The sequence below is a fragment of the Salvelinus alpinus genome, chromosome 6 (genome assembly GCF_045679555.1).
Source record: "Salvelinus alpinus chromosome 6, SLU_Salpinus.1, whole genome shotgun sequence".
Lineage (NCBI taxonomy): Eukaryota > Metazoa > Chordata > Actinopteri > Salmoniformes > Salmonidae > Salvelinus > Salvelinus alpinus.
The window spans coordinates 50524316-50812673 of record NC_092091.1 but is presented as its reverse complement, the minus strand read 5'-3'; the positions used below and the strand labels follow the sequence as shown (position 1 = coordinate 50812673).

The 288358-nt window shown below is 42.3% G+C and overlaps 6 protein-coding genes and 1 pseudogene across 12 annotated transcripts; 6 read left to right on the top strand and 1 right to left on the bottom strand.

Moving 5' to 3' along the window:
• The first annotated feature begins 17752 nt into the window (after positions 1-17752).
• Positions 17753-21085, top strand: LOC139577857 (heme-binding protein 2-like). The gene is made up of 7 exons (XM_071405004.1): positions 17753-17866; positions 18616-18675; positions 18819-18900; positions 19264-19384; positions 19668-19807; positions 20396-20559; positions 20668-21085. Coding segments are annotated over exons 1-7 (648 nt in total). The 5' UTR covers positions 17753-17864; the 3' UTR covers positions 20747-21085.
• A 4661-nt stretch (positions 21086-25746) lies between these two features.
• Positions 25747-47764, bottom strand: LOC139579708 (aspartate beta-hydroxylase domain-containing protein 2-like). The gene is made up of 2 exons (XM_071408537.1): positions 47315-47764; positions 25747-25995 (listed from the first exon to the last, which is right to left on the bottom strand). Exons 1-2 carry the CDS (start codon positions 47762-47764, stop codon positions 25747-25749), a joined length of 699 nt encoding a protein of 232 aa, XP_071264638.1.
• Positions 47765-60543: 12779 nt separating this feature from the next.
• Positions 60544-144950, top strand: LOC139578816 (seizure protein 6 homolog). 5 transcript variants are annotated; one of them, XM_071406871.1, is made up of 20 exons: positions 60544-60966; positions 62319-62395; positions 62745-62797; positions 63933-64061; positions 80587-80799; positions 80933-81066; positions 109188-109380; positions 109870-110055; positions 110337-110520; positions 114145-114308; positions 119946-120140; positions 120313-120451; positions 120981-121177; positions 121490-121684; positions 139520-139714; positions 141130-141321; positions 141475-141513; positions 142282-142399; positions 142728-142830; positions 143615-144950. In XM_071406871.1, the coding sequence occupies exons 4-20, from the start codon at positions 63944-63946 to the stop codon at positions 143642-143644; spliced, it is 2595 nt and encodes an 864-aa protein (XP_071262972.1). In that variant the 5' UTR covers positions 60544-60966; positions 62319-62395; positions 62745-62797; positions 63933-63943; the 3' UTR covers positions 143645-144950. The 5 variants fall into 5 exon arrangements, with proteins under 5 accessions (XP_071262972.1, XP_071262970.1, XP_071262974.1 ...); XM_071406869.1 differs by lacking the exon at positions 62745-62797 and having other exon boundaries at positions 60617-60966; XM_071406870.1 differs by lacking the exon at positions 62745-62797 and having other exon boundaries at positions 60848-60966; positions 63933-63998.
• An 8399-nt stretch (positions 144951-153349) lies between these two features.
• Positions 153350-192898, top strand: LOC139578815 (BTB/POZ domain-containing adapter for CUL3-mediated RhoA degradation protein 1-like). 2 transcript variants are annotated; one of them, XM_071406868.1, is made up of 7 exons: positions 153350-153440; positions 165417-165678; positions 166314-166483; positions 166770-166859; positions 167205-167257; positions 179831-180026; positions 191398-192898. In XM_071406868.1, exons 2-7 carry the CDS (start codon positions 165444-165446, stop codon positions 191632-191634), a joined length of 981 nt encoding a protein of 326 aa, XP_071262969.1. In that variant the 5' UTR covers positions 153350-153440; positions 165417-165443; the 3' UTR covers positions 191635-192898. The 2 variants fall into 2 exon arrangements, with proteins under 2 accessions (XP_071262969.1, XP_071262968.1); XM_071406867.1 differs by lacking the exon at positions 153350-153440 and adding an exon at positions 153696-153837.
• A 7346-nt stretch (positions 192899-200244) lies between these two features.
• On the top strand, positions 200245-236504 carry LOC139579707 (exportin-6-like; annotated as a pseudogene).
• A 14539-nt stretch (positions 236505-251043) lies between these two features.
• On the top strand, positions 251044-262981 carry LOC139578814 (V-type proton ATPase 16 kDa proteolipid subunit c-like). The gene is made up of 3 exons (XM_071406866.1): positions 251044-251389; positions 261035-261218; positions 261553-262981. Exons 1-3 carry the CDS (start codon positions 251317-251319, stop codon positions 261755-261757), a joined length of 462 nt encoding a protein of 153 aa, XP_071262967.1. The 5' UTR covers positions 251044-251316; the 3' UTR covers positions 261758-262981.
• A 909-nt stretch (positions 262982-263890) lies between these two features.
• Positions 263891-287103, top strand: LOC139578813 (SPRY domain-containing SOCS box protein 3-like). Of its 2 annotated transcripts, none has more exons than XM_071406864.1 (7): positions 263891-264125; positions 273217-273355; positions 273683-273860; positions 274156-274343; positions 274705-274807; positions 279073-279198; positions 282232-287103. In XM_071406864.1, the coding sequence occupies exons 2-7, from the start codon at positions 273230-273232 to the stop codon at positions 282624-282626; spliced, it is 1116 nt and encodes a 371-aa protein (XP_071262965.1). In that variant the 5' UTR covers positions 263891-264125; positions 273217-273229; the 3' UTR covers positions 282627-287103. The 2 variants fall into 2 exon arrangements, with proteins under 2 accessions (XP_071262965.1, XP_071262964.1); XM_071406863.1 differs by lacking the exon at positions 263891-264125 and adding an exon at positions 264247-264743.
• The last annotated feature ends 1255 nt before the right edge of the window (positions 287104-288358 follow it).

The window sequence follows — 288358 nt, the reverse complement described above, 5'->3', positions numbered from 1 at the left end:
GCGCTGTAGTGAACGACCAGTTGAAAAACGGGGAAGGGTTGGGTTGTGAGTTCAAAATGCACTGCTGCCCTTTAAATACGTCACTTGTTGCTTCAAGCCACACCCCAGCACACCCACTGAATGGAGTAAACATATCTCAAAGTCTGTTCAAGAACATACAAGAATGTTTTGGGAAAACGTGTCGTTCAGTACAAACTGTTCCACAACGTAGCTGTTCAAGCAAACTGAAGGCACCATGGTTCAGAGCCAAGTTGGAACAAAATCCTGAAGTACCTGCTCAATACTGAACTCAATACTCCTACTCTGAGATTATTTGTGAATATGGGCCCTGGCCTGTCAGCAATGCCACTCCACCTGAAAAGCAACAAAAACATGAATAAGAATGACCTTTGTCTCTAATGTAATCAAGGTGACAGACAGTGACACATTCAATACAGCCTTGCACACTATTGCCTGCATCTAGCTAATCTATGGTGTGATCATTCGTCCAACAGTTGCAAACAAGAGTTTCTATTAGACAATTCAGGTATGTTTGTCCCCGTTTCATTACGCTTGCTTCCGTTTACGCAACGTTTTTCCACAGAATCTACACAATGAATACACCCCTGATCACACGCAAACAGTTCACTTTCATACTAGACACATACCAACAGCTCGTTGTATATATCATTCAAGGGTTTTTCTTTATTTTTACTATTTTCTACATTGTAGAATTATAGTGAACACATCAAAACTATGAACACATATGGAATAATGTAGAAACCAAAAAAGTGTTAAACAAATAAAAATGTATTATATATTTGAGATTATTTGAGAATGTATTATATATTTGAGTAGCCACCCTTTACCTTGATGACAGCTTTGCATACTCTTGGTATTCTCTCAACCAGCTTCATGAGGTAGTCACCTGGAATGCATTTCAATTAACAGGTGTGCCTTGTATAAAGTTAATTTGTGAAGTTAATTTTCATCTTAATGCGTTTGAGCCAATCAGTTGTGGTGTGACAAGAACTTCAGTGCACTACACATCAGCTGTCTGTGACCAGGTGAAAAAACCTTTACAAGTCAAATCTTCATATCATGACCGCTAACCGCTACAGACAGCCTACATTGTTGTCACCATATTAGCTAATGTCATAGTCAACATAGCTACTAGAACTAACGCGGTAGTAAACTCACTACAATCATGCAGTATAGTGTACAGCAAGCAGTTTAGCAGTTACACCGGCAGACCCCGGTGGCAATAAATGTATAAAACTAAAAGCTTACATTGACTTGGAAAAGTTTCAGTGTTGAATAGCCATAGCCAGCTAGCTAACATAGCATCCCTGTCTGTTTGTGCCGGGTGTTTGAGTAGGCTTAACTAGCTAGCTGCATTTGACACTAGCTAACTAAGTGAAAGTGAAAAAAATACACTACGAAATACAGTAAGCTTTCCCTCTCCCTCTTGCTTCTCCTTAATTTTGGAAGAAATTCATTTGTTCAAAACTGTTCAACTATTGTCTTTCTGACTCTGAGTCAACTCCTCACCACATTTGATGCACTGCAATGCTAGCTATAGCTTATGCTTTTAGTACTAGATTCATTATCTGATCCTTTGATTGGGTGGACTACACGTCAGTTCATGCTGCAAGGGCTCTGATAGCTTGGAGGATGCCCTCCGAAAGTTGTCATAATTACTGTGCAAGTCGATGGAACCATAAGCCTCCTAGGTTCTGTATTGAACTCAATGTACCCAGAAGAGGACAGAAGCTGGCTGTCCTCCGGCTACATCATGGTGCTACGCTACAAAGTGGTGTTGAGCCTATTGCAAAACAGCGTGTTTTAATAAATTATTTGGTCACGTGAATATATTTATGGCACGTCATCGGACTCACCTCCACTCCATCACTTCCCTGATTACCTTCCCTAATTTTATTTTACCTTTATTTAACTAGGCAAGTCAGTTAAGAACAAATTCTTAATTTCAATGACGGCCTAGGAAAAGTGGGTTAACTGCCTTGTTCAGGGGTAGAATGACAGATTTGTACCTTGTCAGCTCGGGGATTCGAACTTGCAACCTTTCAGTTACTAGCCCAATGCTCTAAACCCCTAGGCTACCCTGCCGCCCCTATATATGTCACTCCCTTTGGGTCCTTCCCCAGGTGTTATTATTTCAGTGAGTGTGTTTTTTTTTCTTTTTTCTGTGGGAATGTCTTGGAGCCGCTACGGGCTCCCCTGCCTCAGCCGGCTCGTCAGGCTCCCCTGCCTCAGCCGGCTCCCCTGCCTCAACCGGCTCGTCAGGCTCCAGCTCGTCAGGCTCACATGCCTCAGCCGGATCACCAGGCTCCCCTGCCTCAGCCGGTCTGTCAGATTCCATCGCCCCAGCTGGCGACAGGTTCCTGTGCATCAGCAGGGGTTACCGGTCCCCTCCTGATCCCCGGGATCGTCCCTTTGGTTGGCGTCCTGCAGCTGAAGCTGAATAAGCCGGGGAGTGGGTACCGTTACGTATGCTCCCTCTCCAGCACTCTAGGTCGCCATGCTCCCGCGTCTCAGCCGGACTGACAGGTTTCCTGCGCCTCAGTAGAGGTGACCGGTCTGCTCCTGATCTCTGGGATCGTCATTTTGGTCGGCGTCCTGCAGCTGGAGCCACGCATCGGGGAGGGGGTACTGTCACGTGTGCTCCCTCTCCGGCCTCTAGGTCGCCAGGCTGCTCGTTATGGCGCACACCTGTCACCATCGTTACACACACCTGCGCGTCATCAGACTCACCTGGACTTCATCACTGATTACTACAGTCCCTATATATGTCACTCCCTTTGGGTCCTTCCCCAGGCATAATTATTTCTGTTCTTGTGTCATGTCTGTGCGTTGTTCTTGTTTCTTATTTTGTATTATGTTGTGTTTATTTATTAAAACACTCACTCCCTGAACTTACTTCCAACTATCAGCATTTTTATTTTCATGAAATTCACTGAGGAGGATGGTTCTCCCCTTCCTCCTCAGAGGAGCATCCATTGGTTAAAACAGTAACAAAGTGTAATGGCTATGATAGAAGAAAACTGAGGATGGATCAACAACATTGTAGTTACTCCAGTTACTCCAGAGTGAAAATAAGAAAACCTGTACAGAATACAAATATTTCAAAACTTGAATCCTTTTTGCAACCAGGCACTAAAGTAATACTGCAAAAAATGTGGCAAAGAAATTTACTTTTTGTCCTGATTACAAAGTGTTATGTTTGGGGAAAATCCAATACAACACATTACTCTGACCTACTCTCCATATTTTCAAGCATAGTGGTGGCTGGGTATGCTTGTAATCGTTAAGGACTGGGGAGTTTTTTCGGATAAAAAGACAGAGTGGAGCTAAGCACAGGCAAAATCCTAGAGAAAAACCTTGTTCAGTCTGTTTTCCACCAGACACTGAGAGATTAATTCACCTTTCAGCAGGACAATAACCTAAGAAACAAGGCCAAATCTACACTGGAGTTGCATACCAAGAAGACAGTGACTGTTCCAAGTTACAGTTTTTACTTAAATCTGCTTGAAAATATATGGCAAGACCTGAAAATGGTTGTGTAGCAATGATCGACCAATTTGATACAGCTTGAAGAATTCTGACAAGATAATGGGCAAATGTTGTACAATCCAGGTGAGCAAAGCTCTTAGGAATTTACCCAGAAAGACTCATAGCTGTAACCGCTGCCAACAGTGATTTTAACATGTATCAACTCAGGGGAGTTAATACTTATGTAAATTAGATATTGCTGTATTCACAAAATTAGCAAACATTTCTACAAACATGTTTTCACTTTGTCATTGAGTAATTGAAAAAATATATCTTTAATCCATTTTGAATTGAGGCTGTAACACAACAAAATGTGGAATAAGTCAAGGGATATGAATGTGGTTCTCCATAGACCCCCCGCCCTCCCAATGGTGAAGGAGCTACACACACACACACACACACACACACATTCACACAGAGAGAGAGAAAGCGTTGAAATAAATATATTATATATTCTCTATACGTAACACCACCATCATAAGAAATTAGGTTGTTTAAGTTTTAACAAGTAAACTAGCAACTAATTGCTAGACAACGGTGGTAGGCCTGATCACTGACAACAATGAGACAGCCTATAGGGAGGAGGTCAGAGACCTGGTAGTGTGGTGCCAGGACAACAACCTCTCCCTCAATGTGAGCAAGACAAAGGAGATGATTGTGGACTACAGGAAAAGGAGGGCCGAACACACCCCCATTCACATCGACGTGGCTGTAGTGGAGCTGGACGAGAGTTTCAAGTTCCTTGGTTTCCACATCACCAACAAACTATTACGGTCCAAACATACCAAGAAGGTCATGAAGAGGGCACGACAACACCTTTTCCCCTCAGGAGACTGAAAAGATTTGGCATGGGTCCCCAGAAAAAAGTTATACAGCTGCACCATCGAGAGCATCCTGACCGGTTGCATCCCCGCCTGGTATGGCAACTGCTCGGCATCCAACCGTAAGGCGCTACAGAGGGTAGTGTGTACAGCCCAGTACATCACTGGGGCCAAGCTTCCTGCCATCCAGGACCTATATACTAGGCTTTGTTAGTGGAAGGCCCAAAAAATTGTCAAAGACTTACCTTTACATTTCAACGCGCTATATTGCTGAACTTCAGCGATACAGATTGAATTGAAAACATTCTATAACTTCAGGCTGGATGCTCCTAATCCACATTAAATTACATGACAACATAACCAGTTTGTGGAGTTGTTGTGCAGGCTTTATGTGTCAGCATAATCCAAATACTTCACTTTGTGTCACCTACACAGCACATTGTCACAGAATTATGTCATACATATTTTCAGAGTTTACCTATCTCAAATTCAACCAAATAGATTGTGATATAGCGACTCTGTATTGAAACATCAACTGCAAAGAAAATTCCTGTTTGAGATAGATAAATAGTTGGTTGGTTTTTCAACCAGGTCACCCATCCTGTTCTATATGGTATCGCATTGATTCGTTTCAACGTTTGCTACGTTGCATGACGGTTTGTACTGAACGATCGGCCATGCACCATTCTAAAACAGCCTTTGGGATACATTTGCTCCCGTTTGGTGGGTTTGGCAAGGTGTGGCCTGATCAGAATGGGCGTGACCTGTTGAAATTGCAAAACTTAGTTGGATTAAACGTTACACATGGTTCTGTCATATTGAATGGAGCCTGGGTATAGTACTGGTTGGGCGTGTAGAAACTTCTCTATTGTTCCTCTTTAGAATGCAATTCTGGAACAACAACAACAAAGGGACAATGGCACCCAACATTCCCTCCCAGAATGGTCAGAGCAGGTATTTTGTGACCTGTGATAAGACATGGAAACAAAGCAGCAATAGGAGGAGGATGTGTGAACCACCTCCATACACTCCTTCTATAGTGTACTAGAAAGTTTTAACGTTTCCTTTGGCCCTGCTAGACATTGGAGAGTCTTTAAGCCCAAGGTAGTTATTCAAGACCAGTTAGGCCAGTACACTAGTACAATCTTACATAAAAAAAAGTGCTAAGTACAACCATATACAGTAGGGTTCTTCGGTTTGTCCCCATATTAGATGCTATATTTATAATTATATAAAATATATGCAACAAATTTTCCACCTACAGGTTTCTGTGCCAATGCACCACAACAAATAAGCAAAGCATACTGACTTCGGGTGCTTCCACATCATCCCCACAGTTTGGATGCTGGAATTATATTTTTGGACAAACGTGAGCAGGTAGCCTACAAAATACTTTTGAAGTAGCCTAATCAGATTAAAACATTGTGACTGGTTGTGTTTATGCCACAAGTAAAAGGTAATACATAAAAGAAATGTATGACAAATATCTAGGCTATAGGCTAATAATTGGAGAGGAGGCAGAGCTCGCTTTACGCTTCCCGATTGTGTTGTGTGACAAAACTGCAAATTTTAGAGTGGCCTTTTGTTGTCCCCAGTACAAGGTGCACCTGTGTAATGATAATGCTGTTTAATCAGCTTTTTGATATGCCATCTATCAGGTGGATGGATTATCTTGGCAAAGGAGAACTGCTCACTAACAGGGATGTAAACTAATTTGTTCACCAAATCTGAGAGAAATAACCGTTTTTGTGTGTATAGAAAATGTCTGGGATCTTTTATTTCAGCTCATGAAACATGGGACCAATACTTTACATGTTGCGTTTACATTTTGGTTCAGTATAGTTTAAGTATTCTCCTTAATCGATTTCCGTTCTGAATGCGGGTTGCGGGTGAATAAAAACTCCAACTGTTGGATATCCTAACTCTGTCTGGATTCCAATAGGAATTACACATAACTTTGCAAACCAGAATAATGTGACTTGCGGGCCTGATCAACCAGGAGTTTCCGAACACCACTGAGTTAGGGTAAAACTAGGCCATCAAAATAAGGCCTTATGATATATGTAATGTATTTTGTCAGATCGTTTTAATGATAACATTAGCCTAGGAACTCCCTTGGTGAAAGACACAGGCCTTTTAAAGGAAAGACTTCAACAACCATGTCTGTGTCACTAACAAATAGCAAATACTAACAAATACAGTCGTAGGTGGTAACTCTACAAAAAGAAAAGGCACCCTGGGAAACATGAAAATTAGACTTTACACCATACACCATTTCATTACATTTCACTCCCATAGAGTGGCTAAAAATAAGAAACATGCAAACTGCTCTTTCTAGTATCACTGCTCTTTATTAAGCTTTACGTATCGGCCTCAAGGCCTTCGTCAGAGCTTTTGAGCAATGTGTGGGTTTCTTATTTTTCCTCATCTTACTCAACTGTTAACATGCACCTGCAACAAAGATAGCTCAGATTTGCGAATGCATTTTGATTTTTACTCCACTGTAGAGTGAAATTGTGTGATTTCCACCACAGTAGAGTGAGTGCATTTTATATTTTCTCCAGAATAGAGTGAAATGCCTATTAGTTCACTCCAGTGTATTGTGAATTTCACACAGCCAGTGTTTTTCCCCCTACTCTGTATGGGTTACAGAAACACTGACATGTTAACATTTTAACCTTTTGAAAGTGTGACATTCCCTCTATTGATGCATATACACACTGCAAAAGTGTTACAATTAACACTACAACAAGTTATTTTAACACTTCCAATTTTAGTTGTAGTCTAAAGACAAGATTCAAATGACAATAGTCTGATGGGTGACAATATTGTCCATTTCCTGAATGAAGATACTGCAGCGCAGCGTAGCGTGGGTAATTGACAAAGAAGGGAACAGAGCTAATCAAAGAGCAACTTTTTCAAATGATCCTTCATACAAGTAAGACGTTTTGATTTCATAACCCATTGTTAAGAGCAGGTTCTACGGTTTCTAAAACACGTGCATTTGCCAAACAACTTAAAATTAAGGAGTGGGCTCCATTTTAAAAATATCACCGCTGTAAATTTACAGGGATGCTGTAATGTTTTACAGTAAGAAAAACAGTACTGTGAAATATTACAGCATTTCGGCTGTAAAGGAAAATTACAGTATTAAGCTGGGAACTCTGGTGCCAGGATAATGCTGTAAATGTACAGTGAAATTCCCTCTGAAATCTAAATGTAAGAAAAACTAAAATGTATTAAACATTTATTCAAATTGGTAACAACATTAACAAATTAACAACATAATTGACAATAGAAGTAACAGTTAACACATATGTAACCAAATAAGAGCGTCATTACGACCCAAACTTAAAAACTATATTGTGTGCCTGTGTGTGGGGGAGAGAGTGACAAAGAGAGAAAGGGAGATGGAGTTAAAATTGATATTGGGTACAATCCTAGATCAATGTTTAGGGTTAAATAGTTGGGTAAGGGGGTTCAGATGTTGTGAAACACAACGGGACAGTTGGGCAGGAGAGCATCCAGGAGAGAGAAGTCAGCGCAGCATCAGGTGTTCCTCAGGGTCTCCGTAACAATCCTCCTCAGTTCTGATTTTGTTAGCTCTACTCACCCCAATCATAGAAAAAGAAAGAATAGAATGAGAGACAGAGAGCACCAGGACTGTTACTCGGAGTAAAAAGACAGGTGAAAAGGGACATATCAAGCTCATAACCACACATTGTGTGTATGTGTGTCTGCGTGTACTTACCTTCATTCAAACTCAGTGAGCTCTTGGAAGAATGTGGCATTGTAGGGGTTGAGAACAGCTGGCTTCCTCTGGGCCACTTTGTCATGCACTTTGTCCCATCTTCAGGTTTCATCATCTTGGGTTGATTTCGAACCTATAGCATATATCCAATATAGTTTATGAAATCAATTGAAGCATTGAACAAATACAAATAAGACAGCTAGATAGATACACATATTTCAAAACCTAGCTAACTAATAAAGCCTACACAATACTATAGCCTACACAATACCACAGGTTTTTAACCAGACTCACATTTTCTTTCTGTGACACCAAAGGTTTGCATACTACTGGTAAAAAATGATCAAAGACTCCAAACACCCAAGTCATAGGTCATGTCTACACTTGGCACTTACATGCGACTTCTGCTATCAGAAGATTGCATTGAAAAGACAGGTTTAGATGCACAAAAGTGGTCTGATTGTGTTCAGATCTGGTTGACCACTTCAGGCCTTTGATAAAGTAAGACTGCGATTTATCGATTTCGGTGAGTCTCTTATAAAATGTGTAATAGTAATGTAATGTAATCCCTCTACTTCTCATCACGTGTCTCCCTAACCTGCCACCACCCCCCAGTGCTCTCTCCCTCTCTCTCTCTGTGTGGGTGTATCTGATTGTGTGAGTGGAGACAGGTGTGCTGGAGTCAGAGCAGATCCCCACTAGCTGCAACCTGTTCCATAATCAAGACCTCTACAAATACTCAGCCCTGCCACTTCCATGCTGCCAGATCGTAGCCTCTGCTCAGTCAGTCTGCAGTTCAAGCCATTTGTTCCTGCATAGATCTTGCTATCCTGTGGTGCCTGTTTTTCCTAGCCTGACGCTGCTTTTCTCTCCGCTACAGTTCCGTCCTCTCTGACTCTGGTCCCTGTCTCCAGTCCCTCGTCTCGTCAGTCCTGCTTCCCAGCCCTGGACCCCCGCTCTACTGCTTCCTTGGATTCCGCTCCGGACCTGCTTACCCTGCCCTTACTCCCCTTTCCCCGGTCGCAGCCTCAGTTCCTGGTTCCCTGCTACCCGTCCGAGCTCCCCCTGGCCTGCACCCCATCTCCCCCCGCTTTTCAATAAATACCTTGGTTACCTTTTCCCTGTCTCCTCATCTGAGTCTGTACTTGGGTTCACCTGCTCCACCCCACGTAATAGATGTGGGGAGACAGGTGGATCCACATGAAGACTACCAACCCCCTGTCAAAGCCAATCATCCGGAAACAGCAGCCTCCTCCGATCAACATGACAGATGTAGACTTCAAGCAAATGCTTTCCAGCTTAAGCCTTAGTTACCTCAACATAGATGCATGTCAAGCCAGCCAACCATCCAAGAGACAGCTATTGGAGCAGATAACTGAGTATGACAACATCTTCTCCAGACATTCACTCAACTGGGGAGAAGCAAAAGGGTCCTCCTGACTGATGATCGGCCCTTCTGCCTCCCCCACAGAAGAGTTCCCCCCGTCCACTACCAGAAGCTGAGGCAGGTTCTCACAGAAATAGAAGAGACAAGGCTAATCCGCAAATCCATCAGTGATTATGCTTCAAATCAAATCAAAGTTTATTTGTTACGTGCGCCAAATACAACAGGTATAGATAGACCTTACAGTGAAATGCTTACTTACAGGCTCTAACCAATAGTGCAAAAAAAGGTATTAGGTGAACAATAGGTAGGTAAAGAAATAAAACAACAGTAAAAAGACAGGCTATATACTCTAGCGAGGCTATAAAAGTAGCGAGGCTACATAGAGACACCGGTTAGTCAGACTGATTGAGGTAGTATGTACATGTAGATATGGTTAAAGTGACTATGCATATATGATGAACAAAGAGTAGCAGTAGAGTAAAAGAGGGGTTTGCGGGTGGTGGGTGGGACACAATGCAGATAGCCCGGTTAGCCAAAGTGCGGGAGCACTGGTTGGTCGGCCCAATTGAGGTAGTATGTACATGAATGTACAGTTAAAGTGACTATGCATGTATGATAAACAGAGAGTAGCAGCAGCACAAAAAGAGGGGATGGGAGGGCACACAGTGCAAATAGTCCGGGTAGCCATTTGATTACATATTCAGGAGTCTTATGGCTTGGGGGTATAAACTAATGAGAAGCATTTTTATCCTAGACTTGGCAATCTGGTACCGCTTGCCATGCGGTAGTAGAGAGAACAGTCTATGACTGGGGTGGCTGGGGTCTTTGACCATTTTTAGGGCCTTTCTCTGACACCGCCTGGTGGAGAGGTCCTGGATGGCAGGCAGCTTAGCCCCAGTGATGTACTGGGCCATACGCAACTACCCTCTGTAGTGCCTTGCGGTCAGAGGCCGAGCAATTGTCATACCAGGCAGTGATGCAACCAGTCAGGATGCTCTCGATGTTGCAGTTGTAGAACCTTTTGAGGATCTCAAGACCCATGCCAAATCTTTTTAGTTTCCTGACGGGGAATAGGCTGTGTCGTGCCCTCTTCACGACTGTCTTGGTGTGTTTGGACCATTCTAGTTTGTTGTTGATGTGGACACCAAGGAACTTGAAGCTCTCAACCTGCTCCACTACTGCCCCGTCGATGAGAATGGTGGCGTGCTCGGTTCTCCTTTTCCTGTAGTCCACAATCATCTCCTTAGTCTTGGTTACGTTGAGGGATAGGTTGTTATTCTGGCACCACCCGGCCAGGTCACTGACCTCCTCCCTATAGGCTGTCTCTTCATTGCCGGTGATCAGGTCTATCACTGTTGTGTCGTCTGCAAAGTTAATAATGGTGTTGAAGTCGTGCCTGGCCATGCAGTCGTGGATGAACAGGGAGTACAGGAGGGGACCGAACACGCACCCCTGGAGAGCTCCAGTGTTGAGGATCAGCGTGGCAGATGTGTTGCTACCTACTCTCACCACCTGGGGGCGGCCCATCAGGAAGTCCAGGATCCAGTTGCAGAGGGAGGTGTTTAGTCCCAGGATCCTTAGCTTAGTGATGAGCTTTGAGGGTACTATGGTGTTGAACGCTGAGCTGTAGTCAATGAATAGCATTCTCACATAAGTGTTCCTTTTGTCCAGGTGGGAAAGGGCAGTGTGGAGTGCAATAGAGATTGCATCATCTGTGGATCTGTTTGGGCGGTATGCGAATTGGAGTGGGTCTAGGGTTTCTGGGATAATGGTGTTGATGTGAGCCATGACCAACCTTTCAAAGCACTTCATGGCTACGGACGTGAGTGCTACGGGTCTGTAGTCATTTACGCAAGTTTCCTTTGTGTTCTTGGGCACAGGGACTATGGTGGTCTGCTTGAAACCTGTTGGTATTACAGACTCAATCATGGACATGTTGAAAATGTCAGTGAAGACACCTGCCAGTTGGTCAGCACATGCCCGGAGCATACGTCCTGGTAATCCGTCTGGCCCCGCAGCCTTGTGTATGTTGACCTGTTTAAAGGTGTTGCTCACGTCGGCTACGGAGAGCGTGATCACCCTGTTGTCCGGAACAACTAATGCTCTCATGCATGCCTCAGTGTTGCTTGCCTTGAAGCGAGCATAGAAGTGATTTAGCTCGTCTGGTAGGCTCGTGTCACTGGGCTGCTCGTGGCTGTGCTTCCCTTTGTAATCTGTAATAGTTTGCAAGCCCTGCCACATAAGATGAGCGTCGGAGCCGGTGTAGTATGATTCAATCTTAGCCCAGTATTGACACTTTGCCTGTTTGATGGTTCGTCGCAGGGCATAGCAGGATTTCTTGTAAGCTTCCGGGTTAGAGTCCCGCACCTTGAAAGTGGCAGCTCTACCCTTTAGCTCAGTACAAATGTTGCCTCTAATCCATGGCTTCTGGTGGGGTATGTACGTACAGTCACTGTGGGGACAACTTCCTCGATGCACTTATTGATAAAGCCAGTGACTGATGTGGTGTACTCCTCAATGCCATCGGAAGCATCCCGGAACATGTTCCCGTCTGTGATGGCAAAACAGTCCTGTAGTTTAGCATCTGCTTCATCTGACCACTTTTTTTATAGACAGAGTCACTGTTGCTTCCTGCTTTAATTTTTCACCACTGGTCATGGTGTGGAAGCAGGATGGAGGCCTGCAGGTAAGCACGGATTTCAGATGGCTGAATGCAGTGAAACTGTAACGACGCCCACCCGCTACCTCATCAGGCCAACTGTCCGCCAGCTCTAGAGGGCAATGCATTCCTCAAAACCATGGACCTCCTTTGTGGGTTTTACAACATTCTCATGTGTGAAAATGACAAGAAGTTCACTGCATTCACGACCGATATGGGACTCTACATGTACAACAGGATGCCACAGAACTCTGCAATAGGGCTGTGGTGGTCATTAGATTTTGTCAGCCGGTTATTGTCATGCAAAAGACTGCTGGTCTCACGGTAATTTACTGTTGATTACCATAAACACGTTTAGCATCTCCAGGCCTCCATGTATACAAGCTGCATACAAGCCACATACAAGCGGCTGATGCGTTCCTTTGGAACATCTACATTTTAAAAAAGTCAAAAATAATTTAATATACACAATCACAATAAAACCATTATTTATTTTAGTCAGGTTTAAAGAAACCTTAGCTGAGAAGATATGCTTATACAGGGCTTGCGAAAGTATTCACCCCCTTGGCATTTTTACTATTTTGTTGTCTTATAACCTAGAATTAAAATATATTTTTTTGGGGGTTGTATCATTTGATTTACACAACAAGCCTACCACTTTGAAAATGCTAAATATTTTTTTGTGAAACAAACAAGAAATAAGACCAAAACCTTGAGCGTGCATAACTATTCACCCCCCCAAAGTCAATACTTTGTAAAGCCACCTTTTGCAGCAATTACAGCTGCAAGTCTCTTGGGGTATGTCTCTATAAGCTTGGCACATCTAGCCACTGGGATTTTTGCGCATTCTTCAAGGCAAAACTGCTCCAGCTCCTTCAAGTTGAATGGGTTCTGCTGTTGTACAGCAATCTTTAAGTCATACCACAGATTCGAACACCAAACATGTTTGCTTATTTTTTTTTTTAAGTAATGACTTTTTTCTGGCCACTCTTCCGTAAAACCCAGCTCTGTGGAGTATACAGCTTAAAGTGGTCCTATGGACAGATACTCCAATCTCCGCTGTGGAGCTTTGCAGCTCCTTCAGGGTTATCTTTGGTCTTTGTTGCCTCTCTGATTAATGCCCTCCTTGCCTTGTCCATGAGTTTTGGTGGGCGGCCCTCTCTTGGCAGGTTTGTTGTGGTGCCATATTCATTCCATTTTTTAATAATGGATTTAATGGTGCTCCGTGGGATGTTCAAAGTTTCTGGTATTTTTTTAGAACCCAACCCTGATCTGTACTTCTCCACAACTTTGTCCCTGACCTGTTTGGAGAGCTCCTTGGTCTTCATGGTGTCGCTTGCTTGATGGTGTCGCTTGCTTAGTGGTGTTGCAGACTCTGGAGCCTTTCAGAACAGGTGTATATATACTGAGATCATGTGGCAGATCATGTGACACTTAGATTGCACACAGGTGGACTTCATTACACTAATTATGTGACTTCTGAAGGTAATTGGTTGCACCAGATCTTGTTTAGGGGCTTCATAGCAAAGGGGGTTTTTATTTTTATATTTGTTTATTTGTTTTTAAACAAGTTTTTTTTTTTTTTTGCTTCACCAATTTGGACCATTTTCTGTATGTCCATTATATGAAATCCAAATAAAAATCCATTGAAATTACAGGTTGAAACATAACAAAATAGGAAAAACGCCAATGGGGATGAATACTTTTGCAAGGCACTGTAAGTCCCATGCCATTACTTTATATTATATGATTTTATAGTAAGAAGAATATAATTAAACTTAGCTGAATAAAATAAAGAACATTTTCCCATTCTGGAGCGAGTGCGCAAATGAAGTGGCTATGTTGAAAGTAAAAGTGATCACTTGAAGCAGGTAATATATACTTGATTTACTGTAGAGCTACAGTGCATTCGGAAAGTATATAGACCCCTGACTTTTTCCACATTTTGTTACGTTACAGCTTTATTCTAAAATGGATTAAATAATTCCCCCCCTAATCAATCTACACAGAATATCCCATAATTGTAACTTGTGTCGTCGTCGGATGAGGAATAATCGGACCAAAGCGCAGCGTGGTGAGTGTTCATGCTTTTTAATTAAACGGAACACTATAACAAAATAACAAAGAGAATGAACGAAACTGAAACAGTCCTGTCAGGTGCAGAAACACAAAACAGAAAAGAACTACCCACAAAGCATCGGTGGGGAAAAGCTACCTAAGTATGGTTCCCAATCAGAGACAACGATAGTCAGCTGTCCCTGATTGAGAACCATACCCGGCCAAAACAAAGAAATACAAAACATAGAAAAAAGAACATAGAATGCCCACCCAAATCACACCCTGACCAAACCAAAATAGAGACATAAAAAGCTCTCTACGGTCAGGGCGTGACAATAATGACAAAGTGAAAACAGGTTTTTAGACATTTTTGCAAATGTATAAAAAATTTAAAATACCTTATTTAAATAAGTATTCAGACCCTTTGCTATGAGACTCGAAATTGAGCTCAGGTGCATCCTTTTTCCATTGATTATCCTTCAGATGTTTCTACAACTTGATTGGAGTCCACCTGTGGTAAATTCAATTGATTGGACATTATTTGGAATCGCACACACCTGTCTATATAAGGTCCCACAGTTGACAGTGCATGTCAGAGCAAAAACCAAGCCATGAGATCAAAGGAATTGTCCTTAGAGCTCTGGGACATGATTGTGTTGAGGCACGGATCTGGGGAAAGGTGCCAAGACATTTCTGCAGCATTGAAGGTCCCCAAGAACACAGTGGAAGAAGTTTGGAACTACCAAGACTCTTCATGGAGCTGGCCGCCAGGCTCAACTGAGCAATCGGGGGAGAAGGGCCTTGGTCAGGGATGTGACTAAGAACCTGATGGTCACTCTGACAGAGCTCCAGTGTTCCTCTGTGGAGATGGGAGACCTTTCAGAAGGACAACCATCTCTGCAGCACTCCACCAATCAGGCATTTATGGTAGAAGGGCCAGACGGAAGCCACTCCTCAGAAAAAGGCACGACAGCCCACTTGCAGTTTTCCAAAAGGCACCTTAAGGACTCAGACTATGAGAAACAAGATTGAAATCTTTGGCCTGAATGCCAAGCGTCATGTCTGGAGGAAACCTGGCACCATCCCTACAGTGAAGCATGGTGGTGGCAGCATCATGCTGTGTGGATGTTTTTCAGCAGCAGGGACTGGGAGACTATTCAGGATCGAGGAAAAGATGAACGGAGCAAAGTACAGAGAGATGCTTAATGAAAACCTGCTCTAGAGCGCTCAGGACCTCAGACTGGAATGAAGTTCACCTTCCAAAAGGACAACGACCCTAAGCACACAGCAAGACAACGCAAAAGTGGCTTCGGGACAAGTCTCTGAATGTCCTTGAGTGACCCAGCCAGAGCCCGGACTTGAACCTGCTCTAACATCTCTGGAGATACCTGAAAATAGCTGTACAGCGACGCTCCCCATCCAACCTGACAGAGCTTGAGATGATCTGCAGAGAAGAATGGGAGAAAAAACCCAAATACAGGTGTGCCTAGCTTGTAGCATTATACCCAAGAAGACTTGAGGCTGTAATTGTTGCCAAAGGTGCTTCAACAAAGTACTGAGTAAAGGGTCTGAATTCTTATGTTTGCAAACATTTCTAAACCCTCTTTTTACTGTGTCATTATGGGTTATTGTGCGTAGATTGATGTTGACATTTAGACGCTGAGGTAAGCACTCAGGCACTATTTCAAAGAAAGGGAAGAAAATCTATACAAAAGCTTATTCAGATTAATTAGGGTTCTTTGATGAACCTTTCTTGCCTTCCAAAGTATCCTTCTTGCCTTTGGAACAATCATCAAAGAACACTTTCTCCCGAAAATGTTTTTTAGGATGAAAAAGGTTCTAGGTAGAACTCTTTTCCTTACAAAGAACGTTTGTCTTCCAAAAAGGGTTCATCAGATAAAAACAGTTATTGGCAGAACCCTATCCCTCCGCAAAGAACCGTTTTGGAACCCTTTTTTCTAAGAGTGTAAACTGAAATGCACTCTAGTGCTTTGTATTGGAACAGGGTGTCTCATGCTCAGAGAGAAACAAACACACCTCTTATGTTTTGTTCAATCACTCTCACAAACTCATTATATCTACAAATGTAAAGTTTTTGAACAACAACAACAAATACAACTCCAACAACAATCAGCTCTGCAGCCAGTGTGACAACATTTGTTCAATTAATGCCATGGAAATGTCCACAACATACAGTTTCATGGTCCTGTTCAAATCAGGCTAAAGTCACGTGTTGGCTAAGAATTTGACCTAAAGCTCGTACTTACTCCACATAGAAAGGACATAAGAGAGGAGATCATATGAGTTATTTTGAGTTTTTCTTCATCTGAGGCTGAAGTCACCAAGTGAAGGATGTCGCCCATTGAGCCCCTGAGGTGTTGACCAGCTGACATCACAAGGGACGTCAGAGGTTTGTTGAAGGTCATTTAAACTGAACTGACTTTGACTTTCTAAATCTAGGGCAGGGGGTTCATTCCATTACTGAATCCATCTTGATATTCAGTGGCTTCCTTTTCTTGTTTTATTGTCTCCTTTCCTATACTGATGTGAAAGAACAGGGACAGTTGAAATCAGATTCAAAGTGAGGAGCGCCATTTTGTATTCACCACCTATCCTTTGTCTCTTCAGGTCAGCCCATGTGAGTAGGAGACGGGGTGAGGTAGTGTTGGGCGAGTAACTGAAAGGTTGCTGGTTTAAATGCCCGAGCCGACTAGGCAGAAATATCTGTAGATGTGCACTTGATCAAGGCACTTAACCCTAATTGCTCCTGTAAGTCCTTCTGGAAAATATTGTCTGCTAAAATGTTTAGAAATTAGGCCCTTTTCGACTATTGAGATACACCCTAGAGTTCTGTTTTCTAGGCTACTCTCCTCTTCGTGGGGGTCAAAGCTGAGCTCTTTGGGTCGTGCAAAAGTGCTGTCCTATCTGCTTTTATAGGTGGGGAATATGGTTTGATATGAATTGGAAAATGTTTGCCCAATCTGCATCCAATTTTTTTAATTTTAATTTCACTCTACATTATAAACGTAATAGCATCATAAATGTGGATTACCTACAGAGGTGGTAAGAAAGATCTGATCACAATGTGTCTTTAAATCATCTACACCTGTCTAAAAATGTGGGCACAATCAGAATGTTGACAAGACCAGGACAAAGAGTCCATGTTAGCACCAGTTATAAACAGGGCTACTCCATTGCCCACTAGTGATTGGTAATGTCGACCCAGCAGTGCTCAGTGAACAAATTACATGCAAGTGCTATTTATTTAGTCTAAACGTGACAGCCAGGCTGTTATTGCGAAACAGCAAAGGCTTTAATTACGAAACAGAAATATATAATAGTCTACTACACGTGACGGATCTAGTCACAGCCTCTTTCTCAATAAGCCTATACTTGCTTTTCAAAGACGCATCAAGATCAATCGTCTCACATTATCTAACTTGGCACACACTTATATATAAACCACCTTTTCTTCTCTTAAGCACGTGAAGTCCATTGTACATTCTGTGGTGAAATGGGCGTGTTTTGGGGACTGATGCAAATAACCCTCAGTTGGTATAAATAGTTTCTCTGCAAGCATTTCCCTCAGGCTAGTGAATGCATCTGAACTGAGCTGATCTAAAAGACACACTCAGCACAATGTAAGTAGAAATGATAGGTCATCATTGCATTGATTAGGTTTGTTTGATTTGTTATGGTGTTAAGTAATTAAAGGAAGAGTGATTTGTATAGAAATAGAAATGTGTAATAACACAGTTTCTGTCTTTTAAAGTATTACAATATTGCAATCTTAATGAGTTATGTCTGTATGATATATTTTTCATATGATGATGTCACTGCCTGTTTGTGTGTACTTTAGGTTTTTCATGTGATGACAGCACATGTGACAAATACATTTGATTTGAAAACCTAAAGTACACAAAACAGTTTTGTGTACTTTAGGTTTTCAAATCAAATGTATTTGTCACATGCGCTGAATACAACATGTGTAGTAGACTTTAGAGTGAAATGCTTACTTCCGAGCCTTTCCCAACAATGCAGAGTTAAAATATAAGAATAATTTGCAAAATAAAAAAGGAAATAGTAACACACAAAAATAACTATAACAAGACTAAATACAAGGAGTACTAGTACCGAGTCATTGTGCAGGGGTAGAATGTTGTTAAGGTAATATGTACACGTAGGTAGGGGTAAAAGTGACTAGGCAATCGGGATAGATAATCAACAGAGTAGCAGCACCATATGTGAAGAGTGTGAAAGAGTATGAAAGTGTGTCTATGTGATGACACTGACTCTTTGTGTGTACTTTAGGTTAATGTGTTGACACTGACTGTTTGTGTGTACTTTAGGTTTTTAATGTGATGACACTGACTGTTTGTGTGTACTTCAGGGTTTATTTGGCAGGGTTGGTTGGCTTGGTTCTCATCTTGACTGCTGAAGCCAGAGTTGGGTAATATAATACACTTCTGTTATTACTTTCCACACATCATAACCACGCGTTTCAGAATAATACTGTTTGTATGAATGAACAGTATCCGGGCTAAATCGTATGCTATTGTTCTTTATTGATTTGTTTTCCACTGTTTCCTTTAGAAACTCTTCTGAGTCTCGCTTCTGCACAGAGTCAAAGGAATGTCTGCTCTATGATCTGGTGTGCAAGAATGACGATTATGAGGTCAGTCTTGTGCAGCACAAATTAATGGCACATTGGGGCTACAATTTATGAGTATGTTTCACCACCTTTTTTGTGACCAATTTTTTTATGTTTAGTTGTTGTTCAGGGTAGCAGATACAAAACAATAGCATTTGCATTAAAATATATCAAGTCAACAACATGATGATCATCATTATCATCCCCATTTTGGTTATCGTATTGGGTTTCGGTAATCTGAAAAATGATGTAGATCAGTTCTGCAGGGTTGTAGATCAGTTATGCCCTTTTCGCGCAGTCTCATCCTAATCCCGTGCCCAACATCTGCAACTCAAATACACTCTACAGCAGAGGACTCTTGAGTGAAGGTTTGTGCCTGTGTTACAGGTGCGCCACTATGACTCAGTGAAATGGGTGTCAACAGATGAGGAAGCATACTTCATGGACATGGCCACCTACACTGCCTTCAGGAGACTCTTCAACTATATCACCGGATCCAACAAGGCTGGTGTGTGTGTGTGTGTTGTGTGTTGTGTGTGTGTGTGTGAGTGTGTGTGTGTGTGTGTGTGTGTGTGTGTGTGTGTGTGTGTGTGTGTGTGTGTGTGTGTGTGTGTGTGTGTGTGTGTGTGTGTGTGTGTGTGTGTGTGTGTGTGTGTGTGTGTGTGTGTGTGTGTGTGTGTGTGTGTGTGTATCAATCTATTTGTGTGTGTGTGTGGATGCACGTGCATGAATCTGTTTCCATGCGTGTGTTTATACCTGGTAACAAGTGCTTACACAGATCTTTCCTATAGGCGTCAACATTGACATGACAGCTCCGGTGACTGTCAAAATTGAAGAGAAGAAGAAGACGTGGGGGTCGTCTGTCTTCACCCTCAGCTTCCTCCTGCCGTCTACCCATCAGATGACTCCTCCCCAACCCACTGATGACAAGGTAAAGCCAAATCCTAAATAGACCCTACGCCCTATGCACATGATCTGAGAGGATTTGATTGGTATAAGCAACATGGTGAAACTTCCACTTAGCCTATCAGAGGGCAATTACCATATTGCGGACACCTGTCAAAAACCTGTAAACCTGACACAATGACATCTACATCGGTAGCCAGGGGTCTGTAGTATTTGTGTGTTTTATTGAGTGTGTTTTTTCAAATACTTAAGCTGAGCTCAATTGTGCTTGCCTGGCTCAATGGCGCCAATGGAATAGTCCCAAAAGTAAAAACCTCACCCACCTGGCACTTTAGAAAAACTGAATCTAAGTTGAACATAATATGATTGTCTATCAGACCTGGGTTCAAGAAGTATCTTTCAAATACTTAGATATAGCTTTTATAGTGTCAGGTGGGCAGGGTTTGCACTTTTGGGACTGTTTCATGGCGCCATTGAGCCAGGCAAGCTCGATCGAGCACAGCTTAAGTATTTGAAAAAACACAAATACCATTTGAAACCATGTCAAGTATGTCATGTTTTTTTAAAGACCGCTGGTTAACAATGTGGATGTCATTGTGATTTCCCCGTACAGGTGTACTTTACTGAGATGCCAGACATGAAAGTGTACGTGAGGAGCTACGGTGGATGGATGATGTCTTTGACATCCAGTGTAAACTCCATGCTGCTGAAAAGGCAGCTAGACAAAGTCCAGGCCACCTACAACAAAGACTACCACTATGCTGTGGGATATGACAGGTGGGAGCACAGATACAAATCTTTCAATATACTCATATCCAACATCTAACCAAATTCCACCAAAATACTTTTTCAAACATACTTTAATATTTTGTGTGTGTCCTTCAGCCCAAAGAAGATTCTGAACAGGCACAACGAGGTGTGGTACATTGTTGAGGGAGAGCCTGTGTGCCCTACCTCCTCCTAAACATCCTCCTCCACTACTGCTGAGTCTGGCATTACTGCTTTGAAGAGGACCAATTGGAGTAGCAATGGTAGACTGAGAACATCTGAGAAAATGTGGTTTGGGGACAACAACGATATTTACTAAGAGATGTGTCCTTGATCTAGTGGCACTGTAATCCAAAATCAATATGCCACATGCTATAGAGTGTATACACACGGCATGTCTTCAAATTTTCTCATACTTATTCAGGGTTCAATTTGTTAGAGAGGTGACGAGCACCCCCTAGACCTGTGATTCGAACTCTGTACAATCAATAGTGAATATGATTTGGAACTTTTTCTCAATAAAATATGAATTGTGTCTGTGTTGAGTTTGTTTCCTTAAATATATGCCAAACAAATCCTCTACAGCTCTTTGGTCATACTCAAGTGGTGGTGAATACAGTATGATTATAATGAACATAAAATCTTGGGTAATTTCGTCAGATACCATGTTTGTTACATAGTCTGCCCAATGACAGATTACAATGAACATTACAAATGAACATGTTACATTTTAGTCAGTTAGCAGACCTTCCTCTCTACTTTGTTTCAGTCACTCCTTTCACAAATACAGTGAAGTCGTGTACAGTGAACACTATACACCGTTCGCCATTCAGTGGCGCCGTTAATAACGAGGTCATGTTCTAAGAAGAAAACTTCTCAAATACTTCAGATAAGTAAGAAAACAGATCAAGTATACTCTTAGAAAAAAGAGTTCCAAAAGGGTTCTTTGCAGAGGGATAAGGTTTTACCAAAAACCGTTTTGATCAGAAGAACAATTTTTGGAAGACAAGGGTTCTTTGATGATTCTTTGGAAGGCAATAAGGGTTCTACATAGAATCATACACAGTTGAAGTCGGAAGTTTACATACAATTAGGTTGGAGTCATTAAAACTCGTTTTTCAACCACTCCACACATTTCTTGTTAACACACTATAGTTTTGGCAAATTGGTTAGGACATCTACTTTGTGCATGACACAAGTCATTTTTCCAACAATTGTTTACAGACAGATTATTTCACTTATAATTCACTGTATCACAATTCCAGTGGGTCAGAAGTTTACATACACTAAGTTGACTGTGCCTTTAAACAGCTTGGAAAATTCCAGAAAATTATGTAATGGCTTTTGAAGCTTCTGAAAGGCTAATTGACATCATTTGAGTCAATTGGAGGTGTACCTGTGGATGTATTTCAAGGTCTACCTTCAAACTCAGTGCCTCTTTGCTTAACATCATGGGGAAATTGTAGACCTCCACAAGTCTGGTTCATCCTTGGGAGCAATTTCCAAACGCCTGAAGGTACCACGTTCATCTGTACAAACAATAGTACGTGTAAGTATAAACACCACGGGACCACGCAGCCGTCGTACCGCTCAGGAAGGAGACGCGTTCGTTCTGTCTCCTAGAGATGAACGTACTTTGGTGCGAAAATTACAAATCAGTCCCAGAACAACAGCAAAGGACCTTGTGAAGATGCTGGAGGAAACAGGTACAAAAGTATCTATATCCACAGTAAAACGAGTCCTATATCGACTTAACCTGAAAGGCCGCTCAGCAAGGAAGAAGTCACTGCTCCAAAACCGCCATAAAAAAGCCAGACTATGGTTTGCAACTGCACATGGGGACAAAGATCATACTTCTTGGAGAAATGTCCTCTGGTCTGATGAAACAAAAATAGAACTGTTTGGCCATAATGCCCATCTTTATGTTTGGAGAAAAAGGGGGGAGGCTTGCAAACCGAAGAACACCATCCCAACCATGAAGCACGGGGGTGGCAACATCATGTTGTGGGGGTGCTTTTCTGCAGGAGGGACTGGTGCACTTCACAAAATAGATGGCATCATGAGGGAGGAAAATTATGTGGATATATTAAAGCAACATCTGAAGACTTGGTCGCAAATGGGTCGCAAATGGGTCTTCCAAATGGACAATGACCCCAAGCATACTTTCAAAGTTGTGGCAAAATGACTTAAGGACAACAAAGTCAAGGTATTGGAGTGGCCATCACAAAGCCCTGACCTCAGTCCTATAGAAAATTTGTGGGCAGAACTGAAAAAGCGTGTGTGAGCAAGGAGGCCTACAAACCTGACTCAGTTACACCAGCTCTGTCAGGAGGAATGGGCCAAATTTCACCCAACTTATTGTGGAAGGCTACCCAAAATGTTTGACCCAAGTTAAACAATTTAAAGGTAATGCTACCAAATACTAATTGAGTGTATGTAAACTTCTGACCCACTGGGAACGTGATGCAAGAAATGAAAGCTGAAATAAATCATTCTCTCTACTATTATTCTGACATTTCACATTCTTAAAATAAAGTGGTGATCCTAACTGACCTAAGACAGGGAATTTTTATTTGGATTAAATGTCAGGAATTGTGAAAAACTGAGTTTAAATGTATTTGGCTAAGGTGTATGTAAACTTCCGACTTCAACTGTATATACACACCTGTTCTGAAAGGCCCCAGAGTCTGCAACACCACTAAGCAAGTCGCACCACCAAGCAAGCGGCACCATGAAGTCCAAGGAGCTCTCCAAACAGGTCAGGGACAAAGTTGTGGAGAAGTACAGATCAGGGTTGGGTTATAAAAAATACCAGAAACTTTGAACATCCCACGGAGCACCATTAAATCCATTATTAAAAAAATGGAAAGAATATGTCACCACAACAAACCCACAAAGAGAGGGCCACCCACGAAAACTCACGGACCATGCAAGGAGGGCATTAATCAGAGAGGCAACAAAGAGACCAACGATAACCCTGAAGGACCTGCAAAGCTCCACAGCGGAGATTGGAGTATCTGTCCATAGGACCACTTTAAGCCGTACACTCCACAGAGCTAGGCTTTACAGAAGAGTGGCCAGAAAAAAGCCATTGCTTAACGTGTTCACCAAAAGGCACGTGGGAGACTCCCCAAACATATGGAAGAAGGTACTCTGGTCAGATGAGACAAAAATGTAGCGTTTTAGCCATCAAGGAAAATGCTACGTCTGGCACAAACCCAACACCTCTCATCACCCCAAGAACACCATCCCCACAGTGAAGAATGGTGGTGTCAGCATCATGCTGTGGGGTGGTTTTCATTGGAAGGGACTGGGAAACTGGTCACAAGAGAAATTCTTGAGGGAAACCTGTTTCAGTATTCCAGAGATTTTAGACTGGGACGGAGGTTCACCTTGCAGCAGGACAATGACCCTGAGCATACTGCTAATACAACACTCGCGTGGTTTAAGGGGAAACATTTAAATGTCTTGGAATGGCATAGTCAAAGCTCAGACCTCAATCTAATTGAGAATCTGTGGTATGACTTAAAGATTGCTGTACACCAGCAGGAACCCATCCAACTTGAAGGAGCTGGTGCAATTTTGTCTTGAAGAATGGGCAAAAATCCCAGTGGCTAGATGTGCCAAGCTTATAGAGACATACCCCAAGAGACTTGCAGCTGTAATTGCTGCAAAAAGTGGTTTTACAAAGTATTGACTTTGGGGGGTGAATAGTTATGCACGCTCAAGTTCTGTTTTTTTGTCTCGTTTCTTGTTTGTTTCACAATAAAAAACGATGTTGCATCTTCAAAGTGGTAGGCATGTTGTGCCAATCAAATGATACAAACCCCCCAAAAATCTATTTTAATTCCAGGTTGTAAGGCAACAAAATAGGAAAAATGCCAAAGGGGGTGAATACTCTATCAAAACTCTGACCCGAAATAGTGTTGGATTTTATCAACTACTTTGATTTGTTTTGTGAGCAACCTCAGTTCTCAAAAAGGGATGGCTTACACCTGAATAGAAGAGGAGATAGATTGCTAAGTTCTAATAGTGCAAATATACTAAACAAGTGATGGGATTTCAGTCCTGGCCCTCAACAGGTAAACCTTATTGGTTCTTGTATCTTATACCATTTCAAGCCAGACCTACAGTATTTTTAAACAAGGGGTTACCTTCTGAACATAGTCAGTCTCTAGCGCAAACATGCTATCTGATCTGAAATCCCGCAGCTGTAGCTTTGGACTGATTCATGTAAATACCAGAAGTTTGATTTCGAAAATTTATTTTATAGTAATTCTGGCTTCTCAAACCAACACAAAAATTCTGATAATCACTCAGTCTTGGTTAAATATAACTGTGAGTCCGGCACAGTGTTTATAGGTCTGCCAGAGGTAATGTTTATAGGTAATGTTTATAGGTCTGCCAGAGTTGGGGGTGTCGCCATATTCATAAAGAACAACTTAAATATTTATGGGTCTATTTCCACCTCTGCCCTAAGCAGTTTGAATGTCTAGTATTTAATGTGGGCTTTAGTAGTAATCCCTAGCTAACGCTAGTGGGAATTTATCACCCTCCCTTGGCTCCCCCATGTGTTCTTAACAAATTGTCTGACTTGCCATCTAAGTATGCAAAATCTGAATTATTAATAACAGGTGATCTTCACCTGGATTGGTTGATGCCAGTGTCAGATAGACTAACATATATTTGTACTGAGCTAAACTTAACTCCGCTGATAACTCAACCAACCTGCCCCAACTTTAAACACCCTGATAAATCTACTATTTTAGATATTATTCTGCCTAATGCCCCCTCATAAGTATATATGAAGCGAATTGGACCAACAATTGGGTAGTGAGTCAGTTCAGCCCCCCTTTAAATCAACTTCCCGTAGATTGTGGAATAGCAAGAATTAGAAGTGCAAACTTGCGGCACCAAAGCTTAGTGGGAGTTTGACTGCAACGGTGCAGACTGCCTCCATTTGAAGTGAGTGACTTACGCCGAATTTCAAATATGTGTGTGTAGGGTGGGACTAGTAGTGCAGGCTCAGAGGCTATGGAAACATAAAAAATATATTCCGTCTCCCTCTGTTTTGGAAGAACTCACTGATGTGACATGACTGGATCTGTGAAAGCTATGCAAGAGAACCTTTGCTTTCACCTAATTGTCCAATCAGGTTAGATCAGTGACTAAATCAAGGAAATGAGGAAGGAACAATTAAAAGGTGTTGAACAGGTACATGCTCACTGGGAGTTGTACCTTAGGTCCCAGGCCAGTCCAGCCCATCTTCGCATCAATGCCTCTCTGGTAGACCGCTTGGAACTCTGCGAGGATTATGGGATAGTTGGCCTCCAAGACCTCAATGTCATGTCGATGGGCGTCACGTGGGAAAAAGGGAATGCTAGGGACATCTGGGAGGAAGAAGAGATGAGGCTTTTGGATGGAGGAGCGATCATTTAATGTGGCCTGAGAAAGACAAATCACAGAGAAAGAACTAAACATTAGACAGTGGTTAATACATTTTTATTGTAATTGTTTTGCACTGAGGATGAAAACAAACAAAATTATGCAACGGATGTTTTGTATTATTTATCTTTTTGCTTTCTGTACTTTAAATCCCAACCACCAGGACACCAAACACACACCGAGTGGCTGGAAGCAACAAATAGCAGCACCCCTTAAGCAAGTTAGGGATTGTCTTGCTCAAGGGCATAACAGTAGTCCACACTTAGGAAAGAGAATTCTTCAAGGGTTCTTTGGTAAGGCTGTTTTTGTAAACAGCTGAGGGATATCACAGGAGAAATGTAACCACTCTCAAATTCATAGAGCTACAGATGCAAGCACTGGCAATTAGTTTTGTTTTGTTTATTTCTCTTTGTGATTTTTACCCCCTTTTCTCTCCCCAATTTCATGATTATGATCTTGTCGCTACAACTCCCCAACGAACTCAGGAGAGGCAAAGGTCAAACCATGCATCCTCTGAAACATGACCCACCAAGCCACGCTTCTTAACACCCACTCAACCCGGAAGCTAGCCACACCAATGTGTCAGAAGAAACATTCACCTAACTAGGACTACGCTGGGCCAATTGTGCGCCACCCTATGGGACTCCCATTCATGGCCAGGATCGAACCCCGGGCTGTAGTGATGCCTCAACACTGTGATGCAGAAACTTAGACCGCTGAGCCACTGGGGAGCCCCGGAAATTATAGTTTTGATCATGTTTTGATGTTATACAGTGTTTGCATTCTAGAGTGTGCATTATTTAAGTGATAATGCCCTCGAAGCCGGTGTTTGGAGGAGATATGAGCACGGGTGTTGTTAGGTCCGTGCCAATATATCCTCCAAACACCGGCTTCAAGAGCATTATCTCTTTTATACAACGGGTTACCAACATATTCAAATAATGATATTCAAATCTAATTTTTATTGGTCACATACACATGGTTAGCAGATGTTAACGCGAGTGTAGCAAAATGCTTATGCTTCTAGTTCCAACCATGCAGTAATATCTAACAAGTAATCTAACAATTTCACAACAACTACCTTTTTACACACAAGTGTAAAGGAATGAATAAAATATGTACATATAAATATATGGATGAGCGAAGGCCGAACGGCATAGGCAAGATGCAGTAGATGGTATAGAGTACAGTACATACATATAAGATGAGTAATGTAGGGTATGTAAACATAAAGTATCCATGTTTAAAGTGACTAGTGATACATTTATTACATCCAATTTGTGGCTAGAGATTTGAGTCAGTAAGTTGGCAGCAGCCACTCAATGTTAGTGATGGCTGTTTAACAGTCTGATGGCCTTGAGATAGAAGCTGTTTTTCAGTATCTCGGTCCCTGCTTTGAAGCACCTGTACTGACCTCGCCTTCTGGATGATAGCGGGGTGAACAGGCAGTGGCTCGGGTGGTTGTCCTTGATGATCTTTTGGGCCTTCCTGTGACATCGGGTGGTGTAGGTGTCCTGGAGGGCAAGTAGTTTGCCCCCGGTGATGGGTTGTGCAGACCTCACTACCCTCTGGAGAGCCTTACGGTTGTGGGCGGAGCAGTTGCCGTATCATGGCCAAGTCGTGCATTATTTTCCAGAGAACGCATTGACCCTGTTTATCCCGTACAAAAGTATTTATTGTTGTAGTGGGTACAGTAACATTAGTACTCTTAAAAAAACATACTTGAAGGAATAGGTTTTTATTTATATACACTGAGTATACAAAACATTAAGAACACTTGATATTTCCATTACATAGACTGACCAGGTGAATCCAGGTGAAAGCTAGAATAGAATAAAGCATTATTGTCCATTCAGGATGGACATTTTACTTTAGCATCACCTTACATTAAAAGGATCACAAACACATACACTACCAGTCAAAAATTTTAGGACACCTACTCATTCAATGGTTTTTCTTTATTTTTACTATTTTCTACATTGTGGAATAATAGTGAAGAAATCAAAACTATGAAATCATGTAGTAATGAAAAAAAATATTAAACAAATATATTTTATTTTTTATTTTTGAGATTCTTCAAAAAGCCACCCTTTGCCTTGACAGCTTTGCACACTCTTGGCATTCTCTCAACCAGCTTCACCTGTAATGTTTTTCCAACAGTCTTTGAAGAAGTTCCCACATATGCTGAGCACTTGTTGGCTGCTTTTCCTTCACTCTGCGGTCCGACTCATCCCAAAACCATCTCAATTTCGTTGAGGTCGGGGGATTGTGGAGGCCAGGTCATCTGATGCAGCACTCCATCACTCTTCTTCTTGGTAAAAAAGCCCTTACACAGCCTGAAGGTGTGTTGGGTCATTGTCCTGTTGAAAAACAAATGATAGTCCCACGAAGCCCAAATCAGAAGGAACGGTGTATCGCTGCAGAATGATGTGGTAGCAATGCTGGTTAAGTGTGACTTGATTTCTAAATAAATCACAGACAGTGTCACCAGCAAAGCACCGCCACACCTCCTCCTCCATGCTTTACGGTGGGAAATACACATGCGGAGATCATCCGTTCACCCACACTGCGTCTCACAAAGACACAGCGTTTGGAACCAAAAATCTCCAATTTGGACTCCAGACCAATGGCCAAATTTCCACAGGTCTAATGTCCAATGCTTGTGTTTCTTGGCCCAAGAAAGTCTCTTATTGGTGTCCTTTAGTAGTGGTTTCTTTGCAGCAATTCGACCATGAAGGCCTGATTCACGCAGTCTCCTCTGAACAGTTGATGCTGAGATGTCTGCTACTTGAACTCTGAAGTATTTGGGCTGCAATTTCTGAGGTTGGTAACTATAATGAACTTATCCTCTGCAGCAGAGGTAACTCTTCATCATAGAGCTTGATGGTTTTTGCGACTGCACTTGAAAAAATGTATTGAAATGTTCCGTATTGACTGACCTTCATGTCTTAAAGTAATGGACTAATTTCTCTTTGCTTATTTTGGGTGGCAGGTAGCCTAGTGGTTAGAGCGTTGGGGCAGTAACTGAAAGGTTGCTGGATTGAATCCCCAAGCTGACAAGGTAAAAATCTGTCCTTCTGCCCCTAAACAAGTGTCACGGGAATTTAATAATTCCTTTATGAGCTCATTAATTAAAATCACTCTGTCTGTTTCTGTAACGGCAGTCTAGCTCTTCCTCCTCCTCAGACGAGGAGAGGCGAGAAGGATCGGAGGACCAATGTGCAGCGTGGTAAGTTTCCATGATTTAATATACACGAAGACAAGACACTATACAAAATAACAAACGTACTAACCGTCACAGTCCCGTGTGGCACAAACACTGACACAGGAAACAACCACCCACAAAATCCCAACACAAAACAAGCCACCTATATATGATTCTCAATCAGGGACAACGATTGACAGCTGCCTCTGATTGAGAACCATATTAGGCCGAACACAGAAACAGACAAACTAGACACACAACATAGAATGCCCACCCAGCTCACGTCCTGACCAACACTAAAACAAGCAAAACACATAAGCACTATGGTCAGGACGTGACAGTACCCCCCTCCTGAGGTGCGGACTCCGAGCGCACCCCTAAAACTCAAGGGGAGGGTCTGGGTGGGCATCTGTCCGTGGTGGCGGCTCCGGCGCAGGACGAGACCACCACTCCACCATTGTCTTTGTCCCCCTCCTTAGCGTCCTTTGAGTGGCGACCCTCGCCCCCGACCTAGGCCTAGGAATCCTCACCAAGGTCCCCACAAAATTTAGGAGACAGCTCAGGACAGAGAGGTAGCTCAGGACAGAGAGGTAGCTCAGGACAGAGAGGTAGCTCAGGACAGAGAGGTAGCTCAGGACAGAGAGGTAGCTCAGGCCAGAGAGGTAGCTCAGGACAGAGGGGCAGCTCCGGACTGAAGGGCAGCTCCGGACAGAGAGGCAGCTCTGGACTGAAAGGCAGCTCCGGACTAATGGCAGCTCCGGACTGAGGGGCAGCTCATGACTGGAGGGCAGCTCATGACTGGAGGGCAGCTCATGACTGGAGGGCAGCTCATGACTGGAGGGCGGCTCTGGCAGCTCCTGACTGGCGGGCGGCTCTGGCAGCTCCTGGCTGGCGGGCGGCTCTGGCGGCTCCTGACTGACGGACGGCTCTAGCGGCTCCTGACTGACGGACGGCTCTAACGGCTCGGGACAGACGGGCGGCTCTGACGGCTCTGGACAGACGGGCGGCTCATACGGCGCTGGGCAGACGGATGGCTCAGATAGCGCTGGGCAGACGGATGGCTCAGATGGCGCTGGGAAGGCAGTCAGCTCAGACGGCGCTGGGCAGGCAGGCAGCTCAGACGGCGCTGGGCAGGCAGGCAGCTCAGACGGCGCTGGGCAGGCAGGCAGCTCAGACGGCGCTGGGCAGGCAGGCAGCTCAGACGGCGCTGGGCAGGCAGGCAGCTCAGACTGCGCTGGGCAGGCAAAATTCCTAACAACAAGGCAGTTAACTTCTCTGGGATATGTGGGACGCTAACGTCCCACTTGGCCAAAAGCCAGTAAAAATACAGAGCGCAAAATTCAAATAAATTACTATAAAAATCTAACTTTCATGAAATCACACATGAAAGACACCAAATTAAAGCTACACTTGTTGTGAATCCAGCCAACATGTCTGATTTCAAAAAGGATTTACAGCAAAAGCACACCAAACGATTATGTTAGGTCAGTACATAGCCACAGAAAAACACAGCCATTTTTCCAGCCAAAGAGAGGAGTAACAAAAAGCAGAAATAGAGATAACATTAAACACTAACCTTTGATGATCTTCATCAGATGACACTCATAGGACTTCATGTTACACAATACATGTATGTTTTGTTCTGTAAAGTTCATATTTATATCCAAAAATCTGAGTTTAGGCGGGACGCTACTGTCTCACTTGGCCAAAAGCCAGAGAAAATCTCCTGCTTCTCTGCGCCCACTGATATTTCATCTGCACAGCAGTCCAAGGGAAGCATTGGTTACAATGCTCGTGATGTAGAATTGCAGGCGCATGGAGCTCCGATTAAGAAAACGATTTGGAGTCAGAGTTGAAAACTTAATGCACTGGATTAATTTAAGAAGCAATACTTCTTTCAACGCTTGAGAAATGTGAGTGTGTGAAGAGTGTCGAATGCATGTGTCCAATGAGTGAGAGTTGGCAGCACTGTGGTAATGACAATGGCTTCCACAACTACGCTTCCACAACTACTGACCACAACTACAGACCACAACTACTGACCATGTCTATACTGTAGGGCCCTAAAAACCTCCAACACAACCACATAACTACTGACCATAACTACTGACCACAACTACTGACCACAACCACACAACTACTGACCACAACTACTTTCTTATGTCTCTAGCTAGCAAGCTATGTCTTTTAAAAAAGACATTAGCACCCTTATGTAGACATAGCTCCACCCGCATCGAATGGGGTTGGTGTTAAGCGGAGCGACACAGGGGAACCTAAGAGCAGACTCAGATGAGGAAACAGGGATGAGTGAACCAAAATACTTATTGTTACACAGGGAGATATGGAGTGCAGATCCGGGGAAGCTCGGATGAGTTGCAGAAAAAACAGATGTGGAGACTGAGGTTGGAGTTAGCTGAGTAGAACAGGGTAAACAGGTCCTGAAGGGAATCCAAGGTAGTGGTGGTGAGTAAAATCCAGAGCAAGGTAGTTTTGTGGTGAGATGTGGAACAGGAGACAGAGGGAGAGGGAGGGAGAGAGAGAGTGTACAGGGGGAGTAACTGCAGGTCAAGAAGACACCAAATGAACACCAGAGGGCGTAGCAGGAGCAGATGTGACAGTTGGAGTCGAGGGAAAATAAGTGTTACCAAATATAACAATGTGCATTTCATAAATATTTAAATAAAATGTGTGTATATAAAACGTATTAAACTTTTCTGTAAAACCACAATGAGGACATCGACCCATCAAGCTAGTTTTTATAAATCATTTGGTACAGCGCAAGAACAACGTTAGACTAATCTGAAATGGTGGCATCAACTCCCAGGTGGCTATACCTCCCAAGGTGTGCAGTGGTCTAAGGCACTGCATCTCAGTGATAGAGGCATCATTACAGACACCCTGCTTCAAATCCAGGCTGTATCACAACTGGCCATGATTGTGAGTCCCATAGGGCGGCGCACAATTGGCCCAGTGTCGTCTGAGTTTGGCTGAGGTAGGCCGTCATTGTAAATAATAATTTGTTCTTAAGAAGGCAGAGCATCGCTTTATTATAAGCAGAATTCTCCCCATCTTAGCTACTACTGCATCAATATGTTTTGACCATGACAGTTTACAATCTAGTGTTACTCCAAGCAGTTTAGTCATCTCAACTTGCTCAATTTCCACACTATTTATTGGCCAGTACTATATGACTCAATACTATACACGTCAGCTACTACAGCGACTGAAATGACTGCAGCACTCAACAAAGAGCTGCAGTTAGTTTAAGAGTGGGTGGCAAGGAATAAGTTAGCCCTAAATATTTCTAAAACTCAAAGCATTGTATTTGGAACAAAACACTCACTAAACCCTAAACCTCAGCTAAACTCAAAGCATTGTATTTGGAACAAAACACTCACTAAACCCTAAACCTCAGCTAAATGAAAAAAGAAAAGAAACCGCAACTTAAAATCTTAACCATCATTTGGATTGAAGGGCTTTGGATTTTTAAAAAAGGGCTTTACACTATACGTGTATAGTATTGAGATTTAGCTGAGGTTTAGGGTTTAGTGAGTGTTTTGTTCCAAATACAATGCTTTGAGTTTAGCTGAGGTTTAGGGTTTAGTGAGTGTTTTGTTCCAAATACAATGCTTTGAGTTTTAGAAATATTTAGGGCTAACTTATTCCTTGCCACCCACTCTTAAACTAACTGCAGCTCTTTGTTGAGTGCTGCAGTCATTTCAGTCGCTGTAGTAGCTGACGTGTATAGTATTGAGTCATCCGCATACATAGAAACTCTGGCTTTACGCAAAGTCAGTGGCATGTCTGTTAGACAAGTAACTCTTTATCCACATTATAGCAGGGTGTGTAAAGCCATAACACATATGTTTTTCCAGCAGCAGACTATGATCAATAATGTCAAAAGCTGCACTGAAGTCTAACAAGACAGCCCCCACAATCATTTTATCATCAATTTCTCTCAGCCAATCATCAGTCCTTTGTGTAAGTGCTGTGCTTGTTGAGTGTCCTTCGCTATAAGCATGCTGAAATTCTGTTGTCAATTTGTTTACTGTAAAATAGCATTGTATCTGGTCAAACACTAAGTTTACGAAGTTTACTAAGGGTTGGTAACAGGCTGATTGGTCGGCTATTTGAGCCAGTAAAGGGGGCTTTACTATTCTTGGGTAGCAGAATGACTTTAGCTTCCCTCCAGACCTGAGGGCGCACACTCTCTAGTAGGCTTAAATTGAAGATGTGGCAAGTAGGAGGGGCAATATCGTCTGCTATTATCCTCAGTAATTTTCCATCTAGATTGTCAGACCCTGGTGGCTTGTCATTGTTGATAGACAACAATAATTTTTTCACCTCTTTACGGAATTCAAAAGTACAATTCTTGTCTTTCATAATTTTGTCCGATATACTTGGATGTGTTGTGTCAGCGTTTGTTGCTGGCATGTCATCCCTAAGTTTGGTTATCTTGCCAATGAAAAAGTCATTAAAGTAGTTATCAGTGCAATATCAGTGGGCTTTGTGATGAATTGAGCCATCTGATTCAATGAATGAAGGAGCAGAGTTCGCTTTTTTTTCAAAGAATGTAATTTAAGGTGCCCAAAAGATTTTTATATCATTCTTTATATAATTTATCTTTGTTTTATCATGTAGTTTCTTTTTATTTAGTTTAGTCACAAGCTTTCTTAATTTGCAGTACGTTTGCCAGTCAGTTGGGCTGCCAAACTTTATTGCTATACCTTTTGCCTCATCCCTCTCAACCATACAATTTTTCAATTCCTCATCAATCCAAGGGGATTTAACAGTTTTTACAGTCATTTTCTTATTGGGTGCGTGCTTATTAGTAACTGGAATAAGTAGTTTCATAAATGCGTCATTTCACACATTATCCAGATACTCACTGTTAGCACTTGGTGGTCTATAGCAGCTTCCCACAAGAGGTGAGGCAGATAAACCTGTAGCCATATTACTTCAACAGTATTTAACATTAGATCGTCTCTGAGCTTTACAGGAATGTGGTTCTGAATATAGACCGCAACACCGCCTCCTTTGGCATTTCTGTCTTTTCGTAGATGTTATAACCATGCATTGCTACCACTGTATATTCAAAAGGTATCATCTAAGTGAGTTTCAGAGATTTCAGTCAGAATATGAATGTCATCTGTTACAAGCAAGTTAATGACTTCATGGACCTTGTTTTTTAGGCTACATATGTTGATATGGGCTATTTTTAGCACTTTTCTGAGTTGCTTGATTGTTTTTAATGCTTTACTGGGAAGTTTATCAGAGGTAGACTTTCTCATGTTATTTACATTGGAGCTGATAGTGCAGGGTGAGCTGCATAAAGTGTTCTTCCTACTATTGCACACCGCCTCAGTGCTAAGAGTGTAACTCTGGTTTATAGGCTCATGATTACTGCTTACAAGAGCTGTAGGATAAACAGATGTATTTGGTGCAATTAGGGGTACATAAATGAAATTACTTACATTGTGTTTGCCAATGTCCCTAAGATCATGTACATTTGATGCACCATTACGGCGACTCATTTTCACAATGGTAGGGATTAACTGAGCTGATCCTGGATCATTTACCAGTCAATGTTTCAATGCAGTCTTGAAATGTGTGGACAGAGTCCAGGAGCCAAGATGATTTGGATGGACTCCGTCTTTCCTGTAGAGCAGGGGTGTCAAACATACGGCCCGCGGGCCGGAACCGGCCCCCAAGGAGGTTCGATCAGGCCCGCAGGATAATTTGAAAGTGGAAAAAATGCATAAAAGACATGGAATTAATATTTTTAATTCGCTGCAATTCATGGATTATCCGCTAAGGGGCGCACTCTTTCCATCAGAGTAGAAGACAAGCCGCATCACTGAGACAGACTGAAAACAGCAGACGGTATCAATGCGCCATCTGCTGCTTGTTACGACGTTGTTAATACCTTGGTCTCTACCTCTCCGCTACACCCTCATTAGCCAAAATGTCGTTATCCAAACGGAGAAAAGTAGATAAGGAGTGTAGAATTTTCAAAGAAAAATGGACCACGTCCTATTTATTTACAGAGATGCACGGAAAACCTTCGTGCTTGGTGTGTTTGCAACAAGTAAAAGTCTCATTTAATCTTAAAGTGCATTACTATATTTTTCAGTACCAATTAAAGTTTTGTGCCTTTGTACAATCAGTGGGATCAGTTGCAATGCATATTTGTGAATGATAAAAGTAAATTGCACATTTGTCTAAGGAAATATGAGGTGTTTCATGAAATGTTTTGTAAAAGGATAGTTCATTAAATTTCAATATTTTCCTAATGTTCTTGTGCTTCTTTACACCAAAACAAAGGAAAGACATGATATTTTGGTTATTTATAGCAGAGTATGGTATAATTTTAATGGTCCGGCCCACTTGACATCTCCCTAGGCCGTATGTGGCCCACGATGCGAAATGAGTTTGACACCCCTGCTGTAGAGTATCTTCTGTTTCCAGAAGGTGTCAAAGTTATCAATAAAAGTGACTCCAGCAGAGCTACAGTAGTATTTTAGCCAGATGTGTAATGCCAGCAGTCTGCTGAATCTTTCACATCCGCGGCCCAACGATGGTACTGGACCTGTTTGGAGTCTTTTAATGCTATCAGTTCTTTAAAATCTATTTTCAAATGTTCTGAGCTAGCCCTCCTGATGTCGTTTGACCCCACATGGACTACGACAGTGTCCGCTTCCGGCATCTGTGGTAGAACAGTCGGAAGCAACCTTGTTATGTCCTGTACTCGTGCTCCTGGGTAGCACAGAGTTTTTGCCTTGGGGACCGAGATGTTTCTCACCATAGAACTGCCTATGATGACAGCTGGTGATGTTGAATGGGCCGGTCTCTCAGGCAGCCTCACGGTCTGGTGAGGCTGGGAGCTCTGAGGATCTGAACCCGAGGTAGAAGCAACCGGAGAAGGAGACAGAGTCGAGGACGAAGACACAGGTACCTCCGGATCCGATCTTGATAGGTATAGCTGTTTCTGGTCTGTGTCAGTTCCGGGCTCAACATCTCCATGGAGATCCCCATTGCCAGAGGACGCCTTCTTCGACTTCCACGTGTGTGACGTACATCCATTGCTGGTTGGTTGGGTCGAGATCAACTCCGTTCTCCAGGGATGGGGGAGACCCCTTTGGGGATGGAACCCAGCCTAGCACCGGCCAGTCGGCTGTAGAGAGCCGACACGGCGGCGAAACCTCCACCAGACCAGAGCGGCGTCCGGCTACTGGGGTGGAAGAAAAATAAAAAGTAGGTGGGCGTGGGTTCCCCAGTAGCTTATGTAGGTTTGCTACTGGCTTGCTAAGAGTAGCTGCTTCGCCCCTGTAGTCCTCCCCAAGCATGCAGTTGCTACATTGAAAGTCAATACAGTCCACATTGTCATGGAACAAAGCAAAGTAAACGCAGCTCCTGCAACGTTGGAAAGCGGTTCAATAGCGGCCTCCATTTGAAACCGCCGAGCCAGCTAGGCAAGCTAGGCTTTCGCATCTCTTCCCCTATACGGAATCTGGCAGGATCCCGGGACAGATAGCTGCGCTCACAGAAATTTAGCTGAACAGAGCCGCAGGTTTCAAAATATAATAAAAGTATATAAAACACTGTATAAACTTTTAAACCGAGGTCTTTAGTTCAGGTTTCAGCATTCGACAGGTTTCCGTTTTGAACATACGTCGCACTCTGATGAAGTCAGTGTCTCTGTACTCTCACTGGTCAAGATGGAGGACCAGATGCAGGTAGCTAACCATCCAGTCTATAACTAGTCAAGCAAATGGGTCTGAGATATGAATAATAAGATCATACACATAACGTTAGCTAGCGAGCCAGTCAGTACACTTTATCTTGAAATAAAACAACTTTCTGTCAAAATTAGAAACGTGTAATATCTGACAATGTAGCTAGCTTGACTATCTTACCTGTATACATCATCGATGGATGCGTCTCCTGTCGGATGCCATGGTTGCCCTTAGTTTGAAGATCTGGAGACATGTTTTCGCCACCTCCTTAGCATTCATACTCGAATTCCACTGATTTCAAAACTCGGTCCTCCAGAAAGTGGAGAGCATAGACGTAACGTTAGTTAGCTAACAGTACACTTTAACTTGACATTAGGCTTATGCAGTTTTACTACGCAATAAAAAAATAAAATTAAGCCGCGTTAGAGAGGATTACCTAGACATACTGACCAGCTCAAATAGACAGAAGCGTGCTTTATGGCAGACCAATCCAAACTCACCTCTCGGCATGTCCATCTTACTCATTATCTCAGCCAATCATGGCTAGCGGGAAGGTTGTTCTCTTTTTCTGTGGCTAAACCAGCTAGGCTCATAATCTAACAATTTTATTTGTATTTACAGATGGCAAACAAGTTTGTTATTAAGGCACATGAAAGTTCACATGTCCGAGAAGGCATTTCTGCCCCCCAAAATTTTTTATTAAAAAAAAGTTTATGTTCTAACAGCTCGCCTGTGAAGTAGTGACCCGTGACATATGCCTAGTTTCCTGAAACGGGTCACATATGGAAAAACAAAAAAACACACAATTCAAGTGTTCAATCAATTTTATTCGTGCCTTTGTTACAACTAGGCTTCCCTTCAAAAAAAATACGCCAACCACCAAAACGCACGGTCAAGACGAGCGGTCAGATGACGATAATATTATTAGCCTAAACATCGTTATAAGCGCCGACTGGCCTTGACAAAATAGTGAAACTCAGCACAAAAGCAATAATGGAATTATAATGAATGTGTCAATAAGACAACAATAAAAACGTATAAATTATTGTCAGCTCATGCTTGTGGTCGTCTTCATGCAATGTCTTCAGTTGGATTTCATTTAGCTGTTATCCCTTATCCTAACAGTTAACACAATTTTTGTAACTTTCACTTGCTTGACACACTTTGACATGCCTTTGTTTGGTTGTAGTGCTTAATAATCTCTGGTTTTCTCTTCATTGTCATTCTTCAGCACTGTTGTGGACTACAACGGCTGTACAGGTGCCTTATTTTGTGCAGAGGGAGGCAGCTCCTATCTCACTTTGTTTATGTTGCCGGCCAGACTTGTTTTCTTTGCAAGCAACTTGTTTGTCAATGACAGTGAAGTGAAGAAATTGTGCATGGTGACATTTCTCCCCTTGCCAATTTAAGGTTCCACAAGCCTAATCACCACATTCTCCATCACTCGCTCACCTGCTGCCCAATATGGATATTTTCCCAGATATTGAAAGCCATTCAGCATGTACAATTACGCACACTCTCACTGTGCAGCCTACTCTAAGTAGGCCAGAGTAGACTGGTAAGACGTCTTTGATTCGGTGGACTGATATAGGGTACATACCATTTTAAAGCTGCCATATGTAACTTTTTGGGGGACTTTACCAAATTCACATAGAAATGTGAGTCATTCTCACTGAAAGCAAGTCTGAGAAGCGGTAGATATGTTCTATGTGCCCTATTTCTATGCTTCCCGTTCTTAAGTTTTAGCTTATTTTACTTTCACTTTTGTACACCAGCTTCAAACAGCTGAAATACAATATTTTTGGTTATGGAAATTTTTGTTCACAGCGGTTTACATGGTATAATGATTATACATTTACATTTAAGTCATTTAGCAGACGCTCTTATCCAGAGCGACTTACAAATTGGTGCATTCACCTTATGATATCCAGTGGAACAACCACTTTACAATAGTGCATCTAACTCTTTTAAGGGGGGGGGGGGGTTAGAAGGATTACTTTATCCTATCCTAGGTATTCCTTAAAGAGGTGGGGTTTCAGGTGTCTCCGGAAGGTGGTGATTGACTCCGCTGACCTGGCGTCGTGAGGGAGTTTGTTCCACCATTGGGGTGCCAGAGCAGCGAACAGTTTTGAGTGGGCTGAGCGGGAACTGTACTTCCTCAGAGGTAGGGAGGCGAGCAGGCCAGAGGTGGATGAACGCAGTGCCCTTGTTTGGGTGTAGGGCCTGATCAGAGCCTGAAGGTACGGAGGTGCCGTTCCCCTCACAGCTCCGTAGGCAAGCACCATGGTCTTGTAGCGGATGCGAGCTTCAACTGGAAGCCAGTGGAGAGAGCGGAGGAGCGGGGTGACGTGAGAGAACTTGGGAAAGTTGAACACCAGACGGGCTGCGGCGTTCTGGATGAGTTGTAGGGGTTTAATGGCACAGGCAGGGAGCCCAGCCAACAGCGAGTTGCAGTAATCCAGACGGGAGATGACAAGTGCCTGGATTAGGACCTGCGCCGCTTCCTGCGTGAGGCAGGGTCGTACTCTGCGAATGTTGTAGAGCATGAACCTACAGGAACGGGTCACCGCCTTGATGTTAGTTGAGAACGACAGGGTGTTGTCCAGGATCACGCCAAGGTTCTTAGCACTCTGGGAGGAGGACACAATGGAGTTGTCAACCGTGATGGCGAGATCATGGAACGGGCAGTCCTTCCCCGGGAGGAAGAGCAGCTCCGTCTTGCCGAGGTTCAGCTTGAGGTGGTGATCCGTCATCCACACTGATATGTCTGCCAGACATGCAGAGATGCGATTCACCACCTGGTTATCAGAGGGGGGAAAGGAGAAGATTAATTGTGTGTCGTCTGCATAGCAATGATAGGAGAGACCATGTGAGGATATGACAGAGCCAAGTGACTTGGTGTATAGCGAGAATAGGAGAGGGCCTAGAACAGAGCCCTGGGGGACACCAGTGGTGAGAGCACGTGGTGCGGAGACAGATTCTCGCCACGCCACCTGGTAGGAGCGACCTGTCAGGTAGGACGCAATCCAAGCGTGGGCCGCGCCGGAGATGCCCAGCTCGGAGAGGGTGGAGAGGAGGATCTGATGGTTCACAGTATCAAAGGCAGCCGATAGGTCTAGAAGGATGAGAGCAGAGGAGAGAGAGTTAGCTTTAGCAGTGCGGAGCGCCTCCGTGACACAGAGAAGAGCAGTCTCAGTTGAATGACTAGTCTTGAAACCTGACTGATTTGGATCAAGAAGGTCATTCTGAGAGAGATAGCAGGAGAGCTGGCCAAGGACGGCACGTTCAAGAGTTTTGGAGAGAAAAGAAAGAAGGGATACTGGTCTGTAGTTGTTGACATCGGAGGGATCGAGTGTAGGTTTTTTCAGAAGGGGTGCAACTCTCGCTCTCTTGAAGACGGAAGGGACGTAGCCAGCGGTCAAGGATGAGTTGATGAGCGAGGTGAGGTAAGGGAGAAGGTCTCCGGAAATGGTCTGGAGAAGAGAGGAGGGGATAGGGTCAAGCGGGCAGGTTGTTGGGCGGCCGGCCGTCACAAGACGCGAGATTTCATCTGGAGAGAGAGGGGAGAAAGAGGTCAAAGCACAGGGTAGGGCAGTGTGAGCAGAACCAGCGGTGTCGTTTGACTTAGCAAACGAGGATCGGATGTCGTCGACCTTCTTTTCAAAATGGTTGACGAAGTCATCAGCAGAGAGGGAGGAGGGGGGAGGAGGGGGAGGAGGATTCAGGAGGGAGGAGAAGGTGGCAAAGAGCTTCCTAGGGTTAGAGGCAGATGCTTGGAATTTAGAGTGGTAGAAATTGGCTTTAGCAGCAGAGACAGAAGAGGAGAATGTAGAGAGGAGGGAGTGAAAGGATGCCAGGTCCGCAGGGAGGCGAGTTTTCCTCCATTTCCGCTCGGCTGCCCGGAGCCCTGTTCTGTGAGCTCGCAATGAGTCGTCGAGCCACGGAGCAGGAGGGGAGGACCGAGCCGGCCTGGAGGATAGGGGACATAGAGAGTCAAAGGATGCAGAAAGGGAGGAGAGGAGGGTTGAGGAGGCAGAATCAGGAGATAGGTTGGAGAAGGTTTGAGCAGAGGGAAGAGATGATAGGATGGAAGAGGAGAGAGTAGCGGGGGAGAGAGAGCGAAGGTTGGGACGGCGCGATACCATCCGAGTAGGGGCAGTGTGGGAAGTGTTGGATGAGAGCGAGAGGGAAAAGGATACAAGGTAGTGGTCGGAGACTTGGAGGGGAGTTGCAATGAGATTAGTGGAAGAACAGCATCTAGTAAAGATGAGGTCAAGCGTATTGCCTGCCTTGTGAGTAGGGGGGGAAGGTGAGAGGGTGAGGTCAAAAGAGGAGAGGAGTGGAAAGAAGGAGGCAGAGAGGAATGAGTCAAAGGTAGACGTGGGGAGGTTAAAGTCACCCAGAACTGTGAGAGGTGAGCCATCCTCAGGAAAGGAACTTATCAGGGCGTCAAGCTCATTGATGAACTCTCCAAGGGAACCTGGAGGGCGATAAATGATAAGGATGTTAAGCTTGAAAGGGCTGGTAACTGTGACAGCATGGAATTCAAAGGAGGCGATAGACAGATGGGTCAGGGGAGAAAGAGAGAATGTCCACTTGGGAGAGATTATCTACACTATACTTGCTTGTTTTGCCACATAAACTGAAATTAGGCAAACTGTTAGAATTTTAGCAACCAGAAAATGGCGGATCGATTTCTGAGTAGTGCATCATTAATATTATAATTAGAATGGATTAATACAATGGAATGGCCCACCCTGTTCTTCATTCATGTCACGTTCTGACCATAGTTCTTGTGTGTTTTGCTTGTTTTAGTGTTGGTCAGGACGTGAGCTGGGTGGGCATTCTATGTTGTGTGTCTAGTTTGTTTGTTTCTATGTTTGGCCTAATATGGTTCTCAATCAGAGGCAGGTGTTTTGTGTTGTCTCTGATTGGGAATCATATATAGGTGGCTTGTTTTGTGTTGGGGTTTGTGGGTGGTTGTTTCCTGTCTCTGTGTTTTCTCTGCACCAGCTAGGACTGTATCGGTTTGCCACATTTTGTTATTTTTGTATTGTTGTAGTGTTCACACTTCGTATTATTAAATATGTTGAGCACCAACTACACTGCGTCTTGCTCCGATCCCTGCTACACCTCCTCTTCAGACGAAGAGGAGGAAGGCTGCCGTTACAATTCACAAGGGGTGATTACGCATTGTTGCTTACCCTCGCTTATCAACTCACCCATTCTACCCCTTTCTCCCCATCGTACTTTACTTAATATTTTTCATCTGTTATATGTGTGAAATTAGTTTAGGTTCAGATTCGAGGAAATTATTGGGATGTTTATCTGCTGGGCACTACACTTTCAACTGGAAGAAGGAGCGGAGCAGGCCCTACTGTCAGGAGGAGATGCAATGGGGAAAACCATTCAAAAAAGAACATGCCCTCCTAAAATTCCAGTTCTGTTTGTGATATTAAGATTCTAACGCGGACAGTATGTTATATAGACTTATTTAGGAAAAGTCAAGGACGGAGGGTGGCATGACTTAAAAAATTGCATAGTAATAAATAAATACAATTATTGAGCAGTCAGAATGACTGCTTTAGCAGTTCTAGCGTTAAAGGTAGACTCAGCAATATTATGTAGATGCAGAAAGAAAACAGCAGTGTGTCAATTTCCACAACAAATAAGATTGTTGAAGTGCGAGGCTCAACTTCTCCTCTGTTTTGGTGCACATGCACAGAAAGTGTGTGTGACTGTGTGAAAGCGAAGTGTTGCAAATATCACCATGTTAAAATCTTTGGTGTTGCTCGTGGTAAAGTCATTTCGCTGAGCCTATCTTTAAGAAAGGGCTTTTCATAGCACCATAAAAGTTCTATATAGAACCTTTTGAGCATGTTTTTTATTTATTTGATTTAACTAGGCAAGTGAGTGCAGAACAAATTCTTATTTACAATGACAACATACCCCTGCCAAACCCTTAACCGAACGACGCTGGTCCAATTGTGCACCGCCCTATGGGATTCCCAATCCCGGCAGGTTGTGATATAGCCTGGAATTGAACCAAGGTCTGTAGTCTCTAGCCTTAGATCGCTGCGCCACTCGGTAGCCCTAAATGGTTCTTTATAGAACCTTAAAAAAGGGGTTCTATATAGCATCATTAAGGTTCCGCTATTGTTACTGGCCAAAGAACCCTTTTCTGGTACTACAGTTGAAGTCGGAAGTTTACATACACCTTAGCCAAACACATTTAAACTCCGTTTTTCATAATTCCTGACATTTAATCATAGTACAAATTCCCTGTTTTACGTCAGTTAGGATCACCAATTTATTTTAAGAATGTGAAATGTCAGAGTAATAGTAGAAAGAACGATTTATTTCAGCTTTTATTTCTTTCATCACATTCCCAGTGGGTCAGCAGTTTACATGACCTCAATTAGTATTTGGTAGCGTTGCCTTTAAATTGTTTAACTTCGGTCAATCATTTCGGGTAGTCTTCCACAAGCTTCCCACAATAAGTTGGGTGAATTTTGGCCCATTCCTCCTGACAGAGCTGGTGTAACTGAGTCAGGTTTGTAGGCCTCCTTGCTCGCACACGCTTTTTCAGTTCTGCCCACAAATTTTCTATGGGATTGAGGTCAGGGCCTTGTGATGGCCACTCCAATACCTTGACTTTGTTGTCCTTAAGCCATTTTGCCACAACTTTGGAAGTATGCTTGGGATCATTGTCCATTTGGAAGAGCCATTTTTGACCAAGCTTTAACTTCCTGACTGATGTCTTGAGATGTTGCTTCAATATATCCACATAATTTTTCTCCTCATGATGCCATCTATTTTGTGAATTGCACCAGTCCCTCCTGCAGCAAAGTACCCCCACAACATGATGCTGCCACCCCCGTGCTTCACGGTTGGGATGGTGTTCTTCGGCTTGCAAGCATCCCCCTTTTTCCTCCAAACATAACAATGGTCATTATGGCCAAACAGTTCTATTTTTGTTTCATCAGACCAGAGGACATTTCTACAAAAAGTACGATCTTTGTCCCCATGTGCAGTTGCAAACCGTAGTCTGGCCTTTTTATGGCGGTTTTGGAGCAGTGGCTTCTTCCTTGCTGAGCGGCCTTTCAGGTTATGTTGATATAGGACTCATTTTACTGTGGATATAGATACTTTTGTACCTGTTTCCTCCAGCATCTTCACAAGGTCCTTTGCTGTTGTTATGGGATTGATTTGCACTTTCCCACCAAAGTACGTTCATCTCTAGGAGACAGAACGCGTCTCCTTTCTGAGCGGTATGACGGCTGTGTGGTCCCATGGTGTTTATACTTGCGTACTATTGTTTATACAGATGAACGTGGTACCTTCAGGCATTTGGAAATTGCTCCCATGGATGAACCAGACTTGTGGAGACTACAATTTTTTTTCTGAGGTCTTGGCTGATTTTCCCATGATGTCAAGCAAAGAGGCACTGAGTTTGAAGGTAGGCCTTGAAATACATCCACAGGTACACCTCCAATTGACTCAAATTATGTAAATTATCCTATCAGAAGCTTCAAAAGCCATGACATAATTTTCTGGACTTTTCCAAGCTGTTTAAAGGCACAGTCAACTTAGTGTATGTAAACTTCTGAAATTGTGACACTGGAATTGTGATACAGTGAGTTAAAAGTGAAATAATCTGTCTCTAAACAATTGTTGGAAAAATTACTTGTGTCATGCACAAAGTAGATGTCCTAACCGACTTGCCAAAAGTATAGTTTGTTAACAAGAAATTCGTGGAGTGGTTGAAAAACGAGTTTTAATGACTCCAACCTAAGTTTATGTAAACATCCGACTTCAACTGTATATAGAATCATTTTTGTTAATAATATGGCTGCAAGCCCTAAATCGGGATCAATATGACAACAGCCAGTCCAAGTGCAGGGCGCCAAATTCAAAAACCATAAATCTCATAATTAAAATTCCTCAAACATACATGTGTCTTATATCATTTTAAAGGTAATCTTGTTGTTAATCCCACCAAAGTGTCCGATTTCAAATAGGCTTTTCAGCGAAAGCACTACAAACGATTATGTTAGGTCACAACAAAACTAAAAATAATCATAGCCATTTTTCCCAGCTAATGATAGCATCACAAAAACCAGAATAGAGATAAAATTATTCACTAACTTTCGATTATTTTCATCAGATGACACTCCAAGGACTTCATGTTACACAAAACATGCGTGTTTTGTTTGATTCAATTCATATTTATATCAAAAAATCTGAGTTTACATTGAGGCGACTAGATTCACTAGTGGCAAAAACATCAAGTGACTTTGCATAGCCCATCGTTTCAACATGAATACTCATCATAAATAAAGATGGTAATACAAGTTATACACATTGATTAATAGATATACCTCTCCTTAATGCAACCGCTATGTCAGATTTTTTTTTAACTTTAAGGAAAAATAACTGCACGCTATAATCTGAGACGGCGCTCAAATTAGCATGTCACAGTTGCAGAGATAGCGTCACTATAAACAATAAAATATATTATAAATATTTCATTAACTTTGTTGGTTTCGATCGGAAAGCAGAGCAGAAACTCCAGGTCCACAATAAATGTTTGTTTTGTTCGAAAAAATCCGTTATTTATGTCCAATTGTTAGCGCGTTTGGTAAACATATCCAAACGCTAATTCTGGTCAGCTTCATATCGGACAAAAACTTCAAAATGTGATATTACCGGTCGAAGAAACATTTCAAACTAAGTACTGAATCAATCATTAGGATGTTTTTAACATATAGCTTCAATAAAGTTCCAACCGGAATATTCCTTCTTGTCTGCGTGAGCCATGGAACGGCAGTGGCTTGCATGCGGAAGAGGGATGTTACGCGAGTGGCTGCTTGATGGACACCTGACTGATTCTGCTCTCATTCTCTCCCAGAACACCATAGAAATCTCATTGGAATTTCTATTTATTGCTGACATCTAGTGGAACCCCTAGGCAGTGCAACCCCAGCCATACGTCATTTGGAATTCTTTTGGGACTCTGTTGAATACAGACAATCTCAGATTTCTGACTTCCGGTTTGATTTCAACTCAAGGATTTTGCCTGCCAATATGAGTTCTTTTAATCTCAGAGAAATAATTCAAACAGTTTTAGAAACTTTGGAGTGTTTTCTATCCAATATTAATAATAATATGCAAATATTAGGAACTATGACTAAGGAGCAGGCCGTTTGAAATGGGCACCTTTCATCCAAGCTACTCAATACTGCCCCTGCAGCCATAAGAAGTTTTAAAGGCCCAGTGCAGGCAAAATTCTGTTTTTCTGTGTTTTGTGTCATATTTGTACAACAGCTGGTGAAACTAACACTGTCAAAGTTTTTCAAAATGTGATCAGTGTTATTTGCTGATAGTTGCTAGCTGAAAATACAATCTACACAGGAGCTTCTAATCAGAAGATTTTGCATGGGTTGAGTTTTGGCCTGCCTGGTGACATCACCAGGAAGTATAAATTAATAGACCAATAAGAAACAGAGTTCCAAACCACTCTGCCAATAACAGCTAGTTTTCAGGTTAGATATCCCTTCAATTAGGTCCTTCACTCAGACCACTCCCAGACAATCCTAGCAAAAGTCATGCTTGAGAAAGGTTGTTTTTGCTAAAAATCTATTTTTGTTTATTTTTGAATATTTTAATGGTACACATATTATGGTAAGTTACTTAATTGTTACATAGAAATTATTTGATATTGAGATAAAAACAGCAGCATTGGGCCTTTTAAGTGTGTAGGTGGCACCTGAGATTCTGATTCACCTTTAATATCAGTTTCATCTAGTGTCTTTTCAAAATGCAGGCAATTTTTGCCAGACTTGGCACAGATACACAAACACTTGGTTTACAAACAATGGAGTAAATCAACCACTAACACTTTATTTGGATAGTCCATCTGTAGATGCTCTACAGACTATTAGTAGCAGTTCAACTAACTATCTACTAACCCTAAGCATTAACCCTTATTATAATCCTAAACTTAACCCTTGCCCTAACCCTTAATGCTTACCCTAATATATATTCTATACCGTACCCTAATCACAAATTTAGAAGGGGTTGGGTTAAATGCAGAAGACACATTTCAGTTGAATGCATTCAGTTGTACAACTGACTCGGTATCCCCCTTTCACTTTCCCTTTCCAGTTGCTTATGAAAAGATTTGTTGATAGTATGTATAGCATCTACAGATGGAATATCTGTACTATCCAAATAAAGTGTGACCAACTAACCATTATATTTTGGGTTATGATGGGTTTAGACAGTTGTATTAAGCTGATCAGGCATTTCATATTCTTCAAAAATCAATGGGTATATCATTAATTGAAATGACTGTACATTTCAGATTTCACATTACCTGCTCCCGGAGTCCTTTATAAATGTGTCCCATGCCAGCCCAGCTGTAGCGCTTTGCATACTCCTGCAGTGCTGCATACAGCTTCCTGCCACTCGCTGTGGCCTGGGCTGGGAACAGGGCATGGCTCAGCACAGGGGTCAGGTAGCCTCGCCCCTGTTCCTCCTCCCCTGTCTCCATGGAGATGCAGGGAGTCCCCCAATCTCCAGTGGCCATCTTTGATGTGGCATTGCACTCTGTTCCCGCACAGCTGCCGGCACGGGACAACACAGAGCGCCTGGAGCCGGACTTGTGCTTTCCTGGGATGGCTTGGCCTGGGGCTGGCGGGTCGGAGCCCACCCTGTAACAATACCATAGGAAGAGGAGCAGCAGGGTCCACAGGAGCCCACTCAGAGAACGGACCACCAGCTCAGCACAGGGGGGCAATGGGAGCAGATCCATGGGCCAGCACATCCTACAGTGATGAACTGAAATAACAGAGGGGAACTAAAAGAGAAAGAGCAGCAGATAAGTAAGCTATAGAAGGAGGAAGCGAGAGAGATATCAATAGATGCCGGTTTCCCAGACACAAATAAAGCCCTGGACTATAAGGCATGGTCAATGGAAATTGAATTTAAATCGCTTTTTAGTCCAGGACCAGGCATAATGAAGAGATGCGCAGCACTACGGAGTAACAGGTACCAGTCAGAGAGAAGTAGTTGAGCTGTTTTTCTTGATTTCATCCAGAGAGACATTACTGTTTATGCACAGTGCAAAATCGACATGTACAGTGCATTCGGAAAGTATTCGGAAAGTATGACTTTCTTCACATTTTGAGACGTTACAGCCTTATTCTAAAATGCATGAAATTATTATTATCTACACACAATACCCCATAATGACAAAGCAAAAACTGTTTTTTGGAAATGTTTGCAAATGTATTACAAATAAAAAACATACTGTAACGATTGTCGTCGGGAGAAGAAGAAGACCAAGGTGCAGCGTGGTAAATATTCATAATACGTTATTTTAATAAATATGAACACTCTAACAAAACAACAACACGACAAACTAACAGTTCTGTAAGGTGACGAAAAACACAAAACAGAAAATAATCACCCACAACTCAAAGTGGGAAAACAGGCTACCTAAATATGGTTCTCAATCAGAGACAACGATGGACAGCTGCCTCTGATTGAGAACCACACACGGCCAAACACAAAGAAATAGACATCATAGAACACCAGACATAGAATGCCCACCCAAACTCACGCCCTGACCAACCAAAAATAGAGACATAAAAAGGATCTCCACGGTCAGGGCGTGACACATACATACCTTATTTACATACAGTACCAGTCAAAAGTTTGGACGCCTACTCATTCCAGGGTTTTGCCTTATTTTTACTATTTTCTACATTGTAAAACTATGGAATAACACATATGGAATCATGTAGTAACCAAAAAATTGTTAAACAAAACTAAATATATTTTATAGCTGAGATTCTTCAAAGTAGCCACCCTTTGCCTTGATGACAGCTTTGCACACTCTTGGCATTCTCTCAACTACCTTCATGAGGAATGCTTTTCCAACAGTCTTGGAGTTTCCACATATGCTGAGCACTTGTTGGCTGCTTTTTCTTCACTCTGCGGTCCAACTCATCCCAAACCATCTCAATTGGGTTGAGGCCGGGGGATTGTGGAGGCCAGGTCATCTGATGCAGCACTCCATCACTCTCCTTCTTGGTCAAATAGCCCTTACACAGCCTGGAGGTGTGTTTTGGGCCATCGTCCTGTTGAAAAACAATTATTGTCCCACTAAGAGAGAACCAGATGGGATGGCGTATCGCTGCAGAATGCTGTGGTAACCATGCTGGTTAAGTGTGTCTTGAATTCTAAATAAATCACTGACAGTGTCACCAGCAAAGCACCACCACACCTCCTCCTCCATGCTTCATGGTGGGAACCAGAACCAGTACACATACACTGCGTCCCACAGATGGCAGTTGGAACCAAAAATCTCTAATTTGTACTCCACCGGTCTAATGTCCATTGCCCGTGTTTCTTGGCCCAAGCAAGTCTCTTCTTATTATTGGTGTCCTTTAGTAGTGGTTTCTTTGCAGCAATTCGACCATGAATGCCTGATTCACGCAGTCTCCTCTGAACAGTTGATGTTGAGATGGGTCTGTAACTTGAACTATGTGAACCATATATTTGGGCTGCAATCAATGATTGCAATGATCAATGATCTTATCCTCTGCAGCAGAGGTAACTCTGGGTCTTCCTTTCCTGTGGCGGTCCTCATGAGAGCCAGTTTCATCATAGAGCTTGATGGTTTTTGCGACTGCACTTGACAAAACTTTCAGAGTTCTTGACATTTTCCGTATTGACTGACCTTCATGTCTTAAAGTAATGATGGACAGTCATTTCTCTTTGCTTATTTGTTCTTGCCATAATATGCACTTGGTCTTTTACCAAATAGGGCTATCTTCTGTATACCACCCCTACCTTGTCACAATACAATTGATTGGTTCAAACGCATTAAAAAGGAAAGAAATTCCACAAATTAACTTTTCACAAGGCACACCTTTTAATTGAAATGCATTCCAGGTGACTATCTCATGAAGCTAGTTGAGAGAATGCCAAGAGTGTGCAAAGCGGAGTCGATACAGCCACCCGGATTCTTTGTATGTCACGCCGAAAGGAATAAACATTTCTCTGGGAAGAGGGGAGGGGGTGTATGTTTAATGACTAACGACTCATGGTGCAATTGTAACAACATACAGGAACTTAAGTCCTTTTGTTCAACTGACCTAGAATTCCTCACAATCAAATGCAGACCGTATTATCTCCCAAGAGAATTATCCTCGGTTATTGTCACAGCCGTGTATATCCCCCCTCAAGCCGATACCACGATGGAACCTCAAGGAACTTCACTAAACTTTATGCAAACTGGAAATCATATATCCTCAGGCTATATTTATTGTAGCTGGTGATTTTAACAAAGCAAATTTGAGAACAAGGCTACCTAAATTCTATCAGCATATTGACTGAAGTACTCGCACTGGCAATACTCTGGTTCACTGCTACTCTATGCATACAAGGCCCTCCACCACCCTCCTTTTGGCAAATCTGACCACGACTCCATTTTTCTCCTCCCTTCCTATATGCAGAAACTCAAACGGGATGTATCTGTGTTAAGAACTATTCAAAGCTGGTCTGACCAATCGGAATCCACATTTCAAAGTTGTTTTGATCACGCGGACTGGGACATGTTCCGGGTATCCTCAGAGAAAAATATTGACGTATATGCTGATTCGGTGAGTGAGTTTATAAGGAAGTGCATAGGAGATGTTGTACCCACTGTGACTATTAAAACCTACCCTAACCAGAACCCGTGGAAAGATGGCAGCATTCGCGCAAAACTAAAAGCGCGAATCACCGCATTTAACTATGGAAAGGTGACTGGGATTATGGCCAAATACAAACTGTAGTTATTCCCTCCGCAAGGCAATCAAAGAAGCTAAATGCCAGTATAGAGACAAAGTGGAGTCACAATTCAACAGCTAAGACACAAGACGTATGTGGCATGGTCTACAAACAATCACAGACTACAAAAAGAAAACTAGCCATGTCACGGACACCTCCGTCTTGCTTCCAGACAAACTAAACAATTTATTTGCCTGCATTGAAAATAATACATTGCCAACGACGCGACACGCTACCAAGGACTGTGGGCTCTCCTTCTCCGTGGCCGACGTGAGTAAGACATTTAAACGTGTTAACACTCGCAAGGCTGCCGGCCCAGACGGATGTTGTCGAGATGGGTCGCTAGCGGAACGCCTGCGCCAGAAAGGTTAAGCAAGAGCAGGGCTGCCCAATCCTCTTCTTGGAGATCTACCATCCTGTGGGTTTTCAGTCCATCCCTAATTTAACACACCTGATTCTACTAATTAGCTGCTCAACAAGACCTTAACTAGCTGAATCAGATATGCTAAATTAGGGTTGGACTGAAAACCTACAGGACAGTAGATCTCTAGGAAGAGGGTTGGGCAGCCCTGAGCTAGAGCCCCTGGGTCTCAACCCCACCCTGTGCAATTGGGTCCTGGACTTCCTGGACGGGCCGCCCCCAAGTGGTGAAGGTAGGAAACAACATCTCCACTTCACTGATCCTCAACACTGGGGCCCCACAAGGGAGCGTGCTCAGCCCCCTCCTGTACTCCCTGTTCACCCATGACTGCGTGGACATGCACGCCTCCAACTCAATCATCAAGTTTGCAGACGACAAAACAGTAGTAGGCTTGATTACCAACAACGGTGAGACAGCCTACAGGGAGGAGGTGAGTGCACTCGGAGTCTCACTCAACGTCAACAAAACAAAACAAAGGAGTTGATCGTGGACTTCAGGAAACAGCAGAGGGAGAACCCCCCTATTCACATCAATGGGACAGCAGTGGAACATTTTAAGTTCCTCTGCGTACACATCACAGACAAACTGAAATGGTCCACCCACATAGTGTGGCGAAGAAGGCGCAAAAGCGCCTCTTCAACCTCAGGAGGCTGAAGAAATTAGGCTTTTCACCTAAAACCCTCACAAACTTACAGACGCACAATTGAGAGCATCCTGTTGGGCTGCATCACCGCCTGGTACGGCAACTGCACCGCCCACAACCGCAAGGCTCTTCAGATGCGTTCTGCACAACGCATCACCGGGGGCAAACTACCTGCCCTCCAGGACATCTACAGCACCCGATGTCACAAGAAGGCCAAAAAGATCATCAAGGACAACAACCACCCGAGCCACTGCCTGTTCACCCCGCTACCATCCAGTACAGGTGCATCAAAGCTGGGACCGAGAGACAGCTTCTATCTCAAGGCCATCAGACTGTTAAACAGCCATCACTAACACAGAGAGGCTGCTGCCTACATACAGACTTGAAATCATTGGCCACTTTAATAAAAGGATCACTTGTCACTTTAATAATGCCACTTTAATAATGTTTACATATCTTGCATTACTCATCTCATATGTATATACTGTATTTTATACCATCTATTTATTTGTATTTATTTGTATTTAAACTTTATTTAACTAGAAAAGTCAGTTAAGACCAAATTCTTATGTATTTACAATGACAGCCTAGCAAAAGGCAAAAGGTGTCCTGCTGGGATGGGGGCTGGGATTAAAAATACAAATAGATTAAAGAAAAATATAGGACAAAACACACATCACGACAAGAGAGACAACACAACACTACATAAAGCGAGACCTAAGACGACAACAGAGCATGGTAGCAACACAACATGACAACAACATGGTAGCAACACAACACGGCAGCAGCACAACATGGTAGCAGCACAAAACAGGGTACAAACATTGTCGGGCACAGACAACAGCAGTCTTTGAATGAAGAGATTGAGATAAAACGATCCAGTTTGAGTGTTTGTTGCAGCTCGTTCCAGTCGCTAGCTGCGGCAAACTGAAAAGACGAGCGATCCTGGGATGTGTGTGCTTTAGGGACCTTTGACAGAATGTGACAGGCAGAAGGGGTGTTGTATGTGGAGGATGAGGGCTGCAATAGATATCTCAGTTAAGGGGGAGTGAGGCCTAAGAGGGTTTTATAAATAAGCATCAACCAGTGGGTATTGCGACGGGTATACAGAGATGACCCGTTTACAGAGGAGTATAGGGTGCAGTGATGTGTCCTATAAGGAGCATTGGTGGCAAATCTGATCGCCGAATGGTAAAGAACCGCTCCAGACCACCCTTACCTGCTGATCTATAAATTATGTCTCCGTAATCTAGCATGGGTAGGATGGTCATCTGAATCAGGGTTAGTTTGGCAGCTGGGGTGAAAGAGGAGCGACTATGATAGAGGAAACCAAGTCTAGATTTAACTTTAGCCTGCAGCTTTGATATGTGCTGAGAGATGGACAGTGTACCGTCTAGCCATACTCCCAAGTACTTGTATGAGGTAAGTACCTCAAGCTCTAAACCCTCAGAGGTAGTAATCCCAGAGGGACATTCTTCTTACCAAACCACATGACCTTTGTTTTGAAGGTGTTCAGAACAAGGTTAAGGGCAGAGAAAGCTTGTTGGACACTAAGAAAGCAGAGCGTTTAACACAAAATCCGGGGAGGGGCCAGTTGAGTATAAGACTGTATCATCTACATATACATGGATGAGAGAGCTTCCTACTGCCTGAGCTGTGTTGTTGATGTAAATTGAGAAGAGCATGGGGCCTAGGATCGATCCTTGGGGTACACCCTTGGTGATAGGCTGTGGCTGAGACAGCAGATCTTCTGACTTTATACACTTTCAGAGAGGTAGTTAGCAAACCAGGCCAAATACCCATCAGAGACACAAATACTCCTTAGCCGGCCCACAAGAAGGGAGTGGTCTACCGTATCAAAAGCTTTGGCCAAGTCAATAAAAATAGCAGCATAACATTGCTTACAATCAAGGGCAATGGTGACATCATTTAGGACATTTAAGGTTGCAGTGACACATCCATAACCTGAGCGGAAACCAGATTGCATACCAGATAGAATACTACAGACATCAAGAAAGCCAGACAGTTGATTATTGACAAGTTTTTCAAACTCTTTTGATAAACAGGGAAAAATAGACATTAGCATCTTGCCTATGTCGCTCTGTCATTGCTCATCCATATATGTATATATTTTTATTCCATCCCTTTAATTATATGTGTGTGTATTAGGTAGTTGTTGTGGAATTGTTAGATTACATGTTAGATATTGCTGCACTGTCGGAACTAGAAGCACAAGCATTTCGATACACTTGCAATAACATCTGCTAACCATGTGTATGTGACCAATACAATTTGATTTGATTTGAGATGTCATCAAGGCAAAGGGTAGCTACTTTGAAGAATTGTGTTTTGTTTCACACTTTTTGGTTACTACACAATTCCATATTTGTCATTTCATAGTTTTGATGTCTTTACTATTATTCTACCATGTAGAAAATAGTAAAATAAAGAAAAACCTGGAATGAGTAGGTGTCCAAACTTTTAACTGGTACTGTAAAAAAAAAAAAAATTGCTGCAGCTCTCTGTGTCACGTTCCTGACCTGTTTTCCCTTGTTTTGTATTTATTTAGTATGGTCAGGGCGTGAGTTGGGGTGGGTTGTCTATGTGTGTTTTTCTATGTTGGTTTTTTGTGTTCGGCCTGGTATGATTCTCAATCAGAGGCAGCTGTCAATCGTTGTCCCTGATTGAGAATCATACTTAGGCAGCCGGGGTTTCACGTGTGGTTTGTGGGTGTTTGTTCCTTGTTAGTGTTTCGCCACATGGGACTGTCACGGTAGTTTCATTTGTTATTTTGTATCGCATATTGTTTTCGTGTCTATTAAATTACCATGGAAACTAACCACTCTGCATATTGGTCCGATCCTGCCGTTACACTCTGGCCCCGATTTTCCGAATCATTAACCCATATTTTTTACCTAATGATTATACTCTCCCCAAGGTTTGGAAGGGGGAGCACATGACCTAAATAGTTATCAGCATATTTCTTAACCTTCTTGCCTGGCTAAACTATTAAAATAATTTAATTCTCAGCTAAGATGTTTCTTATCTTTGAAATGTATTCTAAATGTACATCAGTCGGGTTTTAGACCAGGTCATAACACTATCTCTGCTGCATCCCTAGTTATAAATGATGTGGTTAACTGTATGGATGAAAAGCAACATTGTGCTGCCCTCTTCATTGACCTGTCAAAGGCTTTCAAAACTGTTGATCACTCACTGCTAATTCAGAGGTTTTCCTCAATTGGCCTAGACCAGGCTGCATGTAACTGGTTTGAAAATTGACCAGACTCTATCTGAACTATAGTCTGCCTTTATTGTACTACAGAAACTTTATTGACCTGGAATTAGTACTGAATGCAGGTAAAACAAAGTATATGTTCTCTAGAGCGCATAAAAATAAGTCTGATTTAAGCATATGTACTGGTGTCCAAATTGATTGTGTCCGTGCTTACAAATATCTGGGCATCTGAATACTTGAAAATCTGTCCTTTGAAAAGAATATTGATGAGTTAAGATGCTGAGAATAAAAATGGGTTTCTTCAATAGAAATAGGTCCTGCCTCTCGCTAAATAGTAGAAAGCAGTGTAACGGTCTTCTTCATCTTCCTCCTCCTCGGACGAGGAGGAGCATGGATTGAACCAAAATGCAGCGTTGTAGTTCGACATATTATTTATTTACAACAAACAGACGAAGACGAAAAACTCTTGAATAAAATACAAAACAACAAACGAAGTAGACAGACCTGGACTACGAACTTACATGTAACGAAGAACGAACGAACAAGTACTGACTACAAACAAACGAACGAACGATACAGTCCCGTATGGTGCAACAAACACAGACACAGGAAACAACCACCCACAACACCCAATGTGAAAACACCTACCTTAATATGATTCTCAATCAGAGGAGATGAAAACCACCTGCCTCTAATTGAGAACCATATCAGGTACCCATAAACCAACATAGAAACACAAAACATAGACTGCCCACCCAAACTCACGTCCTGACCAACTAACACATACATAAACTAACAGAAAACAGGTCAGGAACGTGACATAACCCCCCCCCTTAAGGTGCGAACTCCGGGCGCACCAGCACAAAGTCTAGGGGAGGGTCTGGGTGGGCATCTGACCACGGTGGTGGCTCAGGCTCTGGGCGAGGTCCCCACCCCACCATAGTCAATCCCAGCTTTATTATCCCCCTCCCAATGACCACCCTCCAAGTACCCCCACCTAAAATAATAGGCCTCAGCAGGACAAGGGGCAGCACCGGGACAAGGGGCAGCACCGGAACAAGGGGCAGCACCGGAACAAGGGGCAGCACCGGGACAAGGGGCAGCACCGGGACAAGGGGCAGCACCGGGACAAGGAGCAGCACCGGGACAAGGAGCAGCACCGGGATGAGGGGTAGATCCTGGCTGGCTGGCTCTGGCGGATCCTGGCTGGCTGGCTCTGGCTGATCCTGGCTGGCTGACGGCTCTGGTGGATCCTGGCTGGCTGACGGCTCTGGACGCTCATGGCTCGCTGACGGCTCTGGCAGATCCTGTCTGGTTGGCGGCTCTGGCAGATCCTGTCTGGTTGGCGGCTCTGGCAGATCCTGTCTGGTTGGCGGCTCTGGCAGATCCTGTCTGGTTGGCGGCTCTGGCAGATCCTGTCTGGTTGGCGGCTCTGGCAGATCCTGTCTGGTTGGCGGCTCTGGCAGATCCTGACTGACGAATGGCTCTAGCGGCTCCTGACTGACGAACGGCTCTGACGGCTCGGGACAGACGGGCGGCTCTAATGGCTCGGGACAGACGGATGGCTCAGACGGCGCTGGACAGACGGATGGCTCAGACGGCACTGGGCAGACGGATGGCTCAGACGGCGCTGGGGAGACGGATGGCTCAGATGGCACTGGGCAGACGGATGGCTCAGATGGCACTGGGCAGACGGATGGCTCAGATGGCACTGGGCAGACGGATGGCTCTGACCGGATGAGGCGCACTGTAGGTCTGGTGCGTGGTGCCGGAACTGGAGGCACCGGGCTAAGGCCACGCACCTTCAGGCTAGTGCGGGGAGCAGGGACAGGGCACACTGAATTCTCAAAGCGTACCTTGGGCCTGGTGCGTGGTACCGGAACTGGTGGTACCGGGCTGAGGGCACGCACATCAGGACGAGTACGGGGAGAAGGAACAGTGTGTACAGGGCTCTGGAGACGCACAGGTGGCTTAGTGCGTGGTGCCGGAACTGGAGGCACTGGGCTGGAGACACGCACCATAGGGAGAGTGCGTGGAGGAGGAACAGGGCTCTGGAAACGCACTGGAAGCCTGGTGCGTGGTGTAGGCACTGGTGGTACTGGGCTGGGGCGGGGAGGTAGCGCCGGAAATACCGGACCGTGCAGGCGTACTGGCTCCCTTGAGCATTGAGCCTGCCCAACCTTACCTGGTTGAATGCTCCCCGTCGCCCGACCAGTGCGGGGAGGTGGAATAACCCGCACCGGGCTATGTAGGCGAACCGGGGACACCATGCGTAAGGCTGGTGCCATGTATGCCGGCCCGAGGAGACGCACTGGAGACCAGACGCGTTGAGCCGGCTTCATGGCACCTGGCTCAATGCCCAATCTAGCCCTACCAGTGCGGGGAGGTGGAATAACCCGCACCGGGCTATGAACACGTACAGGAGACACCGTGCGCTCTACTGCGTAACACGGTATCTGCCCGTACTCCCGCTCTCCACGGTTAGCCTGGGAAGTGGGCGCAGGTCTCCTACCTGCCCTCGGCCCACTACCTCTTAGCCTCCCCCCAAGAAATGTTTGGGGTTTCTTCTCGGGCTTCCAGCCATGTCTCCTTGCTGCCTCCTCATACCACCGCTCTTGGGATCTCGCTGCCTCCATCTCCTCACGAGCGCGGCGATATTTCCCAATATGTGCCCAGTGTCCTTTTCCCTCCAATACTTCTTCCCATGTCCAAGACTCCTGTTTAGTAGGCCACTGCTCGAACTTACGCTGCTTGGTCCGGGTTTGGTGGGTGGTTCTGTAACGGTCTTCTTCATCTTCCTCCTCCTCGGACGAGGAGGAGCATGGATTGAACCAAAACGCAGCGTTGTAGTTCGACATATTATTTATTTACAACAAACAGACGAAGACGAAAAACTCTTGAATAAAATACAAAACAACAAACGAAGTAGACAGACCTGGACTACGAACTTACATGTAACGAAGAACGAACGAACAAGTACTGACTACAAACAAACGAACGAACGATACAGTCCCGTATGGTGCAACAAACACAGACACAGGAAACAACCACCCACAACACCCAATGTGAAAACACCTACCTTAATATGATTCTCAATCAGAGGAGATGAAAACCACCTGCCTCTAATTGAGAACCATATCAGGTACCCATAAACCAACATAGAAACACAAAACATAGACTGCCCACCCAAACTCACGTCCTGACCAACTAACACATACAAAAACTAACAGAAAACAGGTCAGGAACGTGACAAGCAGATTATTCAGTCAATGTTTGTCGGTCCTCAACTATGGCGGCGTCATCTATATGAACACAGCTGCCACTTCATTAAAGCTGTTAGATGCAGGGTATCATAGCGCACTGTGCTTTATTACGGGCGACAATTTTAGTACTCATCACTGCATTCTCTACCAGAAATATGATTGGCCCTCTTTGATGTCACGTAGGTTGATACATTGCTAGTTTTTCATTCATAAAGCCATTTCACAATAAGTCCCACTGTAATTACTCAACTTTAGACATGAGTTATCACAGGGCTGGTCCTTGCCGTTCTGGCGCCCTAGTCAAGATCAAAAATTGCCCTCCCCCCTTATGCTCACTGGGATGTAGCCCACCATGTCGGCCGCAATGAAATTTTATGAATGCCCATCATGTGGTAGGCCCACCATTTGCAAAATGGGCAGTTGCATTGGCTTTATTAGTCCTGATTCCTGTGACTAATCAATTTGGCTATTTAAACTCTGAATATCAGCTACCCAAACTTATCAGGAATTATTGTGAGCCTATTTTCAATGTGTTTACACAGCTTGAAATGCAGAAGTATTTTCCTTTTCGCTATGATCAGCTTGTCAAAAATGTAAGGATACAAACTTCAAACCACTGATCATGACAATGGTGTGAAACTCCTGGATCACAGTTGTGATTGTCCATTCCATATTGTCCATTTTACTTTGACCTGTCCTGTTTTTAGGATATGTTTGTTAAAATAACAGCGCATTTTTTATTTGATTGGGCGCCATTTAGGTGAGGGTATTTGATTTGAGAAACCTGCATGATGTAGAAAGTGTCTGTCTCATTATACTGATATTCATTTTATCTCCAGTCTGTAGGCTACAAAAAAGGCCACATACTCTTTCTACCATATCCTATATCTGCTACATGATATATGTTAGCTTACTTTTGGGACGGAAAGTTGGTGGAGCGCCGCAGTGAGGCATCTCTCCAACAGCACCCTATAGAGACATGCTGGGAATAGACAAGTAAAATATTTTGCGCCCTTGCCTTTGACAAAGTGAGCACTGTTTATCACACAGTGGCATTAGCACTCACATAAAAAGTCCATATGCCACTGGTTGAGAGACATTGTCATTGTTTTTGGGCAGAATTATGTGAGTTTTTATGTGTTGTTGAAGGTGCGTCTTGGTTAGTTTAGCTCAGAATATGTCGCCATCGTCAATCTGCCGCCATAAGTGGGCTGGCCGTACCTGGTCTCAGGGTACTCTGGAAGTTCCTTTGGTCTCTACTGAGTTAGCTAAATCAGCTTTAAGCTTTATTACACCTTATCTTCAAAATGTTCTTACATTTGATATTCTGGTGCCTCTAGGGAAATTCAGAAAGCTGATTGAGGACCTTGTTACTTATGAATGTGTTTGTTTGTTATGACCGTTTTTTTCTTTCTGCTTGCATTTTGTATTTATATTTTGACGTGTGTGTTTTCTGAAATTTCTGTAATTCAGGGCTCATCTGTAAAAGAGACCTTGGTCTCCCTGATAAAATAAAGGAGAAAAAAAATAACAGTTGAGGAATCACATTTTAACTTGTCTGATTGAGCTTACCATCTTGCACAAATCCAAATACATAGGCCTATTAGATTTACTGTATGAGCAAAGGTCTTTTTTGGTTTACAGAAAAAGCACCCCCCCTATCTGAAGATAGTCGACATTTAAATATATAAGCTATACAGATTGTGTAGGGTATTCAGTTCTAGACAACCATTAAAAAGGTATCTGGTATGCGTACATTTTTATTGTAGCCTAATGACCCACCACTGTCCCTCTTTTTTTCTGTGCTTCACTGTCTATCTGTCTTGATGGGCTGAGCCAATGCAACTCGATAATATTTGTTCCGCATTCGATGTTTCCGCAAAGCGCCAGAGTAGAATATCGGCCTTTACGGAAAATACCGAAGGGTATTTCATTTTAGATGTATTTATTTATCGTGTGGTCAATTGAAGTGAAATAGATGTTTTGTCTTCTAATTAGCTCGGTATAGGCAATCTTAGTTTAATGTTGCATGCTATCCACTCTCTATCCTGGGCTTTTAGATGTGTGTTGCTGTTCCAGCACTGTTGTACAGCTCTTCGCCGAGAGAACCAAGTTCATGCAAATCTGCGAACATCCACCAGGGCGCATCTGTGAGCTATTACTCACGATTTATGCCTCACACACACCAACGCTTCAACCATACGCGTAGAAACAGCTACCAGCGTTCTACCCACCCGCTCGCCTGCTTCGGGGCCAAGAAATAAGAGAGAGGCGGGATAGACATGCCATCAAGGACAAAGGGGGAGCGGATTCAATAGACAGCGGGATACCTTTCCACATATTTTGGAAAATCAATGGTAGTGATTACGATATTAGATTGGTGTAGTCACAAAACCCCCTGCATACTCACACAAAGAGCAGGGCCGGGTGGAAGTAAATTATAATTTAAACAAATTTAACGCGCAGCGTCAGCGCTGGTATTTTATATAAGGGACTCGAAGGAACGCAGTAAAAGAGAACCTAGCTCAACCAACAATAGCCAGATTTTTGACTGAAACGCCAATACCAGTGTGTAGGAGAAACGGATAATAATAGTGGAATAGTTCAGGACGTGATTTTCCAGGTATGTATGTTTCCCTCGCTGTTAACTATTACGCATAGGCCTAATAATAAGCGCAGGTCTCTTTTTCCTATCCATCACCTTGCACAACAAACGCTACCTGCAATGAGATCTTAAACCAAACAAATATACTCTGGTTTTCTCTGACGCAAATACAAATTAGGCCTATTCATTTTTGAATAGTGGTTGTCGGGCAAATATAATGATTTTGTGGATATTTTGAAAACGAAGAGGGATGTGATAGCCTTTTCCTCTTATTTTATGTTGTGAGATAGATTTACATGGTGAGATATTGATGGAAGGCAACACTAAAAACACAAATGATAAACAATACTGCACTGCTGATAATATCACGTTTGAGCAATTTCACCAAGGCACTTTTATTGTAGGTTTAAATATACGAAATGGGATATGTGGATATGTTCAATGACATTGAAATGCTTGATATACCCATGTATATACTTTATACATCTCTTGAGTTTAGCACAACTGTCAAACCATGAGCTTACCCTACCCTATCATAACCTAAAATAATGTTTAATTAGCCCATTGTTTACAAATAACAATAGTGTGAACAAATGTAAATACATGTTTTAAACTATGATGTGGGTTAAATTAATTTGTCTATGAATTTGAGAGGGGTTTATACATTAGAAATGGATGGGTTGGGGAAATGAACCCTCCCTCATACACATTTTGTAAATTAGAATTTGTTCTTAATTTACTTGCCTGGTTAAATGAAATAAATAAACAACAGTTTTAAACATTTTGAAGCTATACCTTGTTTGTTTATTGTTTGTAAAGAATGGAGCAATACAACCTTGGCTTATGATGGAGTAAGACAGTTGGGCTAAGCCCATGTGTATGTTTTATCATCTTTTAATATCTGTCTCTCTAAAGCAGGGGTGTCAAATGCATTTTGCCCTGGGGACCTCATTCGGTCTTCAATGAGGTCCGGAGGGCCGCACTGAAATTGGTTATATTTCTTGCCTGTTGAAATAAAGGTCAATTATTATTTTTTAAATTGTACATTTGTATTTTTTTTTTGTCCACCATCACCACGAGCCAGATTGTACCCCGTCGTATGTTTGACACCCCTGCTCTAAAGCTTAAGCAAACTACAGTTTTACTGTAGGTTTTTAATGATCAGTGTAGTTGCTGGTGCTGTTGTTCTGATTGATTAAAGTACAATACTGCAGTAAGGCATGCATTGAGAAATGTACTCAGATTTCTAAGCATTTTCCTTTTGCTCTCTTGCTTTACTTTCTTACCATCATTTAGGCTGTGTCTGTTCTCCCTTCCTTCCTCAAAATCTCTTTCTCTCCCCACTTCTGTTTCCCTCCACTCTCTGTCAGGCTGTTCTGATACTAAGCCATGGTGTCTACAGTTCTTGCTGTGACACTATCTGTCACCATCCTCCACCTAACTACAGGTAACACGTGTGTGTGTGTGGGTTAGTGCTGAGCGATTAACTGAAATGTTGGTTATTTTTTGTTTTTTAAATAACAAATTGACTGAGATCAGTTACATTATTTGAATTTCATGTCATTCAGCTTTTTTCTGTGAGCTCAATGCAATGTGCGCTGTAGTTTCTCTAGAGATAAATCAGATCATATGCCTGAACTGTGCTTAGTAGTAGGGAATTGTAGTTTATTACAACAGTCCAAATTTCTTTATACCGTAGTTATCCGCAGAAAATTTGATAATTAACTACAATGATCATGATCCATTGTGCGGCTAAACTTGTTCGGTCTTTGTTTCTTTTACGCCTGCTACTTAAGAGAGAAGAATGCGCAATCAAGAGGGGATACATAGAGAGCAGTTTATTTGCGAGGTATCTCTACCTGAAAATACCATACATGATCTAAGTGATTGATAGTTGGCATTCAGCAGTCATAAAAGTATGGCTTATTTACTTTGAAAAACTACTAAAATAGTGTCTTTGTCAGACAGCATAGCCAGCAGCTCTATAGAGATGAGATGATGACTTGGAATTACATAAGTTGTCAAATAAAACAAATGTAATATACACAACAACTGAAATATTTTATTAAAGTAAAGTAATGTGAATAACTGATGGTTAATATATGATAAACAGTCATGGGCAGTCACTACTATCATGGGACTTTTATTAATGGATTTTTCTGTGCTACAGCATTCAACATACATATTTAAATCATTTAATGTTTAAAAATATTATTGAAATCGAACATTTACTTATTTTTTTTATAATTGAACCGACCTCAAATAGCTCTAATCGCTGAGCACTAGCGTGTGTGTGGGAGTGAGAGAGATAGAGAAAGAGGCAGCAATGTTTCTTGTGAAAGATGTTTCTTGATTTTTTTTAAATAACGAATTTGCCAATCATAGTTTAAATTCCTACCTTTTAAGTTTTTTTTTCACAAGTCATATACAGTGGGGAGAACAAGTATTTGATACACTGCCGATTTTGCAGGTTTTCCTACTTACAAAGGATGTAGAGGTCTGTAATTTTTATCATGGGTACACTTCAACTGTGAGAGACGGAATCTAAAACAAAAATCCAGAAAATCACATTGTATGATTTTTAAGTAATTAATTTGCATTTTATTGCATAACATAAGTATTTGATCACCTACCAACCAGTAAGAATTCCGGCTCTCACAGACCTGTTAGTTTTTCTTTAAGAAGCCCTCCTGTTCTCCACTCATTACCTGTATTAACTGCACCTGTTTGAACTCGTTACCTGTATAAAAGACACCTGTCCACACACTCAATCAAACAGACTCCAACCTCTCCACAATGGCCAAGACCAGAGAGCTGTGTAAGGACATCAGGGTTAAATTGTAGACCTGCACAAGGCTGGGATGGGCTACAGAACAATAGGCAAGCAGCTTAGTGAGAAGGCAACAACTGTTGGCGCAATTATTAGAAAATGGAAGAAGTTCAAGATGACGGATATATATATATCTCTCTCTCTTTCCTCTTAGGTGTGAGCTTTATGACCCCTGGCCATGAGGCTACTCCCAAAGCAAGTCCTGGTCCCCATCCATTGGGTGAGCTGATCCATGCAGCCCTTCTGAGTAAGGAGTACCTGGGCCATGCCCCAATTAATACAGGTAGTATAGCTCACCAATAGCAGTTTTACATTATTCTATCAATACTGATATTCATTAATATCAGTTAAATTTTATTAGTCACATGCGCCAAACACAACCTACAGTGAAATGCTTACTTACGAGCCCGTAACCAACAATGCAGTTGAAAAAAAATACGGATAAGAATAAGAAATAAAAGTAACAAGTAATTAAAGAACAGCAGTAAAATAACAATAGCGAGACTATATACAGGGGGGTATCAGTACAGAGTCAATGTGCGGGGGAACCGGTTAGTTGAGGTAATATGTACATGTAGGTAGAGTTATTAAAGTGACTATGCATAGATGATAACAACAGAGAGTAGCAGCGGTGTTAAAGAGGTGGGTGGGGGGGGGGGGCATTTCATTAGATGTTCAGGAGTCTTATGGCTTGGGGGTAGAAGCTGTTTAGAAGCCACTTGGACCTAGACATGGCGCTCCGGTACCGCTTGCCGTGCGGTAGCAGAGAGAACAGTCTATGACTAGGGTGGCTGGAGTCTTTGACAATTGTTAGGGCCTTCCTCTGACACCGCCTGGTATAGATGTCCTGGATGGCAGGAAGCTTGGCCCCAGTGATGTACTGGGCCGTTCGTACTACCCTCTGTAGTGCCTTGCAGTCGGAGGCTGAGCAGTTGCCATACCAGGCAGTGATGCAACCAGTCAGGATGCTCTCGATGGTGCAGCTCCTGAGGGGGAGTAGGTTTTGTTGTGCCCTATTCACGACTGTCTTGGTGTGCTTGGAGCATGTTAGTTTGTTGGTAATGTGGATGTGGACAATATGCTACTACTAATTAATAATAACAACAGTAATACTTTTATTTGTAAAGCCCTTTTCAAATTAACCAAAACCAACTGCATATATAGAAGGGTAGGCTGGGGCCAAGATGTGGACCAATCAGCACACTCATGACAAAACTTGGCGTGTTTAAAACAGGGACGGGCAACTTTGATGGGGGTGGGGGACACAAAAAATCGTAACTTATCACAGGGGACTGTAGTGGCTTGTGGGTCTGCATACCCATATCCATATCCACACATTCAGTCCTAAGCGAAATTAAGTTTTACACATAATTTCATGCAATTCTACTCATTTTGCCATAGGGTGTAGAGAAATGTTTGCATTTTTTTATATAATATCTGACAGAGTGACTTGTTATCAACGTGGGCCCCCCGTTCGGTATTTCAACCATTATTACTACAAGTTTAGATAGCTGGCCGCAAGGCTAACTTACAATCTAAAAAATGTTAGCTGACTTGACCTAATTCAGTGACTTTCAGTAACTGACATCACAAGAGAACACTGCTGATGCAAAACCATATTTCAAAATTGCACCTTGTGTATTCTACTATTGTGGGCTCTCCTTCTCTGTGGCCGACGTGAGTAAAACATTTAAACGTGTTAACCCTCGCAAGTCTGCCGGCCCAGACGGCATCCCTAGCCACGTCCTCAGATCATGCGCAAACCAGCTGGCTGGTGTGTTTACGGACATATTCAATCAATCCCTAGCCCAGTCTGCCTTCCCCACATGCTTCAAGATGACCACCATTGTTCCTGTTCCCAAGAAAGCTAAGGTAACTGAACGAAATGACTATCCCCCCGTAGCACTCACTTCTGTCATCATGAAGTGCTTTGAGAGACTAGTCAAGGATCATATCACCTCCACCCTACCTGTTACCCTAGACCCACTCCAATATGCTTACTGCCCCAATAGGTCCACAGACAATGCAATCGCCATCACACTGCACACTGCCCTATCCCATCTGGACAAGAGGAATACCTATGTAAGAATGCTGTTCATTGACTACAGCTCAGCATTCAACACCATCGTACCCTTCAAACTCATCAGTAAGCATGAGACCCTGGGTCTCGACCCCACCATATGCAACTGGGTCCTGGACTTCCTGACGGCTGCACCCAGATGGTGAAGGTAGGAAACAACATCTCCACCCCGCTGATCCTCAACACTTGGGCCCCACAAGGGTGCGTTCTCAGCCCTCTCCTGTACTCCCTGTTCACTCACGACTGCGTGAACATGCACGCCTCCAACTCAATCATCAAGTTTGCAGACGACACTACAGTGGTAGGCTTGATTACCAACAACGACGAGACAGCCTACAGGGAGGTGGTGAGGGCCCTCGGAGTGTGGTGTCAGGAAAATAACCTCTCACTCAACGTCAGCAAAACAAAAGAGATGATCATGGACTTCATGAAACAGCAGAGGGAGCACCCCCCTATCCACATTGACGGGACAGCAGTGGAGAAGGTGGAAGGTTTTAAGTTCCTCGGTGTACATATCACCGACAAACTGAAATGGTCCACGCACACAGATAGTGTGGTGAAGAAGGCGCAGCAGCGCCTCTTCACCACACTGAAGAAGGCGCAACAGTGGTTCTTCAACCTCAGGAGGCTGAAAAAATGTGGCTTGTCACCGAAAACCCTCACTAACTTTTACAGGTGCACAATTGAGAGCATCCTGTCGGGCTATATCACCACCTGGTACGGCAACTGTACCGCCCACAATCGCAGGGCTCTCCAGAGGGTGGTGCGGTCTGCATAATGCATCACCGGCGGCAAATTACCTGCCCTCCAGGACACCTACAACACCCGATGTCACAGGAAAGCCAAAAATATCATCATGGACAATAACCACCCAAGCCACGACCTGTTCACCCCGCTTACATCCAGAAGTTAAGGCCAATACAGGTGCATCAAAGCTGGGATAGAGAGATAAGCTATTATTCAATCTCAAGGCCATCAGATTGTTAAACAGCCCCAACTAGCACAGAGAGGCGGCTGCCTACCTACAGACTTGATATCATTGGCCACTTTAATAAATGGAACACTAATCACTTTAATAATGTTTACATATCACACATTACTCATCTCATATGTACTGTATATACTGTATACTGTGTCCTTCACTATCTATTCTTTACTATCTATTGCATCGTAGTCGCTCTGTCACTGCTCATCCATATATTTTATACTTATGTATTCTCATCCCATTCCTTTACTAGATTGTGTGTATTAGGTTTTGTTGTGGAATTTGTTAGATATTACCTGTTAGATACTGCTGCACTGTCAGATCTAGAAACATGAGCATTTCGCTACACTCGCGATAACATCTGCTAGCCATGTGTATGTGACCAATAAAATTTGATTTGATTTTTGATTTGATTTGATATTCTAACTCTCAATAGTAAGTTAAACTGAAATGAAAAATCCCAGAAATGTTCGAAGCGTATTTCTCTCAAATTTTCTTCACAAATGTGTTTACATCCCTGTTAGTGAGCATTTCTCCTTTGCCAAGATAATCCATTCACGTGACAGGTGTGGAAAATCAAGATGCTGTGCACCTTGTGCTGGGGACAATAAAAGGAGTTTGTCACACAACACAATGCCTCAGATGTCTCAAGTTTTGAGGGCGTGTGCAATTGGCATGCTGCTGCAGGAATGTCCACCAGAGCTGTTGCCAGAGAACATAATGTTAATTTCTCTACCATAAGCCAATGTCGTTTTAGAGAATTTACATACATGTGGTCTGCGGACTCACAACCGCATGGCGGTGCATGGCGTCGTGTGGGCGAGCGTTTTGCTGATGTCAACATGGTGAACAGAGTGCCCCATGGTGGCGGTGGGGTTTTGGTATGGGCAGGCATAAGCTATGGACAACGAACACAATTGTGTTTTATCGATTGGCAATTTAAATGCATAGAGATACTGTGACGAGATTCTGAGGCCTATTGTCATGACATTCATCCGCCGCCATCACCTCATGTTTCAGCATGATAATGCATGGCCCCATGTCGCAAGGATCTGTACATAATACCTGCAAGCTAAACATTTTCCAGTTCTTCCATAGCCTGCATACTCACTAGACATGTCACCCATTGAGCATGTTTGGGATACTATGGGTCGATGTGTACGACAGTGTTCTAGTTCCCTCCAATATCCAACAACTTCGCATAGCCATTGAAGATGAGTGGGACAACATTCTACAGGCCTGATCAACTATGTGAAGGAGATGTGTCGCACTGCATGAGGCAAATCATCAGATACTAACTGGTTTTCTGATCTACGCCCCTACCTCCCTGGCTTTTCCTCATCAAGCTACAGACAATACCCCATAATGACAAAGCAAAAACAGGTTTCAGTACATTGTTGCTAATTTATCAAAATAAAAAAAATCTGAAATTTTGCATTAACATAAGTATTCAGACCCTTTACTCAGTACTTTGAAGCACCTTTGGCAACCGTTACAACTTTGATTCTTCTTGGGTATGACGCTACAAGCTTGGCACACCTGTATTTTGGGAGTTTCTCCCATTCTTCTCTGCAGATCCTCTCAAGCTCTGTCAGGTTGGATGGGGAGCATTGCAGCACAGCTATTTTTAGGTTGGGTTCAAGTCCGGGGTCTGGATGGGCCACTCAAGGACATTCAGAGACTTGTCCCGAAGCCACTCCTGCATTGTCTTGGTTGTGTGCTTAGGGCTGTTGTCCTATTGGAAGGTGAACCTTCGCCCTAGTCTGAGCTCTCTGGAGCAAGTTTTCATCAAGGATCTCTCTGTACTTTGCTCCATTCATCTTTGCCTCTATGCTGACTAGTTTCCCAGTCCCTGCCGCAGAAAAACATCACCACAGCATCCCCAGTACCCTTTCCCAGATCTGTGCCTCAACACAATCCTGTCCCTGCACTCTACGGACAATTTCTTTGAGCTCATGGCTTGGTTTTTGCACTGATATGCACTGTCAACTGTGGGACCTTATATAGACAGGTGTGTGCCTTTCCAAATTATGTAAATCAATTGAATTGGCCCCAGGTGGACTCCAATCAAGTTGTAGAAACTTCTCAAGGATGATCAATGGAAACAGGATGCACCTGAGCTCAATTTCGAGTCTCATGGCATACTTATGTAAATATGGTATTTCTAAAAACCTGTTTTCACTTTGTCATTATAGGTTATTGTGTATAGATTGCTGAGGGGAAAAAAAGTGTTTGTATTTATTTTATTCAAGTTTTACAAAATGTACACCAATGTAAGTAGAATGATTTTACCATATCCCAACCACCCTTCCTCCCTCCACACAACACTTCCACCCCCCGTCCCTTCCTTACTTCTACGCCCTTCCTCAGTCCACCCACCTCAATTCCCTCACAACCACTCACCCCAACCCCCTCCCAACCACCCACCCCATATACCCAACCCAGCCCACACCCTCCCACAGTTCGGTCCTAGAAAAAAAACATTCCACAGAGATATCACAACAAATAAACAAGAATACAGGAAAAATAAAATTGTCTCACATACAAACAACTCAATACAGATTCAAAATACAAAAAGTGGAGCAACCGAAATAAATAAATAAATGATCAGTAAACAAACGAACTTGCTTGTACTGGATAGCATTATATTGATGACTGCACCTATAATGTAATGACTACTTGGAAACCTTAAAGCATCTCGTCAGACGGGAACCTCTGCAAGCCATTGAAGTATGATATAAATGGTTGCCATTTTCTAACAGAGAATACTTCATTTTCTCAAGCTTTAGGAAGAACATTACATCGTTGAGCCATTGAGAAGTAGAGGGGGGCTGAGCAGACTTCCACTGGAAAATAATTATATGTCGAGCCAATAAGGATGTAAAAGCAACAATATCGGCATGTTTGGCAATATCGGCAAGTCTTCTAGAATACCTAAAACAGCTACCAAGAGTCATGGCTGCAGGTTAATTTCAAGCACCTCAGATGATAAAAATAAAAAATAGAATCCCAGTAATTTTGTAGTTTTGAACATTGAATGAACTAAGATCACATGTTGAGACATGACATCTATCACACTCATCATTTACATTTGTATATATTTCAGACAATCTGGATTTGGAAAAATGCACTCTATATAAAAACCTTAAATTGTATGAGACCAAGACGAGCACAAGATGTAGTGGAGCATACTCTATCAATCGCCTCATCCCACCACTCCTGTGTAAATTCAACACCCATTTCCCGTTCCCAAGCAGATTTAGTTTTGTTAGTGGAATGTTTGTCCAATGACATAATACACAGATCTGAGAAATGACTGCTTTCTGTCGAAGTAATAGAGTCAATATGCCATTCCAGGGTTAGAAAGGGGGTGGAGCAGGGAAGCCAGAACATTGGGAGGAGACACAATGCCTAATTTGAAGGCAACTGAAAAAGTGAGATGGAGGCAAAGAGTATTTAGAGGCCCAGTTGGGAAAACTAGAAAAAATGTCATCTACATATAAGTCTTGGAAGGACTTAATACATTTACTTGTCTAGTAAGAGAAATCATTATCTATTAGGGAAGCGGAGAATAAGTGATTCTTATCAATAGGATCCATAGTAGATGCAGAGGAGAAATTAAAATGCAGTCGAAACTGCATCATAAGTGTGGAAGCAATACAGTATAGCCAGTATAGCGAGTGGGGGATGCTGGGAGAGCAGAGTAAAGTAGGAAGAGAAGCAGAAATACAAGAATGTGCCTCTAGGTGGCACCATGGGGTATCTGGAGCATGTAACCAGAATGGCAATTTCTGAAAGTTGTCTGCCCAGTAATAGTGTAAAACGTTGGGTAGTGTAAGCCCTCCACTAAACTTGCATCTCTGAAATAAAGATCTACTGACTCCGGGTACCTTTCCTCCCCAGATAAATGTGATAACAGCCTGATTGATTGACTTGGTAACAACAATGGGAGAGATTGAAATAGATAATGGAATTTGGGTAAACTGTTCATCTTTACAGCATTAATCCTTCCTATAAGTGATATTGGTAAGTTACCCCATCTCTGAAAATCTGATTTCATTTGCGTAAGGAGGGGAGCGAGTTTGCAGAAAAAAGAGAATGTAATTAACGAGTTACGTCCACTCCAAGATATTTGAAACCAGAGCAGCTAAGCTGAAAGCAAAGTCTGTCTGCTGGAGTTGTAGCGCTGATTGGGAAGCACTCACTTTTCTGGTGATTCAGCTTATAACCGGAGAAGGAGCCAAAGTTCTCCAGAATGTGAGCAGATGACTTGCCCTGTCTCCATGTTCATAGTAGGTACCACGTGAATGCAATAGTAACTGTTCTGCATCTGTAAAATCAAATCAAATTTGATTTATTTGTCACATACACATGGTTAGCAGATGTTAATGCGAGTGTAGCAAAATGCTTGTGCTTCTAGTTCCGACCATGCAGTAATATCTAACAACTAATCTAACAATTTCACAACAACTACCTTATACACACAAGTGTAAAGGAATTAATAAGAATATGTACATAAAGATATATGAATGAGCGATGGCCGAATGGCAAAGGCAAGATGCAGTAGATGGTATTAGAGTACAGCATATACATATGAGATGAGTAATGTAGGGTATGTAAACATTATATAAAGTGGCATTGTTTAAAGTGGCTAGTGATACATTTATTACATACATTTTTCATTATTAAAGTGGCTAGAGATGAGTCAGTATGTTGGCAGCAGCTACTCAATGTTAGTGATGGCTGTTTAACAGTGATGGCCTTGAGATAGAAGCTGTTTTTCAGTCTCTCGGTCCCAGCTTTGATGCACCTGTACTGACCTCGTCTTCTAGATGATAGCGGGGTGAACAGGCAGTGGCTCAGGTGGTTGTTGTCCTTGATGATCTTTTTGGCCTTCCTGTGACATCGGGTGGTGTAGGTATCCTGGAGGGCAGGTAGTTTGCCCCCGGTGATGCGTTGTACAGACCTCACTACCCTCTGGAGAGCCTTACGGTTGTGGGCGGACCAGTTGCCGTACCAGGCGGTGATACAGCCCGACAGGATGCTCTCGATTGTGCATCTGTAAAAGTTTGTGAGTGCTTTTGGTGACAAGCCGAATTTCTTCAGCCTCCTGAGGTTGAAGAGGAGCTGCTGCGCCTTCTTCACCACGCTGTCTGTGTGGGTGGACCATTTCAGTTTGTCCGTGATGTGTACGCCGAGGAACTTAAAATTTCCACCTCCTCCACTACTGTCCCGTTGATGTGGATAGGGGGCTGCTCCCTCTGCTGTTTCCTGAAGTCCACGATCATCTCCTTTGTTTTGTTGACATTGAGTGTGAGGTTATTTTCCTGACACCACACTCCGAGGGCCCTCACCTCCTCCCTGTAGGCCGTCTCGTTGTTGTTGGTAATCAAGCCTACCACTGTAGTGTCGTCTGCAAACTTGATGATTGAGTTAGAGGCGTGAATGACCACGCAGTCATGGGTGAACAGGGAGTACAGGAGAGGGCTGAGAACGCACCCTTGTGGGGCCCAAGTGTTGAGGATCAGCGGGGTGGAGATGTTGTTTCCTACTCTCACCAACTGGGGGCGGCCCGTCAGGAAGTCCAGGATCCAGTTGCACAGGGCAGGGTTGAGACCCAGGGTCTTGAGCTTACTGACGAGTTTGGAGGGGAATATGGTGTTAAATGCTGAGCTGTAGTTGATGAACAGCATTCTTTACATAGGTATTCCTCTTGTCCAGATGGGATAGGGCAGTGTGCAGTGTGATGGAGATTGCATTGTCTGTGGACCTATTGGGGCAGTAAGCATATTGGAGTGGGTCTAGGGTAACAGGTAGGGTGGAGGTGATATGATCCTTGACTAGTCTCTCAAAGCACTTCATGATGACAGAAGTGAGTGCTACGGGGCGATAGTCATTTAGCTCAATTACCTTACCTTTCTTGGGAACAGGAACAATGGTGGCCCTCTTGAAGCATGTGGGAACAGCAGACTGGGATAAGGATTGATTGAAAATGTCCGTAAACACACCAGCTAGCTGGTCTGCGCATGCTCTGAGGACGTGGCTGGGGATGCCGCCTGGCAGCCTTGCGAGGGTTAGCACGTTTAAATGTTTTACTCACATTAGCTGCAGTGAAGGAGAGCCCGAAGGTTTTGGTAGCGGGCCGTGTCAGTGGCACTGTATTGTCCTCAAAGCGAGCAAAGAAGTTGTTTGGTTTGTCTGGAAGCAAGACATCGTGGTGCGCGACAAGGCTGGTTTTCCTTTAGTAGTCCGTGATTGACTGTAGACCCTGCCACATACCTCTCGTGTCTGAGCCGTTGAATTGCGACTCCACTTTGTCTCTACAGTATACTGACTTTTAGCTTGTTTGATCGACTTGCGGAGGGAATAGCTACACTGTTTTGTATTCGGTCATGTTTCCGGTCACCTTGCCCTGATTAAAAGCAGTGGTTCGCGATTTCAGTTTTGCGCGAACGCTGCCATCAATCCACGGTTTCTGGTTGGGGAGGGTTTTAATAGACGCTGTGGGTACAACATCACCGATGCACTTGCTAATAAACTTGCTCACCGAATCAGTGTATTCATCAATGTTATTGTCCGACACTATGCGGAACATATCCCAGTCCACGTGATTGAAGCAATCTTGAAGCGTGGAATCCGATTGGTCGGACCAGCGTTGAACAGACCTGAGCACGGGCACTTCCTGTTTTAGTTTCTGTCTATAGGCTGGGAGCAACAAAATGGAGTCGTGGCCAGATTTTCCAAAAGGAGGGCGGGAAAGGGCTTTGTATGCATCGCTGAAGTTAGAATAACAATGATCCAGGGTTTTGCCAGCCCGGGTCGCGCATTCGATATGCTGATAACATTTAGGGAGCCTTGTTTTCAGATTAGCCTTGTTAAAATCCCCAGCTACAATAAATGCAGCCTCAGGATATGTGGTTTCCAGTTTACATAGAGTCAAATTAAGTTCTTTCAGGGCCGTCGATGTGTCTGCTTGGGGGGGATATACACGACTGTGATTATGATCGAAGAGAATTCTCTTGGTAGATAATGCGGTTGGCATTTGATTGTAAGGAATTATAGGTCAGGTGAACAAAAGGACTTGAGTTCCTGTATGTTGTTATGATCACACCACGTCTCGTTAATCATAAGGCATACACCCCCGCCCTTCGTCTTACCAGAGAGATGTTTGTTTCTGTCGGCGCGATGCGTGATGAAACCAGGTGGTTGTACCGACTCTGATGACGTATCCCGAATGAGCCATGTTTCCGTGAAACAAAGAACGTTACAATCTATGATGTCTCTTTGGAAGGCAACCCTTGCTCGGATTTCGTCTACCTTGTTGTCAAGAGACTGGACATTGGCGAGTAGTATGCTCGGGAGCGGTGCGCGATGTGCCCGTCTACGGAGCCTGACCAGAAGACCGCTCCGTCTGCCCCTTCTGCGGCGCCGTTGTTTTGGGTCGCCGGCTGGGATCCGATCCATTGTCCTGGGTGGTGGACCAAACCAGAGGATCCACTTCGGGAAAGTCGTATTCCTAGTCGTAATGTTGGTGAGTTGACGTTGCTCTTATATCCAATAGTTCCTCCCGACTGTATGTAATAAAACTTAAGATTTGCTGGGGTAACAATGTAAGAAATAACACATAAAAAAAACTAAATACTGCATAGTTTCCTAGGAAACTGTCGGCGCTTAAAGTACAGTAGTGGACAAGAGATTGAATTCAGATTGTACGTTGAAGCGTTGCTTATATAGCTCTGGGGATGGCGTCAGGGCATATTGGTGGTCTAAGTCAAGGATGGGTTTAGAGAGTTCTTCTAGTTTAGCTTTCCAAGTTTTGTTTAAATGAGAAGAATAAGAAATAATGTATCCTCTAAGATAGGCCTTATGGGAATCACCTCTAAGTGATTCCCATAAGAGATAATGAGAGGTTGAGCTAGTCTGATTTAAAATTATCAATAGAAGTGGAGATAACGTTACAGAAGTCTGCATCAGACAGGAGAAGAGAATTGAATCTCCAACAGAGAAGAGTACGAGTTTGTCCTGATAGGACTATGTTGAGGGCTAAAGGTCCATTGTCAGAAAATACAATGGGTAAATAATCAGAAGAGGTGACATTTGGAAGTATGATCAATAAAGAATGTCAATATGAGAAAAATGGGCCTCCCGGGTGGCGCAGTGGTCTAGGGCGACCGGGAGGTCCATGGAGCGACGCACAATTGGCCTAGCGTCGTCCAGGTTAGGGAGGGTTTGGCCGGTAGGGATATCCTTCCTCCGACACTGGTGTTTCCTCCGCGCTGTGTTAAGAAGCAGTGCGGCTTGGTTGGGTTGTGTTTCAGAGGACGCATAGCTTTCGACCTTCGTCTCTCCCGAGCCCGTACGGGAGTTGTAGCAATGAGACAAGATAGTAACTACTAACAATTGGATACCACGAAATTGGGGAGAAAAGGGGGTAAAATAAAAAATAAAAATAATAATAATGGTGTACATGTGAATAGAAAGAATACTCTCTTGCCTAGGGATTCTTAAATCTCCAGGGATCTGTACACCCGTTCTGAACCATAAAATCTGAGAAGGACTTTGAGAGCAGGAGACATAGTTCTGGGGTTGGCGCGGTCTAAAGCTGGGCTAATAACACAATTCAAATATCAAAAGATGGGTGTTCAGAGAAGGTATTTTCCCCCGCAACCCATTGGCAAATTCAACATCATCAAAATTGGGAGCATATACATTGACCAATACTACAGGTGTCTGACAAATGGTGCCAGTTATGATTAAGTATCTCCCATTACTGTCTGAAATAACATTAGTAGTAGAGAAATTTATTATTTTACTAACCAAAATTGCAACCCCTTTGGCTTTGGAGTTAAAGTCTGAATGGAAAACCTGACTTACCTGGAGTTTTGTAGCCTTGTGATCTTTAATGCATAAATGGGTCTCTTGTAAAAATACATCTGCTTTTAGTTTTTTCAAATGGGAGAAGACCCTCTTGACATGATTATTCATTGTCTTAGTATTGCAAGATAAAAACTTTATAAGATTAGGCCTACCTATTCCAATATTACTATTATTGTTAGCCATCTAAAATATTGAAAGTTGTGAAAACAGACCAAGCATTTGCAAAGATAACAGAACTGATGTAAAAAGCAATAAATAAATAAAAAATATGACCAAAAAAGGTCACTCCCTCCCCTCCCACACAGGTTGAAGTTTGCGCAGCTTCGGTGCATATAAACAGAAAACCTTCCTATCCTAACGCGAAGAGGCTCCATAGCACGAGTAGTGAAATACATTTGAAAAGGCATTCACAAAACGGTAAAGTAGGTCAACAGGTAACAAAGACAGGAAAACCCCCTAACAGTCAAACGGAACTGACCTGACTCAGGGAGACTTCAATCAGTGCAACACATACAATGATGGCCAAATAAGGATGGCCAAATAAGTTTCCCGCAGTATGTTACCCTGTTACAAAAAAGAAAAGGGGCTGAGTGTCTGTACATGTACGAATGATAAATGGGGCCTAATAAAGTTGTAAAAAGTCCTTCATTAAGTATCTACAGTACCAGTCAAAAGTTGGGACACACCTACTCATTCCAGGGTTTTTCTTTATTTTTACAATTTTCTACATTGTATAATAATAGTGAATACATCAAAACTATGAAATAACACATGGAATCATATAGTAACCAAAAAAGTGTTAAACAAATCCAAATATATTTTAGATTTGAGATTCTTCAAAGTAGCCACCCTTTGGTGTTTTTCAGAGTCAGTAGAAAGGCCTCTTTAGTGTCCTAAGTTTTCATAACTGTGACCTTAATTGCCTACCGTCTGTAAGCTGTTAGTGTCTTAACGACCGTTCCACAGGTGCATGTTCATTAATTGTTTATGGTTCGTTGAACAAGCATGGGAAGCAGTGTTTAAACCCTTTACAATTAAGATCTGTGAAGTTATTTGGATTTTTACAAATGATCTTTGAAAGACTTCTTTTTATGCTGAGTTTATGCGGTCACTGTAGTCACAAAGGTCATGTTCAAAGCCGTCAAGTCGGCGGCCTTGTTCATTCGCAGTGGCTCGGACACAGTCCAGGACGGTGGAGAAGGGGGCCAGAGCAGCATCAATGGCAGTTTTGAGCTGAGTGGCTATAGTAGCTGTAATTTCCGAGACCAGAACCGCACGGAGGTTCTGAAGATCTGTGGGGAGTGTTACCGCATGAGAGTCTGTAAAGATTGGACTGGAGTCGGCACCATTACCATTCACGTTTGCCAATGCAGTTGAAACGTTTGTTACAGGTCTTCTGCTCCTCAGGTTGTGTGACATTTGAATCAAAAAGGTAACTTATGAACTCATCAATCAAATCTGATATGTCAGAAAGTGGAATGCAAAGTAAAAATTTGGCAAAATTAACTAATGCGTAGGAGCCTCGTCCACGAGCTTCTTCTCCATTCACATGTTGAACTGGAAGACTGTAACGAAACAAAATGTGGAAAAAGTAAAGGGGTCTGAATAGTTTCCGGAGGCACTGTATACACAGTGTACAAAACATTAAGAAAATGTTTTTAATATTGCGTTGCACTTGCCTCATTGTAGAGTCCATGCCCAACAAATTGTGTCAAATGCTCCACAGAAATGCTGGCCCATGATGACTCCAATGCTTCCCACAGTTGTGTCAAGGTGGCTGGATGTCCTTTGGGTACACACGGGAAACTGTTGAGTGTGAAAAACCCAGCAGTGTTGCAATTCTTCACACAAACTGACAGTGTCTGTGAGAGGTTCGGAGCAGATTGATATAAGGAATAGCTTCGCTGCATTGGTGTCTGATCTAGCTTCTCTTTCATCGCTGGGATTGCATGTGTCTGCGACGACTGTGCTGTCTCCAAATACACTGACTCCAACAGCGGCTTTGTTCAGCAGGGGCTCCTTTCCCTCTCTCTGTATCTGACGGGGCACTGCCTGCTGTAGGAGGTCTGGACATATTACTGTGAGCAGCGGGAGTATGCTATCCTGCTTCTCGTAGGCCCGTGAAAGGTTTAATGGGTGGATTTCTCCATCCCCTTCTCTGGCCGTTGTATTGTGCAGTTCAATGGTGAGAAATGTCTCAGTCCCTGGAGCAAAAACGTTGTGCTATTCAGGAGCACGGGTACAGAACATCAATAAGCTACTCCCAAACATTTTAAACCTGCATCAGAAAATGTAGTATCATATTTCATATGGGATTCAATGACATTATGAAGGGCAGCGCTGAACAGCTGAAGATGGATTTTAAAGAAGTGATTGGGTCTCTTCTTCACACCAACAAACGCCCCATAATATCTGTCCCTGTGCCCTCCCTAAATCATGGCATTGGACGTTTCAGCAGACTTTTAGCCCTCCATAACTGGCTATGAGACGATTGCAGCTCTGTGGGTATAACATTTATTGACAATTTTCCTACCTTCTGGAAATAAAGCTTGTTTTATTTACCAAATCATTTGTGTTCCTGGATCCATCCAAAGTATTATAAGACAACGTTGAGACAATGACTTATCAATGACCCAAGCCCAGCTCAGTTAATCCTTACCATTGTGTCGCTGAGTTGTCATAATGCTTCTGCAAATGTACATTATGTCCCTCTAACTACCCGGAATGCCTCTGCTAATCCTACAGCTATTGTATGCAGTAATTATGTGCCTATGAACCAGAGTTATACTGTTAGCACTGAGGCGGTGTGCCCAAGTAAGAAGTCTAGTGTGTGCACCTCACCCTGCACTAACATAAATAACATGAGCATGTCTACTTCTGCTATGCTTCCCAGTAAAGTAATGAAAACAATCAAACATCCCAGAAAAGAGCTACAAATAGCCCACATTAACATATGTAGTTTAAGAAACAAGGTTCATGAAATCAGTAACAGATGACATTCATATTCTGACAATCTCTGAAACACTTATATAATACATTTGATACAGTGGTAGCAATATATGGATGGTTATAACATCTACATAAAATACAGAAATGCCACAGGTGGAGGTGGTGTCATTTTATATTCAAAACCACATTCGTGTAAAGCTTAGAGGATCTCATGTTAAATACTGTTGCAGTAATATGGCTTCAGGTTCTTCTGCCTCACCTAAAGCCCATTTGGGTGGGAAGCTGCTGTAGACCACCAAGTGCTAACAGTCAGTATCTGGATAACATGTGTGAAATGCTTGACAATGTATGAGATATAAACAGAGGTATATTTTCTTGGTGATTTTAAATATTGGCTGGCTTTCATCAAGCTGCCCACTCAAGAAAAAGCTTCAGGTCATACATAATGTTTTGTAGTGATTCCTATGAATCCTAATTTTGCTGGACCCCAGGAAGAGTAGCTGCTGCCTTGGCAACAGCTAATGGGGATCCATAATAAATACAAATATAAAAATGACTGCATACAAAAGCTGTAGGATCAGCAGAGGCATTCAGGGCAGTTAGAGTGACATATAGGTTACTTACATTGTGTCTACCAACGCCCATGGGATAATGTACATTTGCTGAAGCATTATGACAACTCAGTGACACAATGGTAGGGATTAACTGAGCTGGGCTTGGGTCATTGATAAGTCATTGTCTCAGTGCAGCCTTATAATGCTGTGAAAAGATCCAGGAACCAGGTTTCCTTCCTCTCCAGCAACTGAATGAGGAAGGAGGCCTGTATCTTTGTAGTGACTGGGTGTATTGATACACCATCGAAGTGTAATTAATAACTTCACCATGCTCAAAGGGATATTCAATGTCTTTTTTTACCCATCTATCAATAGCTGCCCCTCTTTGTGAGGCACTGGAATACCTCCCTGATCTTTGTGGTTGGATCTGTGTTTGAAATGCACTGCTCAACTGAGGGACCTTACAGATCATTGTATGTGTGGGGTACAGAGATCAGGTAGTCATTAAAAAATAATGTTAAAAAATCCTTAAGAGTCTTGACGCACCCATGCGTCAATCTAAGTAACATAATACAATTTATTTTTTGCATGGGCTGCATCTCAATCCACCGCACACACCTATGTCAGCCTTCCGCATCTGTGATGGAAGGTGATAGAGCTACAGTGGTGTTTTTCAGACCATGAAACATACTCATAAGACTTCTCACGAAAACGTCTGTAGAGTCCAAAATAATATGACCACTCTATGGAAAGATGAGACTCTAAAAAACACGATGGTGTTCTCCGTTTTGCTCTACAGCCCCCACAAGTGTCACAGGACTCATCTGAAGTTAGAACGGTACCTGTTAAAACATTTTATGGATGTATGGAGGTAGTTTTGTGACAAAAAAAAACGGGGGTTAAATATGAGTACAAAAAACTAAAATATTCCCTGAACTTTCTTATGTCCTATATATAGGACAGACATTTCAAAACCTTATTCCTTATGATGTATTTTTTGACTGTCTGTTTTGCCATTTATGAATGTGTTATTCAATGTGTTCTTATGGGCTATAGTAGTAATGGCAAAATTCAATATTTTATCAAATACTAAAACAAATATTTTGATTTTTGTGTGACCATCTTAAAACAATTCCATATGTTAGCTTAGTAGAATCCCCCTCCACTTTGATATTATGGAGTATTGTGTATAGGCCAATGAAAATCTACATTTATTCAATTTAAATTCATACTGTAGCACAACAAAATGTGGAAAAAGTCAAGGGGTGTGAATACTTTCTGGAAATTGATCCAACTACAAAAGAGGGGGCCCATGGGCCACCAGTTGCCCATCCCTGGTTTAAACACTCTGCCTTGATTGCAGGCACAACAACCAAACCTATTCAGGCTGTACCACAGCTTGGGCAGACTGAGCCTGCAGCCACTGTGATGCCAACAGGGGTGCTAACCACAGCCCTGACCTCATCGCCCCCAGCCAGCCAATCAGAAGCAGGGAAAACTGCAACATCACCCACAGAGGAGGAGACGACAACCACTTTGATCACCACCACAACCATCACCACAGTGCATATGCCAGGTAAATGAATGGTGGGATTGCATGCCTAACATTATGTAATGTTAGGATGAATCTAGTGTTTCATAGGCATTACTTCCATAGGGTTGAGATATTTGTGCATTTTCAGTCAAGGATCCTGACTTTCTCTCTCCAGTGCAGTGCAATACCAGTCTCTCTGGGATGGAGGGCATTGTGGAGTCTCCAAATCCTCTCTCCTCATCCCCTTACTCTCCTCTGGAGTGCATCTACAGCATCACAGTGTATCCGGGTTATGGAGTGGAAATTCAGGTAAGGCGCCGTTAGTCATCAAATCAAATAAAATGTTTCACGTGCGCCGAATACAACAGGTGTAAACCTTACAGTGAAATGCTTACTTACAAGCCATTGTTTTTTAAGTAACAAGTAATTAAAGAGCAGCAGTAAAATAACAATAGCGAGGCTATATACAGGGGGTACCGGTACAGAGTGAATGTGCGGGGGCACCTGTTAGTCGAGGTAATTGAGATAATATGTTGTTTTTGAAAAATGCTATTGAGACCAAAAGCTCAAGAGAAGTTTGAAGTGTTTATTACCAAGGATGCTGTCAGCTGAGTGCATACATTTAGAAAGTTCATAACACATTTTATACTCTTCCCTCCTTTGGTCATCACCCTCTTGTAACTGTCACCTCCCCAGCTATACATTTTATGACTCCAATGAGTTTCCCTTATCTCCCCTGTGGAATGTCCATGGTCCTCTCTTTGTTCAGCTAGATGTCAGAATCACACCCGTCCATCAATTGTCCTGGGCCTGACCATGCTCTCTAATCCTAGGCAATTTCCTCTTATCTGATTAGGTCAACCTTTCCAAATTAGCATACACACAGTTTCATGGCCTAAACTCCATTTAATACTAACAGTAATCATTCACTAAACAGGATACAAACAAACTACAGTTTAAAATGAACATGTTACATTTTAACAGAATCCATCAATGTACATGTAGGTAGAGTTAAAGTGACCGTTACTTATGTCACATCATTCCACAATTATGTATTTTTTATTATTTGCACACAAGAAAAATACAAAGCAATGGGATGAGAGTTTAAGAAGCAAGTGAAAAGTGGGTCTGGAAAGGCTCCTTGATGTTGTAGGCACAAAGCGTCGATAATGAAGGGGGCTGTGCTTTCATACTCATTGGCTCTCTTGTCTTTCTCACTCAAACACCCACATGGACAGACACACAAAGCCTCTGAATGCCTCCCCCTTTAATTACAACCGTTGGATGATCAAATCCTAATCTCGATCACCCAGAAGTAAAATTCTCTCACGAAAGTTTGTAATTTCCTGTTTTACTTCTGGGGGGGGTGCCTTTAACAATTGTAACAATAACCTTTAACAATTACCTTTGTACAAAGGAAGGAAGCGAAGTCTCCTCCCTTGAAATGGAAACACTCGGCCAAACCCCTCCTTTCTGCTAATTTCACCCGTGTTTATCATGGCCAAAAATCAAATTTTTGTTTTCATGAATTTTTACGATATAGCCAATTTTGGCTTTGTGGCTGGGGAATCTAGTGGATACCGTTTATCATCCGCACACAGGCTTGAAAATCACTGCACCAATTTAAGCACCACCTTCTCCCAATTCTGATTTGTCAAAATAATCAATGAAGAAAACCCAAAACCAGGAACTACTCCAGTGTTGCCAATTCAGCAACTTTGTCAGTATATTTAGCGAGTTTTCAGACCCCTCCAGCAACTTTTATTAGTAAAAGATTCTAGCAACAAATTCAGCTACTTTTCAGGCTGCCTTTGGAGAGTTTTGATACTGAGGGTTTCTATAGTTTTGATAGTATTTAGCTAGTCTTGCTAACACCAGCTTCTCTACGTCCTTGACGTGAGAGTCTGGAACAGCTGCTTTGATGTGTCGGCAAGAAGCGACCATAATGAAGGGTCTGTGCCCTCAGACTTCAAAGCGGCATCCTACACTGGTTGGATATCCCCATTTTTAATTGAATCATTATCTATTGTTTTACATAGGACCGCTTCAGCTCTTCCGCTTCCAGGATAAGCAAACACACACAAGCTAGCTAGCACAAACCTTCGGAGTTCGGACATTGTTGGTCACTAATCATTAAAAAAAATTGTTTATTCTTTATTTATTCAGGGAAACCCCATTGAGACCATGGTCTCATTCACAAGGGGGCCCTGATAACAACAATACAACAACCAACACAATGTCAAACAAAACAGCAATCAATACAAAACTCAACATTTATGATAAACAGTCACAGTACTCCGCTACTAGGTCCTCATTAACACCCTAAACTGCAGAGTGACACCAGAACATCTAATTGTAATGAGTTCTCCAAATTGTTCCAGCAGTGAGGCGCATTAAAACTAAAAGTGTATTTACCTAATTCGGTGGAGACCCGAGGAACCTCAAGTTAACCAACCCTGTGAACGGGTTTGGTAACGCATGATTTTATACTTAAAACGAAGTTGGAAGCTTGTGTAGTGGAGCTTTGTAAACAAAAAGGGAATAGTGAAGTGATCTACGGGACTTTAATGAGAACCAGCCAACCTTTTAATACAAGATGCAGGGAGGAGTATTAAAACTGTAACCTGTGATAAAGCGAAGGGCGCTATGGTAGACGGCATCCAAAGGTTTAAGAGTAGTGGCTGCTGCATTCTGGTAAATTGTGTCACCATAGTCAAGAACTGGCAGGAAAATTGACTGTACAATCTGATCCTGCCATTTAGGGAGAGGCAAGATCTATTTCTAAAAAAAGAAGCCCATTTTAAATCGTAGCTTTTAAACTAGCTTATCAGTTTTTATAAACGTTAAATCCTTGTCAATCCAAAAGCTCAGATATTTATAGGTGGGATCGATCGATGGGAGAACCATTCATTTCATTTCGTAATATCTGGGAACCTAGACTTAACACCATCAGAAATCCCACATTGTGTCCTGTCTAACAGTTAACACTTAAACCTGATCCAGGGCACATAAATCATCACACACGTTTTCAAGCATTGAGCCCATAGAAAGCCAGCCAGCTAATAACTTTAGGTACTGTCCATATTTTACATTTTGTGATTTAGCAGACGCCCTTATCCGGAGCAAATTACCGTAGCTAATGCACACATTATCATATTTGTTCACACTGGTCCCCTGTGGGAAACAAACCCACAACCCTAGCGTTGCAAGTGCCATGTGCCAACTGAGCCTCATGGGACCACATATGTACTGTAGCTTGTTTTTGGTCGCAGGTTCAGGAATGGCCGAGGAATTGGTAAATTGACCTGTAGCTAACTCTGCAAATAGCACTTCTGGGTGATTTAAGAAGTTATAGTCAATCAATCAATTAAATAATAATACTCTAAGCCAAAAATGTTATTTAATTTACAATCTGTCGAAACTATGAGAATAGAAAGGTTCAGAACTTTTGTGAAACAGCACAATTGAAAAATATATGGCAAATATAAATCAAAACTTAATGGTCTTCAGAGATAGATGGGAGGGGTTGAGGGGCACTATTGTAAAATATACTGTGTCCGTAAAATGTGTATATAGTGTGTATAAGGTGGAAGTAGAAGCCAAAGTGTTGTTGTCCATTAGTTTACTCCAATTAAGGGAGGGGTGGTAGGGTTAGGGGGAAATAATAAAGGAATTTAAAAAATAAAATCTCATCAATCTGCACACCATAACACATAATGACAAAGCAAAAACAGGTTTTTAGAAATGTTAGCAAATGTATTAATAACACAAAAAGGAAATATTATATTTACATAAGTATTCAGTCCCTTTACTCAGTACATTGTTGAAGCACCTTTGGCAGCGATTACAGCCTCGAGTCTTCTTGGGTGTGACCAGGGTTGGGTAGGTTACTTTCTAAATGTAATCAAATCAAATCCAAATAAAATAATATGTTATTGGTCACATACACATGGTTAGCAGATGTTAATGTGAGTGTAGCAAAATGCTTGTGCTTCTAGTTCCCACAGTGCAGCAAGTAATCTAACAATTCAACAACAACTACCTAATACACACAAATCTAAGTAAAGGAATGCAATAAGAATATATACATATAAATATATGGGCTCCCGAGTGGCGCAGCGGACTAAGCTGTTGAGCCTTCTTCACCACACTGTCTGGGGTGGACCATTTCAGTTTGTCCATGATGTGCACGTAGAGGAACTTAAAACTTTCCACCTTCTCCACTGCTGGCCCGTCAATGTGGATAGGGGGGTGCTCCCTCTGCTGTTTCCTGAAGTCCCCGATCATCTCCTTTGTTGTGTTGACATTGAGTGTGAGGTTATTTTCCTGACACCACACTCCGAGGGCCCTCACCTCCTCCCTGTAGGCCGTCTCGTCATTGTTGGTAATCAAGCCAACCACTGTAGTGTCGTCTGCAAACTTGATGATTGAGTTGGAGGCGTGCATGTCCACGCAGTCATGGGTGAACAGGGAGTACAGGAGAGGGCTGAGAACTCACCCTTGTGGGGGCCCAGTGTTGAGGATCAGCGAAGTGGAGATGTTGTTTCCTACCTTCACCACCAAGGGGCGGCCTGTCAGGAAGTCCAGGACACAATTACACAGGGCGGCGTTGAGACCCAGGACCTCAAGCTTAATGATGAGCTTGGAGGGTACTATAGTCTTGAATGCTAAGCTGTAGCCAATGAACAGCATTCTTACATAAGTATTCCTCTTGTCCAGATGGGATAGGGCAGTGTGCAGTGTGATGGCGATTGCATCATCTGTAAACCTATTGGGGTGGTACGCAAATTGAAGTGGGTCTAGGGTGACAGGTAAGGTGGAGGTGATATGATCCTTGAATAGTCTCTCAAAGCACTTCATGATGACAGAAGTGATTGCTACGGGGCAAAAGTCTTTTAGTTCAGTTACCTTTGCCTTCTTGGGTACAGGAACAATGGTGGCCATCTTGAAGCATGTGGGGACAGCAGACAGGGATAGGGAGAAATTGAATATATCCGTAAACACACCAGCCAGCTGGTCTGCGCATGCTCTGAGGACGTGGCTAGGGATGCCGTCTGGGCCGGCAGCCTTGCGACGGTTAACACGTTTAAATGTCTTACTCACTTCAGCCACGGAGAAGGAGAGCCCACAGTCCTTGGTAGCGGGCCGCGTTGGTGGCACTGTATTATCCTCAAACGGGCAAAGAAGATGTTTAGTTTGTCTGGAAGCAAGACGTCGGTGTCCGTGACGTGGCTGGATTTCTTTTTGTAGTCCGTGATTGTCTGTAGACCATGCCGCCTACATCTCGTGTCTGGGCTGTTGAATTGCGACTCCGCGTTTTCTCTATACTGACATTTCCCTTGTTTGATTGACTTGCGGAAGGAATAACTACACTATTTGTATTAGGCCATATTCCCAGTCACCTTTCCATGATTAAATGCAGTGGTTCACGCTTTCAGTTTTACGCGAATCCCGCCATCTATCCATTGTTTCTGGTTAGGGTAGGTTTTACAGTTACGAGTTACCTGTGCAAAATGGCAATCAGTAATGTAACTTTTGGATTACCCAAACTCAGTAACGTAATCTGATTGCATTCCATTACTTTTAGATTACTTTACCCTTAAGAGGCATTAGAAAAAGAAAAATGTATGTTACCAATTGAACGACATCTATTGCAAGATAAATCAATGTTAAAGTTTACATAGCTGACCATATATGGATGTTAAATTTTGCTTTATGGGTTGGTTATGTTGGTTTCTTCTAACCCATCGCTTTCTACTACATTATAATAATACGATTCAATTAGATCTTTACATTAAACCAAAGTCTATCAGAATTCCAGTCATTCAGTCATTGTGACAATGAGTCGTCATAATGCTGCATCAAATGTACATGATCTTAGCTCACCCTGCACTATCAGCTCCAATGTAAATAACATGAGAAAGTCTACCTCTGATAAGCTTCCCAGTAAAGCATTAAAAACACTCAAGAAACTCAGAAAGTGCTAAAAATAGCCCATATTAACATATGTAGCCTAAGAAACAAGGTCCATGAAGTCAATAAATTGCTTGTAACAGATGACATTCATATTCTGAAATCATCAAACTGTAACCAATGCCTGAAACCTGGATCAAGTTGTCAGTCAACCTACCAGGGTAGTTCAAAACAGCACAGGAATTAAATCATTAACATGTGTTGAGCACATTTTTACTAACGCTGCATATATTTGCTTTAAAGCAGTATCCAAATCCATAGAATGTAGTGATCACAATATAAAATCCGTATCTAGGAAAACCAAAGTTCCTAGGGCTGGGCCTAATATAGTGTATAGGAGGTCATACAAGACGTTTTGTAGTGGGAAAATGTTGGGGGGGGGGAAAGCCTATTTGGCTCCTTCATTCATTGAATCAGATGGCTCATTCATAACAAATCCCACTGATATCGCAAACTACTGACTTTTTCATTGGCAAGATAAGCAAACTTAGGGATGACATGCCAGCAACAAACGCTGACACTACACATCCAAGTATATTGGACCAAATTATGAAAGACAAGAATTGTACTTTTGAATTCCGTAAAATCAGTGTGGAAGCGGTGAAAAAAGTATTGTTGTCTATCAACAATGACAAGCCACTGGGGTCTAACAATCTAGATGGAAAATTACTGAGGATAATAGCAGAAAATATTGCCACTCCTATTTGCCACATCTTCAATGTAAGCCTACTAGAGCGTGTGTGCCCTCAGGCCTGGAGGGAAGCTAAAGTCATTCTGCTACCCAAGAATAGTAAAGCCCCCTTTACTGGCTCAAATAGTCGACCAATCAGCCTGTTACCAACCCTTAGTAAACTTCTGGAACAAATTGTGTTTGACCAGATACAAAGCTATTTCACAGTAAACAAATTGACAACAGAATTTCAGCATGCTTATAGCAAAGGACACTCAACAAGCACAGCACTTACACAAAGGACTGATGATTGGCTGAGAGAAATTGATGATAAAATGATTGTGGGGGCTATCTTGTTAGACTTCAGTGCAGCTTTGGACATTATTGATCATAGTCTGCTGCTGGAAAAACGTATGTGTTATAGCTTTACACCCGCTGCTATCATGTGGATAAAGAGTTACTTGTCTAACACCTTGCCCAAACCGGCTGCGCGTGTGCGCCATCAGGCGCTATCGTGCATAAATTTATTTTGCCCCCCCACACCAAACGCGATCATGACACGCAGGTTAAAATATCAAAACAAACTCTGAACCAATGACATTAATTTGGGGACAGGTCGAAAAGCATTAAACATGTATGGTAATTTAGCTAGTTAGCTTGCACTTGCTAGCTAATGTTAATTTGTCCTATTTAGCTAGCTTGCTGTTGCTAGCTAATTTGTCCTGGGATATAAACATTGAGTTGTTATTTTACCTGAAATGCACAAGGATCTCTACTCCGACAATTAATCCACACATAACACGGCCAACCGAATCGTTTCTAGTCATCTCTCCTCCTTCCAGGCTTTTTCATCGTTTAAATTATATGGTGATCGCATCTAAACTTTCATTGTATTACCACGACTACCGGCAAAACAGTTCATCTTTCTATCACCCACGTGGGTATAACCAATGAGGAGATAGCACGTGGGTACCTGCTTCTATAAACCAATGAGGAGATGGGAGAGGCAGGACTTTCAGCGCGATCTGCGTCAGAAATAGGAACGACATCTATTTTAGCCCTTGGTGTCGCAGACGCTCGTTGGCGCGCGCAAGCAGTGTGGGTGCAATAATTGAATAACATGGATTTCAAAATTTATTTTGCGACGCTCGCGCACGCGACGTGTCCGGTCTGGTCAGCATGTAACAGAACACAGAGGGTGTTCTTTAATGGAAGCCTATCAAATATAATCCAGTTAGAATCAGGAATTACCCAGGGTAGCTGTTTAGGCCCCTTGCTTTTTTCAATGTTTACTAACAACATGCCAGTGACTTTGAATAAAGCTAGAGTTTCAACACTATACACATCAGCTACTACAGCAACTGAAATGACTGCAATACTCAACAAAGAGCTGCAGTTAGTTTCAGAGTGGGTGGCAAGGAATATGTTAGCCGTAAATATTTCTAAAACTAAAAGCATTGTATTTGGAACAAAACACTCATTGAACCCTGAACCTCAACTAAATCTTGTAATAAATAATGTGGAAATTGAGCAAGTTGAGATGAATAAACTGCTTGGAGTAACATTAGATTGTAAACTGTCATGGTCAAAACATATTGATGCAGTAGTCGCTAAGATGGGGAGAAGTCTGTCTATAATAAAGCGTTGTTCTGCCTTCTTAACGACACTATCAACGAAGCCTGTCCTAGAGGCCCTGATTTTGTCATACCTTGACTACTGTTCAGTCGTGTGGTCAGGTGCCACAAAAAAGGACTTAGGAAAATTGCAATTGGCTCAGAACAGGGCAGCACGGCTGTTCCTTGGATGTACATAGAGAGCTAATGTTAATAATATGCATGTCAATCTCTCCTGGCTGAAAGTGGAGGAGAGATTGATTTCATCACTACTTTTATTCATGAGAGGTATTGACATGTTGAATGCACCTAGCTGTCTATCTAAACTACAGGCACACAGCTCGGATACCCATTGTAATGCGTCTGTGTGTAGCTGGTGTAGATGAGTCAGGCGCAGGACAGCAGATATGAGTAATGTACGCAATTTTACTCAACAATAATCACAATACACGTCAATAAATCCAAGGCCACAAATACGGACCGCAATACAATGAACAATCACTCACAAACAAACATGGGGGAACAGAGGGTTAAATAATGAACAAGTAATTGGGGGATTGAAACCAGGTGTGTAAGACAAGGACAAAACAAATGGAAAATGAAAAGAGGATCGGTGAGGGCTAGAAGGCCGGTGACGTCGACTGCCGAACGTCGCCCGAACAAGGAGAGGGACCGACTTCGGCGGAAGTCGTGACCGTACCCCCCTTGACGCGCGGCTCCAGCATTGCGCCAACACCGACCTTCGGGGACGACCCGGAGAACGAGGCGCAGGGCGATCCGGATGGAGACGGTGGAAATCCCGCAGCAACGAAGGGTCCAAGACGTCCTCCACCGGCACCCAGCATCTCTCCTCCAGACGCTACCCCTCCCACTCCACGAGGTACTGAATTACTCTCCCGACGATCAAGTCCAGGATGGCTCGAACAGCATTCGCCGGGGCCCCCTCGATGTCCAGAGGGGGCGGAGGAACCTCCCGCACCTCAGACTCCTGGAGTGGACCAGCCACCACCGGCCTGAGGAGAGTCACATGGAACGAGGGATTAATACGGTAATCTGGGGGAAGCTGTACCCTGTTGCATACCTCGTTCAGTCTCCTCAGGACTTTGAATGGCCCCACGAACCACGGGCCCAGCTTCCGGCAGGGCAGGCGGAGGGGCAGGTTTCGGGTCGAGAGCCTCACTGCGGTGGTTCGCCTTCTGCCGCCTCACGGCCTGTTGCAGGGGCACATGGGCGGCGTCCCAAGTCTCCTCCGAGCGCTTAAACCATTCATCCACCGCAGGAGTCTCGATCTGGCTCTGATGCCAAGGTGCCAGAACCGGCTGATACCCCAGTACGCACTGGAAGGGGGAGAGGTTAGTGGAGGAGTGGCAGAGTGAGTTTTGGGCCATCTCTGCCCAGGGGATGAATGCCGCCCACTCCCCTGGACAGTCCTGGCAATATGACCGCAGAAACTTACCCACATCCTGGTTTACACTCTCCACCTGCCCGTTACTCTCGGGGTGAAAACCTGAGGTGAGGCTGACCGAGACCGCCAGACGTTCCATGAATGCCCTCCAGACCCTGGACGTGAACTGGGGACCCCGATCAGCACCTCGTAGTGCCGGAAGACATGAGTGAACAGAGCCTCCGCAGTCTGTAGGGCCGTAGGGAGACCGGGCAAAGGGAGGAGACAGCAGGACTTAGAAATCCGATCCACAACGGCCAGGATCGTGGTGTTGCCCTGTGAGGGAGGAAGATCCATCAGGAAGTCCACTGACAGGTGCGACCACGGCCTTTGTGGAATGGGTAGGGGTTGTAACTTCTCTCTGAGCAGGTGCCTGGGAGCCTTGCACTGGGCGCACACCGAGCAGGAGGAAACATAAACCCTCACGTCCTTGGCCGAGGTGGAACACCAGTACTTCCCACTAAGACAACGCACTGTCCGACCGATGCCAGGATGACCAGAGGAGGGTGACGTGTGGGCCCAATAGATCAACCGGTCGCGGACAGCAGACGGAACGTACAGACGCCCAGCTGGACACTGGAGAGGAGTGGGCTCTGTACGTAATGCCCGCTCGATGTCCACGTCCAGCTCCCACACTACCGGTGCCACCAGGCAAGAGGCCGGGAGTGTGGGAGTGTGATCCATGGACCGTTCCTCTGTGTCATACATCTGGGACAGTGCGTCTGCCTTAGCGTTCTGGGAACCTGGTCGGTAGGACAGGGTGAACACAAAACGGGTAAAAAAAAACATGGCCCACCTTGCGGGTAGGCAGCAGGTTGTCCAGCCAGATGGACAGGTCCACCAGCTGGTCCAATGTGAGGGTGGTGTCTCGGCAGGCCAACTCCCGACGGACGTCCTCGCGCAGACTGCACCGGTAGTGATCGATCAGGGCCCTGTCGTTCCATCCCGCGCTGGCGGCCAGGGTCCGGAAGTCCAAAGTGAAATCCTGCGCGCTCCTCGTCCCCTGCCTCAGATGGAACAGATGTTCACCCGCCACTCGACCCTCAGGCGGGTGGTCGAAAACTGCCCGAAAGCGGCGGGTGAACTCTGCGGAATGGTCCAATGCTGCGTCTCTCTCACTCCATACGGCGTTGGCCCACTCCAGGGCTTTGCCTGAGAGGCAGGAGACGAGGGCGGATACGCTCTCACGTCCCGAAGGAGCCGGGTGGACGGTCGCCAGGTAGAGTTCCAGCTGGAGTAGGAACCCCTGGCATCCGGCAGCCGTCTCATCATACTCCCTCGGGAGCGCGAGCCGAATCCCGCTGGGATCGGGTGAAGGAGGGGTGGACAGTGGGGCCTGCTGTAGTGGGGCTGGTGGAGGCATTGGAAGACCTCCTTCTCTCTTCCATCTATCCATCGTCTGCAGCACCCGATCCATGGCGGTGCCCAGACGTTGCAACATGGTCGCATGCTGCTGGACGCGCTTCTCGTCCGCCAGAGGGGGGCAGTCTGCTCCTGCTGACTCCATTTCAGGTGAGTGATTCTGTAATGCGTCTGTGTGTAGCTGGTGTAGATGAGTCAGGCACAGAAATAAATCATTCTAAATAACAAACTGGCTTTATTTACAAGTTAGTAATAATGTCTCACCGCATTTCCAAGAATGGCCTTTTCTCGCTCATTTTTCATTATTTGAAAATTAAATAATCTCCAAAATATTGTTATTACAAAGCGATTATTATTCTTATTGATTAAGAATTATATAAAAGCTCGTTGGATATTCTCACAGTTATATTATTAGCCCTGTTATTAGCAGGACAATATATATTGGTCATATTGGTCATGGCATATTGGTCGTGGCGCACAATGGGATTGCCTTGTAGTTCTCCAGCTGTATCCACTGAAAGCGCGCAAGGTTCAAGGCACGAGGGCAGGGAAGGGCCGCAGAGCCGCGCACAGAAGACCGACCTAGCCCAGGAGGATGGGGGAGGGGGGTGGACCCACACTGGCAACACTTTAAGGAGCATTGCACTAATAATGGCACTGACGAGGGAAACGTTCCCACTGTTCTGTTCTTAGTGCCAGTCTGCACGTTCAAACTAAAATAATGTAACTAATAATGGCATCTTTATGCTTTCGTTAATAAAATATTTAATAAAAATACTCTTTCAAAATGCTGATGTTTATTTAGTTATGGATCCATAACGAATTACTATGGGAATAAATATCACTGAATTACAGAAACATCCTCCAATCCTCTATATGTAATTATTGGCGGAGAGTCACGTCATATTTTCGATCTACTGTAGGCGAAATGAGTCCCACAAGTGTTGAGTAATGTGCTGTTAAAAGTGGGGTAGGTCTTATTTATTTAAAGAGCATATTGAAGTTAGAAGCAATCGGATTTGAAGCAATAGCCTACAACTATTTTAGCACCGTTTCGCACTGCTCTGAGACAATTATGGGGACTAGTCTTGATAAATCAATGAGATTTTTTTCCGTTGAATCTCCGTTTGGGTATTGGTTAGACTAGAATTTGAAAATTAGGGTATAGAAATGTTATGTTCTTTGTTGTAAACTTTATTTAACTAGGCAAGTCAGTTGAGAACAAATTCTTATTTACAAGGACAGTCTACTCCTTGAACCTCGGTCTCCCGCGTGCCTGCACGTCACGGGGATTCTTTAACTAAATAGCCCAGTACTGTAGCCTACTCCTGACCGTCACGTTGTACAGCGCTATATTTTCTGATCCATCCTAAAGGAAACCCAGAGGGTTTTTCATTTTTCTTGGAATAGAAACACCATAATATGAATTAAGCAAAATCAGTCCCATATACTATGTTCTTACAAAAAAAAGATTTAGATTCTCTAGTACAGCCACTATTGAAGGCTATCAAATGCTTCTCAAAGATGCCCTCTGGTGGTCAAACTAGCACTGACTAGCATTAATGGTACCAGTGGTTCACGCTTAAATAACGTGCCATAGAATTCTGCGGCACCATTCAAGCTGTGCCGCAGTACGCTGCAACTTTTAAAGGACAAACCACTGTACACAGCAAGGAAGAGCTGTGACAGAACTGGTCTGGACAGGAGTCAGTTTTTGGCTCATGTAGACTTATGTGATTACAAGCAGCAGTACATATACGGACACGCCTGGTGCCCAAATGGATGACGTATGTCACGCAGTTGAGAGTCGAGTGTGGAGACGAAAGGATTCGGTTTAGTCAATCATCCTGATAAGCCCTTCCCAGCTAGTTTATGCTGGCTAGCTGACAACAGCAGCAGCATGGTGCTAGTTTTAAAAAAAGTGCAGTTCACGTTGATGGGCGAAGGAGAAATAACACAATCTGGATTTGGAAACCATAGCCAATTAGTTCCATTCCGCGTGATCTTAATTTGAGTCTCCATGAGAAATAACTTGTAATATTGGTAGTAACCATCTGGATGTCACTGTGATACAGTGCTCAATGGGTAGGTAACAGCAGCAATTTGATTACAGCACCAATTTGATTGCTGCGGTCCCCGATATAGCATTTTCCCTCTCCCGCTACACACCCCCTCCCCTTGTGCTTCTCTGCTTGTGTGTGCGCCATTGCTGTGACGGCTGATGCACAGACAGCTTCTCCCACTTACGTGGCTGCGAGCTGTGACTCACTGGTCTGGTAACTAAAAGGGGAGGTTAGCTCAAATTTTTAGCGACTTTTTGATTGGTTATCATATGCACGCTATTTGCATGCTCAATGCCCCTCATGCTTCCTTGTCAATTTGCTATGCCCCCACTAGAGGTAAACAAGCCAAGCTAAAGTTAGGCTAGCTGGCTAGCTAGCCTAGCTAACTAAAACTGTTGGGAGAAAAACTCAGTGATGGAGCTTTCTGAAAAGGAGAGAGATGATACTGCCACATAGTAATGACCAATTTAAGAATTTAATTAAAATAGAAACAACTTAAATTTACCACAGGTGGATTCCAATCAAGTTGTAGAAACATCAAGGATGATCAGTGCAAACAGGATGCACCTCAGCTCAATTTCGAGTCTCGTAGCAAAGGGTCTGAATAGATGTGATCAATACATGATGATGATGCACAATTGAGAGCATCCTGTCGGGTTCTATCACCGCCTGGTACGGCATAAGGTAGTTGTGAAATTGTTAGGTTAGATTACTCGTTGGTTATTACTGCATTGTCGGAACTAGAAGCACAAGCATTTCACTACACTCGCATTAACATCTGCTAACCATGTGTATGTGACAAATACAATTTGATTTGATTATCTGCTTTTTATTTTTAATAAATTTGCAAAGGAATCTAAAAACCTGTTTTTGCTTAGTCATTATGGGGTATTGTTTGTAGATTGTTGAGGAATAACATTAATTTAATCAATTTTAGAATAAAGCTGTAACAGTCAAGGTGTCTGAATACTTTCCGAATGCACTGTATGTTATGTACAATAACCTAGAACTCTACTTCGATGTTATAGAATGGCACTGCAATGGATAAATGTAATGTCGGAATGGAAATTATAGTGTATGATTGAAAGTTTTGTATTTGTACAAACGTAATGAGTAAGAAGTGTTTGTTTGCATGAAATGTTTGCATGAAATGTTTGCATGATAGGCTACTCCCTGTCTTAGGCCTAAATGAACTGCATCATACTGTATATGACTGGGTGACATGCAGCATAAGGGCTGAAAGAGGCACTACAGACATTGAATATCCCTTTGAGCATGGTGAAGTTATTAATTACACTTTGGATGGTGGATCAATACACCCAGTCACTACAAAGTGTTATGTTGAGACAAATCCAATACAACACATTACTGAGTACAACTCCATATTTTCAAGTATAGTATGGCTGCCTCATGTTATGGGTATGCTTGTAATAGTTAAGGACTGGGGAGTTTTTCAGGATAAAAAAGAAACGGAATGGAGCTAAGCAGAGGCAAAATCCTTGAGGAAAACCTGGTTCAGTCCGCTTTCCACCAGACACTGGGAGATTAATTCACCTTTCAGCAGGATAATTTCCTAAAGCAAGGACAAATCTATACTGGAGTTGCTTACCAAGAAGACTGTGAATGTTCCTGAGTCGCCGACTTACAGTTTTGACCTAACACTAGAACCGCTAAAGCAGTAATTTTGACTGCTCATTAATTAATTAATTTTATTATTCTGAAATTTTTAAAGTAATACCCCCCTCCGTCCTTGACTTTTCCTTAATACGTCTATATAAAACACATCGCCGTTGGTAGAATCGTAATATCACAAACAGAACTGGAGTTATAACCAGGTGCAGTGGCCAGTTGATAATCACCCTTATAATTGCCTGGAAATTGAGCCTAAACTATATCGACACTAATTTCACACATACATTGCATTCGGAAAGTATTCAGACCCTTTCATTTTTTCCACATTTTATTACGTTACAGCGTTATTCTATTAAATAAATAAATACAAATCCTCATCAACCTACACACAATACCCCATAATGACAACGTGAAAACAGTTTTTTTCAAAATGTTGCACATTTATTAAAATAAAAAACAGAAATACTTGATTTACATAAGTATTCAGACCCTTTGCTATGAGGCTCGAAATTGAGCTCCGATGCATCCTGTTTCCATTGATCATCTTTGAGATTATTCTAAAACTTGATTGAAGTCCACCTGTGGTAAATTCAATTGAATGGACATGATTTGGAAAGGCAAACACCTGTCTATATAAGGTCCCACAGTTGACAGTGCATGTCAGAGACAAAACCAAGTCATGAGGTCAACGGAATTGTCCGTAGAGCTCTGAGACAGTATTTTGTTGAGGCACAGATCTGGGGAAGGGTACCAAAAAAAATTCTGCAGCATTGAAGGTCCCCAAGAACACAGTGGCCTCCATCATTCTTAAATGGAAGTAGTTTGGAACCACCAAGACTCTTCCTAGAGCTGGCCGCCCAGCCAAACTAAGCCATTGGGAGAGTTGGGCCTTGGTCAGGGAGGTGACCAAGAACCTGATGGTCACTCTGACAGAGCTCCAGAGTTCCTCTGTGGAGATTGGAGAACCTTCCAGAAGGACAACCATCTCTGTAGCGCTCCATCAATCACCTTTATGGTAGAGTGGCCAGATGGAAGCCACTCCTCAGTAAAAGGCACATGAAAACCCGCTTGGAGTTTGCCAAAAGGCACCTAAAGACTCCCATTCCATGAGAAATAAAATTCTCTGGTGATTAAATTAAACACTTTGGCCTGAATGCCAACTAGACGTCTGGAGGAAACATGGCACCATCCCTACAGTGAAGCATGTCGTTGGCAGTATCATGCTGTGGGGATGTTTTTCAGTGACAGGGACTGGGAGACTAGTCAGGACCGAGGGAAAGATGAACAGAGCAAGGTACAGAGAGATCCTTGATGAAAACCTGCTCCAGAGCGCTCCGGGCCTCAGACTGGGGTGAAGGTTCACCTTCCAACAGGAAAACGACCCTAAACAGACAGCTAAGACAACACAGGAGTGGCTTCGGGAAAAGTCTCTGAATGTCCTTGAGTGGCCCAACCAGAGCCCGGACTTGAACCCAATCAAACATCTCTGGAGAGAGCTGAAAATAGCTGTGCGGCGACGCTCCCCATCCAACCTGACAGAACTTGAGAGGATCTGCAGAGAAAAGTGGGAGAAACTAAGGGATTACAAAAAAAATGTCATTGTAATCCGTTACGTTACCAACAAAAATATTGTAATCAGATTACAGATACTTTTGAAAAACTAAATGATTACTCCTAGGATTACTTATAAATTCAGACGGATGTTTGCGAAAAAAAATCTTTGTCACTTCTCTGTTTTCTCAAGTACATTCAAATCAGCATTGAAAAAAAGGCACAAGTTTAAGTTTGTTCCACCTGAGCGAGTCTGACCACAAGTCAGAGACCACTATGATGACACACCCAAATGTGTTTGATGGATTGTGGGAAAAGAGCAGGAATAGGCTTTTTTAGGCTAAAGTCCTAGCTTTGTCTTCCAATGGTGTGACTGCTGTCGATATCCAAAGATTATCCAATTTGAATAAACGCTTGGAGGTAAGGATGACAGCAGTGATGTAGTCTATGGCGATACGGATATCACTTATTATTGATATCTACTGTATATAGTTAATTGATGTGAATCACACTTCTGCTCTCTCATTTAGCTATTTTCGCCTTACGGATTGTAGTTGTTGTGGATGGCTGTTCACAAATCTAGATGTGTATTTGAACCCAATAATGGTTGAATTCAACAAGTTTAAGCTGCCTATCAATCATTGTTTTTGAAACCAGTGGACAGCCAGTGAAAAATGTGCTCTTGCAACAGCTGCATAGTGTGGATCCAAGCCGGTCGAATAAAAGTGGGGCTTTTATTGCTCAATCTAATTCATGCTAATAAAAACAAAATCCATAGGCATAATGGACACATGCTCGAACTTGCACACTTTTGATAGACTTAAAGGGGCAATCTGTAGTTGCAACATCCATTTTTGGATTTCTAAATTATATATACAGTATATACACACTACCGTTCAAAAGTTTGGGGTCACTTAAAAATGTCCTTGTTTTTGAAAGAAAAGCAAATTGTTTGTCCATTAAAATAACATCAAATTAATCAGGAATACAGTGTAGACATTGTTAATGTGGTAAATAACTATTGTAGCTGGAAAAGGCAGTTTTTAATGGAATATCTACATAGGCGTACAGAGGCCCATTATCAGCAACCATCACTCCTGTGTACCAATGGCACGTTGTGTTAGCTAATCCAAGTTGATCATTTTGAAAGGCTAATTGATCATTAGAAAACCCTTTTGCAATTATGTTAGCACAGCTGAAAACTGTTGTCCTGCTTATTAAAGAAGCAATAAAACCGGCCTTCTTTATACTAGTTGAGTATCTGGAGCATCAGCATTTGTGTGTTCAATTACAGGCTCAAAATGGCTAGAAACAAAGTACTTTCTTCTGAAAGTCATCAGTCTATTCTTGTTCTGAGAAATGAAGCCTATTCCATGCAAGAAATTGCCAAGAAACTGAAGATCTGGTACAAGACTGTGTACTACTTCATTCACATGTCTACACTGTATTTCTGATAATTTTGATGTTATTGTAATGGACAAATATTTAGCTTTTCTTTCAAAAACAAGGACATTTCTAAGTGACCCCAAACTTTTCAGCGGTAGTGTATATCCATTGATACTTGAATAATATAACTTAGAAATCCCTCATGAGCTTAGTTCAACTGTCACACTGCTGAGAACACAAAATATAAGCTTGTTGTATTCCAATGTTTGTAAACATTGTAAATGTAAACAAACGCTGTATAGCCTCACAACATGTTTAAAACAAAAACATGTGTATCATGGATGGTCAGTCCTTGCATCCATAGCTCTGTCTATTAATCAGAGAATGGTTACATGTCTCCAGGCCTATCCCTCAGCTTTTTACCTAAACAGAGGTGGAGCTCCCATTTTGTTATTGTTTCCTCTGTGGATTTGCCCTTTAAACAGCTGCATATTATCAAGATATCAAAGTTTCACCAACAAAAAGGTAAACAATAGGCCTACAGCAAATACAGCATATGGCATTCATTTTTTACATGTAAATAGCACTTTCAGTAGTGCTCAAAGCATGCCATTCCATGAAAGCAGTATTTGTTTTTCAACTCGAATCAATGAGCCCAATCAGTCCTCCATGACAACAAAATCATAAACAACAGAGTAGGGCTGGCTAATAAGTCCTTCGTTTTTGGGTCATGCTCAGGTAAAACAATTTGGCTAATCTATACTTCCATATGTGACCCGATTCAGGAAACTAGGTGTATGTCGCAAGTCCTGTGAAGACAGGAGAGCCGTGTGAATGTAAAAAAAAATTTTTAATCAAAATGCATTTTTGGGAAGAAATGCCTCCTTGAACATGTGCACTTTCATGTGCCTTAATAACAAACGTGTATGCTATCTGTAAATACGAATACAATTGTTAAATTACGAGCCTTGTTGGTTAATCCACAGAAAAAGCTGGCAACCTTCCCACTGGCCATGATTGGCTGAGATAATGAGTGGGCTGAACATGCCGAGAGAGGAGTTTGGATTGGTCTGCCATAGAAGCTTGTCAGTCTGTGTTGGTAGTCCTGTCGAAAGCGGCTTTTTGTACTGTGTAGTGGAGCTGCATAAGTGTGGCTCTCCACTTTCTGGAGGATCAAGTTTTGAAATCTGTGGAATTAGACTATGACAGCTAAAGAAATGGAGGAAACTCCTGTCTCCGGATTACATCTTCAAACTAAGGGCAACCGTGGCAAGGCATTCCTGACACGATGATGTATACAGGTAAGATAGCTAGCTACATTTTCAGATATTACACGTTTTCTAATTTTGACAGAAATTGGTTTCATTTCAAGCTAAAGTGTACTGTTAGCTAGCTAAGGTTAGCTGGCTGGCTCCCTAGTTGATGTTATCATTCATTTCCTAGAGCCGTTTGCTGTTCTAGTTAGCTAACATTGAACATGGTTGGTTAGCTCCCAGCACTGTGGCATTGTTGGCACTGTTCATTGTTGTTTAACTAGCTAACATTAGCTGGCTGACTCATTAGCTAACATTATGTGACGTGTGTGAACTTACACTTTGTTTACCTAGCTCGGTACATTGTTTATAGCTAGCTATATGTCTGATGCTAAAGTGTACTGTTAGCTAGCTAACGTTACCTGGCTGGCTCCCTAGCTGATGTTATTATTCTTTTCCCAGAGCCGTGTGCTGTTCTAGTTAGAGCCTAATGCTAGCTGGCTAACAATGAACATGGTTGGTTAGCTCCCAGCACTGGCATTGTTGGCACTGTTCATTGTTTAACTATTTAACGTTGGCTGGCTGGCTTGTTAGCTAACGTTACGTGACGTGTGTACAACACCCGTAGAATATGGCCGGTGTCAGTAAACGTCTGCAAGCGCAATGACATTGTTGCCAGCAGAGCTGGTTAGGGTGTTTTCATTCTATCCAGAGGTAAACAAATCATCGTCCAGAGCGTCAAGTGTGCGCTTCGAGAGCGAAACGAGATGGGTGGGGCTAAAGCTTAAGAGTGCGTGAACAATGCTGAATGGGTGTTGACAAAGAGCTCTTCACTAGCTAGTAAAACATTCAAAGGCGATTTTCTCAAAAGTGAGTTTACAAGTTGATCAACTATCAAAGCAGAATTACTTTCCTATTTTTCCTCAAATGCAGTGTATGATATATCATTTTGTAGCTCTGAGTCTCTACTTTTATCTAATGTAAAAAACACCATTTCAAATTTTGCTACATACAGTGTGGCAAAAAAGTATTTAGTCAGCCACCAATTGTGCAAGTTCTCCCACTTAAAAAGATGAGAGGCCTGTAATTTTCATCATAGGTACACTTCAAAAATTCCAGAAAATCACATTGTAGGATTTTTTATGAATTTATTTGCAAATTATGGTGGAAAATAAGTATTTGGTCAATAACAAGTTTATCTCAATACTTTGTTATATACCCTTTGTTGGCAATGACAGTGTCAGCTCCCGGCATCTGTGGTAGAACAGTCGGAAGCAGCCTTATTATATCCTGTACTCGTGCTCCTAGTAGCACAGGGTTTTTGGCTTGGGGACCGAGATGTTTCTCACCATAGAACTGCCTATGATGACAGCCGGTGATGTTGAATGGGCCGGTCTCTCAGGCAGCCTCACAGTCTGGTGAGCTCCGAGGATCTGAATCCAAGGTAGAAGCCGAGGGAGAGAGAGCCGAGGACGAAGACGCAGGTACCTCCGGATCCGATCTTGATTGGGAAGCCACCACGGACGAAGTCTCCGGAACCTCTGGATCCAGGGCGGAAAAGCTGTTTCTGGTCTGTGTCAGTTCCGGGCTCAACATCTCCATGGAGACCCCCATTGCCAAAGGATGCCTTCTTCGACTTCCACGGCGAGTGACGTACCTCCATGGCTGGTTGGTTGGGTCGAGATCAGCTCTGTTCTCCAGGGAAGGGGGAGACCCCTTCGGGGATGGAGCCCTGCCTAGCGGCGAAACTTCCATCAGACCAGAGCGGCGTCCGGCTACTGGGGTGGAAGAAAAATAAAAAGTAGGTGGGCGTGGATTCCCCAGTAGCTTATGTAGGTTTGCTACTTGCTTGCTAAGAGTAGCTACTTCACTCCTGTAGTCCTCCGCAAGCAAGCAGTTGCTACATTGAAAGTCAACGCAGTCCACATTGTCCTGGATCAAAGCAAAGTAAATGCAGCTCCTGCAACGTTGGAAACGTTCAATAGCGGCCTCCATTTGAGTCCACAGAGCCAGCTAGGCTAGCTAGGCTTTTGCATCTCTCCCCCTATATGGAATCTTGCAGGATCCCGGGACAGATAGCAGCACTCACAGCAATTTAGCCCAACAGAGCCGCAGATATATAAAAACACTGTGAGCTTTTAAACCGAGGTCTTTAGTTCAGGTTTCAGCATTCGACAGGTTTCTGTTTCGGTAGACCGACAAACAATACAACTTTCCCGAATTTAATCCTTTGGTCGTACCCCCCAGGGCAATTTAACTTGTTCCAGAGGCTGCTCCAAAACACCACCAGTGGAGAAAAGGTATTCGCAGTGGACTTCTAGTTCAATTCAAGAGGCGTAAACACCATCCACCGCTTCTGAGTATATTACTCGGTAATTTTCAGTTTCTGGATAATTAAGTAGACGAGCTCAGGGCATGGATCTCCTTGTCTCCCAGAGAGACATCAGGGATTGCAACATACTTTATTTCCTGGAAACATGGCTCTCTCGGGATATACTGTCCCTGTCCGTTCAGCCATCTGGTTTCTCAGTACATCGTGCAGACAGAAATAAAGAACTCTCCGGGAAGAAGAAAGGCGAGGTGTATGTTTCATGATTAACCACTCATGGTGTGATTGTGATAACATACAGCAACTCAAGTCCTTTTGTTCACCCGACCTAGAATACCTCACAGTCAAATGCCGACCGTATTACCTCCCAAGAGTCACAGCCGTGCATATTCCCCATCAAGCCGATAGCACGACAGCCCTCAAGGAACTACACTGGACTTTATGCAAACTGGAAATCACATATCCTGAGGCGACATTTATTGTAGCTGGGGATATTAACAGAGCAAATTTGAGGAAAACGCAAAAACATTGGACCACTGCTACTCAACTTTTCGAAATGCCTACTAGCCCCTCCACCGCCCTCCCTTCGGCAGATCTGATCATGACTCCATTTTGCTCCTCCCTTCCTATAGGCAGTAACTCAAACAGGAAGTATCCATAATAAGGTCTAGTCAAAGCTGGTCTGACCAATCAGAATCCATGCTTCAAGATTGTTTTGATCACGCGAACTGTGATATGTTATGGGTAGCCTCTGAGAATAACATCGACGAATACACGGATATGGTGACTGAGTTCATCAGTAAGTGTTTAGGAGATGTTCTACCCACTGTGACTATTAAAACATAACCAAACCAGAAACCAGAAACTGTGTATAGATCCCATCTGGACATTCACGCAAAACGGAAAGCGAGAACCACCGCATTTAACCATGGCAAGGTGACTGGCAATATGGCTGAATACAAACAGTGTAGTTATTCCCTCCGTAAGGCAATCAAACAGGCAAAACGTCAGTACAGAGACAAAGCAGAGTCGCAATTCAACGGCACAGACATGAGACGTATGTGGCAGGATCTACAGACAATCATGGACTACAAAAGGAAAACCAGCCACATCGCAGACCCGATGTCTTGCTACCGGACAAGCTAAGCACCTTCTTCGCCCGCTTTGAGGATAACACAGTGCCACCGACGTGGGCCGCTACCAAGGACTGTGGCTCTCCTTCTCCGTGGCTGACGTGAGTAAGACATTTAAACGTGTTAGCCCTCGCAAGGCTGCCGGCCCAGACGGCATCCCTAGCCACATCTTAAGAGCACGCGCAGACCAGCTGGCTGGAGTATTTATGGACATATTCAATCTCTCCCTATCCCAGTCTGCTGTTCCCACATGCTTCAATATGTCCACCATTGTTCCTGTATCCAAGAAAGCAAAGGTAACTGAGCTAAATGACTATCGCCCCGTAGCACTCACTTCTGTCATCATGAAGTGCTTTGAGAGGCTAGTTAAGGATCACACCTCTACCTTACCTGACACCCAGACCCACTTCAATTTGCTTTCCGCCCCAATAAATCCACAGACGATGCCATCGCACTGCACGCTTCCCCATCCCATCTGGACAATAGGAATACCTATGTAAGAATGCTATTCATTGACTATAGCTCAGCATTCAACATCATAGTACCCTCCAAGCTCATCATTAAGCTCGGAGCCCTGGGTCTGAACTGTGCAACTGGCTCCTGGACTTCTTGACGGACCGCCCCCAGGGGGTGATGGTAGGAAACAACACCTCCACTTCGTTTATCCTCAACACAGTTGCCCCACAAGGGCGCATGCTCAGCACTTTCCTGTACTCCCTGTTCATCCATGACATGCCTCCAACTCAATCATCAAGTTTGCAGACGACACAACACTAGTAGGCCTGATTGCCAACAATGAAGAGAGGGCCTACAGGGAGGCGGTGAGGTTCCTGGGAGAGTGGTGCCAGGAAACAACCTCTCACTCAACGTCAACAAAACAAACAGCACTTGAAGTCACAGGAAGGCCAAAAAGATCATCAAGGACATCAACCACCTGAGCCACGGCCTGTTCACCCCGTTATCATCCAGAAGGCGAGGTCAGTACAGGTGCATTAAAGCTGGGACCAAGATTAAAAAACAGCTTCTATCTTAAGGCCATCAGACTGTTAAATAGCCATCACTAGCCAGCTTCCACCCGGTTAACTTCTTGCCACTAGGGGGGTGCTATTTCGACATAGCACAAATGTGTATCCAATGTAAACGGTCTCCTACTCAATTCTTGCTCGTACAATATGCATATTATTCTTACTATTGGATAGAAAACTCTCTCTAGTTTCTAAAACCGTTGGAATTATGTCTGTAAGTGAAACAGAACTCGACTTAGAGCACTTTTCCTATGTCTGTGTGAGAATGGGAAATTTTATCATCTGCTTTGAGACCTGTCTTTAACTTTGCCTGTCTTCTATTGGTTGAGATGCACTGCATACGCCTTCCCCTGGCTGTTAGCGAATAGGGAGAGTTGAAATGACGTTCCTACGTATTTCCCAAAGTTTTTAAATTGATTGGAACCGAGGTGTCCGACCTTTCGGGACTTCGCGCTGACGCAAAGAGGGTCTTGGCATGTCTTTTTAGAACGTCTGGTTTTAGCTCCTAGAAGTATCCGGCTCTGTTTTTATTCGCTATAGGCTTTAAAGACATCATAATCTTGTTATTTTGAACCGAATTATACCAGTTTAGGTCAGTATATTGCGATTTTCAGGTATTTATTTCCATGGCGCTGTAGAAACGTGGGTGTCTCTCTCTCGAATGCCATTCTGTACTGCTAATTGCAACGTCGAGGGAAACATTCTCCAACCCAGCAACGATTATTTTGGCCAACGGACACCTTTCACAAGATTCTGATGGGAGTTCAGCTAATAGTAGGTACTATTTATGCTGATAAAACGTTGTTCTGTTGAAAAAGAAAAATGTATTAGACGCCATTATTTTCCATGTAGCGTTGCGCTATCGCACCCTGTATTGTACCCAGTATTGCGCAGTAAGGTTAATTTTAAAAATGTAATTCAGCGATTGCATTAAGAACTAATTTCTCTTTCAAATGCTGTCCAACCTGTATTTTTTTAGTCAAGTTTATGAATAGTTTTCGATAAGATTAGGTGCCTTTCCAAAATGGCGCCGGACAGATTGCTTGATTTTTTGCCCACTAAACACGTTGTGTAACCACGAATTGTGCGGCTAAATATGCACATTTTCGAACAAACTATATGCATTGTGTAATATGATGTTACAGGACTGTCATCTGAAGAATTCTGAGAAGGTTAGTGAAAAAATTAATAGCGTTTGGTGGTTTATAACGTTATTGCTATTTTTGGCATGAATCAATGCTACTGTGTGACTGACTTGTAGTAAGCTAAGATAACGCTATATTGTGTTTTCGCTGTAAAACACTTAGAAAATCTGACATATTGGCTATATTCACATGATCTGTGTCTTTCATCTGCTGTACGCTGTGTATTTTTAAGAAATGTTTTATGATGAGTAATTAGGTAATACACGATGGTCTCTGTAGTTATTCTAGTCATTTTAGTGATAGTTGTAATGGGGGCTGCAATTGTAAACTATGATTTATACCTGAAATATGCACATTTTTCTAACAAAACCTATGCTATACAATAAATATGTTATCAGACTGTCATCTGATGAGAATTGTTTCTTGGTTAGTGGCTATTTATATCTTTATTTGGTCGAATTTGTGATAGCTACTGATGCAGTAAAAAAAAATGGTGGATTAAAAAAAGTGGTGTCTTTTGCTAACGTGGTTAGCTAATAGATTTACATATTGTGTCTTCCCTGTAAAACATTTAAAAAATCAGAGATGATGGCTTGAATCACAAGATCTGTATCTTTCATTTGATGTCTTGGACTTGATATTTCATGAACATTTTATTTTATGATATCCCTGTAACTTTAGGCTAAGCTATGCTAGTCAGCTTTTGTGATGGGGGGGATCCCGGATCCGGGTTTGTGACTCGTGAAAGGTTTTAAGCAACCCTGCACCTTAGAGGCTGCTGCTCTATATACATAGACTTGGAATCACTGGCCACTTTAATTATGCAACACTAGTCACTTTAATAATGTTTACATACTGCTAGACTCATGTCATATGTATATACTGTATTCTATTCTACTGTATTTTAGTCAATGCAACTCCAACATTGCATGATCTAATATTTATATATTTCTTAAATAGATTATTTTAATTTTAGATGTGTGTTTTGTTGTGACTCATTTTAGATACTACTGTACTGTTAGATACTACTACACAAGCATTTCGCCACACCCCCAATAACATTTGCTAAATATGTGTATGTGACCAATAAAATTTGATTTGATAGCAGTGGGTGTAAAGCCATAATACATACGTTTTTCCATGAACAGACTATGATCGATAATGTCAAAAGCCGCACTGCAGTCTAACAAAACAGCTCCCACAATATTTTTATCATCAATTTCTTTCAGCCTATTATCAGCCATTTGTGTAAGTGCTGTGCTTGTTGAATGTCCTTCCCTATGAGCGTGCTGAAAGTCTTTTGTCAAATCTTTTACAGTAAAATTGCATTGTATTTGGTCAAATAACTTTTTTTCTCCAAAACTGTACTAAGGATTACAGGCTGATTTGTCAGCTATTTGAGCCATTAAAGGGGGCTTTACTATTCTTGGGTAGCGGAATGACTTTTGCTTCCCTCCAGGCCTGAGGGAATGCACTTTCTAGTAGGCTTAGATTGAAGATATGGCAAATACGAGTGGCAATATCGTCCGCTATTATCCTCAGTCATTTTCCATCCAAGTTGTCAGACCCCAGTGGCTGGTCACTGTTGATAGTCAACAATAGTTTTTCACTTCTTCCACACTAACTTAAGAGAATTCAAAATTACAAGGCTTGTCTTTTGTAATTTGATCAGTTATACTTGTCAGCATTTGTTGCTAGCATGCCATGCCTAAGATTACTAATCTTGCCAATTAAAAAAATAGTTAAAGTAAATGGCAATATTAGTGGCTGTTGTGGTGAATGAGCCATCTGATTCAATGAATGATGGAGCTGAGTTTGCCTTTTGTCCCATAACGTCTTTATATAATTTATATTTGTTTCATAGTATAGTTTCTTCTTTTTATTCCGTTCAGTCACATGATTTCTCAATTTGCAGTATGTTTGCCAATCGGTTGTGCATCCAGACTTATTTTCTATACCTTTTGCCTCATCCCTCTCAACCATAACATTTTAAAATTCCTCATGAATCCACAGGCATTTAACAGTCATACAGTAATGTGATTCTGAGTATAAACAGCAACACCTCCACCATTGGCATATATTTTTTCTGTTCATTTTATAACCATGTATTGCTGCCACTGTATCATCAAAGGTATTATCTAGGTGAGTTTCAGAGAATATGAATATGAATGCCGTCTGTTACAAGCAAGTTAATGATTTCATGAACTTTATTCTTAGGCTACATATGTTAATATGGGCTATTTTTTCAATTTTTTCTGGGGTTTGTGATTCTTTTCAATGCTTTACTGGGATGCTTAGCAGAAATAGACATGCTCATGTTATTTATGTTTGAGCTGATAGTGCAGGGTGAGCTGCACACAATGGACTTCCTACTAGGGCACACCGTGTCAGTGCTAACAGTTTAACTCTGGTTCATGTTACTGCATACAATAGCTGTAGGCTTAACAGAGGCATTCAGGGCCGTTAGAGGGACATACATTATGTTACTTACATTGTGTCTGCCAACGCCCCTGGGATAATGTACATTTGCTACAGCATTATGATAACTCAGACGCAATGGTAGGGATTAACTGAGCTGGGCTTGGGTCATTGAGTCCAGGAGTAAATATGGTTCAGATGGACTCCATCATTTCTACAGGAAATGTAGAAAGTTTCCAGAAGGTGTCGAAGTTATCTATAGAAGTGATTTCAACAGAGCTACAGCACTATTTTAGCCAGGTGTGTAATGCCAGTATTCTGCTGAATCTTTCACACCCGCTACCCAATGATGGTACCGGACCTGAATAATTTGGCGCTTTTTGGAATCTTTCAGTGCTAGAATCAGTTCTTTAAAATCCATTTTGAGAATTTCCGAGCTAGCCCTCCTAATGTCGTTTGACCCCACATGGACTACGACAGCGTCAGCTCCCGGCAACTGTCGTAGAACGGTCGAAAGCAGCCTTGTAATGTCCTGTACTCATAATCCAGGATAGCACAGAGTTTTTTCCCCGGGAACTATGATTTTTCCCCCCCATAAAACTGGCAATGACGACAGCTGGTGCAATGGCTGAGGAGGAACTTCCGTTCTTTCGCCTCAACTGATTTCGCAAACCCCTCGAGGACCGAAGGGCCCGATAGACCGGAGCCAGCTGTAGTATCCATTGTGGATGATGAATGGGCTGGAGTCTCAGACAGCCTCACGGTGGATCTGAACCCGAGGTAGAAGCCACCGGAGAGGGAGACAGAACAGAGGACAGAGGTGCAGGTACCTCTGGATCCGATCTCGAATTGGAAGCACCCAGGGAAGAAGGTGCCGGAACCTCTGGATCCAGGGCGGCGAAACTGTTTCTAGTCTGTGTCTGGTACGGGCTTAACATCTCCAAGGAGGCCCCCGTTGCCAGAGGACACTGCTTTCGATTTCCACTGCAAGTGTTATATCTCCATGGCTGGTTGGTAGGATTGAGAACAGGAACATCCACCATGTCATCCAGGAGCATCCCACCAACTCCATTCTCCAGGGAAGGGGGAGACCCCTTCTGAGAGGGATTGCTGCAGAGTACCAGCCAGTCGGCTGTGGGGAGCAAACACTTCCACCAGGCTAGAGCGGTGTCCGGCTATTGGGGTAGAAGAGAAAGAAAAAGTAGGCGGGTGTGGATTCCCCAGCTACCTGTTTGCTAAGAGTACCCACTTCACCCCTGTAGTCCTCTCCAAGCAAACAGTTGCAGTATACATCATGTGAAATCCATTCGACATTGGGTAGAACCAGTTGAGAATAATGTATACATGTTGGTTAGTAACCAGTGTTAGGCATTTTTACTCCTCAATGATTCCTTAATGAATCACTAGATGTCCACAATCTCCCCTCTCCCCAGGTGAAGAAAGTGAACCTATCCAAGGACGAGTCCCTGACTATCCTTGGCTATGGAGGGACGGGACCAGAACTCTTAGCCAATGAGACCCTGATGCGTGAGGGTCAGGTGATTCGAAGCTCAACCAATCAGGTGCAGATTTACTACCGCAGTCTCCGGCAGACTGATCATGGTGTGTTCAGCCTACACTATCAAGGTAAATTCAGAGTGGCGTCTTTTCTTTTTCCAAGAAAACATGTTTGAGTCAATACAATGGTTTTATATGGGTGCTGTCCACAACAAGGAGGGGAAGCACACCAAACTTGAGGTGATTATTTTAGTTTAATAAAAATTACAAAAATGAAACGACTACTCAAATTTTGCATGAATACATTATCAAGGTGTATGACATCCGGCCGTGATTAAGAGTCCCATAGGGAGGCGCACAATTGGCCCAGCATCGTCCAGGTTTGGCCGGGGTAGGCCGTTATTGTAAATAAGAATTTGTTCTTAGCTGACTTGCCTAGTTAAATAAAGGTTAAATATTATTTTTATTTAATAAAATAAAAGGTATTTCACCCCAGTGAGCGCTTTGAGTGTGATGGTTTGTTCACATGTCATCCTGCCTTGTTTTGTACAATTGATCTGTAGCACTCTCTCTTTCCTCCATCTTTCTCACTCCCTTAATCTGTCCTACATGCAACAGCCTTCCTCCTCTCCTGCTTGTTCCCTCTTTCTCCTGAGGGAGGGGGTGTGACAGTAACGGACATCCACCCTGGAGGCCATGCCCACTTCCACTGTGACCCTGGCTTCCAGGTCAGGGGCCACGAGGTAGCCACCTGCTTGAACATGACTCAACCCCATTGGAGCTCTCCTGAACCTCAGTGTGTGGGTTAGTGTTCGCTATCTTCTGACTGTAGAATCTTTGACCATGTCAATAGGATACAACAATTGTCTGGGCTGCACAGAAAATGTGTTTCCTGAAACGCACAATGCAGTTTTGTTGTGGCCAGTATGGGTACTGTGAGCTCATTGGAAATTGTTTGTCCACGGAAGGCCCCACATCTCACACAGTTGAGGGAAGTGCTGATGTTTCTGTGGCTGGCCCCAACGCCAGTGTCCACACACAGTGTATATAACTGATGACTCTTGATTGTTCTTCCCAACTGTTAGCTGTGTCATGTGGAGGGTGGATCCGAAACGCGACCGTGGGTAGAATCTTCTCGCCGCCTCCTCCATCTACGAGTAACCATAGCAACGGCAATAATCTGAGCTGCCATTGGCTACTGGAGGCCAAGAAGGGACATAGGCTTCACCTCCACTTTGAGAGGGTTGCGCTGGACGAGGACAATGATAAGTAAGTTAAGATGTTAAAGGGGCAATCTGCAATTGCTACATCCATTGTTTTACTTTTAAATTAATGATATGTACCCTTTGATCCTTAAAAAATATAACTTATAAATGCCTCATGAGCTTAGTTCAACTGTCTTACCCCATCAGTACCCAAAATAGAACCTTGTTTTTACTTCTATCTAATTGTGAACAAACACTGTATAAAGTCCAAACATGTTCAAGTCACATGGATGGTCAGTCTATGAATTTGAGAGTGGTTACATGTCTCCAGCCCCATCCCTCAGCTATTTACTAAATCAGTGGCGTGGTGACAGCTGTGTTATTGTTCAAACTGCAGATGCAGCTGCTCAATTCCACATGAATAATGTAAAACCGATCTTAGTACAATTCTATTTTCTAACCCAGTATTGTGTATTGGTTAGATAATAACTTACTTTGAAAAAGTGAAGTTGCAAAAGTACAACAATAATTTGGCTGCATTGTATTGTGAGTTCAGCATTCACCATCATAGGCTGGTCCAGTATAGATGCTGGTTTTGCTGGTGACCAGCCTTCACTGTGTTTTTGCTGGTGACCTGCCTTCGCTGTGTTTTGGACACTAGTGTTAGGTTATGACAAACAGAGTGAAAAACTAACAGGCAACTAGTCAAAGCTCAAACCAAGTTAATACACCCAATGGGTCAAACAGCTAAAAAGACAAATACATTTTTCCACCAGCACAGTCTCCTCCTTGCACATCAAAACAGCCAATACATATCTGTTGCTAGGAGGGAAGTTAAGTGATAAATAAAACTGTTCCTTCTCACTTCATCTGACCTCGGCCCACATTCCTCACTAATCCACAGCTATCCAACTGTATCAGTGACCAAAACCAAGTGATTGCCTTTTCCCTCACTCAGTAACTTTCCAGACCGCTGGTTCTTATCCACCCTCCATTTGTATTTATATTTATTATGGATCCCCATTTGCTGCTGCCAAGGCCACACAAAATCCACATATACGTGTGTGTATAGTGCGTATGTTATTGTGTGTTTGTATGCATGTTTCTGTGCCTATGTTTGTGTTGCTTCACAGTCCACGCTGTTCCATAAGGTGTATTTTTATCTAACCTATTCCTTGCCACGCATTCTGAAACTAACTGCAGCTCTTTGTTAAGTGTTGCAATCATTTCAATCACTGTGGTAGCTGACGTGTATGGTGTTGAGTCATCCGCATACATAGACACACTGTATACCTACATACAAAGCTCTCCCCCGCCCTCCATTTGGCTAATCTGACCACAATTCTATCCTCCTGATTCCTGCTTACAAGCCAAAACTAAAGCAGGAAGTACCAGTGACTCGCTCAATACGGAAGTGGTCAGATGACGCGAATGCTACACTACAGGACCGTTTTGCTATTACAGACTGGAATATGTTCCGGGATTCATCCAATGGCATTGAGTACACCACCTCAGTCATCCGCTTCATCAATACGTGCATTGACGACGTCATCCCCACAGTGACTGTACATACATATCCCAACCAGAAGCCATGGATTACAGGCAACATCCACATTGAGCTAAAGGCTAGAGCTGCCACTTTCAAGGAGCAGGAGACTAATCCGGACACTTATAAGAAATCCCTCTATGCCCTCAGACAGACCATTAAGCAAGCAAAGCGTCAGTACAGGATTAAGATTGAATCCTACCACACCGGCTCTGATGCTCGTCGGATGTGACAGGGCTTGAAAACTATTACAGACTACAAAGGGAAACCCAGATGCGAGCTGCCCAGTGATGTGAGCCTACCAGACGAGCTAAGTGCCTTTTATGCTCGCTTCAAGGCAAGCAACACTGAAGTGAGAATGCTGTTCATTGACTACAGCTCAGCGTTCAACATCATAGTGCCCACGAAGCTCATCACTAAGCTAACGACTCTGGGACTAAACACCTCCCTCTGCAACTGGATCATGGACTTCCTGACGTGCCGCCCCCAGGTGGTAAGAGTAGGCAACAACATGTCTGCCACGCTGATCCTTAACACTGGGGAACCTCAGGGGTGTGTGCTTAGTCCCCTCCTGTACTCCCTGTTCACCCACGACAGCGTGGCCAAACATGACTCTGCACGGCCAAACACCATCATTAAGTTTGCTGATGACACAACAGTGGTAGGGTTGATCACCGACAACGATGAGACAGCCTATAGGGAGGAGGTCAGAGAACTGGCAGTGTGGTGCCAGGACAACAACCTCTCCCTCAATGTGAGCAAGACAAAGGAGCTGATCGTGGACTACAGAAAAAGGCGGGTCGAACAGTCCCCTATTAACATCGACGTGGCTGTAGTGGAGCTGGTCGAGAGTTTCAAGTTCCTTGCTGTCCACATCACCAAGGAACTATCATGGTCCAAACATACCAAGACAGTCGTGAAGAGGGCAAGACAACACCTTTCCCCCTCAGGAGAATGAAAAGATTTGGCATGGGTCCCCAGAACCTCAAAAGGTTCTACAGCTGCACCATCAAGAACATCCTGACTGGTTGCATCACCGCCTAGTATGGCAACTGCTTGGCATCTGACCGTAAGGCTCTAAAGAGGGTAGTGCAAACGGCCCAGTACATCACTGGGGCCAAGCTTCCTGCCATCCAGGTCCTATATAATAGGCGGTGTCAGAGGAAAGCCCATAAAATTGTCAGAGACTCCAGTCACCCCATTTATAGACTGTTTTCTCTGCTACTGCATGGCAAGCGGGACCGGAGCGCCAAGTCTAGGACCAAGAGGCTCCTCAACAGCTTCTACACCCAAGCTATAAGACTGCTGAACAATTAGTAAAATTACCACCGGACAATTTACATTGACCCTCCCCCTCCCTTTTGTACACTGTTGCTATTCGCTGTTTATTATCTATGCATTGTCACTTCACCCCCACCTACATGTACAAATGACCTCAACTAACCTGTACCCCTGCACACTGACTCGGTACCGGTGCCCCCTGTATATAACCTCATTATTGTTATTCTTAGTGTGTTCGTTTTGTATTATTACTTTTTATTTTAGTCTACTTGGTAAATATTTTATTAACTCTTCTTGAACTGCACTGTCGGTTAAGGGCTTGTAAGTAAGCATTTCACAGTAAAGTCTACACTTGTTGTATTCTGTGCATGTGACAAATTAAGTTTGTGTAACGGCAGTCTACGTCGCCCTCCTCCTCAGACGAGGAGAGGCGAGAAGGATCAGAAGACCAATGTGCAGCGTGGTAATTAGACATAATGAATTTAATCAAACAAAAACAAGACACTATACAAAATGACAAAACAAACTAACCGTCACAGTCCCGTGTAGCACCAACACTGACACAGGAACAATCACCCACAAACAAACAGTGAGAACAGCCTACCTTAATATGGTTCTCAATCAGAGGAAACGTCAAACACCTGCCTCTAATTGAGAACCATATCAGGCAACACATTTAACCCAACATAGAAACAGACAAACTAGACACACAACATAGAATTCCCACCCAGCTCACATCCTGACCAACACTAAACAAGCAAAACACATAAGAACTCTGGTCAGGACGTTACAGTTTGATTTGATTGCTGCCTCTCTACTCTTCTTTCTTCCCCTCCATCCTTTCTTCTCCCTCTTTGTCAGGCTGATTGTGCGAAGCGGAAACAACTCTATGGCTCCGCTGCTCTTTGACTCAGACCTGGACGATGTTCCAGAGCGTGGAATCGTGAGTGAGGGCTTCATACTCTACCTGGAGCTCACGGCCGACTCCTCTTTCATCCCGCTACTGCTAGCTCTGCGCTATGAAGGTGAGACCTTAAAATGCTCCCAGCATCAGAACACAGTTTCTCTTGTCTCTTTCTCACTCTTAATTGTTAATTGACTGTGCAGTACAGTCACTGCTGCTTGCTTTAGTTTAGGGCTGTCCCCGTCAAAATAAAATCTTGGTTGACCGAGAGTCGTCTTGTTCTTAAGACCAATCCATTGGTCGAAACTTTTAAACGTATTTTTCCATATGTGCTTGAATAAAACCAACTACATATGCACTGAGCTTGTCTGATGGTTTAAGCATACTGTTTGATTAAATAATTAAGACACACAAATGACTCAAGAAATGTCAGACTGTGTTAAAAAAAATGACAGCGAGTGCCTGTGTGACTGGCGCACATTGTCTCACTCTCATCGCATGCATATAACCAATAGGGCCTGACCTATAGCTTATCATAATCACATCAATACATTTGTTATAACAAACTCCAAACACAGTAATGTCAACAGCAAAATTGATGAGGAAGACGTGAAAAAACAGAATGTTTACTGGTTGCTCAGGAGGGAAAGAGGAAGTCAGATCTGTGGAAGACATTTGACTTAGCTGTGGAAACTACTTGAGATCAAGATAAAGGAGGGTATAAGAGCAAGCGTTGTATGAGTATTATGTGTGCCAAACAGCTGCTGTTAAGTTACATTATTATAATTCTTTCTGACCATTTTGGAACTGTGTAAACAACACTAAATAAATAACTGTACCAGAGAGTCTGTTCTTACACAAAATAAGTCATACAAAGCCTTTATTACAGAAGACAAAAAATAGTTGCATGCATTCTTGAGTTGCAGTTTATTTGTTGTTTAGGCAAATTATTCGAAGCTCCCTTTGTTATTTCATTATAAAACTAAAATGCTTGATTGCATTTCAAAGCATAAATGTCTCGCATAGTGTGATGGCATGAAAAAATTAATGATTGATTCAGTAGCCTATATATTGAAATGTAGGCCTAAGTAAGTTACGGTATTAAGACTAAACAGGACGCCCTCTTATGCCTACAGTTCAATGGTGGTTATACAAGGCCTACTAATGATAACGACATGACTTATTATTATAATTATGATCATAATGGTAATAATAACCATACGAAGGAAATCAAGAAAAAGCAGGGTATAGGAGCAAGAGCTGTGTGCATACTATGTGTGACAAACAGGTGCTGTTAGATTACAATATGATTTTTCTGCCTGTTTGGAACAGTGTAAACAACCCTAAAGAATTAAGTAATGCCAGTCTGTTCTAACGAAAAAACAATTGTAAAGCCTTTATTACAGCATAGCAAAGATTAAAAACAGCCAAATCTGCTTTATCCGACATTGTGCCATTGCATAAGGCTTGGTGCTCACGGAATCAGTAGGCTATTAAACAAACACTCAAACAGAAGCCAGATCTGTCTTCTGTAGATATATATGGTTGATTTATAAAGCCAGGCACAATTAACAGTTAGGCTATTGATTATAGATCTAATTAAGTTGTGGTTTGCGCTCTCCTCAATTTTCTTAGATGATTAGGCTGTCATGGTCAAAACATATTGATACAACAGTAGCTAAGATGGGGAGAAGTCTGTCCATAATAAAGCACTGCTCTGCCTTCTTAACAACACTATCAACAAGGCAGGTCCTACAGGCCCTGGTTTTGTCGCACCTGGACTACTGTTCAGTCGTGTGGTCAGGTGGGACAAAGAGGGACTTGGGAAAATTGCAGTTGGCTCAGAATAGGGCAGCAAGGCTGGCCCTTAAAAGTACACAGAGAGCTAACATTAATGGCATGCATGTCAATCTCTCATGGCTCAGTGGAAGAGAGATTGACGTCCTCATTACTTTTTAAGAGGTGTTGACATGCTGAAGGTATAGAGCTGTCTGTTTAAAATACTAGCACACAGCTCGGACACCCATGCATAACCCACAAGACATGCCACCAGAGGTCTCTTCACAGTCCCCAAGTCCAGAACAGACTATGGGAGGCGCACAGTACTACATAGAGCCATAACTACATGGAACTCTATTCCACATCAGGTAACTGATGCAAGCAGATTTAAAAAGCAGGTAAAAATACACCTTATGGAATAGTTGGGACTGTGAGTAACACAAACATAGGCACACTCACAATAACATATGCACTATACACACAGATGTACAGATGGAGTTTGCGTTGTAGATATGTAGTAGTGGAGTATGGGCCTGAGGTCACACACTTAGTGTGTTGTGAATTCTGTAATGAATCTATTGTAATGTTTTTTAAATGTTGTAACTGCCTTAATTTTGCCGGACCCCAGGAAGAGTAGCTGCTGCCTTGGCAGTGTCACGTTGTATAATGATTGGAGGCAGGTGCAGGAATGCGTAATAGGGGTTTTTATTTTCTCCACCCAAACAAAAGAGCGAGGTGTTAACCTCTAAATAATACACAGGACGAGACCCGTAAAACAAGTGCAAAATGGAAGCCGATATAATAGCACAGGTACTCACACGACCAACGGACATGGTAACAACAAAACCGACAAGGACAATGGGGAACAGAGGGCACATACTGTATATACACATACTAATCAGGGGGAATGGGAACCAGGTGTGCATAGTGAGACAAGACAGTCCGGGGTTGGTGGTAATGAATCCAGTTCAGTGACGCCTACAAGGCCGGTGACGTAGACCTCCGGAGCTGGTGAACGGAATGAGCAGCACCACCGGGAGGATTTGTGACAGGAAGCAGATAATGGGGATCCATAATAAATACAAATACAAACCCTATTCGCATTGGACTAGTATTACTAGAGAATGTTGGTTATGTAATTGTTACCCCAGAATGTCCGTTATTCCAGAGGACGACTCGGACGGGAATAGTTTTTGTCCAAACTTCCCCCTGTAGTTCTTTCTTTTTTCAAGTAAATGGACAGTTATGACGGAAGCCTGGAGGTTTTCTTGAAGGCGTGAAGATATTTCAACAAGTCCAGGCAATAACAGGGCTACACTGATAACTCGAGCTTGGTTCCCAAGTTTCTAAACCATACAAATCCATCTTTGGTATAGTGTCGCCATAATATTTGAGTTGAGGAAGTGTGATCATAATCATAGGATATTTTAGCAATCCGCAGTAGACGTCCTAAATGCCCCCCGGCCTTCAGATGTGAGCTAAATAGTGCACTTGTACTTGAGATACGTTTTAAGGCTATGGAATGCGAAAGTGAACTTATCATTTCCAAACATTTAGGTCAGTTGTATGCTGCTTTACGATCTATTAACAGCAAGGGTTAAATTAAATAGGCACAATATTTTTTACAGACGCATTTGTCGATATTAAATTCATACGCACAAAACATATGAACAAAAGCATTCACTGAAAGTTGATGCATGTAGGCCCTTCACACAGTGCATTCGGAAACTATTCGGACTCCTTTTCTATTTCTTATTTTAAAATGGATACAATACATTTTTTCCTCATCACTCTACACACAATACCCCATAATGACAAAGCGAAAACAGGTTTTTAGATATTTTTGCTGATTTATATGAAAAAAAACTGAAATACCTTATTTACATAAGTTTTCAGACCCTTTACTATGAGACTTGAAATTGACATCACATGCATCCTGTTTCCATTGATCATCCTTGAGATGTTTCTACAGCTTGATTGGAGTCCACCTGAAGTAAATTCAATTGATTGGACATGATTTGGAAAGGCACACACCTGTCTATATAAGGTCACACAGTTAACAGTGCATATCAGAGCAAAAACCAAGCCATGAGTCCGAGGGAATTGTCCGTAGAGCGCCGAAACACGATTGTGTCGAGGCACAGATCTGGAGAAGGGTACCAAAACATTTCTGCAGCATTGAAGTTCCCCAAGAACACAGTGGCCTCCATCATTCTTAAATGGAAGAAGTTTGGAACTACCAAGACTTTTCCTAGAGCTGGCCACCCGGCCAAACTGAGCAATCGGAGAGAAGGGCCTTGGTCAGGGAGGTAACCAAGAACCGATGGTCACTCTGACAGAGCTCCAGAGTTCCTCTGTGGAGATTGGAGAACCTTCCATCTCTGCAGCACTCCACCAATCAAGCCTTTATTGTAGAGTGACCAGACGGAAGGCACTCCTCAGTAAAAGGCCCATGACAGCCTGCTTGGAGTTTGCCAAATGGCACCTAAAGGACTCTCAGACTATGAGAAGCAAGCTTAAACTCTTTGGCCTGAATGCCAAGCGTCACGTCTGGAGGAAACCTGGCACCATTCCTGCGGTGAAGCATGGTGGTGGCAGCATCATGCTGTTTTGTTGTTTTTCAGCGGCAGGGACTGGGAGACTAGGCAGGGTCGAGGCAAAGATGAGCAGAGCAAAGTACAGAAAGATCCTTGATGAAAACCTGCTCTAGAGTGCTCAGGACCTCAGACTGGTGCAAAGGTTTACCTTCCAAGAGGACAACAACCCTAATCACACAGCCAAGACAAGGCAGGAGTGGCTTCGGGACTAGTCTCTGAATGCCCTTGAGAGAGCCCAAACTTGAACCCGATCGAACATCTCTGGAGAGAAAATAGCTGTGTAGCGACGCTCCCCATCCAACCTGACAGAGCTTGAGAGGATCTGCAGAGAAGAATGGGAGAAACTCCCCAATACAGGTATGCCAATCTTGTAGCATTATACCCAAGAAGACTCAAGGCTGTAATCGCTGCCAAAGGTGCTTCAACAAAGTACTGAGGAAAGGCTCTGAATACTTATGTAAATGTAATATTTCCCTTTTTTTTTTATATACATTTGCACACAAAAAAAATGTTTTTGCTTAGTCATTATGGGGTATTGTGTGTAGATTGATGAGGGGGGATAAAAAAATTTAATACATTTTAGAATAAAGCTGTAACGTAACAAAATGTGGAAAAAGTCAAGGGGTCTGAATACTTTTTGATGGTAATACTAGGCTATGCGCAGCACTTCGTTCAATTTATTGAATCAGTCATTGTTTTCTTGCTCAAACCGTGAGCAACACCTGTCAAACTCAGATATTTCTCTCAAAACACAGGGATGTCGATTCTCTCAAAACACAGGGACTGGTATTATCAGAGGACCTTATAGTTGGTTATTCTGGCTGAAATTACTCTCCTGCCATGTACAAGTTACTGACATGGCAGATTCGGACGGGGAAAAAATTACAGATATGGTGTTTTGTGCTTGTGCACATACCGACCACCCCCTTCTGAATAGGGCAAAGGCTGTTTCATCATCTCTGCTGCTGCTCCCTCTGCCTCACTGTTCTCAATCCCAATATGCTGGTTAATTTTTCTATTATGCACATAGCATAATACACTAATAATATTAGCTTTATTAGTGTTGCACTATTATTTTTTACGTAATATAACCATATACAATTTCAGTATCACGTGTCTTAGAGTGATGGACTGTGCCATCGCCATGGCCTCCGCAATGGATTAGTCCAATGATACAGGAGGGAATCAAACCGGTGTCTTGTGCACCATAAAAAAAGAAATCTCGGTCGACCAATAGTCTATAGACCAAACAATCGACCAGTCAACTAAATGGGGTCAGCCCTACTTTAGTTCATCTTATGTTATGCTTTATCCTACTTCTCTCTCTTTCTCTCCTCATATTCACATGTACACACTATTTTATCTCTCTCGCTTTCTCTCAGCCTTTGACGGGGAACACTGTTATGAGCCCTACTTACCCCATGGGAATTTCAGCAGCAGTGACATTGCCTTTCCGTTGGGAACCACAGTCATCTTCTCCTGCTCCCCAGGCTTTGTCATGGAGCAGGGCTCCGGGGTCATTGAGTGTGTGGACCCAAGCAATCCACACTGGAATGAGAGTGAGCCTGTGTGTAAAGGTAATACTATTGAATACTACCATTTCATTATGATAATGTGTTTGTAAAGCCCCTTTCATTCACTAAACTAAAAAAATAAGATAATAATACAAGTAATGTTACAATAACTCCCCCCCCCCCCCTTCCCTATCTTGCTTTCTATCTTCCGCCCCTAACTCCCACTCTCTCTCAGCTTTGTGTGGGGGAGAGTTGACCGATCCCTCCAGCACTGTTCTGTCCCCTGATTGGCCACAGAGCTACTCCAAGGGGCAGGACTGTGTGTGGCAGATCCATGGTAATGAGGAGAAGCGCATCGAACTGGACATCCAGATGTGAGTTTGGCCTCTCCAACACCCAAAAGGCATTATTTTCGTCTTTGAAGCTGTGGTTGGAGTATTTGGGAGAGGGAATTGTTCTCCTTGAATTTTCCCATGCCTCTTTTGCCTCTGAAACCTCACTGCATAACATGAGCACTCCCTTTGCATATCTTTTTTTTTACCACTACACCGGAGGTATATGATGGAGATAGAACTCAAAATAAGTATGTTTGCATGTTTTGTAAGGAATATACTTAAAGCATAAAACAAAGGTTGAACAATGTGAACCTTGCGTTTTGTCGCTTCACTGATGGCTGCTTCCGTGGCTGGTGTAGCGAGTCTCATTGATTATATAACGGGTGTGTTTCAACTGTGACTGACATACATTCCAAAAAATATGTGATGCTTCCAGTGAAGTTTTTATTGTAAGGATTAGAAATGACAATAGTTGTGAGAATATATATTTTATGATTCCATTTGAAGTGACATTGTGATTAAAGTGAAAGTTGTTTTCCTCTCTTCATGCATTTTGTCTCCCTCAAAGTATGAATATCCGCCACAACGACGTTCTCACCATATTCGATGGTCACGACCTCATGTCCCATGTGATTGGCCAGTACCTGGGGTCACGAGAGCGTTTCCAGGTCGTGTCAGGTGGTTCTGAGGTCACTATTCAGTTCCAGAGTGACCCTGACGATTCCTCCTTTATTCTCAGCCAGGGGTTCCTTATTCACTACCGTGGTAAGTACACATACAGGACTTTTACATACAGGACATTACATTCACATAAAGGACATGATATGCAGAACATTGATTGCCCATACATAACATCACCCAAATACAATATGTACATTTTCCTGGTGTGTATTCAGTGAGGCAATATGTTAATAAATGTAGATATAATATGAACAGACAATACGATTTACGTATTCTACCTCAATTGTGTGTTCTACACAATTATTTTTCAATCTGAATGTTCTGTAACATTATATCCTCCTGAACAAGCACTTGGTTTATCCTACATCTAATGACATCAACTTCTTTCACATCCAGAGGTAGAGCCTAATGACACCTGCCCTGCCCTCCCTCAAATCGAATTTGGCTGGATTAGCTCCTCCCACACCTCTCCCGTGAGGGGAAGTGTGTTGACCTATCAGTGCCAGCCGGGGTATGACATCAGTGGCTCTGACATCATCACTTGCCAATGGGATCTTTCCTGGAGCAATAGCCCACCCACCTGCATCAAAGGTGAGCTAAAGTGTGTTCCTGCCCGACTACATTGCTGACTCATGCCAGATCATATGTTATCCATTGGTTGACGCAACGCAACACCTGAGCAGGGGAACACAACCCGAACTTCCAACAAAACTTAGGATGTGTTTGAGAGCATCAATTTTGCTCCTTTGCTGATCACCGACTGAGCATACTAACTGATTTAAAAATTACTTTACATCTTAGAGGTTGAGTAAGGCTTAGGTTCAATCAGATCTAGCGTTAACTGGCGATAGCCGACACAATAGCTGTTTTGGTGGTGTTGGAGGTGGAACTGCATTGGCGTTTTCAAATTGGTGAGCAGCTGCACTTGATAATTGTCATGAAGCCAGACTTGTCCCACTCGAGTTCGAAGTTCAGAAAGAGAAAGTGTAGGCTACAATAATGACACTCAAATTAAAAATCATTAAACAAAATAATGAGAATATTATATATTATTCCAGTGTTCGAACTTGTAAGCAAGGCTATATGGGATTACTCTTAATGCGACTCTGAGCAGCCAATGGCAATATCTGCGTTAGGTATACGGCCAGGAGACGTTTGTAGATTTGACAGCTCTAACACAGTTCCACCTCCGACGCCGCCCAAACAACCATTATGCAGATGTTGGCTAAATTGAATAGAGCCTTAGGTCCTTTCAGACACTTAAAGGGAAGATTGCAGAAATAGGTTGCTGGTAAACATTCTGATCATGTTTCCAATTAAAAGTCCCAATATGACATATCACTTTACATTTGTATTTTGGGAGAAATGTACATTTATCCGAATTTGAGATGTCATGTTGGAAAAGTGTTTGGAAAAGTGATGTCAAGAGAATAACACACGAGTGAATACACAGCAGGAGTGAGCCACTGTCCACATAAGACGGTAAAGACCCACATCATACCGAGTCCTCATTGGCACTGAATAAAACCAACTTATCATCTGACCATATCCTGTGATTTCTTTATTCTGTATCAGCAAAAAATGTATCACTTATACGGTGTGTAGGCTTTTAGCATAGTCCTGCTGGCTTACCCCTACTAGCTAACCACTAGCAGCCTTGAAACACATCACTTATTAGCAGTTCAGCACATCTGCATTTCTCGTGCTGTTACACAAAATCAAGATAAACTTTTACCATCATAGTAGACATTGAACATCTATAACAAAAAAACTCTGTTGTTGGGCGATAGTTGCGTCATACTACAGCACAGCTTGCAGCGTGCTGCATAAATGTATGGCACATTAGAGTGCATGAAGTCATATTATTTTACTGTCAGCCATTGTTGTCATTAATGCTAGTTTGACCACCAGAGGGCATCTTTGAGAAGCGAAGTTATTGAAATGACATGGAGCTCTAGACCTAAGAGTCATGTTTACTGTAGCTGTTTTAGCTTAACTTATTTATTGGCATAAAGACCTAATTCAATATACAGTATATCAATCATTCAGTCATTCATTCATTTGTGCATGTCATCACACACAGTGGTGGGCCGTCAGGGCCTGCAAGGCCTTCTCTGCTGGCCTAAACATCATCAGAATATAATTTTTTTTTAAATATATTTTCCCACAAATATGTATTAAATTATTCCCCAGAGTAAGAGTTATACTCTTCATTTCATAGCTTTCCTCTTGGTTGCACTGCTTCCAGCCCCAGGTTGAGATTTGGAGGGCTGGTCTTTACGTTAGATCTTTTATCCAATCATATTCAGCCATCATGTGTTGCCAGGGGTCTAAAATCTGCACTCAGGCCTTCAGAATCAACAGTGCGGGCGCTTGTAGCTTAAAGTGAATGGAAATTAAAATTTTGTGTCAACCAATCAGCTTTAGAGTTGGCTATTGTACGCCTGCTGGCTGGCTCCAGTGTTACACAGGAGCCAGCTAGCAGGCGTAGGGCGTCCACGTCTTTTGATTGGATTACCAATATTGAGAGGCAGGTCCTATGGGCAGGTCTATGCAGATCTAGGAAACTAAATTTGATAAACGAATTAATTCGCGTTCTACTGTTTTTTGAACCCACAATGGCGGAAGGAGGAGAAGATATCGATTTGGTCGAGGATATAATTATAACGCCATTCTCAAGACGAACTTTTCAAGAAAAGTTAGACATTGTAAGGAGAGGTCGCCCGACGCCACAAAGCCTGTCACAGGCGGGAAAGGGGTTCGTTCGTTCGCCACTTTCAAAGTTTCAACTATGAGCGCTGTCAATGGCTCACAGGCTCCGAGAAGCACTGCAAACTGTACTGCTGGGAATGCCTATTATTTGCAAGTGATCGATTTGGTGTTTGGAGCCACACTGGCTTTGCAAACTTGAGTTGTCTAACCAAGGCAGCAACGAGACACCAAAGTACGGCTGGGCACTTAGAAGCAATGGTGCTTTTGAAAACGTTTGGGGACACCAGAGTGGAGCTACAGCTCTCACTCGTCCTGCGTTATGTGACGGACACGGGAGTCAAGGAGCGATTTATCCGGTTTGAAGATGTGACAAGCGGCAAGCGAGCTGATGACATTGCCGCTCTTATTTTCCGTTTCTTGGAGGAAAATGAATGTAGTCTGGATAAAGTTGTGGCACAGTGTTTTGATGGCGCAGCAGTCATGGCATCTGGACTCAATGGGGTGCAGGCTAAAGTTAAGGAGAGGGCACCGATGGCCTTATTCATTCACTGCTATGCACATCGACTAAATTTAGTACTGACTCAAGGAGCCTCAAAGCTTAAAGAATGCAAGGTCTTCTTTGCCAACCTCAATGGCCTTGCAGCATTTTTCTCACGATCCCCTAAGCGCACGCAACTGTCTAATAATCAGTCTTTGGTGAGTAGGCATACAATGCATGTTATTTTTTATTAAATGTGTATGTATGTTTCGCATTTTATTTCGTTAATATTAAATAGCCTATATATTAGGCAAATAGCCTATGTTGCAAATTATTTGTTTTCTTTTATTTTCAGTGAATAGTTATGTGTCTTTATCATCACGGTGAAACTGCTTTGGGTGCGACAATGCGCTGTTTAGTGAACACACTGTATTTATTTTTTGGGGGACTTAAAGCTCAAAGTTTGTGGACCAGAAATGGATAGAAGAAGAATATTAATATAACTCTGTTGCACTCGACTATGTTCTTGCCTATTAGTTGAACTGTACTGTATTGTACTCTTCCCCTGCAATTCTCTGAAAAAAATGTCAATTTCAAGGTGACGCAACGCCTGGTTATACTGCGTTTCTGTCTAAATGTATAGTGTCTAGAGCCATGGCATCTAAATGATGGTAATAACAGGTGGATTAATTCGGGTGGGACTGTGTAGGACCTCACTGAAGGCCCAGGCGCCAGGCCCACGGCACGCTACTGATCACACAGCATGCAAGTCATCCAAGTCTTAAAATACAGTCAAGCATTTTAGTTATAAAACAAAATAACAAAGAGATTCTTGAATAATTAAACAATTAATGAACCGCATTTGACTGTTTTTAATATTGGCTGTACTAGAGACTTTAAAACCTTTTATTTTTCGAAATTTTGCTTAATTAAATTGATTAATATTATGGTGTTTCTATTCCAAGAAAAACGAAAATGCATTTTACAGTAGCCTACGTAGGCCTCAGGGTTTCCGTTAGACAAAAATGGCGCTGTACAAAGTGACCGGTTGGGAGTAGGCCTAGGCTGCTAAATGACTGCGAGGGAAGAGGAAAATAATCACAACATTTCCACACCCTAATTGTAGGCTAACCAATACCCAAACGGAGTATGTGAAAATACAAATCGGATTTATCAAGACCAGTCCCCATGCTTGTCTCAAAGCAGCGCAAATCGGTGCTAAAGTAGTTGACCACACACAGATAGGTTATTACTTCAAATCCTATTGTAACAATTGGATGACTTTGGGTGTTTAAGTAAGCAACAATTTGTTGCCTTCATTAGCCTACTTTATTCCAATATTTCTGTCATTCAGGGATATTTATTCCCATAGTAATTCGTTATGGATCAATCCAGATGTGGTTAGAAAACAGTGCATTTGGTGGGCTATTCAAAGAGATGGAAGAAGTGATATGCCTCGCAAACATCCATTAATACATTTAAAGTCCCAATGAATAAACCGCAACATTTCAGCTAAAGCGATTGAATTCACGAATGCATTTGACTTTTTTAAATAGTGGCTGTACTTGTCACACCCTGATCTGTTGCGTTTGTGCTTGTCTCTACCCCCCTCCAGGTGTCGCCCATCTTCCCCAATATCCCTAGTGTATTTATACCTGTGTCCTCTGTTTCCCTGTTGCCAGTTCATTTTGTTCGTCAAGCCTACCAGCGGTTTTCTCCTTGCTCCTGTCTGTTTCTAGTTCCCGGTTTTGACCATTCTGCAAGCCCTGACCCTGAGCCTGCCCGCCGTTCTGTACCTTTTGGAGGCTGGAGATTCCGGAACCTGCCAAGCTTTTTTCTCCCAGTGCACCCTCATTTTTGAGCTGCAGCCTTCTTCCTTCCCCTTGGACCGCTCGAGGATAGCGTACATCATAACGCTGATGTCCGGGAGGGTACTTGCCTGGGCCACGGTGGTGTGGGAGCAACAGTCCACTGTCTGCCTCAGTCTGGAGGAATATCGGAGGAAGTAAAGGACGGGCTTGCAGCCCGGGACTACTGACGGATCTCGACTCGCTCACCGCCTTGACCATTCGGAACGATGGGCGACTACGGGAGCGAAGGAAGGAGAGGAGGTTCGATTTCACTCGCCCGCCCAAGGCATCCACCTTGCCTCCGAGACTTCCCGGAAGTCTCCGATGGCTCTGTTGCCGAGAGAACCGGAGGCTACCCGAGTTCCCCTGAGAGTCTCCGAAGTCTGCCAATTAATCTCTTCCTGAGCTGATGCAACTAGGCAGAGCTAGGCTGTCCCCAGCCGAACGGCTATACAGGCTTCACATGAAGAGTTGCCTGTATTGCGGGACTGCTGGTAATTTCATGGCCACCTGTCCACTAAAAGACCAGGCTCACCAGTAGGAGCGAGTACTCTGGTAGGCCATATGGAGAACTTTTCCTCTCCCGTTACTCACACCCCTTTTCATGCCATCTTGCTGTGGGGGAACCAGTTGAAATCTTTCTGGGTACTCTCTCAACTCCAGGACCACACACCAGCAAAACATTTTTGGGCCTGATGCAGGACTCTAGCGCCAGAGACGAGAGACTCTCGGGACATTCACACCTCCAATCATTTACAAAAATATAGTACATTTGTGCCACAGTTTAGACTACCAATAGATCAGTGTTCTAACTCCCCCTTGTGATAGGCCCAAAAATGCTATTTTACAGTAAACAAATTGACAAAATAATGTTAGCATGCTTATAGGGAAGTACACTCAACAAGCACAGCACTTACACAAATTACTGATTATTGGCTGAGAGAAATTGATGATAAAATGAACATGAGGGCTGTCTTGTTAGCTGTCTTGTTAGACTTCAGTGCAGCTTTTGACATTATTGATCATAGTCTTCTGCTGGAAAAACGTATGTGTTATGGCTTTACACCCCCTGCTATAATGTGGATAAAGAGTTACTGGTCTAACAGAGCACAGAGGGTTTAGGCCCCTTGCTTTTTTCAATGTTAACTAACGATATGCCACTGACTTTGAGTAAAGCCAAAAGTAAAGTTTCTATGTATGCGGATGACTCATCACTATACACGGCAGCTACTACAGCGACTAAAATGACTGCAATAGTCAACAAAGAGCTGCAGTTCGTTTCAGAGTGGGTGGCAAGGAATAAGTTAGCCCCAAATATTTCTAAAACTAAAAGCATAGTATTTGGAACAAAACACTCACTAAACCCTAAACCTCAACTAAATCTTGTAATATATAAAGTGGAAATTGAGCAAGTTGAGATGACTAAACTGCTTGGAGTAACACTAGATTGTAAACTGTCATGGTCAAAACATATTGATGCAGTAGTAGCTAAGATGGGGAAGTCTGTCTATAATAAAGCGATGCTCTACCTTCTTAACAACAAGGCAGGTCCTACAGGCCCTGGTTTTGTCGCACGTTGACTACTGTTCAGTCGTCTGGTCAGGTGCCACAAAAACGGACTGTGTTTGACCAGATACAATGCTATTTCACAGTAAACAAATTGACAACAGACTTTCAGCACGCATATAGAGGACACTCAACAAGCACAGAACTTACACAAATGACTGATAATTGGCTGAGAGAAATTGATGATAAAATGATTGTGGGGGCTGTCTTGTTAGCTGTCTTGTTAGACTTCAGTGCAGCTTTTTACATTATCTATCATAGTCTGCTGCTGGAAAAACGTACGTGTTATGACTTTACACCCCCTGCTATAATGTGGATAAAGAGTTACTTGTTTAACTTCACTAGGGTAGGGGGCAGCATTGGGAATTTTGGATGAAAAGCGTGCCCAAATTAAACTGCCTGCTACTCAGCCATGAAAGCTAGAATATGCATATAATTAGTAGATTTGGATAGAAAACACTCAGAAGTTTCTAAAACTGTTTGAATGATGTCTGTGAGTATAACAGAACTCATATGGCAGGCAGAAACCTGAGAAAAAATCCAACCAGGAAGTGGGAAATCTGAGGTTTGTAGTTTTTCAACTCTTTGCCTATCGAATACACAGTGTCTATGGGGCCATATTGCACTTCCTAAGGCTTCCACTAGATGTCAACAGTCTTTAGAACCTTGTTTGAGGCTTCTACTGTGAAGTGGTGGCGAATGAGAGGGGATTGAGTCAGAGATCTGCCAGAGAGCCACGAGCTGGCCACGCGCGTTCACGTGATAGTTAGCTTGCGTTCCATTGCAATTTTACAGACAAAGGAATTATCCGGTTGGAACATTATTGAATTGATTCTATACATCGTTTGACATGTTTCTACGGACTGTAACGGAACTTTTTGACTTTTCGTCTGCACCTAGTGATCGCGCCTAATGAATTTTGATTACTGGGCTAAACGCGCGAACAAAAAGGAGGTGTTTGGACATAAATGATGGACATTATCGAACAAAACAAACATTTATTGTGGAACTGGGATTCCTGGGAGTGCATTCTGATGAAGATCATCAAAGGTAAGTGAATATTTATAATGCTATTTCTGACTCCTGTTGACTACACAACATTGCGGATATCTGTTTGGATTGTGTTGGTCTCTGAGCGCTGTACTCAGATTATTGCATGGTGTGCTTTTTCCGTAAAGTTTTTTTTAAATCTGACACAGCAGTTGCATTAAGGAGAAGTGGATCTAAAATTCCATGCATAACAGTTGTATCTTTTAGCAATATTTATTATGAGTATTTCTGTAAATTGATGTGGCTCTCTGCAAAATCACCGGATGTTTTGGAACTACTGAACATAACGCGCCAATGTAAACTCAGATTTTTGGATATAAATATGAACTTTACCGAACAAAACATACATGTATTGTGTAACATGAAGTCCTATGAGTCTCATCTGATGAAGATCATCAAAGGATAGTGATTTAATTCTATTTCTGCTTTTTGTGACTCCTCTCTTTGGCTGGAAAAATGGCTCTGACCTAACATAATCGTTTGGTGTGCTTTTGTCGTAAAGCCTTTTTGAAATCGGACACTGGATGGATTTACAACAAGTGTATCTTTAAAATGGTGTAAAATACTTGTATGTTTGAGGAATTTTAATTATGGGATTTCTGTTGTTTTGAATTTGGCGCCCTGCAGTTTCACTGGCTGTTGACGAGGTGGGACGCTACCGTCCCACATACCCTAGTGAGGTTAACAGGAAGCCAGTGTAGGGAGGCTAGCACTGGAGTAATATGATCAAATCTTTGGTTCTAATCAGGATTCTAGCAGCCTATTTAGCACTAACTGAAGTTTATTTAGTTCTTTATACGGGTAGCCAGAAAGTAGAGCGTTGCAGTAGTCTAACCTAGAAGTAAAAAAAAAAAATACATTTTTCTGCATCATTTTTGGCCCGAACATTTCTGATTTTTGCAATGTTACGTAAATGGAAAAAAGCTGTCATTGAAACAGTCTTGATATGTTCGTCAAAAGAGAGATCAGGGTCATCACAAAATGTAGTTGAGGTTTAGGGTTTAGTGAATGATTTGTCCCAAATACAATGCTTTTAGTTTTTGATCTATTTAGGACTATCTTATTCCTTGCCAGCCGTGCTGAAACCAACTGCAGCTCTTTGTTAAATGTTGCAGTCATTTCAGTCGCTGTGGTAACTGACATGTATAGTGTTGAGTCATACCTAGCCACACTGGCTTTACTTTACTCAAGAGATTGAAAAAAGTAAGAGGCCTACTAGACAGCTGCCCTAGGGAATTCCTGATTCTACCTGGATTATGTTGGAGAGGCATCTCTGTATTCTGTTAGACAGGTAACTCTTTATCCACAATATAGCAAGGGGTGTAAAGCTATAACACATATGTTTTTCCAGCAACAGACTATGATCGATAACGTCAAAAGCTGCGCTGAAGTGTAACAAAACAGACCCCACAATCCTTTTATCATCAATTTCTCTCAGCCAATCAGTCATTTGTGTAAGTGCTGTGCTTGTTGAGTGTCCTTTCCTATAAGCTTGCTGAAAGTCTGTTGTCAGTTTGTTTACTGTGAAATAGCATTGTATCTGGTGAAACACATTTTTCCCAAAAAGTTTACTAAGGGTTGGCAACAGGCTGATTGGTCGCCTATTTGAGCCAGTAAAGGGGGCTTTACTATTCTTAGGTAGCAGAATGACTTTTGCTCCCTCCATGCCTGAGGGCACAACATTTCTAGTAGTCTTACATTGAAGATATGGCAAATAGGAGTGGCAATATCGACCGGTATTATACTCAATAATTTTCCATCCAAGTTGTCAGACCCCGGCGTCTTGTCATCAAATCAAATTGTATTTGTCACATACACATGGTTAGCAGATGTTAATGCGAGTGTAGCGAAATGCTTGTGCTTCTAGTTCCGACAATGCAGTAATAACCAACGAGTAATCTAACCTAACAATTCCACAACCTTATACACACAAGTGTAAAGGGATAAAGAATATGTACATAAAGATATATGAATGAGTGATGGTACAGAACGGCATAGGCAAGATGTAGTAGATGGTATAGAGTACAGTATATACATATGAGATGAGTAATGTAGGGTATATAAACATAAAGTGGCATAGTTTAAAGTGGCTAGTAATACATGTATTACATAAAGATGGCAATAGACAACAAGATGTTGATAGACAACAATAATCTTTTCTCCTCATCCACTCACTTTATGGAATTCAAATTTACAATGCTTGTCTTTCATAATTTGGTAAGATATACAGTTGAAGTCGGAAGTTTATGTACACTTAGGTTGGAGTCATTAAAACTCGTTTTTCAACCACTCCACAAATTTCTTGTTAACAAACTATAGTTTTGGCAAGTCGGTTAGGACACCAACTTTATGCATGACACAAGTCATTTTTCCAACAATTGTTTACAAACAGATTATTTCACTTATAATTCACTGTATCACAATTCCAGTGGGTCAGAAGTTTACATACACTAAGTTGACTGTGGCTTTAAACAGCTTGGAAAACTCCAGAAAATGATGTCATGGCTTTAGAAGCTTCTGATAGGCTAATTGACATAATTTGAGTCAATTGGAGGTGTACCTGTGAATGTATTTCTAGGCCTACCTTCAAATTCAGTGCCTCTTTGCTTGACATCATTGGAAAATCAAAAGAAATCACCCAAGACCTCAGAAAAAAATTGTAGACCTCCAAAAATCTGGTTCATCCTTGGGAGCAATTTCCAAACGCCTGAAGGTACCACGTTCATCTGTACAAACAATAGTATAAACACCATGGGTGTCACGATCGTCTTCTTGAGCGAGATTGGACCAAGGCGCAGCGTGTGCAAAATACATCTTCTTTTATTGAGAAGAGAGAGAAAACACAAAACGAACACTATATACAAACTAACAAAACAACAAACGACCGTGAAGCTAAATAACGTAAGTGCACAGACAAGCAACAAACGTTCAACATAGACAACTACCCACAAAAGCCTACTGCCTATGGCAGCCTTAAATATGGCTCCCAATCAGAGACAATGAATGACAGCTGTCTCTGATTGAGACCCAATCTAGGCAGCCATAGACATAACTAGACAACCTCACTCTTCTCTACCCCATACACATACAACACCCCTAGACTAGACAAAACACACAAAGACAACCCACCCCAACTCACGCCCTGACCAACTAAATAAATAACAGAAAAAGGAACAATAGGTCAGGAACGTGACATAACCCCCCCCTTAAGGTGCGAACTCCGGGCGCACCAGCATAAAATCTAGGGGAGGGTCTGGGTGGGCGTCTGTCCACGGTGGCGGCTCTGGCGCTGGTCGTGGTCCCCACCCCACCATAGTCACTACCCGCTTTCGTAGCCTCCTCCAAATGGCCACCCTCCAAATTAACCCCACCGGACTAAGGGGCAGCACCGGACTAAGGGGCAGCACCGGACTAAGGGGCAGCACCGGACTAAGGGGCAGCACCGGACTAAGGGGCAGCACCGGACTAAGGGGCAGCACCGGACTAAGGGGCAGCACCGGGATAAGGGGCAGCACCAGGATAAGGGGCAGCACCGGACTGAGGGGCAGCACCGGACTGAGGGGCAGCTCCGGACTGAGGGGCAGCTCCGGACTGAGGGACAGCACCGGGCTGGCTGGCGGATCCTGGCTGGCTGGCGGATCCTGGCTGGCTGGCTCTGGCGGATCCTGGCTGGATGACGGCTCTGGCGGATCCTGGCTGGATGACGGCTCTGGCGGATCCTGGCTGGATGACGGCTCTGGCGGATCCTGGCTGGATGACGGCTCTGGCGGATCCTGGCTGGATGACGGCTCTGGCGGATCCTGGCTGGATGACGGCTCTGGCGGATCCTGGCTGGATGACGGCTCTGGCGGATCCTGGCTCGCTGACGGCTCTGGCGGGTCATGGCTCGCTGACGGCTCTGGCGGGTCATGGCTCGCTGACGGCTCTGGCTGGTCATGGCTCGCTGACGGCTCTGGCTGGTCATGGCTCGCTGACGGCTCTGGCTGGTCATGGCTCGCTGACGGCTCTGGCTGGTCATGGCTCGCTGACGGCTCTGGCTGGTCATGGCTCGCTGACGGCTCTGGCTGGTCATGGCTCGCTGACGGCTCTGGCTGGTCATGGCTCGCTGACGGCTCTGGCTGGTCATGGCTCGCTGACCCGGTCTGGCGGAAGGCTCTGGCTGATCCGGTCTGGCGGAAGGCTCTGGCTGATCCGGTCTGGCGGAAGGCTCTGGCTGATCCGGTCTGGCGGAAGGCTCTGGCTGATCCGGTCTGGCGGAAGGGAAGGCTCTGGCTGATCCGGTCTGGCGGAAGGCTCTGGCTGATCCGGTCTGGCGGAAGGCTCTGGCTGCTCCTGTCTGGCGGAAGGCTCTGGTGGCTCCTGTCTGGCGGAAGGCTCTAGCGGCTCCTGTCTGGCGGAAGGCTCTAGCGGCTCCTGTCTGGCGGACGGCTCTGCAGGCTCATGGCTGGCGGACGGCTTTGCAGGCTCATGGCAGACGGGCGGCTTTGAAGGCTCAATACAGACGGGCAGTTCATGCGGCGCTTGGCAGACGGACAGTTCAGACGCTGCTAGGCAGACGGGCAGTTCAGGCGCCGCTTGGCAGACGGGCAGTTCAGGCGCCGTTGGGCAGACAGCAGACTCTGGCCGGCTGAGACGCACTGTAGGCCTGGTGCGTGGTGCCGGAACTGGAGGTACCGGGCTAAGGACACGCACCTTCAGGCTAGTGCGGGGAACAACAACAGGGCACACTGAGTTCTCAAGGCGCACTATAGGACTGGTGCGTGGTACCGGAACTGGTGGTACCGGGCTGAGGGCACGCACCTCAGGACGAGTGCGGGGAGAAGGATCAGTGCGTACAGGGCTCTGGAGATGCACAGGAGGCTTGGTGCGTGGTGCCGGGACTGGAGGCACTGGGCTGGAGACACGCACCACAGGGAGAGTGCATGGAGGAGGAACAGGGCTCTGGAGACGCACTGGAAGCCTGGTGCGTGGTGTCAGCACTGGTGGTACTGGGCTGGGAACACACACCACAGGGCTAGTGCGAGGAGCAGTAACAGGACGCACAGGACTCTGGAGACGCACAGGAGGCTTTGTGCGTGCTGTAGGCACTGTCTTAACCAGACGGCTAGCACGCTCCTCAGGACGAGTATGGAGAGCTGTTCCCGGTGACATTAACTCACCAACACGTTCATTCGGACGAATGCCGTGCCTCATGCACCAAACCAGTACATCCCTCATAACTCTCTCCTCCAATTTCTCCATTAACTCCTTTACTGTCTCTGCGTCACTCACCTCCAAATCCGCCCTCACCGGCTCCTTACGGTAAGCAGGAGGAGTTGGCTCACGTCTCCCGACTGACCCAACTAAACTACCCGAGAGCCCCCCCCAAGAAATTTTTGGGTTTGACTTACGGGCTTCCAGCCTTGTTTCCTTGCTGCCTCCTCATATCGCCGCCTCTCTTCTTTCGCTGCCTCCAGCTCAGCTTTGGGGCGGCGATATTCTCCTGGTTGAGCCCAGGGTCCTTTTCCGTCCAATATTTCCTCCCATGTCCACGAGTCCTGGTTACTTTGCCGCTGTTGTTGGTTCCGCTCACGCTGCTTGATCCATGGTTGGTGGGTAGTTCTGTCACGATCGTCTTCTTGAGAGAGATTGGACCAAGGCGCAGCGTGTGCAAAATACATCTTTTATTGAGAAGAGAGAGAAAACACAAAACGAACACTATATACAAACTAACAAAACAACAAACGACCGTGAAGCTAAATAACGTAAGTGCACAGACAAGCAACAAACATTCAACATAGACAACTACCCACAAAAGCCTACTGCCTATGGCAGCCTTAAATATGGCTCCCAATCAGAGACAATGAATGACAGCTGTCTCTGATTGAGACCCAATCTAGGCAGCCATAAACATAACTAGACAACCTCACTCTTCTCTACCCCATACACATACAACACCCCTAGACTAGACAAAACACACAAAGACAACCCACCCCAACTCACGCCCTGACCAACTAAATAAATAACAGAAAAAGGAACAATAGGTCAGGAACGTGACAATGGGACCACGCAGCCGTCATACCTCTCAGGAAGGAGACGTGTTCTGTCTCCTAGAGATGAACATACTCTGGTGCTAAAATTGCAAATCAATCCCAGAACAACAGCAAAGGATCTTGTGAAGACGCTGGAGGAAACAGGTACAAAAGTATCTATATCCACAGTTAAAAGGGTCCTATTTCGACAAAACCTGAAAGGCCGCTCAGCAAGGAAGAAGCCACTGCTCCAAAACCGCCATAAAAAAGCCAGAGTACGGTTGCAACTGCACATGGGGACAAAGATTGTACTTTTTGGAGAAATGTCCTCTGGTCTGATGAAACGAAAATAGAACTGTTTGGCCATTATGACCATCATTATGTTTGGAGGAAAAAGGGGGATGCTTGCAAGCAGAAGAACACCATCCCAACCGTGAAGCACGGGGGTGTCAGCATCGTGTTGTGGGGGTGCTTTGCTGCAGGAGGGACTTGTGCACTTCACATAATAGATGGCATCATGAGGAGGAAAATTATGTGGATATATTGAAGCAACATCTCAAGACATCAGTCAGGAAGTTAAAGCCTGGTCGCAAATGGTTCTTCCAAATGGACAATGACCCCAAGCATACTTCCAAAGTTGTAGCAAAATAGCTTAAGGACAACAAAGTCAAGGTATTGGAGTGGCCATCACAAGGCCCTGACCTCAGTCCTGTAGACAATTTGTGTGCAGAACTGAAAAAGCGTGTGCGAGCAAGGAAACCTGACTCAGTTACACCAGCTCTGTCAGGTGTCAAAATTCACCGCATTTATTGTGGGAAGCTTGTGGAAGGCTACCTGGAACATTTGACCCAAGTTAAACAATTTAAAGGCAATGCTACCAAATACCAATTGAGTGTATGTAAACTTCTGACCCACTGGGAATGTGGTGAAATAAATAAAAGCTGAAATAAATCAGTCACGCTACTTTTATTCTGGCATTTGACATTCTTAAAATAAAGTGTTGATCCTAACCTAAGACAGGGAATTTTTACTAGGATTAAATGTCAGGAATTGTGAAAAACTGAGTTTAAATGTATATGGCTAAGGTGTATATAAACTTCTGACTTCAACTGTACTTGGATGTGTAGTGTCAGTGTTTGTTATTGGCATGTCATGTCTAAGTTTGCTAATGTTGCCAATGAAAAGATCATTAAAGTAGTTGGCAGTTGTCACGAACCGGCTCAAAGTTCATAACAGAAAAGGAGACAACGTGGAGATAAGGAATAACGAAATATATTTATTAACGGAAGAAAACTAAATAGAATTAACAATGGTGTGTGTAGTCAGTAATCAGTAGTGTAAGTGAGTGTTTGCGTGAATAAATGTGATGATGAGGGGTGTTGAAAGGTTCCAAAGCAAACAAACGGCCACAAAAAGACCACATCCAAAATCTATCTGTGTCTGCATGGAGATTGTCTCCCCAATGAATGCGGAAGAGGTGTATTTATCCCGGGACACACCCGAGCCCAGGTGTGTCCCATTTCGCTGACGACCCTCCAGGCTCCGTCCACCGACATCTTATTTAGGAAAACAAGAGCAAAGAGTATCAGTGGGTTTTGTGAAGAATGAGCCATCTGATTCAATGAATGACAGAGCTGAGTTTGGCTTTTTGCCCAAAATGTCATTTAAAGTGTCCAAAGCTTTTTACTATCATTCTTTATATCATTTATCTTTGTTTCATAGTATAGTTTCTTCTTTATTTAAATTCAGTTTAGTCACATGATTTCTCAATTTGCAGTATGTTTGCCAATCGATTGTTTTGCCAGACTTATTTGCCATACATTTTGCCTCATTCATCTCAACCATACCATTTTTCAATTCCTCATCAATCCAAGGGGATTTAACAGTTTTCACAGTCCATTTTCTTAATGGGTGCATGCTTGTTAGTAACTGGAATAAGCAATTTCATAAATGTTTCAAATGCAGCGTCTGATTCGTCCTCATTACCCACCACAGACCAGCAAATATTCATTGGATCATCAACATAGCAATCACTACAAAACGTATTGTATGAGCTCTTAAACACTATATTAGGCCCAGCCTTTTCTTCTTAGATATGGCTACTTAATTGTGATCACTATATCCGATGGATTTGGATAGTGCTTTAAAGCAAATTTCTGCACCATTAGTAAAGATGTGATCAATACATGATGATGATGCACAATTGAGAGCATCCTGTCGGGCTCTATCACCGCCTGGTACGGCAACTGCACCGCCCTCAACCGCAAGGCTCTCCAGAGGGTGGTGTGGTCTGCACAAACCATCACCGGGGGCAAACTACCTGCCATCCAGGACACCTACAGCACCCGATGTCACAGGAAGGCCAAAAAGATCATCAAGGACAATAAGCACCCAAGCCACTGCCTGTTCACCCCGTTATCATCCAAAAGCCGAGGTCAGTACAGGTGTATCAAAGCTGGGACCGAGAGACTGAAAAACAGCTTCTATCTCAAGGCCATCAGACTGTTAAACAGCAATCACTAACTCAGAGAGGCTGCTGCCTACATACAGACTCCAATCATTGGCCACTTTAATAAATGGATCACTAGTCACTTTAAATAATGCCGCTTTAATAATGTTTACATACCTTACATTACTCATCTCATATATATATACTGTATTTTATACCATCTATTGCATCTTGCCTATGCCGCTCGGCCATCGCTCATCCATATATTTATATGTACATATTCTTATTCCATCCCTTTAGATTTGTGTGTATTCGGTAGTTGTTGTGGAATGGTTATATTACTTGTTAGATATTACTGCACTGTCGGAACTAGAAGTACAAGCATTTCGATACACTCGCATTAACATCTGCTGACCATGTGTATGTGACCAATTTGATTTGATTTGATGTCATTCCTGTGCTGTTTGTAAATGCCCTAAGTTGACCAATAACCTGAACCAGGTTGCAGGCACTGGTTACAGTTCGAAGCGTTTTCTTGAGTGGGCAGCACATAAATACATTCATGATTTCTTATTCCAAACAGGTGGCGGTTTGTGTGCAAACTATATGATTAACGTTACTGTGAGAATAATTCTGAAATCTTTCAACGATAAGTGTCTTTTTCCTCTCGCTCTCTCTCTGTCTCTCTCCATGTCATTGCGTAAAAATCCATATTGTCTCATGTAGTAAGTGTGTATGTTTATTCTGTGTTATTATTTAGTTAGCTAGTAAATAAATAATTAAACCAATTTGTGTAGTACTGAATCATGAGTAAGGTTGGGTTTTTTGCAGATCCAAGAAGGTTACGACTGTTCAGAATGATGATATGATAAGAGGTAATGATTAATAAGATGACTGTTTATCGATGTAATAGATATACTGTATATCTTATAGAGTTTAATTCTGGAAATGGTAACTCTTTAAACATCCTCTTCTGTGGTGCCCCAAATTCCTAATGAGTTAGTTGTTACATGGTTAATTTAATCGAGTAACAATTAAACATAGTCAGTGGATGAAATAAATAACAGTCATCAGATTAATAAATGTAAAGTCACAACAGGAGTTTTATGTGTCTCTTTTCAAAATAAACAAAGGTAATCGTACTATGGTTCATAAGTGGCAGGTTGCCTCAATAGCTGCATCATTTATTTTCAACTTTTGCATGCAAACCCCACTTTGGGAACATAATGCCAAGGTACCAGAGGACAATAGACTCAACATTACAATTCAGCATGATACATGTGGCACCAAAATATATTTAATTAACATATCATTTTTTCTGTTATGATTTGCTCAAGCTATATATTTCATAAATATATTCTGGAAATATATATATATTTTCCCCCCTCATATACTGTATGTACATACACTGAGTGTACAAGACATTAGGAACACCTTCCTAATATTGAGTTGCACCCCTTTTTGCCCTCAGAACAGCATCAGTTCGTCGGGGCATGGACTCTACAAGGTGTCGAAAGCGTTCCACAGGGATGCTGGCCCATGTTGACCCCAATTCTTCCCACCACAGGAGGCTGCTGAAGGGAGGACGGCTCATAATAATGTCTGGAATGGAGCAAATGGAATAACTTCAAACACATGAAAACCATGTGTTTGATGTATTTGATACCATTCCGCTTCAGCCATTACCACAAGTCTTCCCACCACAGGAGGCTGCTGAAGGGAGGACGGCTCATAATAATGTCTGGAATGGAGCAAATGGAATAACTTCAAACACATGAAAACCATGTGTTTGATGTATTTGATACCATTCCGCTTCAGCCAGTACCACAAGTCCGCCCTCCCCAATTAAGGTGCCACCAACCTCCTGTGCTTCCCAGAGTTGTGTCAAGTTGGCTGGATGTCCTTTGGGTGGAGAACCATTATTCCTAGCAGCGTTGCAGTTCTTGACACACTCAAACCGGTGCGTCTAGTTGATACCCCGTTCAAAATATTTTGTCTTGCACATTCACGCTCTGAATGGCACACGTATACAATCCATGTCTCAATTGTTTTAACTGGTGACATCAGTAAGGGATCATAACTGGTCATGGAAAGAGCAGGTGTTCCTAATGTTTTTTATACTCAGTGTATATAATAATGCATTCGTTTTCTATATGTGTTTATTCAGGGACAATGGACAATCATCTACATATCAGAAAAGAAGTGTGCTGGAGTTTACTCATTTAGCTCTGTTTCATCTGTAGTACCAGGGTAGATAAAAAAATGTATACAAATATTAGATCATGTCTTGTATATCCTTATCGTCCGCAGTCCAGCAGTGTCCTGATCCGGGGGAGGTGGTGAACGGAGCGCGTTCGGTACGCCCAGAGTCTGGATTCGCTGTTGGAACAGTGGTGCGCTTCTCCTGTAACCAGGGTTACCAGCTGGAGGGCCCTGGTCAGATCTCCTGCCATGGACGGGATACGGGCACCCCCAAGTGGAGTGACCGCAGCCCCAAATGTGTCTGTGAGTCACTCCCCTGGGGGTTTGTCTGTGTGTGTTGAGATGGATGTCAAACACTGTAATCCTATGGGATTATACAGTGCCTTCAGAAAGTATTCACACCCCTTGACTTTTTCCACATGTTGTTGTGTTACATGGTGGATTAAAATAGATGGGGCGGCAGGGTAGCCTAGTGGTTAGAGCGTTGGACTAGTAACCGAAAGGTTGCAAGTTCAAATCCCCGAGCTGACAGGCAGTTAACCCACTGTTCCTAGGCCGTCATTGAAAATAAGAATTTGTTCTTAACTGACTTGCCTAGTTAAATAAAGGTAAAATAAAAATAAATAAATAAAATGTAATTGTCTTTTTTTGTCAATGATCAACACATAATACAGTAATGTAAAAATGGAAGAAAAATTGTAACATTTGTATAAAAAAAAGAATATGAAAAATAAAACACTAATATATTGTATCTGGATTAGATAAATATTCAACCCCCTGAGTTGAATCAGCTTTGGCAGCGATTACAGCTGAGTCTTTCTGGGTAAGTCTCTAAGAGCTTTCCACACCTTGGTTGTGCAACATTTGCCCATTATTCTTTTCAAAATTCTTCAAGCTCAGTCAAATTGGTTGTTGATCAATACTAGACAACTATTTTCAGGTCTTGCTATAGATTTTCAAGCAGATTTAACTCGGCCACTGTCTTGGTAATCAACTCCAGTGTAGATTTGGCCTTGTGTTTTAGGTTATTGTCCTGCTGAAATGTGAATTCATCTCCCAGTGTCTGTTTATAAGTCACCTTCGGCCTCATGGTGAAATCCCTGAGCGATTTCCTTAATCTCCAACAAGTGAGTTTGGAAGGACGCCTGTATCTTTGTAGTGACTAGGTGTATTGATACACCATCCAAAGTGTAATTTATAACTTAACCTTGCTCAAAGGGATATTCAATGTTTGCTTTTACATTTTTTACCCATCTACCAATAGATCTTTGTGGTTCAATCTGTGTTTAAAAATCACTGCTCGATTGAGGGACCTTACAGATAATTGTATGTGTGGGGTACAGAGACAAGGTAGTCATTGAAAAAATTATGTTAAAAAAATGTATTGCACACAGAGTGAGTCCATGCAATTTATGTGACTTGTTAAGCACATTTTTACTCCTGAATTTATTTAGGCTCTCCATAACAAAGGGGTTGAATACTTATTGACTCAATACATTTTAGCTATTCATTTGTAATTCATTTGTAAACATTTCGAAAAGCATAATTCTACTTTCACATTATCCGGTATTGTGTGTAGGCCAGGGACAAATAATCTTAGTTTAATCAATCTTAAATTATACAAGAAAATGTGGAAAAAGGGCTGTTAATACTTTCTGAATGCATTGCTCTCTCTCTCTCTCTCTCTCTCTCCGTCTTTATTTCCTTTCCCTAAACAGTGAAGTATGACCCATGCCCAAACCCAGGTGTGCCAGACAATGGTTACCAGACATTGTACAAACATAGCTACCAGGCAGGAGAGACGCTCCGTTTTTTCTGCTATGAGGGCTATGAACTCATTGGGGAGGTTATTATCAACTGTGTCCCGGGCCACCCATCTCAATGGAACAGTCCACCACCCTTCTGCAAAGGTGACATTCTACATTGGACTGCTGGAAATGAGGATGAGGGGTTAGAGGGATTTCAATAAATTCTGCATGAGAATTGAAACACTTGAACATATTGTAAAGAGTGAATGAGGAATGATGATCTTATAATAATAATAATCTGCATCTCTCTATCAGTGGCATACGAGGAGCTGTTGGATGATCATAAATTAGAAGGTGATTTTTCGTTTCCTTCTACATCTTCTTTAGAGGAATTTTGACACTTTTCAACCTCATATTCATTCTCCAGTTCCTTACAAAGACTATGAGATTCATGCTAACACAGGGAGAAGGAAAATGCCTCCCCCTGGCTAGAAACTCGTAGTAGGTTTTTTTTAAATTACTTTTAATGCAATTTGATGATGTCATGACATTTCTTCTTATTTCTAACTACAGAACATTGAAACGTCATGGTAACCAATTTTCAACAGACAAACCTTGTATGATGAAGTTGTACTTTTGAAACAACGTCATATCTTCACTTTATCTCCACTATGAGATATTTTTAAATCCAGTTTATCAACAAGTTAATACTTGTTATGTTGGATTCACATCTCCATCTCAACCAAAAATCAACGTTGAAGAATAATGCAGGGATTCAATCTGATCACGGGTTGTGGAAAATGTGGATTTTAAGGTCAATGTTCCTGCGTTCATGGAGATCAGCTTCACGGTAAATGCTGCAGATTCCGGCTCAATCATGGGAACACATTGGGAATTCTACAAACTTTTGGCTGTCTTTTTGAGTGGGTGAATATAGGTTGTTATCTCATATATCAATGTCTCAACCAAATATTACCCAATTGCCCACGTTGAAATTACGTGGTGTGCTCAGTGGGATGGTGCTGGAAATAATGAAAATTATGTTGAAAAGTGGTGGAATTCCCCTTTAATCCTCTTGATTTAACTTCTTCTTTAATTGATTATTTTTGATTATTTCCCTAGTATCCCAGTCATTGGAGCCCTCCCACCAGATGCTAAGTGAGAACATTGCCTTGGCAATCATCCTGCCAATCATCCTGGTCATCCTTCTGATTGGTGGAATCTACATGTATTACACAAAGTACGTGCTGCGCAGTTCAGCAGTCTCAATTAAAATGCATTCTTCTTACTTTCACCAAATATTGGCATGGTTTAACCTAACACACACACACACATACATTCACACAAGAGTACTGAGCCATTTTTTATTTTATTTTTTTATTTTACCGTTATTTTACCAGGTAAGTTGACTGAGAACACGTTCTCATTTGCAGCAACGACCTGGGGAATAGTTACAGGGGAGAGGAGGGGGATGAATGAGCCAATTGCATAGATCAGATATCAGAAGTTGACTGTATGCTGTATTCTCTCCCTTTAACATGTATTTCCCTCTCCCTCGGTGTATGTAGACTGCAGTGGAAGCCACTTTTCTGGAAGTCTCTCTCTCACACCCACTCATACAGCCCAATTACTGTGGAGTCTGACTTCAACAACCCTCTATACGAGGCAGGGGTGAGTATTTTCTCTATTTTTGCCTAATGTGTAAGTATTGCTCAAGCCCTCTCACTTTGGGGCTAGATTCTATCAGATCCGCACTAGCCAGCATAGCAGTTGTTTTGGAAGTCTCTGAGGTGGAACTCCGTTAGAGCTGTCAAATCTACAAGTGGTTCCTTGCGTTACCCTATTACAGACTCTGCCATTGGATGCCACGAAGCGGTAAACACCCAACTTTATACCCGACAAGTCATGCAGCCGCATTACACGTTCAAACATTCTAATGTGTGATGTTCTATTGTCTACAACTCGATTAAACTGATAGGCTAGAAATCCTCCCATCCAAATTAACATGAAAACCTGCATTAGCCTGTCATTATTTTTTATAATGGATAGCCCTGTCTGTGTAACCAACTGGGAATCAAACCCAGGTTATTAGTATAACTAAACCACCAGATAAAATTGTTCTATCTATGTCACTAAGCTAGAGTTTAATGTAGAGCTCATGTACAGGTAAATTGTATCAACTTTAATAAATTGACAAATGTTTTTTCAACTTTTCACCTTTTGGCTAGTATTTAGGAAAATATTCTCTGTAACTTTGCTTTTTATTTGGCTGGAAGTTGCCATGACATTGACTGTAGGTTAATGAAAAGTGAATACTCTCGTCCATTGCTTATGAATCCTGGAGGTTGCATGTCCTAAACTGCTGAGGATATTTTGCTGTAGCATTTAAAACCAACTATTTTCTTCTTCAAATTAATTGTTATTCGGGTCTGTTGTATTGCTACCTGGTTCCTAGGACACACGGGAGTATGAGGTGTCCATTTGAAGAAGAAACGTCTTGAGAAGAATTAAAACACACAGATAGATAAAGAGATCTGGAGGAACAACTTTATTTTTCTTTCAGATGACTTCTTTCACTCCCATCATCTCCCACTCCGCTATTTCCTCTTCCCTGCCTCTCTCTTTCATTCTCTCTCTTTATCTTTGAGTTTGTGTCTTTACACCTCACTTTTCTTTTGTGTGTCTCCCTAATTTCCCAGTCGCTCTTTCTGTCAGTTATTGTAGGTTTGCGTCTCCTTGGGCCAGATTCAATCCGATCGTGTTTAAGCCGCTAAGCACATTTTAAAGGCAATGTTCCAGCGCTAGTGGAGACGGCATTCACAGTAAATGCTGCATATGTCGGTTCAATTGGAAATTACCTTTAAATGTCAATCGCACTTTAACGTGGATTTTCCACGGCCCAGATTGAATCTAGGCCCTTGTCTTCATCTGTTCATAGTGTGCAGCGATGACTGTCTCCCAGTGGTGTGCTGTTTTCCACAGTTCAACTTTTTGTCTAAAATTAGGATTGGTGCCTTACAGAGGTTAAGTGGTGGATAATATGGAAGGAGAGACATAAAGAGGGAGAAAGAGGAAGAGCTGAGATATATTTATGAGGTAAAAAAGGAAAGCAGACACACTCTCTCTCATGCTCAGTTGCACACAGTATACACACACAGACACACAGAGAGAGAGAGAAAGAGAGAGAGCGAGAGAGATGCATACACACATTGAATGTAAATATTTGGTGGAATATTGAGGCTCATATATACAGAAAATTCAGTGGCAAAATATAACATTGCATAATGTAATGTATCTTCATGTTTCAACTCTCGTTGCCATAGTAAAATGTAAAATTACAAAGCCAGCGTTTCATATTGTTCTTTGTCATTTTTTAAGTGTATTTCCACTTGATGTTGAATGACATTGAGAAAAAGGTGAGGACCTGAATGTTGTCACTCTTATAGCACGCAATGATTGTATATTTTACCGCTTCTGCTGAATCATGTTATTATGATTATCAACGATTATCATTGTTATCAGTGCAAATTTGAAGTTGTTGTATATGCACAATGTTGAAGAAAATAAGCTAACTTGGCTGCTTGCTGTGATGCTGTATTTAACTGATATGCTTTTAGAATTTCTTACCAGTTTATTGTCTGAACAGTAAATCTACTTTAATTCATTGTGCCAATATGGGGGTCCAGGGGACTCTTTTGCATTGTAAAGGTATTATTTGCATTATATTTTGTCATGAAGGCATTATTTATTTGCTGAAATGTAAGATTAAATCAAAGTCTGAATGGTGAAAAGAGGTCTTGTCTTCATTAAATACCAAATGTTTGTAGTCCTGTGTGGCTCAGTCGGTAGAGCATGGTCCTTGCAATGCCAAGTTTGTGGGTTTGATTCCCATGGGGGACCAGTATGAAATGTATGCACTCACTACTGTAAATCGCTCTGGATAAAAGCATCTGCTATATTCTTTAAAAATGTGTTATAGCTTTTAAAGTCTATTGTGCATGTACAGAAGACTGAATGCCCAAGACAAAATATTAGATGTGTACATTGTTTAAGTTTGATCTGTTATACTCTATGGAGGAACTGCTCTTTGGAGGAACAATCACACCAATTTAATCTGTTAATCAGATTGAGGAACAAATTGTGTTGACCAACCCTTTAAGCCTGTCAACCATATTTAATGACACAGGAGATAAGGGTGACAGCACATACTAATTGATACAAAAACACCAATCAAACACAGAGTGGGAAGGAGAAATGCACACAGCAAAATAAACCCAAAACACTGTTTTGGTTCTGTAAATCACCAAATAACAGTAAACGAGCTATTCTAGCATGTGATGTCTGTGCAAATTGGTATCACTTTCATTGTGTTGGCCTATTTCCAGATAGTCAAAAGGATGTGGAATCACAACCATGTCGAGTTCATGTACAGCAATTGCAAAATGGATTTAGTCTTAAAGGGGACTGTGACACATTTACTGTATACATTCATTGCTAGTGACAACAAGGTGAAATTAAACAAAGTAGTTCAAACAGAGAATGTAAATGAGGCTATGGTTCGAAACCTATTGCCCGTGGAGTGTTTAAGAGAGGGAATGTCAATTGCTCAGAGAAGACCCTCAGACTGCCAGTATTTCTGTACCCCCCCTATTGTTCTCTCTTGCCTGACCTTCAGCTAGCGAGGTATGTTGTCCTTGGCTCTGCAATTTTTCAATTTAAAACCGTGGTGCCTGAGAGCTGTGACTGCGCCAAGGGCTAACATATTGTGCGTTGTCTCTTCGTGCGCAGGGCAAATATAAATCCAACAAACAGACCTCCAGTTGTGGCAGTGTTCTCATTAAATTACATAACGCAGAACAAACCCTACACAGACAATAGACTTTACAAATTGCATGCCTTTAAAAACATTAACGTGCAGCTCAATCAAATCTCAAACACCCAAGATATTGGGAATTACTACTACCACTTATAGACAGAAAGTTGTGGTAGAGGTTTATCAGATGAGGAAATTATAAGCTTTATGAAAACTGAATCACATGTTGACGTTAAAATAAGTGAGGATACACTGAAATTGGTTTTGTCAAATGAGGCACATTTTGGAGGTTTCAGCATTATTTCTATTTAACTAGGTAAGCCAGTCAAGAACAAATTCTTATTTTCAATGACGGCCTAGGAACAGTGGGATATTTGTAAAGTACCTCGCTAGCTGAAGCAACATCTCAAGACATCAGACAGGAAGTTAAAGCTTGGTCGCAAATTAGTCTTCCAAATGGACAATGACCCCAAGCATACTTCCAAAGGTGTGGCAAAATGGCTTAATAAGGACAACAAAGTCAAGATATTGGAGTGGCCATCACAACCTGACCTCAGTCCTGTAGAAAATTTGTGGGCAGAACTGAAAAAGCATGTGCGAGAAGGAGGCCTACAAACCTGAATCAGTTACACTAGCTCTGTCAGGAGGAATAGGCCAACATTTACCCAACTTATTGTGGGAAGTTTCTGGAAGGCTACCCGAAACATTTGACCCAAGTTAAACAATTTAAAGGCAATGCTACCAAATACTAATTGAGTGTATGTAAACCTCTGACCCACTGGGAATGTGATGAAAGAAATAAAAGCTGAAAGAAATAATTCTCTCTACTATTATTCTGACATTTCACATTCTTAAAGTAAAGTGGTGATCCTAAGTGACCTAAAACGGGGCATTTTTACTAGGATTAAATGTCAGGAATTGTCAAAAACTGAGTTTAAATGTATTTGGCTAGGTGTATGTAAACTTCCGACTTCAACTGTATCATACATTTTCAGTAGCTCAGAAATGGATATACAAAAACTGTATCTTAAAATAAATGGATACTGTGACCATTCTTCATGCGAGCTAAAATTAGTTATTGTTCTAGACACTGTGAATGCACTAGATTTCCATGTCTCATATACAGGCGATATCATAACTTCAGATGAAGATGGCATAAAGACCAATTAGAGCTCCAGATAGGGAGCAACTCTTTTTATTTATTTGTTTTATTTAACAAGGCAAGTCAGTTAAGAACTCCGATTCTTGGCCACTCAGAACAGAAGTGGCATTGGAGTAGATTTTTTTTAACAACGCACAAATAACTTTGGGGATTCTGATGAAATCAATTAAAAACTTGAAGAAAAACTTGAAAATTAACCAAATACGGTTATCAAGGGGTTCATACATGTTTTACTAATATGACCAAGCACAGTGCAGCATTTGCTAAGTCCTATGGAGCAGAACTATTGTCAATGTGAATAGTCAAGCAGGAAAGTTGAACAGCCATTCTAAAAGTGAACCATGCAATTCAATGAATGAACTGCAGTGCAGATTATTTGAGGAACTGGGTAATGAGGAAGTTCTGAAAGAAACACAATCACCTTTCATTGAGCGTTTCTTTGAAATACGGACACAAAGCATTAAATAAAATAATATCAGTTAGTGTCCAATGCACAGATCAAAACATTTACTTTAAGAAAGGGCTGTTGGAAACATTTTTCAAAAATGTTCTCCTTGTAATACTAATTTGGTCTGACCTTTTATCCAGATGATTTACAGATGTTTTCACAGGCAAGGTTTTCACAGGGCTTCACAGGCAAGGATATTGCTGCCAGTAAGATTGCACCTAAATCAACCTTTTATCAAGAACTTCAAGGAGAGCGGTTCAATTGTTGTGAAGAAGGCTTCAGGGCGCCCAAGAAAGTCCAGCAAGCGCCAGGACCGTCTCCTAAAGTTGATTCAGCTGCGGGATCGGTGCACCACCAGTACAGAGCTTGCTCAGGAATGGCAGCAGGCATGTGTGAGTGCATCTGCACGCACAGTGAGGCAAAGACTTTTGGAGGATGGCCTGGTGTCAAGAAGGGCAGCAAAGAAGCCACTTCTCTCCAGGAAAAACATCAGGGACAGACTGATATTCTGCAAAAGGTACAGGGATTGGACTGCTGAGGACCGGGGTAAAGTCATTTTCTCTGATGAATCCCCTTTCCGATTGTTTCAGTCATCCGGAAAAAAGCTTGTCCGGAGAAGACAATGTGAGCGCTACCATCAGTCCTGTGTCATGCCAACAGTAAAGCATCCTGAGACCATTCATGTGTGGGGTTGCTTCTCAGCCAAGGGAGTGGGCTCACTCACAATTTTGCCTAAGAACACAGCCATGAATAAAGAATGGTACCAACACATCCTCCGAGAGCCACTTCTCCCAACCATCCAGGAACAGTTTGGTGACGAACAATGCCTTTTCCAGCATGATGGAGCACCTTGCCATAAGGAAAAAGTGATAACTAAGTGGCTCGGGGAACAAAACATCGATATTTTGGGTCCATGGCCAGGAAACTCCCCAGAACTTAATCCCATTGAGAACTTGTGGTCAATCCTCAAGAGGCGAACAAACAAAAACCCACAAATTCTGACTAACTCCAAGCATTGATTATGCAAGAATGGGCTGCCATCAGTCAGGATGTGGTCCAGAAGTTAATTGACAGCATGCCAGGGCGGATTGCAGAGGTCTTGAAAAAGAAGGGTCAACACTGCAAATATTGACTCTTTGCATCAACTTCATGCAATTGTCAATAAAAGCCTTTGACACTTATGAAATGCTTGTAATTATACTTCAGTATTCCATAGTAACATCTAACAAAATTATCTAAAGACACTGAAGCAGCAAACTTTGTGGAACTTAATATGTGTCATTCTCAAAACTTTTGGCCATGACTGTACATCACAGAAGACTGAAATAAAACAAAACAGTTTGCCATAGAAACACTGGCTTTTTGTTGTAAAAAAAAGAATATACACTACCATTCCAAAGTTTGGGTTCACTTAAATGTCCTTGTTTTTGAAAGAAAAGCAACATTTTTGTCCATTAAAATAACGCCAAATTGGTCAGAAATACAGTGTAGACATTGTTAATGTTGTAAATGACTATTGCAGCTGGAAACGGCTGTAACGATCTGGGTGTAGTGGGTGCGAGGTCAGGCGCAGGAAGCAGAGAGTTCAGTGGTAGTGCTAATTTAATGCACAAAACGGCGAACATAAGCCACCTCACAAAACACAGGGCGCACACAAAACAAATGCCCCAAAACCGGGGACTGCAACAGTCCAGCAAAACCCACGAACCACGTATACCTCAAACGTGCACCCTAGTTACACAAACAATCCCGCACAAATAGCAGGCGGGCCTGCTGGGTAATATAGCCCAACTAATTAACCAAACACAAAACAGGTGAAACCAATAAACAGAAAAGGGGAAAAAAGGATCAGTGGCAGCTAGTTGTCCGGTGACGACGACCGCCACCCGAACAGGAAGGGGAGCCAACTTCATTAGGAATCGTGACAACGGCTGATTTTTTATGGAATATCTACATAGGCGTACAGAGGCCCATTATCAGCAACCATAACTCCTGTGTTCCTATGGCACGTTATGTTAGCTAATCCAAGTTTATACTTTTTAAAGGCTAATTGATCATTAGAAAACCCTTTTGCAGTTATGTTAGCACAGTTGAAAACGGTTGTTCTGATTAAAGAAGCAATAAAACTGTCCTTCTTTAGACTAGTTGAGTATCTGGAGCATCAGCATTTGTGTGTTCGATTACAGGCTCAAACTGGCCAGAAACAAAGAACTTTCTTCTGAAACTCATCAGTATATTATTGTTCTGAGAAATGAAGGCTATTCCATGTGAGAAATTGCCAAGAAACTGAAGATCTTGTACAACGCGGTGTACTACTCCCTTCACAGAACAATGCAAACTAGCTCTAACCAGAATAGAAAGAGGAGTGGGAGGCCCTGGTGCACAACTGAGCAAGAGGACAAGTACATTAGGGTGTCTTGTTTGAGAAACAGACGCCTCACAAGTCCTCAACTGGCAGCTTCATTAAATAGTACCCGCAAAACACCAGTCTCAATGTCAACAGTGAAGAGGCGACTCCGGGATGCAGAATTCCTCTGTCCAGTGTCTGTGTTCTTTTGCCCATCTTAATCTTTTCTTTTTATTGGCCAGTCTGAGATATGGCCTTTTCTTTGCAACTCTGCCTTTGATTAACATTTATTAATTATGAAATTATGAAAAATATTAATAACATCCACCCATGAGGCCAAGGAGGGCGCTTTTGGTCATTTAGTGCAGGGAAGGGCTAACCAATCTATTTCCCTTAATCTACACTGACATCAATAGTGACATCAATAGCAAGGATCATAGCTTTCACCTGGTCAGTTTATGTCATGGAAAGAGCAGGTGTTCCTAAGGTTTTGTATACTCAGTGTATGCATCCTATGACACAGTGCTAGATTTGAACCATATAGTTTCCAGGCACCCCATTTTAAGCTGTTTGACCACAGTAAAATTCCAGCAACACTTCTTATGACTTAGCCTTTTGTTGAAAGTCACCCTACGGACTCTTTTCCACCCCACTTTAGCTGAGACAGGTAGTAGACAGTCCAATACAGTGTATTGCATAGGGGGCTATGGAAGGGGCGGAAGTAAACAGCCAGCAACTGTCCGTACGACACAGTCCCCTTCCAAACCGAAACATATTTGGTTAGTAGAGACCCAACTGAGTCTTTTCCAACTCACTTTAGCTGAGACAGGTAGTAAACTTTTTCCACTACAGTCCAATATGTATTCCATATACAGTGAACTGCATTGTTCACCGTGTATGGGTAAATATGGTAAAAGCATGGGTAAATAGTCACAAACTATGAATAACCAAATAATTACTTTTTATTAGCAAAAGATAGTATGACAACTGATGGGCACAGCACATAAACTCAGCAAAAAAAGAAACGTCCTCTCACTGTCAATTGCGTTTATTTTCAACAAACTTAACATGTGTAAATATTTGTATGAACATAACAAGATTCAATAACTGAGACATAAACTGAACAAGTTCCACAGATATGTGACTAACAGACATGGAATAATGTGTCCCTGAACAAAGGCGAGGTCAAAATCAAAAGTAACAGTCAGTATCTGGTGTGGCCACCAGCTGCATTAAGTACTGCAGTGCATCTCCTCCTCATGGACTGCACCAGATTTGCCAGTTCTTGCTGAGATGTTACCCCACTCTTCCACCAAGGCACCTGCAAGTTCCCGGACATTTCTGGGGGGAATGGCCCTAGCCCTTACCCTCCGATCCAACAGGTCCCAGACTAGCTCAATAGGATTGAGATCCGGGCACTTTGCTGGCCATGGCAGAACACTGACATTCCTGTCTTGCAGGAAATCATGCACAGAAGGAGCAGTATGGCTGGTGGCATTGTCATGCTGGAGGGTCATGTCAGGATGAGCCTGCAAGAAGAGCACCACATGAGGGAGGAGGATGTCTTCCCTGTAATGCATAGCATTGAGATTGCCTGCAATGACAACAAGCTCAGTCCGACGATGCTGTGACACACCGCCCCAGACCATGACGGACCCTCCACCTCCAAATTGATCCCACTCCAGAGTACAGGCCTCGGTGTAACACTCATTCCTTCGACAATAGACACGAATCCGACCATCACCCCTGGTGAGACAAAACCGCGACTCATCAGTGAAGAGCACTTTTTGCCAGTCCTGTCTGGTCCAGCGACGGTGGGTTTGTGCCCATAGGCGACGTTGTTGCCGGTGATGTCTGGAGAGGACCTGCCTTACAACATGTCTACAAGCCCTCAGTCCAGCCTCTCTCAGCCTATTGTGAACAGTCTGAGCACCGATGGAGGGATTGTGCATTCCTTGAATAACTCAGGCAGTTGTTGTTGCCATCCTGTACCTGTCCTGCAGGTGTGATGTTCGGATGTACCGATCCTGTGCAGGTGTTGTTACACGTGGTCTGCCACTGTGAGGACGATCAACTGTCCGTCCTGTCTCCCTGTAGCACTGTCTTAGGCGTCTCACAGTACGGACATTGCAATTGTGGCCACATCTGCAGTCCTCATGCCTCCTTGCAGCATGCCTAAGGCATGTTCATGCAGATGAGCAGGGACCTTGGGCATTTTTCCTCTTTAGTCTCCTAAGTTTTCATACTTGTGATCTTAATTGCCTGCCGTCTGTAAGCTGTTAGTGTTTTAACGACTGTCCCACAGGTGCATGTTCATTCATTGTTTATGGTTCATTGAACAACCATGGGAAACAGTTTTTAAACCCTTTACAATGAAGATCTGTCAAGATATTTGGATTTTTACTAATTATCTTTGAAAGACAAGGTCCTGAAAAAGGGATGTTTCTTATTTTGCTGAGTTTAGCATTATGGTTTCACAGAACTAGGATAAGACACATGAGGCTTTCAGCCACTTGAGGGTGCTACTATGACAAAACACATGAGGATAAGCCACTAGACTAGGCCATACAGTATAATCACAGTTAGAACAGTGTTAGTTATAAAAAAACATATTTGGTATAATCATCCATTTATGTGGATTCGGTGAGGGTAACCAGAAGTGGTCTTGTGATAATTGTTTGTGTTTCTGCTGGTCAGAGGGAGAAGGTGCTCTGGGGGCAAGAAAAGTGAATTGTTTTGCTCTCAAAATGTTGTTAGAATATATTAGTTATTCTGTACAAGCTTTTGTGCCGAATACAGTGGCAAGAAAAAGTATGTGAACCTTTTGGAAATACCTGGATTTCTGCATAAATTGGTAATGAAATTTTGTGACTTAGATGAAGATCAGATCGAATTTGATGACCAATTTATGCAGAAATCCAGGTAATTCCAAAGGGTTCACATTATTTTTCTTGCCACTGTACATTACGTTGTTACAGGTGTCTAGCTTATGGGCATGTGGCAGCAGTGTGTATGAGGGAGGTTCCAGGTGTGAGAAGTGTGCAGAAGAGCATGAGACAAAGGAATGTGTAGCATTGGGGAAAGTAGTGGTATGTGTTAATTGTAGGAGTTCCCATGGGGCTGGGGATCAGATATCACCCGTGCGAAAGAGGCAGGTTGACGTTTCCAGGGTTAGAGTAGTGCAGAAGTTGTCATATGCTGAGGCAGTGAAGAAAGTAGTAGAGGAAGATGGGTCAAGGGGAGGGATCCTGAGAGGAGTGGTGTGAGTAGTAGATCTGTACCAGTTCAGAAGGATAGGTCAACAAGTGATATATGTTTCAGTAAGATTGGATTTTTTTGCGTGTATAGCAATGGTTATCAACTGTACTGCAGGGATGGAACGTAAGTCGCAGAAAATTGAGGTTGTGGTGGCAGCTGCAGAGAGGTATTAGGGTGTGCAAGACTTGACATCAGAAGAGTTACAGGATGTGTTAAGTGGTGGTGTCCCATCCTTTCAGGTTGTTGCCCTGAGGTAGGACTAAATATATTTAAATAGTGGAGTAGGGTGGTGTTATTTTTTTATAATTGTATATTATTTTGTGATGGTAGGCTATTTGTTTACTTATGTATTTTTTTTTTCAAGCTAAGTATAATGGTACTCCAGTCTAGTAGGTGGCGGTAATGCAACATTTAGTGGATGCCAACGGCCATTAAACCTAATCGAATAAGAAGCTAGTCTTGTCAAGCAAGCTAAACATGTAAAAATGACCCCGTCCTAACTAACCACAGTATTTCCCTGATTCATACAATTAGCTAGCAACCTAGTTAAGTGTTTTCTTGTTCCGTTGACGTTGTTTTAAATTAACATTTTAATAGCATTGGAGATTTGGAACCACCACAACAGTTAACCGCTAACGTTAGCTAGCCTGGTGAGTAGCTAACGACTTTCCTTTAGCATCCAATCAGAGACGGTACGGTAGCTTGAAAGGCTTGTCTTTAGCATCCAATCAGAGACGGTACGGTAGCTTGAAACTAACTTTAGTGAATGTAGCTAGTAAGCCACTACTAACCAGTAAGTTAGCTTGTGTGATTGTAGTGAGCTACGTTGCTAGCCAACGTTAGCGGGTTAGCTGTCTTTAATGTGTCTGGCAAGCTGTCTTGCAGTGTCTGGAAAACTAACTAGCTAACGTTGATACCCATTTCACCTGGAAATGATACTGGCAAACACGTTTAGTTGATTTCTGGTAGCTAAATCGTCCAAATAAATCAATCACAGCACGTTTATGTACTCATCCAGCAGTTTTACCTCATTTAAGTAGATACAATATCATTGGAAACTACTGTAGATTATAATTTAACATGAAGAAAAATTGTGACTTGCTTCACCTTTTTAAAATATTTTGTGTCCACTCAATTGCCAGTTTTGGTCGGTACCAGAGAGTAATTGTGTTCTGATTTGAGATTTTAAATAGAGTAGAGGGAGGTTTCATGCACTCTCATTTTGTCCAAGTTGTTGGGAAAGTGGTCAAAGTAGCTGATATGTGTTAAAAGTAACATTATATATGGTGAATAGAAGTTAGGAGTGATGTCACAATGGGACCTTCAGAATGCGGAGGAAATCCCATGAAAGTGGATGGAGGACCAAAAGTTATAAAATCTATCAAAGTTGTATGCAAGCACACTATTCCAGACCATTCTACACATTTTAAAGTTTGGAAGACGTTTCTAGCTTAAACGGTGTAAGAGGACTCTAGCCTTGTAAAGAATAATTCTTACAATATCTAAAGTTTAATGTTAAAAGTTACATTCCTTTTAAATAAATAAAACACTTTTCTCTTATACTTCGAACACACCGACAGTGTCATTGTGCAAAATAGTACCCAGCATCTGGATATGTATGCAACAAAAGTTAAACATTCACCTTCTACCATTTCTGTCAAGCAGTCTACGCATACAATTTGATGCATAGGTTCAATAAATCCAACGTATGCACCGCAACTGCCTCTGCAACGCAATGCTGCAAGGCAAACTCAGCGTTTTATTGGAAATGAATGTAATTCTGGTGTACCAAAATGCAATGACGCTGTAGGTGTGTTCAAAGCGTTAGACCGCTGTGCCAGTCACAAGGCAAAAGTTCTAATCTTAAAATTTAAATTGAAAATGACAGTGTCTCTGCTTCCTGTTGACTAGACATATTGATATAGCCCAATGTTAAAACAGTTTTAAAATGTCTGCATCAATAACCAATATGCAGAAATATGCACGTCCTGTTAAAACTAACACCGGTCAAAAATCACACGAAATATGGGAATAATGTGTACATCACTGATTAGAGGACAATTTGTAGAAGACGGCTAGCTACATTTTGAAGTGTTGCATTTTGATTCAAGTGGGTCATCAAAGCGGTAAGTGTAATGCAACACTTTTTTTGTTAATCACTTCCATCAATATCACGCTGTAATCAATAGAACAGGGAGCGTTTGGCGTGTAGAGATGTTTAAACTTACACTATTCAAAGGCCACACGGAAACTTAGAATACCCTATCTACATGGTTGTTTAGATGAGGATTTGTAGACGCCTTCTACAATCTAAACTGAGTGTACAAATCATTAGGAAGAGCTACTTTTTCCATGACAGACTGACCAGTTGAATGCAGGTGAAAACTATGATCCCTTATTGAGGGCACCTGTTAAATCCACTTCAATCAGGGTAGGGGAGGAGACAGGTTAAAAAAAGATTTGAGACATGGATTTTGTATGTGTGTGCCATTCAGAGGGTGAATTGGCAAGACAAAAGATTTAAGTGCCTTTGAACGGGAGCTCTGGTTTAAGGGTGTCAAGAACTGCAATGTTGCTGGGTTTTTCACGGTCAACAGTTTCCTGTGTGTATTAAGAATGGTTCCTTTTTATGTAGTCCATGATCATCTCCTTTGTCTGGCTCACATTGAGGGAGAGGTTGTTGTCCTGATACCACACTGCCAGGTCTCTGACCTCCCTATAGTCTCATCGTTGTCGGTGATCAGGCCTACCACCGTTGTGTCGTCCGCAAACTTAATGATAGTGTTGGAGTCGTGCTTGGTCACGCAGTCGTGGGTGAACGGGGAGTATAGGAGGGGACTAAGCATGCACCACTGAGGGGTCTCCGTGTTGAGCATCAGTGTGGCAGATGTTGTTGCCTACCCTTACCACCTGGGGGTGGCCCGTCAGGAAGTCCAGGATCTAATTGCAGAGGGAGGTGTTCAGCCCCAGGGTCTTTAGCTTAGTGATGAGCTTTGTGTGCACTATGGTGTTGAACGCTGAGCTGTAGTCAATGAACAGCATTCTCACATAGGTGTTCCTTTTGTCCAGGTGGGAAAGGGCAGTGTGGAGTGCATTTGATATTGCGTCATCTGTGGATCTGTTGGGGCGGTATGCGAATTGGAGTGGGTCTATGGTTTCCGGGATGATAGTGTTGACGTGAGCCATGACCAGACTTTCAAAGCACTTCATGGCTACCAACGTGAGTGCTACGGGGCGGTAGTCATTTAGGCAGGTTACCTTCACTTTCTTAGGCACAGGGACTATGGTGGTCTGCTTGAAACATGTAGATATTTCAGACTCCATCAGGGACAGGTTGAAAATGTCAGTGAAGACACTTGCCAGTTGGTTTGCGCATGCTCTGAGTACACATCCTGGTAATCCGTCTGGCCCCGTGGTCTTGTGAATGTTGACCTGTTTAAAGGTCTTGCTCACATCGGCTACAGAGAGCGTGACCACAACATGGACCAGTATCCCTGGGATTGCTTTCGACACCTTGTAGAGTCCATGCCCTGACGAATTGGGCTGGCTGGTCTGGCTGTTCTGAAGGGCGAAAGGGGGGGGCAACCCAATATTAGGAAGCGGTTCCTAATGTTTTGTACACTCCTTTTGTACATTGAATAATTTTGCCGTGTCTAATTAATCACATATACTTCTCAATATTTTAATTTTGAGATAAAAAAAAGTCCCTACTAGATGGCAGGTTTCAGCATAGCTAGCTACTGGTCTGAACTGTTTAAATAATGGAATGTCCTTCTATATACACTACATGACCAAAAGTATGTGGACACCTGCTTGTCCAACATCTCATTCCAAAATCATGGGGATTAATATGGAGTTGGTCCCCCCACTTTGCTGCTATGACAGCCTCCGCTCTTCTGGGAAGGCTTTCCACTAGATGTTGGAACATTGCTGCGGGGACTTGCTTCCATTTAGCCACCAGCATTAGTGATGTTGGTCACGGATGTTGGGCGATTAGGCCTGGCTCGCAGTCGGCGTTCTAGTTCATCCCAATGGTTTTCAATGGGGTTGAGGTCAGTGCTCTGTGCAAGCCAGTAAAGTTCTTCCATATGGATCTCGACAAACCATTTCTGTATGGCGCTCGCTTTATGCACTGGGCATTGTCATGCTGAAATAAGAAAGGGCCTTCCCCGAACTGTTGCCACAAAGTTGGGAGCTTCAGAATCGTCTAGAATGTCATTGTATGCTGTAGTGTTAAGTTCTCTCTTCACTGGAAGTAAGGGGCCTAGCCCGAACCATGAAAGACAGCCCCAGACCATTGTTCCTCCTCCATCAAACTTTACAGTTGTCACTTTGCATTGGGGAAGGTAGCGTTTCCTGGCATCCGTCAAACCGAGATTCGTCCGTCTGACTGCCAGATGGTGAAGCGTGATTCATCACTCCAGAGAATGTTTCCACTGCTGGAGAGTCCAATGGCGGTGAGCTTTACACCACTCCAGCCGACGCTCGGCATTACGCATGGCGATCTTAGACTTGTGTGCGGCTGCTCGGTCATGGAGACCCATTTCATGAAGCTCCCGACGAACAGTTATGTGCTGACGTTGCTTCCAGAGGCCGTTTGTAACTCGGTAGTGAGTGTTGCAACCGAGGACCAAGGCTGCTCCCGACTCAAAAAATAAATGTTGGTCGCCCGAAAGGTGATTTCTCAATTTTTAAATGTGTAGTTTTCAATATGTGACTCACCACCTGGATTCTGTCATATGTCGCAACATTTGAATTTCTGTTTTTTTACATTGAATAGAAGTAAACTACTACAAAATGCTATATCATACATTGCATTTGAGGAAACAATGGGAAAGTAATTCTGCTTTGAATGTTGATCAACTTGTAAACTTTTGAAAACTGTCTTTCCATGTTTTAGTACTACTATTGGAGAGCCCTTCTTTGTCTACACCCATTCAGCATTGTTCACAACCTCTTAAGCCTTAGCCCCACCCATCTCTTTAAGGGTTGATCCGTGCGTTCTGTACTAAACTTGCCAGCTACTTACAGACATCTAAGAGAGAGAGAGAACAGCTCACTGAACATTACTTGCCATCGTAGAGCTGGTTAGGCTGTTATGTTATCCAGAGCGTTGGTGACTGCAATCTGTGCAGTCAGATTGACCGTTCGTAAATTCAGAGCGTTTCGCATTCAGAGCGCCCCCTGGATGCTCTGGCCAATAAGTAGGGTTGATCTGAAAGCTCTGACCTCACAACAGCAGTCAATCACCCAAGCTAACTAGCAGCTAACTAGCTAACATTGGCTAGCTACTTCCAGACACATAATGAGAGAACGGACCCCACTCTGACAATTTAACTCCCCCAAGCAGAGCTGGTTAGGCAGTTTTCATGTTATCCAGAGCGTTGGTGACTGTAACTGTGCTGCTGGCAACAATTTAATTACGCTTTGTTGCCAACATTTACTGACACCGGACATATTCAACGAGTGTTAAGCATTCAAAAATTAATCAGTTTTTCTGCTCTCTGGCACACTAAAATGAGAGTATTTTGTTAAGAAATGTAGCTAGATCGCTAGCTAGGTAAACAATGAATCCCAACGCATGACGTAACGTCAGTTAGTGAGCCAGCCAGCTAACGTTAGCTAGCTAGCTAACAGTACACTAACTTGAAAGGCAAATACTTTATCAAAATTAGTGGTCTTTTGTTAAGACATGTAGCTAGCTAAACAATGGACCTTAATCACAACTCATGACGTTGCATTTTGATAAAAATACATTTTACGTTCAAACAGCTCTCCTGTGAAGTCGTGACTTGCGACATACGCCTAGTTTCCTGAATCGGGTCACATATGTAGACACCCTACGTGTTTTAATAAAATCAACTATGTGCATTGAGCTTGTCTGATGCTTTAAGCTTAGGGTTTGATGCCTCAGAAGGGCATCAGAGATCGAGATAACCAGAAGGAAAAAATTCTTAATCTGACCCAACTATTCTCCTGCTCCTGCTGGCTTTTGCAGATTCAGCCATTTCTCTCCTAAAGTTGCCGGTAATGGGCTACACAAGGAGTCTGCAACCTTTCTCATGTGGAATGCCAATTTATCTTACCATTTCTACCGATCTGCGTGCCAGTTATGGTTTTCATATGCACATTTTCGTGAAACAGTTTAGTTTAATTTATAATAACGTCTTCATATCTTAATCATTGTCATGTGGTTAATCGAAATCTAAATCAAAATGATGCAATCCTAAAAAGTAACTTCTATTGCCATTGCCAACTATGTAAAAATAGCTTACATAAAGACAACAAATAAAAACATTGTAGCCTGCAGGTAGAAAATATCCTGATTTTTAACATTTAAAAAAAATCCTATAAATCGCATTGGCTACACATGGCCTGTCTGCAACGAACTTATCGACTATTAACTTGTGTCCTGCCAAAAGCTTGCGCTGGCGAACTTGCAACATTGTATAAAATATTCACATTTGTTACTGCTTGAGCTCCTGTTCCTCTTATAGAATATTAGATCAAAAGTATTGTGGATCTCCTGCACGTAAATATAAACAGTACCAGCACCCAAAATGAGTACCGGAACCTTTTTCAGTCCAAGTCGAGCACTGATAAGAAGCCTATTTCATGACGTTTACACTGGATCGGAGCATGTCATTTTTTCCTTTCAAGCTGAGTGGTTTTCGAAAGGGAGAGAGCTGGAAAGATTTTTCAAACATATTGAGGAACTAAATCAAATCAAATTTTATTGGTCACATACACATGGTTAGCAGATGTTAATGCGAGTGTAGTGAAATGCTTGTGCTAGTTCCGACAGAGCAGTAATATCTAACAAGTAATCTAACAAATTCACAATGACTACCTTATACACACAAATGTAAGGGTTGAATAAGAATATATACATATAAATATATGGATGAGCGATGGCCGTGCGGCATAGGCAAGATGCAGTAGATGGTATAGAACAGAGTAAATACATATGAGATGCGTAATGTAGGATATGTAGACATTATTAAAGTGGCGTTATTTAAAGTGACTAGTGATACCATTATTTAATCCATTTATTAAAGTGGCAAGGGATTTGAGTCTGTATGTTGGCAGCAGCCACTCTGTTAGTAATGGCTGTTTAACAGCCTGATGGCATTGACAGACTGAAAAACAGCTTCTATTGTAATTCTCAATTTAGGTAAAAACAGACTTTGTTTGCTTGCTGTTTGAGGTGAAGAAAACATTACTTTGAGAAGCTCCACAGGTCGTTAGTGGTGCGTTAAGCCACTCACAAATACTATCAGATCCCCAAATGGGCACATTTTATATGCCTAAGTTTGTGCGCAGGCCAGGTAGCCTATAGGCCTACTTCTATGCATGCGTGTCCTTACTCAACATTGACAGGAGCACTCCAAACAAAAGACAATGACTAAATTGACAGAACTTGTAAATGGAATTTAGTAAACTAAAATTTGTTTCTCACAAGTGTAGCATTGTTTGCAGAGTGCACAACCTATGTGTCCACTCCGGCAATAAGAACAGGAATGGAATAATAATATTTAACGCAGTAAAATAAATGACTCTAACCAAAGTAGCAAACATTGTATATTAGAAATTATAGCAATTAACAGTAAGTGTACTACTGGTGATATAGGTAATGGGGAATTGATATACACTAACAATCAAACTCAAACAATGAATACAATTTAAATTATGAAACAATGAATGTGCACAAATTGGTGGGAGAGAGTGCATTCTGGAGAGAAGTGCATTGTGCATCTGGGCGCATGGTCAATCCGACGTCTGCATTGGCTTTTTACGGTGATACGGCCTCAGCAGAAGTCAGGGCATTCATACTTTTGCTTCTCGGAGCAGTGCAGAGCTGTTGTCAAGGAAGTGAGTTTGTGTTTATACAGGATGTACTGCCCCCACCTACCAATGCTGAGCTATACAGAGCACTCCGCATTGCTACAACATTTGGGAGGTGCATGGTGATGCGGTACAGAGCTCGATTTGGCCTCTGCATGCCTCTAGAGGCTCCGCAATTGCGTCCAACCCTCCATATGGAGCCTCCGACCACATTTTAGAATCAAACATAAATTGGCTTTTAGTCTAGGCCTCCGCAGTTGATTAGTTCACTGAGATGGACATATATATGATTTTATTTATTTATTTGTTACTGCTCGACTAAAACAATCTCGGTCGACCAACAGCATAACGACCAAACAATCGACCACTCGACTAATTGGGGTCAGCCCTACCGAGGACAGGTGATTTATTTTGCGCTACACACTTCAGCACTTGGCTGTCCTGTTTGAGCTTGTGTGGCCTACCACTTCGCGGCTGAGCCGTTGTTGCTCCTAGACATTTCCACTTCACAATAAAATCACTTACAGTTGACCGGGGCAGCTCTAGTAGGGCAGAAATGTGACGAACTGACTTGTTGGAAAGGTGGCATCCTATGACACATTGAAAGTCACTGAGCTCTTCAGTAAGGCCTTTCTACTGCCAATAACTACCACAGTCAACAGCCTGATCAACTCTATGCGAAGGAGATGTGTCGCGCTGCATGAGGCAAATGGTGGTCACACCAGATACTGACTGGTTTTCTGATCCACGCCCCTACCTTTAAAAAATATATATCTGTGACCAACCCGAGGCATATCTGTATTCCCAGTCATGTGAAATCCATAGATTAGTGCATAATGCATTTTTTTAATTGACTTATGAACTGTAACTCATTCAAATAAAAAAAATAGTTGCATGTTGCGTTTATATTTTTGGTCAGTTTAGTTGTTTCCTGTCGACTTAGCTGAGGCCATATTGTTGTTTTTGTCTGTACTTGGCGTTGTTTAGTAGGCCTACTTTGTTTGTTCGTATAATTATTCCATTGCTGACGACGTCTGTTGTGATCCAAGCCCATGCTTGCTTGCTGTTATTATTTATTCTCGCCCAGACATGTTTACTGAGTGACAGATCATAACAAAATAAAAAGACAAATGTAGATTGTTTATTTTGATTGTTCAAGTGTTGTGGCATAAATGTCGGGAGAAGTTTTGCTCCTCAAAAGAAACAATACATGAGGCAAGCGAATTAGCCTACCTTCATCTAAATCTGTGTCTAGAATAAATTCACTTTCATGAGGAGCTGGAGTATGGTCCTGTATGACTCAGTTGGTAGAGCATGGCGCTTGCACCGCCAGGGTTGTGGGTTCGCTTCCCGGGGCCACCCATACATAAAATGTATGCAAGCAGCCCTGTAAGTCACTTTGGATACAAATGTCTGGTAAATGGTATCTATTATGTATGAATGTGGAGCTAGATACCTGCCAAAATGTTGAACAAACGTATCGTTAGGATCGTAACATTTTGTTACAGCCGTATTCTAAAATGGATTAAAAAAAATTATGTTCCTCATCGATCTACACAATACCCCATATTGACAAAGTGAAAACAGGTTTTTAGACATTTTGGGAAGCATGTGTGTATGTATATGTATTCAGACCCTTTGCTATGAGACTCGAAATTGAGCTCAGGTGCATCCTGTTTCCATTGGTCATCTTTGAGATGTTTCCACAACTTGATTGGAGTCCATCTGTAGTAAATTCAATTGATTGGACATGATTTGGAAAGGTACACACCTGTCTATATAAGGTCCCACAGTTGACAGTGCATGTCAGAGCAAAAACCAAACCATGAGGTCAAAGGAATTGTCCGTAGAGCTCCGAGACAGGATTGTGTTGAGGCACAGATCTGAGGAAGGGTAGAAAAACATTTCTGCAGCATTGAAGGTCCCCAAGAATACAGTTTTCTCCATCATTCTTAAATGCAAGAAGTTTGGAACCACCAAGACTCTTCCTAGAGCTGGCCGCCAAACTGAGCAATCGGGAGAAGGGCCTTGGTCAGGGAGGTGACCAAGAACCCGATGGTTACTCTGTGGAGATGGGAGAACCTTCCAGAAGGACAACCATCTCTGCAGCACTACACCAATCAGGCCTTTATGGTAGAGTGGCCAGACGGAAGCCACTCCTCAGTAAAAGGCACACGACAGCCCGTGAGACTCAAGATTCTCTGGTCTAATGAAACCAAGATTGAACTCTTTGGCCTGAATGCCAAGCGTCATGTCTGGAGGAAACCTGGCACCATCCCTACGGTGAAGCATGATGGTGGCAGCATCATGCTTTTGGGATGTTTTGATCGAGTCTGGATCGAGGGAAAGATGAACAGGTACGGAGATCCTTAAGATCCTTAATGAAAACCTGCTCCAGAGCGCTCAGGACCTCAGACTGGGGCGAAGGTTCACCTTCCAACAGGACAATGACCCTAAGCACACAGCCAAGACAATGCAGGAGTGGCTTCGGGACAAGTCTCTGAATGTCATTGAGTGGCCCAGCCAGAGCATATGAGATGAGTAATGCAAAATATGTAAACATCATTAAAGGTACTAGTGTTCCATTATTGAAGTGACCAATGTTTTGAAGTCTATGTATATAGGGCAGCAGCCTCTAATGTGCTAGTGATGGCTTTGAGATAGAAGCTGTTTTTCAGTCTCTCGGACTCGGGGTGAACAGGCAGTGGCTCGGGCGGTTGTTGTCCTTGATGAACTTTTTGGCCTTCCTGTGACATCGGGTGCTGTAGGTGTTTGGAGGGCAAGTAATTTGCCCCCGGTGATGCGTTGGGCAGACCGCACCACCCTCTGGAGAGCCCTGCAGTTGCGGGCAGTGCAGTTGCCGTACCGGGCGGTGATACAGCCCGACAGGATGCTCTCAATTGTGCATCTGTTAAAGGTTGTGAAGGCTTTAGGTGCCAAGCCAAATTTCTTCAGCCTCCTGAGGTTGAAGAGGCGCTGTTGCACCTTCTTCACCACACTGTCAGTGTGGGTGGACCATTTCAGTTTGTCAGTGATGTTTCCCCCGAGGAACTTGAAGCTTTCCACCTTCTTCACTGCAGTCCCGTCGATGTGGATAGGGGGGTGCTCCCTCTGCCGTTTCCTGAAGTCCACAATCAGCTCCTTTGTTTTGTTGACATTGAGAGGTTATTTTCCTGGCACCACAATCCCAGGGCCCTCACCTCCTCCCTGCAGGCTGTCTCGTCATCGTTGGTAATCAGGCCTACTACTGTTGTTGTCTGCAAACTTGGTGATTGAGTTGGAGGTGTGCGTGGACACACAGTCATGGGTGAACAGGGAGTACAGGAGGGGGCTGAGCACGCATCCTTGTGGGTCCCCGGTGTTGAGGATCAGTGGCCTATCAGGAAGTACAGGACCCAGTTGCACAGGGCGGGGTTCAACTCAGGGCCTTGATGTGTTTGGATGATACTATAGTACCCTCCAAATGATGCGTTTGGAGGGTACTATGTTTTTGAATGCTGAGTTGTTATAGTCAATAAACAGCATTCTTATATAGGTTTTCCTCTTGTCCAGATGGGATAGGGCAGTGTGATGACGATTGCATCGTCTGTAGATCTATTGGGGCGGTAAGGAATTTGAAGTGGGTCTAGGGTGTCAGGTAAGGTAGAGGTGATATGATCCTTCACTAGTCTCAAAGCACTTCATGATGACAGAAGTGAGTGCTACGGGGTGATAGTCATTTAGTTCAGTTACTTTTGCTTTCTTGGGTACAGGAACAATGGTGGACATCTTGAAGCATATGGGGACAGCAGACTGGGATAGGGAGAGATTGAATATGTCCGTAAATGCTTAAATGTCTTATTCACGTCGGCCATGGAGAAGGAGAGCCCACAGTTCTTGGTATTGTGCCGCGTCGGTGGCACTGTGTTATCCTCAAAGTGGACGAAGAAGGTGTTTAGCTTGTTCAAAAGCAAGACTTTGGGGACTGCGACTTGACTTGTTTTTCCTTTGTAGTCCATAATTGTCTGTAGACCCTTCCACCACTAGTTTCCGGCTGCGCCTCACAAAAGGACAGTTTGAAATGCATCAATTAAGATGCAAATTTTGATTACAACGTAATCGTAGGCTCTTTTTTTTTACGGAATAGCTTTAACATTTTCTTAGCTTAGATTTAATAGGCCTACAACTCAACGTAGGCATAGCCTATAGGCCTAGTGTTTTCATTTGGAATTAAAACAATTTATGTATTCATTCGGGTTCACAGTGTGGTCCTAACAGAGGTCCCCGTGTACCGTTACAACTCTAACATCCACCTCATTTTTGTTGTATGTTGACAGTTGTATTTGTTTTTGATAATTCAATTGAAATCACATCCCCCAACTGAGGTCTCCTGTTTTTAAATCAGGAACTTCTGTAACTGCAAGCAAGCCTGATGTCTGCTGAGGCTTCCGCAGGGAGTGTGGCAGCTGCATCCGTCCCTGCCACCCAGTCCCCTGGCCGGGGCAGCGAGGAGAAGGGGGTTGGAGGGGGTCTGGCGGGGAGTAAATATGTAAAGCTGAATGTTGGGGGCTCCCTGCATTACACCACGGTACAGACCCTGAGCAAAGAGGACAGCCTACTAAGGAGCATGTGCAATGGAGGAGCAGAGGTCACCATAGATTCGGAGGGTAAGTATGGACCTTTGTGTATTATTTATCTATGCCAGTGTTTCCAAATATGTTATTCTAGGATCATGCAGGCTTGCACATTTTTGTTCCAGTCCAGCACTACCACACTTGATACAACTAGTCAACTAATGGTCACCAAGGTTGTGAATCAGGTGTGCTAATGCTGGAAGAAAACATGTAGTCCTAAGGGAGCCAAAAGAACGGATTGAAAACACTGGGCTGTGTTCAGCAGGACATAACGGTGTGCAACATGCAATTTAATGGAAACAGTACTGTACTGAACGACCAGTTGAATGTTGTAATTTATGATGGCTCAGAGGGCAATTTTGTGCGGTGTGCTGCTGCACTGGATTTGATATTTCAAATGGTCACACCTATATTGATTAGTTCGCACCCACCACATAGGTGCAAACATACCTCGAAGATTGAATAACGATGCGCACCATTTTTTTTAAACAAACCATTTACTCCCCTTTGCAGCGTGTGATGGGATGTGGCTTGTTAATCTTTTTGTTTTCTCCATATCCTCAGGAATTACTAAAGCAATCGACACATGGGGGGAAAAAGACATTTAGATGAGATTGATTCTCGCCTATCAGTGCTCACTCCTTCTGAATATTCTTCCTCTCTCTTAGGCTGGGTAGTGTTGGACAGGTGTGGTCGTCATTTTGGCTTGGTGCTGAACTTTATGCGGGACGGCTCGGTACCGCTTCCGGAGTCCCACAGAGAGCTGGAGGAAGTTCTGAAGGAAGCTCAGTACTACAGGGTCCAAGGACTAGTCCAGCACTGCATGTCTGCCATGGAGGTAAGACCTAGACTGACCCACAGCAAATGATCATTGTGTGAAAAGCACTGAGCTGAGTGTCAGCAATATTAAATGTCCTTCGCTCTTTGTGTTTGTCTTTGAAAGCCTTTGATAAGACTTATAAGTTTAGCTCAAAGTGCAATATACTGTATGTGAGTCAAACAACTATTATGCACATATAATCTCCAATACTTACATTGGATCCCAATGTTTGTGTGTTGAATACACAGCCCAAAGTGTCAGAGTCAGATGTTCATTTGAATCAAATGCCTTTGATGTCCCACAGAAACAAAGGAATGTCTATGAGGGGATATGCCGCATTCCCATGATTACCTCAACCAAAGAAGAGCAGAGAATGATAACCACCTGCAGGAAGGTGAAAGAGGGTGGATGGGAGGGAGGGAGGACAGGCATAGGTAGGAAGGCTGTCTATTATGGATGGCAGACTGGTTTGACTTTAAATGCTTACTTTGATCTCTGACCTTAGCTCTGGTATCATTGCTTAGCTTTAGCTCTCATACTGATTTTTAAGTCCATGTGAGTTTAGATTTGTTATTGCCTTTTTATAAAGTGTCTGAGTATTCCGAAAAGCACTATACAAACAAAAAGTATTATTATTAAAGTGGACCCCCAACATTTTTCAGCAGCTCAACTTTTCCAAATAAATTAACTAAAAATGCTAAATATTTGCTACTGTTCTAATGTTTCCTGTCTCCCACAGCCTGTAGTAAAACTACAGAACAACAGAGGGAACAACAAGTATTCGTACACCAGGTAATTTTTAAATTTAACATTTTCTGAGACCACGGTCTCTTTTACAGATGAGACCTGAATTACAGAAAATACACATATCAAAATGCAAGCAGAAAGAAAACACTATCATAAAAACAAACACAATCAGTAATAAGGTCATCAATCAGCTTTCTTAATTTCCCTAGAGGCTCCAAAACATCAAATTTAAGAACATTTTGAAAATTGTTCCACAAATAAGGTGCAAGAAAACTAAAAGCTGATTTACCTAACTCAGTAGAGACCAAAGGAATTTCTGGAGTTAGCCATCCCTGAGACCCAGGTGTGGTAACTCATGTCTAAAGTTTAGTAATGATGTTTGGTACAGTGGGGGTGTTAAGAGAATTATGTTCTCAATGTTCATAAACTGAACATTAATTAAACTACTCAGTCTGCTAGCAATAATTTGTAAGTTTCTTGTTGAAATGAAAGACAGAGGCCAGTCTACAATAGTCAGCAACGTTTATTTACGAGAGCTCTGCTTATCATCTCAGGTACATTGGTTTATATACCTCTCATTTCATCATAAATGTCCCTCCTCTCAGACAATGACAATATAGTTCACAAGTCTTCTCCGACTCATACATTGCTTATCCCATCCTGCCACCTGTTATACAATCTACTACAAGCCCAAGGTTTCTCCCCTCCCTGGGTGGGGAGACTTCCTTCCCTGTTATCAGTTTCACAGTGGTCACAAGTTGTCTGCCACAGTTCCTTGCCTGCGAACAGTCCCTCTTTCTTATGGACAAACATTCTTCATCATTATACAGAGACAGGGTAGAATTCTGTTAGATATAGTCCTATCATTACTTTAAATGTATACATAATTTAGTCAATATACATAAAATTCATAACCAGGAGTTTTGTAAAAGAGCTTTTATAAATGAAAACATAGCAATGATTCAACCTACGTGACATCAAAGAGGGCCAAACAACTTTCTGGAAGAGAATGCAGTGATGTGTACTAAAACTGTCGGCCGTAATAAAGCGCAGTGCGCTATTATATACTGCATCTGCATGGCTTTATTAAAGTGGCAGCTGTATTCATATAGATGTCCCCATAGTCTACGATCGATAGGAACTTTTACTGAATCAGCTTTCTATAGATGCCCATTTGTATTCTCAGCTTCTTAACTAACTCATAGGCTTTTTAAAAGACAGCTTTTCACCTATCCAGATGCCCAGATATTTGTAAGCAGGGACACGATCACCTAAAGCCCATTCTTGTGGGAAGCTGCTATAGACCATCAAGTGTTAACAGTCAGTATCTGGATAATGTGAGAAGTAACCGAGAAGTATATTTTCTGGGTTATTTTAAATATTAACTGGCTATCATCAAGCTGCCCACTAAGGAAAAAACTTCAAACTGTAACCAGTGCCTGCAACCTGGATCAATGTTGTCAGTCAACCTACCAGGGTAGTTACAAACAACACAGGAATTAAGTAATCAACATGTGTTGATCACATCTTTACTGCATATATTTGCTTTAAAGCAGTATCCAAATCCATAGGATGTAGTGATCACAATCTAATAGCCATATCTAGGAAAACAAAAAGTTCTAAAAGCTGGGCCTAATATAGTGTATAAGAGGTCATACACTAAGTTTTGTAGTGATTCATATGTTGATGATGTAAATAATAACCAGACGCTGCACTTGACGCATTTATCAAACGACTTATTCCAGTTACTAATAAGCACGCACCCATTAAAATGACTGTAAAAACTGTTAAATCCCCTTGGATTGATGAGAAATTAAAAAATTGTATGGTTGAGAGGGATGAGGCAAAAGGTAGAGTAATTAAGTTTGGCAGCCCAACTGATTGGAAAACGTACTGCAATTTAAGAAATCATGTGACTAAACTAAATAAAAAAGAAACTACACTATGAAACAGATAAATTATATATAGAATGATAGTAAAAAGCTTTGGGGCACCTTAAATTACATTTTTTGGGAAAAAGCCTGCCCGGCTCCTTCATTCATTGAATCAGATTGCTCATTCATCACAAAAGCTCCCTGATATTGCAAACTACTTTTAATAACTTTGGTGACATGGCAGCAACAAACGCTGACACTACACATCCAAGTATATCGGACCAAATTATGAAAGACAAGAATTGTACTTTTGAATTCCTTAAAGTCAGTGTGGAAGAGGTGAAAAAAATATTTTTGTCTATCAACAATTATTATTATTTTTTATTTAACCAGGTAAGCTAGTTGAGAACAAGTTCTCATTTACAACTGCGACCTGGCCAAGATAAAGCAAAGCAGTGCAACACAAACAACAACACAGAGTTACACATGGAATAAACAAGCGTCCAGTCAATAACACAATAGGAAAAAAGAAAGTCTATATAGAGTGTGTGCAAATGGCGTGAGGAGGTAAGACAATAAATAGGCCATAGTAGCGAAGTAATTATAGTTTAGCAAATTAACACTGGAGTGATAGATGAGCAGATGATGATGTGCAAGTAGAAATACGGGTGTGCAAAAGAGCAGAAAAGTAAATAAAAACAATATGGGGATGAGGTAGGTAGATTGGGTGGGCTATTTACAGATGGGCTATGTACAGCAGCAGCGATCAGTTAGCGGCTTAGATAGCTGATGTTTAAAGTTAGTGAAGGGAAATATAAGTCTCCAACTTCAGCGATTTTTGCAATTCGTTCCAGTCATTGGCAGCAGAGAACTGGAAGGAAAGGCGGCCAAAGCAGGTGTTGGCTTTGGGGATGACCAGTGAGATATACCTGCTGGAGAGCGTGCTACGGGTGGGTGTTGTTATCGTGACCAGTGAGCTGAGATAAGGCGGAGCTTTACCTAGCATAGACTTATAGATGACCTGGAGCCAGTGGGTCTGGCGACGAATATGTCGCGAGGGCCAGCCGACTAGAGCATACAGGTCGCAGTGGTGGGTGGTATAAGGCGCTTTGGTAACAAAGCGGATGGCACTGTGATAGACTGCATCCAGTTTGCTAAGTTGAGTATCGGAAGCTATTTTGTAAAGGACATCGCCGAAGTCGAGGATCGGTAGGATAGTCAGTTTTACGAGGGTATGTTTGGCGGCGTGAGTGAAGGAGGCTTTGTTGAGAAATAGGAAGCCGATTCTAGATTTTATTTTGGATTGGAGATGTTTGATATGAGTCTGGAAGGAAAGTTTACAGTCTAGCCAGACACCTAGGTATTTGTAGTTGTCCACATATGCTAAGTCAGAACCGTCCAGAGTAGTGATGCTAGTCGGGCGGGCGGGTGCGGGCAGCGAACGGTTGAAAAGCATGCATTTAGTTTTACTAGTGTTTAAGAGCAGTTGGAGGCCACGGAAGGAGTGTTGTATGGCATTGAAGCTTGTTTGGAGGTTAGTTAGCACAGTGTCCAAAGAAGGGCCAGGTGTATACAGAATGGTGTCGTCTGCGTAGAGGTGGATCAGGGAATCACCCGCAGCAAGAGCGACATCGTTGATATATACAGAGAAAAGATTCGGCCCGAGAATTGAACCCTGTGGCACCCCCATAGACTGCCAACGGTCCGGACAACAGGCCCTCCGATTTGACACACTGAACTCTGTCTGAGAAGTAGTTGGTGAACCAGGCGAGGCAGTCATTTGAGAAACCAAGGCTATTGAGTCTGCCAATAAGAATACGGTGATTGACAGAGTGGAAAGCCTTGGCCAGGTCGATGAAGAAGGCTGCACAGTACTGTCTTTTATCGATGGCGGTTATGATATCGTTTAGTACCTTGAGCGTGGCTGAGGTGCACCCGTTGACCAGCTCGGAAACCGGATTGCACAGCGGAGAAGGTACGGTGGGATTCGAAATGGTCAGTGATCTGTTTATTAACTTGGCTTTCGAAGACAGCCTTTTTAAGAAAGGCAGGGCAGGATGGATATAGGTCTATAACAGTTTGGGTCTAGAATGTCACCCCCTTTGAAGAGGGGGATGACCGTGGCAGCTTTCCAATCTTTAGGGATCTCGGATGATACAAAAGAGAGGTTGAACAGACTGGTAATAGGGGTTGCAACAGTGGTGGCGGATATTTTTAGAAAGAGAGGGTCCAGATTGTCGTACCCGGCTGATTTGTACGGGTCCAGGTTTTGCAGCTCTGGATTTGGGTGATGGAGAAGGTGGTTAGGCTTGGGCAAGTAGCTGAGAGGGGTGCGGGGCTGTTGGCTGGGGTTGGGGTAGCCAGGAGGAAAGCATGGCCAGCCGTAGAAAAATGCTTATTGAAATTCTCGATTATTATGGATTTATCGGTGTTGACAGTGTTACCTAGCCTCAGTGCAGTGGGCAGCTGGGAGGAGGTGTTTTTATTCTCCATGGACTTTAGTGTCCCAAAGATTTTTGTAGTTAGAGCTACAGGATGCAAATTTCTGTTTGAAAAAGCTAGACTTTGCTTTCCTGACTGACTGCGTATATTGGTTCTTGATTTCCCTGAAAAATTGCATATCGCGGGGACTATTCGATGCTAGTGCAGTCCGCCACAGGATGTTTTTGTGCTGGTCGAGGGCAGTCAGGTCTGGAGTGAACCAAGGGCTATAGCTGTTCTTTGTTCTACATTTTTTGAAAGGGGCATGCTTATTGAAGATGGTGGGGAAATTACTTTTAAAGAACGACCAGGCATTCTCGACTGACGGGATGAGGTCAATATCCTTCCAGGATACCTGGGCGGGTGTTTTAGGGAGCGTTTGACAGTGATGAGGGGTGGTCGTTTGACCGCGGACCCATAGCGGCTGAGTAGCCGGGTGATCACAGAGTAGGCCGGGAGGTGGGCCTGGCTCAGTGCTAGCTTAGGGGCTGGGTCACTCGGTGGCAGCTAGCTAGCTGTGATGATCAGGAGTAATGGTCCAGGGTTTACGGCAGGAATCCGGTGTTGTAGTGGAGAAAACAGTCCGATGCTGGCAAGTATTATCCAGGCAAAAAAAAACGTCTGGTGTCTGTGCAGAAGGAAAGGTCGCTAGTAGTGGCTAACAATGGCTGAATAGCTAGTAGCTAATTAGCTGGCTAGCTTCTGATGGAGGTTCTGGCTATGAGGTCTAAAAAAATAGAGGATCCATGTCACATTGGGTGAGGCAGGTTACCGGAAGGTATATTTAATTTAAAAGTGGAAAAGAGATTGAAAATAAATTGAAATATATACGAAAAGTACACGAGAGGACGACAAACCATGTCTGCACTGCTACGCCATCTTGAGCCGTCATCTACTGATGACAAGCCACCGGGATCTTACAACCTGGGTGGAGAATTACTGAGGATAATAGCAGACGATATTGCCACTCCTATTTGCCACATCTTCAATTTAAGCCTACTAGAGAGCTTGTGCCCTCAGGCCTGGAAGGAAGCTAAAGTCATTCCGCTACCCAAGAATAGTAAAGCCCCCTTTAATGTCTCAAATAGCCAACCAATCAGCCTGTTTAGTAAACTTCTGGGAAAAATGTGTTTTACCAGATACAATGCTATTTCACAGTAAACAAATCGACAACAATTTCAGCATGCTTATAGGGAAGGACACTCAACAAGCACAGCACTTACACAAATGACTGATGATTGGCTGAGAGAAATTGATGATAAAATGATTGTGGGGGCTGTCTTGTTAGACTTCAGTGCAGCTTTTGACATTATCGATCATAGTCTGCTGCTGGAAAAACGTATTTGTTATGGCTTTACACACCCTGCTATAACGGAGATAAAGAGTCACTTGTCTAACAGAACAATGAGGGTGTTCTTAAATGGAAGCCTCTCAAATATAATCCAGTTAGAATCAGGAATGCCCCAGGATAGCTGTTTAGGCCCCTTGCTTTTTTACATTTTTACTAACGACATGCCACAGACTTTGAGTAAAATCAGAGTGTCTATGTATGCGGATGGCTCAACACTATACACGTCAGCTATTCCAGCGACTGAAATGATTGCAACACTCAACAAAGAGCTGCAGTTAGTTTCAGAGTTGGTGGCAACTAATAAGTTAGCCCTAAATATTTCTAAAACTTTAAGCATTGTATTTGGAACAAAACACTCATTAAACCCTAAACCTCAACTAATTATTGTAAAAAATCATGTGGAAATTGAGCAGTTTGAGATGACTAAACTGCTTGGAGTAACACTAGATTGTAAACTGTCATGGTCAACACATGCAGTAGTAGCTAAGATGGGGAGAAGTCTGTCTATAATAAAGCGTTGTTCTGCCTTAATGACACTATCAACAAGGCAGGTCCTACAGGCCCTAGTTTTGTCACACCTTGACTACTGTTCAGTCGTGTGGTCAGGTGCCACAAAAAAGGACTTAGGAAAATTGCAATTGGCTCAGACCAGGGCAGCACGGCTGGCCCTTGGATGTACACAAAGAGCTAATATTAATAATATGCAATCTCTCCTGGCTGAACGTGGAGGAGAGATTGACTTTGTCGTGTCTTTACTATCATTAAATGAAAACTTAGTTTTTCTATCAAAGATTCTCTGTAATTAGTATTATGTGATTACTGTAATTAACTAGGAAGTCGGGGCACCAAGGAAAATATTCAGATTACAAAGTTATAATTTTCCTAATATAACTTTTCAGATATTTTCATATCTGAATGAATGAATTATTTATTTTACCTCACGTTAGTCTCATTCCAAACGTCGTAAATTGTTGGTTATCTGCACGAACCCAGTCTTCACTATGAGTCATCCATACATCAATTGTCTTAAATCATTTATTTACTAACTAAGTAATTCACAGAAATGCATAAACAAACAAACAAAGTAAATATGGTTACAAGAAATGATAGGGGAATGTGCCCTAGTGGGCTAAACCGACATGGCGGCTTGTTAGACAAAAGGGGAGTGGGGGTCAGATGAGAAGTCGCCACAGAGTTGATAATTATAACAATTGAAATGCTAATCCTTTGCATATGAACACTCACTCATTCGGGAACAATTGCAATCAATATATATATTTACGCTCAGTGTGTCGTCGGGATCTCTACTGAAAAGTTTGTTTCTGTTGGAGAGTTTCCATCCTCTCTCTCTCTCTGTCGTGGTTAGAGTGGATTGTTCAGAGTGACATTCATTCATGTCGTTATGGATAGGTGTTTCGGCGGTTGTCGTTCTTCGCATTCAATGATACCGAATTCCTAGCTGCAGACTAGTAATTAATATCAAAGACTTGTTCTTATTCTGTCGGTATCGATAGTCTAAGAGTTTAACCACGAGGGATGGTTAAAAGATTCAGCAGTCTGGTCTCAAACCTTGGCCCTCTCGTTATTGAGGTAAGCTGGTCTGCAACCTTTGTCCTCTCGTGATTGAGAGAAACATGGTCTGGTGATAGAAAGCCTGAGTGGGGGATTTATTCGGAAGTTGCAGAAAAGGGCCTGTCCCAGGATGCCCGACCCTAACTGGGCTCATGGGCGGTCCTCTGATTTAGTTCAACTCAAAAGGGAATTGAAGTTTCCTTCATTAAACAGTCCAAAATCACATTACACAATTTTACAAACAGTATCATCCTCATTCATCTTATACAACAATTAGATGTAAACCTCATATCTGAGGCTATTATATAAACAGCGTTATGGTAATGTGGCCGCACCGTCTCCCATGACTTTCCCCAAGTTGTAACAAACGGACCAGTTCGTAGCTGGATTCTTCACCGATCCTTTATACCTTCTCCGGAACGTAAATGTTGTTCGGACCTCAAGTTCTGTGAGGTGGAAGAAATTCCTTTGTTCTCTATGAAAACTCACTCTGTCTCTATACTGTGTGGCCATGAGGATCTTCCCTAGGAATGTAAGACCTCTCTGACCACAGCAGCCTGGTTGTAGGAGGCAGAGAGAGGGGGTTGATGCTCGCTGTACCCAAAGAGGGCAACGTCATGACAACTTCATCACTACTTTTATTTATGAGAGGTATTGACATGTTGAACGCACCGAGCTGTCTGTCTAAACTACTGGCACACAGCTCGGACAACCATGCATACCCTACCAGACATGCCACAAGAGGTCTCTTCACAGTCTCCAAATCCAGAACAGACTATGGGAGGCACACAGTACTACAGAGCCATGACTACATGGAACTCTATTCCACATTAAGTAACCTACTCAAGCAGTGACATTTATTTAAATAACATGTTAAAAAACACCTTTATGGATCAGCGGGGACTGTGAAGCAACACAAACATTGGCACAGACACATGCATACACACACACGATAACATACGCACTATACATCCATATGGATTTAGTACTGTAGATATGTGGTGGTGGAGTAGGGGCCTGAGGGCACACAGTGTGTTGTGAAATCTGTGACTGTATTGTAATGTTTTTAAAATTGTATAAACTGTCTTAATTTTGTTGGACCCCAAGAAGAGTAGCTACTGCTTTGGCAGCAGCTAATGGGCATCTATAATAAATACATAATACAAATATTGGCACCATCCGAAGTACATATGCTTAAATCATCAGTTCATTTTATGCAGTCTAGAGATCAACCTGTACTTAGTTTTACATGTATTCAATACTAATTTCAGGCCAGTTTTTCTGTAATACAGTGAAAGCATACTGTTGTTCCGATAGGGCCTGATCAAATCAAATGTTATTTGTCACATACACATGGTTAGCAGATGTTAATGCGAGTGTAGCGAAATGCTTGTGCTTCTAGTTCCGACAATGCAGTAATAACCAACAAGTAATCTAACCTAACAATTCCACAACTACTACCTTATACACACAAGTGTAAAGGGATAAAGAATATGTACATAAAGATATATGAATGAGTGATGGTACAGAACGGCATAGGCAAGATGCAGTAGATGGTATCGAGTACAGTATATACATATGAGATGAGTAATGTAGGGTATGTAAACATAAAAGTGCATAGTTTAAAGTGGCTAGTGATACATGTATTACATAAAGATGGCAAGATGCAGTAGATGATATAGAGTACAGTATATAAATATACATTATATTAAGTGGCATTGTTTAAAGTGGCTAGTGATACATTTTTTATCAATTTCCATCAATTTCCATTATTAAAGTGAGCTGGAGTTGAGTCAGTATGTTGGCAGCAGCCACTTGATGTTAGTGGTGGCTGTTTAACAGTCTGATGGCCTTGAGATAGAAGCTGTTTTTCAGTATCTCGGTCCCTGCTTTGATGCACCTGTACTGACCTCGCCTTCTGGATGATAGCGGGTTGAACAGGCAGTGGCTCGGGTGGTTGTTGTCCTTGATGATCTTTATGGCCTTCCTGTGACATCGTGGAGGCAATGGCATACACAACAGTGTCATCGGTGCAGCATACAAGTGCAGGTCAATTTATTTTAACAGAAAAGTCAGTATTGTTCATGTAAACAGTATAAAGTTCAGACCCAGAATCGACCCCTGCGGGACACCTTTCGTTATGTCCAGATTTAACACCATCAGTAGATACACATTTGAGTTCCATCTTTCAAGTAATTTTTAACAAGCCTTGTCTCGGCCAATTGAGGAAAGCCTCGGAATTAGCAGTGAGTGATCAACAGTAGCGAGTGATAGTAGTGACAGATCAATGAAGAGGCCAGCACAATGTTTCCTTTTATCTATACCGTTACCCACATCATTTATACATGTAACTAAGGATGCCGCAGAGAGAGTGCTATGACCTGGTCTAAAACCCGACTGGTGTACATTTCAAAGATAAGAAAGGTCTTAGCTGAGAATTAATCAATGGTTCTAATCATTTAGCTAGGCAATAAAGTTTAGAAAGACGGAGATAATTAAGTCACAAGGGTCTCCACATTATGAGTTAATGATTCCGCAATCGGGGGTAGAGCTGCTGCAAAAATGGATCAAGCATGGAGTTTTGTTTTACATCAATCTTAAGCAAGGCATCTAGTACATCACATTTAAATTCACTAGAGGTAGACTGGTTCACCGGCAAGTCAGCTAGAGGCTGGTGGAGGGGAGGGCAGTCTGAGATTTCCGTGATTCCAGTTTTGAGCATGGCAGAAGTCATGCTGGATTGACAGCATGGCCAATGTTGAATGTTTATCCTTTTTAGCTTGAAAAAGAGACCCTTGAACCCAGACTTGGACCACACACACACTCCACTGAATAGCAGGCTAGTGATTGCTTTGCAACACTTGCAGTCAGCCACTGATTCCTTCCAAACCACTCATTGTTGAATTTGTGATTTTCAACTTGTTGTGTAATGTTTATGTGCAATGGCCAATGAGCACCGATACTTTTTATCTATAATTTATCTTCATTATTTATCTTCATATGACAAGGATTGAAAATAATTTACCAATAGATTGTTGACTTGCTAGCTAAGATTTTGAAAGTATGATGTTGACATGATCAGTCCAATCAAAGCTACTGTAGATATAACGTGCCTTCTTGGATGGGCACTTCTAATGTAACTCTATGGCAGCACCCAAGGTGCTTGAATTTTCGGTGACATAGTGTCCTCATGAGTGACAGAACTCTGAGCCAATCAAGGCGCAAATAGAGAACATTACCAACCCCTACTCTTTTGTATTTTCCGCTGGCTACCCCACCACCACAGAAAGCACTGAGGTAGGCTGAAACACCTGCATTTTGGAGCTTGCTTACTCAAGAATGCAAAAAATAGACCGTGTTTGTATGCGGCTTTATTAACTCAAAGATTTTTTTTACCTTGTTTGTGAACTGATATGTGACACGTATTAATGCCAAAATATCATGCAAAACAAGCACAATTTTTGGGGAGGACACCTACTCATTCAAGGGTTTTTCTTTATTTTGACTACATTGTAGAATAATAGTGAAGACATCAAATCTATGAAATAACACATGGAATCATGTAGTAACCAAAAAAGTGTTAAACAAATAAAAATATATTTTATATTTGAGATTCTTCATAGTAGCCACCCTTTGCCTTGATGACAGCTTTGCACACTCTTGGCATTCTCTCAACCAGCTTCATGAGGTAGTCACCTGGAATGCATTTCAATTAATAGGTGTGCCTTGTTAATTTGTGGAATTTCTTTCCTTCTTAATGCGTTTGAGCAAATCAGTTGTGATAAGGTAGGGGTGTTATACAGAAGATAGCCCTATTTGGTTAGCACACCAGGTACTGTTGATATTCAGGAACAATGTTCCCTCAATTTTTCAGACACTGAGCAAATTTCAGGTCTTGGGATCGGAAACTTGAACACTGAGCATTCTGTGCAACTTCCGGCACACGTTTACTTTGAAATTCAACTCTACCCGCTTTATTTTATTTTTTAATTAACCTTTATTTAACCAGGAAGGGCTCATTGAGATTTGAAATCTCTTTTTCAAGAGCGTCCTGACCAAGATAGGCAGCACCAAGTCATTACACAATTACAGAGAGACAACATGCAAAACTACAAGTAATCTAGTAAAAACCATAGAATTCACAAGAGTATAACAAAATCATAAAACAGCAAATTAAAAACATTGACAGGTCAGGGAATCAGTCTCAAAATCCTTCATCGGTGATTTAAAAACACCAGTTGCAGTTTTAGACTCTGGCCAAGTAGGCTACTGTGGCTATTTGAGTCTAATAGGCCTATCAGTGGCCTGACAAGAAAAACTATGCAAATCCTATCATAACATTTTCGCATGGAAATGGCTATAGATTTTTGGGGATATATAGCCTATTGTAGCCTACTATGTGTTCAACGTAGGCCTACATTCCATGAGACTTTAAAAAAACATTATGCAGGGCTTGATATTACTTGTCCTAAAGCCCAAGTCACTTGTCCAAACAAAACAAAAAAGTTCTGTAAACACCATGGGTGTAATAGGTGACTGGAAATTGCGTTGTAGGCTATTGTGTATGATGCAAGAAACTACAAAATACAATTAATTTATTACAATAACCAGACAAAAATGTAGGCTACCCTCTGCCTATAGGCTTGAATATGCAAGAAAAAAAGCCAGTCTCAAAATACAACACTGTCTTAAGAGCAATCAAAGCTCTTACCAAACTCTCTTTTGAAAGATAGCAAGAAATGTTCAGGTTTTGTGCTTTGATAGGAAGCAATCACTCTCCCATTTCTGACCAAAAAAATGCTATAACTGGGCTTGTAACTTGCTAAATAGGAAAGGATATCAACAAATGTGCAAGGTGAGGTCTGTAAAATCTGCTCTTTGATCTCAAAAGCACATACTCGACAGCAGATTATTGAACGACCTGCTACATCAAAATTACTGACTCAATCTTGCATTTCCTCTGCGCGGAAGTCCTGAGGGAGTTGCGTGGTCACATGCGCGCAGCTTAGAGGGAACATTGCCCAGGAGTTTAGGTATATCCAATAAGTCATCATGTTATAGCTGCTGTTGACTTAATAGGTGATTCCATGCCCAAAGTCACTCTTTTAGCAAGCACTGCCACAATTAAGCTAAGCAACAAAAAAGTTACATTACTTACTGCCTACTTTTTAGAAATGTAAAACCAAATATTTCAATTTGAGATTTCAGGGTTTCATGCATGTCAGGCATTGTTGCCAAGGGATGATGCTTCTCAAGTCAGGATATCACGCTCTCTGCATGTCGACAATGGTGCTGTGTCTTTGGGATTGACCCTAAGCCTTGCTTTTCCCTCTCCTTCAGTAACTCGGACGACAACCTGTTGAAAAACATTGAGCTGTTTGATAAACTGGGGCTGCGCTTCAATGGGCGCGTCCTGTTTGTCAAGGACGTGCTCGGGGACGAGATCTGCTGCTGGTCCTTCTACGGTGAGGGACGCAAGATCGCTGAGGTGTGCTGCACATCCATTGTCTACGCCACTGAGAAGAAACAGACCAAGGTAAGCCCAGTTAACTTATAACTGCAATCACGCTAACGGGATCGATATGACAACAGCCAGTGAAAGTGCAGGGCGCCAAATTCAAACAACAGAAATCTCATAATTAAAATTCCTCAAACATACATGTGTCTTATATCATTTTAAAGGTAATCTTGTTGTTAATACCACCAAAATGTCCGATTACAAATAGGCTTTTCAGCAAAAGCACCACAAACGATTATGTTAGGTCACCGCAAAATCACAGACAAACACAGCAATTTTTCCAGCCAAAGAGAGGAGTCACAAAAAGCAGAAATAGAGATAAAATGAATCACTAACCTTTGATGATCTTCATCAGATGACACTCAAAGGACTTCATGTTACACAATACATGTATGTTTTGTTTGAACAAGTTCATATTTATATCAAAGAATCTGAGTTTACATTGGCGTGTTACATTCACTAGTTCCAAAAACATCCAGTGATTTTGCGTAGCCACATCAATTCAACAGAAAAACTCATCATAAATGTAGATGATAATACAAGTTATACACATGGAATTATAGATATACCTCTCCTTAATGCAACCGCTGTGTCAGATTTCAAAATAACTTTACGGAAAAAGCAAACCATGCAATAATCTGAGACGGCGCTCAGAACGTAGTCAAATTAGCCGCCATGTTGGAGTCAACAGAAACCAGAAAATACATGATAAATGTTTCCTTACCTTTGATGAACTTCATCAGAATGCAGTCCTATGAATCCCAGGTCCACAATAAATGCTTGATTTGTTCGATAATGTCTGTTATTTATGTCCAATTAGCTACTTTGGTTAGCGCGTTTGGTAAACAATTTCAAAGTCACAAAGCGCGTCCACTATAACGTGACGAAATGTCCAAAAGTTCCGTAACAGTCAGTAGAAACATGTCAAACGATGTACTGAATCAATCTTTAGAATGTTGTTAACATACATATTGAATAACATTCCAACTGGAAAATTACATTGACTTCAGTTGAGCGATGGAACGGAGCTGCCTCTCACATGAACGCGCGTGTTCAATGCGTGGTCACCTCATGGCAGTGGTGAATCATTCCTGTCTCCTTCGGCCCCCCTTCACATTAGAGTCATCAGACAAAGTTCTATTGACTGTTGACATCTAGTGGAAGCCGTAGGAAGTGAAAACTCATCCATATCTCGCTGTAATTTCAATGGGAGCTTGGTTGACAATCTAGCAGCCTCAGAAAAAATCCAAACAGGAAGTGGAACTTCTCAGATTTTTGCCTGCCATATGAGTTCTGTTATACTCAGACATAATTCAAACAGTTTTAGAAACGTCAGAGTGTTTTCTATCCAATACTAATAATAATATACATATATTAGCAACTATGACTGAGGAGCAGGCCGTTTACTCTGGGCACCTCTGTGTACCTTTCATCCAAGCTACTCAATACATTCATATTCTGAATATCTCTGAAACTCACTTAGATAATACATTTGATGATACAGTGGTAGCAATACATGGTTATAACATCTACCGAAAAGACAGAGTGTTGTGGTCTATAATCAGAACCACATTCCTGTAAAGCTTAGAGACGATCTAATGTTAAATAGTGTTGCAGTAATATGGCTACAGGTTCATCTGCCTCACCTAAAGCCCAATCTTGTGGTAAGCTGCTGTAGACCACCAAGTGCTAACAGTCAGTATCTGGATAATATGTGTGAAATGCTTGATAATGTATGTGATATCAACAGAGAAGTATATTTTCTGGGTGAAGCTGCCCACCCAAGAAAAATCTTCAAACTGTAACCAGTGCCTGCAACCTAGTTCAGGTTGTCAGTCAAGCTACCAGGGTATTTACAAACAGCACAGGAATGAAATCATCAACATGTATTGATCACATCTTTACTAATGCAGCAGAAATTTGCTTTAAAGCAGTATCCAAATCCATAGAATGTAGTGATCACGATTAGGGTTGCAAAGGGTCGGAAACCTTCCGGTAAATTTCCAGAAATTTTTCCATGTGAAGTTAAGCCTGGGAATTTTGCTTAAATTAATTTTAAAAAAGTTAGCTTATGACACTACCTTTTTTTGTGGGACACACAAGGCAATTCTAGGTCTTGTGGCATATTTTGGTTAAACTATCCCCAATTCAATGGAATTGCAACCCTCTGCATGCACAGTGCATTATTCCATCACATGTGCAGTGTACTCTTCCATCACATGTACAGCTGATTCTCAAGATCTTGTACACTAATGTGATCCTTTTGAGCCAAGGACTACATGCTTTCTGGTAAGTTCTATCTGATGTGTGGAGATATTTCACTGCAGCTAATATAGAAAGAAAAGCTGTGTACATTTGCAAATACTGTGCCAAATCATTTGTGAAGAATGTAACAAAGATGCAGAATCATCTGGCCAAGTGCATGAAGTTCCCTCAGCTCTCACAACAAGCAACCTCTGACAAAAGTCCCTCTACTTCTATTCGAGGATAAAATTATGAATCGAGACACCTTATCGATAGCAACAGCTCATGGTCCTCCTGGAATCAGAAGTTTTTTTTTACTCAATGGAGGAACGTAGTCAAAGAAATGCTGATAAATGTCTTGCTCGAGCTGTGTATGCAACTGGTTCACCTCTGATGCTCACAGGCAATGTGTATTGGAAGAGATCTCTGAATGTTCTTCGCCCAGCATACACCCCTCCAACCAGACATGCTTTATCTACTAATTTGCTGGATGCAGAGTTCAAGTGAAGGTCAAGCAAATCATAGAGAAAGCAGACTGTATTGCAATCATCTCTGATGGGTGGTTGAATGTTCGTGGGCAAGGAATAATTAACTACATCTTCACCCCTCAACCAGTCTTCTACAACAGCACAGACAAGGGACAACAGATACACCGGTCTCTACATTGCAGATGAGCTGAAGGCAGTCATCAATGACCTTGGACCACAGAAGGTATTTGCACTGGTGACAGACAATGCTGCTTGGTCTAAAGTGGAGGAGTCCTACCTTCACACCCATTGGCTGTGCTGCTCATGCATTGAATCTGCTCCTCGAGGACATCATGGCACTGAAAACAATGGATGCACTCTACAAGAGAGCCAAGGAAATGGTTAGGTATGTGAAGGGTCATAAAGTTATAGCAGCAATCTACCTCACCAAGCAAAGTGAGAAGAATAAGAGCGCCGCATTGAAGCTGCCCAGCAACACCCATTGGGGTGGTGTTGTCGTCATGTTTGACACTCTCCTGGAGGGGAAGGAGTCTCTCCAAGAAATGGCCATATCACAGTCTCCCGATATGGTCAGCCCCATCGAGAGGATCCTCCTGGATGATGCATTTTGGGAGAGAGTGGTAAGCAACCTGAAACTCCTGAATCCTATAGCAGTAGCCATTGCACGGATTGAGGGAGACAATGCCATCCTGTCTGATGTTCAGAATCTGCTTGCAGATGTAAGAGAAGAAATCTGTACTGCCCACTTCACTGTTGCTCCCACCAGAGGAAACTGCAAATACATCAAAGTGTAAAGACTTCTGCCTGAAGTCCATACACGCTGCAGCGTACATGTTGGACCCCAAGTATGCTGGCAAGAGAACCCTGTCTGGGGCAGAGATCAACTAGGCCTATGGTGTCATCACTACCGTGTCTCGCCACCTTGGCCTGGATGAGGGCAAGGCAGTCTTGGCAGTCTGACGAAGTACACTTCCAAGCAAGGGCTTTGGGATGGAGATGCAATATGGCAATCGTGCCAACATATCTCATCGGCCACCTGGTGGAAGGGGCTTTGTGGGTCTGGGGCTCTTTCCCCTGTTGCCACCATCATCCTCTAAATCCCACCAACATCAGCCGCCTCAGAGCGCAACTGGTCCTTGTTTGGGAACAGACACACCAAAGCATGCAACAGGCTGACCAATACAAGGCTTGAAAAATTGGTGGCCATCTGGGCAAATTTGAGGCTTTTTGAGCCTGACAACGAGCTATCCTCAACAAGGTTGGAAAGTAACAGTGAAGATGAGGCCTCAGAGTCTAATGTTCAAGAGGTGGACATTGAGGAGGTCCAGGGAGAAGACATGGAAGCCTGAGAGGAAGACAACCAAAGCTTTAGTTTCTAGACTATAATTTTACAGATGTATGTCAAATGTTTTTAGGAGATGCGATGGATCATTGGGGATCATTCAATAATCCCTTTTGTTGTTCAGTGAAATCATTCCATGTGAAGAGTCAACTCATTTTAATTAAAGTTCAATTCGTAACTAAATAGTTATATTTCTATTGGAAGGTTTTAATAATTTGCAATTATGTCTACTTATGATAAGGTAAAGGTTTATGTTTCTGTCTCCATATGATATGGTAAATATATCCAATGCAAAAAAGATAAGCATTTAAATGGTATTAATATTAATTTGCATATATTTCCGTTATTTCCCATATTCCCATATATTCCTGTTAATTCCCACGGGACGTTTCCACCTCTGAATATTCCCCAAAATTGCAACCCTAATCACAATATAATAGCCATATCTAGGAAAACTAAAGTTCCAAAGGCTGGGCCTAATATATCGTGTATAAGTCATACAATAAGTTTTGTAGTGATTCATATGTTTAAGATGTAAAGAATATTTGCTGGTCTGTGTTGTCATGAGGAGCAATCAGACACTGCACTTGACACTTATGAAATTGCTTATTCCAGTTACTAATCAGCACGCACCCATTTAAGAAAATGACTGTAAAAACTGTTAAATCCCCTTGGATTGATGAGGAATTGAAAAATGTTATGGTCGAGAGGGATGAGGCAAAAGGTATGGCAAATAAGTCTGGCAGCCCAACTGATTGGCAAACGTACAGAAAATTAAGTACTCATGTGACTAAGATAAATAAACTATACTATGAAACAAACATGAATGATAGTAAAAAGCTTTGGAGTACCTTAAATTACATTTTTGGGAAAAAAGCCAACTCTGCTCCTTCATTCATTGAATCAGATGGCTCATTAATCACAAAACCCACTGATATTGCCAACTACTTTAATTACTTTTTCATTAGCAAGATAAACAAACTTAGGAATGACATGCCAGCAACCAACACTGACACTACACATCCAAGTATATCTGACCAGATTATGAAAGACAAGAATTGTACTTTTGAATTCCATAAAGCCAAGTGTGGAAGAGGTGAAAAATTGTTATCAACAATGACAAGCCACTGGGGTCTGAAATTCTGGATGGAAAATTACTGAGGATAATGGCGGACGATATTGCCCCTCTTATTTGCCACATTTTCAATTTAAGCCTACTAGAGAGCGTGTGCCCTCAGGCCTGGAGGGAAGCTAAAGTCATTCCGCTACCCAAGAGTAGTAAAGCCCCCTTTACTGGCTCAAATACCCGACCAATCAGCCTGTTACCAACCCTTAGTAAACTTCTGGAAAAAATTGTGTTTGACCAGATACAATGCTATTTCACAGTAAACAAATTGACAACAGACTTTCAGCATGCATATAGAGGACACTCAACAAGCACAGTACTAACACAAATGACTGATAATTGGCTGAGAGAAATTGATGATAAAATTATTGTGGGGGCTTGTTAGCTGTCTTGTTAGACTTCAGTGCAGCTTTTGACATTATCTATCATAGTCTGCTGCTGGAAAAACATATGTGTTATGACTTTACACCCCCTGCTATAATGTGGATAAAGAGTTACTTGTTTAACAGAACACAGAGGGTGTTCTTTAATGGAAGCCTCTCAAACATAATCCAGGTAGAAGCAGGAATTCCCCAGGGTAGCTCTTTAGGCCCCTTGCTTTACTAACAACATGCCACTGGCTTTGAGCAAGGCCAGTGTGTTTATGTATGCGGATGACTCAACACTATACACGTCAACTACTACAGTGACTGCCACACTTAACAAAGAGCTGCAGTTTTGGAATGAGTAGCAAGGAATAAGTTAGTCCTAAATATTTCCAAAACTAAAAGCATTGTATTTGGGCAAATACTAAACCCTAAACCTCAACCTCACATCTTGTAATGAATAATGTGGAAATCGAGCAAGTTGAGGTGACTAAACTGCTTGGAATTACCCTGGATTGTAAACTGTCATGGTCAAAACATATCGATACCACAGTAGCTAAGATGGGGAGAAGTCTGTCCATAATAAGGCGCTGCTCTGCATTCTTAACACTATCAACAAGGCAGGTCCTACAGGCCCTGGTTTTGTTGCACATGGACTACTGTTAAGTAGTGTGGTCAGGTGCCACAAAGAGGGACTTGGGGAAATTGCAGTTGGCTCAGACAGGGCAGCATGGCTGGCCCTTAAAAGTACACTGAGAGCTAACATTAATGACATGCATGCCAATCCCTCATGGCTCAAAGTGGAAGAGACATTGACATCATTACTTGTTTTCGTAAGAGGGGTTGACAAGCTGAAGGTACCGAGCTGTCTGTTTTTTTAAATACTAGCACACAGCTCGGACACCCACGCATACCCCACAGGACATGCCACCAGAGGTCTCTTCACAGTCCCCAAGTCCAGAACAGACTATGGGAGGCGCACAGTACTACATAGAGCCATGACTACATGGAACTCTATTCCACATCAGGTAACTGATACAAGCAGTAGAATCAGATTTAAAAAGCAAGTGAAAATACACCTTATGGAACAGCGGGGACTGTGAAGTGACACATGCATACACACACATGATAACATATGCACTATACACACACGTACACATTGATTTTGTGTTGTAGATATGTTGTAGTGGAGTATCGGCCTGGGGGCACACACTTAGTGTGTTATGAATTCTGTAATGAATGTATTTTAATGTTTTTAACATTTTATAAATGCCTTAATTCTGCCAGACCCCAGGCAGCAGCTAATGGGGATCCATAATAAATACATCACTCACTACCGAGTTCCAAACTGCCTCTGGAAGCAACGTCAGCAGAATAACTGTTTGTCGGGAGCTTCATGAAATGGGTTTCCATGGCCAAGCAGCTGCACATAAGCTTAAGATCACCATGCGCAATGCCAAGCGTCGGCTGGATTGGTGTAAAGCTCACCGCCATTGGACTCTGGAGCAGTGGAAACGCGTTCTCTGGAGTGAGTGAATGCATGTCAATCTCTCCTGCCTGAAAGTGGAGGAGAGATTGACTTCATCACTACTTTTATTTATGAGAGGTATTGACATGTTGAATGGACCGAGCAGTCTGTCTAAACTACTAGCACACAGCTATATTGTATATATTGATATATAAAATGAATATTGATATGTGTGGTCGTAACATGATTTTGTGACATACCACAACAATATCATGTGACCATATCAAGTGTCCACCACTTAAATATATGGCGCATGCATCTCTTTATGTACTGTACATGTGTACCTCACTCAGGTTTCAACTCAGGTTGCATGGCCTTAACTTATGTATAGAATACTACGTGATAAGTGCATGTGTAACAGTATATAAAGTATGCTAATTTACTGGTCTGAAGGCATTTGGGCAGTGGTGTACAGTACTTAAGTAGTACTTTGAAGTATTTTTACTTAAGTTGTTTTTTGTGGTATCTGTACATTATATTTTTGGCAACTTTTACTTCACTACAGTCATAAAGAAAATAATGTACTTTTTACTAATACATTTTCCTTGACACCCAAAAGTACTCATTACATTTTGACAGGAAAATTGTCAATTCAAACACTTCTCAAGAGAACATCCCTGGTCATCCACACTGCCTCTGATCTGGCAGACTCACTAAACACAAATGCTTCGTTTGTAAATTATGTCTGAGTGCTGGCTATCCATCAATAAAAAAATAGAATTGTGCACTCTGGTTTGTTTAATATAAGAAAGTTGAAATGGCTTATATTTTTACTTTTGATACTTAATAACTTCTTATGGCTTGGGGGAAGTATTGAGTAGCTTGGATGAATAAGGTGCCCAGAGTAAACTGCCTGCTACTCAGGCCCATAGGCTAAGATATGCATAGAAAACACTCTGAAGTTTTTAAAACTGTTTGAATGATGTCTGTGAGTATAACAGAACTCATATGGCAGGCAATAACCTGAGAAAAAATCCAACCAGGAAGTGGGAAATCTGAGGGTTGTAGTTTTTCAACTCTTTGCCCATCCAAGATACAGTGTAAATTTGGTCCGATTGCACTTCCTAAGGCTTCCACTAGATGTCAAGTCTTTAGAACCTTGTTTGAGGCTTCTACTGTGAAGTGGGGGAGAATGAGAGCTGATTGAGTGAGAGGTCTGCCAGAGTGCCATGAGCTCATTCAGGCGTGCTCCCGTGAGAGGTAGCCGCGTTCCATTGCATTTCTAAAGACAAAAGAAATCTCCGGTTGAAACATTCAATATTTATGTTAAAAACATCCTAAAGATTGATTCTATACATCGTTTGACATATTTCTACGAACTGTAATGGAATTTTTTGACTTTTCATCTGGCTTGCGCGTCGTGAATTTGGATTTGGGAACTAAACGTGCGAACAAAAAGGAGGTATTTGGACATAAATTATGGACTTTATCGAACAAAACAAACATTGTGGAACTGGGATTCCTGTGAGTGCATTCTGATGAAGATCATCAAAAGTAAGTGAATATTTATAATGCTATTTCTGACTTCTGTTGACTCCACAACCTGGCGGATATCTGTATGGCTTGTTTTGTGTCTGAGCGCCGTACTCAGATTATTGCATGGTGTGCTTTTTCGGTAAAGCTTTTTTGAAATCTGACTCAGCGGTTGCATTAAGGAGAAGTTTATCTAAAGTTCCATGCATAACACTTGTATTTTCATCAACATTTATGATGAGTATTTCTGTAAATTGTTGTGGCTCTGCAAAATCACTGGATGTTTTGGAAGCAAAACATTACTGAACGTAACGCACCAATGTAAACTGAGATTTTGGGATATAAATATGAACTTTATCGAACAAAACATACATGTATTGGGTAACATGCAGTCCTATGAGTGTCATCTGATGAAGATCATCAAAGGTTAGTCATTAATTTTATCTCTTTCTGCTTTTTGTGACTCCTCTCTTTGGCTGGAAAAATGGCTGTGTTTTTCTGTGACTTGGCTCTGACCTAACATAATCGTTTGGTGTGCTTTCGTCGTAAAGCCTTTTTGAAATTTGACACTGGTGGGATTAACAACACGTTTATCTTTAAAATGGTGTAAAATATTTGTATGTTTGAGGAATTTTAATTATGAGATTTCTGTTTGAATTTGGCGCCCTGCACTTTCACTGGCTGTTGTCATATCGATCCCATTAACGGGATTTAAGCCATAAGAGGTTTAAGTACATTGTGCCCCTGGCTATCCGTCAATACATGTTTTTACAAGGAATTTGAAATTATTTATACTTTTACTCAAGTATGACAATTTAGTACTTTTCCACCACTGGTTGTGGCTGGGGGGTTATAGCATTTCTTTCACATGACCCATCAGTTTAGACAAGTGTATCTGGGTAAGCGTCGTCTAATATAAAATATTTTTATCTGGACACTTTCTGTTCACTTGGAATTTTTTCTTATTGTAGGCTACTACCACCTTTAGTCTTTAGCACATGACCTCATGTGAATCCTTAAAGAGATGGGGCTGGCTTAAGAGGGTGTGAACAATGCTGAATGGGTGTAGACAAAGGAGAGCACTCTAGATTCCAAAACATTCAAAAGTGAGTTTACAAGTGTATCAACTTTCAAAGTAGAACTAATTTACCATTGTTCCTCAAATGCCATGTATGATATACCATTTTGTAGCTCTGAGTCTCTACTTTTATCCGATGTCAAACAGAAATTCAAGTTTTGACACATAAGGCCGGATCCAGGTGGGGAGTCACATTTTGTTACGTTACAGCCTTATTCCAAAATGGATATACACACAATACCCCATAATGACAAAGCGAAAACATGTATTAAAAACAGATGCCTCTTTTACATAAGTATTAAGACCCTTGACTATGAGATTTGAAATTGAGCTCAGGTGCATCCTGTTTCCATTGATCATCCTTGAGATGTTTCTAAAACTTGATTGTAGTCTACCTGTGGTAAATTCAATTGATTGGATATGATTTGGAAAGGCACACACCTGTCTATATAAGGTCCTATAGTTTACAGTGCATGTCAGAGCAAAAACCAAGTCATGAGGTCGCAGGAATTGTCCGTAGAGTTCCGAGACAGCATTGTGTCAAGGCAGAGATCTGGGGAAGGGTACCATACAATTTCTGCAGAATTGAAGGTCCCCAAGAACACAAGTGGCCTCCATCATTCTTAAATGGAAGTAGTTTGGAACCACCAAGACTCTTCCTAGAGCTGGCCGCCCGGCCAAACTGAGCAATCGGGGGAGACGGGCCTTGGTCAGGGAGGTGACCAAGAACCCGACGGTCATTCTGACAGAGCTCTAGAGTTCCTCTGTGGAGATGGGAGAACCTACCAAAAGGACAATGATCTCTGCCACACTCCACCAAGCAGGCCTTTATGGTAGAGTGGCCAGACTGAAGCCACTCCTCAGTAAAAGGCACATGACAGCCCGCTTGGAGTTTGCCAAAAGGCACCTAAAGACTCAGACCATGAGAAACAAGATTCTCTGGTCTTATGAAACCAAGATTTAACTCTTTGGCCTGAATGCCAAACGTCACGTCGAGAGGAAACCTGGCACCATTCCTACGGTAAAGCATGGTGGTGGCAGCATCATCCTGTGGGGATGTTTTTCAGCGGCAGGGACTGGGAGACTAGTCAGGATCGAGGGAAAGATGAACGAAGCAAAGTATAGAGAGATCCTTGATGAGAACCTGCTCAGGACCTCAGACTGGGGCAAAGGTTCACCTTCCAACAGGACAATGACCCTAAGCACGGAGCTAAGACAATGCAGGAGTAGCTTCGGGACAAGTCTCTTAATGTCCTTGAGTGGCCCAGCCAGAGCCCGGACTTGAACCCGATCGAACATCTCTGGAGAGACCTGAAAATAGCTGTGCAGCAACGCTCCCCATCCAACCTGATAGAGCTTGAGAGGATCTACAGAGAAGAATGGGAGAAACTCCCCAAATACAGCTGTGCCAAACTTGTAGCGTCATACCCAAGAAGACTTGATGCTGTAATCGCTGCCAAAGGTGCTTCAAGAATGTACTGAGTAAAGGGTCTGAATACTTATGTAAATGTATTACTTCAGTTTTATTTTTTATAAATTAGCAAAAATGTCAACCTGTTTTTGCTTTGTCATTATGGGGTATTGTGTGTAGATTGAGGTTTAACAATTTAATCCATTTTAGAACAAGGCTGTAATGCAACAAAATGTTTGAACACTTTTCCAAAGGCACTTAAATACAGAATTCTACAATGGTATGCTACCTCTTCTTTCCCTCCCTGTGTCTTGCTCTTCCTACTCACTGTCAGGTGGAGTTTCCTGAAGCCCGCATCTTTGAGGAGACGCTCAACATCCTCATCTATGAGAATGGGCGTGGTTCTGGCCCGGGAGGCGTGGCCCTTTTGGAGTCATCTTCGCTGGTGGCCAGCCAATCAGAGGAGGAGGGGGCCAGTGCAGGGGACCGAAGGGTGAGGAGGATTCACGTGAGGAGGCACATCATGCATGATGAGAGAGGACACGGCCAACAGACTGTGTATAAGGACTGAGAAAAAATAATGAACTGTGGGGTTAAGGAGAGGATGAAGAGAGGGAGTTAGCAGCAGGGTAAAGATACATGTTTGGCAGCGGGGTGTTTGCCTGGAGGTTAGGGTGGATGTTTAGTAGGGGTGGGGTAGGATAGGTTCTTATATAAGGAAGGAGGTGTGGGACTTTGAGATTATACTACCTATATTACCAAAGACTGAGATTATAATTTTTTGTGCCCAATCGGGAAAACAACCCTTAACCCAAAAGTGGGACTATTACACTAATTAACATGCACACTTGGGGGAGAAGGGTAGAGAGAATTGACCCCCGCATAGGTCTGGACCCGGTTTGGATGGTGGTAGTGTGACTGGAAAATGGAGGGGTTCGCTGTTTCAAATAAGGTACTTTAACTCTGCACTAAAAGGGAACAGGGAGTGTGGAATGGGGTGTTGGTAGTAGATTAGAGGAAGTGTGACTGCTGAGCATCTGCTGGATGTTTATTCCTTTTGAATTGATTACTGTTGTATGTTTGTCTCAATTTTTAATTTATTTTAGAATGTTAATTTTTCCTTTTAACTTTAAATAAATTATTTATTTATTCTGTATAGATGTTGGTGGGGATTGTGAGTGTTGAGGTGCTGATCTGATTTGTTTTGACCAGTTCACGCACAGATCACTTTCTGGACCGACACTTGATGCCATGCTCATCCAATATGTTGAGGCAATGTTACGTTTAACAGCCATGTGAGTTCATGTTGACACATTCACTTGCAAACAATTATTATAATTTTTTTTGTCCATGATGCTACCGTGCCTAATTGAAACAGGATTTCATGTTGGGTCTGGTGGTGAAATCAGGCTTTATTTGGCTCTCTAAAAAGCATGTTTATTAAGTCCATGATCAAAAAAAAAGGGGGGAGAATTTTTTTTTTTTACATGTGAAATGTAGGAAGTGATCTGAACCTGGGAAGTGTTTTTATGTCACAATGGTTATTATTGGACACTTGTTAACCCATAGAAGCATGTCATCTGGCATGTAAATCTCACATCCTAATCCTATTAAAAAAAATGCTTGGGGCAGTCCTAGAATAAAACGCATTTGCAAAGAATGTTTTTTAATTCAGGACTAGGGGCTTAATCTGGGTCTAGAAAACCGTCTCATAATGTCTGCCAAGATGCGCAAACCATATTTTTTTTCATCAAATGTACTTTGATATTGTAACTGTCTGGGGTTTTTAGATATTTTATGGACCATCAACATTCTCAATAAAAGTCTAAAACCTGCATCTTGGTGTTGTGTGTAGGATTGAGAGGAAAATCCCACTTTTCCTGTCCTCTTAATCTTTTCAAATGGACCAATGAATTTGTTTTCACCTTTCCAATTTATTTTCCATTAAAGCAGGTAGGCTACCAGCCGCCCCAAGTGAAATGTCGCCATTGTCATTCACCTGCATTAATGGTAAAGAAATTGGAAAGCGTTGGGCTAGTAACCAAAAGGTTGCTGGATCAAATCCGCGAGCTGACAAGGTAAAAATCTGTCATTCTGCCTGTTTCCGCTGTTCCCCAGTAGGTTGTCATTAACTGACTTGCCTAGTTATCTAAAAAATAATAATACTATTGAGATGCCCCTTATACTAGAAAACAAAGTCATAATTGGCTAGCGTTTTGGTATTTAAGGTTAGCAGTGTGTACATTTTAGGTCAATGCTTGACTTGGACTGAAATTGTTGCAGGTACTCATTTTGGGTGACGGTACTGTTTAGGTGAAGGGGCTCCACAATACTTTTGCTAAGATTCTATAATAGGAACAGAAGCTAAAGCAGGAGAAATGTTGTGGTGCTGCTTCTATGAGCTCCTGCCTAAATCATGCACTGTATAAGTTTAAAACAATGTAGAGGTGGGGTTTAGCCATACTTGTGGCTGTGTTAACTAATGATGAACCTAACATAGCAGGCGTAGAAGAAAGACTTCAACTTCCGTGCATTCAAGACAACTGAGAACTCGGGAAAAATCTTTATGTTCAATTCAAGGGGCTTTATTGGCATGGAAAACATATGTTAACATTGTTTATTTCATTTGCTTTAAATAAAAAATGAACAGTAAACATTACACTCATAAGTTCCAAAAGAAGAAAAACATTACAAGTCATTATGTATATATGCAGTCATCCAACTCGGAATTCCAGAGCGCCACCCTGAAAAATCACTGATGTCATGATTTGCCCTTGTTTTTTGCGAGTTCCCAGTCGTCTTAAAACCCACATGACACAAACATAGCAAGTAACACGTAGCTAGTTGCGTCATTACGCAATGTCGTGCCAAATCTCAGTCCCTCCAGGATTCCACGATGGCATAATTCAATGCAAAATCAACCAATCAGCGCCTATTACGCGAGAGCTCGCAATTGACCAATCCCCGCACTTTTAGCGCATAAAAGGGTCCAATCAAAAGCGGGTTCGTAATTTTGACCAATTACTCCACTGTTACCTTGGAAAATTGCCCAATCCAACCACACGTCAACAAAGTTTTTCCCCCTGGCTGTCAGCGTATTGACGTGCGAAGATGGGTGATTGTTGACGGCTGACAGTCAGGTCAATAAACAGAACTCAATCTCATTAAAGGCCGTGCGAAACAATTTCCAAATGTTTTTGAAAACAAGAGAGAGTCGACAATCAACAGTCACTGCGAATCAGCAAAGCATTTGAGAATGTCAGAACAGTTCCCACAGCAGCGGCAGATCACCATGACTGAAGTGGTAGCAGGGACGACTGTGGCAAGCGTTGAAAGAATCAAGGTGAGTGGCGTTCTACTCAAACTGACTCCGCTAACCTTGGGTTTAGTAGGGTGGCCGGCACTCTGCTCTCCCCAGTCTGTCTATTGAGAGCGCTGCTCAAAGCACTGAGTGCAATTTGTCCGCTTTGCCGTTTTAAACTAAAACTTCACAAGATCACGACAAAAAAAAATTTGTAATACTTTTTTAAAAGTACATATCAACAACACTTTCTACGTGTTCTCCCTTACGACCCTTTCAGAGAAAGTATTTAAGACAATTCATGCGAAAGAAATATCGATCCTCAAATTGAAAGCGATTGATCAGCTTTGAATCTATTTGTTTTTTGAGAGAGTGGGAGGTGCATCTCGTATTGATAGTAAGCCCCCAAGCCTGATGGAGTGTGGATTATGACAGCTGTTTGTTCAGGAAAATAAACAAATGGAGCACTTTATGTTTAATTGTTTTTGTATGATGTATTCTGCTTTAAAATCGTCCTAAAACTGAACACATGACTTATTACTTTATGAAATTAATGTGAAAAAAACACCGCAGAATTTCAGAAAAGTTGCTGCAAAAATTAAGCATTTTTGGCCGCAGAAATCGCAAAAATGTCGTGAAATCCTGGAGGGAAAGAAATCTGAAGGAGGGGGGGAAGCAAGCAGCAACATTATCTAGCTAACAAATGGTGTTAGCGGAAGAAACTCAGATTCGGAGGTTCGTTTCTGGACAACTCCATGATTGTCCTGACCTGAGGTGAACTCCCTTTTGCAGTTTCTTTAGACAAAGTCAAATCATGCATGTACATTCCTGCTACCTTCTGGCAACATTTTGACATACCATAACCGCTTGTGCGTGGTTGTTGGCTTGCATGTCTCCTTTCTAACGCCCAGGGCCCGGTTTCCCAAAACCTAAGTTCATAATTAGAACCTTCTTAGGAGTATTGTTAAATCTCGAGCTGTCCCTAAACCATCTAAAGTTGCGCTTAAAACGCTCATTAATTACCGACTGCCTCAATCACAATACCCATAAACTCTTCGTTTAGTGATGCAGTTGACAAATGAGTCGTTATTTATGAACGACTCTTTTTACAGACTGAAAAGTCATGTTTAGTTTTTCATAATGACTCGTTCTTAAAAGGCGATGCATGGTCATTCATACGTATGTATTGGCCGTGCAGCACTTACAGCGATACGGCCTCTGCAGAAGTCAGCGCTTTCATACTTTGTGGAGCAGAGCTCTTGTGAAGGAAGCTGTCCTTATGGATGTTATATGGCGGTTGGCAACCAACTTTAAGGTGCATTACCGCCACCAACTGGACTGGAGTGTGGACCAGAGACAGTGAAGGTCTAAATCCTACCCTGTAATCTTGTCTCTCTGGAAACGAAATACAGAATACTACATCCCCTGAAGATTTCCCCAGCAGTTCACTTAATCCTGGCTCTTCAACCCCGTTACTCCTCAAATCTAACATCTAACAATCGCTCCCTTTCTCTCACATATTTCTGGCACTGAAATAGGACATGCTCCACTGTCTCCATCTTCTCCTGACAGTGATCACACCTCCCAGTCGGATGTTTCCCCACCACTTTCAATGTCTTGTGTGTCCCAGTCTTAGCTTTGTGACTACACTTTCCTCCCTTCTCTCTCGGCCTGAGGACCTCCCTGCCCCCACCCTTTCCTGGATCTTATACAGGTGTCTTCCCTTTCTCTCCCTGTTCCACAACGCTTGCCAATTATTTTTAACCACTGTTCTTATTCATCCCTTGGCTTCTGCTTTACTGATTGACAATTTGATCTCAACATTAGGATGTTTAGGAACCTGCTTGGCAATAACTTCCACTTCCTCATTCCCCTCTACTCCCACATGAGCTGGTACCCAGAGGAACATCACAAATACCCCCATCTTTCACCCTATACAAACACTGCAAAACCCCATACAATACATCCTGTCTGCTCTGAGACACACAACAATTTAAGCTCATCAGTGCTGCACAGGAGTCAGAGCAGATGACTACCCTGTCTGGCCTCATCTCCACCCCTCTGCAGCCAATAGTATGGCCAGCAACTCCATTGTGTAAACAGATAAATGATCCGTTGCTCTTTTCGTCACTGCCACCTTAAACTCAGGAACACTAAAAGCTGCTCCTGTCCTCGTTTTAGGATCATTAGATCCATCTGTGAATATATTCAAGAAAGCATAGTATTGTGTCCTTAAATGTTCACTTACAACTGAATCTACTCCTTCCTCAACATCTCTTACCCTCTCAAGCAACCCTAGATCCATCACTGGTTGAGGGAGACACCAAGGTGGGATAGCAGGAAGAACCACAGAGGGGCTAAACTCCCTACCAAACAACCCCATCTCTCTCACTATGCAATTGCCTATCCACGCAAAGCTTTTATTCAGAGCACCTTTTTTGTAGGATGTGTAAACTTATGTCCTTGTAAATTTACATGGCTAGCTGTTGTGTTCTTAACTTTAACGTTATCTCTCCCAACTCTACCTGCATCGCTGCCACCGGGGAGGTCCTGAGTGCTCCACAACATATTCTTAGGGCTTGGACCTGGATGATCCATATGCATGCTTCCATAATCCAATGATGAACTTAACAGCACTATATATATCATTTTCAACGCCATTCTATCTGCCCCCCCACTCAATTCCTGACAAGCAACGCATCACATTTAATATTTTCTTTCCTTTGACAACTACTCTGTTTATATGCTCTTCCCATGTCATTCAAGTGTCAAACCAGACCCCAGGAACCTAAACCCTTCTACCCACTCCAGATTCCTTCTGTACAACTTCAAGAATATTTCCTCCCCAACCTTCCAACACAAAAAAGTCTGTGTTTTCTCAACTGAACTTGAAGCCCCACCTGAAGGACCACTGCTCTACTTCACTAATCACTTCTTCTGGCTGCATTGGTAATATGTATCCCTCTCTTCTACTTTCCCCATTGCAGTGTCTCTGAGATGAGCCATCATGATGTAAAACATCTCATCCTTCCCAGGTGATGTGACCCCAGCTTTAGCTAATGCTTTCTTCATCTCAACCAACGTAAAAGGGTCATTCAATGTATCCCCCATCGCTCTCGTATCCAGGACCTCCGGATGTTCTCCTCTGACCCTCTCTCTCCCACGCTGCCCCTCTTCTGTCAGATTATTTGAGCTGTGCACCTTCACAAATGCCTGGGCTAACATCTCTGCCTTCTCCATATCTCTCACTACAACAATCTCCCCACTTTTCAGCACAGGGAGATCCCAACGTCTTCTGAACCAACTCATCCTCTTAATCATCCCCCATACCTCTCCCACAGGAGTGGTGCTGCCTATGTTTCCACAAAACCGGTGCCAATACTCCCTCTTAGCTGTCCTAATGATCCTACTTACTACTGCTTGTGCTTATTTATACTGCATCAGGTGCTGGTAATTATTGGACCTTTTCAACATTCTGAAAGCACTGTTCCTACTTTTCACTGCTTCTCTACACTCTTCACTTCACCAGGGGACTGCGTTACTCTTTCTCCCCCTCTTGCTCCTCTTATTCCCTAATTGACTGTTTCTATATCTGAATTAAGATCTACCTGAGACAGCTCCTGTTCACTCAACTCCTGAATCTGACCCCACTCTGCTTTGCCAAATATACATTTCCTACTTATTTTTCCTCCCTCAATCCTACAGTACTCATGATAGGATAGTGATCACTACCCCTGTAGAAACCTCCCAACTACATCTGCCTGTCATTGATCTTGAAATCAAACTAAGATCTAGAGCAGATTAATTTCCAGTTACTGGGTCAATCCTGATTCCCCGACTGTCATTAAGACTCACAAGTCCTTTCTCATCCACTAGTTCCTCCAACACTTATCTGTTTACATCAGTCCGTAACCCTCCCCAGAGCGTACTATGAGCATTAAAATCCCCACACCACATTACCCATCTCCTATCTTAACCTTCTACATTCCCAAGGGCCAGCAACTCCAGTCTCTTACACAGGTTGTAAAAGTTCACCATTACTGTATATCCTACTCCAAATCACACCTCTACCACTACATACTCCTGTTCCTCTCCCACACACCTATATGGGATCCCCCGCTTTACAAAGGTAGCACACTCTCCTCCTCCCCTTGCCACCCTATCTCTACGGACTACAACTTAACCTTGTAATACAAAAGCTAGAGAAGGTTTTAGTCATGTCTCCTGGAGACATATCACATCAGGTTTGGCTGGTAACTCCTCAATAAACTGTTTGCCCATTAGCCATCAAACCTCTGGCATTCCATTGTAGGATTAACACCATAATGCAAATTAACCAATACATGATTCCTGGCTGGACTGATTCTCAATCTTATTGAGGTCATCCTGTACATATTCCCATGTCAGTCCTGTAATCCCAAGCTCCACTATGATCTTTATCTTCTTAGATTGTCATTTGTCTGTGCAATTGATTACTGTTGTCACAGATGTAACAACCTTCCTCATGTCTCCTACCATTCTTGTTCTCTCCCATTCTACTACCTTCATCACACCCAACCTGCATCTCAATCTGCCCTGGAATACTGGCTCTTCTAGGTGCCTCGCTTGTTTCTGCGTGAACTACCTTCACTGCTTCTGCATACGAGATGAGAGAGAATACAGTAGATGGCACACGTCAAACGTGTGATTTTTGACCCTATGTCATGGGTCACGTGTATATACCCATATATGGGCGTCCTGTCGTTCATTTCTCACGCTTTAGAGTGAGTGTTAATTTATGCATATAGTGCATCTGTTCCTTTGAAGCTGTCATGATGATTGATGTGTAGGGACCTCGTAGAACCTGGGGATGTGTTTGAACATTTCAAAGAGTATGGCCCCCACCCTGTTGTAGTGACCTTAGGGCTGTTGTCTATGAAACAGGAATGTCCGGGGGTATTGGGGGGGCAGACGCATTATAAATATACCCCAGAACACCACAAGCGACCACGATAAACCACTAAAGAAATGAAACATGAATTTTGTGATCAGTGACACACCCGTGATGACCGTAACAACGGAAGCAGGACCTCGGTTGAAACATAAAGGTCAGAGTATAAAGCATCCATATACGATGCGCCAAAAAAAGCGCTTTCTAAATATGCATAGAACCCAAATACCGCCCGCAACTGCGCTGAAAGATCAAGTGATGATGTCTAATGGACAGCTAATGGACAGCTAATGGACAGCAATGGGGTTATCTTTTTGATTACCCGGCCTGTAGAGTGAAACTCTATACCGTAACCGAAGGAGAAGAATATACAGACCAGACTTTAGGAGTGGACTACAGGCTTGAAGACTGGCAGGTGTTTCGCAAGGTGGTGTGTCCAGAACTGAGAATTATCACAAAGGGGTATAGCTTCTTCACGGGCTACGATACCCATTGGGAAGATGCCCATGACTCCTCAGGAAGAATATTTCATAGGGTGAAAATACAAAGAAGGACTTCCATGTGGGTGCGTGGAGTTCCATATCAGCAACAAGGAAATCTACAATGGCAACAACATGGATGGTGGCCTGACTGGGGATTTTAGGTTGCGTATACGTATTCCTTTTAAAAGTTGGGATCTAATGGAATTGAAAATGTTAGTTAGTGGATGATCTTTTTGTACAGAGCCAACAATGGCAGAGCTTTGTTCGGCTAAGGAAGTGCATGATATATACGGATCCTAAGGATTATGATTCAAAGGAACCTCAAGAAGGATCATCCTCAGAAGGGTCAGGCCCCGAAGAAAACTAAGTACGCGTCTGCTACATTAACCACGCCCCGATAGCAAAGGACTGGTTCAACAATAAAAGGAGTGCCCTTAAAGCCTCCGGTTCTTCATTTCGGCATATACCATGTATATTCATATACCATACCAGGACTCCGATACGTCATGGGTACCAGACCCTAAGGACTCTATGCCTCACAGCCCTCCATTCTTCTCCCCCCAGGCAAGCCCCCCGACACCCCCTACATGTACACTGCCTGAGGATGTGTTTGATGGGGTGGTCAGTACTATTTTTGTGGACACCATCAAGGCCTCTGTAGCCGCACTTTTAGACGTGGTGATTGGAGAGTATATAAGAGAAAAATGCATCGGTTGTGAGATCAATCACCCCAGCCAACGACGACAAGGACAGCGGGGCAGATGTTGAAAAACATTTATTATACCCCCTCTAACCCAGGGTCTTAGCCTGGCTATAGCCAAAGAAACAGGTAGCAGGTTAGGCGCTGCTCAAGTGAATGAATGGCTAGCAGAGCAGGATGCTTACACTGCATAAACCTGTGCGAAAACATCCCTTGTCCCAGTTTCAGGCAGATCTATGTGACATGCAGGCCCTTGCAGATAAAAATGATGGAAATCGCTACATGCTAACGGTTATAGATATTTTCTCTAAAATAGAATTTGTAAGGGTCTTAAATAAGTGGGGCACAGGTGACCCGGGCCTTTGACGCTGTCTTGAAGGAAGGAGGAGCCCCCAAGAAAGTGCAGACTGATGGCGGAAAATAATTTTTTTATAATACTTTTCAGAAACTCATGAAGAAGCACAATATCGTATATTTTGCTACAAGTTCGGATTTGAACGCTTCAGTTGTTGAACGCTTTCACAGAACTTTGAAGGAGAGGATTTGGAAATACTTTACAGCTCACAACACACAGATATGTCGATATAGTTCAAGATTTAGTAAATGGTTACAACTACAGCTACCATAAGAGTATATGGATGAAGCCCTCCGAGGTCTCTTCTGAAAACTCTTTTCAAGTCTTTAAAAATCTGTTCCCCCTTTGCCGTAAGAGAAAAATTGATTTTAAATTCATAGTGGGGGACTTGGTACGTATATCCAAGTTGAGGGGTGTTTTCGACAAACAAATGAGCAAGGTTACAGCGACGAGTTGTTCACAGTTACCAAATGTCTACCACGTATACCCCCTGTCTACAAGTTAACCTCCTAGTGATAGGGGGCGGTATTTTGACGTCCGGATGAAAAGCGTGCCCAAAGTCAAATACCTGCTACTCAGGCCCAGAAGCTAGGATATGCATATAATTTGATTAAGATTTGGATAGAAAACACTCAAGTTTCTAAAACTGTTAAAATAATGCCTGTGAGTATAACAGAACTGAAATGGCAGGCGAAACCCGAGGACAACCCCCCCCCCCCCCCCCCCAAAAAAAAAATCATCCTACCACTGATTTCTATGGCTGGCACTTTTATAATAGGGCGAAATCGTGCCCGATTGCAGTTCCTAGGGATTCCACTAGATGTCAACAGTCTTTAGAAAGGGGTTCAGGAGGGATCACGTGACCTCTGAACGAGATGGCCGCATGAACTAGGAGCTCCGCACAAGTAGTTTCCAATTCCTAATCTTACCTCCACTTCAAGTTTAAACTCATTTAGCTTTAGTCAAAAAGTCATGGCGGCTACAAAAGGCGACACTAAAGGTGACATTTTTACCCGGACTCGAGCACTAGCGACGGAAAAAGCCTCCAAGAAGCAGCTAGCTTCAGAAAAAGCTAGCGCCATTAGCCAGGAGCAAGAGGACCCGTTCCCCCCCGAGGCCCAACGAAGGCCAACCTCGCACTCTGTCGAAGACATCTTTTCTGAGCTGAGATCCCAACGTACAGAACTCAACACTAAACTAGATGCCATTAACGCTCAGCTCAGTGCGATAGGGGGCAAGGTGACAATCCTGGAAAATGCTTTGCCTGACATAAACAACAAGATAACCATAAACGCGGGGCGCCTGGACGAGGCAGAGGGGCGAATCCTATCCACGGAAAACTTATTGACAGACGCCATGGAAACAATAGCATATGCTAAAAAAAAAATAGAGCAGCTGGAAGAGAAAACAGAGGACCTGGAAAACAGGGGGCGAAGGAATAATTGTGTTCTATTAAATCTGGGCGAAAAAGAAGAGGGAAACATGCCACTGATCCGCTACCTGCAAGACAAACTTCCCGAGTGGCTCCACCTGTCCACCGACAGACCCATAGAACTCGAGAGAGCTCACCGAGCACTGAGGCCCCCACCAGCAGCCAGACAACCACCGCGCCCAATCACCATACGTTTCTTGAGATTCACCGACAAGGAACGAGTCCTACAGGCGGCGAAAACCAACACCATTACAGTGGGAAACGCCAAACTCACCTTACTCCAGGACCTGTCAGCTGGAATACGCCGAAAGCGCCGAGAGTTTGACGAGGTGAAGAAATGCTCCATTGACCGAGGCATCTTTAGGGGATTCAAATACCCAAACGAGCTCAGGATTCTTCACCAAGGAGCCCTGCGACACTTCAAAACTCCCGAAGAGGCAAAACGTTTTTTGAAAGACAACCCCGGTCAATGAGAAATGGACCAATGACTAAATGCGATTACTATTATTACTAAAGGAGGTAAGACAACATATAGCCGATATCCAAAGACCCACCCGCCCTGCTAAATGTCATTATAGCCGTCTAATCTATATTTATGTTCCTTTAGCTGAGAGGGATAGGCTCCATATTATAACCTAGGCCTACTATATGTAGGCTGGGCTATTGATTTTATTTTCTCCCATTTTTAATGTGGTCTGGACGGGGGCTACGTTGTCATTTACCCAATGCGGGGCGGAGAGGATGAGGCATTTCTTTGGTGGGGAGGGGGAGACGTTGTGCGTTGCTAACTGTTCCCGTTTTTTTTGTTGTTGTTGTTGGAACACAGAATTGTGACTGAGCGGGGAGGTAATAGATCCAACGGGATATGTCGAGTTGTTTGGGAACTCGGCTGGGGTGTTCAGAGACTGTTATTTTATGTAAACCATTTATTTTCCTTTTATGTGAACGCAGCTGTAACTACTATCCACCTTTACCCAGAGATGACTTGCACTAAAGTTCGATTACTGTTCGATGACGATGACTAGTACCTTAAATCTATTGACATGGAACTGCCATGGTCTAGGTCATGCAATAAAACGGAAAAAGATACTATGTGCTCTAAAAAAGGAAAAAGCAGACATCGCGCTATTGCAAGAGACACACCTCTGTGATGCTGAACATGCCAAACTCCGCAGAGCTTGGGTGGGACAGGTGTATTTCTCATCTTTCAAATCCAACAGTAGAGGCACAGCCATACTTATCCATAAGAATGTTCCATTCATAATTGACAAAAACATATCTGATCCGGAGGGGAGATTTATTTTGATAACTGGGTCACTGTATGGGCAACCAATTACTCTCTTAAACATATACGCCCCTAACACAGATACTCCTGCTTTTATGTCGAAAATGATAACCCTGTTCAATGAGCATTGTGTTTCCTTTGGAGTGTTGGCCGGAGATTTTAATTGTACCCTGAACCCAACCCTAGACAAATCATCTCAAGTCCCCACCACAAATCCTAGATCTGCAAAGATGTTGAACTCTCTTACTAAAGAGATGGGACTGATAGATATCTGGAGAGAGACTAATAGCTCATCTATGGACTATACATACTACTCTAATGTCCATAACACCTACTCCCGTATAGATTACATTTTTATCCCAAAGAGTTTCATAAATTCAGCCACGTGTAGAATCGGACCCATAGCGCTTTCGGATCACGCCTTTGTCCACCTCCGCTTTGACCTCTGCAAAAACATCCCGAGGTCAAAGAGCTGGAAATTCAACACCTCCATGCTATCAAACGAAGCATTCCATACATTGGTAACTACATGGATAGACAACTACACACAAGACAATAAAGATTCTCCTGTTTCTCCGGCCACAATGTGGGACGCTGCTAAAGCCACACTAAGAGGTCATCTAATTGCATATGCTTCCTCTAAGAAAAAAGCAATGGAAGCACACAGGCTAGATCTGGAGAGGGAGCTGGAACGCTGTGAAAAAGTACATAAACAATCCACAGACAGCACCTCCTGGAGTCAACTTAAAGCAGCCAAAGCCAAACTGAATTTGGACTATACTCGGGAGATTAAAAAAAAAGTTTTCTTTACTAAACAGAAATACCATGAGTATAGCAATAGGCCTAGTAGATTGCTTGCTTATCAATTAAAAAAAGAGCAGTCAGAGCGTACAATTATGGCTATCCGAACAGCAGAGGACGAGGTCACATATGACCCAAAAAAGATCAATTTAACTTTTCATGATTTTTACTGCAAACTATATACCTCTGAGAGAAAACACACGGAAGCAGAACTCCACTCCTTCCTAGAGGGAATCTCGCTACCTAAACTATCAGAGACTGACCAAGAAGATCTCAACTCCCCCTTCACTCCTGAGGAGATCCTGGAGGCAATTACCTCCATGCCACCTAACAAGTCCCCAGGCCCAGATGGATTCCCCAGAGAGTTCTACAAAGCTTTTTGGCCCCAGCTTAGCCCTATTTTCATGCCAATGCTGGAGGATTTTTGCAAAAACGGAGTTCTCCCAGACTCAATGCGCACAGCTCGCATTACAGTGTTGCTCAAAAAAGACAAGGACCCCCTATCCTGCTCCTCCTTCCGGCCCATAAGCTTGTTGGATTTCGACTACAAAATAATTACCAAATTGCTGGCCAAAAGACTAAACACTCTTCTTCCCAAAATAATAAAAGCGGACCAAACTGGATTTATTAGAGACAGATACTCTTCTGATAACATTCGCCGTCTTTTTGATATTATTGATCAAGTAAACGCACAGAAGACCCCTGTCCTGCTGGCTTCACTGGATGCTGCGAAGGCGTTCGACAGGATGGAGTGGAGCTTTTTGTTCTCAGTCTTAGAAAAGTTCAATATGGGCCCAAACTTTATTAAATGGATCAAATCACTATACTCTCATCCAAATGCCATGGTGACTACTAACGGACTGAACTCTGACAGATTCCCTTTGGGACGGGGCACAAGACAAGGGTGCTCGCTATCCCCCCTGCTCTACTTGTTGGGGGCGGAGCCTCTGGCAGAGTTGATAAGGAGCAATCCAAGTATTACAGGTGTTCCTGCAGGCAGCCTGCAGCACAAGATTTCGCTTTACGCGGATGATGTCTTGCTCTACATATCCAACCCTGAGAAATCCCTTCCTCCCATTTTAGACACAATTGCTCAGTATGGCACGTTTTCAGGTTATAAGATAAATTTTAACAAATCCACTGTCTGCCCTCTCAATATTACACTCACCAGTTCTATGAAGACACTATGCCCATTCCAATGGAAGACACAGGGGTTTCAATACCTTGGGATATTCATAACACCAGATCTGAATAGGCTTTTCAAGGAGAATTATCTTCCACTCCTGGATCGAATCAAAAACAACCTCCAAACCTGGATCTCCCTCCCAATTAGCTTAGTAGGAAGAATTAATGTAATCCGTATGAACATCCTCCCTAGACTGAACTATTTATTTCAGATGCTCCCATGCTATCTCCCAGCTTCCTTTTTCAAAACAATTAACCAAAGCATCACCAAATTTATATGGGGCAATAAAAAACCTAGGATCAAGCTCTCCACTCTATCGAAACCTGAATCTAAGGGCGGTCTTGCCCTTCCCTCCCTTCAATTGTACTACTGGTCTGCCCAAATCCGCAACATGCTAACATGGATCACAAACAGACAAGAGTCAACGTGGATCCAGATAGAAGCCCAATCCTGTGGTTCATTGCCACTAAGCTCAACTATATTCATTAATAACTTTAGTGAAGTGGGCAACATAGCCAAAACATTTGTGATTTACAGCACCCTACTAGCGTGGAGGGACTGTAAGAAATACCTGGGCATCTCCTCCCAAATATGCTCTCACTCGCCTATAGTAGGCAACCCAGACTTGCCAAAAGCCCTGAGGGATGCCAACTTTAATCTTTGGCATACTCTAGGAATCAGGACCTTTTCAGACCTATTTCATCAGAAGACCACTACACTGAAATCCTTTCAAGAGCTCTGCAGTGAATTCAATGTGCCAAGATCCCATTTTTTTAAATATCTTCAAATTAGACATGTCATCTCCTCATTTACTTCCAAGAGGAGGTTTAGAACTCAGTTGAACGAAGTTGAAACCCTTGTCACAGCGCAATCCATTAAAGGCAAAATATCCTATATCTATAGACTCCTTTCTGAGAAAGGAGGCTCCTCCTTTACTCCTTTGAAAATAATCTGGGAAAAGGACCTTGGTCTGACTATCAGTGATGAGTTATGGGCGGAGGTTTGCGACAGGGTATACTGCTCCTCTACTAATGTAAAAATGAAAGAATCGAATTACAAATTTTTGTACAAATTTTATTACACTCCCTTGAGACTCCATAAAATGAAAACAGACATTTCTCCTAACTGTAAAAGATGTACCTCTGAAAGTGGAACCTATATGCATGTATTTTGGAGCTGTAGAGAGATTGCCAGATTTTGGCAATCTATACATACTGCTGCACAGAAAATACTAGATGTACAGTTTGATATGACCCCGTGTCTCTATCTTCTTAATGCCCAGCAGGACTTTGTTCTTGATCCTGACAGAGAAAATTTGCTCATGACCATTACATACTTTGCTAAGAAATGTATCCTTCTATTGTGGGCCTCTAGTACCTCTCCTACATTTAAAATGTGGATTGACCAGATTGTTGACTTTCTCCCTCTTGAAAAGCTCACTTATGACCTCCACAAGAGACAGCCCAAGTTTGATAGACTCTGGTCTCCACTACTCCACTATATCTCAAATTGGACAGAGTGAATGGGGGGATCGGGGAGGTGAGCAGATGCGTGTTGTGTAAGGTGCTGTAAAATCTAAAAACTAATCATTGGCTCGTCATCTCAGCTAAGGCTGGAAATAGCAAATAAGAACCTTGATAGTGCTGCTGCAAGTTCTACATTTTAAATTTTGTTATAATTATTATTTGTGTGTATGTGTGTATGTATGTATATGTAGGTATGTATATATGTATATATATATATATATATATAACATTTTTTTTATTTTTTATTATTATTATTATTTTATTTTTTTAAGTCTGTCACATCTGTGAATGTGGAATGTGTTTGGTTGGTTGTTTGAAAACTTAATAAAACTTTAAATTGAAAAAAAAGAAAGAGGTTCAGGCTGGTTTTTGGAAAAATTTGCCAGAAATTGTAGTTTTTCTAGGTGGCTCCCATTTTGGCTGTAGTGTTTCCAAGCGCGTGAATGAGAGCGCGTTTGGTGTTTTTTTGCTAAATTTATTGTCAATCAGTGTTGCTTCCTAAGTGGACAGTTTGATTTCACAGAAGTGTGATTGACTTGGAGTTACATTGTGTTGTTTAAGTGTTCCCTTTATTTTTTTGAGCAGTGTGTATATATATATATGAATAACCAAAGTTCGAATTTTACAACCAATTTTCCAAAGTCTATAAAGTTATCAGAGGCCCGGGAAGTAGTTCTCAGCGAGATTACATACCCCCATAGTTGATATAATATCAAGGATAAGGACCGTGATTGTTATTGCAAAAGGATATCGGAACCCCCGAAACTTATAATGCTTAAAAAAGGGTTCTATAGAACTGTCGACAGAATCATCTCGGAGTTGAACAAACTCCTAACCCTGAACAATATGGAAATACTCTTGAACTACAACCCTATTCATAAACGTGTACGAATCTCAGGGGCTGCTGATGGGGGTATAAAGACCAGCGGTAATTTAGTTGACATGTTGGGGATGAGTTCCAATAAATGGACGTATGTGAGAGAGAAATTATTCCCATTCCCTGCGGATATACATGCAGGGTTTTACAACATATTTGTGTATACCGACATCATATCCTATCAAAGGGTAGGAGACAGTTATGTGCCCCTCTTGAGAACAGTTCATATAGAGGGGAAGGATGGTGATGTAGTCACTGTTAACCATGACAAGCCACACTATGTACCTGTAAGCAAGAAATATATTGAAAACATTCTGGTTGAGCTTAAAACGGATCAGAACGGAAAATATCGAATTTACTTATGGTAAAACGATTGTAAAACTCCACTTTAGACCCACCAAAACCTCTCTACCTATTTCATATTTTATTAGTATTAAATATATTTTATAAACATAATAGAAATAAATTGAAATAGTTATGGAACACAACCACCATCTCTACCCTAACCGCTATGTCTCATACTATGTTGATCAAGTGGGTAATGGATTGCCCAGCTATCATGGATCCCCGACCATGTACGGTTCGGGGATAAGAGGCATATTTCGTAACCTCTTTAGGATGGTTTTACCATTTATGAAGAGAGGCCTCAGCATAGCCAAACCACATTTAAAACCAGCGGCTAAAAAATATTATAAGTGAGGTTGTATCCAATGCTATGACCAGAAGGGCGTCATCAGATGCCGAGCATCAAGAAGGCTCGGGGCTTATGCTGTTGTCTCGAAGACCAAAAAAGAGACCTCCGGGTATAAGGCGCAGGCCAGCCCCTAAAAAGCGGAGGTTAACCGTTAAAAGAAACTCAAAACTCACTTAAGTCAAAGACAAGGTAAAGTGAGGAGGTCTGGACCAAAAACAGCAAAAAGAATACTCAGAAGTATTTTCTAAAAGAACAAGCAACATGGCTCTTTTACACCGCATGTCCTCTGAAGCTATAAAATCAGAGCTCGATCTTTTCACGGCCGTTGTCCTGTTGGGAGGTGAACCTTCGCCCCAACCTGAGATCCTGAGCGCTTTGGAGCAGATTTTCATCAAGGATCTCTCTGTACTTCACTCCATTCATCTTTCCCTCGATCCTGACCCTGCCGCTGAAAAACATCCCCACAGCATGATGCTGCCACCACAATGCTTCATCGTAGAGATGGTGCCATGTTTCCTCCAGACCTGATGCTTGGCATTCAGGCCAAAGAGTTCAATCTTGGTTTCATCAGACCAGAGAATCTTGCTTCTCATAGTCTGAGAGTCCTTTTGGAGTTTGCCAAAAGGCACCTAGCGGGCTGTCATGTTACTGAGGAGTGGCTTCCGTCTGGCCACATATAGGCATAATTGGTAGAGTGCTGCAGAGATGGTTGTCCTTCTGGAAGGATCTCCCATCACCACAGAGGAACTCTGGAGCTCTATCAGAGTGACCATTGGGTTCTTGGTCACCTCCCTGACCAAGGCCCTTCTCCCCTGATAGCTCAGTGTGTCCGGGCGGCTATCTCTAGGAAGAGTCTTGGTGGTTCCAAACTTCTCTCATTTAAGAATGATGGAGGCCACTGTGTTCTTGGGGACCTTCAATGCTGCATAAATTTTTTTGGTACCCTTCCCTAGATCTGTGCCTCGACACAGTCCTGTCTCGGCGCTCTATGGAAAATGTATTCGGCCTCATGGCTTGGTTTTTGCTCTGAGATGCACTGTCAATTGTGGGACCTTATATAGACTGGTGTGTGCCTTTTCAAATCATATCCAATTAATTGAATTTACCACAGGTAGACTACAATCAAGTTTTAGAAACATCTCAAGGATGATCAATGAAAACAGGATGCACCTGAGCTCAATTTTGAGTCTAACAGCCAAGGATCTGAATACTTATGTAAATAAGGTATTTCATTTTTCATTTTCAAAAAATTCTAAAAACCTGTTCATTTTGTCATTATGGGGTATTGTGTGTAGACTGAGGAGCATTTATTTAATACATTTTAGAATACGCCAAGGGGTTTGAATATTTCATTGATTGTACTGAGTTACATAAGGGGAAATCAGTCAATTAAAAAAAAAATCATTAGGCCCTAATCTATGGCTTTCACATGACTGGGAATACAGATATGCATCTGTAAATGAGCCTCACCACGGGCCTCAGGATTGGTCACTGTATTTTTGTGCATTCAAATTGCCATTGATAAAATGCAATTGAGTTCGTTGTCTGTAGCTTATGCCTGCCCATACCATAACCCCACTGCCACCATGAGGCATTCTGTTCACAACATTGACATCAGCAAACTTCTCGCCCACATGACGCCATACACGTGGTCTGCGGTTTTGTGTCCGGTTGGACATGCTGCCAAAATCTCATAAACGACGTTGGAGGCGATTATGGTAGAGAAATTAACATTCAATTCAGCTCTGGTGGACATTGCTGTATTCAGCATGCCAATTGCATTCTCCCTCAACTTGATGACATCTGTGGCATTGTGTTGTGTGTCAACTGCATATTTTAGTGGCCTTTTATTGTCCCCAGCACAAGGTGCACCTGAGTAATTATCAAATCAAATTGTCACATGTGCCGAATACAACCGGTGTAGACCTTACTGTGAAATGCTTACTTACAAGCCCTTAACCGACAATGCAGTTCAAGAAATATAGTTCAGAAAATATTTACTAAATAAACGAAAGTAATTTTTAAAATAAAAAGTAACACAATAACGAGTCAATGTGCGGGGGTACAAGTTAGTCGAAGTAATTTATACATGTAGGTAGGGGTGAAGTGACTATGCATAGATAATAAATAGTGAGTAGCAGCAGTGTAAAAACAGGGGGCATTTGGGGGGCATTTGATTAATTGTTCAGGAGTCTTGTGGTTTGGGGTAGAAGCTATTAAGGAGCCTTTTGGAACTAGACTTGGCGCTCCAGTACAGCTTACCGTGCGGTAGTAGAGATAAGTCTGACTTGGGTGACTGGAGTCTTTGACAATTTTTTGGGCCTTCCTCTGACACCGCCTAGTATATAGGTCCTGGATGGCAGGAAGCTTGGCCCCAGTGATTTACTGGGTCGTACGCACTACACTCTGTAGCACCTTACGGTCGGATGCCGAGCAGTTTCCGTACCAGGCAGTGATGCAACCGATCAGGATGCTCTCGATAGTGCAGCTGTAGTACCTTTTGAGGATCTGTGGACCCATGCCAAATCTTTTCAGTCTCCTGAGGGGGAAAGGTGTTGTCGTGCCCTCTTCATAACTGTCTTGGTGTGTTTGGACCAAGAGTTCGTTGGTGATGTGGACAGCAACGAATTTGAAGCTCTCAACCCGCTCCACTATAGCCCTGTCGATGTGAATGGAGCGTGTTCGGCGTCCTCCTTTTCCTGTAGTCCACGATCAGCATCTTTGTCTTGCTCACATTGAGGGAGAGGTTGTTGTCCTGGCACCACACTGATCAGGCCTACCACCGCTGTGTCGTCAGCAAACTTAATGATGGTGTTGGAGTCATGCTTCACCACGCAGTCGTGGGTGAACAGGGAGTACAGGAGGGGACTAAGCACGCAACCCCGGGTTGAATCTGCCTGGCAGATGTGCTGTTGCCTACCCTTACCACCTGAGGGCGTCCTGTCAGGAAGTTCAGGATCCAGTTGCAGAGGAAGGTGTTTAGTCCCAGTGTTCTTAGCTTAGTGATGAGCATTGTGGGCACTGTTGTTGAATGCTGAGCTGTAGTCAATGAACAGCATTTTCACACAGGTGTTCCTTTTGTCCAGGTGGGAAAGGGCAGTGTGGAGTGCAATTGAGATTGCGTCATCTGTGGATCTGTTGGGGCGGTATGCGAATTGGAGTGGGTCTAGGGTTTCCGGGATGATGGTGTTGTGACCCATGACCAGCCTTTCAGAATACTTCATGGCTACCGACGTGAGTGCTACTGGGCGGTAGTCATTTAGGCAGGTTATCTTCGCCGCCTTCGATACAGGGTCTGCTTGAAACATGTACTGTAGGTATTACAGACTCTGTCAGGTAGAGGTTGAAAATGTCAGTGAAGACATTTGCTGGTTGGTCCGCTCATGCTCGCAGCACACGTCCTAGTAATCTGTCTGGCCCTGCGGTCTTGTGAATGTTGACCTATTCAAACTTCCGGAATGCTTACAAGGCCCTCCCCCGCCATCCTTTCGGAAATTCTGACCACGACTCCATCTTGCTCCTCCCGTCCTATAGGCAGAAACTCAAACAGGAAGTGCCCGTGCTTTGTACTATTCAATCGGAATCCACTCCTCAGGATTGTTTTTATCACGTGGACTGGGATATGTTCCGGGTAGCTTGCGAAAACAATCTAGATGCATACACGGATACGGTGACTGAGGTCACAGGTGTATAGGAAATGTAGTACCCACTGTGACTATTAAAACCTACCCTAACCAGAAACCGTGGATAGATGGTAACACTCGTGCGAAACTGAAAGGGCGAACCACCGCATTTAACCATGGCAAGGCAGCTGGTAATATGGCAGAATAATAACAGTGTAGTTATTCACTCCGCAAGGCAATCAAACAAGCTAAACGTCAGTATAGAGAGAAAGTGGAGTTACAATTCAATGGCTCAGACACGAGACGTATGTGGCAGGGACTACAGACAATCACGGACTACAAAAGGAAAACCAGCCACAGGCATATTCAATCTCTCCCTATCCCACATCAAGATGGCCACCACATTGTTCCTGTACCCAAGAGGGCAAAGGTAACTTAATGACTATCCCCCTGTAGCACTCAATTCTGTCATCATGAAGTGCTTTGAGAGACTAGAATGGATCATATCACCTCTACCTTACCTGCCACCCTTGACCCACTTCAATTTGCTCACCGCCCCAATAGATCCACAGACAATGCAATCGCCATCACTCTGCACACTGCCCTATCCCATCTGTAAGAATGTTGTTTTATAGACTATAGCTCAGCATTCAACACCATAGTACCCTCCTAGCTCCTCATTAGAGGCCCTGGGTCTGAACCCCGCCCTGTGCAACTGGGTCCTGGACTTCCTGATGGGCCACCCCCAGGTGGTGAAGGTAGGAAACATTACCTCCACTCCGCTGATCCTCAACACTGGGGCCCTACAAGGGTGCGTGCTCAGCCCCCTCCTGTACTCCCCATGACTGCGTGGCCAAACACTTCTTCAAGTCAATCATCAAGTTTGCAGACGACACAACAGTAGTAGGCTTGATTACCAACGATGACAAGACAGCCTACCGGGAGGAGGTGAGGGCTCTCACTCAAGGTCAACAGAACAAAGGAGATGAGCGTGGCCTTCAGGAAACGGCAGAGGGTGCACCCCCCCTATCTACATCGACGGGACCACAGTGGAGAAGGTGGAAAGTTTCAAAGTCATTGGCGTACACATCACTGACAAACTGAAATGGACCACCCACACAGACAGTGTGGTGAAGAAGGCGCAACAGAGCATCTTCAACCTCAGGAGGCTAAAGACATTTGGCCTGCACCTAAAACCCTCACAAATTTTTACAGATGCACAATTGAAAGCATCCTGTCGGGCTGTATCACCACCTGGTACAGCAACTGCAACCTCAAGGCTCTCCAGAGGTTGGTGTGGTCTGCACAACGAATCAACACCGGTAGAATCAACACAGGTAGACCTCATAGTGGCCTGATGAATTGTCATCAAAGACAGGTTCATAAGGCATTCATGACCCATATAGGCTTAAGGTTGAATTTAGGGGAGCAGGCAATGTATTCCTATGGGGAGAGAAGTCATTGCAAACTGTTTGATGTAAACACCTTCTTTTCACTGTTAAGGGTTAATGCCACACAGTCAAGGTTAGGCTTGCACAGATCGGGAGGACTTCAAGGAACGTTCCTGAGGCCGAATTGTGCTTCTAGCCCTAACGGTTCTCTCACTGTCACCCAAAAGCACTTGAAATTTAGGGCCAGGCTTCATTATGGGCCTACTTTTTAATCACGGTCGCTACGCTCAGACCGAGCGAGCTACTGTCAAGCGGGGCATCTCGTTGAACTCGGCACAGCCTAGAGATTATGGTAATGCCATTGCATGCCATTTGGGGAGAAATGTTGGGAGAAATGACTGATTTACAGTTCATGAGGGTTGCCTAATCACACATATGAAGTTTGGAAAGATGTTATTTTTTTAACCCTTCGAAACAGCCCCTATGACCACAATTTAAGGCACTACCAGTTGACACAGGAATCTGAAAGTGAACACATATCCTCCGTGGGGTAGCCGCTTACAGAATACTGAGTTTTAAGTCTTTACGTTAAGAACTGACTTATTTACAGAGGGTTGAATGAGTGTGTTATTTCAGAAAATCACAGAAATCACGTAGAGCTCCGAAACCCACTTTAACGGATTCGTCTGAACATGCCGCAACTGGATCTGTAACTTTTTTGGGGGAAAAAAACACATTTCTTTGACCATTTACCAATTATACATTGTGCGATTTCTCGTAAAGTACGATAGATAAATGGCTGGTTCTTTTTTTTCCTGACACCGTAGGTTCATGTACTTTGACGTGAAGCGGTCAAATTAGCGCTCTATTTTCGTTTTTGACCTTTAATCCCAGAAAAATTGCCTTAACTCAAAAAGCGTTGAGGCCTTGACGCCATCTTGTTTCTGGGCTAACAGCCCATTAGGCCAAACCTATGCTCACCAGGTTTCGTCTTCAAAGTATTTTTTGTTTAGGAGAAATGGCCATGTCATGATTGGTGATGTTTTGTACATTTGCAATAAGAATCCATTCGCCATCTGGTGGAATTTACCGGGACAGAGGAAAAATGACCAAAATTAGAACATTTTAGTTAGTTAAAGAAAAAAGTGAAAAGAAGGAAGCCTATACAGAATACAATATATTCCAAAACATACATCCTGTTTGCAATGAGGCACTAAAGTAAAACTGCAAAAAATTTATTTAATGTCCTTTATACAGAACATTAAGTTTGGGGCATATCCAACACATCACTGAGTACCACTCTTCATATTTTCAAGCATGGTGGTGGCTGCGTGTTATCGGTATGCTTGTCATCGACAAGGACTAAGGATTTTTTTATGATAAAAAGAAATCTGCTTGAAAAGCTATGGTCCCTGGTCTTCCTCTTGATTATGGCTGTTTAGGAATGATCAACAACCAACTTGACAGAGCTTGGATAATTTGTTTGTTCAAATATTGTACAATTCAAGTGTGCAAAGCCCTTAGAGACATACCCAGAAAGACTTACAGCTGTAAACACTGCCAAAGGTAATTCTAACGTGTTGACTTGGGTGTTCAAATATACCCTTATGTAAATGAGACGTATTTATTTCATTTTCAATTAACTTGCAAATATTTCTAAAAACATGTTTTCACTTTGTCATTATGGGGTATTTTGTGTAGATGAGTGAGAGGAAAATAAATATATTTAAACCATTTTGAATTTGGGCTGTAACACAACAAAATGTGGAATAAGTCAATGGGTATGAATTTCTTCTCAAGGCACTATATAACCCATGGCATATAAGATATACCCTTAGTCTCTTGCGACATTCATTAGGAGTGCTATCTTCATTTGGAAACAGGCTTTCACAGCTTTCCATATCTGATGACAGAAAACATCACAAAGACACAGGCTTCATTATACTCAAATCAGATGTTGCTATTATCTCTTCATTCTCAAAGTTTTACCCTCTAGGGACTCAAACTGGAGAATCTTTTCATAATGTCCTCCCACAAAATTACCTGCGCTATGCCGTATCCTACACTCCTTTTACTGAGAGCTGGAGCTGCAATTTCACCCCTTTTCATGGCTGTTATTTACAAATGCATTTGGAGACTGTTTTTATTTTACTATTAATTACATCAAGATAGCTAGCTAAAAGGAAGTTAGCTAGCTGATTTAATTTACTTAGCTAGCAAAACAGTGTAAAGTTAGCTCGCTAGCAGCTTAGTTGAGTTAGCCTACAAAGGCGCCTACTGTAGCCCGCTTACATTTTTAAAATGTATTTACTTTCTTGAATAGGTTCTCGCACTGCCTCAGTTTTTTTGTGTTCTTACCAAAACGAAATCATGGGCATTATTATTATTATGCAAAAAAAATTATCCTGATAGCAAAGCATAACGTTAGCCAGCAGCCTAACGAATGGAGACGAGGCAAAACTTTTTTTTTCAAGAGCAGTTTAGAATGTGTTTCGATTTCAGTAAATATCAAATAAAAAATCAAATTTTATTCGTCACTTACACATATTTAGCAGATGTTATTGCGGGTGTTGCGAAATGCTTGACTTGCCGAGTTAAATAAAGGTTAAATGTATATATCTTTTTTTTATTCTAATGGCGTGTGGGGGGGATTATTAAAATGTAACATCCAATCAAAATCTTGCCACTGGGAGCCAGTAGACCGTTCAAACTGTTTTTGCAATAAAACATTCTACATGACCTCCAAGGGAGGCGTGACGACGACGTGATTTTTGAGATAAGGAAATGCGAGACTAGGTTTTCAGAAAACTGAATGCCAAAGACACACCAGAATAATTTGCCAGAAAGGCTTTTTTAGAGGTGTTGAGAGGTCCATTCTCATTCCTGACAAAAATGTTCTTCATAATCAGAGACCAGGTTTGAATATTGCTCTCCATCAATGATTCCCAACCAAATGTAGTCGTGGCCAAAAGTTTTGAGAATGACACAAATATTAATTTCCACAAAGTTTGCTGCTTCAGACTCTTTAGATGTTTTTGTCAGATGTTACTATGGAATACTGAAGTATAATTACAAGCATTTCATAAGTGTTGATGCAGAGTCAATATTTGCAGTGTTGACCCTTCTTTTTCAAGACCTCTGCAGTCCGCCCTGGCATGCTGTCAATTAACTTCTGGGCCACATCCTGACTGATGGCAGCCCATTCTTGCATAATCAATGCTTGGAGTTTGTCAGAATTTGTGGGTTTTTGTTTGTCCACCCGCCTCTTGAGGATTGACCACAAGTTCTCAATGGGATTAAGGTCTGGGGAGTTTCCTGGCCATGGACCCAAAATATCGATGTTTTGTTCCCCAAGCCACTTAGTTATCACTTTTGCCTTATGGCAAGGTGCTCCATCATGCTGGAAAAGGCATTGTTCTTCAACAAACTGTTCCTGGATGGTTGGGAGAAGTTGCTCTCGGAGGATGTGTTGGTACCATTCTTTATTCATGGCTGTGTTCTTAGGTAAAATTGTGAGTGAGCCCACTCCCTTGGCTGAGAAGCGACCCCACACATGAATGGTCTCAGGATGCTTTACTGTTGGCATGACACAGGACTGATGGTAGCGCTCACCTTGTCTTCTCCGGACAAGCTTTTTTCCGGATGCCCCAAACAATCGGAAAGGGGATTCATCAGAGAAAATGACTTTACCCCAGTCCTCAGCAGTCCAATCACTGTACCTTTTGCAGAATATCAGTCTGTCCCTGATGTTTTTCCTGGAGAGAAGTGGCTTCTTTGCTGCCCTTCTTGACACCAGGCCATCCTCCAAAAGGCTTCGCCTCACTGTGCGTGCAAATGCACTCACACCTGCCTGCTGCCATTCCTGAGCAAGCTTTGTACTGGTGGTGCCCTGATCCCGCAGCTGAATCAACTTTAGGAGACGGTCCTGGCGCTTGCTGGACTTTCTTGGGCGCCCTGAAGCCTTCTTCACAATAATTGAACCGCTCTCCTTGAAGTTCTTGATGATCCGATAAGTGGTTGATTTAGGTGCAATCTTACAGGCAGCAATATCCTTGCCTGTGAAGCCCTTTTTGTGCAAAGCAATGATGACGGCACGTGTTTCCTTGCAGGTAACCATGGCTAACAGAGGAAGAACAATGATTCCAAGCACCACTCTCCTTTTGAAGCTTCCAGTCTGTTATTCGAACTCAATCAGCATGACAGAGTGATCTCCAGCCTTGTCCTCGTCAACACTCACACCTGTGTTAACGAGAGAATCACTGACATGATGTCAGCTGGTCCTTTTGTGGCAGGGCTGAAATGCAGTGGAAATGTTTTTTTGGGGGTTCAGTTCATTTGCATGGCAAAGAGGGACTCTGCAATTAATTGCAATTCATCTGATCACTCTTCATAACATCCTGGAGTATATGCAAATTGCCATCATACAAACTGAGGCAGCAGACTTTGTGAAAATTAATATTTGTGTCATTCTCAAAACTTTTGGCCACGACTGTACTGAGCTTGGGCAATTATACCACTCAGTGGCCATCTAGTAATGGGTCAGAACCGCTTTGCCTCCAGAATAGCCTGAATTCTTTGGGGAATGGATTCTACAAGGTTTTGCATTCAAACGTTGCTCAATTGCTATGAAGGGACCGAACGTGTGCCAGGAAAACAATCCCCACACCATTACATTGTTATTGTATCTTGTTATAGTTTTTTTTAAATATTTTACTTTATGGTCTCAGGGCACTATTGAAAATGAGACCCTGATCTCAGTTGTGTTCCCCTGATTAAATAAATGTTAATAAAACAGCCTGTACCATTGACACCAGGCAGGATGGGGCCATGGACGCATGCTGCTTTCGCCAAATCCTGACTCTTCCATCAGCAACAGAAACCAGGATTCGTCGGACCAAGCAATGTTTTTACACTCTTAAATTGTTCAGTGTTGGTGATCGCGTGGCCACTGGCACCGCTTCTTCTTGTTTTTAGCTGATATCATTGTAACCCGGTGTGGTCATCTGCGATAATAGCCCATCTGTGACGAGGACCAACGCGTTTTGCTTTCTAAGATGCCATTCTGCATCCCAACGTTGTACTGTGCCATTATTTGCCTGTTTGTGGCCCGCCTGTTAGCTTGCATGATTGTTTCCATTCTCCTTCGAGCTCTCATCAATGAGCTGTTTTTTTGTATGTCACCATTCTCTGTAAACCCTAGACACTTGTGCGTGAAAAGCCCAGGAGGCCGGCCCTTTCTAAGGTACTGGAACCAGCGTGCCTGGCACAGACGATCATACCAAGCTTCAAGTAGCTTAGGTCACTAGTTTTGCTCATTTTAATGTTACATTGAACAGTAACTGAATGCCTAAATGCCTGTCTGCCTGCTTTATATAGCAAGCCACGTGACTCACTGTCTGTAGGAGAAAACCATTTATGTGAACGGGTGATGTACCTAATAAACTGTTCACTGAGTGTATGATGCCCTATGAGTTGTGCAGTTGGTAGAATCTTATTAAAAATTATTCACAGCTGGCTGGCTACAAAAGGTGCTTCCACCAAGTATTAGCTCTAGGGTGTGAAGATGTACACAATCAAGACATCTTAAAAATGTAGAGGATCTGTAGGGGGAAAATCATAATTGTGGTATCCAGAAACAACTTTTAGTGCCTATCTCATTGGTACAGGTGTAGATTTTAAGGAATTGGATAGGTCTAAGTGATATGGTAGTTGCTCTCATAGGCTGGGCCATTTTTCTAACACCTAACCAGTTCTCTCAGGGGGCAGGGGCTAGGGGTTGTTTGCCTTTCATTTTAAGACATGAAAAAGTACTGGAAAAGACTTCTGAACAGCATGCAATGCATGTCGTGGACTGTTTAAAAAAAACAAGATGGTCATTTAAAAGGTTATTTCATGAATTGAGCATGTGCTTATCCTCATCTCTAGCCCCAAGAAGTTCTGGAAAACGGTTAAAGAGCTGGAGAATAAACCACCCTCCCTACAGCTGCCCATATCCCTTAATGTTGATGATGTGGTTGTTACTGACAAGAAGCACATGGCTGAGCTCTTTAATCACCACTTCATTAAGTCATTAAGACTCAGCCATGCCTCCTTGCCCGTCCAAAATTGTCTAATCTCCCACCCCTTCCAATGCGATTATCCCCGATGCGTCTCCCTCTTTTTCCCTTGCCCCACTACAAAGTTTCTCCATGCAGGCAGTCACTGAGTCTGAGGTGCTAAAGGAACTCCTTAAACTTGACCCCCAAAAACCATCTGGGTCAGATGGTTTAGACCATTTCGTCTTTAAGGTTGCTGCCCCTATCATCGCCAAGCCTATCTCCAACCTTGCTTGGAAGGCAGCCACGGTTCGTCCTTTATTTAAAGTGGGAGATCAAGCTGATCCTAACTGTTATAGACCTATTTCTATTTCGCCCTGTTTATCTAAAGTGTTGGAAAAACTTGGCAATAATCAACTGTCTGGCTTTCTTGATGTCTATAGTATTCTCTCGGGTATGCAATCTGGTTTCCGCTCAGGTTATGGATGTGTCACTGTAACCTTAAAGGTCCTCAATGATGTCACCATTGCCCTTGATTCAAAGCAATATTGTGCTGCTATGTTTATTGACCTGGCCAAAGCTTTTGATACGGTAGACCATTCCATTCTTGTGGGCCGGCTAAGGAGTATTGGTGTCTCTGAGGGGTCTTTGGCTTGGTTTGCTAACTATCTCTCAAAGTGTATGAAGTCAGAAAATCTGCTGTCTCAGCCACTGCCTGTCACCAAGGGAGTACCCCAAGGCTCGATCCTAGGCCCCATGCTCTTCTCAATTTACATCAACAACACAGCTCAGGCAGTAGGAAGCTCTCATCCATTTATATGCAGACGATACATTCTTGTACTCAGCTGGCCCCTCCCCGGATTTTGTGTTAAACACTCTACAACAAAGCTTTCTCTGCCCTTAACCTTGTTCTGAACACCTCCAAAACAAAGGTCATGTGGTTTGGAAAGAAGAATACCCCTCTCCTCACAGGTGGGATTACTACCTCTGAGGGTTTAGAGTTTGAGGTAGTCACATCATACAAGTACTTGGGAGTATGGCTAGATGGTACTGTCCTTCTCTCAGCACATATCAAAGCTGCAGGCTAAAGTTAAATCTACTCTTGGTTTCCTCTATCGTAATCGCTCCTCTTTCACCCCAGCTGCCAAACTTGCTAGATTACGGAGACATAATTTATAGATCGGCAGGTAAGGGTGCTCTCAAGTGGCTAGATGTTCTTTACCATTCGGCCATCAGATTTGCCACCAATACTCCTTATAGGACACATCACTGCACTCTATACTCCTCTGTAAACTGGTCATCTCTGTATACCCGTCGCAAGACCCACTGGTTGATGCTTATTTATAGAACCCTCTTAGGCCTCACTCCCCCCTATCTGAGATATCTACTGCAGCCCTCATCCTCCACATACAACATCCGTTCTGCCAGTCACATTCTGTTAAAGGTCCCCAAAGCGCACACATCCCTGGGTCGCTCCTCTTTTCAGTTCGCTGCAACTAGCGACTGGAACGAGCTGCAACAAACACTCAAACTGGACAGTTTTATCTCAATCTCTTCATTCAAAGACTCATTCATGGACACTCTTACTGACAGTTGTGGCTGCTTTGTGTGATGTATTGTTGTCTCTACCTTCTTGCCCTTTGTGCTGTTGTCTGTGCCCAATAATCTTTGTACAATGTTTTGTGCTGCTACCATGTTGTGTTGCTACCATGCCGTGTTGTCATGTGTTGCTGCCTTGCTATGTTGTTGTCTTAGGTCTCTCTTTATGTAGTGTTGTGTTGTCTCGCTTGTCATAATGTGTGTTTAGTCCTATATTTATATATTTTTTTTTTAATCCCAGCCCCCGTCCCCGCAGGAGGCCTTTTGGTAGGCTGTCATTGTAATTTAGAATTTGTTCTTAACTGACTTGTCTAGTTAAATAAAGGTGAAATTAAATAAATTAAAAAATCTCGACTTTTTATTTGTGGCAGGTCAGAGACTGAACATCACAGCAGAGAATGATTGTCGGAGGCTGCACTGCGCTCTCAGAGACCTCAGCTCCCTACTTCAGGCTGTCGGGAGGCTGGCTGCGTATTTCATTGGGGATGTTTTCACCGCACGCTTCAGCGATGCGCTAGCGGTGGTGAAGAGGTTAGTGTGCCACACTGCTTCTTTCAGTCACTTCCATTGAAATGTCAGTTTAATTCCTGAATTGGCTTAATTAAAATGGAACTTGCTTCTGTCAAACATCAGTGTCTACCTTCATTTTGGTTCCTAGCGCCTACCCCTTTGGTGGCCTCCAATATGTGAAGAAGAGCGAGAAAGGGAGAAAAGAGCTTTTGGCCAAAATGAAATTATGTATTTCCCAGACTGACCACTTACACTTGAGATTTAATTATTCTATGTTAATTATTGAAAAGTGGCAAGATGATTTCATAAGTCTTGATTTGGAGTTGACAATGCAGTACTTCCTGAATTGAAATCAAATCCTGTCTTGCATTACAAGTGATAATTTTGATAAAGAAATAATTCAGATTGCATCTGCACTTGTGTTTCTAGGTTGGTGGAAGTCACATGATATGGCTCTCAGATCAGCCTGTATGACTTGGAGACTGCCGTGCCCAAGCCTGACCTCATCGACGTGTGAGTGTCAACCGTTTACTGCCACTGTCTACAGTGCCTTCAGAAAGTATTCACATCCCTTGACTTTTCCACATTTTGTTGTTACAGCCTGAATTGAAAATGGATAAAATGTTGATTTTGTGTCACTGGCCTACACACAATACCCCATAATGTCAAAGTGGAATTATGTTTTTTGAAATTTTTACAAATTAATTTCAAATGGAACACTGAAATGTCTTGAGTCAAGTATTCAACCCATTTGTTATGGCAAGCCTAAATAAGATCAAGAGTAAACATTTCCTTAAGTCACATAATAAGTTGCCTGGACTCACTCTATTAGAGATTAATGTGATGTTTGAATGGCTACCTCATCTCTGTACCCCACATATATACAATTATCTGTAAGGTCCCTCAGTCGAGCAGTGAATTTCAAACACAGATTCAACCACAAAGACTAGGGAGGTTATATTGCCTTACAAAGAAGGGCATCTATTGGTAGATGGGTAAAAAATAAAAAGCACACATTGAATATCCCTTGAGCATGGTTAAGTAATTCATTACACTTTGGATACACCCATTCACTACAAAGATACAGGCGTTTTTCCTAACTCAGTTGCTGGAGAGGAAGGAAACAGCTCAGGGATTTCACCATGAAGCCAATGGTGACTTTAAAACAGTTACAGATTTTAATGACTGTGAAGGGATAAAACTGAGGATGATTCAACAACATTGTAGTTACTCCACAATAGTGTGAAAAGGAGGAAGCCTGTACAGAATACAAATATTCCCAAACATGCATCTGGTTTGCAATAAGGCACTAAAGTAAAACAGTAAAAAATGTGGCAAAGAAATTAACTTTATGTCCTGAATACAAAGCGTTATGTTTGGGGCAAATAAATGGAATAGAGAACCTTCAGTCTGATTTCCAAAAGACACTGGGAGACAAATTCACCTTTCAGCAGGACAATAACCTAAAACACAAGGCCAAATATACGCTGGAGTTGCTTACCAAGACAACGTTGAATGTTCCTGAGTGGCTTAGCTACAGGTTTGATTTAAATCGGCTTGAAAGTCTATGGTATGACTTGAAAATGGCTGTCTAGCAATGATCAAGAACCAACTTGACAGAGCTTGAAGACTTTTTAAAAGAATAATGTGCAAATATTGTACAATCCAGGTGTGCAAAGCTCTTAGAGACTTACCCAGAAAGACTCACAGCTGTGATCGCTTCCAAAGGTGATTATAACATGTATTTACTCAGGGGTGTGAATACTTATGTAAATGAGATATTTCTGTATTTCATTTTCAATAAATGTGCCAACATTTCGAAAAATGTTTTCAATTTGTCATTATAGGGTATTGTGTGTAGATGGATGAGAAAAAAATCTATTTCATCAATTTTGAATTCAGGCTGTAACACAACATTGTGGAATAAGTCAAAGGGTATGACTACTTTCTGAAGGCACTGTAGACACAACTTCAGAATTCACCCCTTTTATTAAACCAACAATTTGTGACAAGAAAATAGTCAGAGAGCATTTGATTCTCTTGGCAAATATAACTGTATTGTCAGTTGTTAATGTGTGTTTGTGTCCAGCCATGCCCAGTCCTTGGCGGCGTTGCAGGCCTTCTCCCACTGGCTGGCTCAATTCTACAGTGAGGTCCAAGGCACAACCAGAGCCGCTTCATCAGCCTCGTCACCTCCACCATGGATGCCACCACACCACTCATCACTGCCAAAGTAACCGTACACACACACACACACACACAGTATGTGGTAGTAACAATATGTCTGTGTTAAATCTTACCTAGTTGCTGATGTTGTGCAATTGGTATGATATGACACCCAGTGTTTCCATTTTTATGCCAACCAACTGAGCTTGCATGTTTGTGTTCTCATTGGCCAAAAACTGGTTATCAGATCATTTTAGCAAGTCAACTAAGAATCTTTGCAGACTTTGTCAATTCCTTGTGTTACCTATTTCATTGTCAAACTGTCTTTCTGTTCTAGGTACCCGAAAAATTGCTGCTGTCGGCATGCCATCTCATGCTGTCCATAGCGACCACCGTGCGTCCTGTTTTCCTGGTCACGTTGCCCGCCGTGCAGAACATCTTCAACCGCATCACAGAGACCCAGACTCACAGGCTCCCCCAAGAGGTCAGAGTGCGCCATTATGGTTTCAACGTTATTTTGAGGCTTAGGACCGAGATTCAATTTGACCGCGGGTTGTCGTCAATGCCCGGCCTTAATCTATTTCCTGAAGTAATAAAACTTTTCTCTGTCCGGATTCTGGGGTGTCCCACGTTAGTGCGCTATCTAATCTGCCCCCTCCACCTATAGTCACACCTGCTGGAGTGTGTATGGTTATGCGTGGAGGAATCTGTCTAATGTGTGTGTCTCCACTCCTCCAGGCCCACATGCTTGTGTGCAGGGCTCTGTCCAACATGCTGCCTTGGTCTAACCTGCCAGAGAGCGAGCAGCAGTGGCAAACCCGCTCCAGTAGCCACGCCAGCCTGCTGGCTGCCCTTACCCGCCACTACTGCCTACTGAGGGGCACTGCCGCCAACCAGCCACCACACCGCCTTGGCCTGGAAGACAGTCAGTTGGGAATCATGCCATTTATCATCCTTACGTCTCCTGTAGTTTTGATATCGCTTCCTTCTACAGTCCTGTTTCAGCTGGTATTTACTAAGAAATAATGTGGGAGAAAAGATGTGATGACAATGGGTACTTTTTAGTACTTATTTCTAGGCATGGGCGGTATACCGGGGTATTTTGAAGTACCGACGGTATGATTTTCAATACCGCCAAAAGCCTTTTTTTACAGAAATTATATGAAGATGTGACGATCCACTGTTGAGCAGCACAAGAGAGGTGATCAAGTTACACTTGAAATGCACTACTAATGTTTGCAAGCTACATATCTTATATCTTAAGTTAACTATCTAAGATGTGCCAAATACATTTTCTCCAGCTCAGGGCTCCAGCTATGCATTTGGTTTGCTAACTTGCTAGCTTTCAAGTTTAAGCTTATTGGTTACAGAAGAGACAATCAATTCCCACCTGGATCAAGTGTGAGTAGCCTTTTTGAGATAGTTATGTGACTTTATTAGCTGGATTGTCTGTCCTTGCATTTAGTTTATGTTTGTTTGCTCTTATTAGCATTTAGCTAGCGTCCCCTATGGAAATTTGCTAGTACCTTGTTAGCGAAAATAAATAATGTTTGGAACGAAATTGAGCCCCTTGTGAGCACTGCAGGTAATACCGTATACCCCGATATGGTACATGAACGGTATGGACATTTGGATACTGCCCAAACCTACCTATTTCAACTCAATTGGTAACTGCTTTGTACCAAATGGTTTACAGTGCATTCAGAAAGTATTCAAACCCCTTGACTTTCTCCACATTTTGTTACGTTACAGCCTTATTCTAAAATGGATTCAATTGCTGGGTTTTTCGCATCAATCTACACACAATACCCCATAATGACAAAGCAAAAACGTATTTTAGAATTTTTTGCACATAAAAAAATATTAAATTTAAATAAGTATTCAGACCCTTTACTCAGTACTTTGTTGAAGCACCTTTGACAGCGGTTACAGCCTTGAGTCTTATTGGGTATGACGCTACAAGCGTGGCACACTTGTATTTGGGGAGTTTCTCCCATTCTTCTCTGCAGATCCTCTCCAGCTCTGTCAGGTTGGATGGGGACAGCTACACGCTGCACAGCTATTTTCAGGCCAACAGTTCAATCTTGGTTTCATCAGACCAGAGAATCTTGTTGCTCATGGACTGAGAGTCCTTAAATGCCTTTTGACAAACTCCAAGCAGGCTGTCATGTGCCTTTTACTGAAGAGTGGCTTCCATCTGGCCACTCTATCATAAAGGCCTGATTGGTGGAAGGTTTTCCTATCTCCACAGAGGAACTGAGTGACCATTGGGTTCTTGGTCATCTCCCTGACTAAGGCCCTTCTCCCCCGATTGCTCAGTTTGGCCGGGCGGCCAGCTCTAGGAAGAGTCTTGGTGGCCACTCTGTTCTTGGTGACCTTCAATGCTGCAGAAATGTTTTGGTACACTTCCCCAGATCTGTTCCTTGACACAATCCTGTCTCGGAGCTCTACGGACAATTCCTTCGACCTCATGGCTTGGTTTTTGCTCTGACATGCACTGTCAACTGTGGGACCTTTTCCAGACAAATCATGTCCAATCAATTGAATTTACCACAGGTGGACTCCAACGAAGTTGTTGAAACATCTCAAGGATGATCAATGGAAACAGGATGCACCTGAGCTCAATTTCGAGTCTCATAGCAAAGGGTCTGAATACTTAGAAAAATAAGTTATTTCAGTTTTTTATTGGTAATACATTTTCAAAAATGTCTAAATCTGTTTTCACTTTGTCATTATGGGGTATTGTGTAGATTGATCATTTATTTTATCAATTTTAGAATAAGGCCAGACAAGGTTTAATTACTGTTCAACGGATGCCCCGCCTCTCTTTTCTCCACACCCACAAATTAATCAGATGTGTTAATTTTTGTCCAATATATGCTGCTCTTTGTTTATAATGCACTGTCCGCTCTCCCTTGAGGCTTTCCAAAGTTGATGCCCAAGAGACCAAACAGCCTCAAATCACACGCTCAGATCATGTTCATGCTGGCACATGCAGGCGACGTGCAGATGTTTCATTTCTTTGTCATGCGGTCATGGCTGAAGCCAGCACAAATTCCTACTATTTATGTGTCAAGGTTAAACGTGGGACATCCCTCATTATAAACAAACAGTTGGTTAAATTCATGGTTATTGCATCGTTTTCAGATCTATTAGAAGCGATTAATAGACTAATGTAATTGTTGGCCAGAGATCAATGAATTCATCAGCAAAGACGCAGTGCAAGCTAATAGTATTTGACAACCAAATTGAAGTCAAAATGATTGATGAAGTTGAAGTGTGTCAGCTGTATGGTGATTTGCGATTCAGAACATTTTACCGGTACTACCAGTAGTAGTAGGCCAACCGATAACGCCATGACGGAATGCATTTGAAGTGATGATGCGCCGCCGAGAACAGCTAGCATGTCCAGCAAAGTACATCGCCAGTGGCACGCACACACTTCGTGCAGATCAACAGGTGGGGGTTTTTCGGGGCAGCCAGACGAGACAATCGAAGGAGGATGCGGTGAGCAAAGTTAATGGGCTCGAATTTAGTCACGCTTGCTCTATATAGATTGATGCTTCTTATTGTGTATGTTATAAACAAAACACATTTTAGATGATGAAAGGTTATACTCTATGGCTGGATTTATGTATTTTTTTCCAATGCTACATTAATTTGGCAGACCTAACTTGATAGACTAGGCCTTGTAGAAAGAGGGTCAATGAGAGGCCTAATCATATTTGTATGAATATTTTGTTAACGCCTAGGCTATAGAGATGCATTCAGGTAATGAACTCATTATGCATCAACATTTTAAATCGATTACAATGATTTATTGTTAATCATTCTTGAATTTGTTAGGCTATACAATTAAGTAGATTAATGAACTGATCATATATTCATATTACTTTTTTTCCCAATAATTTTTTTATATGATAGAATATTGCATTCTATTATACATCCTATGTGAATAATGTTAATTTGTGTATTAATAATAATAATAATCTGAAAATCAGTCTTAAATTAAATATTTTGCCTATTGTTCATGTCCATATAGCCTAGGACAATGTGGTAAAGTACTGTTTTTCCTTATCCAGCGAATTATTTATTTTTTCGCTCGCTCGCCTCACTTTTCTGGGGGGGAAATCCGTTAAGCAGTGAATCAATTTTGTCTGGCCTAAGGCTTTAACATAACAAAATGTGGAAAAAGTTAGGGTGTCTGAATACTTTGTGTGTAATTCCATGCAAACGAAGTTTGATTAAAGGTAATTGAGGGAATAATTCTGTCATTATAATACCACTCTACCATGGCATTCCTAAAAAAACTACAGAGTAAAATTCAGACTGAGTAAAGCCCTTTTTGACAGGGACAATGCACAATAATCAACACACCAGAGTAATGTAGTAGTCTCACCCTGAAGTTTAATGCACTGATTGTAAGTAAGAGACACTAGAGACATTATGCGTTTGGCCTTATAGCATAAACCCAAGCATCTTTCTTACCCCCTATGCCTCTTTCTTAGCGAAAGCAGTGCTGCACCAGAAGTGCAGAGATCAATGAGTGCAGAGATCAATGTCCCTTAGCCTGTGCTAAGGGACATAGTGGACAGCATCTCAGAGGAATCCACCAAATCCCGACAGATATGCAACCAGAGTCTTCAGGAGTCTGTGCAAGTTTCCTTGGGCCTCTTTCCTGTCTTCATCCAGCAGCCAGGTCAGAAGAAGTAACATTGTGTTTTAGCACAATAATTTCAGTCATACTAGAGAGCTGACGTGTTGTAATTTTACAATTACCCATTCACTGATTTTACAGGCATTAAATGAAAATCTCAAATCCATCGCCACAGTACATTTCAAGTAATTTTACAATGTAACGTTAGACGTGTGATATGCCTGAGCAAGGTCAATGTATGTGACAAAAACGTTGCACTTAGCAAAATGTTTATTTGCAAGTACACACAGTGTGCAACTGTTTTTTTCAACCATTCTAACAATGTGACATTTCACATTTTCAATGACATTCACCTTTTATGAATGATATTTAATGCTTACTACAAACTCTACACATTCGCAAGATTCGGCGTGTTGCAATGTTGTTTTTTTGTCTACTAAAGGGTCGGGTCCTTGTGATACACTCTGGTGTTCATACCTTTTTACTACCTGAAAATGTAGACGCTGTATCATTCCTTCTGCTGCCATGGGGGCAGTGTTGTCGCTTGTTTCCTTCATCTGATATACAGTGGCTTGCGAAAGTATTCACCCCCTTGGCATTTTTCCTATTTTGTTGCCTTACAACCTGGAATTAAAATAGATTTTTGGGGGGTTTGTATCATTTGATTTACACAACATGTCTACCACTTTGAAGATGCAAGAAATAAGACAAAAAAACTGAACTTGAGCATGCATGACTATTCACCCCCCCAAAGTCAATACTTTGTAGAGCCACATTTTGCTGCAATTACAGCTGCACGTCTCTATAAGCTTGGCACATCTAGCCACTGGGATTTTTGCCCATTCTTCAAGGTAAAACTGCTCCAGTTCCTTCAAGTTGGATGGGTTCCGCTGGTGCACAGCAATCTTTAAGTCATACCACAGATTCTCAACTGGATTGAGGTCTGGGCTTTGACTAGGCCATTCCAAAACATTTAAATGTTTCCCCATAAACCACTCGAGTGTTGCTTTAGCAGTATGCTTAGGATCATTGTCCTGCTGGAAGGCGAACCTCCGTCCCAGTCTCAAATCTCTGGAAGACTGAAACAGGTTTCCCTCAAGAATTTCCCTGTATTTAGCGCCATCCATCATTCCTTCAATTCTGACCGGTTTCCCAGTCCCTGCCGATGGAAAAACATCCCCACAGCATTATGCTGCCACCACAATGCTTCACTGTGGGAATGGTGAACTCGGGGTGATGAGAGGTGTTGGGTTTGCGCCAAACATAGCGTTTATCTTGATGGCCAAAAAGCTCAATTTCAGTCTCATCTGACCAAAGTACCTTCTTCCAAATGTTTGGGGAGTCTCCCACATGCCTTTTGGTGAACACTTTAAGCAATGTTTTTTTTCTGGCCACTCTTCCGTAAAGCCCAGCTCTGGGGCGGCTTAAAGTGGTCCTATGGACAGATACTCCTATCTTCGCTGTGGAGCTTTGCAGCTCCTTCAGGATTATCTTTGGTCTCTTTGTTGCACCTCTGATTAATGCCCTCCCTGCCTGGTCCGCGAGTTTTGGTGGGCGGCCGTCTCTTGGCCGGTTTGTTGTGGTGCCATATTCTTTCCATTTTTTTAATAATGGATTTAATGGTGCTCCATGGGATGTTCAAAGTTTCAGATATTTTTTTATAACCCAACCCTGATGTGTACTTCTCCACAACTTTGTCCCTGACATGTTTGGAGAGCTCCTTGGTCATCATGGTTGCCGCTTGCTTGGTGGCTCCCCTTGCTTAGTGGTGTTGCAGACTCTGGGGCCTTTCAGAACAGGTGTGTAAAAATACTGAGATCATGTGACAGATCATGTGACACTTAGATTGCACACAGGTGGACTTTAACTAATTATGTGACTTCTGAGGGTAATTGGTTGCACCAGATCTTATTTAGGGGCTTCATAGCAAAGGAGGTGAATATGCACCACTTTTCTGTTTTTTTCCCAGTATTTTTTGAAACAAGTTATTTTTTCATTACACTTCACCAATTTGGACTATTTTGTGTATGTCCATTACATGAAATTCAAATAAAAATCTATTTAAATTACAGGTTTTAATGCAACAAAATAGGAAAAACGCCAAAGGGGGTGAATACTTTTTGTATAGGCTATCCATCAAAGTAGTCTATTTAGCATCGATAACCAAATATAATTTCATCAGCTGTTAAAACAGTAAACCAAACAACAAGAATCCATCCAAAAGGTTGGCTATTTCGAAATGGTAGAACCTGCTGTAGCCAACTAGCTAGCCATGTGCTTTTTTACTATGTGACCAAAACATGATGACGTTCTATGTTTAGCTGATATGGGAGTTAATACGCGAGCAGCATATCAAAGTGGGATAATGTTTTAGGTTACACCGGCAAGTAAAATAATCTTTGGCACGGCATATTTTTTCATTATGAATCATTGATTATTTCACATGGAGATATGGGAAGCTAAAAAAGCTAGCTAGCTTGCTATGTTGCTAGCCAGGCTGCCAGCTAGCTACTTCTAGTAAGGGAAGGTGACTCTATCTTGCTTTCACAAAATTGAAATACAAAATTATCGCCCCTTGTGAATGTGAGTGGGACGGCGAGGATGTCATGTTACCAAAGGATGTCCTCTCCTCTACTCCAAAAATCCTACTCCACCCACATGCACGCACGTACGGTAGATCAACGGAGTTAAGCTTGTAGTTTGCAGATTTCAGATTTAATTTTCTCTATCACTTCAAACGTAATTTTCACTCAACATTCTAGTCATTGATTTGATATAATGCCAAAGCTGAGTTACTCTTTCTGACATTCTGTCTTTCCCGCCGTCACTCCCTCTCCTCAAGATGTGACAGATGAGATGCTGAGCTTCTTCTTCACACTGTTTCAAGGCCTGCATGTTCAGATGGGTGTGCTCTTCACCGGACAAATTATACACACCTTCCTCAGCATGTTCACCAGGTAGGACACACACGCTTAGATACAAATATAGTGACCATTTTAAAGCTACAATCTGGGACTCGGAAAAAAACAAAACAGCAGCCCTGTCACATGTTTTGATATACAGCTGAGGGATGAGGCTAGAAAAATGTAACCCCTCTCAAATTAATAGACAGCGCTGTAGACGCAAGGACTGGCTGTCCTCAACATCCCTGTGATAGTTTTACACATTTAGAAGCTATAACTTGTTTTACGTTCTTGTGTGTGTCCGTCCCAGGGAGCAGCTGGCAGCCAGTATCTTGCAGGAGGGCAGCGCAGGCTGCCGAGTGGTGGAGAAGTTCCTAAAAATTCTCCAGGTGGTGGTTCAGGAGCCCGGCCAGTCCTTCAAACCCTTCTTACCCAGTATAATATCTCTCTGCATGGAGCAGGTCTACCCTATTGTGGCTGAGGTGAGAGTGCACTCTCTCATTCACACAACATGTTTGTACACACTGATAAATAAAAAAAATAGATACACTGTGTGTGGTATATCGATCGATTGTGTTGGACACTGGGTCAGCAAAAAATACGAATTTCTGATCAACAATGGATAATAAAGGTCTATTGTGATTTCTTTGTCTGTCCCACAGCGTTCTTCTCCAGACGTCAAGGCAGAGATGTTTGAGCTGCTATACCAGGTGCTTCACCATAACTGGAGGTACTTCTTCAAGACTTCTCTCCTAGCCAGCGTGCAGAGGGGGTCGGCTGAGGAGGCCATGGAGAACGAGGCCCAGTTTAGTGCTGCCATGCAGGTGTGTTTGGAAGAGGGGGGGATGCTGGATGCTGACACCATGTTTAGCTAACTCGTCTGGGCTTGTTGATGTTAGATAGCACATGGAAAAGTACTGCGGTAGTCACACATGACACGAATTACCACCATAGCTGGATCCTTCATTCATTTTTGCACTACACAAACTTTTATGATAACAGTCAGCCCTCAAGTCAGTTAAGAACAAATTCTTATTTACAATGACGGCCTAGGAACAGTGGGTTAACTGCCTTGTTCAGGGGCAGAATGACAGATTTTTACCTTGTCAGTTCGGGGATTAGATTCTAGCAACCTTTCGGTTACTGGCCCAACGCTCTAACCACTAGGCTACCTGCCGCCTCCTAACATTAGCTAGCAAATCAGAGTTGAAACAAGCTAGCTAGCAGGAATTTTAGCTGGCCATGTCATATTGAAAGCTAGCTACATATCAAAGCTGTTGTCTTGTTTGCTTGGTTAAATTAGGTAGCTAATAGCCAATGCCATGGCAAGCAAGGTAGGAATTAAGCTAGCTAGCTTGCCTGTTATGCTAGCGATGACGCTAACCGTTTAGCTAGCTAACGTTAGCAAGCTAAATACATGGTTATGAGTCTGGCTGGTCCCGACACGGGCGCGAACCAGGGACCCTCTGCACACATCAACAACTGACACCCACGAAGCGTCGTTACCCATCGCTCGGCAACACTACATCTAGGTTTCAGAGCAATTGAAACGCTACTAGCGCGTACCCGCTAACTAGCTAGCCATTTCACATCCGTTACACTCACCCCCCTTTCAACAGCCTCCTTTTCCGCAGCAACCAGTGATCCGGGTCAACAGCATCAATGTAACAGTATAACTTTAGTACGTCCCCTCGCCCCGACACGGGCGCGAACCAGGGACCCTCTGCACACATCAACAACTGACACCCACGAAGCGTCGTTATCCATCGCTCCACAAAAGCCTCGGCCCTTGCAGAGCAAGGGGCAACACTACATCTAGGTTTCAGAGCAAGTGACGTAACTGATTGAAACGCTACTAGCGCGTACCCGCTAACTAGCTAGCCATTTCACATCCGTTACACCAGTGAAAGCTTTAGTGAATTTGTCAATACATTTCCAAAAATGTCTAAACGAAACTGCAACGCCAAGTTAATAATATATATATATTTTTTACCTCATGTACATGATATAATTAGCTTATAATCAGAGAATTCCACCTCCTGGCCTTTCGGTTTTAGAGCTATCACAATTCATGGTTTGCCTGCTGACTTTTTAATATTCAAATGTAAGTTGTACTCACAATTCAGCATGTTGCTGCCATTTGTACAATGTTCTGTTGAAAAAACGAATACCATATTCCTTACAGGGTTGTGATCAATTCGAATTGAAGTCATTCAATGACTTCTCCATGACTTCAAATTAAATGACGTCACAATAATCTGAAAAGTAGAAGCTATTTATTTCAAATGTTTTTCCTCTTTCTGAATGAACTGCCTTCAATTCGAATTGACCCCAACCAACCCTGGATTATAACTATCCAGTTATTTCGGTGTCTAGTGGGAATTGGTTATGGGTTGTTTTTGGACAGGGCCGTAGAATTCCCTGACATGGGCTCAAATTTGTTCCTCCAGGCTTTTGGGCAGTCTTTCCTGCAGACGGACATCCACATCTTCAAGCAGAACCTCTCTTATCTGGAGTCCCTCAACAGCAAGCACAAGCTCTAACATAGAGTGAGTTCAGCTCTTATCTGCCATACCATTAGCTCCAAAATGACCCTTTGTCTCTTCTTTGTGACACTTTATTTGAATGGTCCATCTTAATAATAACCTCACCTCATATGGTTGTCATCATGAAAATATGATTACTATTCTATTTCTATCTAATTCTCAACTATATATACAAAAGTATGTGGACACCCCTTCCAATTTGTGGATTTGGCTTTTTCAGCCACACCCATAACCTCACCTCATATGGTTGTCATCATGAAAATATGATTACTATTCTATTTCTATCTAATTCTCAACTATATATACAAAAGTATGTGGACACCCCTTCCAATTTGTGGATTTGGCTTTTTCAGCCACACCCATTGCTGACAGGTGTATAAAATCGAGCACACAGCCATGCAATCTCAATAGACAAATATTGGCAGTAGAATGGCCTTACTAAAGAGCTCCGTGACTTGCAACGTCGCAATGTCATAGAATACCACCTTTCCAACAATTCAGTTTGTCAAATCTCTGCCCTGCTAGAGCTGCCCAGGTCAATTGTAGGTGCTGTTATTGTGAAGTGGAAATGTCTAGGAGCAACAACAGCTCAGCCGCAAAGTGGTAGGCCACACAAGCTCACAGAACGGGACCACCGACTGCTGAAGCTCACAGAACAGGACCACCGAGTGCTGAAACTGCAACGTCAGCACAAGAACTGTTCGTCGGGAGCTTCCGTACCCAAGCCTAAGATCACCATGCGCAAAGCCAAGCTTCGGATGGAGTGGTGTATAGCTCACCGCCATTGTACTCTGGAGCAGTGGAAACTTGTTCTTTGGAGTGATGAATCACACTTCACAATCTGACAGTCCGGACAAATCTGGGTTTGGCGGATGCTAGGAGAACGCTACCTGCCCCAATGCATAGTGCCAACTGTAAAGTTTGGTGCAGGAGGTCCCTTAGTTCCAATGAAGGGAAATCTAACGCTAATACCTTTTTTGCATTGTTGGTTAGAGCCTGTAAGTAAGCATTTCACTGTAAGGTCTACACCTGTTGTATTCGGCGCACGTGACAAATAAACTTTGATTTGATTTGAAATTGAATGATTCTAACATTGGTGTTTGGCCACGCTGTTCTTTCTGTCTATCTATTCCAGAGGCTGTTCCGGGCCTCCATGCTGTTTCATTTCATCAACGTGCTCCTACAGGTGCTCCTCCACAAAAGTCACAACCTGCTCCAAGAGGAGATCGCCCTGGCAGTGTACAACATGGCCTCCGTGGACTTTGATGCCTTCTACTCCTCCTTCATGACCGAGTTCCTCAATGGCTGCCAGAGCGTGGACGCCAACCAGCGGGCGGTGCTCTGCCGCAACTTTAAACTGGAGCGGGTGAGACTTAATGGGAATGGGTTTATAGAGTGGGAGTCTGGGGTAGGGTTTGGTATACTGTATTTCATAGTAAAAGAGGTGGTGGTGGGGTATTAGCCCAATATTATATGGTTATGTGCTCTTGGAATTATCAGAGACTCTGGACTGAGAAATACGAGTGGAAAACTGTGGTAGCATCGTTGTATCTCAGATTTTCCCATTTGAACTGGATGCTTACAGTATGACAGGATATAATTGTTTAATTACTATACAATCTGTTGTGCATGTGACTTTACATATGTACAACAAAATGTCTAAACTTCCCATGGCCCATATTTGGGAATGGGGGAGGGCTTATAAACAAACTCCCATATGCAACATGCAATTTACATTGGCTCTTTTCCAATATATACACTAGCACACACTGGTGGGATGGTTCCAATGGATGTTACGGTACATTGAATGTTTGCATGACTTCAAATGTTTGATTTCTTTGTAACCAGTGTCTCTCTCTCTCTCTCTCTCTCTAGGACTTGCCCTCCTTCACTCAGAGTGTGCACAGACTGGTAAACGACCTGCGTTATTACAGATTGTGTAATAGCAGCCTCCCTACGGGCACTGTCAAGCTATAGCACATCACCCATGGGCACGCTCCACACAGCTCAGATTTTCAACATTGGGGTCTGTCCAAACCAGTGCTGGCCGCTCCCCTCCTATCTACCCCCTCTATTGAATTTAAATCCAGACTGAAGCGGTCTGAGCCAGGGCCAGGCTGGGATTCAGCACTTTCCAACTCGATTTTGAGTTTTTAAAACAAACGTGTACGTTTTTATTGATCTTGCCTTCAGTTTTTAATTTCCAAAGGAGACAGACTTTCAACTTGTCTTTCATATCATTCCATTCTGAAACAGAATAAACTATGCTTAATTAATAAAGTTTTTTTTTTAACTTAGTTTTTTTGTGCTATGACATTGTGACACTATGATGAATCTTGCAATGTCAATGTTTTTGCATTTCTTTCAAATGTAAAGTAGACTTCAAAAGAAAGCAATGTACAATGATTATAAGGTTGAAATAAAAAACCTGCATTCACAGCCTCCAGAACTGACTATGAAACTGACAATACCACCCTGGTTTCCGGTTTCTCCATTAAAAATGCTTTTTAGTCCAGGACTAGGCCTAATCTGTGTCTGGGATACCGGCCCCATGTGTGCTCCAATAATTCAGGATTAGTTCATCTGACTAAGCAACGACAAAGAAGTTGGCTAAGAGCACATAGACAGACTAAAACTCTAAAATATATTTTATTAGGCTATGGATATTTTCACTGTTTAACCTAGTGCAGTTAAGGTCATAATGGTCTATTTCAGTGTTTTAAAAAATATGCCTTGTGGGACTAGACTACAAAAGAGATGCATTTATTGTCTGATGTTCACAGATAAATGCACTGCGATAGGGTGAGATAGGTAGATAGATAGGCCAGACATAACATCAAATAGAACTTCGGGCCTCCCGAGTGGCGCTGTGGTCTAAGGCACTGCATACTAGCTGTACCACTAGAGTTCCTGGTTCGAGTTTAGGCTCTGTCGCAGCCGGCCGTGATCGGGAGAATCATGGGGCGGCGCACAATTAGCCCAGCGTCATCCGGGTTTGGCCGGACGCATCGGTTAATCTGACTATTTTCATAATTGATTTGATTTATGTAAATAAGTTATTAAAAAAAGAAGAGACCTGTAGGATGTCAGATATAGAGTTAAAATGTACTAATTTTTTTGTTTGCATCCCAATATTACACTTTAAATACATCACAGAAGACTGAAATAACAAAACTGTTTCACATAGAAACACAGGATGTTCGGCATTTTTTGTAAATAATGTTATTTAATTATGAAAAATATTAACGTTCCACCCATAAGGCCACTAGGTCATTTAACTGCAGGAAAGGGCTACAAGAGCTTCGATTGAAAAATGAGAAATAAGCAACAATAGTACTGTTTGTCCATTTTGAGACGCCGTAGCCAATATACACTTACTCAAAATAGTCAGAATTAATTTAACTCAAATCTATCATTAATTTTGACGTTTTTTTTTTACATCTAACTAATGTTTGGTGCAGTATTCCTCAATGAAAAATGTGCATGAAAACCAGTCGTCACTAGTTGAAATACAACAAATACTTAATTGACCAATCACTGATGAAGGGGCGTAGACTTCAGCTACCAACTTCGGCTTGCCTCGAGAGAAAAAATGTGTGCCCGAACAGCCGAAAAAACCTTACCGAAGTCCAAAACAAACAAAAACATCACAAAATGTAGTCATAAAATATGCAAACTCTTATGAACTGTTTCAGCTGGGAAGCATGCGGATGCCTTTCCACCTATCAAGTTGTTTCAGATCTACACAAGTGCCTAGGGATGAGGGGGTAGGGTTTCTTCTGGACAGGACAGGGCCTAACTATACTGGCCCAATAAGCACATGTCCTATAGAGATATCCTTTATTGGGACAGTGGTTAGGGTGTTCATCATTGGTGCTGGTGGCCTGGGTTTAAGACCTGCTACGGGAATCACCCTACTCTCACATTCTTAGCAATATATGTTAATATCATTATAAAATAAGTTTGTTGCAGGTCTCGAACCCAGGCCACTAGCCCAAGCTATAGTCTTCTGTAGGGTGTGGTGGTTATTTCTTTATTATCAAATGAGGCGAGACAAACATATCACACAAGTCAGAGTTATACTTAAACTAAATCTTTATTCACTTATTAATAAGGAAAGCATGTCACACCACACACACAAGTGCATGATGTGAGTGCTCTGCAATAACAATGGCTGGTCGACGAACCACCCTTTAGATGATTTGTTGAGAGCCCCGACACAAAGGATACAAAGATCTTATTTAGCAAAAATACACACCCTTAGTCTACAATGCAACAGATGTGTGGAATGGGTCACAAGGTTAGGATTCGTATAAAATAAATGAATAATTCACAGCAGACAGTATCTGCTGTAAAGACTGTTCTCATTGTGTGGAAACCAAGGTCTGGTCACTAAAACAAGGTTCCTCTCATAATTATCCAAACCCGAGCCATCTCAACCCTGGTATTTCCCAATACACAAACACTAACTCATGCTATGGAATGGTTTCTTTAGGTTTTATCACCAAAGGCATCATAAATCCACTGTCAGCATTATTAAGCCCCAGAGGCTCAATTCAGAAGACCACGCACAGATGAGTGTCTTAATTTTGGAAACTTTTTCTTAAATGTAACCTTTATTTACCTAGGCAAGTCAGTTAAGAACAAATTCTTATTTACAGTGACGACCTACCCCGGCCAAACCCGGACGACGCTGGGTTTGTGTGCCGCCCTAAGGGACTCCCAATCACGGCTGGATGTGATTCAGCCTGGATTCAAACCAAGGGACTGAGATGCAGTTTCTTAGACCGCGTTCTAAGAACCCTATTCTATTCCTATTCCATTGCATCCATTTGATGCAATATCAGTATTATAACATAATCTTGTAATTTTGCTCTCACAAGGGCTGAATCTGCCGAGTTAGAATTTTTTAATTATAGCCTATGCCTGGACTTTTCTCAGTTTTATTTTACAATTTGTATTATGTTAAATATTAGTCACTATCAGGAGCCAGAGTCAGTAGTACCCACATACATGTATAACTGTCACTTTAGTGTTAGTTTTCTTCAATTTGTAACTCACATTTTGCATCATTCCTTTCCATTTACCTTTCTTTCCTCTGTCACGTTCATGTAAATTGTTCCTGAGGGTCACTTGCATTAATGGGTTGAATTAGGCTAACGTTGTGCAATAATTTGGGACATGTAGCCTATTTGAATCATTATGAAACTCAGACCGCACATAGCAGGTTAAACATGGAGCATGGTTCACGACTACTGGGCCGTTGTCATACAGTTCCATGATTAATGAGAATTAGTGTAGAGTTATAGGACTATTGTTCAACCCCTATTGTACACTTTTCCAACTTCCAAAATTTCATGGATTGAAATTGGATTGAACTTGAAATTGAAAACTTTCAGGATGAATACAGCAAAAACCAAACCTATTTTTTTATGATTCATACATACTTTCCTAACCCAAATGTGCCTAAATAATCGAGAAAATCGGAGTACTTTTAAATCTACCAGTTGGTGCTGAAACAAAGAATAAGATAAATATACTAAACAAAAATATAAATGCTACATGCAACAATTTCTAGGATTTTACTGTTACAGTTCATATAAGGAAATTACTAAATTTTAATAAATTCATTAGACCCTAATCTATGGATTTCACATTAAATGAACATTAAATTCTCTGGCAACAGCTCTGGTGAACATTCCTGCAGTCAGCATGCCAATTGCACGCTTCCTCAAAACTTGAGACATCTGTGGCATTTTGTTGTGTGACAGAACTGCACATTTTAGAGTAGCCTTTTATTGTCCCCAGCACAAGGAGCACCAGTGTAATTATCATGCTGTTTAATCAGCTTCTTGATATTCCACACCTGTCAGGGGGATGGATTCTCTTGGCAAAGGAGAATTGCTCACCAACAGTGACGTAAACAAATTTGTGCACAGCATTTTAGAGAAATAAGCTTTTTCTGCTCATGGAAAATTTCTGGGATCTTTTATTTCAACTCATGAAACATTGGACCAAAACTTGACATGTTGTGTTTGTATTTTTGTTCAGTATAGATGGCATTCTTTCATTGATCCATATATATTCTGAACCTGTTCTCTCTATGTATTCTATTGAGTCTGTGGACAAAATTCAAATTAAAGGTACACCGTATTTAAAGGGATGGCTTAAGATAAATGTATTGAAAACCCTATTGAATAAACTCTGTGAGAAAATCTGTTGTCCAGCAAGTGGGAGGGTATTCAGCGGTTGAATTAAACGTATTCAGAGAGCGCAAGGTAGCCACACTTGCAGAGCATTTTATGCAACTGAATAAGGTAAGTCTGAATACCAAATACTGAGAAGTGCGTAGGAAAGGTGTGCGTACGTAGGAAAGGCATACATTCCTAAGTCAGAATCAGACTCATAGGAGAGCAATAGCAATGGCATCTTTTGTAGGCACTAACTCCATCATGGTTTTTTGGACAATGCCTATGGGAAAATTAATGGAGTTTTTGTTGGGTTTTTAGATAAACTGCAAAAATAAGGCTTAGGAGATCTCATACATTTTGTCCAGGAGAGAATCTTCATCATCTAACGTCACTTTTTTTGAATGAGTATTTATGTAATTCAAAAAAGCACATAAAGAACATGAAGGCTTCATAATTAATAAAGGTCATATTAACTGACTGATACATTATAATCTCATAGAACAAAACGAATAAGATCTCCTAAACCTGTGTTAACAGACCGTATTTTCTACATTAATCACAAAACCCTATTCTTTCCCCATTCATTTTCGCCACAGGAATGGGAATGGCTGAACAAACCCAGAAGTAAATCACTTCTGGGTTTTAGGACTACAAGCTGGCGAGCTCAGGGGCGAAAATCTGATATCAACTTTGGAGGGGATTAGAGCAATTCCTGAGGGGGACACCAAAAGTAGTGCTGTAACACACAGCCTACGTCGTAATATGTTAAATATATATTGAGGAACCATAATTACTACAACTGGATAATTGATAGGTACAGTAGTTATCTGAAGGGTTGTCCCAACTTGTTCAAATGTTTAAATCATTATAATACTACCAATTAAAATAGTTATAGCAGTGTTCCTTATCAGTCCAGTATGTATGCAGGTATTTGTATTTACAACCAGCAATACCAAGAAAGGCCAGTAGGTGGCAATGGTACTGTACACTGTATGGGTGCAGTTTTCGTAAATACAATGAACATGGTGTGATCTTATCTAAAAGAATCTCCATTGAGAACCATCACAAAGTTGGTCTCCATATTGAATTAACCTTTTATTTAACTTTTTCTGATACATTTATATAGTCATTAAATATGTGCCACTAGCCTGAATCTACTACAATAGCTTTACAAGAACAAAAAGCTCAAAATAAGTACAGTTCTAAAAGCAAAATAACTACTTCAATGAATAACCAAAATAAATCAACCAAAATATCCTTCAGAAATACTGTTTTATCGTTCAGTCAGTGTCTCAACTCTTCAAACAGCAGCTATGGACAAGTATGTCACAAAAGTATGCTATTTTTTTATAAAATAACATAATATAGATGGGGTGGAGGTCCCTGAGGACCACTCAAAACCTTACCTGCCTTACCTCAAAATATGCAGGAGTTCCTGTACCCAAAAAAGGTTGAGAACCACTGCTATACACACTATTGAACAAAATAACCAAACGTATGTTTGCGGGTTTCAACGGATCCACCAAATTGCTGGCAGATATTTCCCTCGAGACTGTCCAGCCTGTCTTTATGTACATTACAGACATTTATGCCATTCAGTCTCTCTTGGCCCATGCTAGCCCGTAGCCAAGTCTTTAACCTACGGAGTGCACTGAAACTCCTCTCAACCTCACATGAAGACACTGGTACCACAAACAAAATTCTGATCAGCACCTCAACTTGCTCAACCAACCCCAAGGTGCGGGAAGCTGGAAGCCACTGGAAGCCTCCTGAGGACCTCTGCTGCCTCTCCACTGCTGCTACAGGGGTATTTGTTGCAAAAGTAAGGCAACTGCACTAAAAGAGAATCTATGTTCAGCTCAGAGTACTGCTCTAGAGACTCATCCAACTCCCCCATGAGAAGCGCTCTTTCCAACTTTTGCAGGACATTTAGACTGTCTTGGTCAAAATGGTTGCCAAACTGAACCTCCACACCATCCAACACTTAAAAATATTCTGCCCTATAGTGATCCACTGCTTTGCCAGCAAATCGTATTGAGTGTGTCTCAATGGATTCAATGGAGTCAATCAAAGTTGTTGCTTTCTCATACAGTGCAAGGTAGCTTTCGTCATTTCTGCTGTTTACCCCACGTGCTGGATAACTGGGCACTGATTAGATTTAGCTGGTGTGCTGTTACAGTTACAAAATGGCGGTGGGTTTGGCAGTTTTGATGAGCTGTGAATTTTACAATGGCTTTTCTCCAGTTCCTAATCCAGCACTAATGAAGGCAGCACCCGCCCTTTGGCCAAAAGATGGCTGGCTTGAAAACCCTTGGCTACAGTGAAAACACAACACTCCCTTTATTGATGGATTATAATGTAGCCAGGGAAAATCGCGAAACCATCTCTCTTGAAACGTCAACACTCTGTTGGCAAGAGTTTGCGGTTCTATAAATTGTAGGTGTGGCTGATATGGTTTTGTGCCATCACTGAGGTAGCTGGACAATGCTGTACCACTGTCCACTATACTGGTGCTGCTGGCAACAAGGTTGACACCTGGTCCTGCCGTGGCTGTGACACTGTCCTCTGAAGTCTCTTTCCCTGGCTCTTTCCCTTTCACCACCCTCACTGACACACAGTCTGTCTCCTGGAAAATAAATAAGGTGTTTGCCATACTCCTAACTACTGTTACCCAAAACTACACAATCACAACAGCAATACCATTGCCTTAAACAAATATTTGTTCAGTCACCAGTTTAAGTTGAGAGTTGGGGTATCCATGGCATTTGCCCTACTTTACATGTCTAAAAAAGAGAACCTTTCATAATGTTGCAAACAAAGACTCAAACTTACCTGAGACTCCCTGTCTCTGCCAGTCTGTCCCTGCCCATCTGTCCCCAACTCTGCTGTCTGTGCCATCTGTTGCCTGCTCTGCCTAATGACATCATTGTGAAACATTTCTATTATTACAACTTTGGAAGTATGCTTGGGGTCATTGTCCATTTGGAGAACCCATTTGCGACCAAGCTTTAACTTCCTGACTGATGTCTTGAGATGTTGCTTCAATGTATCCACATAATTTCTCCAAAAAGTACGATCTTTGTCCCCATGTGCAGGTGCAAATGTCGGTTTTGGAGCAGTGTCTTCTTCCTTGCTGAGTAGCCTTTCAGGTTATGTCGATATAGGACTCGTTTTACTGTGGATATAGATACTTTTGTACCCGTTTCCTCCAGCATCTTCACAAGGTCCTTTGCTGTTGAACGATTTGCACTTTTCGCACCAAAGTACGTTCATCTCTAGGAGACAGAAGGCGTCTCCTTCCTGAGCGGTATGACGGCTGGGTGGTCCCATGGTGTTTATACTTGCATACTATTGTTTGTACAGATGAACGTGGTACCTTCAGGCGTTTGGAAATTGCTCCCAAGGATGAACCAGACTTGCCTGGCCGGTTCACCTCGCTCCACTGCGATTCTCTGCCTCTAACCCTATTAAGGGGGCTGAGTCACTGGCTTACTGGTGCTCTTCCATGCGTCACTTGAGTGGGTTGAGTCACTGATGTGATCTTCCTGTCCGGGTTGGTGAACCCCACGGGTTCGTGCCGTGGAGGAGATCTTCGTGGGCTATGCTCGGGCTTGTCTCAGAGTAGTAGATCGGTGTCCAAACGGATCATCAAGGTAGATGGATTATTTTAAATATGTTATTGGACAATAAATAGATATGGCTTATTAACCTATACGGTCAAAATAATGAAAATATATATAAGAATTTATCAACTCTACAAGCAACACTAGACTATTATTATGGTGGGGGATTTTAATACGATTTTAAATACCTCTATGGACCGTAAAGGAAATCACACTATAAACTATCACCCTCAAGCACTTAAGGAAATCATGAATGTGGATATGTGGATATATTTAGTGGATATATGGAGGCTTAAATACACTGACCTATTGAGATATACACGGCGGAGGCTTAATCAAGCTAGTCGTCTTGATTACTTTCTTATGTCATTCTCTCTGGCACCAAAAGTTTTAAAAAAGTGTTGATAGGGGACAGAATGCGGTCGGATCATCACATAATTGGCATATATATTACTCTTACAGAATTTCCACATGGGCGAGGATATTGGACATTTAATCAAAGCCTACTGGATGATAACTTGTTTATAACTAAGACAGAATAATTTATAACTGACTTTTTCCGACATAACATAGGTATATCAGATCCCCTTCTTGTATGGGACACTTTTAAATGTGCCTTTAGAGGCCATGCAATTCAGTACTCATCTATAAAACAAAAGCAATTTAGATCAAAAGAGTCCATATTAACAAAGGAAATTGAAAAACTAACAGTACAGTTAGATAGCAATAAAAACTTGCAGGTGCCTTGATGGAAGAGTGGGGTAACATCTCACAGCAAGAATTGGCAAATCTGGTGCAGTCCATGAGGAGGAGATGCACTGCAGTACTTAATGCAGCTGGTGGCCACACCAGATACTGACTGTTACTTTTGATTTTTACCCCCCTTTGTTCAGGGATGCATTATTCCATTTCTGTTAGTCATATGTCTGTGGAACTTGTTCAGTTTATGTCTTAATTGTTGAATCTTGTTATGTTCATACAAATATTTACACATGTTAAGTTTGCTGAAAATAAACGAGCTACATATGGACAGTATAAAAATAAATTATCTAATGACTCTGCCTCCTCGCAGCAAAATCTGCAGAGCTGGGAAGATTGTATCTCCCATATATATAACATTCTATTGGTAGCAAGAACTTTGTCTCCCGGGTGGCGCAGTGGTCTAGGGCACTGCATCGCAGTGCTAGCTGCGCCACCAGAGTCTCTGGGTTCGCGCCCAGGCTGGGCTGGGTTCGCACCCAGGCTCTGTCGCAGCCGGCCGCAACCGGGAGATCCGTGGGGCGACGCACAATTGGCATAGCGTCGTCCGGGTTAGGGAGGGTTTGGCCGGTAGGGATATCCTTGTCTCAGTATGTAAAAAAAAAAAATGTTATAAAATGTATGCACTCTACTGTAAGTCGCTCTGGATAAGAGCGTCTGCTCTTGGCCGGTAGGGATATCCTTGTCTCAGTATGTAAAAATGTATGCACTCTACTGTAAGTCGCTCTGGATAAGAGCGTCTGCTAAATGACTAAAATGTAATGTAAATGTATAATAATTTATATTGAAAAATGTGATGTTTTGAATCCGGCGTTGTTTTGCTTGTCAATTCATAAACAATGTGCCATGGAATCGGTACATCGCAAATCTCTTCCCAACTATTTTGCAATTTAAATGAAATTGGTATATGTTTTTATTTATCACAATTTTCTTTAACCATTCATGGTTACAGACAAGTTCCTTACTTTTTCCTCCTTCTACTTGCCTCTTCCATTTTTGTGGTAATGCTGCAATTAGTTGGTTGTAATTTTAGGTAGAGCAGACATTTCCATATGTCTGTGTTAGCTTCATGTGTGACATAACTCCACCAATCCTATTTATGATATAATTTACAAGAATTATACCTTTTTTTAAAAATTTTATAGAAAAATACTTTTTTTTAATCAATTAGTATATTTGAGTTTAACAACAATATTTGTTGTGTTATTTGTTCTGTCTTTTCAGGTGGATTAAACTGAAATTGCAACCAACTTTCTAAGGCTTGTTTAAAAAATAACTATATTTTGGAGATTATTTTGTTTTCAAACAACCGAAAGTGAGCAGTTGTAATCTGAATAAAGGGGAAAAGGCCATTCTTGAACATGGGGTGAGACATTCCTACCAATTTACTAGAGAACCATTTCGGATTTAAGTATAACTTTTGTATGACTGATGCCTTTAGTGAGAGGTCTAATGCTTTCATATTTAATCATTTCTGGCCTCCAAATTCATATTCGTTATATAAATAGGCCCTTTTAATTTTGTCTGGCTTGCCTTTCCAAATAAAATCTAATATTTTTTGTTCATATAATTTAAAAAGCAGGTCACTAGGTGTAGGCAAAACCATGAGCAAATAGGTAAACTGTGATATGATTAAAGAGTTAATCAGGGTGATTTTTCCACAAATAGACAGGTATTTTCCTTTCCATGGTAGCAAGATCTTATCTATTTTTGCTAACTTTCTATAAAAATTTATTGGAGTGAGATAATTTCTTTCTTTTGGGATTTGTATACCGAGTAAGTCCACATCCCCGTCAGACCATTTTATTGGTAAACTACACGGTAATGTAACAGTAGAAATTTTTTGTGATCCAATACGTAAAATAGTACACTTATCAATATTTTGTTTTAATCCAGAGAGGTTAGCAAAAGTATCTAGATCCTCTGACTGTGGAGGGATTTAAAAGAAAACATAAATCATCAGCGTACAATGACACCTTTGTTTTTAAGCCATGGATTTGTAATCCCTTAATATTATTGTTGGATCTAATTTTAACAGCTAACATTTCGATGGCGATAATTAACAGATATGCCGATAGTGGACAACCTTGTTTTACTCCTCTTGACTGTTTAAAACTTTCTGAGCTGTAGCCATGATTTACTATTTTACACCTAGGTTTACTATACATAACTAACCCATTTTATAAGAGATTTATCAGACAAAATATTCTAGGCATTTATATATATACTCCAGTCGTACTTTATCAGAAGCCTTTTCAAAATCAGCTATGAAAACCACGCCTGGTGTCCCTGATATTTCATAGTATTCTATTTTTCCAGTACTTGTCTTATATTATCTCCAATGTATCATCCATGTAAAAAACCTGTCTGAATAATATCTGACAATACCTTTTTAATTCAAATTATTGCGTCACAACACTGAAGTGTAAGAGGCCTCTAATTTTTTTAATGGACTGGATCTTTATATATACAACTTGGATCCTGTTTCTGTAATAATGAAATCAGACCTTCTTGTTGCATATCCGATAATCTACCGTGTATATAGGAGTGGTTTAAACATGCTAATAATAGTCCTCCTGAGTATATCAAAAAAAGTTTGGCATACTTCCACTGGTATGCCATCCAGCCCTGGAGTTTTCCCAGATTTAAAGGCTTTAATTGCATCAAGAAGATCCTCCTCTGTAATTTGGCCTTCACATGAGTCTTTCTGTACAGATGTTGATTTTACATTATTAATAGGAAAAAAATCCGTTCAATTACTTTCGGTTAGTGGAGATGGAGGAGACTGAAACAAAAACATATTCTTAAAATTATAATTTTGTTGCTAATGGCAGCCTGCCTTACCTTGGTCGGCCTTCAACTTGACATACTCAATAAGAGGGGGCAGCACTGAGCTACCCTGCAACATCACTTCCTAAAGTCGCTCAAACTGTGCATGCGATGTTTCCAAAAACTCCTCCATGTAGCAAGATTATTTATTCGGTCCAAACACTTAAAAGACACATCCTCGTCCACTTACCCTCGCCTTATGCCCTTTGGGGAATCCCCGTCGCCATCTTAGTGGGTGGTCCAAATTATTAGCCAAGCAAGGGAAGTTTGCAACGTAAACCCCTCAGCCCTCGTTTTTAGTAGGCTTTGCGAATGTACAATTATGTTCACTCCAGGGCCTGAAACTCCCCATAATTCATTTTTTGGCAATTGTACATCCGCTAAGAAAAGTCAGCGAAAACTTTAAAACAACATCAATGGAGAAGTCAACATACAAGTGTTAGTTAAAACGAATGCAAATAAGTTAGAAATTGTACTACTAATGCACATGACGGCACAAACACGTCTCGTAAAAAGTAAATGTTTTTGTTTGGTTATCTTTTGGAAATTGTAGAAATAAAACATTTTCCTTCTTCAGAAGTTCCAGGTAGGCAGGCTAACGTTAGTTAGCTAATTCATTTGCTAGCTATCGTACAGTAGGCGTATATTAATAATTATATATTTAATAAACGTAGAAATGCACTCATAATTGACTGTAGCGCATATAAAGCTACCGGTGGCTGAAAACACAATCAATGGCCGGATCAACGAGTGACGAATTTCCTGCCAAGGCTGGTCCATTTAAAAATAATTCCTTCCTCCCTCACGCCTTGCCTGCAAGTGTATATTCGTCAGACGTCATGATACGTCATCAGAAGTGTCCACTTAATTTGAGGGCTGAAGGGATATAGGGTGTCTTTTAAGTGTTTGGACCGTACCCTATGGAACACTGTTTGGGTCTTTACGTGTCTAAAAAGATACACGTCAAATTACACTATTTGACGTTTTAAATAAGCTTTTAATTTGACATGTCAAATAACACAATTCTATTACAATGTTGTGTGTGATGAATTTGCACGTGTAAGCCAAGCGCAACCACTATCAGTAGCACTGTCAAAGCTGTACAAAAAAAGTCTGCAAACAAGCACACACTGGCCCCGAACGATGTGTTTACAGTACCGCGATGGTAATAAGGCATTATTTGTTCAACCGCAACTTCTGGGGTAGCTAGCTAGCACCAATACAACCAGCCTGAAAACAATGACCAGTAGAAATTGCAGTAATTTTCATTATCCTTAACAACGATTTAGGAATTCTTGTGAGTAAGTATTAGCTACGTAGCCACTTGTTGTTTGCCTATTGAAATTGAACTTCAGTTCATGAAAATAAATAGCTAGCTAGCTACTCAACCCTGTTGCCCAAAGCTAACGTTATAAGCAACCAGCTAGCTTAATCTAGCTAACGAAAACACACTCACTTTTGTACATCGCCTTGGTCCGTACAATTGACCTTATTTTAGCGCCCCAAAAACATAATACTTCCAGATCAACTGTAATGTCAATACCATTGTAAAGCACAATTTCTCCCCTTTCCAACAGAATCAATTACATGACCCCCACGCTGCCCGTTTCTGCATAATTCAACAATGCAATGAGCTCCGTCGGGACTTTTAAAAAAATGGCGGGTGGAGAAGCGAAACTAATGCGTGATAGTGAGAAGGAGAGATGTTGTGTGGTAAAATTGCTTTTTTTCACTCGATCTGTCCAACTTATCACCTTATCGCCTCTAAAATGTCAATAAAACACTATAAAGAGTTTATATAATGTGTCATTACATACCTATTTGAAGGTTTGTGTCAAATTTGAATCGGGTTTTTAGGGCGGAGCAAAAGTGATCTTAGAAGTAAACAGCGGCTTTGAGAATCATGATCACATGCATGATCACAAAAAATGACTAAGGTATCCCCCTTACCCCCGTCACTGTCCATTTCTTGTTTTTAAACGATGAGAGAAGTGCTACACCTGGTGGAGAGAGATTGTAAGACAGAAATAGTTGCTTTATGCATGCTGTACGTTACGACATGACACGTCACGATGTAACGGAGGGTCCTTTTTTTCAACTTTTCTCCAATACTATAGAGCCATTACCATGTCAATCAACGCTTGAATAGAAACGTAGTTCACACCCCCGATTTTGAAGTCAACACAGTCGCTACAGTCCCATTAGTTTTCTTTGTAGCCTCGTATGAATGTTGCGGTTGCGCACATTTGTACGGAATGGGGTGAGTTTACGTTAGTGACGCTCGACCGGACCGGGTTATGTGTTGTGAAGTAGCCACAATAAGGATAAGGCACAATGGTGCAATTTGCAGTTTGCCTTTAAAAGAAAAGTACCTATTTGAAAGTGATGCAGAAGGTTACAATTGGTGGAATTATGCCATATTTAGACTAGATAATATTAAACAAGGTTGGAATGTGAAGCAATGAAATGGGTTACCAGTCTACTCGGTGACACCCACAGAACACAACTGTGAAGAGTTTACACAAATATTAGTGTTGTAACTCGGGACTGTGACTGTGTGAAATCACCTCCCCAGTCAGCCTATTGTGTGTATTGACATTCATATTGCACTGTACAGCTTTACCTAAGGATTGGAGATCAATGAATTGGGGTATGAGTCTACTCAATATCCAATATGTTTTTCCCCAACGTCCTCGTTAGAGTTATCAGACTCCAAAACATCCATGCAGTATTGTTTTTCCTTTGGAATGGTGTTCAATACACATGGGTTGACAATAAATGTGGCTCAATTCACAGTTGTTTCAGAGTCCTGCAATAAGAGCTATGACACTAATGTTTCTCTGGGTGTCACTGAGTAGACTGATACCCTATGTCATTGATCCACAATCCATAGGTTAGGCTGTACAGTGAAATACGTATGCCCCCAATGCAATTCTAAAGTCTAATACATCCAGTGTGATTTCCACAGCTTTTTGTCAAATGAACAAATGATTATCTTTTGTTGATTTGATATAACAACATTTCTACCTCGTTTAGCATGACCTATTCAATTATGGCATAATTAAATTTGTATTAATTTGCATCACTGTCAATGACATACTTTTATTTTGAAGGCTAACCGTAAAGTCCACTATTGTGGCTAGCTTCACATAGATGGGTCCAATCACCATTAATCAAATAAGAACTGCTTTATAAATTAGGGTTATTTTAGTTGATGACACCTAGCTAATTGAATAGATCATGCTAAACGAGGTTGAAATGTTGTTATATAAAATCAAGAAAATACAATAATTTGTTCAACCGTGTTTAACATTATCTAGTCTAAACATGGCATAATTCCACCAATTGTAACCTTCTGCATCACTTTCATATCTTTTTTTGACACGCAAAGACCCAAACGGCGTTCCATAGTAACCTATGGTAGCGGCACATCCCCTCCCACAACCAGGCAAGCATGAATAGACGACCATAGACAGCCTTCAGCGGACCATACCATTATGACTACAAAATTAGGGATATCATCTCATTTATTTGATTAAATTATATACAAACAAGTTCTACCTTTCTTGGCAACAAATTATTCTCACTTGTATTCTCACGCGAACGAAATGGACATGACACACAGGATATTTTGGACACCCCTACATCGACATAATGGGACATGGCCAGTGGACTGATCATGTGACATTTCCCGTTTCGCCATTTTCTACCGCTACACCAGGGAAGAGGTGGCTTTTTCGGGTGTCGTTCCTGTGCTGCACGAAAGGGCCTTGCAATTGAGTGTTGAGAATCGACAGAAACGTTGACGGTTTTAAAAAGAACGTTAGTGCGCTTTTCCCTGAACGCGTAAGAATGTCGTCAGAAAGTCCCGAATATTCCCCTTTCTTCGCAGTGATGGGAGCCTCTGCGGCTATGGTCTTCAGCGGTAACGTTAACTATCACAACAAACTCGTTCAGTTATATGTCTCATGCCTCGTTCAATCACAAGGGGTGTGTGGGTCGTATTACTCTCGGCCGAAATGTCTACAACTAAGGAATTTTGTGTTGAATATGGAGCGGGCAAGTCAAAAAAGCCAAGAGGATGCGGTTGGTTGTTAGATAACTGGCTATCATTCCTGTCATGTGAGGGGGTAGGTATTCGGAATGGAGATTTCCATCGTAACAGATGACGTTGCCATTGACGTAATAAGCTGGCCAATTTCTATTGATACAGTTTGATGTAGGTATTTCTGTGTTAACTGGAGACATCCAATTCGATACTTTAAATAACGATGGTTGGTAATCGTGTCGACTAGCAACAAGATGCCTATCTGCTAATCAGCTTTCTCACCTGGGCTGCTCAACCACAGATAGAACAATGAGCCAGATGTTTCACCATACATCTGAAGCATCCGGTTGCATTTCCATTCACCACCAAATATGGTTATTTTTATTTTATTTAACCTTTATTTTACAGATGAGCCCAGAATTACATAACTTACACACATCGATGTAAATACAAAATGCAAGCAGAAAGGACATGGTCATAAAAAAAACACATTCATCAGTAATAAGGTCCTCAATCACCCTTCTGAATTGCACCAAAACATTTTGAAGATTGTTTCACAAATAAGGTCAAATCAAATTTCATTTGTCACATGTGCCGGATACAACAAGTGTAGTAGACCTTACAGTGAAATTCTTACAAGCCCTTAACCAACAATGTAGTTTTAAGAAAAGGGGGGGGGGGGAAATAGAACAAATGACAGTAGCGAGCAGCAATAAAATAACAGTAGTCAGGCTATATATTGGGGGTTCTGGTACAGAGTCAATGTGCGGGGGCACCGGTTTGTCGAGGTAATTGAGGTAATATAAACATGTAGGTAGAGGTAAAGTGACTATGTGTAACCGATGTGAAATGGCTAGCTAGTTAGCGGTGGTGCGCGCTAATAGCGTTTCAATCGGTGACGTCACTCGCTTTGAGACCTTGAAGTAGTCGTTCCCCTTGCTCTGCAAGGGCCGCGGCTTTTGTGGAGCGATGAGTAACGATGCTTCGTGGGTGACTGTTGTTGTGTGCAGAGGGTCCCTGTTTCGCGCCCGGGTCTGGGCGAGGGGACGGACTAAAGTTAAACTGTTACATATGCATGGATAATTAACAGATTAGCAGCAGCGTAAAACTGGGGGGTGGGTTTGGGACAATGCAAATAGTCCCGGTAGCCATTTGATTAACTGTTCAAGAGTCTTTTGACTTGGGGGTAGAAGCTGCATTACTTTTTTGACCAAGACTTGGTGCTCCAGTACCGCTTGCCGTGTGGTAGCAGAGAGAACAGTCTATGGCTATGGTGGCTGGAGTCCTTGGCAATTTTTTGGGCCTTCCTCTGACACCGCCTGGTATAGAGGTCCTGAATGGCAGGAAGCTTGACCCCAGTGATGTACTACACTTTGAAGTGCCTTGCGGTCGGAGGCCGAGCAGTTGCCATACCAGGCAGTGATGCAACCAGTCAGAATGCTCTCGATGGTGCAGCTGTAGAACCTTTTGAGGATCTGAGGACCAATGCCAAATCTTTTCAGTCTCCTGAGGGGGAATAGGTTTTGTCGTGCCCTCTTCACGACTGTGTTGGTGTGCTTGGACCATGTTAGTTTGTTGATGATGTGGACACCATGGAACTTGACGCTCTCATCCTGCTCCAGTACAGCCCCGTCGATGAGAATGGGGGCGTGCTCGGTCCTTCTTTTCCTGTAGTCCACAATCATCTCCTTTGTCTTGATCACGTTGAGGGAGAGGTTGTTGTCCTGGCACCACACGGCCAGGTCTCTGACCTCCTCCCTATAGGCTGTCTCGTTGTCAGTGATCAGGCTTACCACTGTTGTGTCACCTGCAAACTTGTTGACGATGTTGGAGTCTTGCTTGGCCAATTGTAACACACAAACTGTACCTTTAAAAAAAAATGTTTTAACCTTTATTTAACCAGGTAGGCACGTTGAGAACAAGTTCTCATTTACAATTGCGACCTGGACAAGATAAAGCCAAGCAGTTCGACACATACAACAACACAGAGTAAAACAAACATACAGTCAATAATACAGTAGAAAAATAAGTCTATATACAATGTGTGCAAATGAGGTGAGATAAGGGAGGTAAAGGCAAAAACAAAGGCCATGGTGGCGAAGTAAATACAATATAGCAAGTAAAACACTGGAATGGTAGATCTCCCGTCATATGATGAACTAGTTTCATGGTGGATATTGCCTAACGCATGATTTCAGACCATGTTCATGGAAATCAACTTAAGTTATTTCAGGTAGCACACAAACTGTGTCTCCTGTTGCATGCAGCACTAGTTGCATGGTCGATATTGACTAAAACATGATTTTAGAATGTTTATTTGCAACTCAGTGTCTCCCTTCAAATACTAAACTAGTGGAATTGTGGGTGTTGCCTAACAATTGATTTTAGACCATTTTCATGGAAATTAGCTTAAGTTATTTCAGGATAGACAAACAATTGTAACACAAACTGTGTCTACCGACATATGCTGAACGAGTTGCATTGTGGATATTGCCTTTCACATGATTTTAGACAATGTTCATTGTTTCCCTATTACACTGAGGGGTTATCAAAAGGAAGAGAGCATGAAAGATTTTTCAAATCTATTGAACTATTGTCATTCGCAATGGATGTTAAACAGACTGTTTGAGGTGGTGAAAACATTACTTTGAGAAGCTCCACAGCTCATTAATGGTGGTGCGTTAAGTCAATCAGAAATACTATCAGATACCCAAGGCTCTTGATCCAGGAGGGGATTCTCTGCTGTTATGTCTAACTAGCTACTAAATTTGCAAACCAAATGCACAACGGCAGAGCATTTAGCACATTTTAGACAGTTCAGTTGATATAAGATATCTAGCTGGCAAACATTTAGTTGTGAATTCCATACTGTAACTCAATCACCTGCCGCGTGCTACACAACAGTGAGTGACTCACAAGGCTCCGGTCTCTCGTCGTTGTGTGCTTGTAAACAACCACCACGTGACTACATGTAAGCTTCACAATGAAATATTATGTGACGGATGTTCTTCATCTCCTAACGTTTTGCAAAAGTTGACTGCGGTATTTACTTAAGTAGCTACAAATATTCAAATGTATAAATAGTTTCAATGGTATTGACACAGTAAGACTGAGTGACTGACAAGCCATCTTCTAATGCAACACCTGACTAGCCATATTCAATCAATAGCCTAGATGGTGCTAAAGTCATTCGAGTTAGGGTACCCTCTTCATTTGATCAGATCTGTCTCATTCATTTCCTCTGAGTTGGTAGAGCATGGCGCTTGCAATGCCAGGGTTGTAGGTTCGCTTCCCACGGGTGGCCAGTACGAAAAAGTATGAAAATGTATCTACTCACTAGTGTAAGTCACTCTGGATAATGTAAATGTAAACTACAACGCTTTATTTGTCAAGGTCAGCGATTTAAATATTGTAGCATTAACTGAAAAAAAGGCCTCTATAAGACTACACCAGAGATGGTTCATAACGTTGCCCTTCTGTCGCGTTCAAAACAACTGGGAACTCTGAAATCTCCGACTTCCAAGCATTCAAGACAACTGTGAACTCTTAAAAATAATTTTGGAACGGTCATCCAACTCGGAATTCCAAGGCGTTTTTCTAGAGCTCCGACTTTCCGAGATAATGTTTTCACCATGTTCATTTCTGAGTTCCCAGTTGTCTTGAAAGCACCTTTCATACTGGCTTTGACTCCACTCTCCAGAACCAGTCATTCACCCGCAGTCATATGACTCACAAGTTTAGACAGCCAGGGACTTTCCACCCACGCATACCACGCCTGAACTGTGTGCGCGCGGTGAAGATAAAGATGACTTTCGCAAGCGGTTTCAAAGACAGCTGAATGTGGATAGCTTAGCCTCAGAGCCTTCATGAGCAAAAGATTTCTATAACTAACCCAAGATAAGACCACATCCTGTTGTTTCCAATGGGAGAAAATTAATCAGTGGGTAGAACAAGCAAGGAGGTGGGCAGAGCCAAGCATGAGTTAGGGAGATCCTATTGGCACATTCTAGCATGTATTTGCATATTTCTGTTATGGAATGCATACTCTGAAGTGAACATGTGAAACAACTCAATTCGCCCTTGCACTCCTAAACAACGCATTTTTTTTAAACTGGCAAAGGGTAAACCTCTACAAAACGTAAGTCCACTGTTCATAACATTATAGTGTGACGAACAGAAAGCTGTATTGAGATCAAATGTTTCATCAATGAGAAAATTAGCAGGAAGTCGTCCAACATCCATCTTCTCCCTCTGCCCGCCACTGGGCTTCCTTTCATAATTTTAGGACGTTAAAGGATGTTGCTCTAGGTGGTCAGTCCACCTCACAGGAGCAACATAACAGCCACAAACTCCCTGAGGCAAATCAGGCGCACCTTTAGACCTGCATTCGGTGGCGCCACACAGACTGGCGAACAGTCAGCAACACTGCCCCCCCACACCACTTCTTTCCCAAGAACTGCATGCAGATACACTGAGCTATGCCCAAGCCGTACGCAGTCTGAGAGGCCCTATGCAGAGTTTGGAGCGTCGCCGGTCACACTACCCTCTTCAATTCTCCCTACAACCTCCCTCCCATGCTACCAGACCAGGCAAAGCTCTATCAGCAAAGCTCTACCAGACCTGGCACATCACAGCCCAGCTCTACACAGCTACGACCACTACCCTAGGGTCTAGAAAAACACTGTTGAGGGTAGTGCACCACATGATGCAGTCCACACCATGTATCATTCACATCATCAGCCCTCATATGCTGAAAGTTTGGAGCTTCGCCAGCCACACTGCCCTCCTCAATTCTCCCCACAACCTCCCTCCCAGGCTAGTTTAAGTTACCCTCCCTACTCCCATCCCCAGGACAGGCCTGGGACACTCCTCCCCCCCATTGCAGTCCCAACCCTGCAACAGGATCCACACCGCCTCCTGTGAATACCCAGAATGGAGAAATGGCAGCCACCGATCCCCTGCAGCAGCTCCACTCCCTTGGCGGGAGCTTCATCAGGGTGGACTGTGCTCTGCCAACACTGCTCTCCCAGTTCCCACCCCAGCCACTACAGCCAGCAACTTGAGGGAGGTCTGTCAAATGTGCAGTCTACTCTGCTCTCAGCTGGTCGGCAAGGGACCTCTGCAGAGTCTCAGCTCACTCAAAAAATAGCTGCAGATGACCTTATGCCTGTTAGCTCTTATGGGAATGAGCTTAAAATACCCCCTCTGACTTTAAATCACATATGGGCCTTGGGATAATGCACTTAAATGTGCAAAGTATGATTTCAAAAGGTGACAATTGACATTTTGGGTACAGGACTCGTGTCCTGACACTCTGGTTCTCTCAGAAACATGGTTAAATTGTTCTGTATCTGATAGACATTGAAGTAAATGATTATAATGTATTTAGATGTGACAGATTACAGAAAGGTGTAAGAGTGGACATATGTCAAATTTCATGGCATCCCAATCTTTAAATATTTCTGTTCTCAAGAAATGTAAAAGAGGTGCCCATCAACCAGAATTAGGGCTGACCGCAAATAGTCGACCGGTCGATTGTTTGGTCGACCAAGATTTTTTTTAGTCGAGCAAAGGCAAATATACAGTGCATTTGGAAAGTATTCAGACCCCTTGACTTTTTCCACATTTGTTACGTTAGTCTTATTCTAAAATTAATTAAATAGTTTGCCCCCCCCCCCCCCCCCTCAATACCCCATAATGACAAAGCAAAAAAACATTTACATAAGTATTCAGACCCTTTACGCATTACTTTTTGAAGCACCTTGGGTAGCGATTAACACATGGCACACCTGTATTTGGGGAGTTTCTCCCATTCTTCTCTACAGATCCTCTCAAGCTTTGTCAGGTTGGTTGGGGAGGATCAAAGCACAGCTATTTTCAGGTCTCTCCAGAGATGTTTGATCGGGTTCAAGTCCGGGCTACTCAAGGACATTCAGAGACTTGTCCCAAAGCCACTCCTGTGTTGTCTTGGCTGAGTGCTTAGGGTCGTTGTCCTGTTGGAAGATGAACCTTCGTCCAAGTCTGTGAACCTGAGCAGGTTTTCATCAAGGATCTCTATTTACTTCGCTCCGTTCATCTTTCCCTCGATCCTGACTAGTCTCCCAGTCCCCGCCGCTGAAAAACATCCCACTGAATGATGCTGCCATCACTATGCTTCACCGTAGGGATGGTGCCAGGTTTCCTGCAGACTTGGCATTCAAGCTGAATAATTTCTGTTAATGCATTCAATACAATTATTATTCCAGTCTTTTACTGTTCTCATTGTCAGAGTGGACACGTTGTTTGCAGAGCCCACAAACTATGCTACGCTTGTGAGAAACAAGTATTCGTTTATTTCATTCCATTTAAAAGTTTTGTCAATTTAGTCATTGTCTTTTGTTTGGAGCACTTCTGTCAATGTTGAGTAAGGACGTGCACCTAATTATGCATAGAAGTAGGCTCATAGGCTACCTGGCCTGTGTGCAAATGTAGGTGTCTAATATTTGTTTTGTGCCTGCACCAAACTGTGAGTAGCATCTTTAAGTTACTTGTAAAACTTTGTGCTGGAATGCCTGTCTTGCAAATAGTTTAGGTCAGAGACTGTATAAAATGTCTGCATTGCGCTTGTTAGTATTAGCATTCTCATGTACTTCTGATTAATCTGTGGGGTTTGAAAATAGCGCCCCTTGTTTTCAGTGACGATATTACCGTATATCCCAGTATGGCACGAGGTCGTTATGACAATCTGGAAACCGCCCAAACCCAGAATGCCCCACACTGATATTTGTGGAGATGTGAGAATAGGCTACATGGATAATTAAAGTACTGTGATAGGCTGGTTAAACCGAGTGGCGCAGTGGTCTAAGAGACTGCATCTCAGTGCTAGAGGCGTCATTACAGACAACCTGGTTCAAATTCAGACTATCACAACCGGCCGTGATTGGGAGTCCCATAGGGCGTCGTCCGAGTTTGGCCAGTGTAGGCCGTCATTGTAAATAAGAATTTGTTCTTACCTGACTTGCCTAGTTAAATACCAGACTGGCCTCGCCCTTTGGCATTTTTTCACTTCAGTTTGGCTAGGCTAGCTCTACTGCTTTCGGGGTTCAGCACTGCATGGCTATGTCCCCATTATCTCTTATTCAGGGAGTAGAATTAACACCTGTCAAATAGATTTTGGCATTGGCGGGTCAAATTCAGCACCGACGTTGGCAGGTGGTCAGTCTCCACAGTGTGAGCATTTTCACTTGTGTTTGTGAATAGAAATAGTAAAGTATGATCACATTTATGGAAACATTTATTCTGCAGTAGCTATTTTCAAAGTATTTCTGCAGTTTTGTTTCATAGCTGGTAAATTAATTGCATAAAGTCAAAGAACTACAAAACGTATAGCCTATCCCACCTTGCGCTTCAACACTGCATGTGAAGAGCTGAGTTGAAAGATTAATTTTTAGAAGCGTTGCACACGCATAAGTTGGCCTAATTTACTTGAAAAAAAAGTAGACTGAAGTGAGACTTTGTCCTTGTCTCTTGGCTATTTACACTGAACAAAAATATGAATGCAATGTTTTGGTCCCATGTTTCATGAGCTGAAATACAAGATCCCAAATGTTCCATATGCACAAAAAGCTTATTTCTCTCAAATTTGCTACCCAAATGTGTTCACGTCCCTGTTAGTGGGAGGCCACTCTAAAATGTTCAGTTTTGTCACACAACACAATGCCACAGATGTCTCAGGTTTTGAGGGAGCGTGTAATTGGCATGCTGACTGCAGGAATGTCCAGCAGAGCAGTGGCCAGATAATTTCATGTTAATTTCTCTACCATAAGAATTTCTTTTACCCCCTTTTTCTCCCCAATTTTGTGATATCCAATTACGATCTTGTCTCATCGCTGCAAAGGTCGAGTCATACGTCCTCCGAAATATGACCCGCCAAACTGCGCTCCTTAACACCCGCCAGCTTAACCCGGAAGCCAGCCGCACCAATGTGTCGGAGGAAACACTGTTCAACTGATGACCGAAGTGGCGGGCCAGGTGCATGCAGGCTTACAAGGAGTCAAGTAAAGCCCCCCCCCCCCCCCCAGCCAAACCCTCCCCTAACCCGGACAACGATGGGCCAATTATGCTATGCCCCTCCATATGGGACTCTCGGTTGTGACACAGCCTGGGAACGAACCCGGGTCTGTAGTGACGCCTCAAGCGTTGCGACGCAGTGCCTTAGACCGCTGTTCCACTCGAGAGACCACTGAGGAGTATTTATGTCTGTAATAAATAACTTTTTGTGGGGAAAAACTAATTCTGACAGGCTGGGCCTGGCTCTCCAGTGGGTGGGCCTATGCCCTCCGAGGCTCCCCTGCCCAGTCATGTGAAATCCATAAATTAGGACCTAATTTATTTATTTCAATCGGCTGATTTCCTTCTATGATCTGTAACTCAGTAAAATGTTTGAAATTGTTGCAGTTTTATATTTTTGTTCAGTATACGTCTTTCCCATGCCACCATCATGACTATGCTTTTTTTTTGTTTTGTTTGTGGGACGTAATGAACAAGTGTACACTTCAGGAGAAAGGAGACACACACCATGTCTTTCTCTGGCTACATCCTGGAGTCTTTCTCTCCGTGGCTCTTTTTTAAAATAGTTAATACCTTAAATCCTTGCATCCTCTCTCCTCACTGAAAGAACTGACCAAGGGAAAGCCATCCTAATGTTTTCACCATAGTTTTCACCATGATGTTTATACCTGTCAATACCTTAAGCAATTAAGGCAGCCATATAGGCTCTCATGAATTTTGGAACCTTTGCAATCACAGAAAGGTGTGAGCCTCAATAGTTAAAGGGATAGTTCAGGATGTTGGCAATGAAGCCCTTTATCTACTTCCCCAGAGTCAGATGAACTCGTGGATAACATTTTCTTTATGTTTCTGCGTTCAGTTTGACGCGAGTTGTTAACTAGCTTTAACACAATTGGTAACTAGATTTAGTGCAACGACTGGAATGACTGTTCCCATAGACTTCCAGTCATTGCACTAACACTAGTTAGCATTGGCTCGTGAATGTACCTTTAACTAACTTCATACTGGACGCAGAGACATACAAATGGTATCCACAAGTTCATCTGACTCTGGGGAAGTAGATAAAGGACTGCGTTGCCAAAATCACAAACTATCCCATTAGACACACACAAACTCCGCTACCTCTTTCTCCACCTTGCACAAACTCCTGAAACCATTGTGATGGGCATTACCATTGTGCTAATGCATTTGTTGATCTATTAAGTTCTCTTCATAGATGTAAAGATTTAAGATGTTTTTCCTAGAGCTACAAAGCATGGAAAGGGAAGCTTACCTGTGATGAAAATGGGCTTTGATCAACAAGCGCAGACACTACTGTCAAACTCAATTGGTTTTAATACCCACACGCTCTATAACAATCTAATCTCTCATTCTCATGTTTTTTTTTACTTGAAACAATTGTGTTCTGTTGACAAAAGAGGATGGTCTTGGAGTTCTGTCTTTTTGAAATTCTAAATTCTCCTTCTCCTCCAGCGTTGGGGGCGGCCTATGGCACAGCTAAGAGCGGCACAGGCATCGCTGCCATGTCGGTGATGCGGCCGGAGCTCATCATGAAGTCCATCATTCCTGTGGTCATGGCAGGTATCATCGCCATCTACGGGCTGGTGGTGGCGGTGCTCATCGCCAACAACATTTCAGAGAAAGTCACCCTCTACAAGTAAGAGCTCAGAAATTGCAGACGCTAGTTACCCATTCTCAAGTCTACCGCTAGGCACTGCATGTCTGAAGCGATCTGATTGGTAGTAATATGGTATTGGCTCTACTTGATAGGATTGGTGGATTTTTCACCATTGTTTTTCAGAAGTGTTAGCGATGTACTACATCTGTAAACTGATGGTCAGCAATCTCTTTGGGATGCTTTGACTGCAATTGTTTTAAATAAATCTTCCTCTCCCTCCCCATCTCTTTCTTCCTCTCTCCAACCCATCTCCATCCCTCCTCTCTTTCTACCCTCTCCATCTCGCTCTATCCCTCACCTCTCTCTCATGTAGGAGTTTCCTCCACCTGGGTGCTGGGCTGAGCGTGGGGCTGAGTGGGCTGGCGGCTGGTTTTGCCATCGGCATTGTGGGCGACGCAGGCGTTCGGGGCACAGCTCAGCAGCCCAGGCTCTTCGTGGGCATGATCCTCATCCTGATCTTCGCAGAAGTCCTAGGGCTCTACGGTCTTATCGTGGCTCTCATCCTCTCCACAAAATAGAGAAAGAAAGAAAAGAACAGTCCTTCTGTCCATCCATCCGTGTACGTTGAGTCAACGCTACGTCATCCATTCCATATATAAACTAAGAAATAAAGAACAAATTGTAGAGCATGCCTTTACGCCCGGTTCCAAATCAACTCCCTTTAGCCACTTCTTTCCTCGTGACACTACTTGATGGTCCTTTGTAGATCTAATAGGTTTGAATAAGTGTTAGCAATATGGTAATAGTAAAGCCACATACCTACCCCCTACCTATATTGCTTATTCATGCCTGTCAGATCTACGAGGGAGGCATCTTGAGGTGTTATGGGCTGTGTCCCAAATGGCACCATATTCTCTACATAGTGCTCTGGTCAAAAGTAGTGCATTCCATAGGGAATAGTGTGTGATTTGGGACAAAGGCATGGGGTTGGTTTGGGATTGGGCGGGAAGCGAAAAGCGTCCTCATCACTTTTCCTGTACAGTCGTCCTTGAGTCCAGTAGTCAACCCCTTGTAAATGCGCTATGTAAATGTAGTGACGCGTTCGTCCTGTACGTGCTTGAGTATCAGTTTACCTCCTTCCTCCCAATTTCCTTTAATTTGTGTGTCTGCTAAATGGCTTTTATTATTATTCCTTCGTTTTTTTCTGAAGAACTGACTGGACAAATCATTTTCATTTTATCTGGGGACCATTTTCACATTAAAGGACCAAACTAATACGAGGACATGGATAACTATTTTTTGGTTTGGTTGTTTTTTCACTAATTATTTATGAAGATTTTGAGATGTTAATAAAACTGTTTAAATGGAACAAAGTGTTTATCGAGTTCCCAATGATAGAGAGAGAGATATCTGTGTATAGCTAGATGAATTGCACTGTGGGTAATTGTTTGAAGTTCTTGGAGTTCCTCTGGATGCATGTATCCAGTTGTTACTATGGAGACTGTTTCTGATGTCCAGATGTGGGAGTTAACTGTGTGTTTGTTTATGGCAGCGGGCATGTAAAAGTGTGTGGGGCATGTGAACGTGTGTGTTTTAACTCGAATACATCATTCTCAACTCTCATTCTCACCGTTGACCTGTAGTACTGGGGTGTAATCATTACTCCAAATGAAACTAAACGGAAACCGTTGGGTTCGTAAACAGTTTCCGTTGCAAGACGTAATGAATAAACCCCAGCTGTGTGGTTGCAGATGCTCACTGTCTGGCCTCGTCTAATTTCCAATTAAATGTCAACCTCCAAATCATGTATTTTCTTGCATTATTTAATGATTTTCTGTAGCGATGTTAGAATGGAAGAATAGCTTGCTCTTTATCCAATTGCACTGAAATTGTATATTCACTTCTATTCTAGTACTCAACCCAGAAGCAGCACAGGGTCAATTGTGTAGCAGTACCTCTGGAGCAGTTTTCTTTTTTTGGGGGGTGGGGGGGTTCAATGCGTTGCTCAAGGGTTCAATGGCAGCACTATAGATGCCGGCTCAGTTGCACTCGAATTCTCCCGTCAGCCTTATGTGAATAGTTCCAGCAACAAGCAAGTGGTGATGTCTATGAAATTGATCCTATATGGGCTGTGGTGTAGGAATGTTAAGCCATGTTCATGTTTATATAGCAGCACTATAAATAACAGCATTCACAATCTTCACATGTGCAACTTTGCTATTAGTTGGAGGGAAGAAAAATCCCACATGGCAGCAGTTGGTTTGACAAAGTATTGTTTGTCTGTTGCCGGAAAGTAGGTCATGATAGTCTGACAGTACAGTATGAACACAGAACAATGAGTCAGATATTTCACCAGATGTATTAATGTGAAGCATCCAGTTGGCGTTTCCTCTCACTGCCAAATATGGTAATGAGGAAGCCCAGTAGGAGAAGGTGGAGCGAGATGGATTTTGGCCGAAATTCTGCACATTTTGTCATTGATGAAACATTTGGTCGCCATACAGTTTTCTGTTTCCAAAACAAAACTGCGTTTTGTTGACTTTACCCTTTGCCAAAGTTTTTAAAAAATAGCGTTGTTTAGGAGTGCAAGGGCGAATTGAGTTACTGCACACGCGCACTTCAGAGTGTGCGTTCCCTAACGGAAATAAATGCTAGAACACGCCAATAGGATTTCCATAGCTGGTGCTTGGCTCTGCCCACTTGTATTTTTCCTTTATTTTACTAGGCAAGTCAGTTAAGAACAAATTCTTATTTTCAATGACGGCCTAGGAACAGTGGGTAGTGCCTTGTTCAGCGACAGAACGACAAATGTGTACCTTAGTAGCTCGGGGATTCGATCTTGCAACCTTTCGGATACTAGTCCAACACTCTAACCACTAAACTACGCTGACGCCCACTCGGATTAATTTATTCCCATTGGAAACGACAGGCTCTGGTCTATTTTGGGTTAGTTATAAAAAAAAGTATTTGGTTTGAAATTGGGCAGAAACTGTTTCTCCAATAGAAATCACGCATCAGGCGATGTCGGTGGCGAAGCTGGCGAGCTAAATGCATGCGTAGAAACACCGCATCGGGTTAACGGACGTCTCGCGCCAAACTGCGCCAGTGCATACCTTCAAATCAAAGGCACTCCTTAACTATAAAGTAATTTGTGACGAAAATGAACACGTCAGTTTCGCACTTTCACGAGGTTGGAATAATAACGTGTTGAACTACTTAAAACATTGTTAGAATCCAGGTTGTGCCATTAGATTTTGAGAAAAGTAACAACTAAGGAATACTTTTTGACGTATCTCATGGAAGTCTCAAACCCGGCCTGGTCTGTTTGGCAAGCGTTCCCGGAAGTATCGCGATGATGCGCCTCGGTTTAGAAACTCTGTCATACTCTGTGATAGAGAGTGACTTAAGCTAGTTGGCCGACTAGCATGTTAGTAAAGAAAGTACTAAGCTGCAAATGTTTCATAAAGATATTGGCCTATGCAGTCCTGTGACATTTAACGAAGACTAAGGGCTTATTTTTAAGTGTCGGACAGGAAACGGACGGCTGGTAACGTTACAGTACAGGTACATTAGCAATCGCGCTAACGCTGTCTAGCCAGCCAACTGTAGCTAACTAGGTACTTGCAAGGTAGCTAACGTCAACAAAAAATAACATGTTGGAGAAAGGTTACAAACTGTAGATATGTAACTAGTTATGATGCATATTATTTCTTACATTTTTGCCATGATGTAAATGTTTAGTCCTTGACCAAGGAGGCACAGCTAGCCCGTTGACGTTAGTTAAATTGAAAACGTGTTGCAGCACCGTTGGGGCTGTTCGCGAGCCAGCTAGGCCCAAAACGTACCAGACGAAATGATTGATTGTATGATCTAGTCAGTAGCCTAGCCTACATATTTGCGTGGCTTGGTCACTTAATTTAAACAGATGGATGGATATTTTATGCACAGCAACTAGGTAAGTAAAATGTAGCTAGCTAAAATCTGTGCATGACAGTTGATGGTACGTGAAGTGTACAGAGGGACGCAGGGTTGCCAGGTGAAGTTAAAATGTTGAGCCCATGACCACTCAAAACCTGCCCAAAAGGCTTGGAAAAACTAGCACACATTTTTTTGACAGCATTTTTATTTATTTTATTTTATTTATTTCACCTTTATTTAACCAGGTAGGCTAGTTGAGAACAAGTTCTCATTTGCAACTGCGACCTGGCCAAGATAAAGCATAGCGGTGTGAACAGACAACACAGAGTTACACATGGAGTAAACAATAAACAAGTCAATAACATGGTAGAAAAAAAAAAAGAGAATCTATATACAATGTGTGCAAAAGGCATGAGGTAGGCAATAAATCGAATAATTACAATTTAGCAGATTAACACTGGAGTGATAAATCATCAGATGATCATGTGCAAGAAGAGATACTGGTGTGCAAAAGAGCAGAAAAGTAAATAAATAAAAGCAGTATGGGGGGTGAGGTAGGTAAATTTGGTGGGTAGTTTACAGATGGACTATGTACAGCTGCAGCGATCGGTTAGCTGCTCGGATAGCAGATTTTTAAAGTTGTTGAGGGAGATAAAAGTCTCCAACAGCATGGGAGGAGTTGCCATATCTCTACAATAAAAAAAATTCCGTAACGTTATTGAGCCAATTAAGAAGGAATATCATAGTAACTTGTAACGACATTAGAAGTAAAATTCGGGTTTCCTCTAAATAATAATAATTGCAAGTTATGACATTGTAACCTCTTAAGGATTGGACCCTTTAAAAATGTATTTTGCCTAAAATGACATACCCAAATCTAACTGCCTGTAGCTCAGGACCTGAAGCAAGAATATGTATATTCTTGATACCATTTGAAAGGAATATAACACATTAGGAGAATAATTCATATTAGATCTAGTAAAAGATCATACAAACGAAAAAAACATGTTTGTTTTATTTCCCCCCCATCTTTGAAATGCAAGAGAAAGGTCACAATGTATTATTCCAGGTTAGGTGCAATTCTGTATTTGCCAAGTTTTAGACTGATCCAATTAACCATTGCATTTCTGTTCAAAATGTTTTATCAAGATAGCCCAAATGTGCCTAATTAGTTTATTAATACATTTTCAAGTTCATAACTGTACACTCTCCTCAAACAATAGCATGGTATTTTTTCACTGTAATAGCTACTGTAAATTGGACAGTGCAGTTAGATTAACAAGAATTTAAGATTTCTGCCCATATCAGATATGTCTCTGTCCTGGGAAATGTTCTCGTAACTTAAAATGTCATGCTAATCACATTAGCTCACGCTAGCTCAACCATCCCGAGGTGTATGGTATATGGCCAATATACCACGGCTAAAAGGGCTGTTCTTAAGCATGACACAATGCGGAGTGCCTGGATACAGCCATCAGCCATGGTATATTGGCCATATACCCCAAACCCCCGGGGTGCATTGTTGCTATTATAAAATGGTTACCACTGTGATTAGAACAGTAAAAAGTAATGTTTTGTAATACCTGTGGTATATGGTCTGATATAGCACAGCTTTCAGCCAATCAGCATTCAGGGCTCAAACAAGGTTTATAAATGTATATAAATCCCCTTTGCGCATGTGCATAGCTATAAATAAATCCCACAGGAAATCTCTGAGCAAGAAACACTTGGATGAACATTAAAAAAAACTGTTAGGCTATTTTCTGGCAATTATGTGCCAGATATTAAGACTACAAACCGTTATAAATGGCCCATTTGCAAGATTGACTTGTAATTTCAATAGGCATAGGCTACAGACTAAAATCTGGTTTATGAATGCAATTACATTTTGCCGTAGTTTGCTTAGCTTAAGGCAGGTATCCTATAGCCCCTGATAGGCCTACATCTCATTTCAGATAGTCTACAGTATCCTAGACAACATGTAGGCAAGATATAAACTGAACGATTTAGCAGCTTGCTTAGTTCAAATTAAGACAAATTTATTAATGAATAGTGAGGCGATTTCGCAATAAGAGGTGCTTGTTTATCAATAGCCTGCTTGAATAGGCTGCTGAGGATGGGGTCATAATTTCAATCATTGAATTACATTTTAATAATATGTATATGAACTGAATATGCTTGTCAACAACAGCCAGTGTTTATTTAAAAAACATTTTTTTTACCTGTAGCCCCTAATCTGACAACTGTTACGTCAATCTAATGCGTTCATAATAACACAATGCTACAACAACAAACTGTCGTAGGCTATTTATTAAATTGCTTTGCCAGGTCCAGGTAGGCTACACAGGTGACACATTGATTTGCAATGACTCCAGTGATATTGTCATTTCAACATATTTATTGTATGAAATGGTAGCCTACAATGGCATATACATTTAATAGGCTACTTGATGGCCAGCAGAGGCAAATGTATAATTCTACACATTTAGCCTAATGTCAGTTACATTGAGGACTTTTCTACATAAGAAGAACCACGTGAAGGAGTTTCATAACTTCCATTTCAAATTTCCACTCGGGTAGCCCCGGAGACCCAAGAACTGAGCATACAATAAGCACTTTGCTTGATACCTTTTTCTTTAAGCAGTCAACATTCAAATTTTGTTTTTTTATTTTACCTTTATTTATACCGTTTTTTTCTCATTGAGATAATATCTGTTTTCCAAGAGAGACCTGGTCCAGAATGCAGTTTAAACCACCTCTGAGCGAATTTATGTAATGCACTCTAGTGCGCCCAAAGCCGTTTTCCAGTGCTTTTGTAATCGGTTCTATACCGGTACCTTTCTGCGTTGTGTTCTGGTGAGTTTTAGTTGGAAGGGAAGGGAAAGCTCTGGACACAATTCTGCTGGTTGTCTCTCTTTTTTTAATGACTGCATGGAATGGATACAAATGCAAGGCAAATGTTAATGCTGCCGTCTGGACTCATACACAAGTATATTTGCCTCTCCTCACCACGCTTTGAGAAAACTGACAACAAAAAAATGCATTGTACAAAATGTACATGTTCATATTTTCAAAAGACTCAAATGTCATTTTATTAAAGTTGTACACCAATATACTAATAATTTGCTTATAAGTACTATTTATTTGAATGTACTATTATACCCCAGGCATACTAATGAGGCAACAACACCATTCCTGACATGACCAGACAGTTAACAAAATGAACGACAGCTAACTAGGCACATCAAACATGAAATACAAAAATGTCACATTTGACAACATACCTGCATGGAATGGCTACAAATCCAAGGCAAACAATGCTGCCATCTGGACCCTCATAACTCAAGTATATTTGCCTGACAAAAGATAGTAAAGAATAGCGTCAGAAAATCGTCAGGAAACTCACGCTGTCTGTACCTGAAAGAGACCCTTTTTCTAGCTGGGCTAGTTTTGCAAAGGTGCACTCAAATTATCCCCATTCACGCTATTATATATTCCTACCGACAGTAGTGCAACAAGACTACGTTTATTTAATATTTTTGTGCATTTGTGAACATTTGCATTCAAAAGACAAATAAACATACATAAACACCCCTTTCCTCATCACACTTTGAGCAAACTGAGGAGTAAAAGCATGGCTCCCGTTGATGGCATCACAATTTAGAAAATAACTACAATAAAATAGTTCTCTTGAAAGTAGTGTAACACATCTCAAAATAACCTTTAAATTAATTAGGGATTTTCTGTGAAATACAAAGTGTATGTTACACCTTTTACACTTTGTCTCCATTGTTTCTTGATGTGCATCAGTTCTAGCATAGTGTTTTATGGAAAAAGTGTTAGAAATAGGTGTCTCCCTAATGACAGTAAATGGCCTACATTCAACTGGTAAAAAGTTGTCACAACATGCACGCGTGCTGCTTTCTGTCCTGTCGCTCACATGACTCAGTCAATAACTGTAGTGTTCTATTAACTAACAAACAAACACACACACACACACACACACAAACCTCTCCCGCCATCCCCACCAATCACTCACTCAGCATCAGCCTGCCTCATTGCCTGACAGTCAGCAACAGATCACAGTGAAATATACAGTACCAGTCAAAAGTTTCGACACACTTACTCATTCCAGGGTTTTTCTTTATTTTTACTATTTTCTACATTGTAGAATAACAGTGAAGACATCAACTATGAAATAACACATGGAATCATATAGTAACAAAAAAAGTGTTAAACAAATCAAAATATTTTATATTTGAGATTCTTCAAAGTAGCCATCATTTGCCTTGATGACAGCTTTGCACACTCTTGGCATTCTCTCAACCAGCTTCATGTCACCTGCAATGCATTTCAATTAACAGTTCAATTAACAGCTGTGCCTTGTTAAAAGTTAATTTGTGGAATTTTGATCCTTCTTAATGCGTTTGAGCCAATCAGTTGTGTTGTGACAAGGTAGGGGTGGTATACAGAAGATAAGCCTATTTGGTAAAAGACCAAGTCCATATTATGACAAGAACAACTAAAATAAGCAAAGAGAAACAACAGTGCATCATTACTTTAAGACTTGAAGGTCAGTCAATCTGGAAAATTTCAAGAACTTTGGAAGTTTCTTCAAGTGCAGTCGCAAAAACCATCAAGCGCTATGATAAAACTGGCTATCATGAGGACCGCCACAGGAAAGGAAGACCCAGAGTTACCTCTGCTGCAGAGGATAAGTTCATTAGAGTTACCAGCCTCAGAAATTGCAGCCCAAATAAATGCTTCAGAGTTCAAGTAACAGACTCATCTCAACATCAACTGTTCAGAAGAGACTGCGTGAATCAGGCCTTCGTGGTTGAGTTGCTGCAAAGAAACCAATACTAAAGGACACCAATAAAAAGTAGAGACTTGCTTGGGCCAAGCAATGGACGTTAGACCAGTGGAAATATGTCCTTTGGTCTGATGAGTTCAAATATGAGATTTTTGATTCCAATTGCATTGTCTTTGTGAGACACAGAGTAGGTGAACGGATGATCTCTGTATGTGTGGTTCCCACCATGAAGCATGGAGGAGGTGTGATGAGTTGGGGGTGCTTTGCTGGTGACACTGTCTGTGATTTATTTAGAATTCAAGGCACACTTAACCAGCATGGCTACCACAGCATTCTGCAGAGATAAGCCATCCCATCTGGTTTGGTCTTAGTGGGACTATCATTTGTATTTCAACAGAACTATGACCCAACACGCCTCCAGGCTGTGTAAGGGCTATTTGACCAAGAAGGAGAGTGATGGAGTGCTGCATCAGATGACCTGGCCTCCACAATCCCCCGACCTCAACCCAATTGAGATGGTTTTGGATGAGTTGGACCACAGAGTGAAGGAATAGCAGCCAACAAGTGCTCAGCATATGTGGGAATTCCTTCAAGACTGTTGGAAAAGCATTCCAGTTGAAGCTGGTTGAGGAAAGGCCAGGAGTGTGTGAAGCTGTCATCAAGGCAAAGGGTGGCTGCTTTGAAGAATCTAAAATATATTTGGTGTAACACTTTTTTGGTTACTACATGATTCCATATGTGTTATTTCATAGTTTTGATGTCTTCACTATTATTCTACAATGTAGAAAATAGTCAAAATAAAGAAAAACCCTTGAATGAGTAGGTGTGTCCAAACCTTTGAATGGTACTGTATATTTTTTAAGAGAAATGCCATGGCGGCCGCGGTGCAACTTAGAAATAGCCCAAAAACCTGCGACCATGGCCAATACATTTTCACCCACAACTTAGGTTATAAAGTAGCCAAATATGGCGGGAAAACCGTGAACATGGCAACACTGCAGAGACGGAAGATGAAACATCCTCTGTGGTAATACCTGACCGAATAGGGCTATAACATGGCAAAGAACAGGTTTATCAGCAAAGTGCGCTGCATCATGGGACATGTCATGACACAGCAGAAATATCACTGAAATATTTTTGTTTCTACACATCACCTTCTATATTCAAACAAAATAGGCCTTTTATAGGCAAGTGGGCAGCATCATGCTCATGTCCTCTAAATGTAGTCTTCCTAGTAGGACTGCAATAATGAGATGGGTGTGTGCGCATCCGTTTCAGTGTGTTTTTGGAGTCGAGCAAGAGTCTACTCCTTTTGACTCAAAATCCTGGAGTCGTGCACCACTAGTTTTCCAAATGGAGCAAAATAATTATAGTGGGCAGAACAAGCAAGGAGGTGGGCGGAGCCAAGCACAAGCTAGTGAGATCCTATTGTTGCGTTATAGCATATTTCCGTTAGGGAACGTCTACGCTGTGAAGTGCGTGTGCAATAACTATATTCGCCCTTGCACTCATTCTAAACAAAGCAATTTTTTTCAACTTTGGCAAAGGGTAAAGTCTAAAAAACACAGTCCACTGTTTGTTACAGATTTTAGTTTTTGAAATGGAACTGGAGATCAAATGTTTAATCAATGGGATTTAGCAGAATGACTGCCAAAATCCATCTCCATCTTCTCACACTGCAGGCCACTGGGCTTCCTCTCATCACCATATTTGGTGGTGTGGAAACGCGAACTGGATGCGTCACATTTATACATCCGGTGAAATATCTGGCTCATTCTTCTATCCATTGCATTGGTGCCCCTTAAGCAGACCGGAACTGTAACAATTTGTTTAAATGGTAAATGGCCTGAGTAGGAGATATTCATTTATTCATAATTGATGGTGTAGCTAGGCTAGGCATCAGTTAGCCCAAGATGTACTCTTAACCCCCTAGTTGATTGATGCACCCGTGCATCAGTTTAACATAATTAAAATGTCCCCATCAAAATCCGTCTTTGCGGTTTTTTTGCATTGGCTCAATCCACCAGATCCGTCTATGTCGTCTATGTCGGCCTTCTGCATCTGCTGTGGAATGTGGCAGAGCTACATCACTGTTTATCAGACCAAGAGAAATCCAGAAAATCGGTCTTCTCACAAAAACATGAGTCTGTAGAGTCCAAACGGTTTGGCCTACAAACTAATATACGGCTTGGTTGTTTAGCAACAAAACCAACGCGTGCGTAACTAAGAGGCAAAACATACAGGGTTGGCTTAGATTGTTGACAACATGTTAAATGTATTTTGTCTCCAATGTTTATTAAAAACGGGAATACATTTGCACAATGAGCAGCTGTTGTCTCTCAAATACATGGTTACGGTTGTTGGTTAACTAGCTAGCGAATTTTTGCAGTCTACAAATCCACTCAAAAAATCAGCCCACAGCTGAATCTAGTTGATGATCCCTGGCTTAGACCTTTAGAGGTTAAGGAGCCTATCGTTATGGTCCAAGGACCTTATATGATACAGTATCTTCAGAGGTAGACAGTCAAATACTCTTATCTAAATGTGAATTAATTCTAAATTGCGATAAAATACTAGAATTCTAAATTGCGATATGGTTCTATATCACATCAATATAATTTCACAAATGCAAAGTATACAGTGTTTTAACCGGTTTTATCACAGTTGCAGGCAACATTGTTTTTCAGTGACAACACATTTCTGACGGCCTTCTTCCGTTACACACAGGTTAGGAGCATGCTAATTAGCACAGGAGGTCTTCCGTCTGTCTTCCGTAAACACACTCTGTAACATGGAGATGGCGATGTGGGAACACTAACCCTATAAAGGTGTATGTGTATCAATGTATTCTTTTTGTTTTTTGAAAATTATTTCTTACTGATATGAAATATAAGGTCCTTATGCTTCCATAACCGTACCGCAAGCGATGCGTGTTAATGTTCAGATCGATCGTCGGGGCTCTCAAAGTACTGAGTAAAGGGTCTGAATACTTATATAAATGTGATATTTCAGTTATTAAAAAATGTGCTTTGTCATCATGGGACATTGTGTGTAGATTGATGAGGGGTAAAAAACTATTTAATACATTTTAGAATAAGGCTGTAACGTAACCAAATGTGGAAAAAGTCAAGGAGTCTGAATACTTTCCGAATGCACTGTAAAATCACATTTTTGCCAACATTGTAAAATTGTCAACTTCTGGAGCTCATATGGCTCTGGTCAAAAGTAATGCACTGAATAGGGTGCCATTTTGGACGCAACCTTTGTCCACCAAACTCTGACTCTCCTGACTCCTCCCTCCCCCAGGTGTCCTGCTGCAATGTCAAGGCGGAGCAGGAACAGCCGGGCGTGGCGTTACGTGTGGAGTGGAATACGGCGAGATTCTGATTCCCGGGCGCTGGTACTGGCCTCAGAAAGTGAGGAGTGGGGCTACGAACGCTTACAGGTAAGGTTCAGTTTGTGACGGACGTAGTCCAGGGGTGTGAAACTCATTCCATAGAGAGAAGATTGTCTTCTGGTTTTTGTTATTTCCTTTCAGTTTGTGTCCAATTAAGACCTAGTCAACCAGGTGAGGGGAGTTCCTAACTAATGAGGGACCTAAGGCAAATTGATCAATCAAGTACAAGGGAGGAGCGAAAATCTGTAGACAATTGGCCTTCCGTGGAATGAGTTTGACACCTGTGACGTAGACGGTTCCATTGTGCCAGAAAAGCGGAGTCAAGTAAAGCTGACATATTTGAGCACTGTTATGTACTGTTTGTGGCCTCTGCAGTACAGTGACTCAGACTCTGAGCCAGACTACCGTCCCGTGGTGCCACCGGTCCCCAGTGCCGTGCCTGTTACCGGAGAGTCGTACTGCACCTGCGACTCCCAGGCCGAGCCCAGCTACAACCCACGTCTCCGGGGCTTCCACCGCATCAAAGACTGCCACTGTGGAGAGGAAGACCAGGGTGAGGACTGGAGGGGCAGGGTGGGGAACTAGGGTTGTGTTCAGAAGGGCACACCGTAGCAAAACGTTTTGAAGTGGAAAGTGAGCGTTTTTTATAGGTCAAGTTCAGGTAGTCGCTTCAGGTATTTCAGGTATTTCACACTGTTTCTGAAGGTTTTCTTCTGTTTCATGCCCATGCTGTATAAGGGAGTTCCCAAAGTGAAGCTCTCACCATTATTTGCTTATTAAAATATCTTAAGTGTCTGAAATGTTGGAAGTCAACTGTCATTTGATCCACTGACCTCTTGACATTGCAGACTTCGACTGGGTGTGGGACGATAGTAACCGCTCCACGGCCACGTTGATGACCTGCGACAACCGCAAAGTCAACTTCCACACGGAGTACAGCTGCGGCACAGCAGCCATAAGAGGCTCCAAGGAGCTGGCAGATGGACAGCACTTCTGGGAGATCAAGATGACATCACCAGTTTACGGGACAGATATGGTGAGGCTCTGCCTATCATTACTCAGGAGACAGCATTATGAGGATCAGTGGAGACAGGTGTCACTTTAAATCGGAGGCCGGGCACATTGTAATGGAATGAATGGAACAGTTTTCATTCATTCATTCAATTCCAGCCATTACTATGAGCCTGTCCTCTGATTTCTCTTTACCAGCCTCCTCTGCTGGGGGTTGGTGCTTAGGCTTGTAAGACCTTAGGAAGTTTAGTGGTTTCTCTTTCCTAAAGCTTATTTTGTGAACCTTTTGCATATTGTATGATGGTGAGCATGTTCATTACTGTTCTATTTTGATGTTATGTGGTTAAAGTGAACATGTTGAATGACGACTCTTCGATGTTGTGTAGATGGTAGGCATCGGAACCTGTGACGTGAACCTGGATAAGTACAGACATACCTTCTGCAGCCTGTTGGGGAAAGATGACGACAGCTGGGGTCTCTCCTACACTGGTAAAACCATATAATCCATCAGATAGTCCTCATCACAAACAGACCTGGGTTCATATCGTATTCGTTTTCTTTCAAATACTTTCAGTGTTTGATTGAGCCTGCCTGTAGTGGTGCCTGCTCTGCTGGACAGGGTTTTCACTTTTGGAGCTGTTAGCAGTTGATGTTATTCTTTAATAACACAAACCCCATAGCAAATCAGGGGGAGGAAAATAGGTTTATTCAAAGAGGATAAATCATAGATTTTATGCTGAGAGGTAGATGTTAGATGGTCGTTCCTTCCCTGTCCTCAGTGATTCTCTCCACAGAACAAAGGGACAGGATGTAGTTTTATAACCCAGCACTAGCCTGTTTTTGGCCAATTAGAATTCCTTGCAATAAAACTGGGCCAATGGCCAAATAACAAGTATCCTATTTCAGGTTGGACCAATGAGAACGTGCCACACATAGCAATGAGTTCAGGACTGACATTCCTAACAGATGTTGAACTGAAAACCAACTATTTCCATTGATAATTCCATATTGACCGTTAGTACTCTATTGACTTTTAGTACTCTTGACCTCTCATCCTCTGCGTTGTGTATTTATCTTCGAAATATTCTTACACTCCCCCCTAGACCATTTTTAAAAGAAATATACTTAAAATGTATTTTTAGAAAATAATAATAAAATAAAAAAATAATAATTATACAGTATAAAAAACATTAGCAGTAAGCATAAAATCATTCACATTAAACACCTTGCATTTCTATAGAACACAAAGGGCATGTTTTACTTGCTGTTACAATAAGAAATTGATTTCAAACAAAGTTATAGAAAATAAGTATTAACCGGTGTAATGATGATGTCCCTTACGATTCCTACCACATCCTGTATTAGGAGGAAACTCAAAAAAATAAAATTGTCAACAAGACCATAATATTCAATCGTCCTATTGGCAAGGTAATCATTTACCAAGTCCTTTAAAAGTGATCCGCTCTTCCACACTGGTATCAGTCCCACATAGATAACTATTAGAAATGATGTTCTGAAAGTCTGGTAGTGAGGAATTCTTCTTCCTTTCTAATTCTTCTTCCGTTCCACTGGTTGATAAGGACTTCTCTAGTGAACACTTCACCAGTGATCTTGTATCATTTCAAGTACAGTCCTTGGGTCAAGGGATATTGCTTCAGACTGTAGATTCTAGTAACCTGTAACGAAGGAAACAAAAAAGTGAAAGTAACATGTCCTGGTTTAAAGAGAAATTGATATTTCACATAGATTTCCCTAAGTAAGCATGTCCCGATTTTCAGGAAGAAGTTGGACATTTCACCAAGATATCCCTAATATGATGACTGCTGTGTACAACATAGAAGCATATCAGGTTCTGATCATCTTAATATGCTTCTTCACCCGAGATTGATTAGCAATCGGGGGTCAGTTCTTTATTCTCCAGGCTCCGCTTTGTCATCAACATGGACAACCTTGCAATGAGTGACATAATATCCATTGTGATTTTCAATGGACTTTTACTACTGACCTAGTTATGAGCAGAACTTAATAAGGACCTTCCCATTTTGGCCCTAATGTCTCTGTTAAATATTTTTTTACCATCACCCACTGTCCTGGTACTACGTCATGTCCCCCCTCGGGACTTATTCCCCACGCCTCTTATACTTGTCTGTCTGCTTCTGCTACTGCATTAGAGAGTTGTATGCAATGGTTAAACATTGTGTCACTCAAAGTGAACATCTGATTTTCTTAAATCTAACGTGCCTGTCACTATCACATTGTCCATTGTAGTGTTAGGTTCTAATTCTCAGGATAAAAAACTCAACGGACACTATGAAAACTTAACCAAGTTTAATTCTTCCCAGAGGATCAATACAGTTGCATTAGACAATGACATTTCACACAAGCACTGATATTTAACCCTTCCTCCTGAGTCTCCTCCTACACATCTGAACAGCCAATCCATCTCTGTTGCTAGACAGAACCTTAGTGATATCTGTTCTTCCTCACTTCATCTGACCTGACCTCTACCCCAAAGTGCTCACTCCTCTCCAACTCACGGCTGTCATGGTGCCTGGTACCAGACTGTGTCCTCTCAGAGGATCCCTCCCATAGGATCCCTGATGGCTAACAATAACATATCCTGATATAATGTAAATGTTATACATTACCCTCTCTCCCTCAGTGACATGAATAAGTATATTTCATATTCTCAGAACCCAACAGTAGTACCTGCCCAGCCTGCCTTCCTCTCACACCCCCCTCCACAATGCTTGAACCGTCTGTGTATAAGATAAACTCAGGGTTTTCCAACGGATGACTCTTAATAAACCCATCAAAGAGTTGATCCAAAACCAACTCACAACAGTCGTATTCAAGTAATGTGGTTTATGGAGGAAGCATCAGAGTAGCTGGATTACATGGTGTGCCACATTGTATGATGATGTTAGGAGCCTCCACTACTTTAGTAGTGGCCATAGCTTTCTTTGCTAATGGGATATTGTTTTGTGTAAGGTGGGGCAACACCTGTCAAGCACACTGGTTCCATATGCAAAGTTCCACACTCTTTTCTTCGTAGTCCAAATAGGATGGTTCTGAAGTGTAGATCCCTGCAGTTGTCTAATTTGCCGCGTCACCTTCCCTTCAGAAATGTTCAATGTAGAGTCAAGTTGCATAATAACATCAAGGCCTAAAATAGGTTGTTCAAATGAGCCTATCCACACCCCTGCATCCATTTTCATTGGACCAATAGAAATTGATAATGGTTTGGTCTGTTTGGTATATGTCTCTGTCTCCCCCCACCCACTCCTGTTGCCCATGTACTGAGGACTATAGGTCAACCGATTTTATGATTTTTCAACGCCGATACTGATTATAGGAGGACCAAAAAAAGCTGTTACCGATTAATCGGACAATTTTATATATCACACAAATACATATACATACAGTTGAAGTCGGAAGTTTACATACACTTAGGTTGGAGTCATTAAAACTAGTTTTTCAACCACTCCACACATTTCTTGTTAACAAACTATAGTTTTGGCAAGTCGGTTAGGACATCTACTTTGTGCATGACACAAGTCATTTTTCCAACAATTGTTTAAAGAAAGATTATTTCACTGTATCACAATTCCAGTGGGTCAGAAGTTTACATACACGGATTTGACTGCCTTTAACCAGCTGGATAATTCCAGAAAATTATGTTATGGCTTTAGAAGCTTCTGATAGGCTAATTGACATCATTTGAGTCAATTGGAGGTGTACCTGTAGATGTATTTCAAGGACATCATGGGCAAATCAAAAGAAATCAGCCAAGACTTCAGAAAAAATATTGTGGACCTCCACAAGTCTGGTTCATCCTTGGGAGCAATTTCCAAACACCTGAAGGTACCACGTTCATCTGTACAAACAATAGTACGCAAGTATAAACACCATGGGACCACGCAGCCGTCATACCGCTCAGGAAGGAGACACGTTCTGTCTCCTAGAGATGAACGTACTTTGGTCAAAAAGTGCAAATCAATCCCAGAACAACAGCAAAGGACCTTGTAAAGATGCTGTTGTTTACCACGTCGTTCTAGTCACATTATGCATATTACGAAACAACTGTCCCGATCCCGTAGAGGTTGAAGGGATAATTCGGGATTTTGGCAATGAAGACCTTTTATCTACTTACCCAGAGTCTGATTAACTCGTGGATATCATTTTTATGTCTCTTCGTCTAGTATGGTTTTGACTAGAAAGAATAAAGCTTTTGTCAGATTTGACTTTTCGTAGCAGTTTAGGAGAATTGGGTTAAGGTTATGAAAAGGGTTAGGGTTAGCTAAAATGCAAAATAATAACTTTTGATGTCAATTTGACAAAAGCTGTTTAGCCATGACCATGCAGTATGAAGGTAGGTAGTTTCGTGAGCCAATGCTGACAGGAAGTCTACAGGTACAGCAGCTGTTCCCATAGACTACAAGTCATTGTGCTAACACTAGTTGGCATTTGATGAGCTAACTGGAGTGGAAAAGTCCCGAATGGAGCAAAGATATCAATGTACCATTTCCAAATAATAATGTTGGGGGAAAATATATATTTTGAGGTGGTTGAGAATTGACTGTTTCTCCATGTAACCCACATATACATTAGCATAATTAGGAGCCATAGGGTATCCCTTAACAGTACCCTTCATCTGGATAAAGAAATTGTTTTGAAACATGAAATAATTGTGTGTGTGTGAGCCAGTTTTGTTTTCCCCTTATAATAATAATGCTAATATGGTCATCTTCTAGGTCTGTTACATCATAAAGGAGACAAGGTGACCTTCTCCTCACGTTTCGGCCAGGGCTCAATCATCGGAGTGCACCTGGACACATGGCATGGAACACTCACCTTCTTTAAGAACCGCAAGTGCATAGGTAATTACAGGGGTCACAGGTCAAGGGGACCAGGTGGGGTGAGTAGTGATCTACATATAGTAATTTAACTACGTTTTGCATTAGCTTGGTAGTAGTTGAACTAAATTCAAATCTTGGTAGCATTTTCAGTAGTTAATAACTTTTTTGCCATGTAGCGTTGTAGTTAACTACTGGAACTACACACTACTTTTTTGGGCAAAAGGATAAGAAAATATGGGTGAAGTAGGCAAGAATTTCCTTTCTTTTACGGCATCATACAGTGGGGAGAACAAGTATTTGATACACTGCCGATTTTGCTGGTTTTCCTACTTACAAAGCATGTAGAGGTCTGTAATTTTTATCATAGGTACACTTCAACTGTGAGAGACGGAATCTAAAACAAAAATCCAGAAAATCACATTGTATGATTTTTAAATAATTAATTTGCATTTTATTGCATGACATAAGTATTTGATCACCTACCAACCAGTAAGAATTCCGGCTCTCACAGACCTGTTAGTTTTTCTTTAAGAAGCCCTCCTGTTCTCCACTCATTACCTGTATTAACTGCACCTGTTTGAACTCGTTACCTGTATAAAAGACACCTGTCCACACACAATCAAACAGATTCCAACCTCTCCACAATGGCCAAGACCAGAGAGCTGTGTAAGGACATCAGGGATAAAATTGTAGACCTGCACAAGGCTGGGATGGGCTACGGGACAATAGGCAAGCAGCTTGGTGAGAAGGAAACAACTGTTGGCGCAATTATTAGAAAATGGAAGAAGTTCAAGATGACGGTCAATCACCCTCGGTCTGGGGCTCCATGCAAGATTTCACCTCGTGGGGCATCAATGATCATGAGGAAGGTGAGGGATCAGCCCAGAACTACACGGCAGGACCTGGTCAATGACCTGAAGAGAGCTGGGACCACAGTCTCAAAGAAAACCATTAGTAACACACTACGCCGTCATGGATTAAAATCCTGCAGCGCACGCAAGGTCCCCCTGCTTAAGCCAGTGCATGTCCAGGCCTGTCTGAAGTTTGCCAATGACCATCTGGATGATCCAGAGGAGGAATGGGAGAAGGTCATGTGGTCTGATGAGACAAAAATAGAGCTTTTTGGTCTAACTCCACTCGCCGTGTTTGGAGGAAGAAGAAGTATGAGTACAACCCCAAGAACACCATCCCAACCGTGAAGCATGGAGGTGGAAACATCATTCTTTGGGGATGCTTTTCTGCAAAGGGGACAGGACGACTGCACCGTATTGAGGGGAGGATGGATGGGGCCATGTATCGCGAGATCTTGGCCAACAACCTCCTTCCCTCAGTAAGAGCATTGAAGATGGGTCGTGGCTGGGTCTTCCAGCATGACAACGACACAAAGCACACAGCCATGGCAACTAAGGAGTGGCTCCGTAAGAAGCATCTCAAGGTCCTGGAGTGGCCTAGCCAGTCTCCAGACCTGAACCCAATAGAAAATCTTTGGAGGGAGCTGAAAGTCCGTATTGCCCAGCGACAGCCCCGAAACCTGAAGGATCTGGAGAAGATCTGTAGGGAGGAGTGGGCCAAAATCCCTGCTGCAGTGTGTGCAAACCTAGTCAAGAACTACAGGAAACGTATGATCTCTGTAATTGCAAACAAAGGTTTCTGTACCAAATATTAAGTTCTGCTTTTCTGATGTATCAAATACTTATGTCATGCAATAAAATGCAAATTAATTACTTAAAAATCATACAATGTGATTTTATGGATTTTTGTTTTAGATTCCGTCTCTCATAGTTGAAGTGTACCTATGATAAAAATTACAGACCTCTACATGCTTTGTAAGTAGGAAAACCTGCAAAATCGGCAGTGTATCAAATACTTGTTCTCCCCACTGTACGTGCCTAATTCTCACTTGAAACAGTTTTTGTTATTAATAGGCTAAATTACACATTCTGTTTACATTTGACTGTTCTTGCGATTTGTAGTCTGACATTTCAGATTTAGATATAATTTATCACAAATTAGTTTGAACTACTTTTTCAAATAAACTTTAGTTAAGTAAACAATATTTTTTCTTAAAGAAAAATTACACCCCAAAATATGTATTTAGGTATTTGTTTGATTAGTCCATTGTTGATATAGTCCCGAAATGTTTTGCGTGCCAGCAATCAAGTTACAGAAATACTGCCGGTAAGATTGTTTTTGGGTGTTTTCCTTTAAGGGTAGCTTAACTTCCTGCAGTGTGAAGTAATTGATAACTTGGTCAACTATATTTTCAGGGTAGCTTCCCCAACACTGCTGTCACGTTCTGACCATAGTTATTTTGTGTTTTCTTTGTTTTAGTGTTGGTCAGGACGTGAGCTGGGTGGGCATTCTATGTTGTGTGTCTAGTTTGTCCGTTTCTATGTATGGCCTGATATGGTTCTCAATCAGAGGCAGGTGTTAGTCATTGTCTCTGATTGGGAACCATATTTAGGTAGCTTGTTTTGTGTTGGGGTTTGTGGGTGGTTGTCTTCTGTCTTTGTGTTCTCTGCACCAGATAGGACTGTTTCGGTTTTGCCACATTTGTTATTTTGTATCTTGTAGTGTTCACGTTCAGTCTTTATTAAACATGTTGAACACGAACTACGCTGCGTCTTGGTCCGATCCCTGCTACACCTCCTCTTCAGACGAAGAGGAGGAAGGCTGCCGTTACAACTGCATGTTAGATGGGTGGTTGGGCAGTATGTAACTAGATGGGCATTAGGGGCCAGTTTCTCAGACACTGATTAAGCTAAGTCCTGGGCTACAATGCATGCTTTATGTAAAATCGCCATTCAAAGTGATTTCTAGTCCAGAACTAGGCTTGATCTGGGATGGGAAAACCGGCCCTATAAATCACTTCAAGACCTAATTAACATGGAACCTACCTAGGATTTCTCATATTCTCCCTCTGCATGTACCCAGCTAGTTACCCCTGTGCTGCGCCTAGCCTTTTGCTTGTGTCGGGCTTGTTGGGTAATGTGACAGCAAATGGATACATTTCCATTCTAAACTGGACAATAAAATGTATATTCTATTCTGCAGGCGTGGCGGCTACGGAGCTACAGAACAAGCATTTCTACCCCATGGCGTGTTCCACAGCAGCCAAGAGCAGCATGAAGGTGATCCGCTCCTGCTTCACGCCCACTTCCCTGCAGTACCTGTGCTGTGCTCGCCTCCGCAAGCTCCTCCCTGAGTGCCCAGACACCCTGAGCATACTGCCGCTGCCCCCTGGCCTGCGCCACCTGCTGCACAATAAGCTGGGCTGGGTCCTACGCCTCAACAACGGCCTCCTGGGGGCTCCAGGGGGGGAAGGCTTGGGGTCTGACTTGCCCCCTACGCCCCCCTTGGCTGGGGCCTTGTCCTCTGAAAGCGATGACTCTGAGGGGTGTTCGTCGGACCCTGAGGCATGTCAGAGGAAGAGATGTCGTTGGACGTGACGGGAATCGGATGTGACCCCCAATGTAAACACATGGGGTGTGCCCTAAATTACACCCTATTCCCTATATATAGTGCACTACTGGTCAAAGACCCATAGGACTCTGGTCAATAGGGTGCCATTTGGATGCAGCCATGAACTGGACTGGTTCCCTGCCCCCTCCCTGAGACATACTCAAGTTATAACCCCTTACACACACACACACACACAAACATATACACATGCACACACATTACCGTTAATGGTGATCCCAGGACCTAGGGACAGTGTTGTGGGAACATTTAATCAAGATCAAACGAATGTGGCACTAAGACCTATGGCCAAACTTCAGTGTACATTAACAGTATATGCAACAACAATGATGACATGAAATCAATGAGAAGAGACCAAGTGCAGCAATATGTGGATTGTCACCATGCTTTCTCCTTGTACATGCAATGCTGGTTGGATTGCTATAAGACTGGCCCATAAGGCCCTATTTTAAGTTTCTGTTTTAGCTGACCGAAGAACGAAGTTGAGTCCAGAGAGCAGTCACAATTTGTTGCGCTTTCACATCTCCATGACAACATTTATTTGTTACTTTTTTCCTCCCTCTTTGTTGTGCCTTTGTCTGGTCCTGGCACGAAAATCCAAACAATCCATGTTACATTATTAATGCAAGGTGTAAATAATACGAGACTCGCACTCAAAATTTTACATTTTCTAAATAGGAGAAAAGGCCTGCTTTGGCAGTAGTCCTGGTCAGATTTATTGCATGTAAAACATGACCTTCAACAACTATCCTAGCTGGAAGACCGTCCCTAGATCAATGTTGATGGAGTCTGTCTGACCAATGGTTAAAGTGATGCAATTTGGCAAGAGCTTGCGTTTGTATGTCATTAGCTGTTCTCTAATGAAATCATAACTTCATTAGGCTGGCATTAACACTGGAATTGAATCAAAGTTTTGGAAAATCTATGGGAAAATGTCTGTTCTTGCTCTGCAAGAATACACAGATCAAGTAATCCGTTTGACAGTTTTAAATACTCAGTGAAACAAAGTTATTTTGTTAATCAGCACATTTGTTTCGGAGCAGGAACAATCTTTATTATTTTGTTTAGATCAGCTTGACAATATATTCCCCTGAATTATTTTTGTCATATCGACACCAGACATGGCATCAACATGTATTTTTTATTTATTTTTTAACTAGATGTTTAGGGGGGGGGTTCTGATTTATTTTTCACTCAATACTGCCGTCGTGTTGGAGCAGTGATGACTGTTACACATACACACACCATCTATGTTGAACTGTGAGTTGTCACGCACCATTCTTATACTGACCTCCCTGTTATGCTCTCCTTCTGCTTGATGGTTGACTCGTTTTGTCTGTTAGTTAGACATTTGATTTTGTTGTCACGTGCATTTGGTTGGAACTCCTGTGCGTCCAATGGTTGGGTTGCAGACAGTGTACTGAATAAAGAAGGCAAAGGGGGTAGAAAAGGGGTGTCCACATATTATAATATATAAATATGTCTGTGTGTTTTATTATTTTTCAGTGTACAATGTTGTTTATTTTATGCATCAAAGCACTTGTGTATATACAGTGCATTTGGAAAGTATTCAGACCCCTTGACTTTTCCCACATTTTATTTCCTAGAGCTGGCCAGACTAGTCTTGGTGGTTCCAAACTTCTTATTTTTAAGAATGATGGCGGCCACTGTGTTCTTCAATGCTGCAGACATTTTTTGGTACCCTTCCCCAGATCTGTGCTTCGACACAATCCTGTCTCGGGAACTCTACGGAAATTCCTTTGACCTCATGGCTTGGTTTTTGATATGCATTGTCAACTGTGGGACCTTTATATAGACAGGTGTGTGACTTCCAAATCATGTCCAATCAATTGAATTTACACATTTTCGGGGCTCCCGAGTGGCACTGCGGTCTAAGGCACTGTATCTCAGTGATAGTGGCGTCACTACAGACACCCTGGTTCGAATCCAGGCTGTATCACAACCGGCTGTGATTGGGAGTCCCATAGGACGGCGCACAATTTGCCAGCGTTGTCTGGGTTTGGCCGGTGTAGGCCGTCATTGTAAATAAGAATTTGTTCTTAACTGACTTGCCTAGTTAAATAAAAGTTAAATAAAATAAAAACATAAGACAGGTGGACTCCAATCAAGTTGTAGAAACATCTCAAAGATGATCAATGGAAACAGGATGCACCTGAGCTCAATTTTTAAGTCTCATAGCAAAGGGTCTGAATACTTATGTAAATAAGGCATTTGTTTTTTATTTTAAATACATTTGCAAAAATGTCTAACTTTTTTTCGCTTTGTCATTATGGGGTATTGTGTTTTTTAAATCCATTTTAGAATAAGGCTGTAATGTTGCAAAATGTGGGGGGAAAAGTGAAGGAGTCTAAATACTTTCTGAATTCACTGTATAAACGGGATATACAGTGGGGAGAACAAGTATTTGATACACTGCCGATTTTGCAGGTTTTCCTACTTACAAAGCATGTAGAGGTCTGTAATTTTTATCATAGGTACACTTCAACTGTGAGAGACGGAATCTAAAACAAAAATCCAGAAAATCACATTGTATGATTTTTAAATAATTAATTTGCATTTTATTGCATGACATAAGTATTTGATCACCTACCAACCAGTAAGAATTCCGGCTCTCACAGACCTGTTAGTTTTTCTTTAAGAAGCCCTCCTGTTCTCCACTCATTACCTGTATTAACTGCACCTGTTTGAACTCGTTACCTGTATAAAAGACACCTGTCCACACACTCAATCAAACAGATTCCAACCTCTCCACAATGGCCAAGACCAGAGAGCTGTGTAAGGACATCAGGGATAAAATTGTAGACCTGCACAAGGCTGGGATGGGCTACAGGACAATAGGCAAGCAGCTTGGTGAGAAGGAAACAACTGTTGGCACAATTATTAGAAAATGGAAGAAGTTCAAGATGACGGTCAATCACCCTCGGTCTGGGGCTCCAAGCAAGATTTCACCTCGTGGGGCATCAATGATCATGAGGAAGGTGAGGGATCAGCCCAGAACTACACGGCAGGACCTGGTCAATGACCTGAAGAGAGCTGGGACCACAGTCTCAAAGAAAACCATTAGTAACACACTACGCCGTCATGGATTAAAATCCTGCAGCGCACGCAAGGTCCCCCTGCTTAAGCCAGTGCATGTCCAGGCCTGTCTGAAGTTTGCCAATGACCATCTGGATGATCCAGAGGAGGAATGGGAGAAGGTCATGTGGTCTGATGAGACAAAAATAGAGCTTTTTGGTCTAACTCCACTCGCCATGTTTGGAGGAAGAAGAAGTATGAGTACAACCCCAAGAACACCATCCCAACCGTGAAGCATGGAGGTGGAAACATCATTCTTTGGGGATGCTTTTCTGCAAAGGGGACAGGACGACTGCACCGTATTGAGGGGAGGATGGATGGGGCCATGTATCGCGAGATCTTGGCCAACAACCTCCTTCCCTCAGTAAGAGCATTGAAGATGGGTCGTGGCTGGGTCTTCCAGCATGACAACGACACGAAGCACACAGCCATGGCAACTAAGGAGTGGCTCCGTAAGAAGCATCTCAAGGTCCTGGAGTGGCCTAGCCAGTCTCCAGACCTGAACCCAATAGAAAATCTTTGGAGGGAGCTGAAAGTCCGTATTGCCCAGCGACAGCCCCGAAACCTGAAGGATCTGGAGAAGATCTGTAGGGAGGAGTGGGCCAAAATCCCTGCTGCAGTGTGTGCAAACCTAGTCAAGAACTACAGGAAACGTATGATCTCTGTAATTGCAAACAAAGGTTTCTGTACCAAATATTAAGTTCTGCTTTTCTGATGTATCAAATACTTATGTCATGCAATAAAATGCAAATTAATTATTTAAAAATCATACAATGTGATTTTCTGGATTTTTGTTTTAGATTCCGTCTCTCATAGTTGAAGTGTACCTATGATAAAAATGACAGACCTCTACATGCTTTGTAAGTAGGAAAACCTGCAAAATCGGCAGTGTATCAAATACTTGTTCTCCCCACTGTATAAATGGATCTTCTATGTAATGTTCATACTGTATGTATAGGCCTTTATTCTTCTCTTTCTCTCTAATAATGTCTTTCTCTACAATAATCTATATCTAAAGCATGGCCTTTAACTGAAACTAAGATGAATATGTGAAATATGCACAGAACTCTTTTTCTTATTCTAAAAAATAGTCAGAGGCTCATGGTGCTTTTTGCTTTGCTTTTTCCCCCTGGTTCAAGCAAATGTTTAATCTTTAATAATCTTTAACCTTTACATTCAGTATTCTCTTCTCTGTTAAGATTTATATTGTTATAGCAACCTGTTTGCACACCAATGTTCCTCCAGGAAATAAGGATTAAGTAAGTAATGTTTGTGCATGTCTGTTGGTCTAAAGAACCTACAATGGCACAAAATGCATCAACATCAAATAAAATACAAATGAAAACCTTCCTTTGCAAATCAAACTAATGCCACTTTCAGTGTACAGACAGCGGTATCAGCTGAGGCAGCTCTGGCAAAAAAAAACAAAAAAACATATTGACGACAACATTCTACTGGTATTCACCTTCGTAGTCTGAGCAGAGGTCGCTTCCCAACCTAGCAGGTGACATCACAACAGAGATGGCCACGCAGACCGTTCCATTGCCCAGATTGGCGCACATTCAGCAAGTGAATATTCTTCAAATCCGTCGTGGTTTCTGTATTGTAATAGGCCCAAAATGTGGTTACTTAATACTTAATCACCCTCCCGGATCCGGGATCCTCCTCATCAGAAACGCTGACTAGCATAGCCTAGCCTAGCGCCACAGGGAATATCATATAATATAATTTCATGAAATCACAAGTCCAATACAGCAAATGAAAGATAAACATCTTGTGAATCCAGCCATCCATGTTTTGTTTGAAAATTTGCATATTTATAGGTATAAATCGTAGTTTTACATTGCAGCCATCGTCACAAATAGCACCAAAACAGCCAGAATAATTACAGAGAGCAACGTGAAATACATAAATACTCATCATAAAACCTTTATGAAAAATACATGTTGTACAGCAAATGAAAGATAAACATCTTGTGAATCCAGCCAATATTTCAGATTTTTTAAGTGTTTTACAGCGAAAACACAATATATATTTACAATATATATTTATGTTAGCTCACCACAATAGCCAAGCACACAACGCCATTTTTTCACCGCAAACATAGCTTTCACAAAACCCACAAATAGAGATAAAATTAATCACTAACCTTTGAACAACTTCATCAGATGACAGTCTTATGACATCATGTTATACAATACATTTATGTTTTGTTCGAAAATGTGCATATTTATAGCTACAAATCTGGGTTTTACAACGCAGCCAGAGAAATTTTAGACAGCGATGTAATCTAACAGAAAAACTCATCATAAACTTTGCTGAAAAATACATGTTGTACAGCAAATGAAAGATACACTGGTTCTTAATGCAACCGCTGTGTTAGATTTAAAAAAATAACTTTAGTACAAAGCACAGCATGCAATAATCTGAGACAGCGCTCAGCCATTCTCCACCATGTTGGAGTCCAAAGAGTCCACAAAAATACGAAATAACATAAATATTCCCTTACCTTTGATGAACTTTCATCAGAATGCAGTGCCAGGAATCCTAGTTTGACAATAAATCGTTGTTTGGTTTTAGAATGTCCATTACGTCTGTTGAATTA

Coding starts and splice junctions, on each gene's coding strand:
- LOC139577857 (XM_071405004.1), top strand. Junction 18,676..18,818: donor ACTGCTGAAGCCAGAGTTGG/GTAATATAATAC, acceptor TGTTTCCTTTAG/AAACTCTTCTGAGTCTCGCT. Junction 19,385..19,667: donor CACCGGATCCAACAAGGCTG/GTGTGTGTGTGT, acceptor TCTTTCCTATAG/GCGTCAACATTGACATGACA.
- LOC139578816 (XM_071406869.1), top strand. CDS start 62,338: ATGGTGTCTACAGTTCTTGCTGTGACACTATCTGTCACCATCCTCCAC. Junction 110,521..114,144: donor CTGGACGAGGACAATGATAA/GTAAGTTAAGAT, acceptor CCTCTTTGTCAG/GCTGATTGTGCGAAGCGGAA. Junction 141,514..142,281: donor GGATGATCATAAATTAGAAG/GTGATTTTTCGT, acceptor TTATTTCCCTAG/TATCCCAGTCATTGGAGCCC.
- LOC139579708 (XM_071408537.1), bottom strand. CDS start 47,764: ATGTGCTGGCCCATGGATCTGCTCCCATTGCCCCCCTGTGCTGAGCTG. Junction 25,996..47,314: donor ATAAAGGACTCCGGGAGCAG/GTAATGTGAAAT, acceptor TGTCTTTCTCAG/GCCACATTAAATGATCGCTC.
- LOC139578815 (XM_071406868.1), top strand. CDS start 165,444: ATGTCTGCTGAGGCTTCCGCAGGGAGTGTGGCAGCTGCATCCGTCCCT. Junction 166,860..167,204: donor TGATAACCACCTGCAGGAAG/GTGAAAGAGGGT, acceptor TGTCTCCCACAG/CCTGTAGTAAAACTACAGAA. Junction 167,258..179,830: donor AACAAGTATTCGTACACCAG/GTAATTTTTAAA, acceptor CCTCTCCTTCAG/TAACTCGGACGACAACCTGT.
- LOC139578813 (XM_071406864.1), top strand. CDS start 273,230: ATGTCAAGGCGGAGCAGGAACAGCCGGGCGTGGCGTTACGTGTGGAGT. Junction 274,344..274,704: donor CAGTTTACGGGACAGATATG/GTGAGGCTCTGC, acceptor GATGTTGTGTAG/ATGGTAGGCATCGGAACCTG. Junction 279,199..282,231: donor TAAGAACCGCAAGTGCATAG/GTAATTACAGGG, acceptor TCTATTCTGCAG/GCGTGGCGGCTACGGAGCTA.
- LOC139578814 (XM_071406866.1), top strand. CDS start 251,317: ATGTCGTCAGAAAGTCCCGAATATTCCCCTTTCTTCGCAGTGATGGGA. Junction 251,390..261,034: donor TGCGGCTATGGTCTTCAGCG/GTAACGTTAACT, acceptor CTTCTCCTCCAG/CGTTGGGGGCGGCCTATGGC. Junction 261,219..261,552: donor GAGAAAGTCACCCTCTACAA/GTAAGAGCTCAG, acceptor TCTCTCATGTAG/GAGTTTCCTCCACCTGGGTG.